The sequence below is a fragment of the Tyto alba genome, unplaced genomic scaffold, assembly GCF_018691265.1.
Source record: "Tyto alba isolate M040663 unplaced genomic scaffold, T.alba_DEE_v4.0 Super-Scaffold_6, whole genome shotgun sequence".
NCBI lineage: Eukaryota > Metazoa > Chordata > Aves > Strigiformes > Tytonidae > Tyto > Tyto alba.
In genome coordinates this window covers 54,134,711-54,378,503 of record NW_024881327.1, presented here as the reverse complement: position 1 = coordinate 54,378,503, position 243,793 = coordinate 54,134,711, and the positions used below count along the sequence as shown (strand labels likewise).

General features: G+C 52.0%; 9 protein-coding genes across 15 annotated transcripts in view; 5 read left to right on the top strand and 4 right to left on the bottom strand.

Moving 5' to 3' along the window:
• The first annotated feature begins 213 nt into the window (after positions 1-213).
• Positions 214-11,759, top strand: LOC122154917 (homeobox protein EMX1-like). Its single transcript, XM_042808182.1, has 3 exons — positions 214-583; positions 4,181-4,365; positions 11,155-11,759. Exons 1-3 carry the CDS (start codon positions 214-216, stop codon positions 11,320-11,322), a joined length of 723 nt encoding a protein of 240 aa, XP_042664116.1. The 3' UTR covers positions 11,323-11,759.
• Positions 11,760-18,204: 6,445 nt separating this feature from the next.
• On the bottom strand, positions 18,205-122,527 carry SFXN5 (sideroflexin 5). 2 transcript variants are annotated; one of them, XM_033007080.2, is made up of 14 exons: positions 122,420-122,527; positions 109,970-110,038; positions 99,050-99,127; positions 81,839-81,865; positions 80,421-80,475; positions 78,437-78,462; positions 72,983-73,036; positions 70,311-70,367; positions 69,379-69,444; positions 55,439-55,529; positions 50,908-51,023; positions 48,744-48,829; positions 39,841-39,958; positions 18,205-19,262 (listed from the first exon to the last, which is right to left on the bottom strand). In XM_033007080.2, exons 1-14 carry the CDS (start codon positions 122,474-122,476, stop codon positions 19,185-19,187), a joined length of 978 nt encoding a protein of 325 aa, XP_032862971.2. In that variant the 5' UTR covers positions 122,477-122,527; the 3' UTR covers positions 18,205-19,184. The 2 variants fall into 2 exon arrangements, with proteins under 2 accessions (XP_032862971.2, XP_042664181.1); XM_042808247.1 differs by lacking the exon at positions 39,841-39,958.
• Positions 122,528-127,508: 4,981 nt separating this feature from the next.
• On the bottom strand, positions 127,509-169,333 carry RAB11FIP5 (RAB11 family interacting protein 5). 5 transcript variants are annotated; one of them, XM_042807750.1, is made up of 7 exons: positions 168,809-169,333; positions 152,401-152,840; positions 150,303-151,041; positions 138,609-140,477; positions 137,865-138,005; positions 132,054-132,243; positions 127,509-131,083 (listed from the first exon to the last, which is right to left on the bottom strand). In XM_042807750.1, exons 1-7 carry the CDS (start codon positions 169,192-169,194, stop codon positions 130,874-130,876), a joined length of 3,975 nt encoding a protein of 1,324 aa, XP_042663684.1. In that variant the 5' UTR covers positions 169,195-169,333; the 3' UTR covers positions 127,509-130,873. The 5 variants fall into 5 exon arrangements, with proteins under 5 accessions (XP_042663684.1, XP_042663682.1, XP_042663685.1 ...); XM_042807748.1 differs by having other exon boundaries at positions 137,865-140,477; XM_042807751.1 differs by lacking the exon at positions 137,865-138,005.
• A 14,691-nt stretch (positions 169,334-184,024) lies between these two features.
• LOC104369361 (T-cell leukemia homeobox protein 3) lies at positions 184,025-186,431 on the top strand. The gene is made up of 3 exons (XM_033007074.2): positions 184,025-184,286; positions 185,390-185,574; positions 186,144-186,431. The coding sequence occupies exons 1-3, from the start codon at positions 184,025-184,027 to the stop codon at positions 186,429-186,431; spliced, it is 735 nt and encodes a 244-aa protein (XP_032862965.2).
• Positions 186,432-201,422: 14,991 nt separating this feature from the next.
• LOC104369119 (homeobox protein not2) lies at positions 201,423-203,872 on the top strand. Its single transcript, XM_033007073.2, has 2 exons — positions 201,423-201,611; positions 202,499-203,872. Exons 1-2 carry the CDS (start codon positions 201,480-201,482, stop codon positions 202,655-202,657), a joined length of 291 nt encoding a protein of 96 aa, XP_032862964.2. The 5' UTR covers positions 201,423-201,479; the 3' UTR covers positions 202,658-203,872.
• A 2,123-nt stretch (positions 203,873-205,995) lies between these two features.
• On the top strand, positions 205,996-213,632 carry SMYD5 (SMYD family member 5). Its single transcript, XM_033007072.2, has 13 exons — positions 205,996-206,161; positions 206,372-206,480; positions 207,151-207,290; positions 207,513-207,634; positions 208,344-208,413; positions 208,842-208,946; positions 209,407-209,469; positions 209,658-209,728; positions 210,018-210,124; positions 210,672-210,728; positions 211,145-211,239; positions 211,503-211,573; positions 212,185-213,632. Exons 1-13 carry the CDS (start codon positions 206,072-206,074, stop codon positions 212,321-212,323), a joined length of 1,239 nt encoding a protein of 412 aa, XP_032862963.2. The 5' UTR covers positions 205,996-206,071; the 3' UTR covers positions 212,324-213,632.
• A 354-nt stretch (positions 213,633-213,986) lies between these two features.
• Positions 213,987-219,303, bottom strand: PRADC1 (protease associated domain containing 1). Its single transcript, XM_042807919.1, has 6 exons — positions 219,258-219,303; positions 218,833-218,964; positions 217,195-217,295; positions 216,354-216,463; positions 214,833-215,000; positions 213,987-214,566 (listed from the first exon to the last, which is right to left on the bottom strand). Exons 1-6 carry the CDS (start codon positions 219,301-219,303, stop codon positions 214,446-214,448), a joined length of 678 nt encoding a protein of 225 aa, XP_042663853.1. The 3' UTR covers positions 213,987-214,445.
• CCT7 (chaperonin containing TCP1 subunit 7) lies at positions 219,248-233,345 on the top strand. The gene is made up of 12 exons (XM_033007077.2): positions 219,248-219,366; positions 220,729-220,882; positions 222,311-222,417; positions 222,863-222,988; positions 223,623-223,675; positions 224,691-224,862; positions 226,424-226,588; positions 227,668-227,856; positions 228,474-228,571; positions 229,285-229,417; positions 231,646-231,852; positions 232,709-233,345. Exons 1-12 carry the CDS (start codon positions 219,361-219,363, stop codon positions 232,931-232,933), a joined length of 1,635 nt encoding a protein of 544 aa, XP_032862968.1. The 5' UTR covers positions 219,248-219,360; the 3' UTR covers positions 232,934-233,345.
• A 4,572-nt stretch (positions 233,346-237,917) lies between these two features.
• FBXO41 (F-box protein 41) overlaps positions 237,918-243,793 on the bottom strand; it is a 16,585-nt gene continuing 10,709 nt past the window's right edge. The window contains exons 9-14 of one of the 2 annotated variants that reach the window (XR_006167007.1): positions 243,294-243,389; positions 242,138-242,256; positions 241,759-241,917; positions 240,919-241,034; positions 239,098-239,893; positions 237,918-239,005 (exon numbers count right to left, since the gene is read on the bottom strand). Coding sequence is in view for 1 of the 2 variants with exons in the window: in XM_042807764.1 (XP_042663698.1) it covers positions 239,831-239,893; positions 240,919-241,034; positions 241,759-241,917; positions 242,138-242,256; positions 243,294-243,389 (553 nt within the window). In the remaining variant the exon portion in view is untranslated. Of the gene's footprint in view, positions 239,894-240,918; positions 241,035-241,758; positions 241,918-242,137; positions 242,257-243,293; positions 243,390-243,793 lie in introns of both variants that reach the window. The other variant, XM_042807764.1, reaches the window with a different exon arrangement.

Below are 243,793 nucleotides of genomic sequence, written 5' to 3'. Positions count from 1 at the left end.
GCGGGCTGCGTGGGCGCCCGCGGGTGGGCGGTGGGGCGGGTGTGTGTGTGTGTGTGTGCGCTGCCCAGGGGGAGGTTTCTTGCACACGCACACACACACACACACACACACACACACCGGGAAGGAACAGCCCCGCTCCGGGTCTCCCCCCCCCCCCCCCCCCCCCCCCTCCCTTTTCCCTTCCCCTCCCTCCCTTTCCCCCCGGCTCACACCATGTTCCAGCCGTCTGCGAAGCGCTGCTTCACCATCGAGTCTCTGGTGGGCAAGGACACCCACCTCAGCCCCGAGGAGCCCCCGCGGCCCCCCGCCCTCGGTTACCCCGGACCCGCCGCCGACGCCGCCGCCGCCGCCGCCTTCGCCCCCGGCTTCCAGGGCGCTGCCGCCGCCGGCCGGGCCCTCTACGGCAGCGCCGAGCTCGTTTTCCCCGAAACCGTGGGGCACCCGGCGCTCCCCGTCGGGCCCCACCAACTGGGGGGGTCGGCCTTACCGCACCCCCATTCCTTCTTCGGGCCTCAGCACCGCGACCCGCTCAACTTCTACCCCTGGGTGCTGCGGAACCGTTTCTTCGGGCACCGCTTCCAAGGTGAGAGGCGGGCACCGCCGGCCGGCTCCTGCTTCTCCCCCCTTCCCCCCCCCCTCCCTTCCCCTTCCCCGCCGGGGGCGCGGAAAAGGCGCGGAGAGGGCGCGGAGTGAGGGCTGGACGCTGGCCTGGGGAGCGCCGGGCGGCTCAGCGGGGCCCGTTAACCGGGGAGGCCGGGGGAGACCCGGAGGCAAAACCTGTTGCTGCGGTGGCTGCAGGCACAGCCGGTGCTCCGGGAGCTTGCACCCCCGGTGCTCAGTGCCTTTGCACCCCCGGTGCTCAGTGCCTTTGCACCCCCGGTGCTCAGTGCGTTTGCACGCCCGGGGCGTTTGCACCCCCGGTGCTCAGTGCGTTTGCACGCCCGAGGCGTTTGCACACCCGGTGTCGGGGCGTTTGCACACCACTCCCGGTGCTCAGTGCGTTTACACGCCCGGTGCTCGGTGCACTTGCACCCCCGGTGCTCGGTGCACTTGCACCCCCGGTGCTCAGTGCATTTACACGCCCGGTGCTCGGTGCACTTGCACCCCCGGTGCTCGGTGCACTTGCACCCCCGGTGCTCAGTGCATTTACACGCCCGGTGCTCAGTGCACTTGTACCCCCGGTGCTCAGTGCATTTACACGCCCGGTGCTCAGTGCACTTGTAGCCCCGGTGCTCAGTGCATTTACACGCCCGGTGCTCAGTCCACTTGCACCCCCGGTGCGTTCCCGGCCTGGGGGGAACCGGGGCAGCCCCGGGGCTGGGGCCGGGGCCCGGCCGGGCATCGTGGGGCTCCCGGGGACGGGACCGGCGCTGCCGCCTCCCTGCGCGGCCCCGCGGCTGCCGGAGTTTGGGTTTCTCCTCGGAACGAAGAGAAAGATTGCGATGGATCTCGGCTGCACAGCGAGATTTTGTTCGATTTTATACATTTTCTCTCGATTCCTTCGCTGTCTTAATTTCTTTTCTTTTCTTTTTTTTCTATTTCTCTCTTCTCTTCTCTTCTCTTCTCTTCTCTTCTCTTCTCTTCTCTTCTCTTCTCTTCTCTTCTCTTCTCTTCTCTTCTCTTCTCTTCTCTTCTCTTCTCTTCTCTTCTCTTCTCTTCTCTTCTCTTCTCTTCTCTTCTCTTCTCTTCTCTTCTCTTCTCTTCTCTTCTCTTCTCTTCTCTTCTCTTCTCTTCTCTCTCTCCTTCTTTTGCTAACTCTGTCTGTATTTATTTCCTTTATCCTTCTTTTCTTTCTGTCTTTTTCAGTCTCTCCCTTTCTTATTTTCCTCCTTCTTTTCCTTTATCTGTCTGTGCCTTTCCTTTCCTTTCCTTTCCTTTCCTTTCCTTTCCTTTCCTTTCCTTTCCTTTCCTTTCCTTTCCTTTCCTTTCCTTTCCTTTCCTTTCCTTTCCTTTCCTTTCCTTTCCTTTCCTTTCCTTTCCTTTCCTTTCCTTTCCTTTCCTTTCCTTTCCTTTCCTTTCCTTTCCTTTCCTTTCCTTTCCTTTCCTTTCCTTTCCTTTCCTTTCCTTTCCTTTCCTTTCCTTTCCTTTCCTTTCCTTTCCTTTCCTTTCCTTTCCTTTCCTTTCCTTTCCTTTCCTTTCCTTTCCTTTCCTTTCCTTTCCTTTCCTTTCCTTTCCTTTCCTTTCCTTTCCTTTCCTTTCCTTTCCTTTCCTTTCCTTTCCTTTCCTTTCCTTCTTTCCTTTTCCTCCTCCCTTTACTTTTCCTTTTCCTCCCCCCTTTCCCGTTTCTTTCCCGTGTGTTTCCCGCCTCTTTCCCGTTCCCTCCCCGTCCCCGCTGTCCCCGCCGCGCTGCCCGGGGCCCGGCGGAGCCCCGATGAGGTTTATCTGCCCGGTCCCACCCGCTGGCTCCGGGCTCCGCCGGGGATCGCGGCCGCTGCCGGCGCCGCCCGGGGACCCCGCGGGGACACGGCCCCGCTCCTGCCGGCTCCCTGCCCGTTCCTGCCCGCTCCCGTTCCCTGCCCGGAGCGGCTCGGGGGCTGCCGGCGCTCCCCGGTGCTGGCCGGGGCCCGGAGCCGCAGCCAGCCCGGCCCTGCCGCCGGTGCCTCCTCCCCGGCCTGCTTCATCACCTTTGCTGCCTGTTTTCTTTTTCCTGTCTTTCGTTTCTTTCTACCTTTTCCTTCTTTCTTTTCTTTCATTTATTTCTTTCCTTCCTTTCTTCTTTCTTTCTTTCATTTCTTTCTTCCCTTCCTTCTTTTCTTTCCTTCCTTCTTTCTTTCCCTCTTTCTTTCTTTCTTTCCCTCTTTCTTTCTTTCTTTCCCTCTTTCTTTCTTTCTTTCCTTCCCTCTTTCTTTCTTTCTTTCCCTCTTTCTTTCTTTCCCTCTTTCTTTCTTTCCCTCTTTCTTTCTTTCCCTCTTTCTTTCTTTCCCTCTTTCTTTCTTTCCCTCTTTCTTTCTTTCCCTCTTTCTTTCTTTCCCTCTTTCTTTCTTTCCCTCTTCCTTTCTTTCCCTCTTCCTTTCTTTCCCTCTTCCTTTCTTTCCCTCTTCCTTTCTTTCCCTCTTTCTTTCTTTCCCTCTTCCTTTCCCTCTTCCTTCCTTCATTTCCTCCTTCCTTCCTTCCTTCCTTCCTTCCTTCCTTCCTTCCTTCCTTCCTTCCTTCCTTCCTTCCTTCCTTCCTTCCTTCCTTCCTTCCTTCCTTCCTTCCTTCCTTCCTTCCTTCCTTCCTTCCTTCCTTCCTTCCTTCCTTCCTTCCTTCCTTCCTTCCTTCCTTCCTTCCTTCCTTCCTTCCTTCCTTCCTTCCTTCCTTCCTTCCTTCCTTCCTTCCTTCCTTCCTTCCTTCCTTCCTTCCTTCCTTCCTTCCTTCCTTCCTTCCTTCCTTCCTTCCTTCCTTCCTTCCTTCCTTCCTTCCTTCCTTCCTTCCTTCCTTCCTTCCTTCCTTCCTTCCTTCCTTCCTTCCTTCCTTCCTTCCTTCCTTCCTTCCTTCCTTCCTTCCTTCCTTCCTTCCTTCCTTCCTTCCTTCCTTCCTTCCTTCCTTCCTTCCTTCCTTCCTTCCTTCCTTCCTTCCTTCCTTCCTTCCTTCCTTCCTTCCTTCCTTCCTTCCTTCCTTCCTTCCTTCCTTCCTTCCTTCCTTCCTTCCTTCCTTCCTTCCTTCCTTCTCTTTACTTCTTTATTTTTCTTTCTTGCTTTCCCACTTTTGTTCTCTCTTTCCTTCTCCCTTTCACTCTTTTCCTTCTAGTCCTTCTTTCTGTCTTATTTTTCTTGTTCTTTCTCACTTCCCCCTTTCTGTCTTCTGACACTTTCTTAGGCTTTCTCCTCTGCTTTATCTTCTTTTTCTCCCTTTCTCTCTGTTTTTCCTCTGCCTCCCCCCTCTCGCTCTCTTTCTTTCCTCTTCCTCCAGCTCCCCCCCATCCATCCCTTCTCCCTCCTCCTCTTTCTCTCTCCGTTCCCTTCCCCTCCCGTGTCCAGCCCCACCACAGCACCCAGGCCAGCAGGCGAGGGAGCCCGGCCGCAACACCGCGGCGGTGATCAATGCCGCAACCTTGGCCCCGGGGAACGTGCCCAGGGCCCCCCAACACCCCCTCTCCTTCCCTCCCCGTGTCACGGGGCGAGACGCTCTCCCCAACATCCCCCCCCCCCCCAGTTTTTCCCCAGGAGGTGCCGGCCCTGACTCCGCTCTCTGTCCGCAGGGAGCGAGGTGTCTCAGGAGAGCCTGCTCCTCCACGGCCCCTTCGCCCGCAAGCCCAAGCGCATCCGCACCGCCTTCTCGCCGTCGCAGCTCCTGCGCCTGGAGCGGGCCTTCGAGAAGAACCACTACGTGGTGGGCGCCGAGCGCAAGCAACTGGCCAGCAGCCTCAGCCTCTCCGAGACCCAGGTACCCACCCGCCGGCCGGCTGGCCGGCTGTCTGTCTGGCCGGCCGGCTGTCCGGCCGCCGGTGGGAGCCGCTCGGCATCGGGCCGCAGAGACGGCGTCGGACCCGCGCAGGGCTGGGGGCTGCGCTCTGCGAAATCCCACCTGGGTTTCTCCGGGAATCCCGCGTGGAAACCGTGGCGGGTTCATTTGGGGGGGCGGGTGTGTGTATGTTGTTTTTTTTTTTTTTTTCTTGTTTTCTTGTTTTTTGGTTTTTTTTTTTTTTTTTGGTTTTGCCGCAGCGTTCGGTTGTTACAGTCGTCCCCGGCAGGGCTGGAGGCTGGGAATGCCGGTCTCGCCTCATGCCACCCTCCAGAGAGGTTTTCCAGTGTTATTTCTTGCTTGCTTGGGGTGTTTTCCCTGAGAGCAATAGATGGTTTTAAAAATCCAGTTAAAAAAGCAGCAGCAGCATGAGACCCTTCCCCGGAGAGCTGCAGAAAGGCCCCTCGGTCGTGCAGCTCTGGTTCTGCACACAAACCCTGCGGTGCCCCGGAGCCAGGATGGGTGCCTGCCCACGGGCATTTACTTCAGCTGCAACTTTCTGATTTTTAAAAAAGACGTTTCACAGGCGTTTTAGATAGAATGAGACCCAGGTGATCCAGAGGGATGAGAGGAAATACTGGGAAAGCGTTTGGTGCAGGGGGAAAAACGGAGGAGTCAGGGCTGAGCATCTCTGTGCGTGTCCAAGCCTGGTGTCCTGGCAAGCAGCTTTTCCCAAATGCTCCGGGTGAAGGTACACTATTTCCCATAATATTCAATAACTGAATCAATGGAGAAAGTTTTCTCCAAATATTGGCTAGGTAGCACAGCCTATATTCTTAATTAATTTAATTTTTATCCTTTAATTTAATTGGAAAATAAAGCTGGAGCTGTGAGTGTTCCCGGCACCCGCCTGGCTCATCCTTGCCCAGGCTCTGCCAAACAAAACCTCCAAATGCATCTCATGAGAGGGAAGTTACCGGGAGGAAAATGTCATGGGGACAGTGGGAAACTGCATGTGTGGGTACCGGGGCGGGGGGGATGGACTGAGCCCACAAACTCCAGAGGTTGTTTATATCCTGATGCTGATGCTATCCCGACCCCCCCAGCCTCATGGCTCGCAGGGCATGGCGTGGCATCCCAGCTCAGGTCCTCTCCTTGCTGCTTCTGTCACCAATCCGGGCTGAAAATTATGTTAAAGGAAAAAAAAAAAAAAAAAAAAAAAAAAAAAACCAGAAAACCAACAACCCTGAAAGGTCAAAGAACAAGCAGCAACTTCCCGAGGCGGAAAGGGCAGCTGCGGGATGCCCGAGGGGGAGCTCAGCGTGCCCCTCGGATTTTGTATCTTTTCCCCGAGCCTAAATGCAGTTTATTGGGGAAAAAGCAGAGGCATCCATCCCTAAATCCGGGTGATTTAGAAATAGAAAGAGGCAATATAGATTTTTAATTTTTTTATTATTATTATTGTTATTTTGCTTATTTTTTGAAATGCACCGCAGCGTATTTTGTAGTACGGTCTTTTCCACATTTTCGGAAAGCCGCTGCAGCCGCTCGGCTCGGCGCGGGGTGATTCATCACCTGCGGGCAGGGAGCGAGGGGAGGGGGGGGGTCAGGGCGAGAGGCGTTTGTGGGGCCGGGCCCCCCCCCCACAAAGGGCGTCGGGGCCGGGGGCGGCGGCGAGTGTCGGCAAAACATCCCCCAGGCAGCAGCAGCAGTGGGCAGGGGGGCCCGCGGGGCGGCAGGGGAGACTTATTCCCTTTCGGCTTTGCGGCTTTAGAAAAATGATCTTTTACCAAAAAAAATCTTTTAATTACCTGGAGGGAAATGACACTAAAGTGCAGGGGGATGTGATAGGGGATGGGCATTGAAGTACTGGGACTGGCAGGGTGAGAGAGCCAGCCTGGCTGGCGGCTGTGCCAAAAGCAGGCATTATTTTTTTCCTATTATTATTATGATCGTTATTATTATCATTATTAATCCAGTGATGAACCCTACACTCATGCAAATCTCCCATGGAATACTACCCCCCATCCTCAGCGACACCCATCCCCGGTGTGACACCGGGTGACACCAGCGTGTTTTCACCCATCCCCACATCCCCAAACCCTCCCCCGGTGGGTGTGTTTGATTATTTTCCCGTGGGTTTAGCCGCTCCGAGAAGGGGCTGCTGGTTTTGGCTGTGCCTGACCCTATTTCCTAGCTGCTTTTCCTCCTGGAAAAGGGAGCTTTGCCCTTTGGGCTGTGCCCGCTCAGGATCTGACCCCCCTGGCTGAGGAGCAACACCTGGAGCAGCCCAGGGGGAAGGTGAAAAGGGTACAGGGACCTGCCTAGCATCAGGAAATGCCTTGGGATATAGGGTGGGGAAGGGTGGAGGTGTTTAACCCCTTCCCATCCTTTTTCCTACCAAGGAGCTGCGTTAGTCTGGGATAAAACAGGCCCATGCACCACCACCACCAAAAAAAAAAAAAAAAAAAAAAAAAAAAAAAAGAATGGGAGAAAATCCAGCAGCAGCACAGGGTCCCAAAGCAAACGCAAGTGTTGAGTAAGTGGGATAAGGCTGGAGGACGTGGAGGGAGGGCTCGGCGGGGGGGTGGGGGGGTGACTGGTGCAAGAGGAGCTGTTGGCGGGGTTTGGGAGGGGGACACGGTGGGTGAGAGCCGGGTGGCATGAGGGGGGTGCCCGGGGGTTGGGGGGGGCAGCCAGGGAGGAGGTGGGGGTACCCCGCTGCGCCCCGTGGTCGTGCCGGGCTGGGTGACACAGGTGGTCACACCGCTGTGCCCATCGCCGGTGGCGTCAGGTCGCTTCAGCTCCCGGGCAGGGGATGGGGGGAGCACGCTGGGCTGGGAAATACTTTCCCTGAGTTAATTTTGCACGGGGCAGCCTGGCCGTCCGGGCTGAGCCTCCGCATCTCTGACAGCACGTGGTGTAAACCCCACTCCGGGCAGGGTGGGAGTCTCAGATCTGCTGTCCCAAAGCAAAGGCCTCACCCTGGCTCCTGCCAGCACGAGCTTTGGGGTGATTATGGAGACACCATATAGCCCAGTTTTGGGGAGGTTATGGAGGTATCATATAGCCCAGTGTCCCCTCTGGGCTTTGGGGTTATTATGGAGGCACCGGATAGTCCAGCTTTGGGGTTATTATGGAGGCACCATAGAGTCCAGCATCCCCTCCCAGTTTTGGGGTGACTATGGAGGCACCATAGAGCCCAGTGTCGCTTCCTGGCTTTGGGGTGATTATGGAGGCACCGTATAGCTCAGTTTTGGGGTGATTATGGAGGTACCATAGAGCCCAGTGTCCTCTCTGGGCTTTGGGGTGATTATGGAGGCACCATAGAGCCCAGCTTTGGGGTTATTAGGGAGGCACCATAGAGTCCAGTGTCCCCTCCCAGTTTTGGGGTGATTATGGAGGCACCATATAGCCCAGTGTCCCCTCTGGGCTTTGGGATGATTATGGGAGCACCATATAGCCCAGTTTTGGGGTGATTATGGAGGCACCATACTACCCAGTGTCGCTTCCTGGCTTTGGGGTGATTATGGAGGCACCATAGAGCCCAGTTTTGGGGTCATTATGGAGGCACCATAGAGCCCAGCGTCCCCTCCCAGTTTTGGGGTGATTATGGAGGGACCGTATAGCCCAGCGTCCCCTCTGGGCGCCGTGTGTTCAGGGATGGGGGTGCAGCAGCCCTGGCCGGTGGGTCGGGGCAGGCCGGGCACCGCGGCCGCTCCGGCAGGAGCAGTAATAATTAACTGAGCAAATGCCTCGGACTCAGGGGAGGAGAAAGATGCACGTCCCAGATACAGGCAGAGAGCGGCTGCCCGGCAAAGGCCTGGCGGTGGTGCCCCCCCGAGGACCGTCCCCCAAAACAAGCTCTTCAAAGTTTTGGGGTGCTTTCAGAAGCAGAGCCCCAGCTGGGAGCGCAGGCCGGGTGCGGTGCTGATGCTCGGGGAGCTCCGCTGCCCGTCGGGGTGGTGGCACATGCGGGTGCCAGCGCGGCACAAGCGGTGGCACCGTGTCTGGCCCCGAGTGACGACGGGGCTGGTCCTTCCCGGTCACCATCCAGACTCTCTCAGCCTTCGGCAGGGTTTGGGTTGTCGGCCAGGGGAGCTGCACATGAAGCCATCAGATTTTAATCGTCCCCAGCTTGGTGATGGCAATGTCACCTTGGGGCTGGAGCTGATTCTCCGGGTGCTGCCGGCATCCCTGAGGCAGAGTGCGGTTCCTCCGTGGGGGGCTGTGTACAGGGGCAGGATCGGGATGCAGGAGCCCTCCAGGGACCGTCCCCCCACCCCAAAGTGGGAGCGTGGGGACCGTGGGGACCCTGGAGGGCAGGGCCAGCCCTGGCGGGGGGTGGCCGGGCAAGGACCGCAGCAGCATCACACCAGTCAGATGCACAAACCCCCGGCATGACAACAGTTAATACGGCGAAGGTTTGGGAAGGGATAAACCACCCCCCACCCCCATCTCCCCCCCCCCCCCCCCCCCCCCCCCCCCCCCCCCCCCGCCCCTTTCCGAGCATGGGGGTTTAAACCAATTACTCTCGGAGTCAGGATGAGGCATCGTAGGGGGCAGCTTATCCCCCAGTTGCCCACTGTGAGGTTCTCACACTTCCCTCATTGTGGCTTCTGGCCTGTTGGAGCGAGGGATGCGGTATCGGAGGGGTCAGGGAGCCCATCCAGCCTGGAAACATCCCCGTTCCCGCGGCCGAGACACTCGGGAATGGCGGGGGAGCCTCGTCCCCCAGGAGATGGCCGTACCCAGCCGGGTTTCTCCGAGCTGATCAGAGCTGGGGAGGAAAGGTTTTACGTGCGGGAGCCGCTTCACACCCACCCCGCATTTCCACAGAACCTCACTCAAGCATCTTAATTGCTTTATGCCTTAGTTTCCCCTTCTATGATTTAGGGATAAGGCAACTTCCCTGCTCCCAGAGGGCTGAGAGCTTTAATTAAAGTTTGCAAAGTGCTTTGCAGTCATTGAATGAAAGGCGCCAGCTCCGTATTGTTCCAGAATATGCCCCAAAGCTAGGAAAGCAAATGGTTTGAGTCCAGGGCGGGGGGGGGGGGATGAGAGGGGGGGTTATAATATATACGGGTGCCATAAAGCAGCTGTTTCAATAGACTAAGCATGCCTTAAAGTCAAGGGCTGGGACCGCGCTGGCTGCGTGGCACCCGGCGAGGGTTCTGCTCACCTGGGGAGCGCAGCGAGGTGCGAAAGGCTGGGGCGCAGGAAGGGAGTGATGCTGAAGGAGAAGGGAGGAAAGGGGTGATGGGCCCGGGGGGATGAGGAGTGGCAGCGGCTGCCGGGGGGGGCTCTGGCACTGCACCACCTGAAGTGGGGAAATGCTTCAGCCTGGCCCGTGCCGGGCTGGCGGCGGCCGGTGAGCAGCGGCATCCAGTGTACTGGGGGGCGTGGGAAGCCAAGTGGCATCCTGCATCCCGGGGGCAGCATCCTTCATCCTGGGGTGCAGCATCCTTCATCCTGGGGTGCAGCATCCTGTATCCCAGGGGTAGCATCCTGCATCCCGGGGGCAGCATCCTGCATCCTGGGGTGCAGCATCCTTCATCCTGGGGTGCAGCATCCTGTATCCCAGGGGTAGCATCCTGCATCCCCAGGGCACAGCATCCCGTATCCCAGGGACAGCATCCCACATTCCCAGGGCGCAGCATCCCGCATCCTGGGGTGCAGCATCCCACATCCCGGGGGCAGCATCCCGCAACCTGGGGTGCAGCATCCCACATCACGGGGGCAGCATCCCGCATCCTGGGGTGCAGCATCCCACATCCCGGGGGCAGCATCCCGCATCCCCAGGGACAGCATCCCGCATCCTGGGGTGCAGCATCCTGTATCCCAGGGGTAGCATCCTGCATCCCCAGGGTGCAGCATCCTGTATCCCAGGGGTAGCATCCTGCATCCCCAGGGCGCAGCATCCTGTATTCCAGGGACAGCATCCCACATTCCCAGGGCGCAGCATCCCACATCCCGGAGTGCAGAATCCCATGTCCCCAGTTGCAGCATCTCATGTCTCCGGGTGCAGCATCCCAAACCGCTGCCTGCAGCATCCTGCATCCCTGGGGGGAGCATCCCTCACTCCCAGCTGCACCATCCTGCAGCATCCCACATTCCGAGGTGCAGCATCCCATGTCCCTGGGGGCAGCATCCCCAGGTGAAACATCCCGAACCGCTGCCTGCAGCATCCCACGTTCCCCGGTTGCACCGTCCCGTAGCCCCGGCTGCACGTCATCCTGCATCCCCCCCATCTGTAATTGTCATTAGAATCTAGCTATAATTAGCTACCTGCTTCTGTAGGGTCCTAATGATGCTGCCCTGGCTGACTCACGGCACCCTCACACCAGCGACCAAACGAAACGGGGCCGGGTTTAGCTGCTCCCACCGTGCTGTGCCGGGCGGGGCGCAAGCCCAGACGCCAGGGTGATGGGCACCGGGGTCACGGTGCTCGTAAGGAGGGTCCCGTGTGCTGGCCGACCCCCGTGTCTGAGGTGTGATTGAGCGTCCTTCACCCGTCTTGGGTTTCTCCAAGGCTGGGATGTGCAGCAAGCGGAGCTGGGAGACAGCAGCACCCCACGTCCTGCGCCCCACCGCGTTTGTGTGCCCCCCCTTGCTGCGGGCAGAGGGGAAACCGAGGCAGGGCAAGGTGGCCGTGGAGGGGATTTTTTTTTTTCTTTTCTTCTCTTTTTTTTTTTTTTTTTCCCCGAGGCAAAATGAGCTTGCTGCCTGGCTGCAGCTCTGTGAGCGCCTGTGTCTCCCTCTCCCCCCCAGGTGAAAGTGTGGTTCCAGAACAGGCGGACGAAATACAAACGGCAGAAGCTGGAGGAGGAAGGACCCGACTCGGACCAGAAGAAGAAAGGCTCCCACCACATCAACCGATGGCGCCTCGCCACCAAGCAGTCGAGCGGAGAAGACATCGACGTCACCTCCAACGACTAAGGCAGGGACAGGCTCCTGGTGCAGCCACCATGGAGAGGAACCCGGGGGAGGAAGGGGGGACACAGGCGGCATCGCCAAACGAACTCTAAGGACGTCGCCGAAGCCACCGCCGCCGCCCGCTGCCTTTCCTCCGGGCCGCCCGGCCGTGACCGGGGGACCCGCACCCCGTCCCCCCCCGCCGCCCGGGGCGTCCCTCGGAGGTGCTTTTCGGGAAGCTCCCGCCGCCGAGCCGAGGAGGAAGAGGAGGCTGCCAGGGCACCCGCGGCCCCGGGCCGCGACCGCGCATCCTCCTCCGCGCTGGAAGCCGTCCGTCAGCCATGAGATCAAACCCAGTCGTCCTACCTAGAAGCTCAATGTACCCAACCCCTTTTCCATTTTTATTTTTATTTTTTGCTTTTCTTTTTGTTTCCCACCTCCCTCCTTTTCTCCATTGTTTTGGTTTGGTTTGTTGTTTTTTTTTTTTTTTTTTTTTTAATTTTTTTTTTTTTTTTTTACACAGTTTGATTTAATTTATTCTTTTATTTTGTGCCTGTGTGCGTGCGTTCCCTGTCGTAGGTAGTCAGCAGCTGTAGTGTGTGTTATTGCGTGGTAATAAAAAAGCAAAATGCGCTGGAAACCTGTCTGGTTGCCTCGGCAGAGGAGGGGGACAACGGGACCGTCCCCCTCTCCCCTCGCTGGTCGAACACCTGTGGGGCCACCAGTGTCCACTGGGAGGGGAGGATGGGTGTCACTGGGGAGGGATGGGTCCCGAGAGCCTGGTTACCCCATCGAGGTGGGTTTGGGGGCGGGATGAGGGGGGCTGTGAGGATGGGGGGGTCCCCTGGGGTCCCCCCCGGGGCAGCCGTGGGTCGGGGTGGTGTGTGGCGGTGGTGGGGATGGAATGTCGGGGGCATCCCCCGCCCGCTCCCCCGGGAACACCCCCCCCCCCCCCCCATGTGTACCCCCCCAGACACGGGGCACCCAGGGCTGGTGAGGGGACCCCCCTGTCCCCGGGCAGCCCAGGGCACCCCAGCAATGAGGGACTTAGTGGTGGTGGGGGGTGTCTTGGAGGATGAAGGTTGGGTGTCCTTCCCATGTCTCGCTGGGGTCTGGGGGAAAGGACATTTAAAAAAATTTCATATATATATTAAAAAATATTAAAGAAATCTATACACACAAATATATTAATGATATATAAGATATGCTATATATAGCCATATATACATGCACACAATATATGCACATACGTGTGTATATATATTGTATTTTATAATGCCTCTTTATATATATAGCAGATATATTTTACTAGTGTATATACACACCATATACACGTATATGTGTGTATTTAATATGTATATATATAGTATTTTATAATGCATTTTTTATACTATTATATTTTTGTAATATATACTTACATCTATATTTTATTATAGATCATAGATTATCACCATCTAGAATATCATGATAGATTATCACCATCTAGAATATCATGATATGATTAAGATATAATAATGATATTCTAGATGGTGATAATCTATTAGCTGCAATAAAATAGATAATGGTATCATATAATGATCTATAATATCATTATAATCGGTTGTAGATATTATATATAATATATGGTTATATATATAATTATATATCTATATTATATATAATTATATATAATATATAATTATATAACATATAATTATTGGATTATATGATATCATTATGTGATATATCATTATACACACACATAAATGGAAGAATTCCTGCTGCTGGGAAAGGCCCCTCCTCGCGTCCCCTCGTGCCACAGGAAAAGCCCCGTCCCCGTCCCCCCCCGGAGAAGCAGCTGGTAGGAAATGTCCCTTTTTCCGACGAAACCTTTAAATAATCCCGCCACCCGCCTCATCCTTCGCCCGCGCGGAGGCCCGACCACACCACCAGAGCTCTTTGAAATTCTATTTTTTTTTTTTTTTTTTTTTTTTATTCCAGACAGATCCGAGCGTTACACAAAGTGTCGCGGTCGGTGACGCTCTCGCGAAGGTTAAAAGGCGCCGGCGGGCGCCGGGTGCCCGGGGGGGGGGGGCATGGGGGGGGACGCCCGCCCAGGTGGGGACCACTGGAAGACGTGTCGGTGCTGGTGGGTGACCCCCTCCACCCCCCCCCCCCCCCCCCACGGAGGGACTCGCCGTTAACGCGGGTATAAGGTGCATTCCGGAGGGCGATGGCACGAGAAGGGGGAGCGGAGGACGTTGGGTGCAAAATCAGCCAGAGGGGGGAAAAAAAAAAAAAAAAAAAAAAAAAAAAAAGAGGGAAAACAGCAAAAAAAAAAAAAATAAAACCCAAAGTGGATGTTTCCTAAAGCGACCCGGGGTATCCCCCCACCACCGGGACCACCTCCGCTGCTTGGAACGCTCGCAGAGCCAGGCCAGCTGCCGGGGGGACCTTATTTGTCCCCTAAAAACCTTCCCCCAAAGGCTGTCGGGGTCCCGCCGGCAGCCCCCCGCGCGGCCCAAGGGCGTCCCAGGATCTCCGCCACGGCCCTTCGAGAGGAGCCCACCGAAACGGGGGGGGGGGGGGGGGCTGGGAGGGGGGAGGACGGGGAACACCCACATCTCTCGGCTACGCGGCGTCGGTACAACCCTGAGATCTACCAGCGCCGCTTGGCCCCGGGTCCGGCGGCCGGCGGGACGTTCAGGGCCACGGGCAGGGCCACGGGGCAGAAACACGAGCGACAAGAGAAAAACGGAAGGAGCTGAGCCGTGGCCAAGCCCCGGGACGTGGGTGACACAACCCTGGGGTTGTCCCCTGGTCATCCCCCCGCCCCCCGGCTCGGGGAGCGGCCGACAGACACATCTCCCATCAAAACTTCTCGCTGGCACCTTTTCCTGCAACCTGGTCCTCATTATTTCTTAATTAACATATCCAAGAAATCAATTAACTGCGACATTTCTAATTAAATACTACGGGAGATGATCATCTCATTATTATTATCTGCTGAGGTGAACAACTTGATGTGTGTGGTGGGTTTTTTCGCTCCCCATTTCTTCCACTTCCCCAATTATAGGAAATAAGAAATGCAAATGGTCGGGTTGTTCTCGCAAACCGAAGGCTCCTTTTTGTACATTAGGAAAGTCGAAGAGATTAATTAGCTATTAAGTGAATGTGCATAATGTTATCATTAGCTGTTGTGTGTAGTCTTTTCTGGCACAATTTGCTGTCCTAATAAACAGTACTAATGTGCTGCCGCTCCCCCAGCTCCGTGTTTCTCGTTCCTGACGCTGTGGGAAGAGTGGAGCGCGGTATTTTGGGGCTCACCACCCGTCCTTCCCCCCCCCCGTGACCCCCCCCGAGCCCGACCTCGAGCCGCCGGCGAGCGGAACGGACTTTGGAGCTCCAAAAGGGCCGGGTTTGTGTCTGCTGAGCCGTTCGTCCTGCTGCTTGGAAAGAAAAAGGCCCCTCAACGACCCCTGCGTCGGGATGGTGGCGGCTCGAAAGCCGAGCCGTGTCAGCGTCCCTGCGTGGGGACACCGGGCTCTCGTGTTCCCTGAGAGTTTTGGGGGGGGGGGGCACGGGGCCACCGAAACGTGCTCCTCCTGCCTACACCTCGTCCCGCTCGCCAGCCGGGAGGACGAGCCAGGGGACGGCGAGGGGAAGGGAAGCAGAGCCGGGTCTGCACCATCCCGCTTCCCTGATCAAAGGGGACACGCGTGTGGGGTTTGGGGTGCGGGGGGTGGGGGGGTGCGTGGGGGTGTGTGTATCAAGTCCTCAGGTCTCCAACCTCTCGGGCACCGCTGCTGCAGGCACCGGCACGCGACGCAAGACCTGCGGATGCTTTCCAAAGAGGGTTAAAAAAAAAAAAAGGACCTGCACCCTGTGAGGCGGTGGTTCTCCCTTCCCAGCCCCAAGCAGGAGCATCTTCCCAGGGGAGGCCGGGGGGGGGGGGGGGGGGGGGGGGGGGGGGGGAGGTGGGCACGACAATTTGTGTTGCGCTGGAACAAAATTGGAGAGCAGACGTTGTTGCCAACCTGCCAGAGGCTGTGATCGGCTCTTTGATCTAAACACCGGCGAACGCCTGACTCAGGACCCCGGGATGTATTTATTTCTCGGCACAAACTCTGCCGAGTTGACTGAAACCCATTTTCATGACACATAAAGAGAAACAAGTTTGACGGGGTTTGTATGGGAAGACGATAAATCCAGACTCATTTAGACCGTTTGATTGTCACTTGTTCGACTGTGCAGCTGCTTTTGAGCCAAGCCATAATCTCGCCGCGCGGCTCCTCTGACATCCCTCAAGCTGGTCCTCACCCCCTCGAGCAGGATCAGGCCCTTGTGATTCACAGGAGCTGTGTGGCTTAGTAAGCCCTAAGCCTGTTCCCCTCCAAACCAACGCCTCTCCTATCGAGCATCGCTGGGTTAACGTGATGAGCATCCCCCTGCTAATTAACAACCTGCGCAGCCGAAACTCTGCAGGTGATGTGTGCGCCGGGAAAGCATCCACACTCGCTTCCCATCACGGGGAAAATTGGGAATTGGCTCTTTCTCCAGGCAGAACTTGCTCAGCCCGTGCTTTTCCTTGGGTGTCTCCTAAAGAAACGCGGCAAGCACAGCCCTGACTCCTTTCCTCCGCTGCAAATTCCTCGCTCCCTCTGTGGGCCCGGCAGGTAGCTGGATCTGAAACCTTTGATCAGTGATCACGATGCCAAACCAAATCACCGTCTCCCTCCTTGCTCCACCTCTCCGAAACCTCAAGGCAAATTGCAGCCTCCATCTCTCCTCCCGTCCCCAAACCCCCCCCCACCCCCAAAAAAAAAAAAAACCAAACTGGGATGAACAAGCTTTGCAGCAGAATGGTTCAGGCAGCGACAAAACCCACCGGGGAAGGGGAAATGATCCACCCAGACAGACGCCGGAGCCAGGAGGCTTCTCACTGTCAACACAAGAGGCTGTTTCTGTCTCAGCCTCGCATTTCCATTCGGGAGGAAGAAGAAGGCAAGTTGTGCCTCCGTGCAACGCGGCGCGGCTTGGCTCCTCACTTCCGCGGGCTCAGCCGAGCCGTCAAGAGAAGCTTTAGGCTCAGGGTAGGTTTTTCCCTGCTTGCACGCACGTGCGGGTGCGTGTGCGAGGGGCTGCCCGCACCCCCCGGCACCCGACAGCGGCCCCCGCCTCCTCCCACACCCCGCAGCAGCGGAAAGGGCCCTTTTTGGGCTCACAGCTCCCTCCCAGCGCGAAACACGGGGCCCGAAGCTGTGCTGCCGCAGGACAGACACCCGTGAAAATGTCCACAGGACAGATGTCACCTCCCTGCAGCCCCTCCGAATCTCACCCGGGGCGGATGGGGCGGCCTCGCTTCCTCCGGAGTGTACATTCATCTCATCTAGTGCATTAGAGGAACTCAACTGGGTCAAATCCAGCTGCCCCTGACCCTGGTGTAAATCCAGAATAGCTCCATGAGTGCAACTGGACCCACTCTGCGTTTCCACCAGTGTCAGGGTCTGGGAGTTGGCCCATCAACAGCAGCTGTGGAGAGCCCGGAGCCGGCCTCTCCTCCCCTGCACGCCGCTGTGTAAACCCACAAAATTGATTTGTTTTGTGCAATTATTCCTGATTTACACCGGCGTGGGGACAGAATCAGTCTTCCTGAGCTGGCCTGACCGTTGCGGCACTCCAATTCCTACTGGTCTGGCTCCATCAGGGAGCAGGAGCAGCCAGTGGTGAAGGAGCAGTCGGCAGGGCTCAGGGCTCCCCATTTCAGGCATAGCAATAAACCCTTCGAATACATTCTGCGTCAGTGGCGATTTGGTTTCCCCTGCTCCCCCCACCCTCCCCAAAACCCCCTGCAAATTGGCATTTGAAGGATGACAGCCTGTGCCTTCGGTCATGCCCATCGCCACCGCAGCTCCATCCCGACAAGGATCCCAGAGGCTGAGCTCGCTATCAGCACGGTCTTCTGCTGGTGACCATGTTCAAAATCTGCATTAACTCCCCTGGTCCTCAGGGACTCACTTGGGGTTTAACTCTTGGGTACGAGACACCAGAAAGCCAAATTATGGCCTCAAACCCACGTGAGGGCAGGATTCGGTGCGGTGCTGGGGGGACTTGCCCCACCTCACTTTAAGCACCCCAAAGTGGAGCAGTTGAAGGCACCCCAGCCATCTCCAGCGGGCACTTCACCCCTCCGAGGCTGCGGTGCCACGAAGCCATCAGCTTGGCCAGGAGAAGCCGTCCTGCCCAACGGTTTCTGCTTTGGGCCCTGCTCTGCATCAGCACAAGGCTTTGGGCAGCGCTGGTTTTGCTGGCTGAAAGCACTGGTAAAAATAGAGAAGAGGAAGAGGAAGAAGTAGGAGAGGAAGAAGAAGAAGAGGGAGAGGAAGAAGAGAAGGAAGAAGAAAGAAGAGGAAGAAGAGGAAGGTGAAGAAAGAAGAGGAAGTAGAAGAAGAGGAAGAAGAAGAAGAAGAGGGAGAAGAAGAGGGAGAAGAAGAAGAGGGAGAAGAAGAAGAAGAGGGAGAAGAAGAAGAGGGAGAGGAAGAAGAAGAGGGAGAAGAAGAAGAAGAGGGAGAAGAAGAAGAAGAGGGAGAAGAAGAAGAAGAGGGAGAAGAAGAAGAAGAGGGAGGAGAAGAAGAAGGTGAAGAAAGAAGAGAAAGAAGAAGGAGAGGAGAGGAGAGGAGAGGAGAGGAGAGGAGAGGAGAGGAGAGGAGAGGAGAGGAGAGGAGAGGAGAGGAGAGGAGAGGAGAGGAGAGGAGAGGAGAGGAGAGGAGAGGAGAGGAGAGGAGAGGAGAGGAGAGGAGAGGAGAGGAGAGGAGAGGAGAGGAGAGGAGAGGAGAGGAGAGGAGAGGAGAGGAGAGGAGAGGAGAGGAGAGGAGAGGAGAGGAGAGGAGAGGAGAGGAGAGGAGAGGAGAGGAGAGGAGAGGAGAGGAGAGGAGAGGAGAGGAGAGGAGAGGGATCTACAACAATCATCTAGTCCAACTGCCTGACCACTTCAGGGCTGATGAAAAGTTGAAGCATATTCTGTCCTTAGACAGAAGCTGTAGAATTACTCCATTAACAGGTTAATAACCTTACTTTCAGAGGGTCTACGTTAGGTGGGACAAAGCCCATGCCTGTGCAAAGGAAAAGAGCGGATCAGTTGCATTCTGGCTATAAGATCCCTTCCAACCCTACGCGTGGGCACGTTTCCAGCGTCTTGAACCCCCGGGCAAAAGCCCTTGCAGACACGGTGGTGGTAGGATCAAAGCCTGCCAAGTGCCGTGAGCGGCAGGACGCCACCAGGACCAGAGGAAGGAGGGCGGGGTGGTGGGGGGCGCAGGCTACGACCTTCGCTGCGCTAGCGGAGCGTTGCACGCCCAACCCTGACAGGCTGCTTTTGCGCGGGATCACCGGGGCAGGATCGGCATGAAATCAATACAGGACACTGGTCAAACACCCTTTCAAGCACTTCACAGTCATGCACCCCTTGATCTCTACGGAATTATTCTTGTGCAGCGTCAGGGTGGAGATTTAATTTGCGTCGAAAACAAAATTTGCTCGGTGAAGCCTACTTTCATGTAGTTAGGTATAACCACGTAAACACGCCGTTAAAACATCCCTCCATGCAGTGCTATTAAGTTCTGAGATTCTTCTTTAGCTAGTTCTCTAAAGTGTTTGAATATGATTTTGTTTGTTGCTGCTCCTGTTGCTAATTTAAAACTTTTAATATTAATCTTTTTGACTGGTGTGAGGTGTCAGTTCTTTGCAAGTGTTAATTTACTCCCAGTTTGCCGGGAGCAGTAATACGTTACTATCGCTGAGCTCTATTATTTGTTTTCTCTTCTCGTTGTTTTCTTTTTCCCAGTCGGGATCTCAAGTTTCCCCCTGTCCCTCCCCAAATCTTCCGGGCCGAAATGGTCTGCTTCCACTTACAATCCTTTATTGTAGACTACGGTCTTACTGGTAGTGGCCATTGCGATTTCTGGCTCCAGCCGAGACGTCTCAATCTGTGAAATCAAAGAGGAGGCAAGATCAGAATTGGTATCATCATGTTGTGCTGCAGCAGGAGCTCGATAGATCAATAAATTGATATGGAGAAGTAGCATCTGTAAATGATACCATGTCAATCGTGGCTTTTCTGTGTCATTTTAGTGTGCTTTCCTCTGCTCAAGTCTCAAAGCAACCCTGTTTGCCTTGACTTGTATTACATGCAATGATGCAGGCTCGCTGCCTTGCAATATTCGATGAATTATAGCCTCTCTGAGAACCAAACGGATCCCACCCGTCGTTTTCCAGGAGACAGCCCTTCCTTTTCCCGCAGCCAAGGTCCCCTCGCATGGTGCTAGAGGGAATCCAGTCCCCGAAGCTGCGGTTTGCACCCCTAGGGACCCGGCAAAGCCAAGGGCTGCCTGGTGCCGCGAGGGGACAGCACAGCCTCCTGCGGCTCCTGGATCAGGGCTCTAGGTCCTCCGCCCGGGATGGATCACAGCTAAGATCTGCCGACCCCTTTCTCTGTCTCCACGAAATCTCCAGCCCTTTCCCAGTTTCTCCCTTCCGCTGGCTTCGCACGAAGCTTTCCCTTGCTCTGCAATCACTCCGAACCTTTGCATCCCTGGGAGGGATCCGTGGCGCTCCCGGTTCCCACGGCAAGCAAAGATCCCGCTCCCAACCGGGACAGGGCACCTTGCAAGACCAGACTTTTAGAAATCCTATACATTGAACTGATGCTGTTGCTGACACAATGCTAGGAACCCACGTTAAAATCGAAATGCTTTTGAAAATGTTTAACCTAGTTAGACAAATTAGCAAAAATTTGTGCAAAACAATTTAGGTATTTAAAATATTCAATGTTTTTAAAAACTGGAAAAACTGTTCTTAGCTTTCAGCTGCAAAAACCCAACAAAATATAACATCAAAGCAATCTTAACATGAGGTGCAACATAACCCTTCAGCAAAGCTGTTAAACAGCTACTGAAGCATCATGGGAAATAGCACTTCATTTATTCAAATGCACATATGTCAGGTTTTTGCACCATATGTCATTCCAAGCTATTTACAGTAATAATTAAATCTTAATCAACGTTTAACCTCTGTAAAATGTTTGAAGGGATCTAATCACCCTTCAGACTGCACTAATGAAGGAGAAATATATAAACATAAAAAGAAAATGATGCATAGATAGCACACCAGAAAGAACAGTAATTGCAAAATTGTATTTCTTTTAAATATAATCAGCAAATTATGTAAAGTAAGCCAACGAGTATTTTAAGTGAAGACATCTTGGGTGTCAGAGGTGTGATCAGCTAATTTTGTACTGCTATCCATAACAGATGTAGCATATTTTCTTTTAGTGCCATTATTAGCAACTTCACCATTTCTTTCTGTGCTGAAACACAAAGTGAAGCATTGTGCCGGGGAGCGTACCCAGCAAAGGTGCAGGAGAGGCGATTCTCACGTACACCGGCACTGACGGGATCCATTTTGAGGGAGGATTAACTCTGATCTGCCTGGCTCTGACGCAGCTTTTCTTCCTATTGTTTTCTTATTTTTCTTCCAGAGACAGAAAGAAAAGCTCTGAGGAACTGGGGCTGGGCGGTTTCACCCACTGGTATGAAAATATCAAGGTGGGAAGTGCTTTAAAATGACTCGGCGCTGGGTGGTCCGAGAGTGACCGCCCGTGCTGGTGTCAGCAGGGCAGCTCGGTCGGAGCAAAAGCCAAGCGACTCCTGGGAAGCCTCCACAGAAAGCTAACGGAGAGCCACCACGCTCCCTCCCTCGCCGGTGGGGGCTGGAGAGGTGGGAGCTCCAAGGGAAGTCCCACCTGCCTTGGTGGGCCCCAGATTAGCGGTCCAAAAGCCAGACCTGCGGGGGGAACCGTTGAGGACTTGGATGTGCCGAGTCGAGGAGAGAGTAGCTCAAGGGTGGTGTGGTGGTACTTGCGCGTGCAAGAGGCTACAGAGCAGAGGAAAGGAGTAATGTTTTGTTCACGCTCTCTTGGGACACAATTCAAAAAGCATTGAGTGAGATCCAAGCTGAACAGCAGGAAGAGTATCCTAGTGGGAAGGAGCAAAGCACTGCAACCAAATGCTTGGGGAAGGTGTGGTGTCTCTGTGGTGGGAAGTTTTCAGCACAAATTAGATGAAACCCATCAAGAATAGTTTAAGCAGAATTGAGCTTGCCTTGGAAGGAGATAGATGAGCTAACTGTTTGTAGGTTCTTTCAGCTTCCTTCCCATGGGTCCGGGAGGGAAACGGCCTCCCTTCCCTGCACGGCTGAGCTCTTCATTCATGGCAAGGCTGTCCACAAGGCTGCTAGACGGGATGGCGTTAGGAGGGACAGGACTGAGGTGTGACAGTTCAGAGACAGATTATGGTGTCTGAGCAGAAGGACGTGGGCATGAATGCCCAATGCAAGATGGACACACGGTCAGGGACTCCTCTGAAGATCTCGAAAGAAGATAGAGTCAGTCACAGGCATTGGTTTGGAGCTGTGTTATTACTGAACTCACCTAAGCCCCTTTCTGAAGCCTGGGAAGATGTGCAATAAATTTGCCGGGAGGTGACTGGTTGAACTGGAGCAATCTCTGCAGGTTCCCCTTCTGGTTGACTTTCGTAAACCAGATATTAAAAACTGCTCTGGAGCCTGAGGTACAGGAGCTCCGAGGGGTGCGTCTGCACCAAGGAGGCAGGTAGAGGAGGGATGCATTCCACAGCAGCACGCGCAAAGCTGTCCAGAAATGTGTAGGGAGTAACTTACTCCTCTCACTGGGAAATCAGAGGTGGAAGAACAGGGAAAAGCACTCAGGTGGTGGGCCACAGATATCAAGACAACATGTCTTGATATTAAGACACAACGTTATTGTGTACCAGTTCTGAATCCCTCAGAGTTTTTTGTTGGAACGTGTCATTTCACCCATTTGGGTGCAGGCTGCTATTCCAGCTGTCCAGCAGCCTGGACCTGCCTGGCCAACCTTCCACTGGACATGGCATTGTAAAACAGATCTGAAGACCACAGAGTTTCTTGTCGAGTTTCTTGTGTCTCAGCTTCAAAGACCTCCCAGCAGGGTCCTTCTCGGTCACGGCCATGCTGGGAACCCCTCTAATGAGGAACGTCTGCCATGGAGGGTGCTCTGAGGAACACGGTCAACCCGGTCGGGACTACCTGCCCCATCCCATATGGGGTGACTTTGTCCTTCCAAACTGAGCGCCCACCATGCGACTGGGTTTGAAGAGTGTCCATCCTCTTCCTCCCAATGAGGTAGGTCTACCTGAGCTGGGGCAGAGGATGGATCCCCTTCCTGGCTCTGGGATGACGGTGCTGAGGTGCCCACCAGAAAAGTGTCTACTTAAACAATGAACCCAGAAGAAGAGAAGTCCAGGAGGAACGCAAGGTCACAACCAGCACACAGGATAAGCACCACGCCAAGAGAGTCCTACAAGGTTTGGGGTAAAAAAAAAAAAAAAAACAACAAAAACCAACAGGCTTTCAGGCTGATGGCTGCATGAGCATCAATCACCCGGTATCCTGACACACCATCATGGGGAAAACACTATCACGAGGCAGCGGGACAATTTCTCCAACCCCCTGTGGGGCTACTGGAAGCTTTGCTGTAGATGCACGGCGATCCTCGCTGGGGACATGGCCAAGGTGCATCTCCAAACTCACCCAAAATTGTGGTTAGCGCTAGCCACAGCCCGTCGCAACACCTGGGAGCCGGTGTGGCCTGAAGGACACTCCTCTTCCCTCTAGCAGATAGCCGAGCGCATGGAGAAAAAAGGGAAAAAAAAAAAAAAAAAAAAAAGACAAGAAACGGTGTCCCCTGACCTTGTTCAAGCAAGTGTTTATAAACCAGCGTCACCCAGGTAATGCAGGCGGGATGACAGCACTGGCTTTTTAGTGGTGCTCCTGACCCGGTGAAATCTATCCCTCCCGGGGAACAAAGCCGCCGTAAAGGGAATCGCCTCTCGCCGTGCCCACCGCGCGCGCCAGCTCTCTTCCCCCCGTCTCTGCCTTGCAGTGGAAGCCTCTCTCCTCTCATCAGCACAGACAAGGCTAATTGGGGTGATAAAGAACTGGCTCCGAGTGCTGGCGTGGGCTGGAGGAACAAATGGTGCGGTGGTCACAGCTGGTGCTGCGGAGACGGAGAGGGAGAGGGTGTGAGGCAGGCTCCCGGCGCCCAAAGTTTCGTCAGCCCATGTTGGATGCGGGGCGGCGAGGTGGGGGGTTGTGTGTGTTTTGCATTCGCTGCTGACACGGGTGTAGCGTACATGCGCGTCCGGTGAAGCAGAAGCAGGCAGAAAGCAGATGCTTTTTGTTTGGGGTTGATACTCATTTCTATCCCAGCTCGGGAAAAGGTGTAGAAAGGAATGTGCTCCTAAGAGTGCAGGGAGAGAGATAGGTCTAGGCTCGCTGCCAGGGATCCTGTAATGATATGGAAGGCAGCTAGGGGAGACAGGAGCAGATGGATTTGGCATACAGCTCATCACTCAGCCAAAAAAAGGGAGGGGGGGGTGGGGGGTGGGGGGGGGGGGGCGAGAAGAAGGAAGAAAGCAGCCGATTTTGGTAGGGGGAGGGTCATGCGGACTGACGGGTGCTGCACCGGGAGGTGGGGGAAGGGAGGATCGGGCTGGTCACCGCGTCTTCTGCTGCTGCCTTGGCTGGGCCAGCGAGGAGACTCGGTGGTGGCCCCGGTTCGGAGCCCAGGAGGACTCTCCCGGCCTTTCCAGCGGCCCTCTGCCACCTCCTCCCGGGCCATCAGACACCAGGGCAGCGGCCAAGGGCAGCGCCAAGACCCACCCAGCCCTGGAAAGGCTCGGTGAGGTGTAACTGCAGTTAATAAACGGCACCACGAAGCCCCTGTGAAGGACCAGCATCTGCTGCTTCCACGGCGGCGGGGGCACAGCGAGACGGAGAGGTGGGGCACCTCCAGCGCCGTTGACAGACTCTGCTCTGCCCCGGGCATCCTCGGTGAAAAATATCACGGTTTTGCTTGGCTAGGTGAGCTACTGCTCCTCAGTCACGCCCCAGTCACCAGGCACCTCTGCTTGGAGCTTGGTGCGGCCATGGTGTGAAAGCACCTCCGTGCAGGTCGACGGAGGCTTCCTTCAAACCTAATGCAACTCTGCTGAGAGGCAGAACCTCATTAAATTTGGTTTAACGTGCTTACTTGGGGTCAAAGATCAACCTGATTGGGTTTTTGACGGCCTTGTTCCCGCGGGAAGACTGCCTAAATGGTCTTCTTTCAGGTATTTCAGATCTTCTTCTCTTCTTTTAATTGACAGTAGCTGAAAGAACGCTGATGGGGGCCAAAATCACAAAGCTGAACCTGTGCTTAATTTTATAAGGCTTTCAAAAATTGGAAAATGTATACTGAATGATTTAAAGACAGCAAGATTTTTTCCTCCTCCGTTCAGGTAAACTCTTTCCAAAGCTTTTGCCAGACATAAAAAATTAAAGTGCTCTCCACAGATCCACTCACTAAGGAATGAGATGAGGAAATCAGTGTTTTCTAAGGAGTGTCTCTTGGAAATGCTACGGGCCTACAAAGGTGACCCAACAGGTGGGGGAATTCGGGAAATGCCCTATCTCACCCCAAAACCTTTTGATTAAATCACAGAAGGTGCTTTTCAAAAGATAGCCAGCCTCTGGTTAAGGAGTCCAAGCAACAGTGGAGATACAAGACCCCACAGTATCCTGCTTCAAAGAGCATCAGCCATCCCCGTGGTTTGCATTTTTCTAAATTCAGATGCTCAGCTTTGCATTTATCTATTTGCTGCACTCAGGAGCTCTCTCCTGCCAGATATTTTCTTTCCATGAAAGTATTCAAAGATTATTAAATCACCTTTGCTAAAATCTATAGACAAAACTCATGCTGCTCCTCTGCAAGGCAGATTATTGTTTGAAATACTGGTGTTAAAGCTCTTTCCTGACCACTTCCCAGTTTTTCCACATAGTTAAAAAAACCTATGTGCCCTCAGAGTGGACATACTGGTTGAGAGATGGTCTCATGACTAATGTACATGGTTACAAATAACTTCATAAATAATTGACACTCAGTTTGCTGGCTGACTCACAAAGCCGGGGGGGAAATGATTTTGAGATAAACCTGAATTCTGTTAGATTTTCCTTCAAAATAATAATAAAAATGAACTTAAGTGTTGACTGGTACAGTTCTCTTCATTTTTCGTTTCTCTCAAGCCTTTTAGACCCCCCCCTTTTTTAAAGAAACATTCCGTTTCCATAGGAAAAAAACCATCGTATCTGGTCAAAATGTTTTTCTCATAAACACACAAACAAGTTATTTGACTCCGTTTCCATCCTTGGTGCTGGCGAAGGTGTTCACAAACTGTGACCAGAGCCTGGGAAGCCCCTGCCGCTGCTCACCAGCCCAGCACCGGCCGTCCCTCCACCCGTCACTGGTCACAACACGGCCGGATCCTGCCCCGCCGGGGATGCGAGAGCCCCACGGCTCGGTGGGAGCCCACTCACGGGTTTGACACCATCCACCTTCCCCCCTCCACCCCCCCCCCAAAAAAAAAAAGCGCTGACTTTGGGGTCGGTGCCGGGAGGGAGGGCTGGACCACCACCCCCCCCCCTCCTCTTCCTTGAAACACAGGGATCAAAGAGCTCGTGCACCTGCGGGTGCAGAGGCACTGAGCGCTTCCCCGGCGAGGGGTTAGAGCCTCCTTTCCCGCCGTCCCTGCTTTGATCATCTCCTTCTGTCCGACACGCCAAGGGATGCAACTGCACCCGGGGACTGACCTTCCCCAAGAGCTCGGGATGCTCCCCGGCCACCACGCTGCCAGGAGCGAGGGCAGACGGGCCGTTCCAGCCGGGGCTGCGCCGAGGAAACCGCTTCGGTGGTCGGGCAGAGCCCGTGCGGGTCGCAAGCGGAGCCCTGCGAGGGCTGCGCGTCCGCCCGGCGCGTCCACGCGACCCGGGGTGGGCAACGATGGGCCCCAGGGCAGAGAAGAGACCACCCGAAGATGTTCTGGGAAGGCAGAGGCTGTGGAAGGAGAAGACCCTACGGGCTGGGAGCCGCTGCACAAGCAAATAGATTAAACCCCTCCGGTGCTCTAGCCCCCTCTATTTAGGGAAAAAGATTAAAATTCGTCACGTACTCCTGCATCAAGACGACCACCACCTGGCTTGTATTTCTGATGAAGTCATGGCACAGCCTCACCCAAGCGATCAGAGCCTACAACCATGGATACCACCAAAGCCCTGATGTTACCGCGCCGGGAGAGCGGCCACACTCACGGAGGAAGAGGTTCCTCTCTCACGTGCTTGGAAGTAAAACAAAGCCAGCAGCAGATAAGGACATCTCAGGACTAAGCAGATAAGAACATCTCAGGACTAAGCAGATAAGAACAAGCTCATGGGTACATTGGATGTATATCCTACCCTTTCACTGCCATAAAAGTGGCTTGATGTGCGATTCAGCGTATGTATAAAGTAAGGAACTATCAAGCAGTTTGGGTAATTGCAAAGTTTCTTATTTGACCACAAATCTGGAACTACTGTCATCTGTCCAGCTGGCGGGTTACCTATTAAATCCCTGCAGTGCAGTAGTTTTGGGGGGGGATTTCACACAAACGGCTCTGAATTCAGAGCCCTGTTTCCAAACAATAAGTTTTCAGGGATATATCGTTTCTCTGCAGACAGTGAACCAGGCAAGCATTGCCTCTGACGGGACCTGTGGCCACCGCATTTACACCAAAGATGTATCTCAGTGCTGCTGCCTAACCTCCGGTTGGACACACCTACAACTGACATTAAAAAGGACCATTGCTTGAAATTAATTCTAATCTCCATTTTCTTCCCCCTCCTTGAAACAATTAAAAGGAGGAAAGTTGGAATATTTGGCTGGTCTGGCTCTTGAGCGTTACCCATTTCAAAAGGTTTTTCTGGTTTTTTTTGCCACGGATGCTTCGACCACCAGCATCCCCCCTCCAGCTCCCTGTAGGACAGGGCAGAAAACAAGAGGTTCTTCTCAGACCAGGCTGGAAAGGGTCTGAACGTGGCACCACGCATGCCCCGCAATGACATCCGTTAGATATAAAGTGTGTCGGTGACGCTGTTAGCGCCACAAGCTATTCACACTCTATCACATCTGCCGACACCTCTGCACCATCCCCTGAAAACGTCACTGCTTTTAGCAAAGCAAGAAATGCAAAGTGTCAGCAGCACCTTGGGCACCATCAGGTTTCTGTATCAAGACGAGCAGGAATATTCCTCATGCCCAACGGATGTTTGGATAGAGATGTGCGATTGCTTTTGAGACAGCTACAAGGCCGAAGATGTTGCTGCCCTCACTGTAAATGGGAACAACTCAGTCCCAAAGCAGAGCAGAAGAGTTTGTAGGATTTACGGGTCAGTTATGGGACAGCAACTTCCACCACTCCACTGATGGACCTGGCAGCGTTGGGTTAACAGTTGGATTTGATGAGCTTAAAGGTCTTTTCCAACATAAATGATTCTATGATCAAGGGTGGGAGTTTTTGACTTCAGCTTCGGGAGTTGCAAATTAGTCTATCACAGCTGCTCTAATGAAAAATAATACTCAGATCAAAAAAAAAAAAAAAAAAAAACCCAAACAATGTGTTAATCAGATGGGAAGAAGGAAAACGTGGCATTTTAGGCTACTGCCCAGCCAGGCTGGAGCAGAGCACGACTGCCCACGTGGCAACGAGCTCCCCTCGCCCAGTGGCACGTTTGTTTCCGGTGCTCTAGAAATGACGGATGATAACAGTGTCAGCAAGGTGGGATGATAATATATGACAGCAGGCACCTAAGGCTGAAAAGTAGCTACAACTGCTCGGCGTGTCCCTGCCTGTCCTGTAACACGCAGTTCAACAGCCGCGTCTCACTCCGGTGCTTCAGCCCCCCGTGTTCACTCACTGCCCCAAACCAGTCCACCAGTAACACACCCGCTCTAACCTCCCAGCTCCCCATGGGAACCCTTCTGGTGTCTCCAGATGACACCGGTGACGAACAGACGTGGTGAGATGAATGCAAGTCACTCCTAGGAGCTGGCTTTGGTTAGGACTGGGCTCACGCGGCTCTCAGACTCTCTCAAGTCTTCCAGCATTATCAACAGATTGAAAGGTCAACCCCCCCACACACACGACATCGTCCCCAAGTCATTGCAAAATTGGGGGTTTGAGTCTTCTGGGGAAGAAGAGGGTTGCCCAGAGCACCAGAAACCTCAAGTATTTAAAAAAAAAAAAAAAAAAAAAACAAAAAAAAACGAACAAAAACAAATAAAGGCTTTGAAACCATAAGGTTTCAAATCGCAATATCAAAAAGAAGTTCTTTCTGTCTGTCTTCCAGAGAAAAGAGACACTTCCAGTTGTCTCTAGCAACCCAGGGAGGCAAAGGGCTCTCCTTCCTTTCGCACAGTCACCGGTACTCAGGAGGGGCCAGCCTGCGTCCCCGGCGAGCACGGCACCTTGCTCCGCAACGCTTCACAGGGGACCAAGGAGTAAGACACGAGTAATACAAACTTACCACCCCCCCAGAGAAATGCAGAAGTGCGAGCACGAGACTGAACAAAGAATCGAAGCGAAGTTGTAGGAGAAAAGCTGAGACCACGGCATGATGTGCCTTCCATGAAGCAAAGAACCACACAGAAGGCCAGTGCAGGAGCTAAGATGCCTTTTCTACTTTACTTTGGAGCAGAAGGTCTGCTCGTGTGTGGGAGATAAGTGCTCACGAAGTCAACCCTCAGTTTGCCACACAAAATTGATTTCTACAGGAGCTCTGGAGAGGTGGATGTTTTAGGCTGGTGCCACAGCAGATACACAGGTGTTCTGACCTCAGGTCACCCATCCCTTCTTCAGGAGATGACTTTCTCCCCAGACATTTTGTGTGCTGTATTCAGTCTATGGCGTGGAGGGCAAAAGAAACTTCTTCCCGGCCTCAAGGAAGAAGCCTCATATTACACGATGCAGACTTTGGGGGGGAACATTCAAGACAACTGATAGGTGGAGAAGTCGTCAGCCCACTTAAAAAATGATCTTGAGAACCTCCAAAATTGCAGAGTTTAGGGTCACTGCTCCTTGCTGGAAGGAAAGGCACTCACAAAAAGAGTTAGAGTCATCTCTCCTCTTCAGAAAGAAAAAAAAACAACCCTACTTTTGAATATGGACATTATGAATGTAGCAAGTTTCCCTTTTGATGAAAACGGGCTATTAGGTCCATTCTGGTAAGAAACCGTCTGACAGTTCTGTCGAGGAAGAGAGATTTGTTGCTCTTTGGTGAGAACATCAAACCCTGCAATTCCCCTGCTATAAAGAAGGAAAAGCGTGATGAGTATTGCAGGATTTAGGAATGGCCTTGCTGCTTTAAAGAGGTTAAGCAAGTTCCTCAGGATCCCAACCTCCATTGTATTCCCTCCTCTTGAAGGACTGACAGCCTCCCTAGAAACAGGCTGCTAGATCCAAATGATTTAAAAAGCAATTACACATAATTATATATACCCGTGCTTGGGAAATATGATTAATAAGGCATTCTCTGTAGTAAGCAAGCACGCTCACAGCAGGCAAGTCTGGACAACTGGCCGCCTTCCTTTGGTCGTATCCTGTATGTCTCCCTTGGAGTAGTCTGAGCTACAGTTGCTTCAGATGAGCTAAAACAATCATCTCTGAGTACGCAGAAAAGGACATACCCTACACCATGCAGAAAGAGAGGGGTAAGCCAGGCAACATCCAGGGAGGAGCTGGGGACAAAACCCGGCTGCACCAAATAAAGAGGCTGATGGCAACCAAGAAAGGGGGCTGAGTTTTCAGGGTGGGCTGGCAGGAAGAGAGGAAAGGTCTTTGTTGTCAGGGCAGGAAGAAAGCAGCAAACCCAAAGGCCTGCAGTGAGGATTGCACAGGGCAGGAGGGGACGGGGACAGCCATCCCCACGGGCTGCCAGCGAGCAGGGCAGGAATCCCCGGGGGGAAGTGCTTCAGGAGGAGCTGCTCTGTTTACAGTAGGTGCTGCTGAAAGGTGTCCTGAAGAAAGACAGCAATTAACAGGCCTGGAAAAAAATGGCTTCTTTCCACAAAGTGCCTTTTAAGTATGTTTTTCGAGCCACTTTAAGGGTTAATGTTTAGCTGTTTATCCGGAGTTGTCGGATGTCAGCTCTTTCTTTTGACTCCTAATGGCTTATAGCCATCAGGAGGTGAAGACTCCTCAAAAGAGATGGTGTCAGGAATGTTTTTTTATGCCCACTAGCACCCACACACCTGCAGGAGCCTGTGCTTGCAGGATAGATAGTTTACATACTTGAACCTGTATCCCAGGGACGGAGATATAAACATGAAACCAGATCCCATCTGACACCGCTGCTGAAGCCCCTGGGCAGTACAAAGGGGTCCTTTCTCCCACACCCACCTCGAATGGCCACAAATAACAGTTCGGTTCAAGCTGTCGTTTCCCAGCAAGAACAAGCTCTGCTGGCCCAGGTTACGATTTTAGGGCCAGATCCTGTAATGTTTTCAGCACCTTTGACTCCCGTGACCGCTGGTCGTGAAACAAAGGCCCACTCTCACGAGCAAGGCTTCAAAAACCAGCTCGGTCACAAATCAAAGCCTCTTGGACAAGGAACATGAGAACAAAGACACAGGCTCCAAATCAATCAGAGCACTGCTCACTCGTGACCTTCCCCAGACGAGAGATGTCATTGAGCCTAATGATTACACCGTGAGGTGCAAACGGGCCGAGAGGTTGTAAATCTAACCACCCCAACGTTTCCTAGGGGCTTGTAAAGAGGGATGGGGGAGCCAGTGCCCCTGGAGACCAGATCTTTCCTCTTCCTCTTGGACAGAAGGACATTTGCTCCCAGAAGTGACTGAGACCTCCCCAGTCCCAACCCATTAGGGAGCGAGTAGGCATGGGAAATGCTTAGATTTTGAGAAAGACTTAGGGAAAATAAAACATCGAAAGGAGAGACGTCCTGATCCAGAAATGTTCTTCGCTTCATGAAACTGGTTCCTTCTCTCCTGGTCATGTCTCCAGTGACCCCACAGCACGAGGAGCTTCGCTCGTGCCAGGATTTGAACCAAAAGGGCACTGCAAGGAAGTATGCCTTGAATTTGGGAAATGGGAGGTGGCCCTGCAACGAGGCAGCTGCTGCATCTGTGAGATTAACCACCCAAGGGTTTGCATCTGGAACTGCTGCTGCATCCAGCCAGACGAGGGCAGAAGGAAATTACTGTGTCACAACATTTTCCCTATCCTCCTGCTGCAGTCCCAGAAAAAGAACTTCAAAGAACATCGGACAGCGTGGGAGCACTGCGGAGTAGCAGCGGGGAGCTACGATACAGTAATGACAATTTGGGGGGGGGGTTTCATAGCCTGGGGGGAGGGAAACAAGGATGTTACGGTCAGGTAGAATTTGGAACTTTGGGTCAGTTTGATTTTTAGAAGCTCCCTGCAGAACCATCAACCGCTGTATTGACGCCCTGCCTGAAGCGAGAGGGAGCTTGAGGCTGTTGGTTCAGCAACTCAGGCTAAAGCACCGCTGGAAGGAGAGAGCACTAATAAGCCTGAAGCATCCCCACGTGTTTAGGAGCACCTTCACCTGGGAGATGTGCTGGAGAAGGGGGTTTAGAGCACGTGAGCCTGCCTGTGTCCTTGCCCTGAATATGCCTGAGCTCCCCCAAAAGCTCTGCTGCCACTTTGACGTGGAAGTTTACAGCATGGAGGGTGGGTCTGACCTTGCAAGCTCTAAAGGAAATACAGCGAAAGCTCTGGGCTTCCTTCTGTCTGTGTCACAATGGAGATGACAGCAGAGAGAGAGAAACTCAGGGTGTGAGCAGGAACTGGGGCAGATCTCTGCAGCCAAGAGCAAGTTAGAGAATTACAGAATGGAATCACGGAATGGTTTGGGTTGGAAGGGACCTTAAAGATCATCTACTTCCAACCCCCCTGTCACGGGCAGGGACACCTTCCACTAGACAGATTGCTCCTGACAGAAGAACCTGTGTAGGAGGCTTACGACGGGTTGGGAACAGTCCATGAGCATCTACAGAGCACAGGAATAACACTGACAATTACTGCAATAGTTAATGATACCAGCTCATCACCAGCCTCTGGAGAGACCCTTCCAGCTCCTGGCACACCTCTCTGCAAGCCTAAGCACAACTGTGAGCCCAGTTAAACCATCTCCAGCCACCTCAATACTTCCAGTAACGCAGCGACTCCTCCGTGCTAGCGGGCTCCTGGGAGCAGCTTTCCTGCGCGACGCAATTAGAAGGAAACTGAAAGTTGTTGAGTGAATCTGCAGCACAGGAAACAAGCTACTGTGATTTTAGATTTGTTTTTTTTTTTTTTTTTCTCTCCTGGTTGCCTTGACAGGAAAGGTTGTTCTGCAGATGCCAGGCTGCCGCGGGGGACAAGGGGGGAGAGCAGCGGAGGTGTAAAGGGAAAGCTGAAGGGGAAGGCCAAGGGGGAAGTGGTGTGTGAAGTCTGGCTCCTCGGGAAACGCTCGCCGGGTCTGCAAACCCTGCCCTGGCAGCTGGCACAGGTGAAGGAAAACCTGAGCTAGGGGCTGAGAAGGGGGGCTAAGCCGGGAAGGCATCGTCTTCTCTTCCGCTTGATGGTCTCAACCAAAGGGGGCTAGTGAGAGCAGGGAAGGGAAGGGGACGTCAGAGAAGTAAATGGCAAAAGCACACCTGTTTCAAACCAAGGGAGATCAAAACCTTGCCCAAAAAATTGGCTGTTTAGCCCAGAGGCAGGTTCAAGTTCACTGCTCATCCCTTAGCGAGCAGCCTCAGGCCAACTCTCCCTGTTTGGCAGACTGCAGTTATGGCACGGTCACCTTCTGGAGATGCACGGGTGAGGATTCCCGCTGTGCTGCGTGACCAAGGTCCCGTCTCTCCGCATGAGCTACTGAGAGCGGGACCGAAATCATGGCTGAGTACTGGGGACGAGCCCCACGGTGCTTTGAGTTGCTCTGGTCTGGAGGTTCATGGCCAAGGTTGTGATTTGATTCGGAGCAGGGAAGGATGTGTCACAAAAAGAGCTGGTGACAAACACTTTGGTCTCCAGACTCCAGGTCTATGCCCAGGCTGACAGCAAGGGTAGGCTCCATCAGAAGCATGGGAGGACAGACGTACCCTTCGCTTGGCGTGCAACAGTCTCTGGCACTTAGAGCAAAGGCTAAGGAGATCTTTGCCTTTCCACTGCTCAGCTGAGGCGTGGTCCTCTCATGGTGCAGGAAGACATGACCCTCCTGTTATGCAAGATGAAGGCCACGGTCCTCGGATGTCAAAACTCAGCTCAGATAAGCCCTATAAATCATGAATCAAATTAACCTAGAGAGGTTAAAATTATTGCACTGCAACTTCCTGAATACTGAGGTCAAGCAGGGCCAGAGCTGCCTGAAAAAAAACACGAACCAGAATCCAGTGTCAGGCTCAGGGACCGCCAGGATGGCACAGCTTGCACCCATGCAGCCAAACTCTTCCCCCCAAAGAGAGAGGCTTTATTCGCTGGGAGCAGTCCCTGGGAATGCTACCCTCCAGCATTAGCTGGGAAGCCAAAACTGATCCAGAGAGGATGCAGACAATTAACCTGGTTGGACACCATGGGCCAGCGACCCAGCTCGGACCCTGCTGGGTTTAGAAGTATAGATGTAGTTTACGATTCCCTTAGGCTATTACTTCTTATAAAAGCTGGGCTAGCAACTTCTATTTGGGTTTTGTGGAACCACATCCAGCCTTTGTGTGTAGTCATGACGGTACCATTCTGCTGTTCCCCAAACGTCACCTCCCTTCCCATCACTTTACCCTTCCAGGTGCAGGACTATGCTCTGGAAGGGGTCACTCCTTTTTGTCCTCCAACCTTTGACAGGAACAAGTCCGTCCTTACTGAAGAACACCAGACACAAACCTTGTTAAGCACTATTCATCTGAAGGCCAGAACAGGGCTTTACACATTTCCAAATATCACAGGTTTTCTCTCCGGCCCGACGTGAAGCACATCAGTATTCAACCACTCAGTATCGTATAAATCCTGAGGGTTTCTGGTCAAGTAAAATAAAGATACTCTTACCTATGTCAACAGTTACTCTGCCAGAAGAGAAACTGGATCAGTACGTAGGAGAGGAACATCAGATGAACCTCTTAATGCTCCAGAAGTCAACGATGGAGCATTGCCTAAGCGTCAACATGAAACCAAACCTTCAGGGCACTGCTCAAATCTTCTGCAGTCTCTGGGAGCCACACAGCACTGAGCTTCCAGCCTCCTGCCAGTCCTTAAGGACCTTGTGCAGCTTCTTTTCTAAGAGGAGTTCCTTCCAAGACCAACCTCCATCCCAAGGGCAGAATTTGGCCAGCACACTCAGGTCGCCAGACCCTCAGGAAACCGTTCCTCAGACCCAGAAGCAAAGACATACCACAGAACTTCTCAATTCTCAAACATTTTTCCCCACGGCAGCTGGCAAATCCTTTCCTTTGCTTCTTATCCAAGTTGGACAAAATTACTGCAGAGAATCCCTCCTGCTCCCCTCCCCCCCCGTGCAATGTAATCCCAAGGGAGAAATGGTTTCATGGGGACCCCCTGCTGTCTTGCATCTGATTTCCCTCCTAAGTATGGTATAGGGAAGCGTCTCGAGGGCTATGGCTGTGACCTCCATACAGCTCTTTTGTCAAGTGCCATTTCATTAAAAAATCAGCCTTTTAACTGTGGACACATTTCAACCTCACCAAATCTGCTAATTATTGACAGTTGGTGAAGAGGAGATTTCACTTGTTCCTCCTGTTAAACTGCATCTAATTAGTAATTACTGGTTCACTGTCATCTTTACTGCAATAATCCCACTGCACATTGGCTCATTAACCTTTTGCTTTTCTAAAGCAGCCTGCCAACAAGATGAAGGCTAAAACAGATTGGAAAACAATAGCTCAGCCTTGGATTTTAGGCTGTTTATTCCCCTTGTCCTGGAGAACCAAAAGGAAGATTATTTTTAAGAAAAGGCTTGCAGCTGAAATCAGCCTAATTCCGGAAGATGGCTTGTTTTGCCCTAACCAGCAACCAAGGCCCTTTAAACTTAACCCATGGTTGAGGGCATGTGTATCGTGGCTCGTGGAGGGGTTTCTCTGCCATCAGCTCTTGCTTCAGCTCCACCTCTCACCTGGGTTTATCCTTCTTTATCAGCCCGATCCAGCACACTGGGCACGGGCCGAGACAAGTTTCGGTGGGTTTGCAGCACCCTGGAAGCCCAACAGCATCCTCCTGGATGCTGAAAAAATGAATGATCCGGATGAGCAGGGCCCAAAGGGTGGAAAATCAGCGGAGCAACCCCATGGTTATTTCTTTTGCTGCTACACTGAATTTCATTTGCACAAGTCCCATTTTCAGTTTGGAACTGTCACAGCTGTTTCTATTGGCAGTGCATAGCTGAGTAGGAGTTGTCAGTGGGGATGCTGCAGGATAGGCGGTTAGAAAAGAGATTCCCCGGGGGGCATGGGAGGCAGTTGGAGGTTGTGGGCTAAATGCATTAACTAGATGTTTCTCCTAAACTTAACAGCAGTGAATTACTTAATGCATATTGATGCATTTAGGTACTTGAGTTAACAGTACATTGGGATGAAAAGTGTATTTCTCAGCATCTTAAGCGTGCTTAGTCGCAAGGACCCGTGTCTTCACAGCTGACACTAGGGCTTTATTTTTATAAGGTGATCTTCAAAACCATAACAGCTAGAAACAAGCTGTAATTCTGGAGCACTGCTGCAGACATCAAAGCGGATCCCATCTGTACAAAATCAAGGAAGGTATACGGTCTTAGCTAGACTAAATACCGACCCAAGAGACAATCTGGATGCATTATCCTTCCCAGTACATGAAAGTTGTTCAGCTCCAGAATTTTCACCTACCTGATATGGGTGTTTCTGTATGCAGCCGGAGCTGAATTCTGATTTCTCTTATGTTATTTTAAAACAGGTGTAACTCTGAAGCAGCTACAGTTGATGTGATAAGTTGGCTGCATTTATCTAGCACACTTAATAAACCTACTGCAAGGCTCCATCCTGCTTGAAAACTAATTGTAAGTTTGAGCCCCTTTAGAAGAGTGGATCAAAGGCAGCCAGTCAAGCTCCCATGCTAAAACAAGTGCTTAATAACGCATCCGCTTCTGCGTTTGCTCTCTGACTGAAGAAAAAGAACTGTGAGTGTGTGATTAAGGGCAGAATTTGGCTCATTTACAATTCCTGCAAGGGTTGCTGCTCAGACCATAATCATATTTTTGGAACAGAACACACCTATTACATCTTGTTGTTAATAATTTACTCCCTGGGCAGTGCCCGTTAACAACAGCATCATCTCAGTCGTGTCATGTTCAGAGCTGCTTCACCTACTGCAGTTATGGGAAAAAGCAAATACACGCATGCATACATGTATGCAGATGCATCTGCATACAGAGAGAGGTCAATGTTCAAACACGCGAAGTCTATGAACTTAGTTGTCTGACAAGTTCACGGACCGGTGATGAATGACCAAGGAGTCGCACGTTCTGAGAAATGCTCTTTGCAAGGAAACTCAGATTTCCTATCCAAGACTGTGAAGAAATGGGCTCTGGAGAGACTGTTTCCGACAAACCACTTGCTCTGCTCACTTGAGCATCCCCGCAGTCACCACCAGCGAGGACCTGCAGAATGGGAGGAACACGCTTTACACGCACACTCACACACATTTATAATGAACGCAGGCGTAACGAAGACTGATCGGACCAGGCTGCTATGGAGAATCTGATGCCTTGGCGCCAACAGCTGCGAGGTCCAGCTGCGCGCGTGGAGCTAACTCCAGTGGAGCAGTGCTGAGATCCCAGTAGGTAATGAGCTATACCACCAGCTGTAATCGTTTCTCCTCACTGACATGAAGCGTGGGCAGAGAGCACGTCATTCTGTTTGATCTACTAATCAGCGCTGATTCATGTTTATATTGCAGATAACATTTCATCTGCTTTTAGAAGGTCATTTTCAAGTGATGCTGTATGGTTTCGGTATTGCCTGATGCCTGCAATTTGAATATCCTTTGAAGGAAGCCAGACCTTAATTTTCCTTGTGGCCTAGAATTCCTTCGGCTGTTAGCATCAGCACATTTTTTTACGCTGCAATATCAGATACTACATGTTATACATTATCTGTCACCCATAAAGCTAAAATACAAAAGGCAAAAAGACCTTGTGAGCTTCATTCTTAGATAAAGAAACTAAGGCAATAAATAATTCTTTCTGTAGAGCTCAAAGTGTTTAACTCTGAATGACTTAGATTCCGGTACCAGAACTTTAGTTTCCACTGACCTTAGTAGTCACTTACTATTTCAGAGAAGCCCATGCTAAGCAATGCCTACAGAAAATACTGGAAAGGTACAAAATGCTAAATTTCAAAACTGAATTATAGGCTGAGTTTCCTGTCTATGTTGAAAGAATGGTTTGGTTTGGCCAAGGCTGTTAAACATGTGTGTCATCAGCAAGAAGGGAGAAAATACACAGTGACTGCCACTTAAGGCTTGAGATGACACAAAGTCTGGGAAAGTGGCAAGTAATTAAGAGCCCAGGTCACTGAGACAGAGACCTCTGGATCACGTGGTGATCTGTGGAAAAGAAGTCAATGTGCATCAAGCATAAAACTGCCTCCAGGCACAAAGACCTATGGCACGGGGCACCACTATGGGGGAGCGGTGGCAATGTCACCTTCAGGGTAAATGAGGTCGGTGGTACCTCCTGTGGTCTTGCTTCCCTGATTTATCTTGAAAGGAGAACTCCCAGGAAAGGCCGTGGCTACCTTCTGGTGGGTGAAGCTCCTCTCCCTGGCAACAGGAGCAGAAAGGATGCTCTATGTCCAAGTCTCCTTCCAACAGGAATTTAGGACATACTCTGGGCATGTACCTCGAATGGGTGAGAGACCTGGAAATACTCCTCAGTCTCCCATAACCAAAACCTCTGAGCAGAACTTGGGATTGCAGCAAAAAAACCCCTGATGGACAGGGAGCTAAGGTTGAGCTCGTGCCAAAATGATTAACACGCTCTGTGGATGTACGGCTTCAAGTAGAAGCAGGCAAATCACATTGCTCCTGCAACTGGTACTTGTGCAACTTCTTACTGGAATACTGTGTCTGGTTCTTATGGAAGTGCTCCAAAAAGGATGTTGACTAATTAGAAAAAGTTTAAGGAAGAGCCATATGAATCATTAAAGCTTCAGAAAACACGTCTTTTAGCAAGAGACTCCAAGATTGAGCTATATTCAGTTTCTTAAAGAGAAGATTAAGGGACAGTTTTATCTCAGCCTGTAAACAGCTAGAAGGACAACGCAAAATTGTAACACGTTTTTCAGTCTAGCAGACAAGTGTACAACAAGATTCCCTGGCTAGAAGTTGTGGATAAACCCATCCAGACCAAAAAAAAAAAAAAAATGAATTAACCAGTGGAGACTGTGATACCAATTTCTGATCAACTGTTCTAGCTGACACAAAAAGAACTGCAGCAAAGTCTTTTCCTCTGTTTGACAGAGGTTTTATCACTTGAAAATAGTGACCTTCCCTGTAAATGTACAAAATTACAATCTGCAAATCCATAAGCCCTGAACATCAAATGGTCAAAATTAACGACTTACAAATAAATACCGCTTAGCAATTCATTCAACTAACTTTGCTACGAGTGATTTCATTAGTCATTCTGCCTGTTTCCTTGGCTAGTTTTCCTCTGTTCACCCCCAGGCTGTGTCTTCCCAGAGCCAGGCTAGAAGATGAAAAGGCAGAAACCTTCAAAGAAGCTCTGGGAAAGTACATCCACATCAAACGTATACCTCAGGCTCTTTGCTTAATGGGCAAAGACTTGTTTTCACTGTGTTTCACCAAGGAAACACCACTGTCACGGGAGAGAGTGAGCTGAACCATGTTCTCCCTGGTGCAGCCCAGCTCTGACTAAGCTCAAGGCCCCAGACAGGACAGGACGAACCCAGCTGGAGTCTCAGAGCAGAAGCAGCAACATCCCTTGACTTGTGATCTGACCAGACCTGACCAGGGTATCACTAACGAGGGACCAGGTACCCCCAGTGCTAGTTGAGACACTCCTCTGACTGGTGATCAAGCAAGCAGAACACCTTCTTCATGCATTTAAAAAAAACTGCCTTCTTCCAATCTGGTTGCCCCCCCCTGGATCCTTGGTGTTTGGATTACCGAACGTCCTCCACCGCGGTGGGAGAACGACGGAGGCGATGGAAGGGAGGAGGATCACACGTGACCATCCCTCGTCTGCGAAACCTGCGTTTGCTGCGCGGAGCAAAAGCTCCCCTCTGCTCAGTTCTTCCTCTGCTCCTTGGGAAGGTGCAGCCCACCACATGATCCAAACGATGTCAGAAGGGTGGAAAAGCCATGAGATATCAACCTGTGCTACGTGTTAGCAGGAGGGACCAACACAACCATCTCCCGCCCAGTGACTCTGCCCTTGTTAAAGTGAAGAAGATGGCAACTGACTTCATCCGAAAACAGAGGAGGCCCCATAGGAATGAGACCGTTATTCAGGAAGGCCAAACAAGCAGTGACATTGGTAAGCCCCTCTGAGATATCCCACTGCAGTGACCAGACAGGTACTGACCTCGGACATCTGCGGGAAGAGACTGATGGCCAAGGGGAGGGCCAGGCCAAAGGCAGCGAGGCACACAAGGCTTTGGACTGGGAGAATCATCCGGGGACGGGACCTCAGGAGGGATGTTCTGGAAAGGAAAGGCTTTGTTAGAGCATTTCATAGACCAGACGAGTGCACGTCATCATCCAAACTGACACCGGTGTTCACCCAGACCCACTGGTCTCCCTCTCCCTAACCGGGGTAGGTGCCTTCTTAGTAGGTCATCAACAAGTTCACCCACAAAAGATCCCGAAACCTGCAAACTGTGCTCTTGCATCTGCTGAGGTTACACAGCCCAGGCCAACCTAAGCGCTCACTACTCCTAAATTAAAGCAGGGCCACTTCACACACGCTTCCCCTATTTCAAACCATCTCATACGGGAGTAAACAGCACACGAGGTGACCTGGCCACACACAGGTGTCACCTGCAGTAAAGCTTTGGAGATTATGTCGTGTGAGCAGAAGGAAATCGGGTTCTTCAGAGGTATTGTGAACTCTGCCAGCCCTATCACACGGTGCTACTGAGAAAGGCATGTGACTTTGCTAATGGGGCAACAAAGGAGTAAACTCGACATTACCTTAATTTGTTAAAAACCAAACATCTGCAGAGTGGGTGATACAGATGTTTTGACACTTGCTGTCCCCAGGGGATATTTATGAGTTCAAGCCTTGTTAACAGCAAATACTTTAGGATACCTGCAAGGTCAGGTTCTGATAATGACCCATTCAGTGCCCCTTCTGATGCAGTTAACGCCGAATGACAGGGACAACATTTAGCGGGTAGAAGGTGTCATGTTAAGTATATTCCAGGATACAGGACCTGAAGCCAGTCTACAAATCAAGGGGGAAACAAGTTTACAAGTTAAGGGGAAAAATGTAATTCTTGAGGGGCTTGATCTGGAACTATTCACACCAAAATGACACCTGTCATTTAACATTTTTCTACCAATCTGAAACAACTGGGCACACGAACCGGCAACTTGATAGTGAGTTTTGTTTGACTATTCAGTGTATATTAGCGATGTCAGCGGATTTGCTGCTGTGGCCTTAATCCCAACGCGCATCTCTCCGCTGCCCATCCTGATCCCGAGGATGCCGATGCTTCACAGAGTCCTGCCATCAGCTGTGGGCAAGGATCTGCTAGTCAATGCCCTTCCACTGGGGTGGTAACAGAGGAGCTCTCCGTTGGTCGAGGAAGGTACAACCAGATTACACTAACCGCCGAACATCACTGGGGTTCACCATCACCGGGGTTTTTAAAAACCGTTTCCAATCCAACGCGCACCGTGCGCAAGGTGCCCCCCGACACCCAGCCAAGCAACCCTTCCCACGTCAGGCCACGCACAAGTGATTTTGCGGGCACATCTCCGCGTGCAGCCCCTGCAACACAACAGATTACCTCAACCCCCCATCTACTCCACGTTTACTGCAGGCTACAAACACGCACCTGATGAATTATAACGGAGCAGCTGATGTGTGGGAACTTGTTACCCTGCTGTACGCTGTCTGTGTGTCTGAACATTCCGACTCTTCGCCCTTTGCTAGCAATGCTTGCTGAAAGCTGTCTTCATCTTGAGAGGGATTGGGGGAAGTGGGGAAGGAAAACAAGATCCAGAGCCTTAACTCCTCCAATATCTCAGCTCCTCACTAATAAGCTATCGAGACAGAGTTGATCCTATCAATTTGTGCTGTGAAAGCCAAGCTTCTGTTCTCCAATATTTAGCTACTTTGTTTTGCACAGAGCACAGTCTAACCTAAAAGGCTCCAGCAGAAGTCCACAAGGATTTTGTCCCAGTCAGGAAAGCAGGCTACCTTGCCCCGTGCTCTTTAACAAATGCAACATTCAAGAATTGCCATCAATTAGCTGTGATAACTAGTCCCTGGGATGCAGAGGGGCAACCCCTGGAACTGATTTATTCTCCTGCTTAAGCTGTCGTGATCCATGAGAGCCCTCGCTGAGAAAATCATCTGACCAGCATCCTTCAAGCCTCCCTGGAGTACAGTTTAGAACCAAGACATCACTGCTTATACCACCCCTGACATCTTAATTTGGAAGCTGCACCCTCTTTAATTACTGCCCTGTTGGGGACCTTATAATCACCCAAGTAAAAACTCAACCAATTTAAAATGATCCCCGGTACAGCCCCCAGGTGTGATTTCCAGGAGCGCTTCAAACTCAGGCCAGTTCAAATTACAATGGCTAACCTTCTAATTAAGAAGTTATGGTTTGCTTTAAAAAGGAGAGGGGACTAATTAACACATGTAGTGTAATGTCTTAATTGGGATTCAGATTCTAAAATTTGTGTGGTTCAGAATAAATGACTCATAATTAGTTGAGAGGTCCACTTTTCTTCTGTCCCTAGGATCTTTGCTCTCGACACAGATCTCAGACGAATATTAAATATTGCATGCTGCATTTTGTTAGCTGTCAAAAGCAATCAAAAACCCTCTTTTCACCCATTAGGCCCCCATCGGAAGTGAATGATTAGACAATTCCAGAGGGTTTAATTGCAGAGCATTATAGCAGATATCCATTTGTTGAAGAGTTAATTAGTTTACAATACTGTCCTGTGGGCTCTGCCAAGGGGTTTGATCGGAAAAGTGGAGGCCTGGACCTTTAGATCCCCCTGACAGCCCAGCCTGGCCACGGGCGTCCTCTGAAGCAGACTGATATATTTATAAAAGCAAATACCATCTTGCCCTGCCAGTGATTCTGCAGAAGAACTCGAAGCTATTTTCATACGAGAACAGACGATTTACAGACTGTCACCATGAACCCAGGACAGGACTGGCCAGGCTCTGGGGAACTCAGCCTTGGCGCTCAGGTTAGACAACAGAGGATTGAAGAGTTTGCACCGAGAGAAGGTCTCAGTTTGGAAGTCTGCAGGAAGGCAATAATATGTATGTTTTATTGTTCCAAATTTTAGAAGCCAATTTTTTGGCACCAGTGGTCTGCCTTGCTAGTATAAGTGATCCATGTTTATACATCAACCTTTGGATGGCAAAGAACATGTATTTTTGCAATACTTCCCTCCTCCTCTCTTTCTTCTTTTTAAGATTTGTTTCTTTACCCCCCTTCAAAACCCCTTAAATGCCTATTCTTTCTGCAATTTGCCTTCAGAAAATTTGCCTAGCAGATACGAAAAAGCCAGTAACGTGCTGGGGAGCTTCTTGCTTACTGCTCCTAGGTAGTGCTTGCTGTTACCAGCTATACCTAAACCAGCTAGTCCTTACGGATACCATTTCAATATGCATGAGCGTGCATGTACGTAGGTATATACACAGACACACGCATACTTGTACAGACAGTACATCTGCTCCGCAGAGACAGTGTGTTGTAGATCTTGTAAATACACCTTCATTCAACTTTCATCACATTGTTCATTAGTGGTTTAAATTTTGCATAATTTGGCAGCTGCCTCTGGCGTTTTTCAAGAGGTACTGTAATTTATTCCATATGGAAGTCAGTTGCTGTACTAAAAAGGAGTTATCAGGTTCAGTGAACCAGAGCTGTATTTGTCTAGAAGGAGGTGTCAGATGCTAAGCTAAATATGACAGGAGTTAACCAAAGTCTCCCAGCTGACAGATTCTGTGGGGTTTCTGTAGTGTTTGGTGTAAACAGGTTCAAAGCTAATACATACATCGCAAGACGCCGAGGATGCCGGCGGGGTAAGAAAAGCGCTGGAGGCTGAAGCTCCGGGTATCCCGAGGCATCCCAGGCTCCTCAGAGCCCGGGGTTTAAACGCCCCTGAGGTGCAAACCACCTTTGGGGTGGTTGTCCTCCCCCAGATCCCAGCTCTCCCGAGAACCTCCCAGAGCCAGCACCGTAACCACGTCTCTGCCTCAGACAGCCCGTCAGGTCTCTCTGATATCTCCAGAGGGTGTTTCTGAGCTTTTCTCACTCGTTTTGGGAATCCTGAGCTCTTCTAAGTGACCAGTAGCTCTGTCTGCTGTCCTGTCCAGCCGGGCCACCGCTGTCCTCACCAAGGAGCATCCCCCGCTCTTGGCTGCAGCCCCAGTGCCCCTTCCAGAGGACACAGCAGATGCAAAGCGAGCGAGGCTGGGGGATTTTTTTGTGCTTGATTGACATAATTAAAGGAGCAGTTTCAATGTTTACTCTGGAAACAGCCACCGCAGTTTAAAGTGTCACTGCTGGCAGCTGTTTAGCTTAAACAAACTTCAGCGAGGGTGGAGCTGGACGGAGAGCCTTTGCACTTCAGAGGTGGACGAGCACCTGTAGGAAACGTTCTCCACACCCTGTCAAAAGGAGAATATCTCCAGCAAAAGGCCACGAACACAAGGTCCAGGAGTGCCTCCTACCTCACACACATTTCTGCCGTGAAAAACATGCTTTAAGTTGAAGAAAACACAATTTTCAGCACTGGCTACCCATCGAGAGAATCTATTTTTCCTGGTTAGTCTGACTTAGCTAAGCCAGAGCAGCTCTGTAATGCTGTTCCAGCCTGGGAGCGTCCTAATTTTATGAGCTTTACAGGAAAACAGCCCTTGACAACTGCTGCTTGAGGATGCTGGCGTGCAGTGGCAGCTTTGCCACAAGATCAGGATGATGTGGAGATGAAGTAGAAACGTTCCTCTTTTACGGACACAACTATTGTGCTCCCCACTTCTCTCTCAGCTCTTGCCCACTGCCAACAGTTCCAGCTTTATCTCTCCTCTACAAACACTTTAGGGCCTCCTCTTGTCCAGCCTAACATACATGAGCGCTTGGAACCCATCCTCAGACCTTCTGCTGTGCTTCAGACCCCCTGAGGTTGCTTGTACTGTGAGGCAGAGAAGAGGCTTTAGGATAAGGAGATAAGAAAAGCTTCAATTCTTCAATCTCCACTGCCAGCTATCAGCTCAAAGCGTCCACAGCAGACATTGCTGGTGGACTGAGCTTGCCTGCCGCGTGTCCAGACCACACGAACCAAGCACCACTGGATGTGGGCTCTTCCACCACTGAGCTCAGCTCAAGGAACCTGAGGTTGCACTTACAAAGAGACCTGGGTGGTCAACACATAGACCGGCTGCGTGATGGGCTTCAACTCTGCGAGGAGTCGGAAGCTGGACAAAGACTACTGGAGAAGTCTTAGGTGATGGCTGGGAGAAACCTGCACCATTTCCCCAATTTCATCATAGCTACCAGGCAAAAGGATTCACAGAAGCATCACAGTACAAGGGAATGAAGGGACTAGAAGTCCAGCTTAATGCAGTGGATGTAGCTGTCCCCACACATCCCTGACCTGGGGTACTAACGAAGTTTCCGTTGTCTGCTCCAAAGTCAACTACATCCCAGAGATGAGTCGTCTTCGTCTCATAGACAATGCAAAACCAATATTTTTCCGTATTAAAGTTGCCAACACAGATATTATTTATAAAACTCAAATGAGAATACATCTGCACAAAATAACTGACACCGTGTTCCCCGCATGGCATATGTAGTCTCAAAATAAACATTGATTCTATATGTTAGCTGCTTCAACAGAGCGTCCAAGCAGCAGGAAATGCATGAAACATGGGGAAAGAATGGCGCGCTGCGGAGCTCAGCAGTGGGAGGTAACATTGAATTACTTGGAGAGCAGAGAAGGCGGCCCTGGGAGTTAAAATACACAGCAGGCAAAGAGACGAGAGAAGCCAAGAGAGCTGAAAAAAATGGCACAAGAGACGAGAGAGGCAGCTGGGGGAGTTAAAACATGCAGATGGAGAGATGGCTGAGAGAGAGGAAAGACCTGGATCCAAGTGGAAAGACGACGACCAGGAACTGGCCACTTAAAATAAACTTTTTGAACACCGAGATGCAAACGAGGGAGCGAGCCTTCCATGAATCTGAAAACCACTGCCGGGAGCACGTAGCTTGCTCCTGGGGCGGTGCAACTCCCACCCAACTGCAGCACTGTCACCCACTTCCACCCGGACTCAAACGCAAGGCAGGAGAATCGCTCTCCTCCTTCGCCACAGCCCCAAATGCAAATGATTTAGTAGAGGATCCAGATTGCGACTTCTGATTCCAGATCTCCAGCCTCCAAATAATAAGCCGTCACTCTCGTCTTTCTCATTTATAGACACTGTAAGGATTTCTATAAATACATTGATAATGCATGCCTTGATATGACTCCCCTTAAAAACGCCCTAGTCTAACTAGAATTCTACTAAATTTAAAAAGTTAAACTTTTCGCCAAATGCTCCAAGTTTTTTTTTTTTCGAAATGAGGTTTCACCTCTGGCTGTGTCCTTCAGTAACCACTTTAAAAATCTGTGAGTCGACACCTGGACTGTGAATCCCTCGGCTACGGAAAGGGATGCTCTCCATGTCAGGAGGATATTTCCATGTCCTACAGCGATGCCACCACCTCTAGCTGAGTGGCCAAACCGCACCCCACTCCCTATCCCTGCTGTTTCTCACTCACAGGCTTCCAGGAATCCAAAGATATTTGATGGAAAATGAAACAGTACAGGCACAAAGCTCTAAGGAGAATTAAGGCAGGCAAAAGCAGTGCCCAGATATTTTTATATCTGCAGAGTTTCATTTGGGGGTGGTGGGAAGGAAAGTATTCTCACAAATGTGAATTAAGTCTTCCTATTAGTTAAAATGATGACTTTTTGAAGACAAACTCTCGTCTATCCACATTTGCTTGACAGATAAAATTAGTTCCTATGTTCTGTGCAGAGCACGGGTGCCTTTAGTAAAACTCATGTCAATACAAATTATGATGCCCCCAAACACGAAGCAAATTTTGCTACTAGTTTTATTTAAGCCTGTGGATGCTTAGCAAGACCCATGATGATCCTCGGTGTTTCCCATTGGTGACTATCACCTATACATCAAATTGCTGTGAACCGTGAATTTTTGCACATCAAGATTTTTGTCTGTTCATGTCGATAACCAGAAGAGCAAAGGTCCTCTGAATTACAGCAATAAAACCGTTTGTCTTCTGGGTGATCCTTTTTGGATGAGCTGACCACCGAGGCAGGGTTAGACTGGAACCAGTGCCCGTGTCAAGCCAGAGGTAACACACGCAAAGCCTCAGTGTGACAGAAAGGCGAAAAGAAAAGAGCTCTGTAGTAAGAACATCACAAACCGGTGGCATTTCTGAAGCGTCTGGCATGTGGACAGATGAAAACAGAAAGTCCTCTCAACTGACAACAGCAAAGCAGCTTTGATGGGATTATAAAGGCTAGAATCACGCGTCTGAGTGTGAAGCAAGGAAGCTGCCAAGACGCTGGGGCACAAAGATAACGTGACAATCCCTGTTCTTCTTGCACATGACTTTGAGGAAGGTGCTCCAGTGTAAGGCGTGGTCGCTCCCGAGCCCCGCTCCTGCAAGCGGATCACGGGCTGGAGGGCCGTGTGGGTGACACAGGGTCTTGGGGGAGGAAAGAGGCTGCAGAGGTTTTGTCAAGGAGGAATGTGAGTGAAAATCAAACGCTTTGCACAAAATTAGGGGGACTGGAATCTACCCCTTGTCCTTGTGTGTCTCCAGCAGCCGCCACCAAACAGCGGCTTGCAGTAAGTGTTACCAAGACTCTGCCCTGCCACAGGGAACCACCACAGTCCCTTTGAAAAAGGGAGGAAAACGGTGTATTTTGGACAAAAAGGGATGAAAGAACTTACTTTAGAGTTCCCAAAACAGACTTTGTTGCCCTGTTTCTCCACGCACCCAGGCCATGGAAAGAAGTGATCTTGGTGAGAGCCTCTAGGTGCTAGAAGGGTAGCACCTAGACTATATTTATAATTTTAAATTTAGATGTTAAAAATCCGTCTCCAAATTTACAGAAGCAGCGCAACCCTTCCGTCAAGGAGAGAAAATTGCCCAGGGGTGTTTCTACAAGGGTAAAGAAGGCTAACCAAAGTTATGGGTCAATCCCTAATTGTACTAATTGCTATTTACTTTGTCAGCGGAGTGCTTTAGAGCAGCCATTATCAACAGATTTGTTTAAAGAGTGCTTCCAGCTTGGCTGTCTGGACAAAGGCAGCAAGCCCTTTAGCACCCCCATCTTTCAATGCACTAATCATGCTCCAGGGGTTGGCAAGGTGATCTCCACCCCACGGATCATTCACACCGAATGAGCCGCTGATGGGTGTCCTAAGGAGGCACCCAACAGCTCCAAACAGGCTCCCAGCACCTCTGGGCAGAAGAAAAAGTGGAGGTGTTGGAAAGCAAGGTGGGAGAATGGCCGATAGAAAGGGCAGTTTGGGTTTTTTTGCTATTAAGAACTCTGATAGGAGATAATTAGACATGAAATAATAACCCTGCCCTTTTCTGCCAACTCTCCTAGCACTGATGCTCCACGGAGACATCTGCCAGGAGAGATTCTGGCTTAAACAGTGATGGAAAGGAATATTCTGCAGAATATGTGAAGCATATATATTCTTCTGGGGAAGTCCAAGCCACGGAACGGTATTGAAAGAAAGTACGAGCGAGTTCAAACAGGGCATAAGCAAATCCAACAGTGGCCAAGGTGGTCTGGATGCAGCGTGTGGTCAGCAAGTCCCTGCACGCCCTATCACTGGCTGAACACCAGCCAAGACCTTTAGTTTGACCCCGTGTGGCAGCTCTAATGTTTGCTAAGTGGAGGACTGATAACTTACAGACACTTTTCCACTGAATTCAGGGAGTTTTGGCTCATGCTGACCCGATAGAATAGGGTTATTCAAACTGCTGGGGTCTCAGAATGACTATTTAAAAAGTCTACATCAACATAACACTTTAACAGCCCACAACAATGGTCAAAAATGATGGAACATTCAAATTTTAATAAGTAAAAAATCTCTTTGATGGACCAGTGCTAAGAAATATCAATGAATAACACCTACTGAGGATCTTTTCTCCCTTCCCCTTGAAAAGCCCCTCCTTTGTATCACCCAACACTTACTTTTCCAGTATGGACATAATAATTGGAGGTAGAACCAGTATAGGCATTGGCAGGACCACTCTAGTCAGGGCTGTTTCTAGCAGTGCCTGAAAAGGAAAAACAAACAAACAAACCCAAGACATTTAAAACAAATCTCAGGATGTACCTTCGCTTAGCAATCAACATGAGGGCACAGAAATGGTTTGGCTGGCCTTTCTTCTGTTGCATATGTGAATGAACGTATCAACACACCCTTTCAACTTTGCTATCAGCTATTTGTATACAACCTATTTTCGCTCCCTTGCTACAAACAATGGACCGGAGCCCACGCTTGGTCACAAATCCAGTGGAATAAACAGAAACACCTAATAGCTTCCCTGATTTCACTTTATGTGACCAAAAGTGCTCTGACATCTTGTTGTATGCCTACGCAAACATGCCGGCGCTGCCTGGAGGAAGAAAGAGAGGCAAAACAGCTGCCTGGAAGATGTTGTAAGGTGAAATATCTCAGTATGGGCTTAGCAGCAGCTTCAACCCTTCCACCCTCAACTGAGTTTCAATTTCAGTTATGTGCTGGGGGAACAGAGCACCTTCTTGCCTGCTCCGAGACTTCTTTCTGTCTTTTAATCACTGGTGGTTTATTGCGAAGCATCGTAACACCCAGGGCTCTGCTCTCCCAGGAAGATGCCCGACCGAGGAGCTACGGTTGTCCCTCGACTGGTGCTTCCTCCCTGGCAAGATTCATCAGGAAGCAGCAAACGAAAGAGCAGGAGACATATAAATTACCCTGAGGTGAGACCTAGAGAAGATCACGGGCACTCCAGCAAGGTGTATAACCACCACCGTGTCTTCATGTGCCTCTTCCAACCACCTCTGCCAGCACCCACCTGGGATGCCCCAAGCACTGCGACCACGCACAGGGCTCTGGCAGACGGCAGTAGAGGAGGATACTATGGATTTTGGATGGAAATGCTGAAACTGATGCATACAGCCAGGCTTGAGAGCACTCACTCGTTCCAAACGGGAGGAGGTCTCAGAGAGGCACAGATGTGTGACCCTAAGGATCTGACAAATTTTACACAAATAAACCCAGTGCTAAGCTGTTCAGGAGGAAGGACTGGGATTAGGCGGCAGCTGAGCAGAAGTTCTCAGATGTCCCAAATCTGATGCTTAAAATCCATGTAAATCACACTTACAATTCCTTCACTTTTAATATTTATTTTCTACGCTGTCTGTCTTCTCCTCGACCATTAGGATGGAGAGGGGAAGCTGGGTCCTGAAGCCAGTTAATATAAGTGAGGAAAACTGGCTCAAATAAGTATCTCCAAGCCCTTCAACAGATTGTTTTAATCTCCCTGTTATACAACAATATGGAGAGATATTAGAGATCTCCCATTTCTTGCCGAAGACTGTAAATCTGTACATTAATTGCTGTCTATGAAGTGCCTTAAGAGCCTTGGACAGAAGGAGCGAGAGAAATGCCAAGCATTATATTATTAACTCCTCTGCCTGGGCGTGTGCTTCGGTACATGCTTTACATTTCAGATTAAAGCCCACTTGGAAACAACATGCCTCAGACAATCAGATGATGCTCAGAAGACAAAACTATGTAAGAAGGGAAGAAAAGGGAATAATTGGAGGCAGATGGCAGAGAGTAGAAGGTTACAGGGGAAAACAAACCAGGTGTTAGGACAAGGATAAAATCATCTGGCCGCCCTCACAAATGGTTGGCAACTGTTAATGCAGTTTTGACATGGTAAGGGTTAAAAAGCTGCTCAGCTTGAAAATGAAGTCTTCCTCATTCAGAAAAAGGTGTGAGTTATTCTTCGCTTCTATTCAACATGAACCGCTTACAAGTTTCCACAAAGAAATCCTAAGGCTGTGAAAGCACCGGGGTAATACAGGATCCTCCTGATGTCAACCTGCGCCCTCCCAAATCACCGGGGTCAGCCACCGCACCTCCCTGCGCGGCACGCGCCGCTTTTGTGGCGACACAACTGCGCGGGTGGCCACAACACAGGCATTAAGGTTTGCCGCTTCGTTCTTCCTGCCCGATGGGTAAAGCTCATCTATCTCTAGCTCTCTCAAGCCATCGATTCCTAGGGCTGTGGGATTTGTTGAGCCTGACGGGGCAGCTGTGTACAAGCCCACCCGAGCGCTGGCCAGGAACATCACAGGTACATACGTGTTTTGCAGCAATTCTGGAAGACCCGACAATGTTTCCGTTATTGTCCAAAACATCAATTCCTTCTTCCAGCTCCGTGTGCCTCATCAGGACAACATTGCAGATATTGGCACTAGCTGAGGATGAGAAAAGCATGATGATTAGCAACGCAGCCCCGGTCAATACCAAATGGCAGGCTTCTGTTCGCCGTGACAGCCCTTCAGCTTTGCTTGCATCAATCTGCCAAGAAGTTTCTGCAAGTCAAGGAGCCACTCTGATATCAAGACAACGATGTGATTCTTAAGAGGAGAATAATAACCAAGATCATTTTCTTTTGCTTGCAAAAGGATCGGCTGCCACAATCAGAAATGTAGTGATGCAAAGAAATACCAGTGTTTCCAGAGGTTGGTGTTCGCACGCTCTCCCACCCTCCACAGCGATCCTTCGCCCAACATTTCGACCTACCAAGTCAAAACCGGTCCTTGTGCTGGGCTGCCAGTTGGTCTGGGCCAACCAGGCACTGCTGAACTGAGCCAGCAGACAAACTCTTCTTAAATAATGGATTTTAGCAGGTATGATGGAAATACTCTGAGAGGGGTTTCACTGAGCTATGAAGGACAGCTTAGATCTGAGCTCTTAAGAGGGCAGAATTTTTTTTTTTTTTTTTTTGATCAAATAAGACAAGGTTGGGTTGCTTGCATGGACACGTATCCCATTAGTGAGGGTTCTGCTGATCCTGTGCCCTTATTTCACATGTTTTAGGGGATAATGGCTCTGTGGGCTTATTTTTTAGAGTTAGAGATTTATTTCTTTGCGTTAATGATAATTTTTTTTACACTATGACACAGACCAGCAGTCCTTTGGACGGCTCAGGTTCCCAACTGACATTTCCCAGATCTCAGCCCTGCATTCAGAGCAGAGGTGGGAGCAGGTCTGGGACCCTTTCTGACAACCCCCCCTTGCCCAGCCTGTGGCTTCTGTAACCTTTTTGAGATGACCCCAAACTCCTCTCCTCAAATAATGTGTTAAGAGTGGGGGTTGAGAAACATCCTTCCCAGGTGCAGCTCCTCTCCGGGGCCCAGGCACTTCTTAAAAGAAATGCTGCTAATTCCTAATAAAGTTTTGGTCTTGACAAACTGGCATTTTCCAGCAACCCACCCCCCCCCCAGCACATTTTGTTGCAAACTTTCCAACCAGAGCTAATACAAACTCACTGTTGCTGCAAGTACCACTGCTTCCAAAAATGTGTTTCTGTACTGCTTGATGGGTTAATATTCGCTAATTAATCTCAATTCATGTCATATAACAAATGTCTAATTTTTTGAGGGTGGTGGGTGGGTGAGCCCTATACGAATGCAGCTCTCTGCAATCAAGGATGATTTGTGGTGACAAATGCTCCTTACACTCAAGAATAAGAGGAACATACACACACGCACACTCTGTCTCTCTCTTTAATATTCGAACTACTGGACCACTCTTCCCATCTATCAAAATATCTGTGTTACCAACCCTTCAGCTCCTTAATCCAAGATAAAAAAGAGAACAGGCGTTTCATTTAAAGCAAGTTTAGTCCCCCTCTTTTTTGATTTTTTTAACACTCACATGCCCCGTCCTTCTTGCTATCAGTCAAGACTGAACATATGAAAACACACGGGCAGTGATGCTCTGGCCAAGCCAGGATGCACCGGCACAAGGCTCTTGTCAGACTCATGATGGGGTGTCCAGACCCGAAGATCCCACTGCAGCTAGCTGCTTCTCCAAGTCTCTGGACCCTAATTAGGGGTTCAATGACCAGGTCCCACATTCAAAACCTGATTATTCCAGCTTGTTTGCCTGAGACAAGCAATGGTCACAGCTGCTCCCATTCTGCCTTCCGAGAGAGCAGAAAATGTTGCTAATTACAGGTAGACTTGGATTTTATGGACGTCTCAAATATAGGGGGGAATGGCAAATAAATAAATATAAGCATGGACAATTTGATTTTCAGAATTTGGAAAGAAATTGTGATAATATAGCCTGGAAACCACTTCTGTGAAAACATGTAACAACATGTTGGGAACTGGGTTCAGATACAAAAGCAACCATTCCCCACCACCCTACTTCTATACCTGCATATATATCCTTTCTAAACCAGGGTCCTCTCTCCACGCACTAAACACGTCCTTGTGCACCACCGAAACACATTTAACAATCTTAACCCCACCCCCAAAAAGAAAAACCCAGAGAGAAGAAATCCTTCATCCTCCTTCGCCTCCCTTCCCTCCAGCGGGTATCCTTCTACCAGTTTTAACTTCCTTCAGATCAGGTTTGGGATGCAACCTTTGGGGTTTTCTGTGTTTTTTTTTAGTCATGTACATCTCAAGTATAAAGCACACCATCACCAGCGACACCCCTTGCCTTCGTGACAGCTATCCACACCCAGTGCTTGGGAAGAAGCAGGTGAATTAGGTTCCCTGCAATAACCCTGGGCATTGATATCCTTCACCACCTACGTCTCCGAGGAAGGGTCGAGCCCCTTCTTGCTCAAATTCAGGAATCACGGCTCTCCAGAACACAGTGCAGACACACTCCTTCCCTTCTCCTGCACCAAAAACCTCCATGGAGGACAACTTCACCACCCAGATGACACACAAGGGTGGCCAACAACAAGCACAAACCCTCTTTACATCAAGCCAGCTGCTGGCTATGCAGAGCCTTGGCCCTTTCCATCAGCTGTTCTACCCGGGGAGGGTTTTTTGGACAACTTGTGATTTCTGGCTACTACAAATTACCTTTGCCTGACCTGCCGGCACCCTGCTCCAGTGCCACTTCCCCAAGTCTCCACCTCCTCGGGATGAGAGACCATAAGGTTTTGATGTGTTCCTCCAGTTTTCCAGCTGCTATCAACCAGCACAGCTCGGCCGAGGTCGGTGGGAGAAGGAGGCAAGGAAGGGCCAGGGGGAAAAACTGCTTAATGGTAGTGGAGCAAGAGCTTTACACCAGAGTCTGGCTTTTCACGTAGAAAAAGTGAAATTCTGCCCTTTTGCTGAGGGTTGGTGGTTCAAAAGCAATGGGAAGACGCATCTTAATTAAACAGTTTGTCCAGGTCTGCAAACCAATAACTCGCAGCTTTCAAAACCACAAAACAGCAATTAGTGGGAGGATTCCTGATGTCCTGGCACATAATGAAGCATGACAGTACACAAATAAAATAAGAACTAGAGAATTAATTACGGGCTAAACAAATTAATTATGGGTCCTCAATCGATGCCGACACAAGCGTAGCCTCTTTCCCCTTACACTTTGGTATGAAAATAGATCAACCCGGTGGCAAAGACTTCCCACGTGCATCTCTGACTCAGACCCAGCCGCGGAGCTGCCTGCCGGGTCTTGTGCTCTCCTCTAGTGCCCTCGTGGTTATAAAAATCAGAAGAAAACTGAAACCCTCTAAAACCATATTCCAGGAAAATTCCAGGAAAACAATAATAATGTCCACAGATCCCCTATGTACAAGCAAAGTGCTCAGAAACACAATTTGAGTGCAACCTACAGACCGCAATCCCTATCACCCCCTGCTCTGCAGACAGGGCACGCAGCGTTTTTTCTGGCAGAAAAGGGGAAAAAAAAAAAAACAAACCCAGCAACTTGGGAACTGAAGGCTGGAGGGTCAGAGCAATCATCTCTCTGTAAAAAAGGTGCAGAAAGACCAGAGAAACTGAGAGCAACGGCGAGGGAAGGAGGCTTGGCATCCTTGAGCGAAGCTCTGAGGACATGGCCCCTGTACGGCAAAGGAAAAAGCTTAAAGTTTTGCATTAACACAGTTGAAAAGGGACCTGCAACAGTGAGCAAAACCCCTTTGCTTCTCATTTCATCTACGCTTGGACAACTTTTGCACCATCTTTATAAATAAACAAGCTTACGTAAAAAATTACCCTAATGCCACTGGCAATTTCTTCACAGATAAAATAACTTATCACTTGCTGAACATTGTAACCATGGGCTTCAGCAAAGGCTGCGTCCAGCGTGTCCCTTCCCTCCAACACCAAGCAGTTAGCTGATCAAATGCAGAAGGGTTTATTTTGTGCTCCAGCAAGTCAGCAGCAGCCTTAATTCTTCACACACTTTGGTCTTTTTTTAATCAGCGGCTCTTAGAAGTCTGTATATTCAGAGCAGGAGCATTTCATTGCAGTTTTATTGTAAAAAAATCCCAACGCTATCACTTACTTGAAGATTGGATTTGACACGATTCAAACCAGATCTTGCAAACGAAACGCAGTCCAATTTGGACGGTCAAGGACCAGTCAACGCTGATCAATTTTTTAAACTGCTTGAGAGTGGAAAGTGCAGCTTGATAAAGCCTTGTGAGCTGCCTCCCCCCCCCCCCCGCAGCTTTGCATCATTTTCCTGCCAAAATGCTGCTCTGCACCATCCTGTCGCTGCCTGCACCAACAAGGGGACACGGCAGCAACGGTGTGAAGCAGGAAGGCAGCAGTTGGGTGTCCATCCCAGTGGTTTTCAGCCACCAGTATATTCACAGCCAGTGCTTTGAATATTGAGAAAAAGCATTTCTTACCGACAGCAGGGAATGGCACAAACCTCTGGATCAAGAGACGAGTGGCGGGAGTAAACTTGTTTGCTCTCTGAACCAGAACATTAAGGCCCACCTTTGAATAGAAAAACAAAACAAAACAGAAAAGCAGAGACATTTAGCTACGTGGAGCAGGGCAGATGCCACAGTTGCAGCCGGCAGCAGAGCCCTTCAGGGGGACAGATTGGGGTCTCTCCCCATGCAGAAGTGTTTGAGAACAAATCCCCCCACACACACTGCAGGGTTTAGTTGTGTTGGGTTCAACCCTTTATTCAACGAAGGGTTGAACCCAACCCTTGGGCTTAAATGAGGGGTTGAACCCAACCGCTGGGCTTAAATGAAGGGTTGAACCCAACCATTGAGTTGAACCCAACTGTTGAGTTTAAATGAAGAGCTGAACCCAACTGTTGGGGTGGGCGCAACCATTGGGTTTAGACCCTCTCCAGCTAAACGGCCAGCTAGAAACCACTGCAACGCTCTTCAGTCCTTCTGGAAATGCCCCTAGCTGCATTTTTACCCAGTTTACTGGTATTTTCCCCGCCCAGCACAAAATCATTGGGGCTGAGAGTCCTCGCCCGGCTAGGAAAAAGCCAAATATCAGTGGTGGTGGTTGGTCCAACACAATTCATTCCTCCTCCCAGGGTCTGTGCAAACTACGCTACCGCACTCCAGTGCAAACATTTGGGCTATAAAGGAGCTATTAATAGAAAGAGGAGATAGCAGGCAGTTTATTATAACCGTGGATCATTTTTTTTGTTACCTCCTCCAACACTTGAATAATGCAGAGCTCTCCACAGTTTTGCAAGGATCTAAGTCATTGCGTATGTTAATATAAACAGCACGGAGGAGAGTTGCTGCCTCGTCAGCCTCAGCGTGGTTGGATAGTAGTGATAGTCGGAGAATTTCCATCAAAATTTGTTTCAAGCAGAACTGGGGTTATTAATTAAACAAACCTATTCGCAGAGAATGACTTCTGTCTTCAAATTACTCTCCCTCACAATATTTTCTCTTTTTCGTCCAAAAAAAAAAAACCAAACGCGCAAACAAAACCCAACAGCCCCAAAACGGGAATTTTAGGCCGAAAATGGAAGTCTTTAGCAACGCCTGGCCAAAAAGTTTTCAGCCAAATATGCAGCAAAATTTAAAAAAAAAAAAAAAAAAAATCAGCCAAAGCCAAAAACCTGCCAGCAAATAGTGATTTGGGGGCTTTTTTTTTTTTTAAAAAAAAAAAAAAAAGAAAAAAAGAAAAGAAAAGAAAAGCTTGGGAGAACATATTTTGCAAGCTGCTACATTATACATGCATCCGCAGTGCATCTCGTCTTTTTGGAGGCTGAGAGGAAGATGTTGAGAAGCAGAACTGCTGGGTAAGCCCTGCATAAGCAGAGTGCTGGTTTTCAAAACCCGTGGAGCGCTTCCAGAGCCCCACGAGGTTTTCACCAGGAGCCCAAGCACGAACCCTTCCCTCCTCTCCTCGGCCACCGCGAATCTAGTGCTGAACCCAAGAGAGCCACGTCAAGAATGAGGGGTTTATCTTAATCTTCTTTCCCTTCAAAACTGACTGAATGTTTTCTTTTTTTTTACATTTTTCCAAGTTCTGGGATACGTATTTGCAAAATCTGAATGCTTCCAGAAGCTGTAAAGCAGTTGAAAACTGGTGGCTTTAAGAGTAAACCCAGGGTGGTCTGAAGCCCGGCTTTGCTGGTGCTGCCCCTTGGATTTGGGCATTTATAGCCTGGATACAGCTCATCTGGGTAGATGACAAATCCTGTTGGGTTTCCAGCCTCTGCACGTAGGTTTGATGGAAGGATTTGACCGTGAGGTGGAAGAGCAGCAGCTTTTGAAACAGAAAAGATGCAGCCGAGCCTGGGAGAGACACCGCTGGGAGGCTAGTGGTAATAAAAGCATTTTACTTTCAGATTCAATTTGGTGTTGCAGATGAACTCGCTCCTCCACTTACAGCAACCACCCCACTGTGAATATGAAATTAAATGTTGCTCTAGATTTAAATCCAATTTCCCAAATTCCCAACACGAGGACCAGATTTAGGAAACTAATGAGGGTTTGTTTTTTACAGTTTTGAAATTGTTTTGGCCAATCTGTGAACTCTTTCCCGCAGGTCACAAAGTGGGATGAGGGTAAACAGGTCAAGGGGAGCATCCAACAACGAGCAGGTACTCCTCAACCGCAGACCACCGTCAGCAAAAGGACCATCAGCAAGGAGAGCTTAATGAGTTTAATTCCTAGAGGCTGGCCAAAGAACACTGACTACTGAGGCAAATTCATCCCTCAGAGAACAACCATGGGATTATTATTATTATTATTATTATTATTATTATTATTATTATTGTTGTTGTTGTTGTTGTTGTTGTTGTTGTTGTTGTTGTGTTGTTGTTGTTATTGTTATTATTGCTATTATTATTATTATTATTATTATTATTATTATTATTATTATTATTATTATTATCATCATCATCATCGTCATCGTCATCGTCATCATCATCATCATCATCACCCTGCCTACAGCCTGAGTCACAGATCTGGGATCGACAACGCTTACAAACATGTAACAGAGGAGTCAGATAGGAATCATCACGCCCAACGTGGTACCTCCAGATGGGCCTTAGCAGCCCAGGGCAGAGAAATGAGCCTTTTTCAGGGTTTTTATGCTCCTCCCAAGGCAGCCATTTGTGGGTGCTCACGTGAAACGTCCCCAACGGTGCCCATTCAATCCTGCTGACTATCAGGTCCAGGGACGCAGCTCAGATGAAGATACCTACGCTGGCGGTGCCTCAACTCAAGCAAGACAAGTGCTCCTCCTTGCAGCTGGGAGCTCGGCGCACGGATTTGCTGATTTGGTTTCGGGGCAGTAACTGGTTTGGGATATTCCCGCGCTGCGACCCAGATGAAGGGACAAACCCGGGTCTTTCAAACCGCCTATTTTTTGAGGTTTCTTTCTCCAGAGTGCTTCCTTGATCCAGTTGACAGAGTATCCCGACAAGCTGGGCATGGGGAGGGGGGGATACACTACACCGCAACTGCTAATGTCCCGCAACACGAAACCGCGGCCGAGCGCTGCCAACGGGCGACCAGCAACCTTACTCAGGGCTCTACTACACCTCCGGCAGCACTCTGCCCTTCCTCCCTCCCTCTACTTCAAGTGCCGAGAATTCCTGCTATTTATTGGTTTTGTTTTCAGCACCAACAATGTTATCTCAGCAGAAGGACAGAGTTTGCGGTGTTGCCGTACTCGACGCCGCACCATCAGACGCCGTCACAGAGTGACTATGCAATAATAAACCAAGATTTCTGTTTCCTTTTCTTTTCCTTCTTGTCTCAAAAAGTTCTGGCCTCATGTCCACCAAGACATGAATTTTAGAAGCATAGGAATTTTTTTAAAAATCCTTGCTTTATTTTGAAAAAATAACTTTTTTTTTTTTTTTTTTTTTTTATGACTATTAAGACTTTTGAACCTTGAGAAATGGTTTTTGAAGGGATGAAGTCGACAGCGACTGAGACATTTGACAAAGGTCTAACCTTACACCTCTTAAACCAGTTCTAGAGCAGTAGATACACCAGCAGTTTATGAAGTGATTTCACTTAATTTTGATAAGGACTTTTTATAAAATAATGGAGTATTAGGAGTCAAGCGAGCAAGGTGGACAGCGGTTGGCAGATGGCACCACCTAAACATCATTAAGCAGCTCTCTAGGCTTCATTAATTGCGTTGGGTGATATCTCCACTGATTTAAGAGATTCAGCTTTCCCATGTTCCAGTAGCACTGGGGCAACCCTGACCACTGCAGTTGGAGCTGGCTGCTCCAAGTGACCTAGAAAGTCAACTTGGAAGGAGGGACTGGCTCCAGAGCAGCTTATCCTTCAGCCCTCAAATCACCAGATTGCTGAATTAGAACACTAATTGGATCTGATGAGTCCCATACAGCCGAACTGAAGAAAAGAGCATTAGGAGAAGGAAGGAAAAAAATCATTCATTAGGGCTGAGAGGTGAAGATGGAGGCAGAGAGATGGAAAACTGGGCTGTTTACCAACTGGAGCTTTACCAAGTCAAGGAGAACAGAATGGAGGAGTATATGGGAAGGGAAAGCAATAACAATCTGAGTGGAGAAGGAAGTTAGAAAGGAGCAAGAGTAAGGAAAGGAGGGAATCTAAGTCACAGCCAAGATGACTGCAGAAGGGATGGACTGCAGCAGCCCCACGGATGCTTCGGTGGAAGAAAATGGTGTCACCCTGAGAATGCAGCAAGATTGCAGGAGAGGTACAAGCAGGAAAAGAGGGGATTAATGCTGATAATGAGACAAACTTGATTCGGCAGATGCTGGAGAAAGGAGGACGGCAGGGCCCCAGGCCCAGGCCAAGAGGTTGTTATTTCAGAATTGAGTTTTCCGTGTGTCCGGATCCTGTACGGAGGCAACACCCCACCCGGGCGCCGTGGGGCTGGGGCAGAAACGCACAGCTGAGGACAAATTTGCTGGAAAACAAAGACACACCAGTGAAACGAGAGAGAAAAACGCTGCAAGGAACAAGGTGTTTGGAAGGTGGCAGTCGGTGAGGACCCAGCGGTTGCCATGTACTCCTGGGCCCAGAGGCAGGGTGACGGGCACCGGGTGCCCCCCGCCCAGAGCACACGGCATCTTTGCCACCGCTACGCTCAAAGGCTCAATTTACGGGCTCAGTGGAGGAACCCCTGGGCTGGGTTTCCAGTTTGAGTGATCGTACCACTCGCTTCTGGTGTCTTCTGGTATCTGGACTTGCTGCCTGTGAATCACCAGAGAGGAGGAGGTGCAGGAACGGGAGCTTTTGAGCACGCGTACCCAGCTTTTAGAGACGGGCGCTGCTTTATTTAAAAACCTTAAGCAGCAAACAGAAGTTTATCTCCTCTAATCTACTCCGATTATCTCCTCCAGCTCCTCCAATCTACTCTGATTTCCCTCCTGGCTCCTTGCAACGGTTCACCTCTGCGGAAGTGGCTGGCCGTGCTCCATCCCTTCCCATCCCTCGCCCGATTTTGTCCTGATTTCCTCCGGCTTCTAAGTGCTTCTTGACTGCCCTAAGTGGCGGACAGTCCTGAGGGCGGTGGGTGGCCTCCCGCGCCGTCTCACAAGCTGATTATGGGCATCACACCAAATTCACAGGCTGTCAATGCAGCCGCTCCACGCGGCTCACAAACAATTATCAGGAAGAAGGAGCTGGGATTAGAAAAATCCACAGGGGCACCTCCACCTAGAGAGGAGAGTGAAAAATTGCGTGTGTGTGAGTTAAGTGTGCAATGGGAGCAGGGAAGGAAGAACAACCCACGGCTGAAGGCACGGGAAGGAGCGGGGTTGGCATGGGAAGGAAGAAGGATGCTCTCTCTGCCCCGAGTCACATGCAGACGAGACTCAAAACTTGGCCCAACAAGATCCCGTCCTTCTTGAGCGTGAGGAAAAAAATTAATAATAATCAACATCCTGGTTTTTTATCGCTCGTGAATTTTCTAAGTGTAATGAGCCAGCCCAACTCTAATTTATCTAATTAAAGTTCTTAGATTCTCCTAGCTTTGGTCAGCCACCCTCAAGCATCAACTGCCTTTCTTTGAAAGGACAGAGCTGTAAATGTAACTTTTTATTATTCGCACTCCTCAGCGTCAGAAGATTTTTAAACCTGCATATGGAGGCAAACGTATCCCTTGTAAATGGTATCAGCGATACAGTTTGCTGAGCTGTGGGAGTCAGGGCTGCAAGAGCTGAAGCCGGCTGTGACACAACCATTACGACGCTAATATTATTTTATAGTGATAATCTTAGGCTTGAATAGTCTTCACCTCTCAGCTTCCTTAGGAGAAGAAAAATAAGATCTTTCTACTGAAATCCTACGTGGTCGTGAGAATGTTTTGGGCTGTAAGGGATGTTTTCAAGACAAAGCACGTTTTAATTTTGCAAAATACTAATATTTTTGGCAGGGGCAAATCAAGCTTGTTTAAAAATGTAATTTTTGCAATGTCCATTTGTCCAGAAGCAGCCTCTGCTTTAAGCTGATCTCTCAGATCCACACTGGGCTTTGCTGATTAGACTCCTATACCACTTTTTTTTTTTTTTTTTTTTTCTGATACAGCTAAATATAAAATTTAGGCGTTCTAATTATTGTGAAACCTTTGTGCTTGACCAGTTCCAACTGCAGCTGAGACTCCTGCATGAATTACAATCTATGAACCCCGTGGGAATAAACCAAAAAATCTCAGAGACAAATTATCACGTTTCAAGAGCTCAGAAGCTCTGCAGAAACCCTACAGTCACTCTAGGAGTTCCCAAAAAGCTGTATTTTCTTGGAAATAACATCACCAAGGCTTCCGTACAGCTGCAAGTTGCCTCAGGACGAGTTACTAAGACACCTGCGTCAGAGAGGAGCGATCTCCCACTGCGAGAGCGGGAATTTGAGTCCTGGAGTATTTAGGTTTCTGCTCTGAAAAGCTTCCCACATCCATCCCAACACCAAATCACACCGTTTCTGTCTCTGCTTCCCAGCCATGCACCAGAGCTGAGAGCCAAGCCCACCCTCCCCGGGACACCCCGAAGCTCTGCCGGGGCTCCCCCACGGCGCGCTGGGGGTTACGGGGGCACGGGCCCTACTCCGCAGCGAGAGCTCGGCCCTTTGCTGCCGTCCAAGCGATCGAGTTGCATTTAACTTCAGCAGCCTGTTGCTGGTTTCTTCTTTGAACTCCTCTTGCGGGCTCGCGAAGGCACTGCCCTTCCGTGGGCAGGAGCGGCCGGAGGGTCTAACCTCCACCTCGGCTCTGCCGGCTGCAGCCACAGACTCACCTAAGCCATCTTTTTCTTTGCCCAAAGCCACGAAGCACTGGCACCCTCCACTTCTGCACAGCCACTGCAGGGGCAAGAGGGGTGACAAGCAGCTGAAGGGAGCTGAAGGGTGACAAGCAGCCGCAGCAGTTGGCTGGGTGAAAACGCATCCAAACCCCACCAACCAGGACCAAGAGTGGCAGGGGGTCCTACGACTGATCTGTACAAAGCTCTAGACTAGCAGGAATGGTTTTCTTCCCCTTGCGGTTTTCCAAGGGAAAAAGGTATCACGGGATGATGCCTCAGCAAACCAGACCAGGTCATTAAAACTGTCTTGCTTTTCTCCAGTTTTAATTTAGTTTTCTGTTTATACATATTCAAGTTTAAGTCCGCAGTCTTCCACAGGTTGTGAAAGCACTGGGTGCACACCATACAGTAAAGCCAGAGCATCAGTAAACCAGACTGGCACCAGTTCCCAACCTCCACTGGCTTGTCCGGAGCCAGGATTTAGGCTCAGGAAGCAAGGAGGTACTTTTAAAATGAAAAGACCCGGGTTTGCCCGTGAAGAGATGCTTTAAACACCCTCCTGTACGCCACGACCAGCAGTGACTCCGAGGTGAGTCATTAGTAGCTAATAGCACCAAGGTTATTAATGGCATTAATTGCCTGAGTTTTTTAACCCGAGGTTACCCAGTAAGTCAAAAGGAAACATCTGAGTCCCAAGCAGGTACATTTTAAGCGTATAGATCAATACAAAATACACAGCCTGGCTGGCAGTCATGGTTACATGACATTGCATCTCTCTCTCATACAAAAGAAGACAAAACACCTACTTTTGTCAGAATTTAGCTCAGGTTGCTAAGTGAGAACAACGTATTTATTTGCCTCTGTACTGACAAGACCATAAATCCCAAACTTGCACTTAATAAAAACCTCCTGAGAAGTTACAAACCCCGGTGTAATTGAAAGGGGAGGGAGGGAGCCTGCCCCACCGTCCCTCCACTTACGAGGTGCCTGATCTCACACATGTGGTTTTGCTTCCCCTTCCATCGGGGGAGAATCAAGCCCCTATCACAAGGGGGGAAGCTCAGTGCCACGGTGCCCCGGCAGTCATGATCGACATCCCCTGGTGAAGTTACATACACCTACATATGTAAAATCAGGCTCTGTATGCCTGCCAAGCTCGCTGTGGTCTAATTAGAGCCCATCCTGTCGACCCGGGAGGACGGTGCCAGCAGTACCGACGTCCGTGGCACCTCCAGGGTACACGGAGTGGGCAACAGATGGACAGCCAGCTAATGACCTGGGCACCGAGCAGATAGACAATACGCTGCTTACTGGGAGGCGTCAGGAACGTGGCCGGGTGATACTGGCAGAAGGGGGAAACCCCTCGGAGAGTCTACACGGGGTCTTCAGTACCGCAAGGAGCAAGATTTGGAGCTGTGCTGGGCTGGGCGAGCCGAGGACCCAGGCCAAGGAGGAAGAACGTAGCCGACTCAGTATGAGTGATAAAGTGTGCTTCCGTTTATTGATTTTCATTACAGCCTTTTATAATCTTTCTACTAATTATGCCTACTAGTCACTAGCTGATTGGCTTAAGCTCTAAGGGTCGTATTCGCACGGTCCACCTACTTGCAGTTAGCTTACAGCACAAGCTTCTCATAACACTGAGTTTCTCATGCTACTATTTCTGATTCCTGTTGACTTGTTTTCGATACACGACAGTACCGTAACACAATGTTTCTCAGACCACCGTTACCATAACACTGGGTTTCTCAGACCACTATTCCTAATTCCCCTTAACCTGTTTTCGACACACCACGGTACACAGGGCTGAAGCGTCCTTGACATTCCTCCTGTATCAGCAGCTGCAGGCAAACCCTAGTGAGGCTCAGCATCAGCAGCTAGAGCAGGCTCTGATCATACAATTGCTCGGTGGGCTCAGGACCCTTGTCTCTGAGCCATTCTCCAACAATTCCCCCTTTTTCTTTTTGTATGAGCAGAGCCTGCGTCAACGTTCATTCAAAGATTTTCTTAATACATGACAAGGCACAACTTAAGCATGCAGGCTTACAATCTACTGGCTAAAGGCACTTACCACGCACCCAGAAGTGCTGTGATAGGTCTGCATCGTTAGTACGCGTGAACAAACTAAATCTACTGTGCAGTTAGTGCATCCAGGCATTCGAACAGGGCGTGAACAAACTAAATCTACTTTGTGGTTAGTGCATCCAGGCATTCAAAACAGGGAGGAAGCACTAGATTGACTTCCTCCTTGTTTCCCAACCATCACGGGATAGGGAATGTTCATCTTAAGACCTTAGTCAGTACTTTTCCACTTACTCTTGTTCTCTTTTTCTAATTAAGGTCTACTCATGCTAACTTAAAAGAGACTTTCGTTGCAAAGAGGATCTCTAGATCCATGTCCCTTCTCCTTTAACCATTCCCCAACAGAGCTGGTCTTGGCAGAACCTGAAAGCCGTGACGGTGGAAATTAAAAACCTGATGGATAAAGCTCTGATCCGAAGACGACGGAAGCCAACGGCAGTATCACCCCTGCGGTGAGCTGCTGCGAGGAGAACGGACGGAGAAACCCAACGGCTCGCCCCCACGGGCTCCAGGTGAGGCAACCCCTGTGGCTAACACCACTGGTGTCCAAGTCCACAGGTCTCAGCACCAGTGACAACCCAGAAACCAGAGAGCAGCTGCTCACAGCTCTTCTCTGGACCTGGTTTCATTCGCCGGCATTTAACCGCAGCTGCAAGAATCCCTTCTGACCTCAAACTGAAGTTACAGTCTAAGGCCACGGTACTGAAGAGCCGAGTCAGAAGCAAAAGAGATCAGCAACACAGTAGCAAATTGAGTTTGGATCGGAAATCAAGAAACCTACTTAGAAAATACGTAAAAAAACCCAGTTATTAACAATAACATTGGTTTTGATTACGTCGCTTTTTTAACCTTTTCAAAGCATGACAAAATTAGCAGAGAGCAAGAGTGTGCGCGTGCGACTGCTGGAAAGGGTTCCTGTATAATTACAAACCCTCCGATCAGTATAGCTCTTGGCGCTAGAATATTTGGGGGAAAAAAAAAAAAAAAAAAAAAAAACAACAAACATGCAAAATATGCTTGGTCTTTCTCAAGTCTTTTTACTAGTCTGTGCCTTTGTTTGCCTTGCTTAGGAAAACCAGCTGGTATTAATTGCACTTCATACACCACCATCATGAACAGCAGCCAGATATCAGAAAATAAGGCCTAATCACAGGAATCCACTCAATTGTTTGGGTTTAAAAAAAAAAAAAAAAAAAAAAATTACCGCTCGGAAAAGCAGTAAAATGGGAGCAATCAAAAGAAAAGGCAGGAAGGAGGCTGGTGTATGGAGAACGTGATAAAAATAAACTACAATCACAGAAGGAGAAACAGAAATCTAGGTTACTTAACAGTAATCAGGCTCCTCTAAACATATTGTCCGCGAAGCTCGGAGATGCCGCAGGCTCGTGCCGCGCGGGTAGCCCAGGTCCTGGCACGTCCCCGGAGGCAGAGACGGTGCAGAAGTGTCACGTAAGAAGTTAGAGATGGAAGAGATCTGTTACACCAGCCTTTTCACCTCTTTCCCCACCCTCACTCTTACCATCATCCCTCCTGATGTCTTTTCTAGCCTTACTTCAAGCGATTGCTTCGCCTGGGCACTGAACGGCAGAAGAGATTAAATTCTGGGCCTGGCGTAGCTTTCCTTGCCTGAAGCTCTGCTGTGAATCGGTCTGGGCTGGGAGCAGGTGGGAGAAAAGGGAATATTGGGGCAAAAATATTGAAATACCGAAAAATACTGAAAAGAAGAATATTAATTCCTCCAAAAACTCATCCCGACCGGCTGCAAATCAGGAGTCCCAGATGTAGCACTGGATCTAAAGAGATCACCCTTCTCTGACAGCAATTCCTCTCTCTCTAAAATGGGAAAAGAATCAGGTTATTTGTAAAGAATTGCTAAGACTCCTGGTTTAATTGCAGGAAGCGTAAAGCCAAAATCTGCTCTTCTGTACGCGTGAGAAAGCAATCTGTTTGTCCCTTTTGCTGGATAAAGACACGGAGGGTAAAGACGATGGGAAGCACAATCACAAGTCAACTGATGTGTCATCTCGCGAGCCTTCTCCCCGCGTCGCTTGCCAACTGCAAACATGGAAGGGGCTCGCTTTAATTAATACTGGGTCTCAGCAGACCACTGGAGGCAGTGGCACTTGTTTTCAGGTCATCTGGTCCTAATGGGCTCACACCGGGAGGTGATTTGTTGCTAACTGACAGCAGAGATCGGTTAATGAGGGCTGAAGCCTTACAATCCAATGTAACGAACCTCAGGGCTATTTCTATATTATTTGTCATCATCGTTTTAAAAACAAACAAAAAAAAGCAAACAAACAAACAAACAACAAAAAACAGAAAGCTCAGGGAGATGCTAGTTATTAACGCAGATATTTACAATATGATAATCACTCCCTGCCCTGTAGGATCTTCCCCATGCTGCTCTGCCCCAGGAATTGAGCACGCAGTAAGTGGTACTGTCAGGACACGAGCTATTCAGCAGCCACACACGCATCAGTAGTGTCCCCAGCAGCTCGCCCACGCAGGGCCATCAGCGCGCGGCGACTTCATCTCACCTTCACCCACCCCACGTGCCACAGCACGCTCCACAGTGGAAGCAGACCTCCTTCCAACATCAGGAAGGAGAAAGGATCCACGAAGGTCGGTGGCTTTCCCCGCTCCCCCCAGCTACATCGTCGGTGGATCTACGGAAAGCTCCTGCCTCCCCGTAACAATCACCTGCAAATAATTCCTCGCACGCACTAAGGGCATCCCAGTGGAAGCCCGGTCTGGTGGGGCCACGGCGGCGCTTGCACAGAAAGGCAGCAACACCCTCTGGGCACCCGCGCTGCTGAAGGAAGATTTCCTCTTGCACAGGCTTGAACTGCTGCAAGTACAGAATACCGCGGCCTCGCTTTTCCTCGTGGTGCTTCTGAAGCTCTCCGTGACGGACAGCCAAGGTGTGCAAGACAACCCGGCGCCGGGGCTCCCGCTGGAGATGCACCTAACGGAGAGGTAAATCCCGGCACCGTTTCAGTTTCTGCATTTATTCAAGGCTTGTTGCTCTGGACAGACCACCAGCTCCTTCACCACTGGGGAGTAAACAGTACAACTTAACGGAGGTACAGACCGCGATGGATGAAGAAGCTGATCTACCATCAGCGGACTGATGAGCCACCCGCGTGTCACCAGCGGGGACAACCACACTGCAGGAACAGCAGGCTGGTTTGCTGTAATTTCTTTTATCTACAAGTCTTGGTGTAGCTTTTCAGACTGCTTCAGAGAACGAGTGTTTCTCACAGCGCCACTGACGGTCACTCCTGCACTCTGAACCTATCTTTCTCCTTCAGCTCCTCTGCAGTCAGCCTAGAAGGAACCAGAGATTTTAAAGACCTGCACCAGCTGTCCCAAGATGGACATCTCCGCTCGCCACCCAAGTGGTTTCCTTACCAAAGCCTGCCAGCTTCTCAGGGTGACAAAACTCTGCCAACATCACTTCTCCGTGTCTCCTGCCCTCTATCTGCCCCTGTTGCCAAAATGGAGAGGAGCATTAATGCCGACACCGGGGAACCAGTCATCACCCCTCGCTGCAGAACATCAAGCTGGAGAGTTTTGCTTTCCTAATTCACAAGGTGGAAAAAAATGGGCACCAAGAAGGACAGTCAAGCTCTCCCATGCTACACCGGGAAACAGTGGCGAGAGAACCGCTGCTAACCTCAGCGTCGAGGTTGGTGGGATGGGGAGTCAGATTGCACTTCAGCTGCAAAAGCGCGGAGCTGGTGGGGACACGGGGTTACGGGAGCTCACACCAAGGCAAGGCTGCTCTGTGTGCACAGCCTGGGTTAATTCTGCAGTGAAGGGATAATAGAGGTGATGGAGAGGAGCAGTGCGGCAACCAGCGAGCAAGCCAAGCCAGCGATACGGAAAACTATCAAGCAGAAGTGTATCCAATAAACCAGAGTTTCCACTCAAAACCACCAGGCACTTCACCAACCCTACGCCCTTTGCAAAGCTGTCTGGCAGCTGCAGGAGAACACAGAGACATGTTTTGTGAAGATTTTCTGCTGTCCACTGTGGACACGCTGTGTCAAACTGTTCCAAGCCAGGAGCTCCTGCCTCTGTAGTTCTCCTAAGGATCCGCAGCCCATCCTAGCCAAACATTTTCCCTTGTAAAGAAATCTAAACAAGCCCGTGAAGCTTTTCCCCCTGGAGGTGAATTGGGGAACCCGGCTACAAAAGGTGCGGTTAGCAGGCTGAGTGCTGACCTCCTCCCATGACACAGCCTGTTTGCAGAAAAAAATGCCTGCAACAGGATGCCTGCAGCTTGAGAAAAAGGAAAAAAAGTCTTGGCCAGAGATAAAAAATAAAAATCCCACAGCAGTTTCTAATGTTCCAGCAGAAAAGGTACAACCATACGTTTCAGAGGCTTATTTGAAAACCCAACGTAAGAACTTCCGTAAGTTGCTCCTGAGAGATGTACCTGCCTCCCTGGGAATTAGCTGACCCTGCTAAGCTTGTGCTTCTGGGGAATCTCAGCATTAAAAGCCTGACGACTGCACCACGAGACCCCCAGCTTTAGCAATGTCAAATGCTTGAACGCCGTCCACAGGTGAAAGCTGTCATTTCAAGCACTGTGCTTCTTCCAATTCGAGGTGCTGACCCACCAGGAGAAGATCTCCAAAAGCCTTGGCTCTCACACTACCAACTCCGCAGCCTCAAAGTCACCCTTTTAACTTGGACCAGGCTAATCCCCCACCAGTTAAAGCACGTGTGGATAATCTGAGTTCACCCAGCTGCAAAGCCACGGTGCAGAGACCCAGGCAGCGCCCGGTGCAGGACGTGCTGGAAGCCATCAGCGGCAGAAGTCTCCTTCTGTTGAAAAGTTTGGGCATGCATGGACAGAAACACCTCGTGGTTAAAATGTTTTCTGGTTAGGCAGACTGAAGTCTGTCAATTAAAAGAAAAACACGCTTGGCAATTCAAACAAACTTCTCAAAAGCACTGCAGTACTACTGTAAGGGAGCAGTTACTTAGTAGTGAAATATATAAAGCGTTACCCACTGCTATTGAGACAGCACTTATGACAGCTCCCAAGTAGCCCTGGATGAACTTGGATGTCGGAGAAGGCTTTGGAAAGAAAAACAAAACATATTTTCAATAAACAAACTTCTGGTTATTAAAACGCGACCCAGCTTTTTTTTGTTTGTGTTGTTTTAGTTTTGTTTTAAACCAGAGACAGGTTTAATTTTTGTCATATTGTTCTGTGACACATGGTCTGTCATCTAGCAGCGGCAAAAGCAAGGAAAATTGTAGCCTCATGATCAAGGTTAAAGGGAATGGAAAATTAATTGGCATCAGAAAATTATAATAATAGCAGCTTAAAGGAAGCATGTGAATGAAATTCAGCAAATGGTACAAAATTAGCATCCTTACACACTAGTGATGAACCCCAAACTCTCCGCTTTAAATATTTGCCTTTGAAATGTTATTTCAATGAGCTGGATGGTTCCCAACTCAGCTTCCAGTCTTGAGCTTCCCCCATCCTGCCACGGGATGAATGAGGGCTGAAGCGGCGGAAGAGAGCGGGGACAGCCCCGCCACTTCCCAGCACCACGGCTGGGAGCGCACGGAAAGCCCTCGGGAGACGGCAACGTGATCGTGGAGCCGCCTTCTGCTCCCCAAAAACCCGGATACCATTTTGCTTTGTGCTCACTTACACATCAAATTAAATCATGTCATACCAGTCAGAACTATATACCGGTTCGGCTCAAAGGCACTGAGCGTTGCTTACGTGCCTCGAGCGATTTCAAGATCCTCATGCCATTTACAGCTGAGGTTTAAAATGGAAGCGTACACAGGAGAATGGCCAATCTATAAATTCATCACAGTGCCGACTCCAGAGTTTCTATTAACAGCGAAGAGACAGGACTTATGCTTCAGTGTCAAAACAGACCTAACGTGCTGCACGCGCCGCATATGTTGGGTCTCCTCACCTTTGTCGCGTTGCGGTTTGCATAGTTGACGCAGGCATTGTGGCTCTGATTCAACCACTAAAGAGGAAACAAGAAGAAACAGGCATAAACATAACTTCACCAATAAAAAAAATAATAAAAAAAAAAAGAAATCTATAAACGTGGGAGCGCCGCGGGGAGAACTCATCTGCCTTTGGACCGGCTCGCAACTCGTCACCTCTTTTCAAAGGCTTGTGCATATCCTCCATCCGAGCTAATTCCCTTCAAAGTGAGGGACAGAAATTCCAAGGCACCCAGTGCTTGGAGGGCAGTTCTGCTTCTCCGTATGCTTGATGTGCAACTCCTCTCCTGTCCCAGTCCACCTCCACACGACACCTCGGTGCTACTGGTCTTTATTTTCGCCAGTACCAAATCCATACTGCTGCGAAGACGTAGCAGTAAGCCCGGCAGCCAGTTTGTTGGTCATTTATTAAGCTCCATGCTTCCCAAACAGGGGGTCAACAGGAGGCTTCAGCTGAGGAGCAGGAGACGAGCAGATGTACCATCTTAGGGAGACAGATCCCACTAAACTGGTATTTTCTGTCCACAACTTTGGGGAGGAGGATTTGTCCCCAAAGCAGCGTGGCAGCAGTTGGGGATGAGTAGCACCACAACTCCTAAAGGGTTTTACCCACAGCAGATGCTGGCAATGTAAAGAAAATAATAGTTCCTGTCCCCGAAACACCATGTTTCCAGCGTGTCAGAACCAGACACCTTCCAGCTGCGGCCAGAACTGAGATGTGGGGAGGAATAAAGCGGGGATGAGGAGAAACAGAGTGAAATGAGGCACTAAAACACGGGGACCGGTCATTGCCGAGTCCACGGCCCAAGAGCACGTTTCTCCTCCTGACCAGCGCCCTAACCTGGACCTTTGGACTCAGCAAACTTGCTTTATTGTTTTATTTAAATAATAATAATTGTTACAAAGGCATCTTACCAATACGTGCTGGAAACTTGCCTCAATTTTCCAGATACTGGGGGTTTTTTTAACCCCTACTGCTCACATCTACATTAGCAGGTCCACAGGACCAGGCTAGACCCAGCCTGAGACCTGTACATTTTGGGCTTCAGCAACAACTGTTTCATGGTACAAACCTGCTCCTACAGGGCCCAGTGTTTGTTAACGCAGTCATATGCATCATCCCTAAATCCTGTGCTGTTCTCCTGAATATATCTCCTTTTCAGAGAGATGTAGACATACTGCTCAGATACTCTCCTTAATCTAGAGTTTAAGCCGTCTCTAGGTTGAAGACAGCCCCACTACTTGTTTCTTGAGTCCATCGTCTCGCCAGTTGGCTGCCTGACACCCTCCTGGGCTTTTTGGGTGGTTCCTCTCTAGGTTGCTACTTCTCCTACTTGCATTTTTCAGAAAGGGGTGACCCGTGTGCCCATCATGGTGGAGGGAAGAGCTTGAGAACCACTCGCCAAGCAGCAGCGGCGCAGACAGGCTACGGCTTCCTCCTCCAGCGGACTGGTTTTCGCTTCTGCATTTGAAACATTCTTTCTAGTTTTAAAAGGATTATTCCATCCCTTTAAAGCCAAAAGCCTCTCGCAGCTACGCGGTGGTGGTGGGAAGAGGAGCTTCTCAGGGAAGCCATTTACGAGGCACCCAGCCCAAGCCAGCTCTCTGGGCTGGCTCGCTCCTCACTCGCGCAAGAGCAAGTTCTCCAAAAGCCAACTCTCCCCATCACAGCTGTTTAAAAACAGGTGGGGCAAATTGCCTTCAAAAATATGAAGGAGTCGAGATGTCTCCAGCCACTACCCCACTCCCAGCAGGTAAAGCCACGTGGCACAACTTACAACTAAATACACCAAACCAGAAGTTCCTAGCACGTACTAATATATTCTTGGTTCTGCAGTCTTTCTAACATACTAGGCAGATCCCATTCTGCTTTGATATTTCTTAACCGCATAATCCTCTATCATCACTTACTCTGTAGACAATAAAAAGACATTCGCAACTAAAAATAAGTCTGAAAGTAACTTGGTTTTGCATTTCAGTTAGTGCTGAAATTATACTCAAGCAGGGTGTTTACTATGGATAAAACTCATTCACGCACACGCTTCTTCCCCTTCCTCTTAATTCCCAGAATTTTAATGGAAAATAACAGCAACATCCCCCTATACACAGACTTTTTTTTTTTTTCCCCGAAGCCCCTGTAGCGCACTGAATGCAGAGGTCTTTGGCTTTGCCATGCACAGTTATTCCCAAAATTCCTGGGCACAGGGCCTCCCGCTGCCCCCAGCCCTGCACACACGTTGCGCTTCCAACGGGAATTCACCAAGGAAGATCCCAAATACTTGACAGGGTGTCTTCAAAACAGCAGATGTGTGAGCTTAAGGGCCTGCATTTTCATGGAAGTACACACTGTGCAATCATATACATCTGTATAAAATGGGTCCAAAAAGCTGATTTTGAGATCCTGGGCTATTTTGCATCTCCCTCGCGATGGCACAAGCAGTCGGGTGCTGGAACACAGACCCAACAGTTTGCTTACAGCCCATTCCAGACCTACCAAACCTTGCTCTGATTATATCCAGCCACATCACCCCCCCATTAACTAAAGCATCGCCAGTGCAGAAAAGCCACGTGCACCAGTTTGTCCTCTAGACACAAGTCAACTGCCCGGTGCGCGGTGGTGGATGAGCATTACCTGCCAAAACACAGTGGATGCCAGCGTCTGGTTGGGCAAGAGAAGACCAACAACCTGCAAGAGAAGAGATTTTTCTCATTAGCAAACGCGTTGTTGGTTTGCTCTCGGTGCTCTTCTAGGCATGCAAGCAGCAAGCTTGTTTCTAATGACTTGAATAAATTATCTTCATTTCTGGCTTTATTTCCTCAGAGTTATGGAACTTCCCTGCCTATTGTCTCTCCATTTTCCAGTGGTGAAACTGGGTAACACAGCTGCCTGTGAAAGCTTTGCATCTTTAATTATTGCTTGCAACACACCTTGAAAAGAGTCTGGCAGCAGACGCTGTCCAAAGATTAGCTCACTAAAATATAATAAATTCTTTAATCCAGGTATTTCTGGAGGATAACACAAACATTGCACGAATGCAAGAGTTCAAAGTTGTTACTATTGGCAGCGAAGGGGGGTTTTTCTTATTTTCCTTTGGCACGTTCACTGTTTCAAGCACAAGAAAGAAATCCGACTCGAACATCTGAAGACAGGAGTGCCACCTGGAAGCACATGTGCTCCTGTTTGGGAGCCTGAATTCTGTTTGAAGAGAAGGGAATTGTTGATGTGTCATATTCCGAGCCGCGAAAACTTCTGCTTGGGTTACGAGCTCAGGCTGCCGATCGCCGCCTCCCAGAGGCTGCCGGCTGCCTGCCCCAGCACATCTGGCCAGGTGTTGCCGGCTGCTGCGTGAACGTGAGGTGCCACGGGCTTCGCAAGGTCACCCGGCACGGCACCCGAGGCCACACACGGGGATGGTGCCTGTCCTGGGTTGAGTGAGTGGTGGAGTTTTTTGGTGGCAGGGGAGGGGGCTATCGGGGCGGCCCCCTGTGAGAAGCTTCTCGAAGCTCCCCCAGCTCCATGTCAGCTCCACTTCTGTTTGGGAAATTGAGCCCATCGGCTGCGCCTCTGCGATAACGTATTTAAGAAGGGACGTGGTGACGGGCAGTGGGACTGGTGAGGAGGAGTTGCTGCAGCTGCATGAACACCAAGGTCAGTGGAGGAACGGAGGAAGAAAGGAGGGGGGAGGTGTGCCAGAGCAGAGACCCCCCTGTATCCTGTGGGGAGACGGCAGGGCGGCCCCCCCTGCCACCCATGAAGATCTGCGGTGGAGCAGACACTGATTTATGGCCTGTTGTTCCTGCTCAGCTAATCAAGGTGCTGTGCCCGAAGAAGGCCGGGGTCTCGTGGGGAAAGGCAGCCCCGCTGCTGTAATTCAGTGCTGGGAGGATTGCAGCATGCGGGGGAGTCCCACGCCGGAGCAGCTCGGGAAGGGCTGCAGCCGTGGGAGGGAATCCAGTCGGAGGGAGTTAGTGACCCACGACAGAGCAGTGTGGGGAACGCTGCGGCCCGTGGGAGGAATTCAAGTCAGAGAAAGTTTGTGGAGGACTGTCTCCTGTGAGAGGGGGACCACGATGGAGCAGGGGGTAACAAGTTCCGGACACTCCCCTCACTGAAGATGAAGGAAGTGGCAGCACTGACTGCACCCCCCATTCCCTGCCCCTGCGCCCCTGGGGGAGGAGGTAGAGATATCGGGAGCAGAGCTGAGCCCGGGAAGAAGGGAGGGGTGGGGGGAAGGTGTTCTCAAGATGTGGCAATGCTTCTCACTGTCCTACTCTGTTATGTGTTGTTAGTGTCTGCGATAAATGTGTGTTTTTTTTTTTTTCTTCCCCTAACGAGTCTGCCTTTTGCTCGTGATCATAAAGGGGATTTTTTCCCCATCCCAGTCCTATCTCGAACGCCAAGCCTGGCTCTCTGTCCCTTCTCATTGCCGGAGGGGAGGGGAGAGAGAGGTGCTGCATTGTGGTTGGCTGCCAACCAGGCCTAAACCACGACAGTGCCTTACACAGTTCTGAGAGCATCCTTGGGACGTGTCTCAACACACCTCCTCGGCACACCCTCTGCAACGCTTTAAAGACCCCACCTCTGGCCCACGGCGCAGCACTGCCAGACTCCCTCCCACCTTGTTTTATGGCAATCTTTCCTCTTAAAGCATAAGGAGTTGAAGAAGAGGAAAAGGGCTGCAAAGCAGTGGGACTCCCAACGATAAACCCAGCAAATGTGGACAAGAAGATGAGTTCGTGGGCAAGAAACAGGTGAGATGCTTCCTAACGTCACTGCAATCTTCTCTCCTCCTGTGCCTTAAACGCCTGATAGTTTCAGAAGAAGATGGTCTTCTCGTTGCAAAATCATGCCTGCATCTTTGTTGAGAGGAAGAAGACTGAACAAATCCTTTTAATTCCAAATACATTTCTTTTGAGGACGCTCATGTGAACTGAAACATCTCCGAGGCATCTGGGCAAGAATGCTGTGGGTTCATTCCCACACTCAGACCGTCCTCTGCACCGTTTTCTTTAAATTTATTCCTAAAGAGGCTGAGAAGAAAGAAAACTTCCCTGTTAGAGGACTGAGAGCCTGCTGCACGGAGGGATAAGCTAAAGCCATCTCTGCACATCTGCAGCAGCATCAGTTGAAGAGGAGGCAACTTCTACGCTTAAGGACATAAGAGAGAAATAACAACAAACAAAAGGGTAATAGGGTTGGGAGGCCTGATTTCATTTACATCTTCTTTCCTTTCTCCTCCTCCTCCTCCAGCTTTTCCTCCTACAGCCTTTCGTGAAGTTACAGCTACTTTGTACGCTGGCCGAGCGCCAATCTGTGCAAGTTACACTAATTTACTGCTTCCATTCAATATGCGGATCTTGTCATTAATTACTCCGTTGCCGGTCTTAGCCAAACGAATTCAACAGGCGATGAACCTCCTCACCCTAGGACTGACTTACGCGCCTGAAGCCAGCGGGCTAATGAGGCTCCGGAGGAGAGGGAAGACTGCAGGCAGCTACTTACATTGTCAGCTGAAGCTGAGCGCCGAGAAAAATAAAAGAGGAAAATAAATAAATAAAAAAGAGCACCCAAAATCTGTATGACTGAAAGAGGCACGTTTAAATGCAAACTCTCCATATGTGCAAGAGTCTGTCAAGAAATGTACAGCTTCACTTTTAATTACTGTCAGGGGAAAAAATAACTAAGAAGGAAAACAAAATAAAAAAAGCTTCTAAACACTACAAAAGTACCAGCTACAAAATTTAATTGCCTATCAGGTGTGAACCGGCCCTTCGTGGCCCCAAAGCCGGGGCTAAAGCCGCCGCTCGGACATCTGTGGGCTCTGAGCAGCCTCGTGGCACGTTTGCATTACGAGCTCTCCTCTTGCAAGCCCCAAGTCCTGCCTCGTGTGTGAGTCACCTGCAACCCCGTATTAACACCCGGGTCTTCTCCACGTGCTTCGAAACCTCAACAAACACACCCCCACCCCCCCACCCCGCTCCATTTTTAAATGGCTGGGGAAAATCAGGTGCTTAAAGCTGTGGGTGGCAGCTGGGAACAGCAGCGCGGCTCCTGCTCCGTCCTCCCTGCCCATGTCTAGGGCTGAGCTTCTGAAATACAGATAAATCTTCCTCCTCGGAGCCTTTTAGCCCTGGGATGAAACACAAAAACCCAGGGTAAAAGGCTACAGCCCAGCAGCCGCCCTGTGCCTCTCACCCCTGCAGCAAAGGGAGATAACGCGAGCGGCTGGATTTGCTCCCTCCCGGGCTGAAATCCAGGTGGGCAAACCACAAACTCTCCTTCCACTCACACGTACCCCCGTCCTGTCCCCACTGCAGCCGAGCCTGGGGCCGAACCGTAAACCTGAGCACAGAGAGGACGGTGGCTAAAAAGAAAAGCAAATGATTGCAACTCAGGGGAAAAAATAAACAGCCGCAGGATTTGGTTGTGTCAGGGGAGTAGCTGCTTCGGCCAGAAAAGATTATTTTCAGCCAGACCTTAATCTCTTTCACAATGAGCTAAACCATACTGAATTATTTTGCATTAGCTATAGGGGAAAAAAAAAAAAAAAAAAAAAACAAAAAACAAACCAACATGAATATAGGCAGCATCGTGTATTGACTGATAGGCAGTAAACCTGTTAATACATAATCTGATCACGTCCCTGCCGGTATCTACGCAGGGTGTTTAACTGACACCCCCCCCCCCCAACGTCGGGACAATTAGTGCGGGTGCAGCGGCACGCCGGCACGGCTCTGCGGGCGAGGAGAGCCACGCTCGCTCAGCCAGAGCCCACCGCAGGCACATTAAGTCTCTCTTGAGGAAATCCCATCCCCCTATGTGAAATGCAAGACTCAAACTGTTTTTATGCTAGAGCAGGCTGCCAATTTTGTCACTAAATTTCACAGATCGATTGGCATAAATGTTACATTTTAATTTTAACATTTGAAACGTTTGGGTTTTTTTTTTTTTTTTGGTTTTTTTTTTTTTTTTTTTTTAAATGACAAGAGGTTCCAGTTTATCCTTTACAGCTAGTGAAATTGGGCTCATCTGACAGCTCTCGGCTCCTCTGACAGCTCTGGATTTGGGCCGATTTCATTGTCAATTTGATCGTTAACTCATTTTTGTTTAACCTTTTCTTTTAAAATGCCCCATACAAAGTTACCACCAAACCCTTACCCACGACAACAAATAGTAACAGCCACCATGATTTCTGCTTTTAGGTGCTAGCAACCCTGCTATAGCCATTCGGGAAAGGATCGTTACCTTTAAACAAATGCTATGCCATGGTCCACTGGGTTTAGGAAGATTAAATAGAGCAGAATTTGCTCCTGCAACCATTTTAATATGGGTCATCTAACAAGCTGAGCCAAGAGCTGGTGGCTAGGAGGACCGACTACCTTTTGGCACCGACTTTGGGAGATGTGGGGCAAAGCCACGTGCCTCGGTTTCCCCGTTCATAAAATGGGGTTAATTAACCGTCCCCGAAGATGAGCTGAGGTTTCAGCATCAGGAAGACAGGCAGAATCATCTCCCTTCTGGCTTTCGCTATCGAGAGCACCCGATTGCTTACAAATTTCACAATAACAAGTACAAACTAAAAACGCCCTTAGCAATAACCCCACGGAAAGCGCTCGCCGTTTTAATTAATCAAAACGAGAGCGCACGACACCGGCCTCGCCGTGCTGTAGCTTGTCACGTTCGGGAAGCGACTTGTAAAACATGCAAATGGGAAAAAAAAAAAAAAAAAAAAAAAAAAAAAAAAGTGTCCAAAGATGAAATCCGAGAGTTGCAGAAGTTGCATTTTGCAGGCAATGAGCTCATCTTGGTCTTCCCTTTCCAGAAGGGAAAGATAAAGCTGAAGGCATGGCAGGGGGCTGGGCGAACGACGTTAAGTAGATAAATAACCTTGAGCACAACAAGCTGTGTCCACAGGGCAGGTTTTCCATGACGAAGCCCTTGCTAACGTGTGACAGGAAAGGTGGGAACCGTGTGTGAACATGTTGCGAGAAGGTAAGGTGGCATTGGGAGAATTGTCTGCGAGTGCTAAAAAATGCATTTCTTGGTACTTGCAAACAAATTGGGGAGAGATGTTAAGATACTTACGATGGGCGTTCCAAAGGGAATGTAACCTATTAAAAAAAAAAAAATATGCATGCATTTTAATAGGCAGTTTTGGGATGGGAAAAAAAAAAAAAAAATCACATTAAGACATCTACCAGCTTAGGGTAGAAGCCACACCTGGTGTGATGGGCTGCACTCACTTCCACCAGCTCCCTACCACCATGGGGACGTCTGTGGCCCTACACCTGATGCACCAAGCATCAACTAGAGCAGCCTCCTGATTTTTGCCCGGTCTCCTTCTCATCCTCTATTTGTTTTTCTTGAGTTGCCGTCGAAGAGTTTCTCTGAAACTTATAGACATCCAGACCCTAAATCTTACTCCAGCAAAGCCAGTCTGTGCCAGGACGTGGTGTTAGCACTTCGGAGGGCATCGTGTCGTTGAGCTGGGCTAGGCAGCCAGCAAAAACTCAAATCAGCAGAAGCGAAGGGATGACAGCTCAGACCAGGAGCTGCTCGGTCTGGACCAGGAGGAGCAGGATGCTGCTAACTGAGCTGACCTAGTGGCTTGCTGCCACGGAAAAGGGGGAGATCCTGCCCCCCCCCCCCCCTTCCCAGGCTCAGTCACGCAATCTGTTCCCTCCCTCGTGCCAGCTCTGTTGCTCATCAGACCCTCCCACAACCTACCCTCGCTAACCCAGGAGAAAACTCCCCGGCTTCCCGTGCCACTTCCCCTCTCGTTGAGCCTGGTCCCGCCAGGACAGCGTGCTGAAGACACTCCTGAAGCCATCTAAGCTGCAAAGGCCATTCCAGTTAAGGAGCAGAACCATGCCACCACAGGGGGAAATCTCCCTCTTTCACCGTCTCCTTTATCAACCTATCCACTAGCAATTCTATAGCAGGGGAAATCATTTATTTCTAGGTCAGTAGAAAAAGGAATGGGGTATAAGCTGAAGAAATTACATTTGCATCATGGAGGAGAGAGGGACTGTTTTAATCATAGGTGTAAGTTAAAGCTCTCTATATTAGAGATGAGCCTTTACCCCAAATCTTATTGAGCGCCACAAAAATCAAATGCTTCACATTTTTCCCCTGCTAAGTCTGCCAATTTTTGTGCTAATTATAATTCATCTCTATGACTTCCACTAGAAGGTCTCAGAGCATTTTACCAATATTACTGAATTAAGCCTCACGGATCCAATTTACAGTCGGAAAGGGCAAAGACCTGAGAGGAAGAAAAATTTTTTAAAAAACACAGAACAAGGCAGCGAAGCAGTGGGTCCTGGCTTTTCTCCCCTCCACTTCACCCTCGACACCATCCTTCTTCAAAGAACTGGAAAACAAAACCCATCAACCCTGTTGGTTTTCCCCTGGGCCCGGTATTCAGGTGAAGATGTTCCCCCTCAAAATGTGGAAAAGGTTGTATTTGTTTAAATAGGTGCTTTGGGAAGGGACCAAGGCTGCACTTGCATCCTCGAGAGAGCTGCTGTTCAACCCCGAGCAGAGGTACCTGTGGGCCTGCGAATGGCAGAGGGACACCCCAAAGCAGGAAGGAGGAGGCAGTGATTTAATCATTAAGCCACGGACAGGCCGATTTTTCCCAGGCTCCCAATGCCATGACTATTAGGTACCACTGCACACGGAAAAATAGGGCTCATCCCACTCTCTCCTGAAGAATAAAACCCTAAGCTGCTCGTCGGGCAGCAAGCCTCACTGCTTGCTACAAAATTAAAATGCCCATTATAGCGACAGATACCTCAAAAATGACAAAAAAGACGTTAGCTTGAGCCCACGTTAAAATATCTGAAGGGAAGGAAAATACTAAGCACTAGATCTCGCATAGGCATTTAGGATTCTAATTCTCCTTGATTGCAAAGGGATTCAGGCGTTTGAATCACTTTCTGATGTTGGTCGAAATGTTTACAAGACGCAATTCAAAAACGGGAGGAGAAAAATAATAAATAAATAAATAAAAAATTGCACAAATTCCCAGTAAAATTAACGATTACCCGATCGGGATGTACCATACCTGACATTCGGAAAGGCATGAAGATGGTCTCATTTGTGTCAGGATGGATGATGGCCTGTAAAAGAGTCAGCAAACAGACACAGTGAAGGCACAGCAACAGTTGGCAAGGCGCAGCGAAAGCCAGGGCTCAGCCTCTACAAATAGCACCTTCAACCAGAGACTACCGGGGGGCTTCACGCGTCTCGGCCCCCTCCTTGCTTTTGCAGCTCCGACCAAAGGTGGTTATTGCTTGGCAGCCTCCACAAAACCTCTCCCCACCACTGCTTTCCCCTCTCCTTAAATCATTTAGTGTAAGTCCATCATTTAGAAGAAAATCATTTAACCTAAAATACAGAAAGTGGCTCTTTCTTGGTGCTGTAATTGCGCTCACCGCTGCCCCTTAACCGCAGGGGGTGAAATGCAGATTTAGGAGGGGATAAAGGGAAACCTATTTTCTGTCCCTGCCTCGTCTCGGCATCTCCACTGAGATGCAGCTTCATGTCCTGGCTGAAACTCTGCCCTATGGAAAAAAAAAAAAAAAAAAGGAAAAGCCCTCGCTGTGCCACAGGGATGGGGAGGGCAGGACTGCCTGCTCGGGGAGGTGGGGACAGACAAGGGTGTAAATCATTTTATGCTGCTTGTGAAGCAAATGGGTCACAGGAGACCCTCCCATAAAGATTGGCTTGGCCACGGTGGAGGGATTCGGCGTGAGGAACATCTTCCCCATCTCCAGATACGTCTGCACGAGCCCGCGCAGCACGTCGTAGGAAACCTGAGGTGCTGCCTCAGAATCCGGCTGAGTTGGGTCAAAAACACACAGGTGTGGGCCACTCGGGCTGTCCCCATCAGGGTGACCCGAATAAAATCCCCTCGCACGCCATGGGATTTGGATTTCCCAGATAATTCAACCTTTATGTGTACCCGCAGCTCCTCAGCCAGCGGTGGTGGCTGCGGACAGCCCAGCCTCCACGGAAATCCTAAATCTCTTTTCCTGATAAATGGACAACGAAGCTCACTTGGCCTATTTTTACCAAATTTTACAATGAGTCCAGGAGGCTGCACTGGCATTAACTGGCTGGGGATGAAAAATCAGTCCCCAAGCAATCCGGGACTGCAGAGGAGGAAGGTACGACACAGTTACAAGCCTTACCAAAGAACTGTCAAACTATTTTCAAAAGACTGGAGGCAAGAAATCTCTTGACTAGACAGGAAGGAGAAAATGAAGACATCAAAATATATAAATACAAAAAAAAAAAAAAAAAAAAAAATCAGACTCTTTGGTGGCAACAGTGTTCTCTGCATTTACATTTCTGTGGCAAGACAAAATAGCAACTGGCAAAGTCAATAATGGAGAAGAGGACAGCATCGCTTAGCAGAAAGGAAAAAAGCAGCAAGAGTTGAAAACAATGATGAAATATATATAAAAAAACGCATATTACCTGCTTTATTTTTTGAGCTCCCCACAGCTAGAAAAATAAAAGAGAACATTGCATTTAAAAAAACGAGCAGTGTAGTTTTATACCAAACCCCCAATATTCACCTTTTAGCTGCTGTAGTAAATGAACACGAGGGACTGCTTTAAAACAGACTCATTTTCTGCATCCTTCCAGGATGCATTTAAAGATCCTTTACACACACCGAGCTCCTTCAAACCTGTGTGGCCAGGAAGACCAGCAAGGCAAGGAAGATATTCTTTCTTATATTGAATGGTAAGAAAGAATAACAACAGCCAGACTTCACGCTCTGCTCTAAGCTTTACAAATCGAGAATTATCTCAGTGACTCTGCCGCACGTCGATCTCAAGGTAAATTTAGCACAGCCTCTCCTTGGACGAGCTTCCTGCGGAAATCGAGGCTTGCTGGGGAACAAAGGTGGAGCGAGCCCTGCAGGGAAATACAAGAAGTATCTCTTCAAATAAAACCTCAATTCAGAATAAGCCACCACTAGTTTTCCTTTTTCACAAGGCAAATGCACTGAAAAATGCTCAAGAAGAGGAAAAATCTCATTTCAAACTCTCACGAGCGCCTACTGTTATTTACTGACTGTAACTCAGCAGCACCAAAACACCTCAAATCAGGCTCAGCCAGCGGAGATCTACGAGTGCTGAGGACAAAACATCCTACGTGAGGTGCAGGCAGAGCTAATGAGTAGGTGCACAACATCAAGAGACGCTCTGGTATATACATAAACCCATAGTTTGCCCCCTGCTTAATTAAGGCTTTCCTCCATGAATTAGACGTAAATACAAATTATAATTAAAAAAAAAAAAAAAATAAAAAAATCCTCATTTTGGTGTATAGAATTCTAGAGGAGGATGAAAAACCAGGACTCGTGTGAAATATCAGGAGAGATCAATTGCTTTTACTATTAAGAACTGTTCTGCTCAGCTCAAGTCTGGCTTCAACTTCCAGGCACCGGCTTGTGTTACACCTCTGTCTGACAGCCTCCGGCGCGGTCTATTTTTGTTCTTCACACAGGTACTTGGAGCTGCTAAAGCCACCCTTTAACCTTCTCTTAAAGAAAAAAAATAAATATATAAAACTCATCCGAGCCAGGAGACTGGCTGTTTCGCTGGCAAGGCGCGTTTGCCAATCTTTTAACCACCCTCGTGGCTCTTTTACATCTTTCCAATTTGTCAACATCCTCTTGAATCGAGGACGCCAGAAACCAGACAAATTATTCCAACAACAGTTGTAGCAACGCCAAACCAAGGGTAGGATAACCTGATGAGTTCTGCTCTTGCTGTTGATAAACCCGAAGATGGCAATAGCCCTTTTTGCTTGGAGAGCTCACGATTACCCACCCGAACACCTGCCCCAGCACCGTGCGCGTATTCTGCGTTCACGTTTAAGATTGCATCCTTATTCTGGTATAAATTAAGCGCTATTCCGCATTCTTCTTCACCCGAGGTTTAGTGTCTTTCCCAAATATAAATCCAATAAAATACGGTAGGAATGAGGTAATTACTCTATTATAAACATCATAAATTGAACCGCTCATGCTAGTAACCCCGCTATTTCACTCCAAATTCAGCTCTCACTCCAGAATTGAAGCTCCGTGATGAACTCGACTGCGCGCGATGAGTTACTGGAGTATCTAAATGTCACAGGCTGATGCACATACCCACAGGGCTCTTTCCTAAGGAAAATTTCCCTTTTCAAGGCAAATCATTACTCCCCATTTTACAGTTGAAAAACAGAGGTTGAGGGACACGGAGAGATGAGCTTTGCGGTTGGCAGAGACAAGATGTGCCTACCCTCACCAATCCTAAAATCCAAAGGGTGGGAGGCTGCCTGCCCAGGGCTTTTCTGCACCTGCCTGCCCACCGGCTCGAGGACTTCCATGGGGGGAAAGTGGAAGCCCTCGAGCTGCAGGTGACTACCCAAAGCATCCCAGTAACCCTACGGCCGCCCAGGTCTCGCCTATCTTAGATGTGACACAAAAGCACAGGATTTTCCTCTCCAATTGCAAGTAGCAAGACCAGCAAAAAGGAAGAGGGATGGTTTCTGAGCCAGCGCTATGGCTTTTTTGGTCAAATTATCTAATTTCATTAATTGATCCCAATATTTATGCATTTTCCTGCGGCAGTGCAAATATTGTTAGAACATGCGATTTCATTACTTCTCAGAAAGAGACTTTACAAGATGCACCTGATGAGTCACCTAAAGATCCTGCCAGCTCATTTTCACTTTTTTATCCTCTAATTCATTTTCTGTCTGCAGCATTTTTCAATAGCTCCAGTACTCTGACGAGTCGTGCCAGCTGGGGGGCTCGTTTCTGAGAGCAAGTCTCTATTTTTGCCGGGGATTTCATTCACGCTCTCTCCGGCCATCTTCGAGAAGCAGACAGATTTTGATCTCATTTACGCTAACGTGAATCCAAAGCATCTTCACTGGAGCACGTAAAATGACTCCAGATTCGTGCTCAATTTATGTTAGATTTAAGTCCGTGATATCTAAATATAGTCAGCCTATTCTGGGTGGGTCTCCTGTAATAGATGATCGTCTTTTACATCAGCTTTGCTGTGTCTTACCAGCTCAAAGCTACACAGGGGTTTTGTCATTCAAATTTGGGTGCAAGAACCAAACCTGCTCATACATGGGCTTACCCCAAAGAAGCCTGGAGAACAAGGGGACAGGAGTGCTGGAATGCTGTTAACATATTCCACTGCCTGCCCAGCAACCTAAGCAGGCAGCAATGGACAAATTTCTCCAGCCTGTTGCCACTGCAGCCTTCCACCAGGACAGAGCAGCCTCCGTTTCATGGAGATGTCCCTGGAGGTCGTGGAGGAATCAGCTCCAGGATTGTTTGCAAGCGCTTCCAGCACCAGCATTTCAGGAGACTGGACTCATGGATGAGATTTCCATCCATCCTTCCCAGGACTCTGGGGTTTTTTCTACAACTTTTTGAGGAAGAGATACTCACCACTTTGCTCACCACTTAAACCAGACAGCTTTAAAGCCCTGAACTCAGGAACTGAACTCAGTTATATAGAAATATTACGTGCTTATGACATTTAAGGAAGGGTATCAAAGACTGCCGCAACCTAAAGAGAACCAAAGCTGTGGTAAGGAGCTAGAGACTGGAATAACTCTTGGGGAACAGATTTGATCTTTGCTTGACAGGACAGTCATTAGCAGTCCTTATTTAGCAGCAGAATCGCAGCTTAGCGATAGTTTTCAAAAGAAGTGCTTATTTAAAAAATATACCCAGCCCAAATCTATTAGCTAACACCTGCTACTATAAAAGCAGTACAAAGGGTACCGGTTATTCTTAAAAGATTGGCTTCCCTCCTATTACATACAATAAGATTTCATGGTCCTGGACTTAAAGATGGGATTTTTTTTCCCCCCTCTGCACGAAAAGTTTCACCTAGATTAGAAAACCGTGTCTACAAATTGTTTGCCCTTGTTTCCAGCAGGCTCCAACGCTGCTAAAACAAGTGGCAGTTCCACTCGACACGAGTGCAGTTGGCTGTATCCAGACCATCTACTCCATCGCCGAAGTTGGCCGCGGGTGTCCAAGGCCAGGAGAGCACCCACTGACTCACACCACCTACTCCTTTGCGTTGCCAGCAACCACCTCCCTACGGTCAGTGAGGACACAAAGGCAGATTTAATGTCAGGAATCTGTAATAGATGCTCTCACGCTTCCCTCCCTCGACTGTAGACACCAACAGGATCTGGGTCCCTTGCAAAATACTGTAGTGGACACTGAAATGACCTTAAATCCACGGGTGCGTGCTCTGGCTATGCCTCGTCAGGAATAACTCTACAGAGAAAAGCCCTTACCAATTAACCACACGTTAGACATGCATCAAGACAAGGCACAGCTATTTTCAAAGAGCTAATGAGGAGTTGTGTGGTAGACCAGCCCAACATACAAGAAAAAACACACCAGTTTAAGCTTTGCAAATATTAAGTGGCCTACCTGTGTTAGACTTTGCGCCAACACCACTGACAAGTTTGCAGAATTCCCCTAGTAAAGACAAGGTTGAAGAGGAAATCCTCAGAAAAATGAGTATTTTTAGTTCATTTATTTCACCTGTCCGGTCAAGAGGAGACAGAGCTCCAGCTCAAAATCTGCTCATCCCCTTCTCGTTCCATTATGGAGGTTCTCACCCTTTCACGAGTCCCCACGAAATCTTGATCTTAATAAAGTAACAGCCCGGAGTTTGCACCCCATCAGAAATTGCCAGTAGTTTCACACTCTGGGAGTTGCAAGGTTTATTAAAGCAAAGCTCGGATTATCTATCCCACACTGAATTCCAAATATTAGGTGTCGGGAGCGGAACGTGTGATGCAGCAAAGCTTGTTCTGAAGAAGAGCAAGCTGCTTTCACACGCGTGACCATTCGGAGGGACAGCCTCCAACACCAGATGTACTTTTCTGATAACCCCCGTTGTTTAAATGACACAGAACCAAAGGAAGAAAAAAAAAAAAAAGAAAACCTGGCTCAAAAGGTGTAACTCACTGCGCTTGGAAGTCACTGAGAAACACTTCAGACCAGCAACAAGTATCTGGCATCACATCAGGCTCAGGTGATGTCAGTGATGATGCTGAACGGGTTTTAACTTCATTCTGGATCCCTTAACTGGTAGTTGAATGGCCAGAGTAAGACACTGGAGGTGGGACTCACACACTTCTACAACGTAATAAATACCTCCTGCAGCAATTTCTCTGGATTTCCTTTATGTCAGAGCACAACCTGCTCTCCAGCACTGCCGCCTTCTCTCCGTTAAGATGAGACCTACATGATTAGTTCTGGCTCAAATTGGGTTTGGCTCGAGATGTAAAAACATCTTAAAGCAGCAAGCACCTGCAGTTCGTACCAACTTCACCATGGCTTGCAAAACCATTTTCTTTGGGTTCCAATGGCAGTTGGATGGAAGTTGAAGATTTTGTGTCAGAACTTTTAGGAATCCCAGACCTAAGCACTACACCTTTTCCAAACAGGTCTCCTACAAATCCAGCTGAGCTGATCTGCTCCTTCCCCAGGGCCACCGGCTTGAACCAGAAGCACTCAGCAGCAGCTCCACCATGCCGGATCAGCAGGGTTAGCTCATCTTAATCTTCACTATAAGGTTAAACATACTGGAAAGCATGCACCATCTCTTTTGCCAGCAGTACAGTGGGACATTTCCATTTGGAACTGCTCCCTGTGGCCCTTCTGGCAAGGAAGTAGAGTGTGCAGCAAGTGCAGCTGCAGAAGAACATCCATCCATGGCCTCACCGCTGAAGCCCCACTTCTGAAACAGGAGGTCCATCCTGGATAGCATGTGCTTTTCCTTGACATTAGTTCACTTTTATTTCACTTATTCACTGAGAGGTTTTGTTGGGTTTTAAGCTTATATAGTTAAGGAGGAAGATCTCCCAGGTGTCCACCGCACTGTGCTCTCCAACACATCATCCTCTTTTACAGCACGTTTTTCCCTGCTGCCTGCCTAGTTAAAGGTGTTTCTGGTGGTCAGTCCACTCCAGGCAGCATCCCCAGAACCTCTCAGCAGGCAACAAGAAAACAAATATCTATCTATTTTTAGTATTTCATTAAAACTAAACACCAGTGCCAAACACAAGGCAGTTTGGTGCAGCCCGACAGAGCTACCACGCGTTCTGCTTCACTCTCCACCCGTACTTTCTCCCCCAGGAGTGTGATCACTCATGCTTTGCGTGGCTTTCTCCCACTTCTCTGACGCTTCAGTCCCAAATTCCCACTTCTTGAAAAGAGATATTTAACATAGAGACAAATGCACACCACAAGCTCCAGCCAAAGGATTCAGTTAGGGCTGAATGCTTTTAGCAAGAGTTATAGATTGATATTAGTGGAATCCCAGACCTTTTGGTTCCACATTTAATGTCACTTGAATGTCTGAGAGCCTGGCTGATGCACCTAACACATGGAAACTGATGCCTAGCTTTACTAATAAACATGGAAAAATGCAAGTTATTTGACACTGTCCTGCATGACAGCCTTGTCTCTAAGCTGGAGAGACATGGATTTGACAGATGAACCAGTCAGTGGATAAGGAATCGGCTGGATGGTCACACTCAAAGGGTTGTGGTCAACAGCTCGATGTCCGAGTGGAGAGCAGTGACGAGTGGCATTCCTCAGGGGTCGGTGTTGGGCCCAGCTTAGTTTAATACCTTTCTTGGTGACATGGACAGTCGATGGAGTGCACCCTCAGCGAGCTGGCTGATCACACCAAGCTGTGTGGTGGGTGACACGCGGGAGGGCAGGGATGCCATCCAGAGGGACCTGGACAGGCTGGAGAGGTGGGACCGTGCAAACCTCAAGAAGTTCAACAAGGCCAAGGGCAAGGTCCTGCCCATGGGTCGGGGCAATCCCCAGCACAAACCCAGGCTGGGCGAGGAGTGGCTGGAGAGCAGCCCCGAGGAGAGGGACTGGGGGGGTTGGTGGGGGGAAAACTGCCCGTGAACCAGCACCGTGCGCTCACAGCCCAGAACCCCCCCGTGCCCTGGGCTGCAGCCAGAGCAGGGGGGGCAGCAGGGCCAGGGGGGGGATTGTCCCCCTCTGCTCCGCTCTGGGGAGACCCCCCTGCAGTGCTGGGGCCAGCTCGGGGGCCCCCAACAGCAGAAGGACACACGGAGCTGCTCGAGTGGGGCCAGAGGAGGCCACGAAGATGCTGGGGGGGCTGGAGCAGCTCCCCTGGGGGGCCGGGCTGAGAGAGTTGGGGGGGTTCAGCCTGGAGAAGAGAAGGGTCCGGGGAGCCCTTCGAGCGGCCTCCCAGGGCTTAAAGGGGGGACAGGAGAGGGGGGGAGGGACTCTGGATCAGGGGGTGGGGATAGGACAAGGGGGGACGGTTTTAAGCTGAAAGAGAGTAGGTTTAGGTTATATATAAGGCAGAAATTGTTCCCTGTGCGGGGGGTGAGGTGCTGGCCCAGGGTGCCCAGAGCAGCTGTGGGTGCCCCCTCCCTGGAAGGGTTCAAGGCCAGGTTGGACGGGGCTGGGAGCCCCCTGGGCTGGGGGAAGGGGGCCCTGCCCGGGGCAGGGGGGGGCACTGGGGGGGATTTGAGGTCCCTTCCCACCCAAACCAGGCTGTGATTCTATGACAAAACAAGGCAACATGAATCACTGTCTACACTTGCTCCTCAGTACAGAATCTCACTGATGGACCTCTTACAACCCTGCTCCTAATATTCTACACATTGAAAATGTTTTAGTTCTAAGGAGATAAAACTCAAATGACCCAATGTGTGGGATAAATCACAAAGGTATTTACACATTTTCTGCCCTACATCTGGTACTGAAATTAATTGCCAGGAGGGGCACCAGAAGCCACTGCCCTTCTTGGATGCCGTTGGAAAACTCCTTCCCCATTCTAAGCATCACTGAGTCAGAGCACCATGAGCTGCTGCCCATCTGCAGAACCGTAAAGCCTTCGAACAGATCCACATGCTGAAGAGCATCAGCTGAAGATACCTGCCTGCACCACAGGACGGCAAGGCAAGCACCTGGGCACTGGGAACCGGATTGGAAACCATGAGCAATTCCAGTGCAATACACAGATTCACGCAGATACAAAACCAAGTGTAGGTGGAACCAGAATCAAGTCCTGACTGATAAAAAAAGATAGCACTTAAATAACACTTTGCAGCTTCACAGCACTCAATAAACATTAACTAATTAATCCTCACAGCATTCTACTGGAAAGACTTGAGCAGAACAAGAAGCATTCACTGAAAACCATTACTGGCAGCAGGGTTGCAGACGGACTTAGATGCCATTACATGGTTTCAAGTACAGCTTTGGAAAACAGGCTTGCTAATCCAACTAGGTTGCTCAAAATCAGATTTGTTTCATCTTATTTCAGCCATATGGAGTTTTCAAATCTAATCTGATTTGTAATCTAGACATAACTTTCGATAAACTCTCTTAAACCTCAAATGATGAGATGAAGCAAAGCCAGTTGGGAACTGAGAAGGAGCAACAACCGTAGCATTTAGCATGACTTCTTTAAGGTGCATTAACCTACAACACTTCCGTCCAAGCTCCCTAGGTACCTTTTGTTCCCTGACAGTCTGGAAATGATGCCCCAAATGTTCGACCCATCTTAGAGCCACAGAGAATATTTAGATGGCAGAAGAGGGAAGGTCTTGGACCAGCAAACAAGCTACTTTCTTGCAAAGAAAAGGAAGCAGCAGGACAACAGATATATCCACCTTTTATTGTATCCTGCAAGAGACCAGAGGGGAAAAAAAAAAAAAAAAAAGTACAGTTTACTGCAAATGGACCTCTTCGCTCTTCATCAACACTGTTAAGAAAAGCTATTATTCTCCAAAAGGGATGCTGTTTAGACTCGGATAGATTCATTGTTCTCTGCTGTGTCTGGGACAGCATGAGCAGATCTTCCCGCTGCTAACATGATTGAAGGAAGAACACAGTAATAAATATATGCCCATTAAGCTGGTGAGCCTCTTTTCACTTCACTGATACTAATGGGGAAGAAATGAAACAGTTTCAAAACAGCAAGTTGCCAAAACTGCATTTGGAAAGGCTGAAGAGTGAGAAGTCACAACTGACACACCACAGTTCATGCTCCGCCAACGCTCGCAGGAAGGGGCTGGCTGGAGAATAGCAAATGTCTGTCTCCAAGGGACAATTTCAAAAAGCTGCATTTTTCCTCTCACTACAGATCATTCAGTTTGGGTTTATTTTTAATTTGTGTTTCTTCTTTCCTCCAACCACCCCCTTTATGCTGAAGGGGTGAAGCTTTCAGGGTGGAGTTTCGAAGGGTACAAGATCAGGTAATAGAGCTGTCTCCCTGCTATCCTGTTTTCTAACAAATAGATATTCATGCATCTTAACAAACATGCTGTCAAATGAACAGACAGATTTCCAACAGTAAATCTAGGGACCAGTGTTGGACTAGATGACGTCCTGAGGTCCCCTCCAGCTTCAATTAACCTACAATCCTACAGCAGACAAACAGGAAGATCTGGGTGGATCAAAAAAGCTAAACATCTGGTGTCTCGGAGTTACAAGGATTTCAGTCAGCAGAAGATCCACAGCTCAAGATGTTTAGTCTTGGTCTTATGAAACCTGGATTAATTTCCTACCTCTATAACAGATTTATCTTCAGCAGCTCAAGCTGGTATATGTTTATGGTACCACAGCCCCACCAGCCCTCCCCATCCCAGGCATGCACCCCATCCCCTACGTTGTGCAGACAACAGAGCAGACGGAAAATACAGGGAGCTGCTCAAGTCAAAAAATGAAACATTTTGGGAGTGGGGGAAGGGAGCTTTAGCTTTTATTAAGATCAGCTCTCTGAACCAGCTGTGCCAGGGCAAGCCAGCAAGGAGGTGGGAACACATGGCCGGGAGGAGAGGAGGCAGAGACGTGGCAGTGCTGGCTTAGATCAGCTCACGCTGCCATGGCATCACACTTCCCCTTGCAATATTCTGGGCACAGAACAAATTTGTACCAGTTCACATATAAAGTTCAGGGAATGATCAATTTAATAGGTACTATCATTATTGTGGGTGCACGTTTAAGGACGGAGTCACCTCTGTAAGGCTAACGGCTGCCTATGTACAAGGGTTGCGTTTAGTTAACGCGATAAGTTTTTAAACCTTTTATTGGCCCCAGGGCTGACATTAAAAAATAAAAACCTTGCGCGGAAAAAGCATCACTCACTCTTGAGTCCTTGTTCAATGCACACGAAGCGCCCTCAGACACTTCTGCTATTTGGTGGCTCTTTACCTCTCTCTGCTGGCAGGACCACAGGGAGAAGCCGGGGTGCCAGCCTGAGATCAGGCCCGAAGGGACAGCGGGGAGGTAGAAGAGGACAACGAACCTTCACCACCGTGTTTCTTAGACCGTATTCTACTTCTTGCTTAGATACTATGTTCTCAGGACAGAGTGGTAGGAATCTACAAATGGGGCAAACCAGGGCTCTGATCCTAACTTGCTCGTCGCCTAACATCGCTCCAAATACCGAAGAGCAGCAGCCGAGGCTGTTCACTATTTGGAGCGATATTGGGCGGATGAGCAGTGACATTAGGCGGTGGTATTAAGCTGATAGCTTAGCAGCTATTTCTACCCCAATTTCAAGGGTAAAAATGATTCAGCACACAACGGAAAGGACATGTTTTGCTGGGCTTGGCAGCTACAGGGAACGCTAGCTAAGAAAATAAAAATACATGTCATTTGCGGGGAAAAGCTGAAAGACAGGAGCAACCTGAAGTTCGCAATGAAACCTCCCCAGCACTGAGATCTTACTGCTCTCCTCCCGAGGCAGATCTCCGGTGCCTGAACACCGCTGTCCACATCTGATGTTCATCACCCTTTAAAAGGGCTTTTCTGCCGTGCACATTCCTGCAGCACTGAGCACAAAAATCACACTGTAAAAAGCAGCTGTGTCGTAAACCGGGAGTGATTTAAATCTCTCCGTATCTGATAGCCGCCGAGTGCTGCTTCTCTTAACTTTTACCACTGCTGACATGCCAGCATCAATCTGTTCCTCCAATCTGTGCTGGTCTGTTGGACAGGTTGGGAAAGGGACTCACACACACAGAGGACACAGATGCAATCCTACAAATTAGTGAAAGAAGCCTGAGGATAAAGGACAAAAGCCACATCATTATGCCCTGCGGTTGGTACAGCCTTTTGGTTGGAGGCTAAACCTCAGCTCCCGAGAGAGAGAAAACGTCCGCTTTTAAGCAAGCTGGCTCTTCACCCTTGTTTATCAGGCTGATATTTTGCAGCCCCCTTTTATAGGAGAAACGATTCCCTCCAATGAAACCTTTTTACTCCAGCGGAGATTCCCTCCAGGAGGCAGTTTGGGGAATTGCCTGCCCTGTTTAGAATTGGATATGTTACAGTCTATACCTTCTGCTGCAAATTGGCTCCCAGTGCACTCGTGTGTGTCATTTTCACCTACCCACTCGCAGATCGCACCAGCCACCGGAGCTTCGTGCGAAGGGCCGGATCCTGCCAACCCCGGGAGCCGCCGGCAGAAACCGTCATTAAAAGCGGCTTGCAGCAGTGGGCCTTTTAGCACATTTCTCTCTTGCCGCCAAGCGGTCTGTAAGGAATGCAAGCTAAAAAGGTTGAAGTGTAATGAGGGACCACTTAAACGAGGAGCACAAAGTGCAAAGGGTGTACGCTCAAGATGAAGGAATCCTTACGGAGGGGCAACAATACAACAGCACCTACAGAGCTGGAAAAGCTGGGACAGAAGTGACAAGTGAACCAGTTTCTCCCACCAACACGAATCCTACACATTTCCTTTCCGCTCACCCCCCCCCCCCCCCCCTTCTCTAAGGATCCTACTATTTTCTAGCTTCCTCTGGGATGGGGAGATGAAAGGGGATACGTGTCATCAGCCAACACGCCGGCACTTCCAAATGCACTGACCCTCCGCCGAAGGAACCAAATGAAGGGCATCGATGGACGTGGTCACCACACAGAACCAAGCAATAGGAAGTTTATTAAACTCACCAGGTCCTCCTGAAGTTCTCACAGCAAAACTTTGTACTTCTAAACCGTTATAGGAAACGGTTGTTTCTTCCATCAAACGCTTCTGGATCCACGAAGTTCCGTCACCCAACACAGAGACGTATAACCACCCAAAATGCCCCACCAGGAGACCTAAACCTTCCCAAAACCTTCAGAGAGTTTGTTCTCCACGCATGTTCTCCCATCCTGTTAAAATATCTAACCCAAACAACCAAAAGAACAGAAATACACCCCAAACGACTGCATTACTAAGAATATCTTTTTATTTAGAGTAAAATCATCAAATCATCAGAGCCTGCAAGAGACAGGGCTTAATTACAGCGTGGGGTACTTCCGCTACACATCATGGTTTTGGTTGGTGGGGTATTAATAAGTGGAATGTGAAACACTCAACTTCCTATCTAATAAAACACAACTGGCTCAAAGATTCAAAGAAAAAGTTGGGTAAATAAGCTAAGCTGAACAAGTGGAGACCAGAGCATATTTTCTTGCTCCAATACATGGCACTGAATAAATACTTACCAAGCAGCCGTTTGTCCTCTGTTTTGCTGACTACATAATTGATATACCTATGATAAAAATCATGTTTTTAAAACATTTTTCTAATGTAGGAAAAAACCCTATAGTTTCCCTCAATACAAAGCTATCAGCAGTCTAGCAGCTATTGACAGTTAAGAGATCAATTCTTCATTTTTGCTAATGACGCCCAAGAAACAGGTTTTCACCACCTTGAGTAAATGGTCATTTTCCCAAGTGGTGAGACCACTCCTGTTCAAGAGCAAGCACAAGAGCTACTGGATGAGTGTGAGAGACCTGAAAGTGGAAGAGATGTAGGTGTTGGCAGGGGTGCTGTCCATGAATCATCTCGTAGAGAGTAACTGGAGCGAAGCAGCATTTATTCTGGAAACTGGCTTAGAGATGGTCATGGAGAACTGGAGCTAAGTATGATTATGGCTTTTCAGAGGGTTTTTTTCTTTAGATAGTCCATAATTGTTCCATTTCAGCTCATTTTGAAAAATGTGCTCTGAAAATGCAGAAGAGAAAGGCTCGCTCTACAAGAACCCTGTCAAGAAGATAAAGTGTGGAGGAGATACTTGACGTTACATAGCTTTAGGCTCTTATATTTTCCATTTTTCATGTGGTGAAACCATTTCAGCAAGCAATATAGATTGTGCTGAGCTGTTGTTATGCTTTCAGCTACTGCCTGCCATCCTTCATGAGAACCACGAATTTCTGAATGAGGGGAAAAAAAAAAAAAAAAAAAAAGGAATTTGAACATTGTCAAACACGCCGTACCACAAAAGTGGATCAGACAAGAGATTAGTGAAAAAACTCTGTCAAAACAACTTGTCTTCTTGATCTCAAAGTTGATATTGGGGGAGGGGGGTGTTGGGTTCTTAGAAAGCTAATGCATTAAAACTCTGCCCAAACTGTTATTTTTAAAGGCTTCTAAGGTGATAATGATTTTAATTCTGGTTAGGAAGCCTAAAAGACCACTCAGGCATCTTTTCTACACACGTGCCATACCCAATCCATGCCTGAAGAAGCGTAGCCACTGCATCTCTAAGGGGCTCTAGCAACCAAATCTGAATCAGCCCTTGAACAAAGAAGATAAAGTTGAGTGCTTCTCTCTTGAGCACCACAGGAAGTTCTGCGCAGCCTTTTTCATGAGTAATAATACCAATTAGCCTCTCTCAGATACAGTTGTTACCATGTCAGATGAGCCAAGTCACTACTCCAGTGGACACTTCTTGCTCACGGTGAACACGAGGTGATTAGCTCTGTTCACTGGCAAGGAGTGGTTAAAAGGAAAAAAAAAAAAAAAAAAAAACAACCCAAACCAACAGAAAAAAAAAAAAAAAGCAGTCAAAAATCAAATTACTTCTCATCTGCTGGTCTTCTGCCAACATGTGGCAACTTCATCAGTGCATCAGAGGTGTGTGTGACACTCAGTTATCAGCTACGTAAAACATCAGACAGCTCAGTCTTTTATTCCAACATCAACTCATGCATGCAAGCCACAAAGTGGGCACCTCTCCAGAGCTGCATTGAATCCCTTTCCCAAATTAGCACGAGAACAACTGCAAATTGTTAATGCCTTGTAGCCAGAGCCCATCCTGCCGACAGCGGTGCACAGAAAAGCCATAAAAATGGTAAAACTTAGCTTGAGGAAAGCAAAAACGTATTCTCCGGGTGTCTTTGGTTCACAAGTAGAAAATTTGGGGTGATATCTATGCAAGTGAGATGCTTCCCCTCCCCCAAAGCAATCAACCGGCACATCGTATGTTCTGCAAATGCACCGGTAATTAATGAGACACTTACAGCTGTAGATATCTGGCACGCTCCTATTTAATTCAGCACTGGCAAGCTTGCTGGCTACCTAGATCTCCCCACACGCTCCCCCTCCACCTTCCCCTCTGCCCCTGGAGTTAGAAAACAAGCGGTGCTCAGCGTGCAAGTTCCGTGGCACACACCGAGCAGCACCCAGCCCTACCTCCTCCACGCAGAGAGAGCAAGCACAGCCCTCTTTCCACCAGATTTACCCTTCGATCTCCCTCTCCATCTCAGAGGAGGAAAGGAGAGTATTTGGCTAATCAACACCAGAAGCACCCAACGCCTGATGCCACCACCACCTTAGCATTCAGTGAAACCCCGTTTCCATATAGATCATCTGGGCCTTTTAGTTCTTTGGTAGAAATGGTCACCGTTGGCAAAGCTGGAAGTTCAGCACTCTTTTGTGACTGCAGCACGGCAGTAAACACAAAGGCAGAACGACACCATGTGAGCTGCATGACAAGAAGATGCCCCAGGAGGTGGAAACAACTACCACTAAAAAAAAAAAATCACAAAGATCACCTCTGATGCAAAGAGAAAAGCGCATAAGAATACCCACCTGTGCAATGATTAATCGCAGTTTTCAATGTCACAGCTTAAAACTGCAAAGTAATGCCCTCCTGCATTAGTTTGTTTGTAAATTGGTGGCTCTGCTTGAGAGGACGAAGATATCCACCCATTTGGGGAGAATCATGCTCTCACAAGAGATACTCAACAACCAGGTTTTGAAGATTTTCACCTGATTCACTGCAACCACGTGCAGGCAAGTAGATTATTCAAGTCAACTCAGGAGCATATTTGGGAGAAGAAAAGCATTAAGACAAAAGGCACTCAGGGTTTCCAGGCATCCCTCAAGGAATGTCACCGTCAAGGCCCAAGAGCTGGCCAGCCCGTCATGCAACAGTGGGAAGCTCCCAATTAAGCCAGTCAGAAATTCCCATTCACCTTCACCCAGATGGATCACAAGAGTGCCAGTGTTTGATGCTTTTATTTCCCAATTTACCTCCCGTTTCATTAGAGCCAGCCAGCTCCAGGAGTAACAGACTGATACCTGCTGGCTTCATGGATCCTTTCTCCAGATTAACAAGGCAGCTTCAGCTGCCTCATAATTGTGGTTGCTCCCATCCCACAGCAGCGTGGGCACAGTGAGTGTCATCTGCTTTGAGGTCCCTCCTGTCTTCACCCTTTTTAGAGTGGTTGTGGTATCCCGAGCGAACGTTCAGGTCTCACAGCCTTGCTGGGATCTACCCACTGCTTGCTCACCTCTCCCTGTGGTTTGGTTTAATTGCTGCAGCAAAACACAATTAAATACAATAACAAGCACATGCTGCAATTCCACCCCAGGCTCCTCCTGCGAGAGCTACTTTATCCTACAGTCAGCAGAAATACATAAAACCCTCTACCATAACTGACACTACGATCAAAGTGAACCGTATCAGGATTTTACTACAAAAAAATATTATTTGTCACACCGATGTGCTAACATTTCTCTAGGAAAGGCATTTTTGGCATCATTTTCTCTCTCTCCTCCTCTGCCCCATACCTTTATTTTACACTCAGAACCCTCCAACTTGCATAACAAGGTTCACCTCCTGCATACGTTGTCATGACTGAGGGAAATGAGGAGCGTGATACTTTTGTTTGCTCTTTTCTCAGTGCCATTCTGAATGAACTCTGGGTACATCCCCGGTTTGTCACTATGCAAACCCAAAATGTAGGTCAAAAGTCTGCGTGGTTTGCCACAGCGAATGACTTGTATCTCATCTGCCTTCAGGCAGATGGGAACTGAGTCATCTGCTGCTGCATCATTCTTCGCTTTTCTCCTTTCCCCAACCCCGGTTTCTTTTTTCTTACCATCACATTATGGATGAAAGAATGCAGTGACAACAGAAGACCGGGAGAGCAATGCCTCGTACCGCGTATCACGCAGGGAGGGGATATTTCCCACCTATTTTTTGCTGAAGCCATGCCTCTTTCCCAACACAGCACCTACCGCACAAGTAGCTACTTTCAAAAGCAGATGCAAATCTCAATTTTATTCATTTACCTGATCTACTTGTCTATCATGCGAAGAAATTATCACAGGTGAACGGGAAAAAAAATAAAAATAAAGGGGCTATTTGACCTCCAGGGTGTGGGAGAAGAGCTCTCTACCATTTCCATCACTGTCTACCTGGGAGGAGCACTGGTCCTTTGGCACAGCTGCTTCTTATATCTCCTTGATATAATTAATTCATGCTGTTCTATTACATTGAATTAGAGAGGAGTGAAGTCTTTTGTGCCAAATTCACCACAAAAAAAAGGCCCTGCGGCGGTGTTATGGTCAGGTGACTACACATGGACAGATAAAGAAAAGAGTTTTGAGAGAATACCCACAGGAAGAGCAATGATTTTTGCTTCATGCTACTGATTTGGAGGTTAAAGGCTCAAAAAAGCAGTCTCGCCCCTCTGCAACACTCATCTCTGCTTCCACAAGTTTCATGTCTTCATATATATGAATATCAGACAACAGTCCAGAAAACAGGACTGGCAGGGTCCTGGGGAGATCACCCAGCCCATCCCTCTATCCCAAAGCAGAATCAAGTTCTACCCAAAATGACCCTTTTCTCAGCAACTGCCTAAGTCCTGCTAAGACTTTCACACCAGTGGGGTTTCCACAACCTCCCTCAGCTTCCATCCCAACAGTAGGAACATCACCCAGCAAAAAGTACCACTACTGATAGTTTCATCTACAACACGAGGAAATCCAGAGGGTTATACATAGCCCGAACAACATTTATTTCCGTGAGGCAATTATTATAACCAACAGGAACACAGTAGGAGAGGGGGCTGATGCATCACAGTTGCTGGTACAAGAACCTACAGGACTGACAACAAGGTTTCCTGCAGCTAAAAAAAGAAAACAAATTTTTTTTTTTTTTCTTAAATTGTAAAAGCACAGTTTGCAAAGGAAAGGGAAGCAGTAGCGTTGGCCAAATGTAATGGATAACTCTGCAAGTCCGAAACTGCAAACTTTGTACTTACTCTAAATAAAAAACTTGTATGTTTGTATTGCAAGCCCCTTTCTATCCCTTCTGCTCAGCAACATTTCTAACATGGGAACTTCACAACAACGCAAATTCACTGTAACACACTGGCATGAGCTGCAAGGGACCAGAAGCAACATTGCAGTGACCAAGTGAACAGAGCCAATACGGGATTTTACCGGTAGAAACACCAAAAAAAGCCGTGCAGTAGTGAATTTGACTGTAGATACAGCCTCAAATGCCAGATTGTCCTCCCCGCTCCAGCCCACAAGAAGAAGTAGGAATTTAACTAAGGCTTTTTCCTCTTACCTCTTTGTTGGTGACTCCTGGGGGCAAAGTCCCATGCTTGTAATCCTCCAACAACTGCACAGCTTCCTTCAGACGGCTCTGCAAATAAAACAGCAGCGTGGTCTGCAAAGCTTGTCCTGCACCGAATCGTTTTATTGAAGGCAATGAATTTAAGTTATAGAATTGTATCATCCAGAGGCTAAGCTATAGAATTGTATCTTCTAGAGGAAGAAACTAAAGAGAAAATAGAAAAACTCATCTGTGGAAGGCATCGTGAAAACTTGAGAGTCTTCAGTGTGGTACCAGAGATCTGGTAAGTCTTGGGAGATGAATGAGTTCTCTCTCACTTAAGGGTAGAAAATAGTTTTAAGACAAAGTAGATACATTCAGGTGCAAAGTGGAATACCCACCTCAGACATTGGCATCACCCCATATCACTCTCAGATTAGTAGCTCCCAGCGATGCCTACAGGGAAACTGCCTAGACTGAAGACCCGGCTTTGTCCCCACACCCTCTCCCAGAACATGTTCTGGGGAGGTATAGCTGAAGAGCAGAGCAAAGTAGAAGCCTGCACATATTAAGCAGCCCCACTAAGAGCCCAGTGCCCGCGAAAAGGTGACAATGCAGCAAGTTTCAGCCCCGTCTCAGCACAGCCACGTAACGAGGAGCAGCTCCGCCGGACCCAGCGTTTAACGGCACGCCAGGCAACGTGTCGTCACTGCTTTGTAACTGCACGCTGAAGTCCGAGCCGAGTTAATTTATCTGAAATGCCACGACATTTCCAGAAACTTCAGGCAGATCTCAGAGTGCCACTACGCTGAACCGCTGACCTGTGCTGGTTTTTTACGGCGCCTGTCACACGCTCATTCGGACGGGGTTTTTGCAACCCTTCACGTTCGCTCTAAAAATACCAAAGTCAGTCATCAGAGCAGTTAAAGTTAGAATCTACCACCAGCAATTCAAACACATGCATGTGTAAATAAAGATCTTCCTCACATTGTGATAAAATAGAATAAATACATTTCATGTGTTCAAGGGATCACAAGAGCATTAAGCCATGCTACCAGCCTGTCAGAATCATCAATTTACTCCCAGAACAGTTATTCATATAGATAGAAATATAACAAAGTGTTCTGCAGTTGAAGCAAATTTTATATATATGTATAATACTTTCAAGAATTGTGTATATATAATAATATATATTTCAAGAAATATATATAGTGTGTTTATATATAATCTATATAACATATATTTCTTTAAATTAAAAAAAAAACAAAAACAACAAAACAAAAAAACACAGTGCAGAAGTAGAGAGGTAGAAAGATTCTTTAATTACTCCAAGTTAAAGAGGAACAAGTCAGGATTTACAGAGCAGCTTCAGTGGAATTAAAGCTGCTTATCCAAGCCTGCAGGAAGCACCAGATCATCGAGTAATGGCTCCCAAATATTTGAAGCCAAACAAATCACTCAGCTAAACATTTTCAAAAGCCTCCTGCAGGTTATCTGTCACCCAGATGAGTAACAGCGACTTCGGTTTGACATTTCTGCACCAGCTCTGTTGCTCTGGCAGCTTTTCTAACATTAGCGCTAGAGGACATTTCATAAATACAGAATATTGTGACTAAAATAACACGTCGTGTGACGGTGGCTCATCGAAAACCCCGTGGCTTTAGTGTAATCGTGTCAAGGCTCCTCGCCCTCACCGCAAGCCCCGCTCTCACAACCCTCCTGCAAATAAGGCGAGCGTCCCCGAGCTCATTACGAGCCCGCATCCATGGGATCGGTTGCAGGGAAACTACTTTTCTCCCTTTCATGCAAACATCAAAGAGCACTTTGCTGTTTCCTTGGAAGCACCAGCAGTTACGCCAACCTGAAAGCGGCAATTAATGAATGACTATTGTCCTTAAAACATTCAACACACAAGACATATGGAATAGTGGCAATTCCTTCGCTTCGCAGAGGGAGCGGGTTGGGATCGGATCCATGGCTGGTTTCACGCTGGCTGAGCTCGCATCATCAGCGCCACGCTATTTCCAGCCCTGGTATTTTATATATTCTTGCACTGATTAGCAGCTGCTCAGCAGAAGTGGAGTGTCTGTACAAAGATGTCAAATGAGGCTCAGCATCAGACAGGAACGACCTCTGCAAAAAAACTATATATTCTTGGCAAACTATGGGCTCAGAGATGGGGCTCGTTCATGTTGGGTGCTAATGCCAAGGTCAGTGCCACCAGCCCAAGCTCACAGCCCAGTGGCACTACACACATGTAACCAAGTGACAAATTTTCTGTTTTCTGCCCTATTTCTGGGTGTGTTGGCCTGAAATTAGGTCCTTCGACTCAGCCTGTCCCATGCTCCATGCCCCTGCAGAAAGGGATGCCCATGGTCCTTCTCACGCTTTGCTAAGCCACTTGCTTGGGACTTCCCAGAGCTGCTCTAGATTTCTCCTACCAGGACAGGGCTTAGGTCCACTCGCAGATTCAGGCACTACCCTCAGTTGCTGGCACGTTCATGTCCCACCCCGAAGGGGAGTAGGCTATGTCAAGAGCATGAAGGATCTCAAAGAAAGATAGTTAAGGCCAAAGCTGGACTGTATTTTAGTGCTAGGTGCAAGCCCTTTCTTCTGATCTTTATTCCCATTTTATTGGGGCACTGCAAAATTCCAAAAAAGTATATTCACCAGTTTTTACAGATTTTACAAAGAGTATCGAAGATGAAGGATGATTGAGTGTGTTTGAGAACCTCCCTCTGTCTTCAAAAGCTAGACAGTCACCTAATTTCACCTAAAAAAGTAGCCGTGGAAACACTGTGCCTTGCTCCAAAAAATCAGAGAATGACTTAATACATAACAGCTTTCATTTCTGGTTCAGAAAAAACATCCACCCAACTCAAACTTTCTCCAACAGTGGCCACAAGCAGGTGCACAGGGAAAAGCAAGAAGGTGGCAAGCAGAAATCATGTCTCCCCTAAGCACCCTCCCAGCCTCCCACGGCTTTCAGCCAAGGCTGATGAGGTTTCTGTGGATTTAGTGAACTCTGGTGGATTCCTCCTCCAGCTGCTTGCTCTGTATCTCCTTCAACCAAACTGCCATCATCCGAGTCGACATAACAGACAAGTGTTAACAGTTGTGTCTTAACTCACAGCCCGCTTTCCTTATGCATACGTATGCTAAATCTGTCTTAAAATTTAAACTTATATTAATAAAAAAAAAAAGAACATGCGAGTGATGGATTGAATGCATGAGTCCTTTCCTGCAAGGAGCCTGCATTCCTTAGGAGCATAAGTCAGTGCATCCTGAATACTTCAGTGGATAAGGCTGGTCACTGGTTGTACCTTTCCAAGCCTACCCAATATCCCAGGCAGAGAAACGAGTCCTCATTATACAAGCCAAGTCCTCCTGGCATGGGACAAAAAGGAAGAGTTATGAATTAGGATGGTGTTTTCTGGCGGTACAGCACTAGGTGATGTACTGTCCCTTCAGAAGGGCTGAGGATCTCATACCGAAGAAAAGCTGACCTTGAGAAACAGGAGCACGGGATGAAATCCAACGGCACAGACACGTGGCCATGCTCTTCTGGGCAGGCTCAAATTCCTGCAAGACCCTCAGGGCTCTGAAGCCGGAGTGACCAACTAGAAGAAAGACCAGTTAAGACTGTTGGCTGATCGCCAGAAAACTATGAAGCACTGAAGGCGTGAGAAACAAATAGGTTTTTAGGCCATTTCAGGCATTTCCAACCTGCGAAGAAAAGTAATCATACAAGATCACAACAGGACTCGAGCCCCTTGAAGTTGTTCTTGATAGCTCCTTGCCTTATTAGTCTCATGGCTGTTCAAAAATATCATGTTAGGAAGAAGCTATTACCTAGCATGAGTATCAAGAAAATATAATTGTATAATATTGTAGACAGCCTGATAATTCAGAGGTGAAAAGCCAGACAACTGAATGACTAATGACTGCAGATCCAGGGAAGACAACCCTTCTTGCCTCCAAAGCTAGAAAATAACCCAGGAATGCCAGCACAACATTCTGGAGAGCCATTTGTGCTCATTATTGGTATGTGTTTTTGTCACTGAAATTACCTACACTGTGTGTCTTGCAAATTATCTCCACAGAACAGCATGTAACTCTGAATGAAAAACTGGAAGTAATAGATGAATGGGTCTGTGTTCTATTTTTTTCTCCTTCTCTTGAGGAAATCTTAGTAGTTACTATAACAACCCTGGCCAGATCCCATCTTGTTTAGTATGGTAACAAACAGAAAACAAAAAAGCCCGATTTTGCTTTTAAAATTGCAGTCTTCATGAATTTCCCCTTTCAGCTCCATGGGGAGAGAGGGGAACTTTCTCAAAGAAAAGAGTCCTAGACCAACACTGCTGATGGTTCCCGAGGTTGACAAAAGAGTGGTACAGAAAGCGAACAAAATGTTAAGTGCTAAATGCAAGGACCACATTAGGAAAACACCCTCTCACGTAGCTTGGAGGAGTTCAGGTAGTTTTAGTGAACCACTCCCAGCCTCAAAATTTCATTAGTGAAAAGATACGGTTGCTTTGTATCCCTTGCAGAAGAGTCAAACCTGCTCTTTTAACCAGAGCCTACAAAAAATAGGAAATAACTTTACAGCGTGCAACAGCTCCAAATACCAACCAGCTCCACCCGCTGCCTTTTAGCACGCTACAACATTATTATGAGACTTGATAACGTCTAAGATTACACTTAATTTCCATTTTAACAGGGGAAAAAAAGAGGTCTGTCTACAAGGTTGTGCTACTGTTTCCATATTTATTGTTGCTTGATTTCTCTACTGCTATCTGTAGAAAAAAAGTGTCACTTGAGTTTTTACAGTATCACTTAAAAAAAAAAAAAATGTAACCACAGTTTTTAGTAGTATGTATCATTTCTTTCATACCCCTTTTCTCATAAAAACTAGAGCACTTCTAGCGGTGGATGATGGGGTCTCAGCTCGCACAATAGGGTGCTAGACAGACCATCTGCACCCGGAGGATGTTCTTACAAACCTAAGCCAGGGATCCACCAGGCTCAACGATTCAGAAGCACAAACTCCAGACTTGGTGCTCCACCACAGCAGCCTAAGCCACGTCGAACCCAGGAAACACTCCTCAACAACAACAAGTCTTCGGAAAAAGGTTCCATCGTCGCCTCGTGTTGAGCACAGCTGGAGAACACCCAACTTTTGCACTACAGCCCAGTTCACTCAACCCATGAGAAGTATGCAATGGGCTACCACTGGTCCATGAGCTTGGCCTTTATGGTTGTGGACAAGTCGGAGCCCGGGCATGAGCGTGATCTCCGACAGAGTTTTGATTCAGATCATCCAGCCCTTCTGCCAGGTGATTCCCAGTCACAGTTTGGGAGTTACTGTGGGCCAGGACAGCTGCCAGCAGGCACCTTTGGGAGAGGAGGAGTGCTCAGCTGCACGGCACAAACCACGTCAGCTGCCTGCACAGCCAAAACCCACTACCTGATGCGCTCTGAATGAACCAGCTTAGATTTAACCCATAAGTTTTAGCGCAAAGAGCTAATGAAACCTGCTCTGCTCCGACTCGGGACAACAGGCATTGACGTAGAAGATCGTGGCCTGGAGTACTCTTGCAGGACTACAACAGCAGAATGCTTCAGTCTTTGGAGAAAGAGTTGCTGAAGGATCGCGGTATTCGGGGCTTAGTTTGGCATGCCAAAGAAAGGAGGAGAAAGAACAAAAGCAGAGAAGCCAACAGGAAAGTAGCCCACATCCCACTGAGCTGATGGCCACCTCATGGAATCCTTCATTGGCACCCCAGGTCCCTCATGGCCATCGCTCCAGCACCCTGGTGGGATAAAGAACAACTGCTTTGGGTCTCCTAGATGGTTGCACACATGTACACACGTCAGACACCTCCATCCAGCACATGAGCTCTTGTACTGATTTTCCACCTTGTCCTCCTTGCTCTAGGGCACACTGTTTCTGTCTGAAAGATCTGTGCCTTGTCTTCTCTTGGATCTCAACTGATGCCTACACATGGCTGAGAGCTGCCTCCAGAAACCCATATGTGCACATACAGACCGTAATAACAGTCATTATGCCAGTAGCACTACAACATTACTGTTCCAGAATCAACAGAAAAAGAGTCAAGTTTCGCATTCGAGGCGTTTAAGAGAAAAACCACTGATGGGACAGGGCAGGCTGGAACAGTTTGCATCTCCCTTTGCTCACGCGGGGCTTGCGTCGAGGTTTGGAGGCCGCGTGAGCCCGGTGATGATCCGCCGTGCGCCTGTGAGTTTCACTGGTTTCAGGGTCGGGCCAACGATGACTTACTGGCACGCGATCAAAAGTCAGGGTCCTCTGGCCGTCGGCACCACAAATTCGACATGGGATATGGAAATCCAGCTGTGCTCTGCCATCAGCGACTCAACAGTTTCGATTTTGTCTCACTACTCTATGGATGATACATACGGCAGACTTGACTCCAGCTGGCCCTATTGTATTGGATCTACAGTGACAGACAACAGGAGCCAGAAACTTTTTGTTCAAGTAGAGCCAGCAGATGTGACACTGAATAAACACAGACAGTCAATCTGCTGAGTAAGAAGGTATCGTTCATATAAATAACATACATCTAATCCTGCTTCCATTTTAAACCCAAATATGGGAATGCAAGATGCTCAGCGCTCTGCAGATTTATGCTCTGAACAATGAGATAAAGCAAAAGCAGATAACACACAGCTCCTGTGAGCTCGGTTTAATGCTTATTTCACTTTTCCTTTGAATTATTGTCAGATCTACAGCTTTCTCCATGAAGAGCTTCCCACAGAGTGTTAACAGTCTGTCCAGGCTAATGTCAGATGGGATGAGTTAGCCCTATCAAAAAATCTGCTGGTCCCTACTGGTTCTCCCGATGGACCTTAATTACAGAGCAATTAAAATTATTATTCCAATTGTTTTAACCTCACACATTTTGAAAGTAGGCATTACACCCACTGAGGGGTTTCTCATGGTCTCAGCAACAGGACTTGTTGGGCTTGACCTCTGAAATGACACATTTCCCGCTTATTGGAAAAGTTTGCAAATTTGAAGCTGCCAAAAAATTATTTCATTAGAAAGCCAGTAATGATATGAATTAGCACGCAAGAAAACCTTCTCATTAGAGGTTACGTGCAATATTGACACAAGGTCAGTGCCTTGTTTCAATATCATATGCACTCAGAAAGCCAGTAAAATTGGTAGGCAAGTTTGATACAGATAATTATGCTACCAGAACCCACTAAAGATAAAACTGGAGCAACTGGCTTCCAACTGCTCCAGCCACGTGCCTCACACAGGCACACGCTTGCTTTTTATGAGTTCACAGACTGCAAAGTACAGCTACAACATAATCCAGTACTCAATATGCACCCCTTGAGGATTAATGTTGAAGAACCTCTAAAAGACAAGGAAGTTTTTAATTGTGTTAAGAATTCGTTTTATTGAAAAATAAATGAGTAAGAGAGGACTGTTGCTGAGACTAATTATACTTGATATCACAGTGCTTGGTTTCTCCTACTCAGAGGGATCACTTCATCCGTCCTCAAAACACAGCCACTAGTAGGATGCAATGATGTAACACACAGCAATTAAAAAAAGGATGCAGAAAAAAATATATTATTACATTTCCCAGCATTTTTCATGGGATTAACCTTCATTCTCATTAGAGACTAATTTATCTGCTTTTTTTTTTTTTTTTTTCCTCATTTGCTAGTGAGCTCCTCCAAGACAAACAGCAATTTATTTGTTCCCCGAGAACCCCAGGCCTGAAAGATGCAGCCATCTGTCAGCGAGGAGGAGCTCTCCGTAAACGGCTGTTTTTTTTCATCAAATCCTTTCTCGATTTTAATTTGCCACCTAAATTATCAAAGAAAACCAAACAGCTTTTAGTTATATACACACACAAAGTATTTTAAAGCGCAGCAAGCAGGACAATCAACAGAGCAGCTTTTGTGCTCCGAGATGTGTTTCCCGTGACCCCAGGTGTTCACGTCTACTTTGCCAAGAGACTGCTCTAGGGAAAAAGAACTCTTGTAGACTTCATGAAATGGGCTGCAGGTCTACTGAAACTTCACTATCATATAATTCAAACTCTCAAAGAAAATGGACGGAGGGCGTTTCCTTTCTTGGAAAGCCACCAAGCCATTCCTGAAGACCACAAAGGTCAGACCTATGCTTATTAGACCCCACAGAAGGACTCCAAATCTCCTTTATTCGTTGAGGTTCAGCTGGGGTCTGGAATTTCTTGAGGCACTCAAATCTTGACAGCTGTCTCCAGGATAAAAATGGGCCACTCGGATTTTGCTCTTTTTTCCCTTAGGTCTCACCTTCTTAGAACCACCTCATCAAAAGGTGTCTGGAAAAATTAAGTTACACCACCTGACCACTCAGCACCCCCAACGTTACCAACCTCTTCAAAAACTTCTAACATTTTGAAAAGGTGACAATGGGAAGGTAGAAAAGCATGCGGCTGAGCCAACAAAGGGATCAACTCATCGAAGTTCAGAGTGGGTAACCAACTCACAGATAGCTTACCCAAGAGTCTAGTCACCCTCTATATTCAATGGAGCATGATGAGCAAGATAATTGCCCTCAAAGGGCAGGAGAGATACAGCCCTTAAAAAGGAAAAAAATCACAAAGGAGGGGAAAAGGGAGCCTTTCAGGATCTCAAATACCTGTTTTCACTCTGGAACCACAACTGTTTGGTGCTGGAGGTAACAAAATGGGTAGACAGAATTACAGGTTTTGGGTACACGGTGAAACCAGTCTGAGTTATAGAGCTCAATTTAAATTGTTTCATTACACTGCTGTAACCATAGTGTAAAAGTGCTGGCCCCATCCCAAATGGGAACACAGTGCCTTCTTCTTAAACCTATTTCGTAACTACAAAAAGTAGAACCACTAACTCAGTCATGTTCACTTATATCTCCCCACTTTGGAGATACAAAAGAAGCAGGTTTAAGAATTCTGGGTTTTTTCTATATTAACGTCATTGTGACAACCAATAGTTTGGTCCTGGATTGTGCACAGTGGGTTACCCAGATTAAAAAAAAAAAAAAAAAAAAGGCAAAAAACAACCTACATACACACACATGCTATAGGCTTAAATGAAGACTTGAGAAAGGTGAGGACTATTATTAGAACATGGAAACATTCCCAAAGGAAGAGAAATTTTAACTAAACGGAACTGGGTGGATGCTCTCCACTCAACAGAATTTTCCTCCAAGAAAAAGGAAAAGAAAACAAGCTGAAGAATAACAAAATCTACCAAAAAGAAGAACCTCTGTGCAAATGATCGTGACTCAGGACCTCCTGGTGCAGCTGCCTGGAGCCCAGAACCCATTTTCATCCTCAAACATCCTGAGCCCATCCTGTCCCCGACACTGTGCCCCAGAGCAGGAGGTCAGAAAGCACATGCGTCTGGAAACCCATCAAATAGCAACTCTGCAAAGCTTTCTAGTGCAAATTGGTGTTTCAACGTTTGTCTGGATCCGTTTCTGAGCCCCAGTTTCCTCACTGCCTTTAGGTGTTTGATCAGCGTTCGCAGTGCATGACGAATGGACAGTCTCCCATCTCCAAGATCCCATTCCCTTTTTGCATGCAAAGTATCCTCTCCTTCCCTTCAAAAAGCATCATTAGGTAGTGAGGACCCTTTGCATCCACTTAGGAATTTCGGAATCAAAATTATGAGAATAGAGAGAGCGAGCTCACAAATTACATACAGCAGCCTCTGCATCACCACAAACACACACTGGAGGATTCCCCACGCTGCCAAACACACTCCTTCAACACGCCCCGTGTTGCACTTAACACTAAATCTCCACTAAGGTAAGAGCAGTGCTGAGCTTTTTACGGGTAGCATTTTTTTAATTCTGGCATAGGTGCTCACATCCTCTTTAAACAGCAGCTCTAACACCTGCAAAGCGCACTGCATCCTCAGGTAATATCGTGATTTTAATTCCCTTTTATCACGACACAACGACACCTTCAAAAGGTACTCAAAATGAACAACACGATACATCTTAGCTTTATGTTTTTGAAAAAAAAAGCAACCCGATTTAGAAGAAATTGATTATTTAAAGCTGTATTGGGTTTTTTTTTTTTTCCCCCCCCACCACCACGGTGTGTAAGGAACTGGACTCAGTTCACCATTAGCTACAATGAGCAGATCAGCTCCCTGTGTTTTGAGAATTGCTTGTGCATATATTTTCATCTTAAACTATCCCACCTCAAAAAAAAAAAAAATTAAAAAAGAAAAAGCAGCTGCCCTTCACTGAAAGCAAAATCCTAAGTTTTCGGGCCAACAGGCAGAATTTAAATTTACCAGTAGAAATATTTCTTCTAAAAGGATTCCCCGCAACTATTAGTCACTATTTTATGAAAGCAGAGAAATGCAGTAATGCTGGACAACACTAAATGAAACATAAATGGGCCAGAAACCCAAACACTTGTTACAAACAGGGTAATAACTAAGGCAAAACTACAACAATTTGCTCAGAAAAGGTCTTCTTGAGTGCAGCCACTGAAAAACTGCGGTGCCAACCCACCCAGCTCACTTCCTCCACGAGAATTAATATTTGGTCTCTGATCTACTCACCTGCATTTTTTTTTTCCATGAGGACTTGTAGGAATTTTCCTTCTGAGATGATGACATCGTTGGCAAGTTTAACCGAAACCAGTTCAGGGTCTCACCAGTTACCAGAGGGAGATGGGAGACTGACAGGTGTGGATTCACTGATGTCTAATAAAAAGCAAGTTTCTGCCGTGGATTTAACAGAGCTCAGTCGGGCAATCAATCAACTGTGAGACACAAATCCACTGGAAACCTGGCTCCATTACTTCTGCTGTTGACAGAACTTGTTTTTAATCTAAGCTTTTCTAATAAACAGTACTTTCAGAAAACAAGGCGCGAATACATTACCTCAGTAACAAAAAGAGTGCGTGGATCGATTATGTCCAAGAAGTGCCTGAATCTGCCATAAAATGAAGTCTGGAAGACAAGAAAAAAAAAAAAAAATGTGTTCAGTTAGAAATTGCCTTTTCACTTGCTGCAGCAAAAGGTTTTATTTCCTCTGTAGAACTAAGTAGCAACTAGCAAGAAATAATATAGAAGCTATTCACTGGTAATTTGTGATAGGAAATCTGAAGGAAAAGCTGAGAATTTTGACCCTGGTAGTAGCAGTGTTGCTATTAACAGGATACCAATATAGGTGCTCTAATAAAGGGGCACTATCAAGCTGCTAAAACACCCTTTTTCCTTTTTCCACCAAAATAAAATATTGCCTGCTTCCCTACGGGTCTCCTGGGAGATGCCTGAGGTTGCAAAAACCCAACGTGCCGCTCCAGACCTCCCACACCGAGCAACGCTGCCGAAGGAATCCCCACCTTGCAATATCTTTAACACAGTCCCTGTGCTGCTCGTCCTCGTTCCTGTTAGCACCCCACCGGGCGGGACCAGGTGCCAAAGGGTCCCCGATTTTGGGGAGAGACTAAAAGTAAGGAAACTCCTCCACCTGTACACCGCTGGAAAAAGAGGTAAGTGAAATTATATTTTCAAACGCTCTAAAGAGAGTTTAAAGTCTCAAGGGAACAAGTAGTTTTCTCCTTGATGGGAAGAATGAGAAAGGTAAAAGACGAGATCAAGCACAAACCCAGATTTATGTCTTACATTTATTGCAGAATTGCCCGGGCACTAAACTAGGGCTGGGTTTCATTGTTCTAGGCCTTACACAAACATAGAGCAGACGGACTGCGAATCTTAGCATATGTAAAAAAAACCCACAACTTTATGGTTTGGGCTTGTTCTTAGTGGCACATTTGGACAAATCCAGTCTAGATGTGCTTGCGTAGGGACAACACTGCGCAAAAGCTGGTGAAGATGCTTTCGTTGGGAGCAGCAAAAGTGTCTGAAGGACCAGAAAGGGATCCAGGGAACGGGGTCTGAGAGAAGGGGGAGATGTCTGTGAAACAGGCTGGAAAGATCATGGGCGGCTCCGAAGGAAAGGAGAGGAGTTTTGACTCAGTATTTAGGGGGAAAAAAAAAAAAAAAAAAAAAAAAAATGTAGGCAAGCAGCCTAAACTCTCATCCGGACATCGGCACGGCCAAACGGACGCGGGGCAGCCCGGTCCAGCGGCTGCTCTCCCCCGTGGCTTCTCCTCAGCAGAATCTGCAGCCCATCACGGATGTGGGAAGGACACAGGACACGGACCCCCACGTCCTCCTGACTATCGGGACCCCTTTGCCCTGGGTGCTCTCCAGCCGCGCGCAGGCAAATCTCTTTTTGTGTTTGTAATGCAGAAACGTGCTATAAATAAAGGAGAGGAATATGGCTACAGCAGGGAGAATGGCATTTAATCACAGCCTGGCATAATTTTATCAAACGTGCTGGTTCTTCTCTGCTGAATCCATCGAGCACAGAGAAATACCAATAATATTCCCTACTTATTCAGGCAGAAATCTCTCTCTGATGGCTGTTTCCAGCAACGCTGCTGTCCACCACCTTGCATTGCAACACCCCGCTCTCAGCTGCTTACAAAACTCCGCTGTTATTTTTCTTAAAAAAAGAAAAACCCACCACTAAACAAAATAGCTTGACATAACTTCAGAAAAAAAGCCTAGTGGTTTTTCATTAGCATTGATTTAATTAAGACTAATTCTGGTGCTTTCTAGCTTTCGCGAGCCTGGCGTTTTGCTGCCTTACTTTTATTCTCAGTATGAAGATCTCTGCAGATGCCACTGTCCTCCACATCTCCACTGCCCGACGCTTGCCAGTGGTGCAGGGAGTGACACAACTAACACATGATTCACTCGGTCCCTCATCACGTTACCCCAAGTGCTCCCACGTACCGTCGTCCCTCTCCCACTGCCCATCCTTCTGCACTTGCTCAGCACCAAACAGTAATAAAAGAATTCAGAGCAGCTGTAGGTACATGGGTTTAAACAAGAACAAAAGGGGGAGAGTTTTAAATTTAAGCAGTCTCGACTTCCCCACTGCCTCCATGGTTGTGATACGCATTTCACCGTGAGAAAAACAAAAATCAAATTAAGTTAAACAAAAATGAAACAAAATTAAATGAACATCGGTATTTTACGCGCACTTTACAACGGTGTAAATGCCAGTACAAAGCACAAGGAAGGGGGAATGAGATCGTAAGTTCAAATGTGCATGAGAAGTGCTCTTTCAGAAGTACAGATCTCAACGTGCAAAGCTGCAGAGGCTCTCAGGACGCCGGCCCCCTCGCCCAGGGTCGTTGTTTGTTTGGCTTGGGTACAGTGCTCGCCTCCTGCCCTGGTCCCTGCCCGGTGCAACCTCAGTGACACCCAGCTAAGGCCACGATTCAGCAGCTCAAACCCATCCCGCCACAATCCCGTCCCTACGCCCCCTCCCAGAGCTGACACTCACCCGATGCTGCAACCGTCTGACCGGGGAGCCAAGGGTGCCAAAAGGCTGATCCTTCGACGAGGGATTTGCTTTCAGGTTGCCTGAACCTGTTCGTTCTGCGGTCAAACAAGCCCCAGGGCGAGGACAGGACCGTTCAAGTAGGATGAGGACAACAGCCCTCACTGGGGCTCCCACAGAACTGCCCAGTAAGGTCCAGAGAAAAGATAAAAATAAAATTTAAATAGCTAATTCTACCACGCAGCTCAACTGACCATTCCTTCAAATGCTTATGGCCAACATCCATATCTAAGCACACATGTATATAAAACCAGCAAGAAATGCTAAGGGGGAAAAGTGCTTTTCTAGTCTCGTGATACTTAAAAGATCTGTATGAAAACATCTTGGGGATTTATGAAGGCTTTCTCCAAGAAGCAAAATTGTTTTATCCTCCCAGCCGTCTTCCTGGAAGACAAAAAAGTCTCAATATACAGGCTAGCCTGGGAACCAAGAAGATGAACACGGACAAGTAGCAGGCACTGTTCTATGGGCTAGCTAGGAGATGGTGGCCAAAGCATCTTTTTCTCAGATACTGTAAGGCACTTTGTGGTTCAAGGTCACCCAGGGCCGACAGCTTGTCTGCCAGCAGACAGCACTATTTCAGTGCCTGCTTCTTTCATCCCCACTTTTAAAAAATAAAGAAATTACCCTCTTGCTACTGCTGCTTCAAAGCAAGGACAACAGGAACGCACATGTCCTTCTCCCCTAGGCTAAAGTGCAAGGCAGAAGCCAGTTCTCAAGAACATCTCTGACCATCAGGGATGCATAAAGAGACCCGAGCTCGAGCCCATCCTCCCTCCCCTAAGGCAGGCAACAAGACCCAACTCATCGGCTGTGGTTTCCACTTTCTTTCTGCATCACCACGAGCTCTCTAAAATGTAATTACAAAAAATGTGCTTTTCCTTGTTGCTCTTATGAGCCACCTGGAAGTGCAAAACCCCTCTTAAAAGTCTCCCACGAAAGGGGTTCTGGTGCTCAACCACCACTCAACCCTTCGCCACCCTGAGGCTCAATCTCCAGCACGGCGACTGAAACCAAAACCTGCCTGCTCTCTTTCCCAGACCCCGAGAACCAGGATGAGCTGCAGTCCCATGACAGCAAGTTATCCCTTAACGCATCCTGATCAGCTCCGCACGCTCACAAGTCGGCTCATCTCCACCACGGGACAGCACAGCAGAAGACAAACCATTAACAAACTTCTGACTGCTGCCTCCAGTCCAAGTTTCTTTAAACGAGGCAAGCCCATCAAACCTCATTCCCTCTTGGCCGCACCCAGGCCAAGATTTTAGAGAACAGCTTTGTTAATCAAGCAATGGGGAAAAACGAAAAAAAAAAAAAAAAAAAAAATTCTAACTGGTAAAACAGCACTTTCCCCAGCCCAATTCTTCTTATGTGCACGCAAGCTGGACTCACTTGCTGTCAAAAAAAAAAAAAAAAAACAGGGGAAAAGAAGTAAATAAAGCTCAGCCTTGGACAGAGGAGAGCAACAGGAAAGTGAGTGAGTGGCAGAGCGGGATGGGTAGAAATCCCCAGTTCTCCATCTAAAACAGCTCAAAGTCAGTTCACAGTGCCATATCTTATTTCATGAAGACAGCCCAAAAAAGTAGAGGAGTATCAGTTTGAACAAGTTTTGGTTTGTTTTTCAAACTCCAATGAATGAGAACCTCATTTTTCCACAGCAAAAGCACTCTTTCTGTGCTCTCTCTGAGAACTACATAAAAAAGGAACCAAATTCAAACCAAGAGCAAAGCTTTCTTCTTGAGGCTGCACCCAACCATCATCACTGCGTATTTCCCTGCTCGGTCCTCCTAAGCAGCGGTGTATTTGCCACGACTGTACAGCCCCTGAGCAAAAAATATCTGTTGTTTTTACTGTCATCCAGCCATGGGAGCTTGTGTTTTCCCTTTTCAGATGACGATGGAAAGCTGCTTCACTGCTAGACCTTGCTGGTTGCCTTTGCACAATCCAGGTCAGCTCCTGCTTCCCGGGTTTCGTATCTTGACTAGAAGCCATCAGGATTTCTTTAATTAAAGATTGGTATTTGCTTTCACAGAGCTGCTTGCCAAACAAAAGGCAAAAGAACCCCAAATCCTAATCATTCAGAAATTTAGGGGCAAATTAAACCAGACCCAACCATCACGCTGCAACTGAAGACGCCTTTGCGAATATAACCACAAAACTAAACTCAGAGAGCAGATCAGGATTTTGCTCTCCAATCCTGATTCAAACGCCTTCCTAAAAACACTGAGTTTCTACAGGATGAGTAGGAAATCAATAGGTAAAATACAACAGACTGTTTTGCAGACTGACCATGGACACGAAGCCTTCAAGAAGGGCTTCTTTGGCTCGAACAAACTAAAAAAAATGGGTTCTCCCCGTGAGGCTACGAGAACTCAACACAGAGACCCCCTGAACACCTTTACTTTCATTTACACATTGACATTTTACATTCCTCTTGCACCCGGGCTTCACTGAGCGCCGCAGCACTTTGTGTGATGGGAGTATCGTGTTTCAACTGTGAATAAAAGCGATGAGAAATAAGTAAATAAGAACACAACAAAATTCCTTCAGCTTAAAATACATTCAACTGCCAAATTATTTTCGAGCACCAAATGAATCCATTGCGCATTACTGGTTGCCTTCGCTGCACTCCAAAGCAGCAGGTAAAACCCAGCAATCAAGCAGGCACTGACCTTCTCGGTTTTCTTACAAGACCTTTTGGCTATGAGGAATGGAGAAGCCCCTATGAAAAAGCTAATTTTAACACCATTGGAAGAAATATATTCAGACACATTGCAGAGACATTTTTTTCTTATTCCTTTCCCTTTATCATCAAAAAAAAAAAGCTATTTAAAATTTGGTGTTAATCTAGATCAGACCAGACACTGCCACATCCTACTGGGGTTTCTACAGCGAAGAGACACCTCAGTGAAAGTCTCAGCCTCGGGAAAACAAGAGACTGACCTCAGGTGAAGCACAATATTGCAGTTTCTGCTTTGTATACTTTTCTTCTGTAACTGCTTGAAGTTCTGCCACTGCTAACAAGTGTTTACTTCCCTGGGTGATGACTGCTTTCTTTTTAAGCTCTGTTAGTTAGAGGGCTTTAGGATACATGAAGCAGCTGGTGCTCTTGCACGGAACAGAATTATCTCAGCGAAATGGTGCTAAAACAAACTCCTGGGGTGCAGGACAAGCAGGGAAAGGCCAGGCATTGTGGCAAGTACTTGCCCACGGTCCATATTGTAAATCCTTATACTTTGGAAACCGCTTTCTGCAGGTCGTCATGATGGAGCACCCTGTTATTCCTGCAACTCAGCCAGCCAAGGCACTGCTCAGCCCTTCTCCCACCAGCTACTGCCTCGTTCCAGGCTCTGGCAAACACACGCTCATTCATTAATTCTTTATTACGGATTCTAAGAAGGAATTTGATTCCATTTGCCTTTTAAATATCACTTCAGTGCTAAAACAGTGTTATTTACTGTTCCAGCGTGTCTTCTTTTGCTGTACACCGTATGTGAACCACCCTCTTTTCCCACATCTCCTTCTGACCCTTTCTCCATCATTCCATGCCCATTATCATCTAACGGGGGGGGGGGAAAGCAAGGTACTCCCACCTCCCCCCAAAGATTGAACTCTGCATCCACTCAGCAAAACCAACAGCTGTTAGGACAAGGGAAGGGGATGAGAGGGTGAAGGCCCCGGGGGCACAGGAACAGCCCGGCATTGCTCAGCACACCGGCAGCCCCTACAGCACACTGCACTCAACCAAACCCCGATTTAAGTGAGAATTCAGGATGGTTTTGTTTAAACAGCATGATTTCCAGTTCTGGCTGCCATGCTCATGCAAGCGATGGCGCTTGCAAGGCACCCAGAAGTTTGACCTTCAGCTCCCAAATATCCATCCACGGTCTTTTTTTGCCGTTTTATTCCTGTATAACATCTGTTGTAGTAAACAGTTATCTGGAAGAAAACCGAGTAACGCAAATTTCCTGTGATTAATCGCAGCTATTTTGGGACCACTTCTCACCAGCCTGCAAGCAAGATGAAGTTCTGCAAAGCGGCTGGGAATATTAATCCCCTTACATGGCACAGCAGTCCGTAGCGAGCACAGGAGTACATCACGTTAAAGCGGCTGTGCTGCGGGCCACGCGAGATCCAGCTGACTCTGAGATAAGAACTAGAAGGAAACTACTCCTTGCAGGCTCAAGAAATTTGGGGAAGGGCAGCCAGAGGCAGGTAAGTGACCATTAGCAAGCGCTTGCTTATCACCTTAAAGAGAATAAGTATTCCTTGAAAGTATACGCTGGGCAGCCCTGGGAAGGAGATATGCACAACTTTACCGATTTAATTACAGTGTGATTTTTAAAAGGATTTAATTAAGCCAGAGCAAAAGGCATGCAGTCTTGGGTCGGTTGTTTTTTATTTTTTTCCGAGCTAAAAAAAAAAAAAAAAAAAAAAAAATCAGGCTTACATCAGCTTTAAATTAATTAGGAAGAGAATCAAGCTAAACCAAACCAAATTAAGAAAACTCAAGCCATTGAGCAGCAGGACTCTGGCAAGGTATGGCCAGACAGCAGAGCTGTGTAACTGCACACACGTTTGAGGTCCAGACCATTCTGAGTTCATACTAAAGCTACCGACTCTCAGTCCTTTGATGCTCTCCCTTTGACTTTACAATATTAAAGGGCCAAAAGTCTGCGTGGGAGTAGCTCCTGCATCTCAGCAACTTCATCTACCTGCTGTGACAGGTCTGCTCATGAATGTGAGCACAGCCACAATGCAGCGTGGAAACCTTTCACCGGCGTGAAGTGGTGTAGTAGGGGCTTACATCTTGTAGCACAAGACACAAACCAACAAATTCCCTGTTTAAAATCCAATCCTGGCTAAGAGAGATGTAAAAAAAGACAACGGATGGCTTTTTTGGCAGGTTCTGTGAAGTTAACAGATAAACATCAAACCCAAAGGTGCCTCAATTTCCAATTCTTCTCTGCAATGCACCTTTAAGCACGTGTTTGCAGGACCCTTTAGATTGCACAGGACAGACAGGGTCAGCCCATCTTTGGGGCTGAAAAAGCCACATTTGGCGACAGCAAACACCATTTAGCATATGCCAACCTCCTCTCAAGCCACTTCTACATGCTGGGCTGGACCTGCACGTACACAAGAATTAAAGCAGTTATGAACCAACCTTAAACATCCTCCCGCAGCCTTTTAAGAAAATCCCTTCCCCATAATGACGCCCCTTTAGGAGAGAGGCGTTTCATTTTCATTTTTTATAGTGGAAAATAACATTACAGTGAGCAGCACGAGGAGAAACTTCTGTGTTAGGATCCAGCCCTGGTTCCTCCTGCTGCCCGTACCCGGGCTTTCAGCAATCACAGTACACAAGCAGCAAGCCATTAAGCTCCTGAGAGGCGTATCTAATCAACAGCATCTTTCTCTGTGTGTTATTGCAAGGGTTATCTTGGACATAGGAGGCATAGGTGGTTTTGCTGGGGGGGGGGGGGGCGGGGAGTGCGGGGGGTAAAAACCCCTGGTTGTGCTTTAAACTTATCAGATTAAAGCATACAAAAAGCAGGCAATCATGATTTTTAGCACTAATGTCCTTATGAGACATTTCTGAGATTCGGATGTTGGCTCTCAACACATTTAAAATATCTGCAAGGTCAAGCTCTGACAAACAGCACATCTCTAACGATGCTGTTAATACCGCAGCCGCAGAAACGGCGTGTTTGGCCAACAGAATAAAACGTCCTGAGCACATCATGTACTCCACGACTGTACGCATACACTGAGCTGCTCAAGGGATAAAAGATATTCATGATTCTGGTTTGGGTTTATTTCCCTCTCCTTCCCCTGAAGGATCCAAGACCTGTGACTTTTTTTTTTTTTTTTCCTACTTCACAGAGAGGACAAGGCATACTCAGGGGTTCTGCTTGTGGAGATGACCACCCTTGACTTCAGCTGGGAAGGAAGTCAGCTCACTTCTTCGGTTTCCCCCGTGCTTGCAGTCCTCTCACATTGGCCAAGAAACCTTGTGTTACTTTTTAGAGGGCTGGCCCCAATTAAAAACACCAGAGTTTAACTGGCACTGTCTTCCTCCAGCAGTTAACACCCCTGGTTTGCAATCAACAGCACCCACACCTTATTTAGACCCTTACTGGAAAGTTTTTCTCAGCTCTGACAGAAAAAAAATGATTTATTTTGCCTAGGGTAAATACCTGTGCTACAGGCAAAGACCCCAGAGCACTGGGATTAGTGGTTTGGCTCTGGAAAAGGGAACATTTAGCAAATCCTCTGAAAAAAAAAAAATAAAAAAAATAAAAAAAAAAAGGGTACGTCTAACAAGTTAGAATTACTTGTCAGAAAATTAAGCCCTTATCACACATTCTCACGCCTAACGTCCTCATTTCTTCTTCTACCTAAAAATAGGCTGCTTCCACTGGGAGGCAAATGCTCTTTCCAGCAAAGAAACAAACAAACAAGAAAAAAGGTGACTGGACAGAATGACTTGCCCAAAGCTCAAGAAAAACAAGTGAACAGCAAAACAAGGGAGGAGAAAAGGGGAATTTAATAAGCTCCAGAGGTGCTGCTGGGGATGGATGTCTCCTGCCTGCTGTCCTAAATTCTGCTCAGCCACTTCCCGGGAGCTCTGGGTCACGGCGGGGGAAGGAACCCGCCGAGTCTCCTCTGAACCAAATCCCCAGGCAGCCGAGTTTGCTCTCCAAGGTTTTTGTTCCTAACACACAACTTTCCCTTGTTTTACCCTGCAGGGACAAAGATGCTTAGCACAGCTCCCCGCATCTCTCCCAGCCACAGTTTTAGTCAAATCTCCCCTTAAATAGCCCCAGACCTGCTCCCAGCCAGAGTTTCAGAGGAAAAGTAAACGCTGTCATCACACAGGGCTACGTCTAGAATTTAAACAACTTCCCGAAGTGTCACTAATCCTTTCCAAAACAAGTGAGGCATCCTTTGTCAGCTGGACTGCTAAAGCTGAGATCTTATAAACATATAAAACCCTGCAACAAGCCAAGATCTTAGAAACACATAAAACCCTGCAACAAGCCACCGAAAGAATGGGAAATGCAGAGAGCGGCGGAGGAAACGCACTGAAGAGCTGATAGAAAAGGATCGTGGTGTTTAAGGTCGGCCAACCCCTCAGGCTCGTGTAAGCGCTCTTCCCCAGCACCGGAGACTGAAGTTTGGTAGCAAACACCAAGGTACGAGACGGGGAGAATAAATAACCGCAACTGTCTGCCCCAGAGGTGAAGGACCTCGGTTGTGCCGGGTTGTGAGACGGGACCTGGTTGCAGCGCTGATGGGGCAGGCTGCTCTGTTCCAACCCGAGCAGAGCTGACCACAGGATCCGACCGGGTGCCCTAAACCCCGGCAACACTCGGGGCCTCCCTTGCTGTGTGACCCCACAACGCCGCCGGACCCCAAACTGGGCTTGTCCGGCCGCGCTTCACACGTGGGCGGAGCGGGGAGAAAGCAGGGGAGCACGGCGTGAAGAGCTGGCAGGACACCAGCACCACGACCCGTTCCACAGCTCCACGCTGCTTTGCAGAAAATGAGAACAGGAAAGGAATAAAGCCACTATAGAAGAGAAGGGGGATGATTTCTGATGCTCGGTGTGGCCCTCCGGCAGAGCACCCCCGAAGCATCAACCCCCCAAGAGCGTTTTCACCAGCGGACAACCCTCACCCTGGATCCGGGCCGTGGGGGTAAAACGCACCCAGCTCATCTCCCAGGAGCGGCAGCGAGGAGAGAGGACGTCTCCACTCAAACGCGCACGCAATCATTAACATCCTGCCATACCCCTCGAAACATTTTCTAAATGTTGCTACAAGTGACAGTCGCTCCTTAATGAACAGAACGCACCGATTCTGTGCCTGACTCGCTGCCAAGTGTGCCTCGAATCATCTGTGGTGTCTAGAAGGGAGTAGCGTCTCCTCCTCCTCCTCCTCCTCTCCTTATTAAAAAGCTCCATCTCCCCAGCCTGAGCATCCCTCGGCTCACGCAGCCGAGCAGGCTCCCGGCGCGGGGAAGTCACCCCTTCCTTGCTGCGGGGGAATCTGTTGCTCTTGAGGAGGTCCCACCGCAACCTCCCGAACAGGGATAAGGCGGTGGAGGAGGAGTGTGGGGAGGAAGAGGCGCGTAGATCCACCACCCGAGAGCTGGCTCCCTGTGGGAAACCAGCAACCGGACTTCTCGGCAACCCAAACGGGGTGGCTTCGGTCAAGCCAAGCTCCGCGAGCTGCAATTAGCAAGTCAGATGGTTGGCAAATCGCGGTCCCGTCCAGATTTCACGTGGATGGTGGGAAGAGTCTCCTTGGCGACTGCCCCAATAGTGGGGGGACACACACACACCCCCCCCCCTATTAATGAGCAGACTCCTGCTACTCGTTCTTGACTTGGTAATTGCAACGGCTCATCCCTCTCCGGAGGAGCCCTACCCAGCTCAAGAGCAACCGAAGGAGGTTTTATGAACTTTGTCGGCCTGACCTGGCACGGCGGGAGCGACAAGTGGTCTGGGCGCGCTGTGGCGCCGGCGGGGTGCTCGGGAAGGGAGGTTGGGGAAGGCGGCAGCGGGGCCGAGCTGCTCCGACCTCCTCACTGATACAGGGCCAAGATAGGAACAGGGGATGTAAGGGTTAACATGAGAATAGCAAGAAGGGGATAATAGCAAGAAGGGGATAACAAAAGAAAATAGTTCAAGGGAAATAGTTTAGATAACGGTTAACAGTTCTGCTTAGTGAGCAGACAGTTTACAAAACACGGTGAGCTCTCTAGGGTTTATCAGTACCAAGCCGGTTGGAACTAGACCCACGGTTTGGACAACAGCCAGTAAGAAACTGAGTCTGCGCAAAACCTGGGGTCACAGAGCGGACAGGAGGAAGAGGAGCTTGACTTCATCCCCAAAGACCCCCACGACCACCACCAGAAGACACTGTGCAGACTCAACTAGGAGGAGATTATGGAAATGCTAATTATAATACAAAGCGGGGATAGGTGTTGAATATGTATAGGCGTATTGCGAAATATTATGAATATGTAATCATTTGCTCTATAAATCTTAGGTAACAGCATCACACGTTGGGTACACAATAGGAGGAGTTATCCCCTGTGTACCTCAGCGCTGAATAAACATACCTACTTTACAATCTATCAGATTGTGGAGTCTGTTTCCGCACGTCACTCACCCCGGGGGGGGGGGGGGTCCGTCCTCGCCCATTCCCCGCACCCATCGGGTGTCGGGGGACGACGAAGGACCACGTTCGCCCCGGCCACCCCACACGACGCCATTTCGCCAGCGTCAGGCCCTGCCGGGCCACGGCCCCGCAGCACGGGCTGCTCGTCGTGAGGCAGCCGAAGCGACCCACCCGGGTGCTCCCACACCCACCCAGTCCTCCTCAGCGCCCCGCGGGCCCTGTGCTGGAGGCCCCGCTGCCTCCCCCGGGGCAGCCCCTCACCTCCCTGCAACCTTGGGCTCGACGCCGGGGCAGGGCCCAGCCCTCGCAATGTCCACCCGGGGAAGGGGGGTGGTGGGGAAAGGACGAGGACCCCCCCCCCCCCCCAAAAAAAACACTCAGCTCAACCCCGCTTCCCCGGAGAGGAGGCGGCGGCGGGGCTCGAACCCTCGGCCCTGGGGCACGGCGGGGGCGCGCCAATCACCGGCCCGCCGCGGGAGTCGCCGGGGGCGGTGGTTCTGAGTGATAGACGCGCGGCCCAACCGCAGGGGGGCTGCGCGCCAATCAGCGCGGGAGGGCGGGAAGGAGAGGAGAAGGGGGTTTCTCCTCACAGAAGGGGGGGGGGTTTGGAGGGGGGAGGGGGGAACAACGATGCCGCGGGGGGGGGGGGGGGGCAGCTCCCACCGCTCCCCCCCCCCGCCCCGTCCCGCGCCCGCCCTGTCCCCCCGCCGCCGGCGGTACCTGCTCGAAGCGGGGCTTCCCCAGCTGGAACGGGGGATAGTCCGCCGGTTCCGCCATTCCCTTCCCGCGCCGCAAGCGCCACTTTAAACAACCTCCCCTCGGGCTGGCCCTGGCCCCGCCCCCTTGCGGCGCCGCCCCGCTGATTGGCCGCGGCCAACCGCAGCTCCCGCGGGGCACGCCGGGAAATGGAGTCCCAACAGCGGGAGGCCCCCCCCCCCACCGTGCCAGCCAATGGGGAGAGAGCGCGACGGCGCGGGGCGTGACGGGAAATGTAGTTTAGCGGGAAGCCCTGAGGGGAGCCCCGAGATGGAGGGGGGGGAGCGAGCTCCCCTCAGATTTCGGGGGTTCTATGAGGTGCCCCCACTTTGTCTGGGCTCCCCCCCTTCCGCTTGAGGGGAACGTGAGGCCCCGAGGGAACAGCCGCCAGGGTTTGGGTAGAGCAAGGGCCCTTCCCCTGCCTCGGTTGCCGCTTCTCCCGCTCTGTCCTCCTTTTTGGGGAATAACGGTTGGGTTTAGCGACCTAACGGAGATGTCCGAGGCGACCGGTGACACAGCGCCGTCCTTCCCGCCCTAAAACCACCGGCACCGCCTGGTTCTGGCCGAAATGCGCTTTTTTTTGGAACCTCGAACTCTGCTTTCGCAGCGACGACGCCACAGCAGCCGGAATGGGGATGGCGACAGAGGATGCACGGGAACGTGACGTGGAAAGCGAACGTTTGCCTTCGTTCTGAAAATTCTTTGAGCAAACAGTAACGCAGAGAAGGGTGAAAGCCCAAAAGCTTCTGAAAAAAAACTCAAATTTCATCATTTCCTTGTGGAAATACATATTCTTACTTTGATGGGAGCCTAGCAATTGCTACTGACCTTTAAAGTGCAGGATTAAAAAGGAAGAATAGGAAACGTGGAATTAATAAGTTTACTTTGATGCAGACTTATTTGTCCGCTTCCCCCGTGTTACGATTTGCAGAGATAAAGGCAAGGTCATGCGGGGCTGGGGGCAGAAGGGGTGCGTACGAAGCGATCTCCAGAATCCTCTTCTCTAGATTAGTGGAATAAGAATTGTCTGGCCCTTCAAATGCCGGTGAAATTGTTTGGAGGATTAGGATCAATTCTCAGAGGAAGAGCAAAGGGCCAGCAAATAGACTGGAGATGGGGATGAAGCCGGGAAGGCAGTCGGGATGTAAGAGGAAGGTTTGGTGCAGCAGAAAATAAAGGCAACGGATTACACAGTGGGTCAGAAACAGATTTTCCATCTATGAAAGAATTAAACAATGTACCTGAAAAAAAAAAAAAAAATCCCTTATTTTTTGCTATACGGGGAAAAATACGAACATCACGATGCTTTGCTGTGGGGATGCTCCTGCTCCGCTGATTTATTTTTTTTTTTCCCTCGCTCTTTTTCCATCTGCAAATCCAATTTCTGTTTTCAGGCTAATTCACCACTCGCTGAATCTCAAACGTCCTGCAGTTTTGGGTGGAAAAGGGGCAGAAAAGGGGCCTGGCCCAGAGCCTGCTGCAAGTACAACACCTCTGGTCGTGGCCGGAGCGCTCAGCCCCGTTGCAGCTGGCTGTGGGGTGGGCGAGAGGCTCTGCCGGTTCCTGCCCGGGCCGGGGGTTTGTGCCGTCCCTTGAGCCTCGTGGTGTCACTGCCTGGGCTCAGCTGGCTGCTTCCTTTCAGCCTCAGCCCCTCGGGCACCTTTTCTGGAGGGGGGAGTCCCGTGGTGTCACCCCAGGTTACATGGGAAGAGGTAACCGTGCTTTTCCGGAGCTTTAACCTGCCATGGGGGCAGACGCTGCAACACCGCACGCCAAAGCGCACGGACCTGCCCCTTGCACCGGCACGAGCTTCCGCCAGCACGGAAAAATGGCATTTTCTCATTTCATGTTCCTTTTCCCTTGGAGATAGGGTGAAAAATCCAGTTGTTCCTCCTGCGCTGCGCCAGCCAGCTCCCTCGGGGTTACGGGCTGCTGGCAGCCGGCATCGCCTCTCCCTTTGCCCTCTCCCTGCCTCGGTGTGCGCAAGCAGGAAAACACAACCCTCAGGAACGGAGAGGACGAGCCAAGATCTGATCCAGCAACAAATCCTGCTCGCCGGAGTGTACCCACTGCCTTCCCTGGAGTTAATGCTTTGCTTACTTTAATTAAAGGTGGCTGCAGTGCAGACGGGGGAGCGCTGGCTGCCTGCTGCTCCAGCCGTGCGACCGGGGCAGGATTTCACACGCCTTAAACCTCCTTTTGAGCCCCCAGCACAACCACGGCGCTTGCAGCTCTGTTTTACAGCTGCCCTTCTTATCCCTCCGCTCGTGGTGCCCTGTCGATCTTTATCCTGAAGAACAGAGTGTCATTCGGGTTTTGCTTGCTTCTAGGCAGGGTCTGACACTGCTTGGAGCCCTAACAGTGTCTTAAAAGGAAAAATAAAAACATTTTGCTGGGGCTAATTCTTTACAAAGCAACTCTTCTTTTTCTAAAGGTTTCATCCCGTACTTTGCAAAAGTAAATGCAGAAAAATCCTTCGGGCTCTCAATAAATATGGATGATAACCCAAATCTCTCTGTCTCTACACAAGGGAAATCCCCCTCCCTCCCATTACAGCTAGAGCCAGATAATTGATACAATCCCTAATGTTGACACACGAAATGTTTTGTAACAACAGAGGGGAGAGAATCTGTTTATCTAAAACCACATTTGGAGTGACATAAGACTATCACTTTTTTGGTTAAATACCAGAAAGAATATCAATTCTTTGGCTGATATCAATCTAACCAGATCCATTTAGACTGACAACTCTCATTTCCCTGGTTCGGGGAAGAAGGAGGAGGGATTGGACTGTTAAGTCAACACTGCCGTTTCTTCCCATTTGGGTGGGGGGGTGGAAGAAGCCCCCCCCAGCCATCGAGCGAGCTCATCTAGAAACCGAGGGAGATTTGGGGGTCTCAGCCAGCCACCCCACTCGTGACAGCTGGGTGCAGGGCTGGGGCTGCCTGCTGGCTCGGGGAGAAAGTCGCAGGAACATTCCTTGTCGGCTTCCATCTGTAAAGCCAGATTTTAAGAAAACTTGCGGCGGGCAGCAAAAACTCGGGCTTCAAACAACAAACGCAGGCAGCTCTTCCTGCAGGGACGGGAATTGTTTGCACCGGCCGTGAGCCTGCTCTTAAGCTTTCAAGCAGGCAGAGACAGCCCATGGAATCGCGCGCGGCAGTTTTTGCAAGGCTGAGGTCTTAAAAACCCTTCTTTTTCTGTCTGGCTCGAAGGATTCCCGTTCCCCCCCCAGCCTCCCAGTGACTGCTGCTCTGCTCTGCCCCTGCAGCCCCGGGGAAGCTCACACTAGCCCCGTCGTTTCAGGCTGCCTTTTCTTAGGACAGTCTTTTGGAGGGTCTCAGCCCGGCGCCCCGCTCCTGCGAAGCAGTGAGCCAAACATTCCCCCCCCTCCACAGCCCGTCCAAGCTCAGGGGGCTAACGTGATCCCCCAGACAGGTGCTGAGCTCGGTGATCCAGCCGGATGAAAAATAAACGAGGATTAGAGCTAACACAAACTCTTCTGTCAGAGCAGCAAAGTCATTTAGCGAAGCTTAAGGGGAGTTAATTTTTTTTTTTTTTTGAAGGAAAAGGCAGGAATGAAGAAAGAAGCGGGCCTTGATGAAGGAAAGCAGCCGAGTGGTGGAACAGCTGGGTGGGATTAGGGCAGAGGGGTGCGAGGCGAAGGTCTCAGCCGGGGATCTGTCCTGCACCAAGCAAGGTCTGAACTTTACACCCACTAAATGGTAAAAGCAGCGGCACTGATGGAGCCGGGTTTCCTCACCCAGCACCCCGAGGCTGAACTCGCCCATGCCTGCCCACGCACCACGAGCTCTCCTTTCTCCTTCCCCCAGCACGCTGCAGCGGGGGCTCTGCCCTCTCCCTCAGCTGCTGATTTTCCACAAAGCCTCAGGAATGCAATAATCAGCTTTACCCTCCTTGCTCCGCTGGGGCAAAGTCAACGGCGAGCAGCGAGGGAGCTGCAGGCGGATCCACTCCCCCCAGGGCAGCGGGGCCACCCCACACGGCTGGGAAACACCCGTGGGAAAGCAAAGAGCCTAGGGAGGGGCAATATTCGGAGAGGAACTCAAGGTAACCCTGCAGCACTACCACCCCCCCGCAGCGGGGGCTTGGGGACCGGTAATGACGCTGGAAAAGCTGCCGGAGAAGTTGGACGCAGTCGTCCCACTCCAGAAAATAAACAGATAAAATGTCACTCACTGACCAAGTGCTGTAAGCACAGACGCTGTTGTCAATAAATCAGAAGTATCTAGGAACAGCTTGAACAACTTTTATTATTTTTTTTTTTTTAAAGTGCTTAAAACGTAAAGAACAAGCTCTTTATAAACATTAGTTGCAACTATTAAAACATGAAACACACAGAACCCACTTCCTGCATACATGAAGTACAGGGAAATCAACAATTCCAAAAACTCCAACGCTTCTCTCTCCCATTTGGGGATGTTTTTCCACCCCACGTTTATAACACGAAACACACGGCGGTTTCTTCACAGACAAGTCGTAAGGCTGAATCTACGTGACACTTCGGGATCCACATCCCTTCAGGTTTGTTCCAGTTTAAGGATATACCTTGGCAGATCTTCTGGCCCACGATGCTGGGCCAGAAGGGCCAGCCAAGGCAAAAATAAATCGCTTGGCCAGAGTTCTTTAAAAGCAAGAAACCCAGTTGTGGGCTGACAACACAAGCAGAGCACAGCTGCGAGCAACAGCACCCTGCGGAAGACTTTGTCAAACTGCTCGAGCACAGGAAAAGAAGGACAGACCGGGAGGCAAAAATACAAAGTAATTGTTACGGGCATGTTTAAAACGGAACCAGTAAAAAGCTGCTGCTGGCCCATCAAAACCCTTTTGTCTGCTCGGTTCAGCAGAGAGCAGCCCTCGCAGTGTTGCCCTGCACACCGACCAGAAGTGCTGCTCGCCTCCCTGGTTTTGCAAATAAATCAGTAATGGAGATTTGGGACATGAGAAACTTGAGAACATTTCCCCCATTTTTTTTTTTTTTTCCCCCTCATCCCCCCCTCTATAAGAAAACATCTAGATCCTCAAAACCATCTCGCTCTGGGAACTTAGAGGTTTTAATAAAATAATTCTACAGACTCCGGCTTCGGTGCTGTTGTGTGGCGTAGCGAAGCTTGCCGGCTTTTATGCAAAGAAAAACTGAGTTGGGGGGGGGGGGGGAACAAAACAAAACATTTGCAGGACAGCGGGGTGGAGAAACAGAGAACGAAGACAGAAACATCTTGAAGACGCCTTTTCCTAAGCACAAGCGGTCATTTGTAGCTAACTCCGGATTTCTAAACGCGCAAGGACGGACATGAAACGTCAGGGCAGCCTTGGCCGCCGTCACCGCTTGGTTTTTCTGTAGCCACCCCGTCTCAGGTGCGACGCCAAGGTACCACCCCCTTGCCTCGGCCTTTGGAGATGCTCTGCTATCACAAAGGCAGGGGCGGTTTAGCTCTTCTTGCTCCGGCCTCCTCCCGAGCCGGCGCGGGCTCCTGCAGTGGAGGGCAGTTCGGGGAGCGCGTCGCTCCGCCGCAACGGAGGCAGGTCGTGGGAGGAAGCACGTATTGCTGAAAAGGCCGTACACCCGATACAGCCTGCTGTAGCTCTGAGATTAACTTTATATATTCAAGTGCAAAACATTCAAGCTTTGGAGGAAAAAAAAAAAAAATTAAAAAAAAAAAAAAAAAAAGGCAGAGCTGACTAAGGCAGGAGGGGGATCGGGGAGGCGGTGAAACGTGATGGAAGAGGAGGGGGAGAAAGCAGAGAGGAGGTGCAGCAAGATCCTTATAAACATTGGCACTTGTGTGTGGGGAGCACCTACAACACCTCTCGCTGCCAGGGGAGAAGTCCCAGGAAGAAGCTGGTTTTCAGGGAGCGGAGAGCCAGCCCGGGCCCCTGGCTCCGGTGTGAGATTTCGGCTCTCCGCCTCCCCCCTCACCAACGCCGACCCGAGGTAAGGCTGCTCCTTCTCCCGGCCCGCTGGACTGCTTTCTAGCTGCCCACAACCCCTCCCGGCCCGCTTTCAGGTAAAAGGGAGAGCTCCTCCACGAGAGACAGGCACCCAGAAAGGGAACCCGGTCCTCAGGCCGCGGGAATTTTTGATTATATAGGCAGAAAGAGGTTTCTGGTACTTTCTAAAACGGGAGAAACGCCTTCCCCTCAGACCCTCACGTCTTAAACCAGAAACGAAGTCCCCGCACCCGAGACACACAGGAGGAGGAGGAACATAAAGACGCAGGTAGAGAAGTGTGAAGCCCCAGATTGGTTCCTCCTAGGGCCGAAGGCAGGTAGGAACGAACGGCTCGTGGCTGGTGTCTTCCCAGGGAGCAAATCCTCCTCTAGGACGGAGGGCTACAGGCTAGATACAACCAAACGTTGTCAATGACAGCAACACCAAATCTCCTTTCCTCCTGGTAGCTCTTACCCTGACTCCGAGCACGACCCAATACTGTATTTTGTCTTGGAATATTTGGCCCGCTCTGCCCCCGGCGTCACCTCTTCATCTCTCTACCTCCCACGTCACGCGAGCTGCCCGTGCACAGCTCCTGCCAGAGACCAAAAGCAAACCTGCACGCAGGGGAGGGAAGGCTCCGCTCTCTGCGCTTAAAGATAAAACTCCCCAAGTTCAGATTAGCAGGAGAACAGAAGAGAAAGGTGCCCAGCCTGGGTTGTGTTGAACTGAGAATCGCGTTTCAGAGCTTTTTTTTTTTTTTTTTTTTTTTTTTTTTTGGCAGGAAACTGCTACTGTCCTATTGCAAAAGGCACGGTTTTTCGAAGTCATGGTATACATTGAAGCAGGTAAGGAGAAAAGAATATGAAGGTTTATAAAGAATCCAGTAACTCTGGGAGATCTACAGGAGAGAGAGAAGATGCCTTACATGTGAAGACAGCTCAAATCCCGTGCCAACCGACCCCTCCGCCCGCACAGGCACCTCCTCTAACCAAAATCCTAGCGGAAGGAGAGAGGGAGCAACAACCTTTCTCTAACTTTTTACAGCATCTCCAAATCAGTGGCCTCAGGCCACCGTCCTCGACGGTTGTTCAACCACGTAAATCGGAGGCCTCTGGGTGGTCACTCAACAGCGAGAAGCACTCGGCTCCCAAGAGAGGTGGCCTACAGCACCTCAGGGTGAGCCCAGGCTGCCAGAGACCTGGCGCTGGCGTGTAGATGCGGTAATTCGAGCGGGGTTTGGTACCAATACCGGCGCGACGGGGGTCTGCGGCGATTCTTGGATCGGTAGCTTTGGCAGAGAGCGTTTGAGGGGGGTGCCTGAGCTAGCGGGATGTCATGCATAGAGGTGGCCCACGAGTCAGACCCACGAGCTTGCGGTCCCGACGGTGTTTTCCTGTTGCGTGGAGAAAGATGCAAAGTCAACGGTGGGGGGAGAAGTCAGCGGTGGGGGGAGAAGCCGCCAGCGGAAAGCAATCCCCGTGGGCGCGGGGGAAAGGAGGGGTGTAATGCTGAGGAGAAAATTCAGCTGCGGTTTATAGATCCAGGAGTCCCCCCCCCCGAGGGCACAGCGGCGCCGGCCAGCCCGGTGATGGGTTGGGAGGCGTGCGAGAAGATCTCCTGCAGTCCCGACGGTGCACGAATCCATCACTGGCCCTTCTCCTGCACGGCGAGCTCCGTTTTGAGCTGGGTAACCGAGGCAGCACCACGACTCCGCAAGCAGGCAGCGAAGGCATCGGGCACCGCGCGCAGCCAGGTCGGCTTGAGACCTTTTTGGCCTCCAACCCCAGCGCTGTCGCTTTGGGTAGCGTCTCCCACGCCGTCAGGGACTGGGCACAACTTGGAGCTGGCTCTTCAGACGGAGGCCCTTCGTTTGGGGGTACAACATGTGGGGCAGGAAGGGAAAGAGGCATCCAACAGCAGCCCCTTCCCCTGGCTGCCCTCCGAGCAGGCTCAACGGACAGTAACGTGCTGGTAGAGCCTAACGGAGTTTAAGCATCCCTGATATCATCAACCAGTTAAACACCATCCACCAGGCAGGGTACACCACTTCGGAGAAAAAAAGACGTGGCAGAGCGTGGGCAGAAGAGCGGCGGTCGCAGGGGGAAGTGGTTGGTTTCCAGCTCTCAGATGTCCACGGACCACTTAAAGCGTGGGCAGGATGAGTGCCTGAGGAGATGCCACTCGGTCACAACAACAGGAACCCACGGAGGCATCTGCCTCCCGTGGAGGGCTCTGCTCCTCCCCATAGGGTGGAGAGCAGCCCATCACCCTAAAGTTCCCCGGAGCCAGAGCTGGGATAAGCTTGGGCTGGGAAGGAGCAGATAACCTTTCCTGCTAAACTCTGTGAACAGAAGCCGCTGGAGATCTTCTTGTAAGAGGTTGGGGGGGAGTGCAGGGATGTTTGCAGCGTGTTTTTGCTGGAGGAGTGCTCTACGCAAGTGATGCTGGTCTCTGGGGAGAGGTTATTTGGTGTTGGTTTCCCCCAGCGGGATCTGGAGGAGCGTGGGAGACTCTTCCATGATGCGCACCAGCAGTTGGTCGATGTAGTTTTCCAGTTCATGGATGTGTTCCTCCTTCTTGCTCAGCTCCTTCTCTCTCTGCAGCAGGAGCTGGATGAGTTCATCGTGGGTCAAGTGATAATATTTGGCTGACTGGTCCTGTACAGTGGGATCCTGTGGTGGAAACCAAGAGGAACATTCAGCAAGTCAAATGAAAACTGCTGCTCCCGTTAGCGTTCGCAAGATGCGGCAACAACCAAAGCAATCCTGTTTTCTCTGTCTGCCTTCTTTCCACCTCTGAGCTGACGAGCCCGAGACACTCTGCAGCTACCACGCCCCGTCTTTACAGAGCGCCTTTCCCGTGTGCCACGCAGACACCCAAAAATACTGCAGACAGATCAGCTGCCCAGACATCCAGGCCGATGCAGCCTCCTCCATATGGCCAGAGGTGACCAGGGAGCATTTCTACCGGCTGAGTGAATCACTCAGCAGGGTTTCCTCAAAGACTCTGTCAAATCTCTCTCCCCCCAACAATTAAGAACTAAGGGTGTGGGCGCAGCAGGGCCCATTAGTGGGGAATAATGAGGCCTGACACTAGCTACTCCCCCCTTCTGGGGCTTCCCCCTTTCCCAGTCCTCCAGCAGCAGGCCTGGGTGATGGCAGAAGAGAATTAAGAGCTGAAAAACCCTTCTGGAGGTCCTAGAGGATGAGAGCCCCAGAGGAGTCAAGTCTCCCAGCAGAGCTGGGGCTGCCAAACAGGCGGAAGCAGCACAGGGGAGGCAGGACCCAGACAGACCTCATCCCAGAAAAGCTGAGATGCTCGTAACCCACAACATAAACATCCTCCACCTTTCATGGCTTGCGGATAACCAGGCATTCACTCAGTATACAATAAAACCCCAAACCGGTGTATAATAAACCCCCAAGCAACGGGGGAAGAAGGACGAGGTGAGAAGGTCCAGAGATCAGGTCGTGGAGGAAAGGGAGTCTGGGCAACCAGGATCAAGGACGTCAGGGTTACTACACACTGTGGCAGGACCTTGTTCCACCTCCTCCACCACCAGTTCTCCGCACCTCCGTCACCAACTCTACAACACCCCGAGCAGGCGGGAACGCAGCTCTCACCTCAGGGGTAGGTTCCTACCTTTAACTTCTTCGAGTCCGTTTTCTCCGGGTGAGAGGACGGGGCCACAGGCTGGACGCTGCTCGTGGTGACTGTCTTCAGCTTCTCCAGGCCGTTGCTCAGAGCAGTCGTCAGGCTGGACCTGTGCTGCTGCTTCTTCTCACCGGAGACCTCCTGCACTGCAGCGCTGATGGGTTTCACTGGGTGAGGACTAAGGAGAACAAGGAGGTCGGACAGTTAACACCCTCCCGAGCTGGGGAGCGACGCTGCTGGCTCTCCCTATGTTTTTTTATGAGGATGGGACCCACTTAGCAAATTTAGTCAGCTGAATCCTCTGGGTCGGTGCTGCTCAAAGCTCGCCTGCTGAGAGGAGAGCCAGCGTCCTGCAGAGCAGGCAGCCCACAGAGCTCTCCAGCACCGTTTCCACCCAGAAATGAGGCAAGGAGCCCCAGGACACGTGTCCGGATGAGATACGGAACAGATCCCTGAGCCCACGGAGAGCTGTGGGTCAAAACTCCCAGCTGCCAAGCGTTGAGGCAGCTGGGGAAATTTAACCCAGGTCCGATGTAATCGGAGGCTGCTGCTATATCCACAGCCCGGAGGGGCATTCTGCTGCCCAGGAGCCCCCAGATTAGTGTCTGGGGTCACCACTGATGCTTCAGGGATGCTCCTGCACCACGCACGGTGCGTCAGTTCCTGCACTGCCGCAGCCCAACAACTGGCCTTTCCCTGCCTGGACGACACCACAGAATCTGTCCCCCCCTCCACTAGCCAAAAGGGAGGGTGAGGAGAGCGTTTCTGAATGAACCTTCTCTGTCAGTTAGGAAGGAATTAAGTTTTCATTTATTTTTCCCTCACTCTTCACCCAAAAGATTGTTTCTGGGCTTAAACAAAGTACATTTGCTTTTCAGCGTGATGGAAAGAGAAGTGACCTGATGCTACCTACCACCTTCCTGCAAGGAACAGGCAGACCCTGTGCACCACACTTGAGACGAAAAGCTCGTAAAAATCTACCTGGGAGCTCCACAAAGCCTCCGCACTCATCAGATGAAGCAGCCACCCCGCGAAGGGTGATGATCCCAACTGCTGTGAGTCAGGATCCAATCCGGCTGGTGCTGTAACCGCTCGACTGTGCTTTATTCCCATTTCGAAAGCAGAACGGGCGGCTTTCGAGCCCGTTCCAGGTCAGAGCTGGCGGGGGAGGCTGGGACCAAGGCAGCACCACGTAAGGCATCAGGTGGGACGGCCCAAGTCCTCCAGGCTGGTGTCCTCGTGCCTTGTCAGTGGCGATGGGATCAGGATGTACCAAGCAGTCTCCCCACCGTGCTGAGAGGGCACGTCCAGAAATCCTCTTCCACCACGATGACGCCTCCTGTCACCCAGCTGCTAGGAGAGGACAGCAATGGTAGCCACTGACCGGCTCCAACAAGCCAAAGGACCAACACCCTTTGTCAGAGCTGTCCAAGCACGGGCACAGAGCCCAGGGATCCCAGACAGCTTGAAAGGGTGGAGAGGGATCCCACGAACCTGAGTGGGAGCCCACTGACAGCGCCAGGGATTGGAGAAGTCACCGTTCTGCACATCAGCCTCAAGCACTCTCCAACCCTGGACTAAACCCTTCACCAGCAGAGCTGCAAACACCCCGATGCCGCGTTACAACCGGCCCAGAGGTTGTCCGTTTGTTACGACCTAAGATGGGGTGAGGGGGAACCAGGCCAGAGGCTGTGCGCAGATCCCGAAAAATTGGTCATTCCCCAGGTCCTTTCAAAAACAGAAGTAATGACTTTGCTTGCTTGAACCACTGCTGGCCTCCTTCCTAGCCCAAAGTGAGTGGGGTTCGCTGTAGGATCTGGGGAAGGCAGCTCTGCTACCGCTGCTGGACTTCTACTGTTCCTCAAAACAGTGTCTGGGAAGGAGAGCGGCCAGGGAGCCGCCAGACCTGCTCATCACAGCCAGATCTGAAGGTAAAGCAGCCCCACCGTGGCCTCACGCGTCCCCACAGCCAGCACAGAGACTAAGGCCAGAGTACAGCTCCAACTCCGTCACCCCTCAGCAAGAGCTCTGCAGGGCACTGGCTGGCCAGCACGAACACTTTAAACCTCTGAAGGGGACGGACCTCTTTGGAACCAAACTTGAACGATAACCAGCAACTGTCGTGGGATAGCTTGGATGGATTTTGAAAGCAGAGGGACATTTCCCGTTGCACGTCTGGTCTCGGGCGGCTTTCAGCCCCATTGCCAGTGGGAACACATTAATTTCTGCAGAACTGGAAAAGGTTTTTTAAAAAACCATCATCCCATTCTTTCCCGCCGAGAGGGTAGTGTGTGCAGGGCTCCTGCTGAGCAAAGCAGAGGCTCTGCCCCCTCCGTTTGTCTTTCTGAGAGGATCCAAAAGCAGGAGACATGGCTCCACCTGCGTCCTGCACCGCGACGGTTGGCATCGGGTACTTCCACGAGAGCAGAGGTTGCTTCACACTTCACAGCAACATCTGAAGTCCTGATGGATCTGATGAGAAGTTGGACCCGTTTCCACCCACCGGTCGATGAATGTGAACTTGAGAGCAGTTGCTCCCACCAACAGCCTGTCTAATCCAGTTCTGCATCTCCGAATGGATGTCAGTCTACGAGGAAGCTTAACACGTTCAAGATGAAACATCTCAGGAGGACAGTGGCACAGCCCTGGCCCCTCTCTCTGAGTAAGCCTTGCTGTGTCACGGCACAGCTTGCACCCATGCTCCTGAGGTCACTGCTGAGCACGGTGAAAAACTGGGGGATTCTGTCACCGCTGAGCACAAACTGGGGGATTCCCCTACAGCAACTCGGAAATGAAGTCTTCATCAACCCATTAAAATGCTTCTCACAGAGAACAAGACAACAGATCTGAGGAAATCAGTCTCTCGTGAGTAAGGTGCAGCACACAGGACCTGAGGGCCAGGACTCCGCAGAGAAAGGGTCTCTGGGAGGAAAGGGAATGACTGAACTCGGGATCAGCAGCTCTCCTCCCAGGTGTATCTGCAGATGTGACAAGCCACCCTCCGCGCTCCAAGGGCTCCACGAGGAACACGGTCAGATCACAGACCGACGCGTGAATTTAATCCAAACCCTCGTTTTCAGAAGAGGACGATTCTGCTGCACTCCTGACACTGGGAAAGCACAAAGCACCGTGTGCCGACGCCACCTCGGTACCTGCGATGTCCCCAATCCTGTCACCCCCACCCCACCCCCCCCCACCCCCCCCCCCAAGTGCCATGAAATGCTGCAGTGGCCACACATCCGAGTTCCCCAATGATGGGTAAGGAGCTGTGCGGCTGCTGGGCTCCTCCCAGGAGTCCGAGCGGAGTCCCCAGAGCACCGTCATGGGCTGTCCTTCAGGTCCTCCCTGCACCGGGGGATGTGACCAGAGACACCTTCCCTGCAGTGAAGGCACCATCCCACCCTTCCCCAAAGAGCGGAAAGGTCCTGAGTGTTGCAACCCATGCTCCGAGCACCCACCTCACACCAGCGCGAACAGTTTTGCGGGGAAGGAGCTGCGAACGCGATCCCAACACGTGCTCTTCTGGATTTGCAATTCCTACCAGCTCCATCTTCGGATCCGGCACACAAGAAGCTGTTCCAGGAGGGCACAGCCTCCCAGCTCGCTGTGACCAGGCCGTGCCCCAGCCAGACTGGGCGGGAGGTGCTGGTGTCGCTCCGAGACGCAAGTCTACCACTTGACTTGCCATCTTGAACAAGGTGACCAACAAAGAGCCACTCTGGCCACCTGGGAAGAGGACATGGGACCCCACACCCAGTTTCCATCCCTCCCGAGGAGGGCACGTAACCCCAGCGCAGCAGACTCTCAACAATCTACACCAGCTACCACTTATCTGATGGAAGAGAAACACACGTTTGTCCCAGCTAAGCCTTAATGCCTGTTCTAAGTCTGAACTCTTTCCTTTTCCCTTCCACCTTTTTTCTACCATATCTTTTCTCCGTCTACGTGCCACTGACCATCCTAACAAGAAATGATTCTAAGAAAGGCAAGCATTGCCACAGGGACTCAGAAAAGGGCCTTTTCCACCTTGCCTCTCTCCCCCTGTGACAATTAGTCGCTTCTCCCCGATCTGATAAAGCAGTGCAGAACCTCAGAGCCTTCCACAGAGACCTCGGCAACTCTTCAGAGCTTCTTCAATCACAGCAGCAAGTATCCCAAACATCCACGTTTTACAGGTACTGAAACCAGAGTCGAGCTGTTCAAGGACTTCTCAGATGCGTATCTGGACAGAAGCCAGCACTGACATGACGACCAGCTCTTAAGTCCAAGCCTACTTTCCTCCCACGAGCCAGTGGATGGACATGCAGTCAAGCCCAAAGATGACTCTGAGCATGTACTGTTCACAAAGAGAGCTCTGGGACTACACTTCTCTCATTGCCTAATTTTACCCTTTGGGACCGCAGGACACTTCTCTTTCCATGAGATGTAACAAACGTCAACAAAATTCAGGAGGTTTTCTGTACCTCCTCTATCTGCAAATATTGACCAAAGTTACCTGCTGGAGGATGAATAATCCAATTAAGAATGATTTGAGGATCTGGCATCAATAAAGTAAAAATAAAAATCAGCTGACAGACCATCTCTTGCTGGTCTTTGCTCCCAAGGTCATTTTTGCACGTCAAACCCACGCTCGAGCCAAGGAGGGATCCCCACGCAGAAGGGCTGGAGCCCAGCTAAGTTCTGCTGTCCCCGTCCTCCTGCCCTCTCTGTCCCCAGGGCCATGACCAATATTACTCTTGGGCCAGATGGGATTTTATCATTTCAGTGCCCCCACGAAGCTCCATTTTCCTTCTGTCGCAGAAGTGAGGCTGATCAAATAAATCACTGCTAGAAGACCCACGTTCCCATGTAAACCGTAAGAGCTCAATCCTTGACACTCTGGGCAGACAGAGCCCATGACCATCTTCTCCTGCCCAGGCAGAGCAGGGGACCTGGGCTACCAGGAAAACTAGATGAACTGGAGGACGTAGAGCAAGAATCCCACACCCAAAACTCTGCATCTTTCTCTGCTTCACAGCATTTCTACAAGCCCAAGGCTCACCTGGGAGGAGGAACAGCCCCTTCTTTCCTCTGATGCACCACCACGGTCCCCCCCTTCCCGTTCCTGTTATCCTCAAGTGTCACTTGCTTTATAACCAATGGGCACCTCGGCAGGAGGGAGGGGAGAACTGCATTTTGCTACCCCCCTTGGTGAAACTACCTTTGGGTTTTTTTTTTTTTTTGGCTATGGAGAGAAGAAGGGGTTTAGTACCTGACGGTCATTTCAAAAGGAAAGAAACCAAAGGTGAATTAATGAAAAGGGAAGGGGCAGTAGCTGTGCACATGCCGTGAAGGAACTCATGAGAGCATCAACAGCTGGAAACTCTCCTGGCAGAGATGGAAAAGGCACCTATTTTGCAAGCACAGGGAAGATGATGGAGACAAAATTAGCACTGGGTGAAATGCGGATGCAGTTCTGCCGGGGGCCGAATTTTCAGCTGGGGCAGGTCTTGGATGCGTCAAACCGTTTGCCCTCGTTTAGGACAAACGCAGGACACCAGTGGCCATTCCCCACCGTGATCCGAGAAAGCCAAGGCCTCAAACTCTTCAGGCTGGACTCTCAGGGATCGGGGGAAGGTGAGGGAGAGAGGACCCGCAGCGACACGTAGAGAGGCCTCCTTGGAGTCAGCGCAACCGTGAGCTGCTGACACCGAGCCGGGGTGCACTTACTGGCCCCCCCCGCCCCCGCTAAGAGCAGAAGGGAGACAGGGTTCAACCTCTACCAAATAACACACCCTTCGCCTTCCCCGGAGTGCTCACCTGGTTGTCTGCTGGAAAAAGGGCTTCTCAGCTGGCTGTGTCTCCCTGGGCAAAACCACGAGCGCTGAAGCTTGCGTGTCACCGGACTGCGGCAAAGGGCAGGGCTGGGCGGCTGCGCGGCTGGTCGCGGCAGGGACCCCGCTGCTCGTGGGGCACGCGACAGGGGAAGGGAAATCAAACTGTTTAGGGTTAGTTGCAGCCACGAGGAAAGGGGTGGAGAAGGCCAAGGGCTGGCTGTCATGCAGGAAAGGAGGCTCGCCTAGCGGGTTTCCGGGGAGGTTAGTGGGTTGGAAGCCTTGCCCAAGGGCTTCCTCGTGGAGGCTGGTGAAGCTGAAGCTTCCCTGGCCAAGCTTTTCGGGCAGCACAGCTTGAACAGGGAGGGGCTCTGGTGGCTTCTCCACAAAGGGGTTGTTTGGGGCACTCGGGCTGAGTGCCGGAGCAAAGGGATTTCTCGGGGCTGAAGCGTCCTGCTCATCCCTCTCCTCCGCCCTATCTGGCTTCCAGAAATCAGCTCTCTTGAAGTCTATCCTGCTGTCTGCCGAGCATCGGCGCCGCGGCCCCTCGGGCTCGCTGGCGGGGGATCTGCCCTGCTCAGCCTCCCGGGTAAAGCCGGCCACTGCCACGGGGGTGCCAGGCTCAGGCTGGCCTCCTGCTAGCCCAGCGGGGCCGGCCGCTGGCCCGTGCTGCCCCTCACCATCACCCCACACCGGCTCCGGCTGGGATGGACTCTCCCCACACGCTAACCTTTGGGGTCGCGCCATCAGGCCGAGACCCGCGGCGTGACCGGCTTCCTCCTGCTCTTCCAGAGCCGTCCAGAAGATTTCCGCCTGGGCCAGGTCTAGCTTGGAAGGTGGATTTAGTCCTGACGTACTGAGCTCCTCAGGGAATGGCTCCTGTTTGGAGGCCACCTCCCAGTTGGCACCGTCTGCGGCCCCCATCAGAGGAGATAAACCTGGCTGGCTCCAGCTCTCCTCAGCACCCGACTGGCCTAATCCATCTACGGACAACTTGGCTTGGCAAATCTCAAACTGCTCAGCTGCATCCATCTCATTCATCTCCGACCGGTCTTCCCCCAGAGAGGTGTTTCCTTTTGCCAGCTCGCTGGCTCTCGCCTCCAAATCAGCTGCCGAGCCCGCAGCGGCAGATTCAGCGTCCTCGGAGACGGGGAACCCGCTCCCGGCTTCAGCTGCATCCACTCCCAGTGTGGGCGGGCTGGGAGACGCCGGGACAGAGGGCTGGCTGCTCAGACGGCTCCCTGGCAGCTCCCCGTCCTCCTTCGCGCCCTCCGCGCCTTCCCCTCGCTCCTCGCTGCCTCGCTGCCTGGGCTGCAGGTCGCGAGCATCCTCCTCCTCCTCCTCCTCCTCCTCGCCGTCCCCTCCGCCGCCCGCGGCTGCGAACCACCTCGGAGGTTTGGGAGGGGGCGGCGGGGCCAAGCCGCCCACCGTCTCCTCCCTCTCTCGGGTGCCCGTCCACGGAGAGAGGACGACGTGCCTCTCGCGAACGTCGGAGCTGAGTTTCACGCCGCTTTCGCTGGCCTCCAGCCGCATGCTAGCCCGGAGCCGGTAGACCGAAGTCCGTACGTCGAACGTTTCGTCCTCGCTACCGGCGCCCTGAGGTTCCGTCCCCGGCTCGGGGGTCACGGGGAACAGTCGAGCTGCCCCATCTGCCAGCGCCCGCGGGGGCACGGCTGCCACGTTGCTGCCTGGCAGGGTGTCGGGGGCGAAGGTGCTGCTCAAGGGCGACACGCAAGCGGCGGCGCGAGGGCCGCTTTTTGCTCCGAAGGGGCCTTGGCTGAGGAAGGCCGGCCGCCGGCCCAACGTGCTCTCCTGACCCACGCGCTCCTGCTCAGCCACGCTCTGGGTGCTCTCTGTCAGGTCAGGAGCGGTTTCGGTGGCTATGGTCATCCACCCATTTGTCCCTGCGCTAGAAGGTTCCTCCTCGTTACCGTCCCCTCCCTCCCTAGCGCTATTTTCGGCACTTGGTGGTGTCGAAGCCTCTTTTTCCCCTGGATTTCCCGATGCAAACGCGGCTGTCCAAACCGTAGGCGTGCTGCTTTTCCTCCTCCTTCCCATCGACCCCGCAGACACCGGGCTCAGTACATCCTCTATCACGGTCGCTTCCTGGGTTGTGCTCACCAAGTTCGCCCCCACGTCTAAACCAGAGAAATTTGTCCAAGACCGTAGAGCTGTGGGCATTTCACCGCCGGTTTGCGAATCGGCCTTTTCAAATACCTTTGTCCCCTTCTCGCGAGCCGCCTCGCCTGATCTTTCCGTCGGGCTGGCCGCATCGGGATCGTCGATGAAAGCCATGCCCTCCGCCGCCACCGAAGCGAAGAAGTTTTCCTTCTTCAGTTCTGGTTTGAGCCTGCTGGTCGCAAAGGCATCGAAGGTATCGTCCCACTCCGTGAGGGGAGGAGGGACGGCGGGTTTCTCATCCGGAGGAGGAAGGTCTCCTTGTGATGGGGGAGTAGTTTCTGGAACGGGGACGCAAACGCTTTTGGCTGGAGACTCCCCCTCTGGGTCTTTAGGTCTTAGGGAGGCAGAGGGACTGCAATCCTCAGAGGAATAAAAGTTCCCAGCGACCTCTGTTGAAGCATGCGGCCCAGACGGGAAACTAGAGAAAAAGTGAGTAGGTGAAGGAGAATTTAGTACCTGGTCAGCGAGGAGGTCCTCAAAGAAAGGATTGCTCTGCAGGGAGTTGAGGAATGGGTTGGTAGGGGACAAGCATCCAGACTGGCTGTCTCCAAGAGCGGGAGAGAGGTTAGCGCTTGGCATGCTAGCGAGATGGGCTACAGCGGCAGGAGGAAACTGGGCAGGGGAGCAGGGAGGAAAATGAGAAGGAGCGTCTGAGCTGGTTTCTACCTGAGGAGACACTTCCAGGCTGTGGAGGGAAGACAAAACAGTCCTCCCTGGTTAATGCTGTGACAGTGCTGCAAGCATACACCACACACACTACAAACGCTCCGGTTCAAAGCAATGCAATGATCAAATACACACTCGTCTCTCTTGTTAGGCAGAGCAATGATTATGGAGTCAAGGCGTGGAAAGGGCATGCACGACAAAAAGGAAAGGGCAGCCCTTCTTCTAGAACAGTCCTCCGAATTTCCCTCTTCTGCCTTACCAAGCCCTAAGACTCAGCAGCCTGAGGGGTTTTGCCCACCTCCTGCGGCCCAAGGCCTCAGCTCATTTTATTTTTTTTTTTTTTTTGTCCCCGCCGCTGGTGCGTACCAAGGGCAGGCTGCGCACAAGGAGCCGGCCTGGGCGCTTGGATCAGGATGACATGAGCCAGCGAGAGCACGCAGGAGTGAGTCCTTTCCCAGTTCACCCCAGTAACTTGTTTGGCAACGTATCACGACGAGAGCGGACGTGAGGGCGGGAGGGTGGCGCGGCTGCGGGCGGCCGAAGAACGGGAGCCCAGCAGGAGGGAGCACGTGGCCAGGACGCGGCCCTGGCTCCGCTCTTGACTCTGCCCGGTCTCTCCACACGCCCTTTGTCCCCTCGCTTCTGGCCTGAGGTCCCGAAATGCCCGAACCCCCATGGGGGACCCCAAGGAGGAGGAAGGGATTCGGCACATCTCAAATTCAGGCTGTCAGTCTCCACCTGCGCCTCCCCCCCACCCCGAGCCAGGCGGCCAGTTCTTTGCTGTCTTTTCAAGAGGGACTACACTGACCTTTCTTTGGGATTTCATTCATCTTCCTTTGGGAACTCCTCCAGCAACGAGCATCACCACCCCCAAGGAAGACTTGCTGGCCGTCTTGAAGGTTTTCCCCAGCACAAAAGAGTGCGGCGTGGACACCCGGCGTCCCAACCGTTGCTCCGACTGTCGCACTCCCTCCTCCTGAGCCCTCGTCCCCTCGACTCACCCCGGTCAGGAGTGACCCCGTCCCCAGGATGAGGGCACCCACCCCCGGCACATGCGGCCGTGCTGTCCCTGTAACCCAGCCAGCAGGATTACTTCCTTCTGCATCAGCCACGACAGCCGAGCTTCAAAGAGACCCCCCAGTTGTGGTTCGGGAGAAATACAGACATTGATTAGCCAGCACTGGGCATATCAAAACTTAATGAGGAATGAATAAAGTAATTGCTTTGCCAATACGCACAGGGTATGTCAAGCCCTGGGGCTACATCACGGTATTTCCCTGTCTCCCCCGAGCTGCTGGTAGGAATCACAGGCAGCACTGGAAGATCACGGTCAACGCGCTGTCAAATGGCAAAGTTGCTTGGACAACTCTTTCCATCTGTTGTTACGGATGTCACAAAAAGCCTCAGACACGTTTTAAAGAGCAGAAATGCCATCTGGAGGCAAAAGTTAACGATGTGTGAAGGTGCAGTCAGCATTGGTTGCTTTTAAAGCTGGCAGGGTTATGCGCCGGCGGCGCACCTCGGACCACAAGCGATGCACGGATGGGCAGGAGCCCCACGTGCACTGCAGCACCCACTTCTCCCCACTCCTGGCAGCTTCAAACCCCACCTCATGCACCGTCCTTGGAGCAGCTACCTGGGAAAGGTGCCTATTTATGCAATCAATGCCACCAAAGTCCTGGGTTTTAGGGAGGCAACACACACAGCAAAGCAGCCAGGCACAATGGGCTCAACTCCAGCACCCATCAGACACTACGCCAGATACCACTTAGCAGAACGAGGAATTCAGGCACAAAAAAAAAAAAAAAAAAAAGCCCCGAAACCTTCATTTCCACTCAAACCTGCAGCCCCCTTGGTGCTGCGGGCAGAGACAGCTCGTGGGTGCCCTCTCCTGCTGTCACTAAGCAGCAGTGGTGCCGGTGGCGCAGGTGCCCACCCCTGTCCCCGTACAGCCCGGCCGCACTCTGCCGCACCTCCACGTCCCCACGGGTGGAAAACCCACTGTGGGCAGCCGGGCACGCACCTCCACGGAATGTAACTGGGCAGCCCAGCTCTTCCCGGGTGTTTTGAGCTCTCAGTGAACCCAAAAAAACCTCCAAGAGAAGCGATGGGAGAAGCATTTGCACAAGGAGACGGGGCAGCCCATCTCTCCCCAACTCTCTTTGGTGTTTGCCATCCCAAGGTCTCGAGGCCACGGCTCGTACTGAAAGTCCCTCCATTCTTCTGGTTTTCTGAATGCAGAAGGTGCAGACAAAATATTTGCGGCTGCTGAACACATAAGCTGGAACACAGGCTCCTGCTGGCTGCCACTTGCTGCAAATGGACCCCTTTTTTCCCTAATCACCCTCAAATTTAAGCTCTCCAGAAAAGCAGCACAGCTACCTATGACCCAAAGTCCAGCTGGGTGAGTTCAAAAGATCCACCAACGGGTTTTATCAGTGATGGAACAGGGCAAAACATGGGAAATTTTCCTTTCCAGCTGGAAAGGGAGGGTGGCAAGGTCCAACCTAAAACACCGCGATCTCAGGGCGGCTGCAAACGCCGCACGCCGCTGCCCGACCCCTGTTTGCTCCTGCGATCGCTGCTTCTCGCTGGCACGTTAATGTTTTTGGTCCAGATTAAGATCACTCATTTGTGGTTCTGCCTAAACAGCATTTAGTGCTGAGTAAGAGCAACCGAAGCCTGATCCAGCCAGCTCTGCTGGGCTCTAGCACTAAATGGCCACAGAGCATTAATCAGCTACAGGCTCCTAATGAGTGCTCGCTGCTAACGACCTTCACAGCTGCCAGAAGACTGAGTGGTTGAAGTTGCTACCCCAGGGGATGGCTGATGCCAGAGCAGCCCCTCGCCCAGGCAGACACGACGGGCAGTGCCCCAAATTGCACCGATCCTCGCCCGCACAGACGGAGCAACAGCTTCAAGGTCTCTCCAAACCCACCCAAGATGACCCTGTCTTCCTTCCCCAAGTCACGACGGGGCTCACGGGGTGCTGGACCTGCTGCAAAAAGCGGCTCTTGGCCACACCAGCCAGCTGGTCCCAGCCCTGAGCTGCTGTGAGTCTGGGCTACCAGGAATCGGGAGGGTGCTTTTGGCAAGCCCTGACCGCCCCACGCCCGTCGTGTCCTACACACCAGTGTCAGCATGCAGCAAAACGAAGGTTGCGCTTTGCCTGGGAAACAAGGTGGGTGAACATGAATCTTTTCTTGGAGGGAAGGAAACCAGAAGTGATGTACCTTCTGGCTCTGGCGCAGGAGGACCCAAATCTGCCCCCCCTGCCAGGCAGCGGGCCCGTATCATCCTCCTGCAACACGTGCAGCCCAAGCCAAGCTAAAGATATAAAAACAGAACTTAAATCTGTCTTTTGGGGTTTTTTTTTGGTCAGATTCCGGTTTTCCTCCTCCAAAACTCCCCTACTGAGGTTTTCTGTTCACTGCCCGTCCCCATTCCTGCTGGGACCCACCAGGCCTTGCTCAGGGGCTGCACAAACCGCTCTCAGCCGCAAACTCCTGGGAGCAGAGCCCACGCCTTTCCCCTGGGTTTTCAAAGCACCAATTGCACCGTCACCGTTCAACCTCTTTCCTCAGGACAAGCAGCCCCTGTTTTGGCTGGCAGCGGACCTGCTCTCCCCATGAATAACCCACCCCACAAAAAAATCCCGTTTTCCCCTCCCTGATGAAGGATGCTGGAAGCACTCAGCGAAACGAGGAGCCGAGGACGGCGTATTCCTCTAGAGGGAAACCTCCGCTTGTAGCAGCCTGATTAAAGATCTTTGCTGCATTGAAGAGCTGACTCACCCTCCTCCTCCTCCTCCCATACCCCCAGCACACAGCTCCGCCAGCCAAAATAAATAGCGGGTACCTTTCTGCCCTCATTTATTTGTTTGGCAGCACTTCACAGATGCGTTTTAGCCTCTCAGCAGAAAAAAAAAAAAAAAAAAGGGAAAATAAAAATATTGCTGAGCAACCCCCTGATGGAAAATATATTTGAAACAGCTTGTTCAATGCAGGGAGATTTTTTTCCTACAGATCGCAGCCTGAATTTCAGGCTGAAGGCAGCCGCCCCAGCTCTGCAGTCACAGAGCACCATCCCCAGCCATCGCAGCCCATCTGCAAGAGGGTGGGTAACTCTGCACCGTGAAGATAAAGAAAACAGCACATGCGCTGAAAAAGCAGGAGTTTGGGGAGGGCAGGGCTCAAATCCAACCATAAGGGTGCCAAGGTTAAGAACTGCGCTGAAGCCTAAGTGCAAAATCCCTCCTAGGAGGGCTGGATCCAGGGGAGTGCCGTGACCTGACCGCTCACGAGCTGTTTTTTTGCACCATTTCCCTCTAGACAAGCACGCAGCCGGGGCTCGCTGCGAGCAAGGTGGGGAGGGTTGGAAAACCAGCAGGACCGGGGTGCCGGAGGCCCCGGCAGCGACTTCAAAGCCTGGCCAGGGATCAGGAATTTCTTCCCACCAGCACGAGCGAGGCTGGCACGGCAGGATTTGTGCAGAATGAGGTTGGGAAGAGATGGGTACGGCAGCCTGGGGCATTTTTGTACAGGGTGGGAACCCCAGTGTGAAGGAGTAAGAGAACATGCAAATGCTGTTTTTAAATAGCAATTTCAGAGGTGAAAGCAAGGGGTTTAGCTATCTGTGCAATAACCACTTTGCTCTCCCCTCAGTCCTCACCTGCTCATCATCCCAATTAAAACGGGCAAGTCCTGCTTGATAGAGATTTGCTCCAAAACCAGGGGAATGAAAAAAAATAGCAGAGATAGGACCCTACTGCCCAGATCCTAAGTAAATGCCAACTGCTAACCCCAATACCCGCTTTCAGGGGTGAGAGTGGGGCTGTGCTTTACCTGGACAGCTACAAAGCAGGTTTGTCTCACCAGGGCTGAGGTGGTGCCAGTTAGGATCCGACTCCCCGTCCTGCTTCGTGTCCATTCCCCTGGAAACGCAGGTTCGGCAGGCAAAACGAAGGCAGAGGCATTTTCAGAGCCATTTTTCACCCTTGCAGGCTCCCCACACCCCTTGGGCCAGAGGGAAAACATCCCTGATCCATCCCTGATCGTTTTTATCCTGCGAGTGATCCAACGCAGACGCGCAGCTCTGAGGTGTGACCCTGACAGCTCCCGCGACGGACTCGTCCGCGCCATCGCCGTTACCCGTGACGCCCTGGCTCTCACGCCGCCGGCGCTCCTCTTCATCAAACTCTGCAGCTTCCCGGGTTCTGCACTCCCAAGCCCCTGCTCCTGGTGCTTTGGAGGGGGGCTGTCACACCCATCGGTGTTCAATCCCACCGACGAACTCACCTGGTCCGCCTGCCGCCGCTCCCCGCCCTTGCCAGCCTGTCCGAGGACTGTGCTCCAATCGTTCAACACCTTCTTCCCATTTCCAGCATTGAGGAAATGTACTTTTTAGGAGTACGTGATGAAGAGTAAGGAATTCAAGTCAATATTTCACCTCACTGCTGGTTATAAGGGTATGGACTATGGAAAGAGGAGGGACAACCAAGGTGGGGAGTGATTTTACATTTTCCCCCCCTCATGAAAGCAGCAACAGAGGGAAGGGATTTTAACCTGCAAACTAATGAAATTATTTTTACAACAGAGCACAATTTCTCTTTTTTCCTATTGCCAAGCATGAGAGGCAGCCTCATTTTCTAATCCCAATTCATGCTGCAGGAAGCAGGACCTGTGGAGCTCTGATAACACTGTAGGAAACCCTGAAAATAGTTAAACCAATTGTTTTAGCCCCAGGCCTTGCCTCAAATAAACCTGCTGAGCTTCTTCCTTACATACAACCCTTGACCACACAACCTTCAAAAACAACAAACCCAAAACAGTCTTTTATTCAGGTTTCCAAAGAGCAAACACTATCTTCCTACTGTTTCCATTCAAGCCAGTATCAAAGCCCGGTGGGCGCCATGGATTAGCAAAGCCGGGGCTGAAAAGCACAGCCTTTGGGACCTGCTTCCCCATCAAGAGTCAGCGAACAAACATGATTAAATGAGGGCTGAAGGCAGAAATGTGCTGCCTCTCCCCGGGTAAGGCTACAGACAGGCTTGCAGCTCGCAGGGCAGCGCCAGCTCGCGTGCGTTTGCTGGTGGCTCAGCAAAAACCGCCCCTAACAGCTTTTTATAAAGCTGAAGTTAAAACCAGCTGAAATTCAGCAGCTTCCTTATTTTAGAAAGGGTGTGGTTTTGCAAGAGCAAGTGGTTAAAGCCAAGCTCTGCTAAACTTGTCTTAGCTACAGGCTAATTTAAACCTTAACTGTAAAGCTTTTTTTTTAATTACAAACCTTTTAACTAGCTTTTTGGTCTTGAAAAGGTAACTGCTTTTGATGCTTTCTCCCCATGTTCAGCTCTGGGTGAAATGTGACCTATCCATGGTGGGCAAAAAGGTGAGAAGACGCTGTTTGCTCAGCGAATAGGAGCCAAAAAGCCAAAGTTTCCAGAATCAGGAGAGCAGAAGGGAAAAAAAATCTTTTCTGCAGGTAAGTCCAAGACTTAAAACTGCTCGATTGAGAGCCTGGTTCTCTTTACAAAGCAAAGGTTAATCCATCTTCAGCTCTGGAATTTATACTGGTAACTGAATAGCTCCTCCAGATGCAGATGGCCATCCACAGAACACCCCCACAAAACAATTTTTCAATTGCACGCTTGAGAGATCATACGCGTTCGATTATCACAACACAGATGGCACCAGACCGTACGTTCGACCTGACACCACCAAGACCTAGGAGGCTCTTCAACAGCTTTGACTTGAATCAGTGGCATGGTCCACAAGGTCATTCAGCATAAGGAAGGAGAATAAAATCAGAAAAGTTAGAGTTCTGTATAATTGGAATAAGTAATGACATAGTAATTAATGGTCAGAAAAAATGAAGAGCCAGGGAAGCCAGACTAGAGACGGCCCGTCTCCCGGCGATGATGGAGAGGCCGTTTTTGCATCAAATGAGAGCAGTCACCATCTCCCGCCGCCCAGCCTGGGCCAGACACTAGGACAAATGCTTCTTGTAACGTTCCCCAAAGGTGCTCATCTGCCCCGGGCCCCAAAGCCCCAGATGCTGGGCTTCCCCCTCGCAGCCAGGCAGCTCTAGCACTTCACCATCCTCCACCGGAGACTTCCCCTAATGTCTACCTTAAACCTCCCCTGCTGCAGTTGAAGCTCATTACTTCCCATTTTCAAATTGCAAACTGCAATCAAAGCCCATTCAGATGCTTACAAACACCCCGAAAGGGACCCCTGTGAATTAGTTCCCTCCACCTCGTGCTGCTTCAAAGCAATTCCTATTTTGGGGAGCAAAAATTCCAGCTGAAGGAGCTGCTGTCGCATGGCTCATCCAAGTTTCTCCTTACAAGACAGCCGTCTGCGGACGGGGTCCTCAGCAAGGCGCAGCAAACAGACTCTAAGCAAAGCTTAGCTTGAAATTAAACTGTCACCACCAAAAGCAGATTAAAAAGACCGGAGTGAAAACCCTTTGGCTCACAGCGATTATCCACTGGGTCGGATGCTACAGGCGCTGGGGAGCCGACTGACAGCCCCATCAGACCTCCCTGCCTTGAAGAAACTGCTCCCTCGGAGGAGCGGGGCACGCACGGCTCACCCGTCGGGTTGTAACGCACGGCTCGCGTCCGCCTCCTCCCCAGAACTGCAAAGCAGGAGGAAATCGTGGGTTTCCCACCCGTTTACCGAGGGCAAGGCTCCCAGAGGTGCAGAGGGAATTTCCCATCCCATCCCATGTGAACGTCGGAGGGTCGTTGTGCTTCGCTGGCTGGCTGGGGCTGTTTGTGGAGTCACTGCCTGAATACAGTAGGATTTTTTTCATATGGTATCTTTTCTATTCTAGGACTTAAATGAAACAGCAAATTTATTATTGCAAAAAAAAAATAATAATAATAATCTTGAGCGGCAATATTCTGTCCTGGCTCAACCACAGCATTCAGAGACCAGAGTTCTTCAGTCTCATCCAGAAATAAACCTTGCACTGGGATGTGACAGCAAGTAACTACCAGCATTTCAAGTCCCCTGGAAATGGAAGACTCGTAGGTAGGAAAGCAGCCACAGCAGTCCCAGGACCTCACGTTTGTCCCTCGTGCTGCTGGAGCAGCTTGAGCACCGAGAGCCCAGCCCCCTCGCCTGGTCCTTCCCTTCCCCATCTCCTCCAGCCTTTGCTCCCCCATGAAAGGCTTCGGGGGAAAGAGCCCCGGGGCCCTGTGAGGTGGGATATTTGTGACTCGGGGGAGCTGCTCCCCGCCTGCCGCGGTGTCCCCAGCTCTGCCCGTGCCGCTGGGAGCACTGGCAGCGGGCAGGACCGAGCCTCACCAGTTCCTCCCATCCCCACACCAACAGCACACACTCCTCCGGAGGGACCGTGGGTGCCACGCAGCACAAGGACACGTGGCCTTCGGTCCTTGGGAAGGGGGGTGGCAGCACCTTTTTGCCTCCCGTTGGCTTTAAAGACCACTGCGAGCACGACATCTTCTTGTGGGGTGAGGAAGACTTTTGGGGCGGCCCCTGTTCTGAAGCCACACAGAGCGATGTGCTCCCCCCCCCACCCCTCACATCTGAGCAGCACTTTCAAAGCAGTTTAACCCATGTGGGAATGCGGTTAGGCTGAATAAACCATGAGTGCCCTCCTCATTAACAGAGGCTTAGACTGAATTAAAATCCTTCTGCTTAATAAATTAGGTTAAAGTCAGCCCAGATTAGAAAATCCCCATAATAAATCAACCCTGTAGATTCAACCACCTCTCGACTGCTAGTTATTTTCTCTGGCTGCTTTTAACCCCGTTTTCTCCCTCTCACTGAGCAATGAGAACACCGTACAGGGCTCTCGGTCCACCTCTGGACCCCCAGCTCAGCTGCCAGATGGACGTGGGTAACGCACCATCGCCATGAAGCCGGCACAGAAAGAGCACAAACACCACGTTTTGTGTGCCACAAATGCAGTGCTGAGGGCTCTGAGGGATGAATCATCACACAAAGCAAGGACAATTAGAGATTCATAATTGGGAGAAGGGAAGGCTGGGGTGGGATGGGAAGAGGAAAGCGCAGGGCTGGGATTAGTTACTTCAGAAATATTAATATCTCAAGTTACCAAAGTATTGAACCCCTAGGCCAGACCAGCGATGTAGAGGGGGTGGGTTAATAAAAAAAAATGTGATTACATGTCACTGTGTCCCACATCCTACACTGACTGCCAGGAAAGTCTTTTTTAGCTAGTTAAAGGATAATGATCCTTTACTTCGGGGCCACAGAAACACTTGGCATGACCACGCTGAGCCTCACTTCTGCAGAGGGAAAGGTCTCCCTCTCCATGAAGGGGATCCCTCCCTTCCACAACTGGGAACACGGCCCGGGAGGGCAAAGTTTTGTGGCAGAAGCCAGGGGGAGGATCCAGGAAAAAATCATCCTCCCTTCGAGACACTTAAAACCAAGGAAGCATTTCCCCCGCTATCATCTTGTCTGAGCAACGGGGACCGGTCCCTCCGCCGACGCTGGAGAGCGTTTACCAGCGCGGCCGCTGCAGACGGGAGGCTGGGGCAGCTGGTTAAGGGCCCAGACGTCAACGCACCCGTTTCACTGACCTGGGTTTCTGAGGGGACTCTTTGGGCTCCTTTGAACCGAACCAGCCGCTGGGTTTATTCCTCTCGTCTCCCCCCGCCGCTGCGTGGATGGACGAGCCGTGGGAGGGCCCCACTTTCTCCCCCTGGCCTTTGCTCCCCGCGTCGCTCTTGTTGCCCCCATGGTGGAAGAGGCCGCCCTTCGCTTTCTTGTCTTCCTTCCTCGTTTCCTCAGGTTGTTTGTCCTTCGTCGTCTCTGTGGAGAAGACCATGGGTGCTGCAGCTTGAGTCGGCTTGTTCTCTAAGCGACTGTTTTCTTCCATCTTGGCTCTGCCCAGATGATTACTGAGAGTGACGGCTTTCGTGGAGACCTTGAGCTCTTCCTGCAAGGCTAAGCTGGGAGGAGACGGGATGAACCTGGGCTCGTCTCTCTGCTGCGTCCTCTCAAAGTTGCTGACCCCCCAAGGCACCTCGTGGGAGTCGGGATGGAGGGGGGTGAAGCTGAAGCCTTCCTCCGACCGTCTGGGGACACTGGGCATGGACAGCGGTGCAGAGCTCTGCGGGACAGGCGCCGGGCTCTTTGGTGCAGGCTCATCGCTGTAAACGTGGCTCCCGTTGATGCAGAGGGAAGACCGGGACACGGGATCGTTCTTTGGCTTCAGGCTTTGGATTGCTTTGGGCTCCAGGACCGGGCTGACCTGGGAGACATCGTCACTGAATGCTCTCTTGTGGGTCAGCTTTGGAGATGGCAAGTAGTCTTTCACTGGGGGGGAGGGAAATAAAACACAAAACAGAGGTGAGGATGTCTGAGTAACAGGCACAGCTACAATAAGCATTGTTATCTTCTACTTGCAAACACTAAAGAGATCCGTGACCTGGCTTTCTCCCTCCCAGGCTCTACCGGATTATAATTAAATTACTAGAAATGCAAAGCACGGGTCACAAGTATGTGGCTATACAGGCTATACGATACTCTCCCCAAGCACATCACCTCCCACTGCAGGATCCAGAGGGGAGGCTCTGTAAGATGACAAGCGCCTTGTCTGAAAGGATCTGAAATCGGTAATAAATGCAAAAAAAACTAGCCATGAAGCTACTTAAAGGGCTTACGCTTCCAGGTGATTTAAGATTTTGCACTGAACAACAGATGATGAGCTTCTGAGCTCCGCTCCCGCCAGGCCGGGCTGCTGCTTTGTGTGATATAAGCCAGGAGGGTCCAGCGCCTGCTTCTCCCTCCCGCTGCCTGACCCTGCGGCTATTGCTAACGCTCAGCAGATTTTTGGGGTGGAGAGCCCGGTTGAGAAGGACTGCCTGGACTTCATGGGACACGCAGCTCTCCCCCTCCTAGACAGAGATGCCACCTCCTCCGTGACGACACGAGGATGACGGGGCCCAGACCGGCGCCTCCGCTCGCTCTCCGGCCGCGCACGGGAATGTCACCCAGCAGAAACCGAGAGGCATCACGCTGGCGGCTTCAGCAGCACAGTGAGAAGCAACACATACCCAGCTACTCCCACCCAATACGGGAATTTGCTGTCTCCAGCCAATTAAACCATTTAATTATATATTTTGTTTTCAAGGGACGGCAAGAATTAATTCACTACAAGGACCTTTTTTGTTTGCAAATCGCCGCTCTCCGAGCGCCAAGAGCTCAGATTGCTTTAATCACCAGGGCCCGGACACTGTTTGAGCTTTGCCTCCGAGCCCACGGCAGACAGCCGGGCAGCAGCAACGTGCTCTGCAGCCCCCAGCTCTCTCCCAGGGGTTTATTGCTGCGAGTCGGTGTTAGCAACTTGCTTTTAGGGGGCGGAAAAAAAGGTGTTAGAGAGCCCCGGTAGCCCGCAAGCTCGTGGTGCGCTGCAGGGAGGGCGTGCAGCGTCAGCCAGGCTGTTCACACACAGGCTCAGCACAAAAAGCAAAATCTTAGACGTCTCCCCTTGCTCTGGCAAGTAGGTTACTGCCAGCACACAGGTGGTCTCAGAGGGTTTGTGCAGGACGTTGGTTCTTAGGCAAGCAATTATTTAACAGATTTGCAGGAAAACCTCAACAGTCCCTTACAAAGGGGGAAAAAAAAAAAAAAGGGGGGGGGAGGTGTTTGGAATTAAAGCTGTTATCCTCTTACCAGAGCGCTCTGTGGACAGACTGCTGTGTCTGCTCGGGGATTTGGTTACCTCAGGAACATTTGTGGCCAAGCCCAGGCTGGCGGAAGAGATGGTACTGTCAGATCCCAGGGAGGTGTTGGATTGCGTCAGGGACGACTTGCGCAGCTTGTTCTTCAAGAAGAAGCCCTTGACTTTGGACTTCTTGCCCCCAGTGTCGTAGTCCTCCTCCATGTCGAGGGCGCCCATGCTGCTGGGGATGATGGCAGAGGCCGACTCCAAGTCGTATTTCTTCTTGCCTTTCACCTTGTCCTTCAGCTTGCCAAAGGGCGACCGCGGTTTGTCCTTCATGGACAGGTCGAACATGCTGGCCGTGAGGTTGTTGCGTGTAAATTGGATGCTCACCAGGATCTCGCCACGCTCCTTCTCCTTCTTCCCAGCCTTGGAGTGTAGCTTGTACCACCTGGAGCCAGAGAAGGGGAAAAAAAAAAAAAGAAAGGCCCCTCCGTCACTTCCAAGAGCCACAGGCCAGGAAGACCCTCGAGGAGAGGGAATGCTGGGTGGGTGCTAGCACAAGTGTCCCAAAAGTCACCTAAAACCTGAGTCAGGGACACACAAATGCCAAGCACGGAGGTGTCGCATGGGACCAGACCCCTCCCTGAACCGCAGCAGCTTTGTAAGAGCCATCTCCATCCCTGTGCTAATACTAAACACTGCCCTCCCAGTAAATAACCTGGCAAACACCGCCTCGGCGTCAGACACCGCTGTGCCTTTCAGAGGAAAGTTACCGGTGGCCAAATTTTTGTACGGTCAGTTGATACGTTGCTCTGAGCCCGTGTTTAAAAAAAGATGGTGCTTTGTGCTTGCGTTTTAAATATTCAGGATCCAGTGACTCAGAACAAATCCTTTCAAGTCAGAGACAGTACCGTAATGGCAAAGGCACTCAACAACATTCATTAAAATAACTTCGTGCCAGACCTCCCATGCCTCATCCTAAATAGAGATGCTGAAGTTTGCCTAGAAGTCTCCTTGCATCAAACATTTAGAAGATGTTGAATCCTCAGAGCTCTTCACAGGCAGGAAAAGCTACCACGCATCACCTACCCTATCCAACCCAACCCTGCCCTACTCAGGTTACTGGATTTTGGGGAAATATCAGCATTTCTGCAGCTGGCTGATGGCAGGCTTTAGCCTGCCATACAGTTTTGGGATCTGCGATGGCCTGATGTGGTGGTGGAGGATGCAGCACACCTATACATCAATCACCTTCCCCTTCTCCAAATCCCTCTGTTCTGCTGAAACGTCTGTAGAATTTGACGCAGCCAGAAGCCTGAGCTGAGGAGGGAAGAGGACTTTATTCCAACACCTCTTTTGGTCACCAAAGCCCAGCACCACACTGCTGGGGCTGGTGAGAGCTCCTGAAGGAGGTATCGGCCATATCCACCAGCACAAAAGCTTCACCTGACTCCACAGCAGGTTACTGGGGATGCTCCCCGCTGCCCTGCCCCAGATAAAAACCCATAACACCGATTTTTCTCCGTAGCTTTGCACACAGAGGTGGAAGGAACACGGGAAAAGCCTCCAAAACATTCACTGCACAAGGGGAAAAAAAAAACCTCCCAACCTCCAGTTAAGGCCCAAGCCTTCCACAGGGACTAGCCCGAGCACCAGCAGGGCCCGGAGCAACCCCTGGTATGTGATGGGAGAGGGGTGAGAGGACCCCAAAGCAAGAGGTGCCCAGAAGCACCTTCTAGTTCTCCATTTCACCACGGTACCACGTTCAGCCGGGGCAGCACAAAACACAGGCCGTGAGGGAACCGTTACTTCCCCAAAACCGCTGCCAACCCAGTGGCCCTTCGCTCCCTTCTCCTCCCGTGAGACGCCCCATCTTTCTGCCCCAGTTCCAGGCGTCTCACGGGATGAGCCCCGGCAGCTCTGATCCCTCCCAGATCAAAGTGTGAAAATTCGCCTTAACGAGGCAACAAGGAAATCAGACCCGATGTCTCTGTGACACGCTTCAGGGGCAAAACACAGAGCAACGGGAGGTGGGAGATATTTCTAGACCTGGGTTAATGATTTCCCAGAAAATAAAAATCCCAGCAGTGTTTTATATCCACTTGAAAAGTGAAGTCACTGAAAAGAGAAAAGAATAAAGTGAAAGAAAATATGAAGGGATGGAGATGGGTGTGACCACCCTGAAATCACCAGGGTGAGGAGAAATCTTGAATCTTGTCCTCCAGAAGTTTCTGAATTACTTCTGAGGAAGTTATTGCATCTTGGACAAAGGGAGGAGCTGGAAAGCCCACGGAGCCTACAGTGTACCTCAGGAATGGGGAACAAAACCCGTAATTCCCTGCTGGAATGCCTGGCTAAGTAATATGAGTCATAGCTGGAAGCACCCAGGTCCTTCACCACGTAATTCAGGCGCCACTGAGATGCAGGAGGGATAGTGCCTGGGGCTTTGCTGGGCAGAGACACGGGGTTAAATCTGCAGGGAACCTCATCCCTGTTCCTACCACTTGCTTATCCCACCCCCGAATGATGCCCACTGCAAAATTTTCAGTACCCAGGCTTCAAGCTTGGAAATATCCAGGTGTGCAAGAATAAAAATTTAAAAATTAAAAAAAAAAAAAAATATATATTTTTAAAGCAGCATTAACCCCTTACAGCGAGCCAGCAGCCACAAAGAGAGACCCCAAACAGGCTGATCTGCTGCCAGGGAGCAATTAGGGGAGCAGGAGCAGGTGAGTCCAGCAGACACTTCCCGTAGGAGCTGTGGGGAAAAGGCTGCTTGGACCAGGCTGTGGCTGCAGCACATCAAATACTACGTTGTTCAGTTTGATGCAAGACCTGGAAGAAATTCAAGAGGAAAGGGCTGCAGCAGCCTGCCAGCTGGGAGAGGAAAAACTAGGGGGCTGAATCATTTCACAGGAAAAAAAAAAAAAAATTAAAAAAAAAAAATATCTTGCAAGTAGATGTTTTTTTAGGTTTGTTTTTTTTTTTTTTTCCCCCCACAGGATGACATTGAGAGAAAATCTGGGTGGATTAACATAAGGAAAGGTATGAGCTTCTGAGGACGATGAGATCTAACAGCCCGTAAGATCTCAGCACTGGATCAGCTCACATGGATACGCTTTCAGCATTTCCCGTCCCATCACTTATAATGTTGATGTCATTAAAATTAATTCGGGTGCTCAGCGCCGCCGCCTTTGAAAGAACAAGCCTTAAAACCTGATCTGCTTCAAAAAGTGCCCGTTCAAGGAAAAACCTCTGCTTATGCTGGCTCTGGATTAAGGAGCTATTTTTGGTTCCCAAGACCTAATCAGCAGTCGGGACTACACCTCAAACAGGGAACAGAGCTATTTTTAGGCTGAGCTCTAAGTTTATGGCACAAGATGAGTGTTTGGGAAGATTAAGTTGTTCCATGTTGGCTTTTGCTTTTTTTTTTTATTAATCAGTTCCAGTGGAAACAGGAGGTACAAACACTGCCTCAGCCAGGATGCAACAGGAGAACGGGATTGGGGCAGGTTTCAAGTCCCAGTCCAGCTAAACACAAACTTTGGCAGCATTTTTTTTGTTATTAACCCCATCCCACACCCCTCGGTTTCCCACGTTTCTTCCACGAGCTGCCCTGAGGGGGGAGATGTGGGTGGGAAGGTTTCTGGATTGGGGTGACCCAAACCCAAGTCTCGGAGGGGGGACGTGACCTCATTCATGGGACTAGATGACACGCCTGGAAAAACAAACCAACTTCTGCCCATAACAAAACCTTTTCCAGATCTGAAATAGCAGCTGTGGGCTTCGCAGCTCAGGCTCAGACCAATTGTTCTGAATTTAACTGGGTTATATTAATCAGTCTGTGGAAGAGGTGCTGGCACTGAGGAGCATGGGGAGATTGAGAAAGCTGTGCCAAGCACGTCCAGCACCAGGGACCCAGGACTGCAAGGACCTGCTTCCTGGAGGTGTTTTGGAGACCTCTCTTCAGGAAGGTGCCACCAGCTTGGGCCCAGCTCCTCACTGCACAGGACATCCAGGACAAGCCACCCATCTCCAGCCACTGTCTCCCAGGGTGCTGTTCTTAGCAGGGTTTGGCAGGGTCACAGCCTGACACAGACTTTGCTAATTGAAAAAAAAAAAACATTAAATTAAACAGGCTGTCTCATCCCGGTGCTTCAGCTGGCGGTGAATGGGGAATAGGATTGCTCCTAGCTAAGGAGATGTGTTTGGTGCCCGAGTCTGTGCCCCTTTCCCTTGCTCCCTGCAACTGGAAACAGGTCTCCCCCTGAACACGGAGTGGAGGACAAAACCCGCTGCTTCCCACCCTTCTGCTCCGTGGAGAACTGCTCCTTTCCACCCGAGAGCTACTGCCCACCTCCACGGCAAGGCGACGCTTCTGCTGCGGCACCTCGGCCCTGGCTGCATGGAGACCCGAGCCTGCTCAGAGACATCTCCAACCCAACACATCCAGGGAACGCAGCTCCAGCCAGCCTGAAGATATGAGCTGCAGGTCCGGGCTATTAGCTTTTGCTAAAAAAAAAAAAAAAAAAAAAAAAAATCTATATTCTTCCCTCTGGTGTCCTACAGGTCAGTTCCTCTGTGCATCGAGTGCCTGCTTGCAGCACTGCACCGTGCTGGATGCGTGGCCCCCCCCAAAAGCAAAGGGCTTCTCCCAGCATCACCCCAGGACCTGCCGTCCACGGATGCCGCAACAGGGAAGAGGCAGGGGCACCCAGGCCCCGGGGATCTCTGCAGGGGGAAGGAAGCAGCAAACCACCCCAGCACCCAGGGACGGGAGAGGAAACCTCAAACAGAAAACTCCCCGCAGATGCCCTGGAAAGGGGAAGCTGCTGGAGGCCCCTGCGAGCTCTCGGGCAGCTCCTGGGAAGCGAGATGTGCGCGGGGGGTTTGCAAGCTCCCATCCCACTGTCCGAACGCTGCTCGCGAGGATTGATGTATGGCAGAGGGCTCCCCGGCCCCCCCTGCGTGGCTGTGCACGCTCATTTGGGTCACCGTGTTTAATCAGCACATCCAAAATGCCTCCAGACAGTTTCGGTAAAACCCTTTCCTGTGCAAAAGGCTCCTCTCTCCTCCCACTTGCCTCCACTGAGAGTCAAGGAGAACGGCGAGCCACACAGCACGGCTGCCAAAAGGCAGGTTTGGGAGGAAAGGCAGAAAGCACCCGGCATCTATTTTTACATTTGCTGTTGCCAGGATCGATTGGAGGAGCGAGAGAGGCACGGAGAGCAGAACACAAAGCGCTGCTGTATCACCCGGCCCCCAAAAAACACGTGTTTTCCTTCATCCTCGAGCAGCATCCCATACCGGAAAGCCAGCTAGTGCTGAGCAAAGGGAAAAAACACCCTGCCATGGAAACAAGAGCATAGGAGCTGTTTGTTAAGAAGGGAAAGCAATCCCACGGAGGATGCTGACAGGATGGATTTGCTCGGGGTCAGCGCCTGGTTCGCACTGTCCCCCCTCCTCTGCTTTTTGTCCTCTGCTGGGCTGCAGGGGACCATTTAAAGGGGGGCACGGGGAGCCCCCGCTCCTACAAACCTTGCGTTGGGTATCTGAGCTACAGCGGGAAAATGCCTGGGCAGTTTTTTTCTCCCTGTCAATGAAAAAACTTGTTTGGGTTTATGAGATGCATGGGCTGCCCCAGCACTTCCCAGGATGGGAAGACAAGCTGCTGGGATGACCAGGAGGACACAGAGCCAACCCTTAACAGAAAGGCAGTGCTGACCATGATCCGAAGCTTGTCCCTGCCACATCCCCCCTCCTGATCAAGCAACTCCTTCGGCACAAAAACAAGCACAAAGCCAAAGCCCCCATCCTGTCAGCACCTTCATGGGTCAGCATCCTGAAGCCCTGGGGTGATCCAAGCTCATTTCATTGCTTCGGGATTCCTACAGTCACTACCTCCCTTAGTTTCAGGGAGGATGTGGGTCCTTCCAAAAATAACGTGGGTCCTTCCAAGAAGGACCACCTTTGCTCTCCCACAGCTCCAGTTAGGGTCCCCAAGAGACCCCCATCCACCCTTCAGCTCAGCTGGACCTACCTCACCCCAACAGACCTGTCCAACACACCCTGGGTACCTTCAGCAATGGCTCTCCAGTTTCACTCTCGGAGTGGTCCCAGTGCTTTCCTAGCAGTGAGTTCGAGAGAGAGCTTCCTGGAGTGGTTAAATCCCTTAGTGACTCGCGGTGTTCATGGATGCACACGGGGAAGGACGCACAGCTGAAACCTTTTTAGTGCTTCAGCCATCAGGTGCTTCCCAAAAAGCCTCCTAAAACCACTCAGAGTTGTCAGGGAGGTGGAGGTTCTCCTCAAACCAAGCAGAAAAACGCTCCTGGCCCCACACAACCCAGCCACCCGAGCTGCAGCACGGAGCAAGAGAGCGCCCAACGCAGAGCCAGTGCCTCTTCCCTGACCGCACCAGCCTCTCATTTATTGCTGATTCATCCCCGCAACAAGGTCAGCCTAGCTTATGAGAAGAGCCCCAAGTCTTTAATTAAAGGCCATTCAGGCCCCTACAGTGACACAGAAGGACAGAGCACAGAAAAGACAAGCCAGGGAGAACACAGATGTTGGCAGAAGGGGCACCTCTCCTCCTAGCATGCCCCCTCGATGGGCACGGCGCGGGTGGCAAAGAGGCATTTCGGTGAGACAAGAGCCGAAGCAGCCCTGCGGAAACACGCACTTCACATCCCGTCAGGAGGAAGCTCACCTACCCGAGAAGGGAAGCGTGGGGTGGAAAACAACCCAACCCTGGGGAGTTTTGTGCTTTTTGTCTGGCTTTGTGTTTTTTGACGCAGCTTCCCCCGCCGGTGCAGGGAAGCTTTTCTGCAGCGTAGGTTCGTTTTCATGTTGGTTTTGGATGGCCTATTTTGCAAGGTGATCCCTGTAGGCTGCTAAAAGCACAGATGGAAAATAAACACAAGGCTGATTCCCCCACGAATGGGGAAGAAACGACTTGAGTGGCTGAGGTGGGAAGAAGTTCATCTCTCCAAACGTTCCTCTGAGAAGTGCTCAAAACCAGACTTAGGCAAACCAACCCCCCACAGCTCGTTAGATAATTCAGCTCACTGCTAACGAAGTAACTCAACCCTGCTCCTCTAATGGGTTCCAGCTTTGACGCGATTAACTCAGCTGCTCAAGAGAGTTCTGGCTAAAGGGGATGTCAGAAACAGAGAGCAGGAGCTGTGGGCAGTGAAGGGTGCAAGAGGCTGGAGCGACAGACACAGCGCTGGTGCTCCAAGTGATGGGTTACTGCAGCTGATGTGGGAGCACAGGACAACTGGGAACCAGCATGAGAAAATCCACCACCAACCCGCACCCAGGCCAGGAGAGAGAAGCCATCCGTGCTCTGCATTATCTGTGCACTGCTGAAGGGCTTTGTCCCCCAACTGACAGGCCAGGAACAGAGCTGTTGTCACTCCAGTGGGTCTCGATGGCAAGGAACAGGCTGCAAACTTGCAAGGCATGATGAAATCCAGGAAAAAAAAGAAAAAAACACAAAAAACACCAACCAAATAAAACCAGCCCTGCTTGTGTCCACAGCTCACTGGCAAGTCTGGTGCAACACCCAGGCTGTGCTACGGAGCTGGTGCTCCAGGCACGTATCCTGCAGCACCTCAGTGCTCCATGCACAGGGTCCATCCTGTTAAGGTCCTGAGCACCCTCACTCCTGCATCCCAGCCGGAACGGTGCCCCACAGGACGCTGCTGCCTGGCACCTCCCCTTGGTGATGGGGGGAGTGGGGTGACCCAGACCTGCAGAGCCCCCAGACAGGCTGTTTTCTTGACCCTGGAGACAGAGGATGGCTGCCCAGCCACCCCAGTGCCCCCAAAATCTGCCCCTACTGCCTCCATGCTGTGTGACAACATGGAAAGGGATGGTTTCGGGAGCAGGGTAGACACCAGGGACAGAGAAGAGTTATCAACCACCAGGACAGTGCTGACATGACAGCAAGGGCAGGTAACTTCACCACAAATCAATTTAGGCTAAGAAGATCAGAGGCTTTCCCCTCTCTAGCGCAGGATGGGCAGGGAGGAAGAAGAAGATTTAAGGAGATGTAAAATGGAGCATGAAACATTTATGAATGAAGAAGAGATAGTAATAGCAGGAGACAGAAAGTGATCTCTTCAGCTATATTTATCCGCTCATGCTCCAGAGCGCCAAGGTTTGCACCCTCCAAGTCATGAACACGCCAATAAACCACATTTGTGGTCACCAAGTGACCCGAGCTGCCAGGCCAGCGCTGCTCGGGCACAGCAAGGCAAGGGGACGAGACCCCTGTGCGAGGACAGGAGAGGAGGCAGCGCTGCCCATCTGCTGACCCGGAAACCAAGGGCACAAAGAGAAGTTAAAAAAAAAACGAGCCCTGAGCTGACTTTGTGGGATTGCAAAGCACAAGTGACACTGAGGAGCTGCTCCACAGGTTCCCCCCGTCCACTTTGCTCCTGGGGAGCTACTTAACGTGCACGGGATGGGCAGGAGAAACACGTTTTTGCTGTAAATCCATTTCCAAATGGGAAGAGCACCACGGCAGGGCTTGCGTGGAGAACCTAGTACCTAGAAGCAACGCGAGGCTTGGGAACGCAGCGCTTGTCCTCCGGAGGGGAAACCAACCCCACAGGCTTCACACAGCTTAAAATACCAGCTACACCCGCCTCGGCAACAGGTCACACACTGATGGTTCATTCATCGCATCAACAGAGGCTGCAACCCGCTCTCAGGCGTGAGTCACGCACATGAAAAAGGGGGGAAAAAGGAACAAATCTTAAACCCTGGAGCAGGTTGCTCTATTACAGCTTTACCCCCGGCCGACTTGCCAGCAAAGAGACCCATGTGCTGGGGAGGCAGTGCGATGCTGCTCCAGGAACGGGGCTCCCAAAACCCAAGTCCAGGCTGGAAAGGCTGTCCAGATGGAAATCCAAACCCAGCGGCCCCAGCCAACCTTCTAACAAAGAAAGCAAATTCCCATGGCAGCTACTTGCACACTTTTGTCGAGCACAGGCTCCGACAAGCCCTGGGGCAGGAAGAGAGGTGGCAACAAAGGTTTAAAAGCCATTTTCATTCGACAGATCGATGCAAGGTCTTTAATTTTTGGACTCCAATTGTCAAGAAAGCCCCGTGCAGCAGCCATGAGGAAGCAGCCACCCATGCCAGCACACCTGCAATGGAGCAGCATCTGGAGCAAGAGGACTTCAACAGGAGAGACGAGGCCAGAGCACCCGGAGCCCGTTTTCCCTTCATGTGGACACCTACATAAGGACAGTCACGAGCCAGCCACAGCAGACGGGCAGAATTACCCAGTCTAGACTCTTTCTTGGCAGCAGCCACAGCACAGACATGCTCTCCACCCCAATGAATGCTCTCCCTCCGGTGACAGTGACAAAAAAAGGGGGTGTATCCAGCAGACCCCCGAGACTTGGGACACATTGCTTCAAGGGATCATGCTGCTGGGGAGCAGCTTAGAGCACCTGCAGATGCTTTCCTTCAGGGCAATCGAGCAGATTCCCCCCAGAACTCCTCTCTTGTTGCAGGTGCTGCCTTTGAGCCATCCAGCTGACAACACGGCCCCTTGCAGGGTAAGAGGAGTGGAGAGCAGAGCCCATCCTGCCTTTCTAGTCACTGGAGAAGAAGGACTGGCGAGAAACATGTTGGCAGACCCCACTGGGAAGGGAGGGAGTCACCTTGGAAAGACAAATCGAAGTGGTGAGGTTCCTGAAGCACGGCATGAGCACTAGATGAGCTCGGCACATGCAATAGCATCAGCTCCACCCACACCTGGAGCTTTGTACCAACAGGTTCAAGGCATTTTCTGAGCTGGCTGTGGGATTTTCTGCAGCTGCTAAGGGAAAAAGACAGCTGGAGGCAGTTAGGGCTCTGAAGATTAGCATGAAACAGAGAAAGAAGCCCAAATCTGCAGAATTTTGGTTTTTAAGATGATGGAGGGTGATAGGCCGGCGCTCTCAGACACCAACAGTCCAAACCCACCAGGCCAGACTTGGAAAGCTGGGATCAAACTGTTCAAATATTTAAAAAAAAAAAAAAAAAAAAAAAGCAGAGCCTTTCTGGAGCAGAACAGAGCAAGGGCCTTAAGCGAGCATTAGCAACTGGGTGCAAGTGGGGTTAACTGGACAAGTAGAAGCAAAATTAAGCCCTGGTATCATTTTGTAAGCAGCATCACCGCACTGCAGCACCTTGGCACTCTCCCCTGGGCTCCCAGCTAGGGGCAAATGCTTGCCCGGGACAAGCTGGCCGCCAAGGACCCTATCCCAAGGCCTGGCTGCCTCCCGCCCAGCCTCTCCTCCGGCAGCGCAGAGAGCATCTCAATCCGATTTTTGGCAGGACTAACCCTTTCCTCCCGCTGCTCAGCAGCGTTTTGACACAGCAGGGCGTTTCCTGGCTCGGCTGAAGACGCAACAACCCCTCAGAGCTGCCTTTCCAGCCCCAAAACAAGGATTTTGTCACAGCTGCTGTTCTCAGCCACCCTAAAGACCTTCACAAGCTCTACCAGGCACCTCTGATCAGAGTCCCCAGGGAACAGGGCTCTTTGCCCACGTATTAAAACTTTCCATCCCAAAACTATCACGGAGCTGCTATTCCCTCTCTGCCCTGCTGCAAGGTCTCTGCCTCTCCTAGGCTTAAGGACAGACGTGTGGAGGACACGGCTGCAGTAATTTGGCCTCGGCTCATGCCTGATAGGGAGCAGAAAGTGAGCTCTGACCCTGGGTGTGAAAATCCTCGGAGATGCAGCCAGGAGCCAAGGCCACGGGGGGAACGGCGACGAGCACAAACCACCGCATCCGAGGGAGACGCCACAGCCAAGAGCCCGCAGGCCACAGCGCGTGCTCTGCTGCTAATGATCCCCACTGATTTTAATTTAACAAGGGAGGGCGACGGCCACAAGCATGCCGTGGGCTGACGGCGGTCCAGAGATAACAGGTTGGCGGAGGAGATGAGAGCGGGTCCGTGCGTGGGGGAAACACAAGGACAGTGCCACGGAAAGCATGTTACTCATCTGCTCTTGCCACAGCAGGGAGGGGACACGATGGGTACAACCAGCAAGGGGAAAGGAAAAGAGCCCAGTGTGGGGCTTAGCTCGGAAAGGACCAAGAGACAGCCAGGGAGCCCTGGCAGGGATTCAGGGACCATCCCTTGGCCCCGAGGGTGCTTCTCGCCCCGCCGAGGTCCCACCACTGCTTTGCTGCTGAGCAGATGGCAGCACACATCGTCGGGCAACGCTGTGACCTTCCGGAGGGTTTCTCAGCCGCCCTGGGGCCAAAACAAATTCAGAGAAATGCCCCTCTGAGCCACCTCCATTCCAGCCCGTTCCTTCCCCCCACCCCAGCCATGCTGTTTCTCCCTCCCCATGCCAAGCCACTCAGCTGCAAGCAGCAATGGGACTGACCAGCTCCTTCTCCAACCAGCTCTGCCAAACGTCTTGGCCTGATTCCACGACACCTTCCCCCCCACGAGCCCAAAGAAATCCCTATCCCTTTTGCACTGAGCCTTACCCCAGAACTGAGCTCCATCAAGACATGGAGAAGACCCAGCAGCCTCAAGGACTTCAGCTGGAAAAGTTTAGCACCCAGAGGAAAGGTTTTGTACCCCAAGTAGCTTCTTTGCTGATGGAGAGCAAGGAAAGCGTCTCATTCCTGCTGCCAGGGTGGAGATGCTGCGGCTTCCTGGGTGAAGGGCTGCACACAAGCCCCGACCCCTCCAAGCAACCAGCCTCTCCACAGCTGGGGAGGGCCAGGAACAAATAAAGGGAGGGCTTTGGGGAATTTGGAGCTGGGCTAATTCTGCACAGGTAACAACTCCGCAAGACAGGTTCCCCGTCACAGAGACACCGAAGGCCACTTGCTGCTGTTGCTCCCCGTCCGAGGCAGCAGCCAGCAAGCAACTGCAAGTCACTGCAGGAAAACACCAGAGCCAGGAACCACAAGTCCTCTGCTACACTTACTGTCCCCTTACCCACAGGATCCCAGGGCTGCAAAGTCACAAATTTTGCTCTCCAAAGACCGAGCTCCAGCAGCCCGGTGTTAGCACAGCCAGCAGAGCTTCACCCTGGAAGGCTCACGACTTTAACCCTTCTCCTTTGCCATGGTGCTGTGAGGTCTTAGGGAAAGACAATAAATGAAAATGGTATTTCAAAGGGGTAGAAAGCAGGTGATGATGATTAAGGTTTTTCTTTGCCCAGCCTAGGAAACTCCAGGTGCCCACCGTCCCTCCCCATCATCAGCCTCACAGCCCACAGAGTAAAATCAAGGCTGTTTCAGGCCCCCCTTGCAGTGAGATCCGAGGTCCAACCCCGCAGCATTATTGTGCGTGTCCTGTCCTCCCTGCCACGCCACCCACCCAACAGACCACGTTGGCCAAGGGGAAAACACAGCCTGACGCATGTCAGAGCGAAGCTCTCGTCTCGCCGGAGGCATTTCCACCCTCCCCAGCCGCTGTGTTGACGGGGATGGACGTGGAGGTAAGGCTCTCCAGCTTGCTGCCGTGCCGCAGAGAAGGCAGGATAAGCCCCCACAGGGGACTGCAACGGCATTTCCTGGATGTCAGGAAGCAGAAGTGATAGCTGCCTCGCCAGTGCAGAAAAAGCCCTTTTCTGCTGGGCTGCACCCTCGTTTCAGAGGGACTGGCCACCCTGCTGCTGCTTCCCCACCGAACCACTACATCTCCCTGCATGCCTGTGTCGAGCTGGCAAACCATCACGGTCAGACATGATGGTGGTCACCGTGCCAGTATGCAAGCATTTTATTGCACGGTCTCATCCTGCTGGGCTTTGGGCTTCCAAAAAGTGAGGCGGGACAGAGAGCTGCAGGGACCAGGTCACAGCAGGGAGAGGTGAAGACCAGGAGCATCCTGCCCAGGCAAGGCCACGGCACAAGGGATTTTTGGATGCAGAAAGGTAACGCGTCCAGAGATGCACATCAGGCTCATCAGGGCAGTAAAAGGCATGGGTGAAAAATAAAAGCACTACACAGCTCGAGTGGAAAGGGAGAAATGATGCTCGGCACTGTTGCTTTGCTTCCCAACCTCAAGCCTTGGGGCTGGCTGAGCGTGGGACAAGCCTTGGGATGCCCAAAAAGGCCATGAGAGCTCTCATACTGCTCTTGTGCAATTTCAAGAGTTTATTTTCTCCCGGGCAAAACACTGAAATGACTGAGACATTCGGATGAACAAGGCAGCTCATAAACACCCCCGGATGCCGGCTGACGGCTTGTTCCTAGAGAAGAGTCCAAGTTTGACAGAACTTTTTCCATTGAGCTGAAAACAAGTATAAAAATCAAAGCTGGTACGGTTTCCGTGCAACAAAAATCAGCACGAAATTGAGAGCAAGGTCAACATGCAGACAATCAAGGCCTTTTTCTTTTTTAAGCAGGATCCCATTCCAACTGGCAGTAATTTTATGCCCAGGAGCGTGGACCACAGATGGGGTCCTAAAAAACGGCGTATGGCAGAGGCTCAACTCATACATCCCTTGCATGAGGGACAACGGTTATCTCCACTGCACAGGCTTGGGTGCGCTCTGTGGTGCAGTCCCAGAGGCGGGGAGCCCGTATTTGTTTTGCTCTTTTTTAATGCAGGACTAAAATTTCCTCCTGAACAAAGTTGTTTGCAATGGGGCCGAACCAGGCGTCAGAAGTTGGTTGGAAGCTCGGGCAGCTCGCAGAGCCAAACCCCCGGGGGCTCCCCCCCAAACCCTTCTCCCGCCCGGCTGGACAAGCTCCAGCACTCGGGACTCCCCTCCAAAAAAAAAAAAAAAAAAAAAAAAAAAAAAGGAGTGCAGCCCCTTCCACTCTGCAAATCTGCCACCCATCCTTGAGACACCTTCCAGCCCAGGGGTACAAGCAAACAGACGCTCGGGGTGCAGGGTGAGAGCTCTCCGCCACGTTTTCTGTGCTCACTTCCATCATCAGGGAGCACGGGTGAAGATAAAGAGCTTTAAAAGCTCTTGCGATCCTGAACGGTGCAAAGGGAAGTTAATTTTCCTTATGTAAGCGAAACTACAGGAAGGGAGGGAAGGAGACAGCAAAAACTCGGGGGATCTGCTGCCTTACAGCCCAGATCCCCTCCTTGGGCTGCACTAACGGTACTGCCGGGGAGACCGGCAGCCGCGCTGGACGTTGCACCCGTGGGATTAACAGCCCCTGACGCCGAGACCTTTGAGACGAGACCACAGGTTGAGCCTCCCGAAGCCTTTGCAGGACTGTCACAAGGCCCCCCCGCTTTGCACAACTTTGTAAACTTTCTGTAAACTTCTGCTAACGGGAGCGTGGCTTTCCTCGAGCCACGGCTCCTACCCCGGCTCCCGGCTCACTACCCAAACCGCAAAAAGGACGGAAAGTTATTTCACATCCTCCTGTGCCAAAACAACACGTCTCTCCCGGCGCGCCCGAAAAGCCGTGGATCGCCTGGCTCGCTCTGAAGTCTGAGCATGATGCTGGTTTGAATTAGGCCTGAAGAATTCAGACCCAGCTCCTCCAACGCCGCCCATTCTCCGGGCAGCGCTAATAAAAGCAAAATAAACGCCGGGAGGGGGGCAAAACACTCAGACACTAACTCCGGGGTTAGTCACTTTTCCTCTGTGCCCACGCTGCCATTTTAGGGCATGCAGGAGTCTCCTCGGGCTGCAGATGCAAACACGACACATTTCTCCACAGGAAAAGTTTTTTCTGACCCCTTTTCACGCTAATCCCGCTCTCCACAACCCAGGCTGAGCCGCCTGCCAAGCCCCGGCGGTCCCTCCGCCGCCCCCCGGGGCTGTGCCCTGGGTGGGAGGAAGAATCATCTCCAAGCCCCCAGACAAATTCCTGGGGTCCGGGAAGCCGGCGAGCAGCGGGGACGCTCCCGGAGGCGCACAGCCAGGTCTGCTCAAAAAACTTCTTCCCTAAAGGAATTTCATCCGTATTCCTGTTTTTCTCTGCCTGGCAAAGGCTAGAAAGGATTATTGTTGTTTTAATAATGGGGGAAGGAGGAAGAACAGCAAACCCCCCACACGCAGCGATTTATGCTGGAGGCGACGCAGGGCTGGCGTTCAGTCCCCTGAAGTGGGGGGACCCTCTTGCAGCAGCACCGTGACAAACCAGGTCACACCGAGCCGCCGCAGCCACCAGAAAGACAAACCACCGCGGGTATCCGTGCCCCGGCTTCCCAGGAGTGAGAGACCCCGGGGAGGACCCTCCTGGGATGCTGAGGGACCCGGTGGCACCCTGTCCCCTGGGACCCCCTGCCCGGGTTGAGGAAGGATCCCGTGATGCTTTCATCCCCTACATGACTCCATTTGGGGGGACCCTGAGGCACCCCTATCCTCCACACCACCTTTCCTGGAGCACACGTGATGTTCTACCCTCTGCGATGCCCTTCCTGGAGCATCCACGGGCCCTGCGATACCCCGTATCCTGCAATGCCCTTCCCGGGTCATACACGGACCCCGTGCCACCCCGTCCTCTGTGACACCCTTCCCAGGGCACCCACGGACCCTGCGATGCCCCATCCCCCCATGACACCCTTCTTGGTGCCCTGTGATGGTGGATGACCTCCTGCAAAGCCCTTCCCAGACCCCACGACACCCCGCTCCCCGTGACACCCTCCCTAGGGTGCCCACGGACCCGAATCTCCTGCAACGCCCTTCCCAGGGCACGCGCGGTCCCCACGATTCACCCCCCCATGACACCCTTCTGGGGGCACACGGGGACCCTGTGACACCTTCCATCCTGCAAAGCCCTTTCCTGGGACACGCGTGGATCTTGCCACACCCCATCTCCTGCAGTGCCCTTCCTGGGGGTCACGCAGACCCCGTGACACCCCACCCACTGTGACACCCACCCCAGGGGGAACGCGAGGGACCTCACGGCGCCCACCCCGGGGGGGAACGCAAGGGACCCCACGGCGCCCACCCCGGGGGGCACACGCAGACCCACGGCGCCCACCCCGGGGGGAACGCAAGGGACCCCACGGCGCCCACCCCGGGGGGAACGCAAGGGACCCCACGGCGCCCACCCCGGGGGGAATGCAAGGGACCCCACGGCGCCCACCCCGGGGGGGAACGCAAGGGACCCCACGGCGCCCACCCCGGGGGGGAACGCAAGGGACCCCACGGCGCCCACCCCGGGGGGGAACGCAAGGGACCCCACGGCGCCCACCCCGGGGGGGAACGCAAGGGACCCCACGGCGCCCACCCCGGGGGGGAACGCAAGGGACCCCACGGCGCCCACCCCGGGGGGGAACGCAAGGGACCCCACGGCGCCCACCCCGGGGGGCACACGCAGACCCACGGCGCCCACCCCGGGGGGCACACGCAGACCCACGGCGCCCACCCCGGGGGGCACACGCAGACCCACGGCGCCCATCCCAGGGGCCTCCCCGGCTCTACCCCCCACGGGTGTCGGGCTTCGCCCGGCGGGACCCACTCACCGCTCGTGGGGCGTGCGGCCCTGCTGCAGGGCGGGCTCCAGCGGCACCAGGGCCTGGCCCAGGAACCGGTCCATGCCCACCAGCGCCCGGTGCATCACGGTGAGCAGCAGCCCGCCGCGGGCCGGGCCTGCCGGGGGGTTCAGCTCGGGGGGCAGCTCGAAGGCGCACTCCTCCCGCCACTCGGGGCTGCCGGTGCTCTTCTCGGCCACCGAGGTGCTGTACTTCTCGCGGCCCAGCTGGATGATGGTGTAGGCGTCGCTGGTGCCCGGTTTGCCGCCGCCCTTGCACCGCAGCCCGCGGGCCCGCACCACCGTCACCTGGACGTGGGTGGGCAGCCAGGCCGGAGACCCCTCAGCGGGCAGCGCGGCCGCCCGCAGCAGCGCCATGGCGGGAGGCTGAGGAGGGGCCGGGCCGGACAGAACCGGAACGGAACGGAACGGGACGGAACGAACCGAACCGGGACGGACCGGGCCTCGCTCCGCTGCCGCAGCCGGGCCGCAGCGCGAGCGCCACCGGCCGCCCCGCCCCGTCAGGCTCTGACCCCGCCCCCGCGCCCCCTCCCGCCGTAGATCCGCCCCCTCGCAGAGACCACGCCCCGCCCCGCCCCGCCCCGCCCCGCCGGACCCGCGCGGTTTGGGGGGGGGGAGGAGGGAAGCGGGGGCGCGCGCAAGGGGCGGGGCAGCGGAGGGAGGAGGCGGGGCGTGCAGCGGGTGTGCAACGGCGGGGTGTGCAATATATGGGATGTGCCACGGCGGGATGTGCAACGGGGTGGGTGTGCAATATATGGGATGTGCCACGGCGGGATGTGCAACGGGGTGGGTGTGCAATATATGGGATGTGCCACGGCGGGATGTGCAACGGGGTGGGTGTGCAATATATGGGATGTGCCACGGCGGGATGTGCAACGGGGTGGGTGTGCAGCAAGGAGGGTGCAACGGGGGGGATGCGCAACGGGGTGGGTGTGCAGCAAGGAGGGTGCAACGGGGGGGATGCGCAACGGGGTGGGTGTGCAACTAGGAGGGTGCAACGGGGGGGATGCGCAACGGGGTGGGTGTGCAACAAGGAGGGTGCAACGGGGGGGATGCGCAACGGGGTGGGTGTGCAGCAAGGAGGGTGCAACGGGGGGGATGCGCAACGGGGGGGGGGGGGGGTGTGCGACGAGAGGTTGTGCAACGGGGTGGGCGTGCAACAAGGGGGCTGGGGGCGTGCACCGGGGCTGGGTGTGCAAGAGGGATGAGTGTGCAGCGAAGATGAGTGTGCAACGGGGGGGGGGGCGGGGGGGGGGGGGGAGCGTGCAACGAAGATGGGTGTGCACCGGGGATGGGTGCGAAAGGGGAGGGGGCTTACAACAGGGTGGGCGTGGGGCCTGCAACCGGGGGGGCGGGCACCGGGGGTGGAGCGTGCAACAGGGCTGGGTGTGCAACGGGGTGGGCGGGGGGCGTGCACCGGGCCGGGCGCGCAGCGGGCTGTGGCCGCTGCAAAGCCGCGACGGGCCACCCAGTGTGTCGCGATATGTCCCCGGGCGAGCCGGGACGCGTCTCCCTGTCCCGACATCCCGCCGCGCGTGCAAACGTGTTCGTGCCCTGGCTCTGCCCCGTGGCCCCGCCCCGGGGTGTGCGCGCGTGTGCCCGCGAGTTCACGCACGTGCGTGTGGGAGCGTGCGTGTGCAAGCGTGGGCATGCACGGGCATGGGCGAGCGCGCATGGCCATGCACGTGCAAGCCTGAGCAAGTGCTATGTCCATGTGTGTCCATGCATGTGCATGTACTTGCATGCGTGTGCAAGCATGGACGTGTATCCATGCACGTGCAAGCTTGAGCACGTGTGTCTGTTCTGTTAATGTGCATGCATGCATGTACGTGTGTGTCCGTGCATGTGTGTGCATGCTCTTCCATGCATGTGCAAGCATGAGCATGTGTATCCATGCACGTGCAAGCATGGACATGTGTGCCCATGCATGTGCAAGCATGTGCATGTGTGTCCATACATGCGCATGCGCTTGCATGAATGTGCAAGCATGGACATGTGTGTCCACGCATGTGCAAGCTTGAGCATGTGTGTCTGTTCATGTGTGCCCATGCACGTGCAAGCATATGCCTGTGTGTCTGTGCATGTGAGTGCATGCTCTTCCATGCATGTGCAAACATGGGCACGTGTATCCCATGCATGTGCAAGCATGAGCATGTGTGCCCATGGACGTGCAAGCTTGAGCATGTGTGTCCGTTCATGTGTGTGCATGCTCTTCCATGCATGTGCAAGCACGTGCATGTGTCTCCATACATGTGCATGCACTTGCATGCATGTGCAAGCATGGACATGTGTGTCCACGCACGTGCAAGCTTGAGCATGTGTGTCCGTTCGTGTGTGCCCATGCACTCGCAAGCATGTGCACACGTGTCCGTGCATGCGTGTGCAAGCATGAGCGTGTGTATCCCTTCCCGCGCGCCCACGCACCCGCACCCACCTGCAGAGGCGCCTGCAAACACCAGCGTACCCCCTATGGGCACCTGAGCACCCCCTTGCACCCCGGACACGACGCCTCCCCGCGCTGCAGGCCGCTTCACCCCTCAACCCACCCACCCGGGACCGGCTCCCCAGGAGTTGGGGTGGCAGGGGGGTACACACACACACACACACGCGATGGTGAACACCCAGCCACGCACAACCTTTCCCTTTCCCCAGCTTTGCTTCTCCCATTTCCCCCATTCCGCCCCATTCCCCACCCGGCCCCAACACAGCAGTGTCCCCACCAAGGCCCCAACCCTCATCGGCAATTAAAAAACCTCTCCGCTGACCCTAATAACTCCGTCCCCCCACCAAACGCCGGGCCCTCAAGCAAGGTCACGCCGAAGAGCCTTGCCGGGGTGCGCCCCACCGTTTTGGGTGCTCACGGCCCTGGGCCCCGGGGCTTTGATGCCACCGCGATAAGGGACGTTCGGGGCCACCTCGGTTAATGGGACGGGACGGGGCTGCTCTGCTCTATCGCTCCCATCTCCGGCACCCACGGGGAGCGGGGAGGGGGGGGGACGGGGGGACGGACACAGAGGGTTTGGTTTTTTTGGGTTTGGTTTTGGTTTTTTTTGTTTTTTTTTTTTTTTGCCTCCTCTGCTTCGTGTCCACTTCCCCGGAGGTTGTGGGGCTGTCCGTTCCACTCGGCCGTGGGGACGCGGGGTACAATGGTCCCTTGGGGATCCCTGCGTCCCCTTTGGGGGTGCAACATCCCTTCGGGGTCACTCTGTTCCCTTTGGGGGTGCTACACCGTCTTTAGGGTGACTGCGTCCCCTTTGGGGTTTGCTACATCCCCTTTGGGATCCCTGAGTCCCCTTTGGGGGTGCAATATCCCCTTCGGGGTCACTACATCCCCTTTGGGGGTGCAACATCATCTTTAGGGTCACTGCATCCCCTTTGGGATTTGCTACATCCCCTTTGGGATCCCTGCATCCCCTTTGGGGGTGCAACATGCCCTTTGGGGTCACTACATCCCCCTTGGGGGTGCAACATCATCTTTAGGGTCACTGCGTCCCCTTTGGGGTTTGCTACATCCCCTTTGGGATCCCTGAGTCCCCTTTGGGGGTGCAATATCCCCTTCGGGGTCCACACATCCCCTTTGGGATCCCTGTGTCCCCTTTGGGGGTGCAATGTCACCTTTGGGGTCACTGCATCCCCTTTGGGGGTGCAACATCCCCTTTGGGGTCACTACATCCGCCTTGGGGGTGCAACATCATCTTTAGGGTCACTGCGTCCCCTTTGGGATTTACTACATTCCCCTTTGGGATCCCTGTGTCCCCTTTGGGGGTGCAATGTCACCTTTAGGGTCACCTTGCCCTCTTTGGGATTTGCTACAGTCCCTTTGGGATCCCTGCATCCCCTTTTGGGGTGCAACATCACCTTTAGGGTCCCTACATCCCCTTTGGGATCCCTGCATCCCCCTTTGGGGGTGCAATGTCACTTTTGGGGTCACTCTGTCCCCTTTGGGATTTGCTACATCCCCTTTGAGATTCCTGTGTCCCCTCCAGAGTTTCTGTGTCCCCTTTGGGGGTACATCGCCTTTAGGGTCACTATGTCCCCTTTGGGATTTGCTACATCCCCTTTGGGATCCCTGCGTCTCCTTTGGGGGTGCAACTTTCCCTTTGGGGTCCCTACATCCCCTTTGGGATCCCTGTGTCCCCTTTGGGGGTACAACATCACCTTTAGGGTCGCTCTGTCCCCTTTGGGATTAGCTACAGTCCCTTTGGGATCCCTGCGTCTCCTTTGGGGGTGCAACATCACCTTTGGGGTCACTGCATCCCCTTTGGGGGTGCAACGTTATCTTTAGGGTCCCTATGTCCCCTTTGGGATCTCTGCATCCTCCTTTGGGGGTGCAATGTCACCTTTGGGGTCACCCTGTCCCCTTTGGGATTTGCTACATCCCCTTTGAGATTCCTGTGTCCCCTCCAGGGTTGCTGCATCCCCTTTAGGGGTGCAATATCCCCTTTGGGGTCACTATGTCCCCTTTGGGGCTGCTGCACCCCCTTTGGGATTTGCTCTGTCCCCTCTGGGTGTGCAGTGTCCCTTTTGGGGTGGCTACCTCCCCCCTCCGGGATTTGATGCATCCCTTCTGGAATCCCTGTGTCCCCTCTGGGGTTGCTGTGTCCCCTTTGGGATTTGCTGTGTCCCTTTTGGGGTTGCTGTGTCCCTTTTGGGGTTGCTCTGTCCCTTTTGGGGTTGCTGTGTCCCCTTTTGGGATTTGCTCTGTCCCTTTTGGGGTTGTTCTGTCCCTTTTGGGATTTGCTCTGTCCCTTTTGGGGTTGTTCTGTCCCTTTTGGGATTTGTTCTGTCCCTTTTGGGATTTGCTCTGTCCCTTTAGGGGTTGCTGTGTCCCTTTTGGGGTTGCTGTGTCCCTTTTGGGATTTGCTCTGTCCCTTTTGGGGTTGCTCTGTCCCTTTTGGTGTTGCTGTGTCCCTTTTGGTGTTGCTGTGTCCCTTTTGGGGTTGCTGTGTCCCTTTAGGGGTTGCTGTGTCCCCTTTGGGGATTTGCTGTGTCCCTTTTGGGGTTGCTCTGTCCCTTTTGGGGTTGCCCTGTCCCTTTTGGGATTTGCTCTGTCCCTTTTGGGGTTGCCCTGTCCCTTTTGGGGTTGCTGTGTCCCCTCTCCTTGCTTTTGGGGCTTTGCACCGCTCCTGCTCACCCCAAACTGCTGCTACAGAGACCGAAGCCGCTGAGCTCGGGATTAGCCACATTCTACCCCCAAAAGCCCCCGAGGAAGTGCATAAACTGGGGGAAACAGGGAAAAAAAAAAAAAAAAACAAAACTCAGCAACCTATATTTTTGGGATGGGATGCGCTGCCCCGGCCATATTCAAATCTCACATTAAAATATGCTTCATAAAGGAATAAAAAACTACACGAGGAATTTCTTATCGCCCCCGAGACGAACCGAAATCCAATTATCCCTCCAGTCCGGTGCCCGGCCCCGCTCTGCCGGCCGCCTCTTATCCCTCCTCAGCATCTGCTTTTTATTTTGCCTTCTTTTGATTGTTTTTTCCTTTTTTTTTTTTTTTTTTTTGTGCTCTCTGATTATCTCTCCTCTCGCTGCATCTCCTCCTCTCCTCTGCTTTCCATCCTTGTCCCTGTAACTGTTTTTTTTTTCCTGTCTCCCTTCACTTTCCCTGCCCTGCCCTGCTCCCCAGCTCTTATTTATTCATCTCTTTGATTCTTACAGCCGCCTTCGCATTTGAGGCATAAAGAGGTTTTTTAATTACCCCTGAAATCAATGATTTTTTTTTTTTTATCCTTCTCTGGAATCGTGGCGAAAACAGGGGCAAGCTGCAGCGATCACCCTTTGCACCATCCTCAGTGAGCCTGCGCTGGGCTAAATTTTGCTTTAACTTTTGCTTCAACTTTTATTTTTGCTTTAAGTTTAATCTTTGCTTCAACCTTAATTTTTGCTTCAACCTTAATTTTTGCTTTTCATTTTTGCTTTGACTTTAATTTTTGCTTTTCATTTTTGCTTCGACTTTAATTTTTGCTTCAACGTTCATTTTTGCTTTAACTTTAAATTTTGCTTTCCATTTTTGCTCCGACTTTGATTTTTCCTTTAACCTTAATTTTTTTCCTCCAACTGTAATTTTTGCTTAACTCTAATTTTTGCTTCCCTTTCATTTTGTCTTCCTCCAGCCCCGCGGCAGCTATGTGTTTCCCCCAACCCGCTCCTAAATATTGCAGTGCCATCCTTGACGAGGGTCTCGCCTAACCCAGCTTCCTTGGGAGCTGGAAAAATGATGCTAATTACCCGATTTCACCTTTTCCCCCCGACTTTTGGTGCAAAATGCCGCTCTCCATTATGGTGGCCCCAGCAGCACCCAGTGCCGCTCACCCCCCAGGAGCTCCCCAACCCGGAGCTGATCCTTTCCTCCGCGGCGATGGGAAATGCACTGCAAAAAAAAAAAAAAAAAATTGCATTTCCACGAGAGCGGAGCAAAAAGTCGCGGGGAGGCCGCACGACGAGGCGCTTCCCCGGGGCGGGCTTTGCTCTGGGGTGGCAGCGGGTGCCGCTTTGCGTTCATTTTAAAATGGGTGCTGAGACCCGGGGTGGGAACAACTGCACCCTCGCCCCCACAAACATCCTTGGGGTTCGAGGGAAAGGATGAAAGATGAGCCCAAACTGGGGTTGCGCCACCCCGAATCCCCGCACCGGCCATGCGCGTCCCTGCAAATATTCCCGTCGGCCCCCAAAACATCCCCCCTAATTTGGGGGATGGACACATGGCCCGGGACTGACAGCATCACCCAAGCCTCCCCAGGCTCCTTTTTTTTTTTTTTTTTTTTTTTTTTTTAGGGGGGGACACAAGCTGGAAAATGCTCCCTGAAAACGGGTGGCCAAGGGGGATGGTGGGGCTGCTGCAACGATTTCCCACTGCAAAATCCCGGCTGGCAGCGCGGGGATGCCCGGGAACAGAGGGAGGGAGGGGAGGGGGGGGGGGGGGCTGGAGCCAAGACAAATAAAGAGTTCAAATGGGAAACGATTAAAACTAAACTAAACTAAAATAAATCGAAAGCGGGGGAGATAAGACGCGGGCGCCCTCGCTGCCTATTTAACATTCATTGGATTGAATAATCAGGCCTCATTATCTCAAATTGTCTGCATATTTGCCCTCAAAATGCTAATTTGAAAGTTGGCTGCGAGCGCCGTCTGCCTATTTTGACTAAAATATTATTTTGCTTTATTGTGCGTTGTTTGTAGCTCCGGGGGCATTTCCCCTTGCAAACCGAAAGGGAAATAGGAGAAAAAAAAAAAAAAATAGAAAAGAAGGCAAAAAAGAAATAAAAAACCCAACATTTATCAAAAGCCGGCCGGGGAGGGGAGCGGCGCCCTGTTTTGCGTAGAAATGGCATTTTTAGGCCTTCCAGTAAAATTAGAGGCGTTATCAGTTTCTTTTCGGGGATGGACAGTTTATCATTCATCTCGGGAAGGAAAATAGGAGAAATAATTTGCTTTTATTCTGATTGTTTGGCAGAGCGGGGAGGGACGGAGGCCGCCGCTCCCCAGGGGTGTTGTGTCCCCCCCTTTCCCCATCTCCTTGCCCCCCATCACCTCTTCACCCCCCATCTCTGCTTCGGTGGAGGGGGGTGGGGGGTGGGGGAAAAAATCAAAAGCTTTGGGCTTTATCCACCCGATCCCACATGGAAAATCAACCCTGGGCTCCATTTGATCTCCGGGCGGGATTCAGAGCGTCAATCTATTTACATTATTACCCTTTCTAAAAGTCAATCAATAGATAATAAGGTGGAAATAATGGCCAGGAGTTAAACACACACACACCCCCCCCCCAATTCAGGGCCGAGGATTAGGTTTATTGAAGGGCAATTGCTTCGAAATCGTTTCAATCCGGCGTTAGCGATGCCGCGATTCGCTCCTTGGCTTACCCGCAAGGCTGAACGACACATTTGGGATGCAAACCCCACGCTGGGCCCCCCCCCCCCCCCCCGCGACCCCGGCCCCCCCCCCCTCCGGGGTGTTTGCACAGCGAACTGCAATTGTATGGGAGATTAAGGGGGCTCTGCGGGGCTGGGGAGGGGGGGGGGGGGGGGGTAGGCCAGCAAGCCTTGTTGACAGATAAACCTGGAAATCCGTCACCATCAATTCTGCGGGCGCCTCCGGATTTGGCAATGACACCGCTTTTGACTTTCCCGGCTTGGGCAGATGGATGGGGTGGAAGGAGGGGGGGGTGTTTGATTCACTCGCAGATTTTGGGGGGGCAGATGGTAGCGCAAAAATGGGGGGGGGGGAACACACACACACACCCGAGAGGTGCTGTGACAAACCTCAACCCTTCCCATCGCCCCCGCTTGTCCCGTGGGATGGTGGGACCTTGCGGTGCTGCCCAAGGCTGTTGGTTGGTGTTGAGTTTAGGGTTGATCGGTGGGTTTTGGGGAGGGGGGGGGGGGGGGGGCGCTGGTTGGAGGCCACGTGCGTTTCTGTGGGGCACGCAGGGCGGTGACGGTGTCCTTGGGTTGCCCTTGGCTCGCTGGTAGGCGTGGTGGGACCGTGCTTGGCTGGAGATGGTCCCCAGTGTCATCCAAAAGCTCAGCCAGAGCTCGCATGGCCAATGGTGCCACCGTGCATGGAGAGGAGACAGGTTGTCACCATCCACCAGGACCCCCTTTATCCACGCAGTGTCTTGGGAGAAACCTCCTGGCCCTGGGGTGTCCCACCCTGGTGTGTCCCATCCTGATGTCCCATCCCAGCGTGTCCCACCCTGGTGTGTCCCATCCCAGCAAGTCCCATCCTTGTGTGTCCCATCCTGATGTCCCACCCCAGTGTGTCCCATCCCAGTGTGTCCTATCCTGATGTCCCATCCTGGTGTGTCCCATCCCAGAATGTCCCACCCTGGTGTGTCCCATCTTGATGTCCCATCCCAGTGTGTCCCATCCTGATGTCCCACCCCAGTGTGTCCCATCCCAGTGTGTCCCATCCTGATGTCCCATCCCAGTATGTCCCATCCCAGCGTGTCCCACCCTGGTGTGTCCCATTCTGCTGACCCATCCCAGCATGTCCCATCCTTGTGTGTCCCATCCTGATGTCCCATCCCAGTGTGTCCCATCCCAGCGTGTCCCATCCCAGCATGTCCCACCCTGGTGTGTCCCATCTTGATGTCCCATCCCAGTGTGTCCCATCCTGATGTCCCACCCCAGCATGTCCCACCCTGGCGTGTCCCATCCTGATGTCCCATCCCAGCATGTCCCACCCTGGCGTGTCCCATCCTGATGTCCCATCCCAGTATGTCCCATCCTGGTGTGTCCCACATGTCCCACCCCAGTGTTTCCCACCTTGGTGTGTCCCATCCTGATGTCCCACCCCAGTGTGTCCCAGCTCAGTGTCCCATCCCAGCCTGGTGTCCCTCACCCCGCTGTCCCACCCCAGTGTCCCCCCACCCCGGTGTCCCCCCACCCCAATGTGCCCCATCCCACTGTCCCAGCCTGGTGTGTCCCCCACCTTGCAGTCCCAGACCAGTGTCCCCCATCCTGCTGTCCCATCCCACTATGTCCCAACCCGGTGTCCCCCACCCTGTTGTCCCAGCCAGGTGTCCCCCATCCCAGTCTGCTGCCCCCCAACCCGGTGCCCCTCACCCCATGTGTCCCCCATCCCATTTCCACCACCCCACTGCCCCCACCCCATGTCCCCCTCCCCACTGTCCCCCAGCCCCATGTACCCCACCCAGTGTCCCCACCCTGTGTCCCCCCCCATGACCCCCCCCATGTCCCCCATCCTGCTGTCACCCATCCCGTGTCCCCCTCCATGTCCCCCCCGTATCCCCCAGCCCCGTGTCCCCCCCCATGACCCCTCTCCTTGTCCCCCCTTGTGTACCCCCCATGTTCCCCAACCCCGTGTCCCCCACCCCCTGACCCCCCATGTCCCCCCCCGTAGCCCCCATTCCGTGGCCCCCACCCCACGTACCCCCCTGCATCACCCACCCCACTGTCCCCCATCGCGTGTCCCCCCTCTGTGTCCCCCACCCCACTGTCCCCCAGCCCCATGTCCCCCACCCAGTGTCCCCCCCCGTGTCCTCCAGCCTCGTGTCCCTCACCCAGTGACCCCCCCATGTTCCCCACCCCAAGTCCCCCACCCCGTGTCCCCCCTCATGTCCCTCTGCCGTGTCCACCCCCGTATCCCTCAGCCCCGTGTCCCCCACCCAGTGACCCCCCATGTCCCCCACCCCGTGTGTCCCCCCGTGTCCTCCAGCCCCGTGTCCCCCACCCCGTGTCCCCCCACATTTCCCCACCCCATGTCCCCCACCCCGTGCCCCCCCTCATGTCCCTCTGCCGTGTCCCCCCCCCGTGTCCTCCAGCCCCGTGTCCCCCACCCAGTGACCCCCCCATGTCCCCCACGCGTGTGTCGTCCCGTCCCCCCCCCCCCCCCCCCCCCCCCGTTGCTCCAGCCGGTGTCCCAGCGCGGTCGGGCAGTGGCCTCTGGCGGTCAGCGCGGGAATGGCCCCACCGGGACCCCCCCGGAACCCCCCCCCGGGACTCCACTGAGACCCCCCGGGACCCTGCCCACTGGGGTACCTCCCAACCGGGAGCCTCATTAACTGGGAGCCCTTTAACTGGGGAGTTTGCTAACTGGGATCCCCAGTAACCGGGCTCTCTGATGAGTACTGGTACTCTCAGGAGGAGCTACGTTAACTGGCGTCCCCACTAATTAGCAGCCTGATAATTAGGATGTTCGGACCCTCTTTAACAGGCAGCCTGCTGACTGGAATTGTGCTGACTGGGACGCCTGTTAACTGGGATCCCTGCTAAATGGGATGCTCGCTAACTGGGACCTCCACTAGCTTGCAGGCTTGCTAACTGGGACCCCGCTGGCTGGGAACCCCCCTGACTGGGATACTCACTACCTGGGATGCTCGCTAACTGGGATAGCTGCTACTGGGGATGCTCGCTAACTGGGATAGCTGCTACTGGGGATGCTCGCTAACTGGGATAGCTGCTACTGGGGATGCTCGCTAACTGGGATAGCTGCTACTGGGGATGCTCAGTAACTGGGATAGCTGCTACTGGGGATGCTCACTAACTGGGATAGCTGCTACTGGGGATGCTCAGTAACTGGGATAGCTGCTACTGGGGATGCTCACTAACTGGGATACCTGCTACTGGGGATGCTCTCTAACTGGGATAGCTGCTACTGGGGATGCTCACTAACTGGGATAGCTGCTACTGGGGATGCTCAGTAACTGGGATAGCTGCTACTGGGGATGCTCACTAACTGGGATAGCTGCTACTGGGGATGCTCGCTAACTGGGATAGCTGCTACTGGGGATGCTCACTAACTGGGATACTCACCAACTGGGCTCCTCACTCACTGGGATCCTGCTAATTGGGATACTCTCTAACTGGGATGCTCACCAGCTGGGATGCCCACTGACTGGGATCCTCACCAACTGGGATCCTCACTCACTGGGATCCTGCTAATTGGGATACTCTCTAACTGGGATGCTCACCAGCTGGGATGCCCACTGACTGGGATCCTCACCAACTGGGATCCTCACTCACTGGGATCCTGCTAATTGGGATACTCTCTAACTGGGATGCTCACCAGCTGGGATGCCCACTGACTGGGATCCTCACCAACTGGGATCCTCACTCACTGGGATCCTGCTAACTGGGATACTCACTAACTGGGAAGCCTGGTAACTGGGATGCCCACCAATTGGGATGCCTCTTAACTGGTACGCTCACTGTCAGTGGTGCTTGCTAACTGGGATCCCCACTAACTGGAGTGCTCTTGGGTCTGGGAAGGTCAGAGATGCTCAGCACTTTGGGTGCCTTCAGGAATCGGTCCCAGAGGCACCGAGCAGCAGACTTTTTGCTGGAAGCAGCTGCTTTGCCACCACCAACATCCCAAAAAGCTCTGGTACGGAGCGGGACCAAAGCAGAGTGAACAGGGGCAGGATTTGTCCTTAGCCACGAACCCCACGAGCCACAGCTCTAAAAAGCAGAAAGAGGGAAGATTATGGAAAAAAAAAAACAAAACAAAAACAAAAACAAAAACAAACCACAACCCCAAACAAATACCAGTTTTCCTTCAAGTGCATGGAAAAGTGCAAAACCTTTAAATATAGACCCTCCTGCTTCAATTCTTGAAGGCTTTTCTATAACCCACTTGTCTGCTGGGGGGGGATCCATCCCAGTCCCAGGGGGCCCCATCCCAGTCCCGGGGGGCCCCATCCGAGTCCTGGGGGGCCCCATCCCAGTCCCAGGGGGACCCATCCCAGTGCCGAGCCACCCAGCTCTGCTGAAGGACTCCCCCACTTCGGGACACAACCTATTTCAGCCCATATCATGCAGCTATGGATGTTATTATTCGCAGAAACTCCTCTGTTGGAGCTCTCAACCTCCAAGAGCTCCTGGGCAAGGAGTTTACCAGGTCAACCACTCTCAAGGTTTAAAAAAATAAGCTCTTTTTCTTTCTTTTTTTTTTCTGCCTTTGCACCCCCAGCAGTGGTGGTGACCTGTGCACGTAGGAGTCCTGCTTGAGAAAATCTCCCTAGAGCTGGGTCAAGTCTATCAAGGGAAGAAGCGGAGCTGCATATCTTAGGATGCTTAAGGGAGGGCGTCGCTCGGCGCCCCAAATCCGGGTGCTGAGGATTTAATAACAAGAAAGGAAAAATTGATTTAATTGCAGGGGGAGGGGAATCTGTGATTCAGATAAAATGATCCCCCGGACCAAGGATCAGGCCTGGATCCTCCTCAGCCACTTGATGGCAGCGGGTGTCCAAACACTTTGGTTTTGTTTGTTTGTTTGTTTTTTTTTTTTTTTTCTCAATAATTTCAACTAAAGTGGTAGAAAATACCCCTTTTCCCTACAAATTGTGGGTATCCGTAGGCCCCCACCCCAGCCCCCTGCACAGGACTGACGCGGCGTACTGACAAGCAGATGCAAAGGGATTTTGTGCTAGAGCAAGAGCCGGGAGGGATGGACGGACAGACAACAGCCAGACAGAGGGATGCTACAGGACAGGGGATGGACGTGAGCAGAGGGGGGGCCCTGGGGTGACTCCTGAGGCTGTTGGGGGCAGGGGGGTGACCCTGGAGTCCCCATTCCTCTGCAGACCGACAATCCACACCCTGCCCAGACAGCCGGGCCCTCGGGCTAATGAGCAGCATTGTTATTAATTAGCTCAGGAGCCGGAGCCCTAGGGGCAATTTTGCCTCAAAATTAGGCAGGAGCCATCCCTGGGTTTACATCCCGGTTCTGGAGCTGGATCTGCTGAAAGGAGACTCTCAGTTTGTGGGCAGCAACACCCCCCCCCCCCCCCCATTCCAGCCCTCCCATGCTCCTTGCACAGCATCACCCCCCTAAATTACTAACACCAGCCCCCCTCATTTCTCCAGGACAGGGTTTTTCCACCTGGCTTGTCCCAAAGCACCGCTGGGTACCAGTATCCCCATTTTGCCCCCGTACCACCTGGATCCCAACCCCGCGGGTGCCCTTAGCATCCCTTCCATCCCCATCTTGGGGCCACCCCACTGCCTGGGGGTGCTGGGAAGGGGTGTTTGCTGAGCTCCATCAAACAGAAAGAGAGGAAAAAGGGAATAAAAAAAGGGAAAACACCTCCTAACCAAACACTCCCGAACCCACGGAGCCCCGGCGGGGGCCTGTTGCCTTTTTATCTCGGCCTTTTCAAGACTGTAATTAAGAACTCATAACGCCAAATCTGCCGCCCTTTCATCTCTGCGCCCCCCCCCCCACCAGGGGCCTTTATTTGCCCCCACCACGGTGGCTGCGGGGTGATGCCCCACCCCGGGATGAGCTGGGATCACCGCCAGCACGGTGCCCACCGTGGGTTTTTTAGGTTTTTTTTTGCTGTAAAAACACCCCCCCCGGGGAACCTTCACCTGCTGGTACCAGGCTCGGACGTGCTCCGGTACCGTAGAACCGGGGGGGGGGGGTCCCCATCCCCAGGGTGGCCACGCAGCTGCTCAGCAGAGGATGCTCCCCGCCGGGACCAAGCCCCGTAATGACTTTCTCAGCACCGGTGGGATATTTTTGGGGGGTGGGGGGGCTTGTTTTTTCCCAGCTTGGTGGGGGGACGGGGTACGTGGAGCTCCACATGCATGTGCTGGGTCCTGGGGAACCTCGTGAAAGCCGAGCTCGGGGGGGGGGGGGGTTGCTGCGGTGCAGATGTGAACCCCCGACTCCCCCGCGCCCCATTTCCTCCCCAATAAACCCCCCGAGCCCCAGTGGAGTCCTTTGACCGGGGCTGGCTCCCCCGCCGCGCCCGGCCCGAGGTGTGACTTTTCCCAGCTCATTAGGAAAAGCCACGGGATTTTAAGGATCTCAGACCCTAATGACCATCTGAATCCCATCAGCCGAGAGGGGTGAGCTGAGGGGGGTGAAGGGACAGCCCCCCCCCTTCCCCCCCCCCCCCCCACCTCTGCCACTGCCTCTCCGAGCATCCCTGGTCCTGTCCCTTCACCTCACTGGTCCCGTGGTGTATTATGCCCCCCCCCCCCCCCCCAAAAAAAAGCAGCTGTGCAGTGGGGTGCATGCTGGTGCGATGAACTCATAGCACCACGGGGGACCCCGAAACCCCCCCAGGGGCTTTGGTGGCCTTGGGGTGACACTAGCTGTCCCGTGGTATCCCCTGGACACCTGGATCCTCCTTGCCTGAGTATTTCAAGGCCAAAGTCACCCTGGGAGGGGGGACAGGGATCTCCACCCTGGGGGAGGACACACGGGGGTCTCCACCCCAGGGGTAGGGAGACTTGGGGGGGTACCCCAGTCGAGGGCAGGGGGACATAAAGGAGGGGGGGAAAAGCCCCATGGAGGTCAGGGGGACATAAAGGAGGGGGGGAAAAGCCCCATGGAGGTCAGGGGGACATGGAGGGTGGGGGGACGCAACCCCATGGAGGGCAGGGGGGCATGGAGGGGGTGAGCGTGACAGCCCAATGCAGGGCAGGGGGACATGGCGGGGGGGTGGGGGGTGAAGACAACGACAGCCCCATGGGGCGCAGGGGGACATAGAGGGGGGGGGATGACAGCACCGGGGGGGGGGGACGGACATGGAGGGGCCACGGGCGATGCCGTCGGTCCCTGCCCGCCCCATCCCGCCCCGTCCCCTCCGCCCACCCGCCCCGGTGTCCTCGGGAGGGACGAGAGTCCCGCGGGGGCCGGTCGGGGCGGTCGTATAAAACCGGGTGACACGTTCCCGAGCAAACCACCCCACCCCCCCCAACCCGCCATGCCCACCCCGGTCCCACCGTCCCCCGGCCAGGGCTTCACCATCGCGGCGCTGCTGGGACACGTCTCCCCCCCCCCTCCTCCTCCTCCTCCTCCTCCGCCGCCGCCGCTTTGGGGACCCCCCTCTTTTGGGGTCCCCCCCGTTGCCGGACCCACCGTTGCCGCCGCCCGGGTCCTGCCGCCGCCGCCCGCCGCCCCCCGCCCGCTCTGCTCCGCCTGTTGCGGGCCCCCCCCCGGCTGGGCCACCCGGTTCGGGGCAACAGGTACCGCTGGACACCCCCCCCTTTCCCTCCCCCCCGAGATCCCCCCATCCGCGGGGACACCCCAAAATGGGGACCTGAACCCCCCCTTGCCCACGGGGACATGCCCAAAGGGTGATCTCCTTCCACCTCCTCAAAGGGTTCCCCTCCAAAGGGGGGGGGGGGGTGGGGGGGGTGGTCTCCAAGGAGGACCTGAAGCCACCTTTCTTACGGGGACACCCCCAAACGGGGACCTTCGTCGACCTCTCCAAGGGGGGGACCCCGCTCAAGGGATCCTCTTCTAGGGGGACTGCTGCCCGCCTGTCCCATGGGGACACCCCCCCAAAATGGGGACCCGAACCCCCCTCTCGCTCACAGGGACAACCCCAAAGGGTGATCTCCTTCCACCTCCTCAAGGGGACCCACTCCGTGTCTCCAACGAGGACCTGAAGCCGTAGGAGACATCTCCAAATTGGGGGGGGAGGACACTGCCTTTCACCTCTCCAACGAGGGAACCCACGCCCACCTCTTCTGGGGGACCCTTCCAAAGGGGATCTCTTCCAGAGGGACCCATGCCCGTCTCTCCTGAGACCCCCCTCAAATGGGGGAGCCTCCTTTCACCGTTCATCCCTTGGCCACCTCAGCAAATGGGGGACTTCTCCCCCAAAGGAACCTCTCCGATGGGGGACCCCTGTCTACCGCTCCCTGGGAGATGGCTCCAAATGGGGGACCTCCTCTGCCTCCCCCCAAAGGAGATCTCTCCAACAAGGACCTTCTTCTGCCCCTCCAAATGGGACCCTCTGGCCTCTCGCAGGGGGACATCTACAAATGGGGGAGCTCCTTCCACCTCTTCAAGGGGACCCCCTCCAAAGGGGTTCTCTCCAAGAGGGACTTGTATCCACCTCTCCAAGGAGATTCTCTGCAAACGGGGGCCCACCACCCACCTCTTCAAATAGGGGATCCCCTCCAAAGACACCCTTTTGCCTCTTTAAAAGGGACACCTCCAGTTGGGAAGATCCCTTCTGCCTCTCCAGGAAATGATATTCCAAGGGGGGACTCCACTCTAAAGGGGATCCCTCCAAGGGTTCCTCTCCACCTCGACCTCCCCTCTCTTGTCTTGCCTCCAGGCTTCCTGATCTCCAAGTGCTGCTACCCCGTCTTCAAAGCCAAGACCAGCAAAGCCAAGCGAGTCCGGACCATCTTCACCAGTGACCAGCTGGACCGGTTGGAGAAGGAGTTTGCACGGCAGCAGTACATGGTGGGCACGGAGAGGTGCCTGCTCGCCTCCTCCCTGCACCTCACTGAAGAGCAGGTGAGCCCCACCACGCTCCAGCACCACTTTACCCCAACCAGCAAGTCCAGGGAGGCCCCAAAACCTGTGTGGCAACGGGTGGGACCCTCAGCCCCAGGGCAGAAGCCGTGTTGGGGGAGTAACTCCAAATAGTTTACGTTAAAAGGGTGGAGGATCGCAGACGGGGAAACTGAGTCACAAAGTGGCTGTCTTAGAGCCACGTTGGAAGGGTTGACATTGTGTCCAGCTTAAGGCTGGATCTTCTCAACCACTGTTAAAAGGGTGGAGGATCGCAGATGGGGAAACTGAGTCACAAAGTGGCTGTCTTAGAGCCACATTGGAGGGGTTGACATTGTGTCCAGCTTAAGGCTGGATCTTCTCAACCACGGGAAGGTCCCAGCTAAGCTCTTGGGTTGCAGGGAACAGTTTTTCATCTCACTGGGGACAGAGTGTGGAAGTCCTGGCCGGCAAGGGAATATCTGAGGCTGCAGGCACCTAAGGGTTTGTTGCCTGAGCCATGGGGGGTTTAGCAGGAGTCCACGGTCCATGGAGAAGCCAGGTTTGAAAGCCAAACTCGACCTCTTCCTAAGGTGAAAGTCTGGTTCCAAAATCGGAGGATCAAGTGGAGGAAACAAAGCCTGGCACAGCAACAAGCCCAAGTGGCCAAAATGGGTTTGACCACCCCGCAGAGGAGCCCCGACTCGCAGAGCCACCCCGGCAAGGAGGACAAGGACTTCCCAGCGGAGTTGGAGGATGGGCGGGAGGACACGACCTCGTCCCCCGGCTCGGGGACAGCACCCGCACAGACTGGCGACGAGGAGCTGCCGAATCGCCCCGTCGGGCTGCTTTTCCGTGCATATCATATGAACGTTTCATAGCAGAGAGCCTGTCTAATATAGACGGGGCACCAGTTCCTATTTTTTTTTTTTTTTTTTGCCGCGGGAAAATAAATTATTTATGCAACTCTCGGGCTCATCTTTCGGGAGGAGGAGGAACGCCACATGCCTGCAGTGGCAGCAAGCGTTCGGTGGGGGCTTGGTGGTGGGAACAAGCCCTGGAGGTCTGGGGGAGTGGGGGGGTTCCCTGCACACACAGCCCCCCCCCCCCCCCAAACAATCAGCCCCATAGCCAGGCTCATCCCAAAGGCGCTGGGTGCTCAGATATCTCCTTGTGCTCTAAAACAGCTCAGGACCTTGACAGAGCCGAGGTCCTTGTAGAGCACTTCCATCCTGTGGTCCACCCATCTCCCATCTCGCAGCTCACGTCCCAACCCAGTGATGGCATCCAGCTCTCCGGGGCTTTTGGAGGCAGGAAAATAGGGAAAAAAAATACCTGGAGAGCAGAGCTGGTGGTGGCTTTGTGAGCTGGGCACCTGGGGTGCCGCCTCAGGTGGGCAAGGATTAGCCAGGTTTTAATTTTAATTGCTCGGCCTTGCTTAGGCAGATGTAGGAGGTTTAAAATCCGGCAGGTTTGGGCCGGCTGCTGGCCTGGGGGTGAGCCAAGGGTGGGCTCCGTGGGGAGCTCCGGGCAAGGATGCAAAGCAAGCGACTACCAGCAAGAGGAAAAGCAGCAACGGGGACATCTGGGTGCTCCCCTGGGCAGCACCAGCTCCTGCTAACTGTATTTTCTCCACGCCTGGGCTTGGGGCTGGAGGAAGAAGGGACCCAGGTGAAGGGTTTATTTGAGCAGGGGTGAAACCTGATGCAAGGAGAGGGGACAGTGCAAGGAGAAAGAAACCAAGAGAGGGGGTGAAAGGAGAAAGGGTTCATGGAGAGGGGGAATGATGCCAGGAGAGGGGGATGGTGCAAGGAGAAGGGGACAATATAAGAAGGGGACGATGCCAGGAGAAGGGGACGCTGCAAGGAAAAGGGGACGAGGCAAAAAGGGGACAGTGCAAGAAGAAGGGGATGGTGCCAGGAGAAGGGGGACGATGTGACGGGAAGCTGCCCTTTGTTCCGGCTGTTTTCAGAGCCGGGATTAGCCAGCCCCAAACTGTGCTAATGTCTTCCCCTGTCTGCCGAGAGCCCAGGCTGCGCCGGTGGGTTTAACCTGCTAATCTCGCATGCCGCTGGGTTTATTGCAATCATCCCCGAGACAACAGGGCTTACGGCGGGGGGGGGGGGGGGGGGGATGTTTTAATATCGCCCAGCCGGGGGGGATGAGCTGATTGCGAGAGTTAAGTTGTTCTCAGGACACCTTTAATCCCCTGGGAGCTGGCGGTGCTCAGCCTCAGGCAGAATTGGGCCTTTTCCACTATGGCAGGCTCCTCGGGGGTCCTGTCCCCGCTCCCGGGGATGCTCTGTGGGTGCACAGGGGCTCGGGATGCCTGTGTCCCCTTTCCTACCTGCCAGGGGCCAGCCAGGGGCCGGGGAAGACCATCCCCTGTCTTCCAGCCAGTGAATAACCTGTTTTCAGGTTCCTTAGGGTGGGGAAGGGACGGTATCTGCAGGACAAAGCAGCTGGTTACTGCTCCAGTGGGGGTGAGAAGAGCCAAACATCTGACCCGGGTAATGGGATGGAGTTGCTGGTTTGCAGGAAAAGCTGGATTCAGCTGGGTCATTTTATACCCTGCCAAGCCCCTGCCAGCTCTGGCGTCCTGGAAATGGGGTAGGAATGCAGTTTCCTTCTCCCTTCGGAGACATCTCCCTCCCCAGTCCAGGGAGGAGGTCTTGCAGCTCAGCCCAACTCCTGGCAGCTCGACCGGGGCACATGGATTGGGATCAAACCTGGGGACAGTGATTTGGCACGGTGGAAAACAAGGGAGAGAGGTGCACCAAGAGTTTGGCAAGGTCCTGGGCTGGATCAACCCATCTGGGACAGAGCCTTGGCTCCTCTCATCCCCCAGGAAAGCCTGCGTAGAATAAGAGTTGTGTCCTTCACCAAACCCCACACGCGTCCCCAAAACCCTGCTAGTCCCTTCCCAATCCCGCCTATCACGTTGTTCTCTTAAAGATGCTGGTTTTTTCACCTGTCTGCAAAAAAAACAAGTTGGCTTTCAGCGACAGATAATTATAAGGAAGTGAGAATTAAGCAGCTTTATTAAGAGGATGAAGGTTATCTGCTAAAGATGCAGTGCTGAGCCCTGCCCCGGCAAATCTCAGCTCTGTAGATAAGTAGGTGGCTGGTAGGACGGGTAGGTTGTGAGATGGGTGGGTGGATGTATTAGGGTGAACAGAGGAACAGCTAGTCTGCATGAGGATAAGATGGATGGCTGGATGATTGGGGATGAATCCAGGACCCTGGGGAATAGGTGCAAATGGGTGGCCGGGTAAATGGGATGGGATTGGAGATGGATGGAGAGAGAGGAGAAGGGAGAACCCCGGGTGGAGCTGCAGCCTAGAGCTCCTCCGTGTCCCCTTCCCCGCTTCCAGCCAGGATTATTCCTGCTGAGCACGTGGCGACGGGTGTGATTTATCTGCACCAGTCAGGACGGCAGAAGTTTGCGGGATGGGGCATTTGGATGCTGGAGCAGCAGGACACACACACACACCCCCCCCAGCCCCAAAATCCACACAACCCACCTGCTTTCCCAGGCGCCTTCTGCATCCCATCCCCAAGCTGGGAGCCCCATTTTTCTCGGCTGATTGCCCCCTTGCTCTTTCTTTTTTTTTTTTTTTTTGGGGGGGGGGCGGGGGGGGTGTTGCTAAATGGGATTAACGTGTGTTGAGGACGGGGGCTGGGGTGCTGGGGAGGGTGACCTGCCGATGGCAGAGGTTCAAGGCAAAGCCCGACCCGAGGTGGGACGCGGGGCGCCAGGGTCGGCTGTGCATGTTTCCAGGCTCCATCTCATCGTGTAATCTTGTTAAATGGTCAGGGAGCATTTCCCCCTGCTTCTCCCTCCCCTTTAATTCCCGATTGAAACATCAAATAAGTTTCCCGAGGCTGCCGGGCAGCTCTGACGGCCGCCTGGTTTCAGGGGAAATAAACAAAACGAAAAAAAAAAGACATCACAAGCAATGGGAGGAAACACCAGGACATCCCATCTTTTGTAGTCTTTCTGGAATGAATTTGCCCCAATCTGCCTTGCTCAGCCAAAGAGCAAAGGCACCGATTCATTGCGTTAAATTCTCAGCTGGAAGTAGCTTGTGGGTGCTTGAAAATAAGGGTGAAATGGGGTGACCCACCTGGAAATGCAGCGAGGAAACCGAGTGACTAGGAGACCCCTCATATGGGGTGGCCCAAAATCTCTGGGTTTAAAAATCATGGGTTTAAGAGGTATTTATCTTGCAATAAGAATCGCAGGGCTGTGGAGCAGGACCGTGCTCCGAGCACTGTCGGAGGGAGAGCAAGCAGCCCTGTGCAGCCTAAATCCTGCGAAGGGCTGTGCGGGGAAGTTTGGGGTCTGGGAAGGGAAAAACATCAGCCTGGTCTGCGTTTGCCACGGGGCCCGTCAGCTCTTAAATTGCTGCTGGTGCTCACCCACCCCCCTCCCGGCTCCCCTGCTCCCTGCTCCTTCCTCACCTCCCATCCCAGTCGCAACAACTGAAAGAACTGGGGGGGAAAATCCCTCCCCGGCTCTGCTCCCAGCCACGCACACGGCAGGGCCTGCCAGAAACCAGTTTGCTTCATTTTGGTGAGACGAACAGTTCGGGAAAAGAGAACAAATAATGAAAATGGCACCATCTTCCCCTTTAGAAAGGGTTGGTGGCACTAAATCCCTTGGCCTTGTGGCACAGTTGGGCTGGGCTTTCACTGGGGGTGTACTGGGGGCTCTGACATCAGACACCCTCTGCAACGGTGTGATTTTATATTAAAAAGTTGACTAAATCATTATATCAAGGAAGCCCTGACAGAACGGGATGAATAAGGGGATCTCGCCAGGAGGTGCAGGGCCGGCAGTCAGATAAAGTGCCCCCCAGCTCTGCTAAAACCTCCTCCTGGGACTTCGGCCGTGATGCTCTCGTGCCTCAGTTTCCCCAGCTGCAGGAGGTGGGGAAATGCAGCCTTGGACACATGTGGTATCAGCTCATGCAGGCTGGGTCTGATCCCACTCCGCACCCCTGCTGAGACCCGAGCCGGATCCGACCCTCCCTCTGCTCTTCCCCATCCTTCCCCCACTCCATCTCTATTGATTTAATAAGATGGAGAGGAATTAACGGGGCCGGAGCATTGGAATAATGAAAGATGAACAAAGGGGCAGCATTAGCAAAGATGCTGCCAGCTTTTAATGATGAGGCCAGGCAGATCCCCTGCTAGCTGTCCCTTTGGAGTGGCGATTAAGAACATACTGTTATTGTTAAGGCAGAGAGATAAATCCCTGCACCGTTTCTGATGTGATCAGCCGGGGCTTCTCCCTACAATTTGTGATCCTATTGTGGACGGTGTTTGCCCTGGGCAAGGAGAGTCTGGGAACCACTTATGAACCATCCTTTGGTCATTAGTCTCCTCATTAGGAGAGAACAATGTGGGAGAAAAAAAGATAATTGAAGGGAGCAGCGGGCTGATCCTGCTCCTGCGCTCAGGCCTGTACCAGGGCTACCTCAACACTTAGTTTGTTTAGAATTCCCAATTAATTTTGAATGTATGGTTAATACCCACAGTTGCAACCCCTGTGAAGAAGGTGTTGAGGTCTGTGCTTGATGGGAGGGCTACGGAGCGTCCTCGGAGGCCTTGCGGGAGGGTATTAGCTTATTTTTGGGGGGTCACCTGGGTCCCCATCGTGGACTTAACCCACGCTGTATTTGGAGGGACCCCAGGCAAGGCGGCCGGGTCCTCAGCACCCGGGAAAGGGCGAGGGTGGTGGAATGCAGCTGCTCCCTCGTTTCACATCTGGTTATGAAGCCAGATGCGACGCCCGAGGGGTGTGATTCCTGGGGGCACAGCCCCGCTTGGATCAGGGACAACATCTCCCCACCGAAAGGCTGGGGCAGAATCCTGAGGAGTGGGCTTAATTCTGATCTTGCCTGGAAATAGCAGTCTGGGTGATAAATCACAGGAAAGCCCTGAGGCTCTGGGGGGTGAGGTGCTTTGCCCCATAAACTTGACAATGGAGGAACAGGTCCTGTCCCCATCGCCAGGGACACCCGGGGCTAGGTGCAGGGCTCCGTGCCCTGGGGAGGAGGGGGAAGAGCCGCAAGTCCTCAGGATGCCTGATATTATCAAGTGCTAATGAGACCTGGATGGGACTGAGGTGCTTTGCAGGCCATTATCCCAAATTAACCTGACAATGCAGCCAGGGCCGGTGTCTGAAGGGCGGCTGGGGTGTGTATTGGCTGTCTGGGGCTGGGGGGAGAGAAGAATGTTGCCTTCTGCCTTCCCCCCCCTTTCTCCCTGTGCCAGCTCCCCCTCCTCTGCCCGCACCCCTGAGCTGACAACAGGGGCCCTGCATTTTCCAGGGTTCATTTTCCATTGCAGGAACATGTCGAATCACCTCCCCGAGAGGTTTGACAAGCGAGAGGTGGAATAAGGCGACAGAGATGGAGGGGATGGGGGCGGCCTCCTCTGCAGGCCAGCGTGTGGGGTAACATTTTTGGAGGAAACTCGTGTTTTCCCAAGTCCTCGTGTCCGTCCCATGCTGCTGCTTGCGTGGGGCTTTTACCAGTGCTTGGGCACTGGAGCAAACTGGGGAGAGCTCAGCTGGAAAGTAACCATGATCTCAAAAGAAGCATTTCCCCGCGGCCGGTGGCCGTCCCTGCCGCGCTCTTGCCACCTGCAACCGGGGCTCCCATTGCTGTGTAAGGCCCGCAAAGTGCAGACAGCGTCGTGCCACCGCTCCTGTCCTCACCCCAGTTTGGGTTTCTTAATGGGAGCTTGCGAGGTGCCGAGGAGCCAGAAGGCAAAAGCCAACTGCGGCCGGATCCTGCCGCAGAGAGGAGAGAGGGGCTTTGCCAAGAGCAGTCGACACCGGCACCTCGCTCCGCAGCTCTCTGCAGCACCCAGCACCAACCTGAGGGTGTAAAAACCAAGGTAGGGTGGCACCCGGGCACCCAGCACTGCTGGGTGCTGCTGGAGCAGAGAGCACGGGACAGTAATTATCGTTCGGAGTAATTTCTCCTTCCTAGACTTTACGATGAAGGAGCGAACGCTCATCAGTTATCCTCCAGGGAGAAACCCCATGCTCCTCTTTTCCCAGCGAAGATGAATCCCTGTTCCCTTTTCCCCATGGGATTCAGCGGGATCCGGCTTGGGAAGGTGCAAATCGCCAGCTCCAGGAGCTACATGATTTGGGGCCGTTTCCCGTTGCCTTTTTGTTATTGGATTGTGGATCGTTCCTGATTATTACTATGGATTATCACAGGAGAAATGGCTGCAAAAGCCTAACGCAAGGCTAAAACCTAAAGTTAGTGTTCAGCACCCCATTTTAAAGGCAATTTTGTTTTGTTTTGTTTTGTTTTTTTTAAAGAGTAAAAAGCATGAGCTCCTAATATCAGACTCCTTAGGTTCCCGGTGCTGGGTTAGTTATCCTAATGAGCACAAGCACATGCCTGTCTAATCAGCAACAGGAGCCCTGGGATCCATCTTCTCCCTAATGGGATGCAACTGAAAGGATGCTGGCGCTTGACAAGATGCTTTCCCACTTGCAGAAGGACTCATGCCCCGGATTACAGATGCGCAAAATCCCCGTCACGTTTTCGCGTGTGCTTGCTGGGGGTTTGGGGAAACTTCCGCCACTTCTTTCGCCCGCTGGGATGGTTTGGGGGGCTCGGAGAGGGCTGGAAATGGAGCCGGGCTCTCCCCACCGACCGAGGCGAGGTGTGAAATTTCTCATGGGCAAACAAGTGAGAGCTGCGGGGTGCCCAGAAGAAGGGGGACAGAAAAGAAGAAACGGGGGGGGGGGGGGGGGGGGGGGGGGAGGGTGGTGAAGCAGAGGAGGAGAGAAAGCAGCAGCCAGAAACAAAAATCCCCAAAGCAGCAACCTGGTTTGAAGAGTGGGGCGTTTTCTATGAGGGGATTGTAAAATGCACTCTCTCTTTCCCCTTCGCAGGGGGGAATAAGGGCCCCCACTCTATCTGATAGTCATTAGCATCAATTAGCCCCGTTTGAAGTAGGCAACATCTTTGTCTCTTTGCAAAAAAAGAAATAAAAAAACCTTTCAGGGAGCCCATAATAACATCTGGAGCAAGGAGAGGCTGAACTCAAGTTCCCCACTTTCATCTCTTGTCGAGGTACTTGGAATGTTAATGCAGCCTCATTCTTTAATGGAGTTATCAGGAAATGCTTTTCACCTCCTTCCCTTTGCTCAGGGGGGATGTTTACAAAGGGCTGGGGGCTTTTTTTGTTGTTGTTTTGTTGTGGGGATTTTTTTTTTTTTTTACCCCCCATAAGAAACCTACCCTACCCTTTTTATTTTTAACGCTCTTAAAAAATAAAACTGGAATAAAATTAAAAAAAAAAAAAAAACAAACCAAAACAACAAACAACAAAACAAACCAACAAACCAAACCACCAAAACCCCACCACCAAAAAAAAAAAAGAGGATCAGGCTCCATCCTTTCATCTCCCCTGCGCAGCTCCTGCAAAAGCCCCTTCGCTGGGAGCAGATGGGGTGGGGATGGAGCCGGAGGTTCAACCTCATGTGGGCAGGGGGGGCCGGGGGGGCTCTCGGGCCCTGAGCCCCCCGCTCTCCTGGCTGCTGGGTGCTATATTTCCCAAGTCATTACCAGCGAGTGAAAATTTCCAGCTTTCGAACCGAAATGCATTAGCTGAGCACACAGTACTAATGGGAAACAGGACGCGTCATTAGGCAGCCCGATTCGGCCAAGCGGGAGAAGCCGGAGGGAAACGTCAACTGGTGGTTTTGCTGGTTGTCCATCCGTCCGTCCGTCCGTCCGTCCGTCCATCCCGCCCGCCAGCAGCATCCCGTCAGCACGCCCATCCCAACAACCGCAACGCAAACCTGCTCCCTTAATAACCGGAGCGTCGCCAACGCCTCTTTCCACAGGAATTACAGTGGCAGTCACGACTTATTATAAAGAGGAAAAATAACGAAACAGGCTTTTAATAAAACAAACCAACAGCTTGTACAATGACACCCAGATTTTAATCCACACAACCTCCATGCAAGCAAAGCCAGAAGCTGTGAATCTGCAGATTTTCTATTTTCTCAGTGGCGGCTTTTTTTTTTTTTTTTTCTGGGGGGGGCGGGGGGGAAAGGCTTCGGCACTTGCTCAGCTTTGAACGTGTGATTTCAATTAAGCACATAGTTACACGGCGGCGGGATTGGGGTTGGCTGTTTGGATAAGGAGCAATAAAGCAGCAGCTGTATTTATTCACTTATTTTGAAGCCGCTGTGGAAGACAGGATGCTAAATGGCAGGAAAAAAGAAGTGTTTTAAAGGCAAACTTGAGGGACTCTTTTGTCTCCTGCAGGCATCCTCTTCCCCGAGGTTCCCGTAGACATCTCCAGGGTGCTTCCTTGCAAGCAGGATAATCCGGCCCATGAATTCCCATAATTTCCATTTGAAACGCTCAAAAATATAGCGATGCTCATTTATAATGAGGTCCATTTCTACGGCTTGGGCAGTGAAAAGAGACTTTAAATGGCACAAATCCCTAATTTAAGGCAGGATTTACTGGATACGGACAGCTAGTCCACACATGCAGCGGTGTTTAGCGCTGGGTTATGAAGCCGTGGGGGGATTTTTGCTCCGTGTTTATTAACCCGGAGACTCCCGTTTGGGGATTTCTCCATGTTTGCATACACTGGAGTGGATTTTCAGTGTGATTTTGGTGCTTGGGGAGATCTGAGTGGGCAGGGTGGCGAATCCTCGGCGAGGTGTGTGCCGAGTACACTCGCCGCTGGGTGAGGTGAAATTTATCCACCGCTCCATCGTCTGCGCTTGGCTCTGGGGGTATCACCCGGGGGTGGCACCCAAACAGGATGAATTTCAGAAAATACAGTCATTTTTTAGCCCATGCAAGCTCCTGGTGTGTTTCTCCCATTTCCCAGATATACGTACACCCTCTGACACAGCCGGGCTGGTACACCCAGACACGTTCCCCGGTGGCAGGGTGGGATGGTGTGGGTGTCAGGGGGGGCTTGAGTGTCTGTGGGGTACGGTGAGGGTGTCAGTGGGGTGAGGGTGGGGAGCTGTAGGTGTCCATGGGGGTGTTTGTGGGGGAAAGTGAGGGTGACAGCGAGGCTGTAGCGGGGGAAGGTGTAGATGGCCATGAGGAAGGGAGGAGGTGTCTGTGGAAGAAGGAGCAAGTGTCTGTGTGGGTGTTTGGAGTGGGTGTCGGTGTGGGTGTCCACGGAGTAGGACAAGGGGTCTGTGGGGAAGGAACGGGTGTCAACGTGGGGGTCTGTGGGGAAGGAGTTTGGGTGTTGGTTCGGGTGTCTGTGGGAAAGGAATGGGTGTCAGTGTGGGGGTCTGTGGGGAAGGGATGGGTATTGGAGTGGGGGGCCCGTGGGGAAGGAGTTTGCATGTTAGTTTGGGTGTCTGTGAGGAATGAGCGGGTGTTGGTGTGGGAGTCCATGGGGAAGGAGTTTGGGTGTTGGTTCGGGTGTCTGTGAGGAAAGAGTGGGTGTCAGTGTGGGGGTCCGTGGGGAAGAATCGAGTGTCAGTGTGGGGGCCCGTGGCGAAGAAGGGGTCTCAATGTCTCAATGTGGAGGTTTGTGGTGAAGGAATGGGTGTCCCTGTGGGGGTCCGTGAGGGAGAAGAGGGTGTCGGTGTGGGGGCCCGTGGGGAAGATGGGGTGCCAGTGCAGAGGTTTGTGGTGAAGGAATGGGTGTCCCTGTGGGGGTCCGTGAGGGAGAAGAGGGTGTCGGTGTGGGGGTCCGTGGGGAAGATGGGGTGCCAGTGCAGAGGTTTGTGGTGAAGGAATGGGTGTCCCTGTGGGGGTCCGTGAGGAAGAAGAGGGTGTCGGTGTGGGGGTCCGTGGCGAAGATGGGGTGCCAGTGCAGAGGTCTGTGGCGAAGGAATGGGTGTCCCTGTGGGGGTCCGTGAGGAAGAAGAGGGTGTCGGTGTGGGGGTCCGTGGGGAAGATGGGGTGCCAGTGCAGAGGTTTGTGGCGAAGGAATGGGTGTCCCTGTGGGGGTCCACGGGGATGAAGTGGGTGTCAGTGCGGGGGTCCGTGGCGAAGAAGGGGTCTCAGTGTCTCAATGTGGAGGTTTGTGGTGAAGGAATGGGTGTCCCTGTGGGGGTCCGTGAGGGAGAAGAGGGTGTCGGTGTGGGGGTCCGTGGGGAAGATGGGGTGCCAGTGCAGAGGTCTGTGGCGAAGGAATGGGTGTCCCTGTGGGGGTCCGTGAGGGAGAAGAGGGTGTCGGTGTGGGGGTCCGTGGCGAAGATGGGGTGCCAGTGCAGAGGTTTGTGGCGAAGGAATGGGTGTCCCTGTGGGGGTCCACGGGGGATGAAGTGGGTGTCAGTGTGGGGGTCCGTGGGGAAGATGGGGTGCCAGTGCAGAGGTTTGTGGCGAAGGAATGGGTGTCCCTGTGGGGGTCCACGGGGAAGAAGTGGGTGTCAGTGTGGGGGCCCATGGCGAAGAAGGGGTCTCAGTGTCTCAATGTGGAGGTTTGTGGCGAAGGAATGGGTGTCCCTGTGGGGGTCCGTGAGGGAGAAGAGGGTGTCGGTGTGGGGGTCCGTGGGGAAGATGGGGTGCCAGTGCAGAGGTTTGTGGCGAAGGAATGGGTGTCCCTGTGGGGGTCCACGGGGAAGAAATGGGTGTCAGTGTGGGGGTCCGTGGCGAAGAAGGGGTCTCAGTGTCTCAATGTGGAGGTTTGTGGCGAAGGAATGGGTGTCCCTGTGGGGGTCCGTGAGGGAGAAGAGGGTGTCGGTGTGGGGGCCCGTGGCAAAGATGGGGTGCCAGTGCAGAGGTTTGTGGTGAAGGAATGGGTGTCCCTGTGGGGGTCCGTGAGGGAGAAGAGGGTGTCGGTGTGGGGGCCCGTGGCGAAGATGGGGTGCCAGTGCAGAGGTCTGTGGCGAAGGAATGGGTGTCCCTGTGGGGGTCCGTGAGGGAGAAGAGGGTGTCGGTGTGGGGGTCCGTGGCGAAGATGGGGTGCCAGTGCAGAGGTCTGTGGCGAAGGAATGGGTGTCCCTGTGGGGGTCCACGGGGATGAAGTGGGTGTCAGTGTGGGGGTCCGTGGCGAAGAAGGGGTCTCAGTGTCTCAATGTGGAGGTTTGTGGTGAAGGAATGGGTGTCCCTGTGGGGGTCCGTGAGGAAGAAGAGGGTGTCGGTGTGGGGGTCCATGGGGAAGATGTGGTGCCAGTGCAGAGGTTTGTGGCGAAGGAATGGGTGTCCCTGTGGGGGTCCACGGGGATGAAGTGGGTGTCAGTGTGGGGGCCCGTGGCGAAGAAGGGGTGCCCTCCGGGACGCCGCTGCAGGCCAGGGGAGGGGGGGGCAGCCCCCGCCGCCCCCCCTCGCCGCAGCTTTGCATAGCAGCCGGATTCATCCCAGCCCCCCCCCCTTCCCCGCTCCTTCCATATAAGCCGGCGGGGCCGGCGGGCGGCAGAGCGGCCCGGCCATGCTGCGCAGCCCACCGCGGCCGCGGCCCGGCCCTCCGCCCCCCCCCAAACCCCCTTTCCACATCGAAACCCTCCTCGCCCGGGAACCGCCGCGCCGCGACCCCCCCGCCCCGCCGGCCCCGCGCTGGGCCCCGCCGGGCCCGGGCCCCGCAGCGGCGCTGGGGCCGGGGCTGGGCGGCTGGGGCTGGGGCTGGGGCGGTGCAGGTGAGCTTTGGGGGGGGGGGGGGGGGGGGGGGGGGTGGGTGCTGGGGGGGAGGGGAGCGTTCCCACTCGTCACGGGTGGGTGGTGGGGTGCGCGGGCGCGTGGCCGGCGGGCTGCTGGGGGCAGGCGGCGGGGTGCGGGGAAGCTGGGCTGGCATCCCCCGCACTGCGGAATGAGGGCGTTTGGGCCACCAAAAAGAACTTTTTTGTTTTGTTCTTTTGTTTGTTGGTTTGGTTTTTATTTTTTTTTCTCCCTCCCTGCCGCCGTGTTTTCATTTCCTGCAGCCTCCCGACCAGCCCCAAGGTGAAAGTGTTGGGCTGGGGCTGTGGGAAATGAAGGAGGGAGAGGGAAGAGTTCCCTAAAATTTCCCTCTTCTCTAGTGTTCGATAATGAATATTAACTATTCACCCCCAACACTAACCGACGGGGTGAAGCGAGACCCAAATAACACGATTTACATCCTTCAGGCTCAGCTTCAGCAGAAGGTTTCAGGTCAGGGACAGTCCCCCCCCCCTCCATGTCCATGTGTGCCCCCACCTGCATTTTAAGGATGGTGGCTCTGCACGCACTGGCATTGATTTCTCTTTTCATTGCACGGAAATGCCGGTGTTTTCATCATGCCGCTGAAAATCTGCGGTAATTTCCCAAAGCATCAGCCCTGCAAGTGGTTTCCCCACCACGCCAGCACCCCTCTGCTCTTGCGCGGGGTCCCCTCTTCTCCCACAGCTGCCTTCGCCCGTCGGGAATTTTGCTCTCCCTGGGACCGCTTGCAAAAATGGAAATGCTGAGTATTTCACAGCACCCGGCCCCAAAAGCTGCTGGTATTCTTGAGTGCAAAAGCATCCAAGGAAACAGGTTTTTGTTGTTGATCCGTAGGTGAAGTTTTACACAGTGGTGTTGGATGACATTGGCTAATCCATCAGGCTCGCTGTATTTTCATCGAGGAGCACTGTAACTTTCTAGAAGCAAAATTACTCATCTGTTTTAACGAAGTGCCTCTGCTCTGCTTACTTTTCTTGAAATTCAGGGGTCTCTTTAGCGTTCAGAGCCTGATCCTGTTATTGGCCAAGCAAAACCTCCAGCCGAGCACATATTTTTACTTGATTTGATCCTGATAGCTACAGTATTCAGATACCAAAAGTATTTGCCACTCTTGATCTTTTTAACTACTTAGCGTAACTATTTAATCTATTACTTCTTTTGCGAGGCAGAATCTGCGTAGTTGTGTGTTAATCGATGTATTATATCAAATATACAGGTATGAAAATATAGTTAAACAATTTGCAAAGCTATTTCCACAAAGTGTTTAATGTTTGAAATTACACTTGCTACGATCCCAGTATTAAAATAGAAAGAAAAAAAAAAAAAAAGTGACGGGTGAAATTATTTTAATGATGAAAATAGTTTTAAGTGCAATTACAGCTGTTAAGCTGTCAGGTCTTCATCCCACAGAGCCTTAAACACGCGCAGAACTTACGCCCAATTAATGAAACGAAGTAGGTCAAGGTGCCCATTTGTGCCTGGAGAACATGACAACACCAGTCATTAAAGGAGAGATAAGTAGTGGGTGTGAATTGGCATCATCATGTACAATATTTTCATAGAAGTTAAAGAAACTCGCCTTGCCACGGTGTAGATAGATCGCAGCAGCCCAGGGTCCCTCGTGGCTGCTGGTGCTGTACCCTGGGGACGGGGTGCAGTGGCTCCGGCCATGGGGGACCTCTGCTCAAAGCAGAGCTGATCTCCAAGCCGCATCACGTCGCCCGGGGACTGAGATTTCAGAGCCCCCAACTCGGGGAGCATCGGTGGCCTGATCCTGCAGACGCACACTGCGTACTTTGCTTTCCACCCAGGAAAGTCCCGCTGGCTGTACTAGGGGTTCTCTTTCTTAAAAGTTAAGTGTGGGCCTGGGCGTTGGCAGGACAGAAGCTGTGGTACCATCAGCATTTAGTGCTGGTTCCTAATACCTTCACCACTGCACTTTGATGCGTGGAGGTGCTGCTGTGGCAACCCCGTGGTCTCGCTCGGAGGTGCCTGGAGTCTTGGGTTCAGAACAGGAGCCAAGTCCCCAATCCAGCAGTTTTTGGCATCGAGCAAGATTGGCTCGACTGTCCCTCCAATGCTTCACGCTCAGACGTGCAAATTTTACGCTAAATGTTTTTCTATGCATGTCATAACTCCAGAACCAGCATCACAGATGCAAAGTGTTGTTTTGTGGTGTTGTTTTTTTTTTTTTTTTTTCGCTTTGACAGCTACAGCCCCTTTTCCTCAGCCCTCGACTGTGGTCTTTCCACCCTGCAGTCCTCCTGGCAGTGAGATCTGGCTCGAGTGACAGGAGGACAGGGCTGGCTGGGATGAGCCCTGGGGCTCCTGAGGGATGGTCTGGGTTGATCTTCAAAAGCAACCTGGAGATGTGTACGAATCAGTCTGTGTTGGTGGGACGAGGGCTTTGCAAACCAGAGACAGCCCCGCTCTTAGGCTGGTGCCAGCTGGTCCTGTGACAGTGCTGGCGTCGTATTGTATGCTAATTAGGTAATTATGGTTATCATCAGGCCACAACTAGATAGGAGACTGAGACCAGATCCACTTGTTAGTCCTGCTGATGCCTCGGCACACATTACGGATCAGTTGAACCTACTGAGGCCAAAGGACTAAGGTCCAGGATGAGGAGCTGCACGAGGGCTGGTGACTCGTGTCTTCGGCAAGCCAGTCCTGCCAGATTCAGTATCTTCTCCTGGACACTGGCTGGCTGCGGGAGCGAAGGGAAGGGTAAAACCAGGGGCCAGCAAGGGGTGAACTCCCCCAGCCTTTAAACATTTGGGACTTGTTGAAATGGAGGTGGGATTTGTGCATTTAGCAGCTCTCGATGGACTTTATTATTCTGTTACAAAGATCCTGTACGAATGGAGGTCAAACTCTGCTGACCTCACTGAGTGCTGACTTTTTGGGGTCTGGCTGCACGTTTAGGACTGTCCTGGGTTGTACCTATGGGTAGAATCACAGAATGGGTTGGAAGGGACCTTGAAATACCATCTGGTACAAGTTTCTGTGGGAAAGGCAGCCTAGATGAGATGATCTAGGTCGGGACATTGCTTGCTTTTCTTTTTGGTGCTGCTTTCTCCCTGCACAGAGCAGCGGCATTTGGATTTCAGCTGCAGCTGAAGCAAGCTGGGTTTGGCACATCAAGAGGGCTGGAGGAATGGCCTCAAACACGCAGACCCCTTCAGCCGCTGCTTCTTGCTTGCAGGTTTGGAGTTGTCTCACTGCGTAGGGGCCAATTCGCTGAGCCCCGCTGTGCCTTGGAGGTCTGGGGGGCCTTGCAAGATGAAAAGGGTCCGCACGGTCTTCAAACCAGAGCAGCTGGAGAGGCTGGAGCAAGAGTTCCTCAAGCAGCAGTACATGGTGGGCACGGAGCGAGTAGACCTGGCTGCAACTCTGCATCTCACAGAGACTCAGGTAAGAAACGGGGGAGGTGGGGCTGGCGGCTTAGATGCGGGTCTGGGTTTGGTCTGTGGTGATTTCCCTGCCATGAAGTGCAGTGGGAGGAGGACATGATGCAAAATGACCCGTGGGACTCCCTGCTGCGAGACGACATTGAAGCCACGTCCTGGAAGGACGCGAGATAGGTTTAGATGGTTTATGAATAAGAATGTCCTTTTCTTAATCCATCAAGTGGAACAAAAAGCATTTAGGAGCACAAACCTGTTTGATTTAGAGTTCAAGATGGCTTGGACTAATGTATCTACACTGTTGTGATCCTCTGGAGACAGTTTATGCTTTAAGCGTCCTTTTATGACACTGGGCGTAAATTTTTTTTCTGCTCTTCCCAGGTAAGTGCCTGCCTCTCCCGCTGCAAGCTGCTCGTTTATTGTGGAAAGAAGGAGCCGCGTGATCTTCCGTGGTGGGATCCAAATGCAGCCGGGGAAAAGGAGAGCAAAGCAAGGGTGGTTCTGGGGGTGGGCAGGGAGGGTGTGAACAGCACAGGGAGCAGGAGCAGGGGGATAGGTGGGTGCCCTCTGGCAGCGGTAGCCCTGGGGATGGGTTCAGTGACCCCGGGGAGCTTGGGGAGGTGTTTCCTTCACTCCCGTGGCCAGAGCCTGCTCTGTGCAGCTGCGTCCCCCTCTCCCCTGGTCCTTTCTCCCAGCACCACTCTGCCCTCCTTAGCGTCACCTCCTCCAGCTCGCATGCACCATGCCCTGAGCAAAGAAGGGGCATGTCTTCCCTCTTCAAAGAACTCTTGCTTTTTGGGGACATCTGCCTCAGAAGCATGTGGCAACAGCCCCCAGTGGCAAGGGGCTCCTGGAGACACCTTGGATTAAGCTGTTGTGCCATTTTCCTGCTAGGTGAAAGTCTGGTTCCAGAACCGGAGGATCAAATGGAGGAAGCAGAGCATGGAGCAGAAGGCGGCAAAGCTGTCACAGTTTGGGGTGATACAGCCCACCACCGCGGACTCGACGGACATCAAGGACCACGAGGATGACACCGTGGACGTTGAGCTTTGAACAGCTGATGAGATTTAGCTGCCACTGTTGTTTTCTCAGCCGTGTCTGCTTGATGGAGGTACTGAGGGTGCAGGCACGTCTGAGCTCCTTTGGTCCAAGTGAGACATGATGCGCTTGATCTGAGAGCTGGAGCTACAGGACTAAAGTGCAGCTGGCTGGGAAGAACCCCCCGAATATCGTTTGGCTGCTGTTTGGTAGCCATGTGCTGTAATTCCTGGGGCTTCATCACCCGGCCAGTTGTACTTGATGGTGCCATAGCTGCGGCAAGGCATGTGAGCTCCTGTTTGCTCTTGAAGTACCAGGACACACAAAACAGTTTCCAGCGGAGAGGCTGGGGTGACAATCGGGCAGTGTCTCTGACGGCTGTGAGCACAAGGGCATTTGAACACGGGGGTCACTTGCATTGCGCGTTTCTGTGTGCTCCTAGGAAGGAGACATGTACTGGTCAACTTGACTCCCATGTTTGATGCTTAGATAACAACAACAACAACAAAAACCAAAAGGAAATTGGAAAGCCCTTTGCTCCCACCCGCAGACTGTCATTACTCTTGCAATAAGTTGAACAGGGTCTGATCCTGCCCCTGGAACAAAAGTGCCTCCTCTTTGTTCTGTGCCTTAGTGTATTTGTGCCTTAGTTGTGGCTTCCCAAACCCAGAGGGCAGAACCCAGTGGGTCTCTCTGTCTTTTGGCATTGCCTTAATTTTGCCAAGGTGTGCGTATCCTGCTGCAGCAGGGAATAAGGCACTCAGCTTGGCCGTGGGGATGGGGGCTGTTATAACAAAAGCAGCTTTCCAACACCTCTGGTGCATCAGACGACCCCCTGCCCCTCGTCCAGATGTGCCGATTCTGGCCCAGACAGCAGCTGCTCTGTTCTCTCCTCATTATACATCCAAGTGCCACGGGAAACGGCACCTGGAGTGTTGGGCGAGCACATCTGTAACCACCCGATGCAGCGAGCGGTTGTGTTTCTGGTGGGTGGGAGGGCTGCGAGGGGTCAGGGCCAAGCACTCGACCCTCCCTGCCTGTGTGTTAGCAGCTACGTGCTCTTAGGCCAGGCTGTCAGCGCTCAGGCTGTCACCTCGCCTTCCCAGGTCTGCCCAGGGTACCAGGCACCACGTCCCGTCAGCTCAGGATAATTTATTGTGTCTCCTCCTGACCCAGAACACTGTATATCACTTTACTCTTATTTATAGAAATAATTTTTTTTTTCCTTAATAAGTTTCACTTATTTATTTGTTTTGCTTCTTAATAAAAATCTAGTGTATTTTAAAAAGAGAGATGGGACCGGCTGGAGGGAGGCAGGATTGAGCAGGGGGGAGGCAGGGTTGAGCAGATCCTTGGTTTCTGAGTAAGCAGCGATGCCTCAGTGGCTTCTTAGCCCACAGCTGCCAGGGATGGGTTACCCATCCTTTTTGCTGTCTTCAGTTTTCTCTTGTGTTTCTAAGGAAATTAAAACCAAAAGGAATGCACTTTCTCCTAATAAGACCTCTGTTGTCAAAAAGTAAAAGCTGCTTTCTAACAGCAGAATTCATGAAAGGGTGATTTCTTCTTGCACGGGTGATTTCTTCTTGCACATTTTCATTCCTGATATTCTAGTACAAATAGGAAAGCGTTTTTTTCCCCTCCACACTTGTGTGTTTTGCTGGTAAACTTGTGCACTCATCTCAAGCTTGAACATTTGGAATGGAGCAAGAACAGCTTTTAAACAGATCAACTGAAAACCTGTAAGTGTCAAAAAAACAGAAGGAAAACACGCTTCAAACCATTATTTTAATTTTAAACTGAAATTCTTAACAACAAAAAAAAAATTCTTAAACTTTTGAACAAAATAAATGCTAAAAAAAGTTGTTTTTTTAAAAAGGTGATTGATGACCATATGGCATAGGTGAAAGTAGATAACACAAGTTATTTCTGGGCCAGTTCCTGCAGAGATAGAACTAAATTTAGGGTAAGAAATGTAATGTGTGGTTACAGTGGGGTGCTCAGGTTTGGGTCGCTGCTCCTGGAGAACAAGGACCTCTTGTCTGCAGGTGGATGTGGCCAAACTTTCTGTGCAGCCCCTGCTCTGCCAGGCTGCCGCTTCAGCAAACCGAAGTCCAGGAGAAGGTTCCCCCTGTGCTCTGCAAACGCAGAAGCAATCCCGGCCCAGCTTCACAAATATTTCACATTAATGTGGGCACCAGGGATTGCTCAGAGACACGAAGGACGCTTTGAAGTGTCAGGCTGATGCTTGTTGGATGAAGTGCCCTGCCACTTAGCACCAAAACCTTAGAAAAACAGGACATGTAGTGCTGTTATTACAATAATAACTAGTCTTCCTACTAATAGGAGGAAAATGTAATTGGAGTCATACCGGAGCGTTGCTCCACCCGTGTCTTAAGGCCTAGTAGACCCTGGGATGGGCATTGCGCAGTGAAGTGCCCTGCACAGCCCCGCTGCTGGGTTCACCGCGGCCAGACCCCAAAATTAGAGAAAGGGGAAGGTGTCCCAGGCAGTTTGTCTGTCCCTTGTAGCCGGCTGAGCGGCCAGGGAAGCGCCCAGCTCTGCGGCCATGCTCCTTCAGGGGCCGCTGGCCTGGGCATGGAGGTGGCGGGATCCAGCTGGCCGCGCAGCACAGCCTTACCGCCCGGTGTCGCGATCCCAACACGAGCCGACAGTGACATCTAGTGACTCCGAAATACCCCAAACCGCCCCGAATATGAAGCCGTTCCCCATATTCCCAAACACGCTGCAGCCACCTGGTCGATGAAGAAACAGGACTGAGTCTGCACGGGCACTAGCAGTGCCGGTGTAAACCAGTGAACACAATTAAACATGCCATTTGCATGGGTTTTAGGCGTTTGCAGGCAACCTAGCAGGAGGTAGCGAGGGTGCAGCTTAGCGTGTTCTGAAAGGTTTTTTGGGGAACGCTGGGCCAGTTTTGAGCGCGCAGGAGCAGCTGGTGATGCCTCCTCACCCTGTGAGGGGGTACCTTGCGTTCCCGCCTGACAGGGACATGAAGGCTATTCCCCGCCTGGCCGTACTGTTAAAAATGAATAATAGTTAATAGAGGAGAAGCAACAGAACTGTCTGGTGGTTCTTTTTTTTTTTTTTTTTTTTTTTTTTTTTTTTTTTTTTTTGCGTGGCTGTGGAAGCGTCCCAGCCCCGTTTCGGGGCATTTTGGTGGTGTTTTCGGACGCCGCTGGTGGGCTGAGGGGAGGGCCAAGATGGCCGCCGGCCCCCGCCCGCCCAGGGGTTGAGGGGGGTGATGGCGGGCGCGGACCCCCGAAGGGGGGGGCCGGCAGCCATCTTCGTGCGGGGCGGTGGGTGAGGAGGGCGGAGGAGGAGGAGGAGGAGGAGGAGGAGGAGGAGGAAGAGGAAGAAGAGGCGCTGCCCGCCCCCGGCGGGTCAGAGCGGGGAAGTCGCCGCCCGAAGATGGCCGCCGCGGCGGGGGATGTGTGCGGCGCCGTAGCGGGGGGCCGCGCCGGGGCTGCGGCGGAGGCGCGGTTCATCAGCAGCGCCAAGGTGAGCCCGGCAGTCCCTCCTTTCCCTCATGCTGCGGCAGAGCCAATTTTTTTTTTTTTTTTTTTTTTTATGCGGGGGGAAAAAAAAGGGGTGAAAAAACCCGGCAGCCTCCCCTCAGGCTGTGTGTGTGTGTGTGGGGGGGATACCCTCAGCCCACGGGTGGGTTTCGGCTTCGGGCGCGTCCCCTGACCCACGCCTCTCCCTCGGTAGGGCAAAGGCTTGTTCGCCACCAAGAACATCCGCAAAGGGGAAACCGTCTTCGTGGAGAGGCCGGTGGTGTCATCCCAGTTCCTCTGGAACGCCCTGTACAACTACCGAGGTGAGTGGTTGGCGCGTCCCTGTCGCCTGCCCCGGCGAGGTGACTCCAGGCTCCCTAAGGAGCTGCCTGGGTTTCAAGGAAAACGTTTGGGTTTGTTTTAGCACCGCCGGGAAGGTGGCCCCTGCTGCCATTTCGGCGCTACGTGAACTGTTGACAAGTGGAAAGCGGTGGGGTCGTTGGAGGGATGGGGACTTCCATCAGCCCTGGGAGGAAAGCACCGTGTGCCGCCGTCGGGCACCATCTGTGTGGGAACACCGATTTTTTTCTTTTTTTTTTTTAGTGGCGTGGCCGCTAATCCCAATCACACCACTGCAGAGTACAGCCCACAAAGGTGCCAGTCCTCTCCAGAGGCGACAGAACAAAAAAAAATGAAGGTTTTAAGGGCAGGATTTTAAACTTCTTTGTCCTACCTAGACCCTGCTGTCTGCTGAGCTCTGTTGCATGGGAATGCTTGCCATGATATGGCCCTTAAAACACTTCCCAGCGTTACAGGGCAGCAGATGAGTGCTGAGGAGGGGGTTAAATTGCAGCAGAAAATGGTCTTTCCTATAGAGGGAGTGATAAGAGACTGGTGCCTCCAGCTCGGAGATAGCGTTGGTACCAGTCATGCTGTCTTGCCCTGAGCCCTGGCCCCTTTTCTCACTGTGGTGTCCGTCTTGTCTCCCCTCAGCCTGTGATCACTGCCTGCGGGCTTTGGAAACGGCGGAGGAAAATGCCCAGCGGCTGCTAGGAAAGAGCTCCCTGGTGCTGCCTCACCCGGAGCAGTGCAGCATCCGGAAAGACCTGCACCAGCAGTGTCCCCGATGCCAGGTATGGGGCTGCTAGGGGGTGACCGTGGTCTTGCTGGGGTCACTGACTCCTTCACAGCATCTAGCAAGGCACTTGCGCTGCCCCGAGATGGGTGTCTGCCTTCCCCTTCTGCATCATGATGGCTAAAGAGCTCAGGTGGTCAGGGAGGGGGGCACGGCTGGGCCTGGGACCCCCTTTTCCTGCTGCTGTAGCCAACGCCGGGCGCTGTGCCCCTCGCTCTAGGTGACGTACTGCAGCGCTGAATGCAGGCAGGCTGCTTTGGAGCAGTACCACCAGGTCCTCTGCCTTGGCCCATCCCGTGACGACCCCACGCACCCCCTCAACAAGCTGCAGGAGGCATGGAGGTAGGCGACCGACCTGCCTGTTGCTCCCCGGGCAGAGGAGGTGGCTCTCCTGGGCAGGGCGATGCTGCCTGGGACCAGGGCTGAGGACCATCCTTGCTTTGCATCCCTGCATGGGGTGGCTGGAGGGTGGTGGTGGCCGTGGGACCCTGCCCAGCTGTACCTGCTGGTTGGACAGCAGGTGGATTTGTGTTGGCAGCACAAGTGTTTGGACACATGGCTGAACAGTTCTTATTTTTCTCCCAATAAAGAGCTACAAAGCACTGAGCTGCGCATCCCTCACTCCTGCAATTTTATAGTGCTCCTGCCCCTGGGAGATTTTCATCGTAGCACCCCTGCGGGTACATGAATTGCTGTCCCTGCTTGCAGATGACAAAATGGGCACAGAAGCGACAAGTAACATCCCTGACTCAAAGCTCATCACAAACCCCAGCTCTGGCGGCCATCCTGGGCTTTGTATGGGATCCAGGCTCTAGTTTAACAGGATGGTAGGGGATTATTTGTGTGCTCAGAGGAGGCAGTTGGTTGCAGGCTTCTCCTCGCCCTGAGCAGCACTGGATCCCCATGCAGTGATGCTGCACTGGCTGCTTCGGTGTGACAGATGATCATGGGCCTGACCTCATGGATGGCAGCTGCCTTTGCCTCCTTCCAGCTTCTTATTTTCATACCAACACCGATCTGCTCATCTCTTTTCTTCGTTCTTATCCCCCAGAAACATGCATTATCCACCGGAGACTTCCAGCATCATGTTGATGGCCCGGATGGTCGCCACTGTCAAACAGGTATGTTTGCAGTTTGAAGCCACAGCTAGCTGGTGTGTGGTTTCCTCATCCTGTTGTGGCTGTTATTCCCAAGGACTGATTTCTTCGGCAACTGGCAGGGTCCTGCTTCAATAGATTTCATCGTCTAGTGGTCACTGGTCATGGAGACAGGAGGCAGCAAAAGAGGGTCCTGTGCCCTGAGCCAAGCAGGTCTTTTTTTCTGAACCAAAATAGTCAGAACCGAACCTTTCCTTTCACTCTGTTTCTTTGGACTGGGTTTCTCAGTGTTTATTCTGACAATAAATTGCCACTATGCAAGTGCTTCAGGTGGTTCTTGATAGCAGGCTGGATACCTCTGAGCTCAGTGGGGCTTGTCCACTCCTCCTTTCTCTCTTTGCTGGGGAAGAAAGTGGTGGTGGTGCTATGCCCGTGTTCGATTCCTTTGTCAGGCTAAAGACAAGGAGTGGTGGATCAAAGCCTTCTCCCAGTTCTGCAGTAAGACAGCAAACGAAGAGGAGGAGGTTGTGCACAAGCTGCTGGGGGACAAATTTAAGGTAAGAACCTGGCAGCTTTTGGTTGTGTTGAATCCCCAAGCTTGCCTTCTGCTTGCCTGTGTCTGTAAGCCCATGGGTGCAGAGGCCCTCTTACAGCTGGGATGGGAGACACTGGAAATCCCAGGCTCAAAGTGGGAGCACAAAGCGTCTGGCTGACCTGACAGAGAGGAAATGGGTTGCTTTGGGCTTATGGTGCTTCAGTGGGACACGCTGCTCATTCCTGTGGTGGAGATGCTTCTGCTGTGGGGTGGGACAGGGTGATACTTAGCTGCTGAGTAGGTGGCTTTTGCTGGTAAAATGAGTGGCTTTCGCTGCTCTGAGGGCAGCAGCCTCCAGCCCTGCAGGGAGGGACGAGGAGCCTGACTCCTGAGCCTTTTGGCCTGTGCTGGGCTCGCCCGTCAGCCTGGGGCTGAGCCCAGCAGCATCTCCCCATCCTGACGGCATTGCCATGTCCTGGCAGGGCCAGCTGGAGCTGCTGCGATTGCTCTTCACCGAAGCCCTTTACGATGAACATCTCAGCAGGGTGAGTTGAATTGCTTCCCAAATAGCCCAGGAGCATGGCAGGACCTTCCGCTTGGCCAGGGCTTTCCCTGGGACTCTGCCCATTCCTTACTCCCCCCAAAACTCCCTGTGGGATTTGAGGCACTTGCAGAGCGGGGTGCTGCCGCCGGCTGGCCTTGGCTCAGCTGCTTTCTCATCTCCCTTCTGCAGTGGTTCACTCCAGAAGGCTTTCGATCCCTCTTTGCCCTCGTTGGGACCAATGGTCAAGGCATAGGAACAAGGTAATGGGGCTTTCTGGGTGCTCTGTGCAGGGCAGCAGAGATGTGGCATGGAAAGGATGTACAGTGCCTAAATCCATGCTGGCCTGGGTAATGGCTGGGTTCAGACGTAAGAGAGGGAAACGGAGAGGCAAACTTAAAAGCAGTTCTTCATCTTGGCCGTGTCCAACCCTTTCGCGTCCCTCTGCCAGACCTTGGCCACTGAGTTGAACCCTTAGATCCCCCCTGCCAGGTCCCACCGTGTGCCCACAGCACTGCGGGTCTGTAACGGTGTCCCTCTGCTTCCCGACAGCTCCCTGAGCCAGTGGGTGCACGCTTGCGATGCGCTGGATCTCCCCATGCTGCAGAGAGAGGAGCTGGACGCCTTCATCGACCAGCTCTACAAGGACATCGAGAAGGGTGAGGCTCCGACGTGGCCGTGGGCAGCGTCAAGCAGTGAGTGCCCTTTGCAGGAGGCTGCTGGAGACTTTTCCCAGCGTTCAGGGACCAGGCGAGGTTCCCACTGGGGACTGGGAGATCCCAATTCCCCTGGTCCACGTGAGCCATGCCTGGTGCCTTTGGCTCACTACGTGGATAGAGCAAGTTCAAGTTTGTGGGCAGCACAACCTGTGGCAGGTTGAGGTGGCTGGAGGGCTGATCTTGTGCAGAGAAATCCCATCTACACTAAATGTTCAAAGACCTGTTTATCACTTTTTTGACTGATGCAGCTGTGTGAGTGTACAGGGACAGGCCAGGGAGCCTGGGGGGTGCAGATCATGTCCTCCATCCCCTCCCAGCAGGGAGGGAAGGGTGCTTTGGAAATCACCCTCCAACACCTGGCCCCCAAAGCAGCTCTGGCTGGGTGCGTTCCGCGTTGATGGACATCCCTTCGTGCTCACGCTGAGCCGCACGTGTGGAAGAGCCAGAACGGCCCATGCGAAGCTCTAACCCCCTCTCTGTGCTGCAGAGTCAGGAGAGTTCCTCAACTGCGAGGGATCAGGTCTCTACGTGCTCCAGAGCTGCTGTAAGTAACACGAAGACTAAGAGAAAAACTAGTAGTGAGGAGGGGGATGTCCTGATCTAGATTGACTCACCTCTCCCTAAAAGCCTCTGGAGAAAGGACTTTGTGCCTCCCATCCATGGGATGGGATGGGATGGGATGGGATGGGATGGGATGGGATGGGAGTTGTCCTGAGGCCTGGCTGCTCTCTCAGGGTCTCCCAGCATCTCACAGCTACGAAGTGGTCAGTCCTGGCTTGAATGGCCTTAGATGTAATGCAGTCTCTGGGAGCCACGTATGCAGTTAGCAAAGAGACCATCTCCCACCTTGTCTGAGCAAAATGGAGCTGAAAAACCACGGGCTGTTGGGTCTCTGCCCCTGCCTCTGCCTTCCCCTTCCTCTGGAGGCACCCTCACGGCTGCGTCCTGTTTTCCCTGTAGGTAACCACAGCTGCATCCCCAATGCTGAGACATCCTTCCCAGAAAACAACTTCCTCCTACACCTGACGGCTCTGGAGGACATCGAAGCAGGAGAGGTGAGGCAGCAGGGCCCGTGTGAATCTGGGGTGGCATCTCACCTTTGCAGAGAGTCCCAGTGTCCCCCATATGCCCCACGGACCCCACCCCCATACCTCCTCTCTCTTGCATTGTCCTGGCAGAGAAATTCATGCCTCATCCCATGTAGGGGCTGCCAGACCTCGTATTTCTGCCTGATCCTGAGGGAGACTGATAGAAAATCATGCTGCTTTGAGTTTGTGGGAAGCAATTCTCAGCCCGACCTGTTCCCCTTTGCTCACAGGAAATCTGCATCAGTTATTTAGACTGCTGTCAGAGGGAGCGGAGCAGACACAGCCGCAACAAGATACTCAGGTAGGGGCTGCTTAGAGGAACTGGGGGAGGGGGGGACATGACACAGCACCCCCTCTGCCCCCCCAGCCAGTCAGTTTGGGCTGTGTCCCCACCTCGGGGCCCTGTGCGTGGTGTGGAGGTGCACAGGTTGGTGTGCAAGCTGGTGTGCTCATGGCGGGGTGTATATGAAGCATGTGGTGCTTTTTTTTTTTTTTTTTTTTTTTGGCCGTGCTGCCGTCAGACCCTGGGGGACTAGGCTGAGCGAGCCTGGAGCTCCCTACTCTCCACTCTGGTGGATTGTAGCCCCGAGGACCAAGGATTTGGGCCCCCCTTCTTCCACCACTCTGTAGCTGGCTCCTGCAAACCTTTGCTGTCCTCACCCACCTTCCTTTTCCTTCTCTGCCCTTCAAGGGTAGGGGATCCTGCTGATGGTCACCGTCCCCGTGTCGGGATTGAAATCCCCCTCTCTACCCAAACTACCTCCACCCCACCTGAAAGCATGATTGAAACTGTAAAATTCTCCAGGTTTAACGTATTTAGCCCCTTCCTGGCTGCTCTGTCCCCGACCCCCTGCACAACAACAGTGTTGATGTCCCTGTCTCTCTTCCTCCTCCTTCCTTCCTTTCTTCCAGGGAGAACTACTTGTTTACCTGCTCGTGTCCCAAGTGCCTAGCGCAAGCCGACGATGCCGACGTGACGTCGGACGAAGAGGAGGAAGGCGAAGGGGAGACGGATGACGCTGAGCTGGAGGATGAGATGACTGACGTTTGATCCTGGCCCCGGGGCGAGAGGAAGGGGGGCAGGGATGGGGAAGGGGGAGGGGGGTGGGATCCTCTGAGAGGCAGCAGCTTTAATACTTAGAAACAGGGTTGTGTTGTGGGGTCGGGAGGGAGGCCACGTGCCGGCGGAGGGTCTGGCGGAGAGGGGCAGCGGGGGAGCCGGAGGCAGGCCCTGCTCCTGCCTGTCCTTGTTGTGCGTGTGTGTGTGTGTGTGTGTGTATGTGTGAGGCTGTCCCCATCCTCCCTGTGAGGACAGACTCCGTCCCCAGAGGTGCTGGCTGGTGCTTGCAGGGGAGGCTGGAGGAGAGCAGGGGCCAGCCAGCCCTTGGGACATCACGAGGGTGGCTTCGTGGCCACCTCGGAGGCTGCTCCGCCCTGTCTGTGCCGGCCGTGGATGTGGAGGAGCGTGTCCTTTCCTACCCTGCAGGGATGAGGGGAACGCGTGTGCGTGTACGTGTGTTTGTGCACAAGGGGTATTATTTAATGTCTATATTAGCACTATCTACACACTAAGGAGCTGGGGTCCTTATATATACTCCATTCCATGCCTTGGCTTGGCGAGCAGCAAGGGGCAAAACGATTTTGCAGGTGGGACTGAGACACCTTACGCGTGTCTCAGATGCCCGAGGCCAGCGGGAAGAGCAGAGCCGACCCTGGCAGGCGCCTCCCTCCCGCCTCAGCCCCATCCTTTACACGATGCAAAGCCCCACGCAGCGACTGCCAGGCTTTTTGGGGGAGTGGGAAAGGCCAGGCTCTGGTGTTGCGTAAGCAAAGTCACCATCCAAAACCCCAAAGACGTTTCGGGCTTTGCAGAGAGCGAACCGTCCCGCCGGGCCTGTCTGACTGCGAGCTGCTTCGGGAGGACGATGCACCCAAGCAGGAGCCACCGTGCCCACGGACACAGCGTGGTGCTGGGTGCTTCCCCACACCGAGTGGCCCCCCGCCCCGTGGAGGTGTCACCAGCAGCCGATCTTTGTCACCCATCCCACGCTGCCAGCCACCGCTCTCTGCGACGTCCCCGCCTGCGGACCACGCGGCTGGAGGGAGAAGACTCCTCCAAGCAATGAACAGGCACCAGGTTGGGGATGCGCCCCGGGTATTTTCCTCCCCCTCTTGGATTTTGGGGAGCTGTTTTTCCTGCCGCCGCGTCCTTCGAGCCCGCAGCAGCTGGATTGTGGGACCGTGGGTGACGCTGTCACCTCTGACACTACCACCACCACCAGCCCTGCACCCTGCTGCTTGTCCCCAGCCATCCCGGGGCCATGTCCCCTTCAGTGTTCGTAATAAACCGAGACTGGTGACGCTGCTGTATCGTTTCTACTGGTAAACTGGAGGGGGGTGAGTGCAGAGATAAGGGCTGCGATCCAGGGGCTGGTCCTGATGGGGACATGGAGGACTGGGGGAACAGACGCCCACTGAGGTCTGGGCTCTGGCCCTGCCACCAGCCCGCCCTCGGGGACGGATGCTGGAGATCCCTTGAGGCTGCTGCTGCCCAGATGCGTGACAGATCTGCGCCACACAGAGCTCTGACATGAGCCCTGCTCCAGCTGCAGGAGCCACCTTGGGAAGTTGACTAGGAAAAACATCGCTAGGGGATGAGATTTGTCCTTTCATCCCCTAGCTGATGGGGGAAAAAAGAGAGACTTTCCTTTCTCTAAAACTTGTTCGGACTTCATTAGCTCAGACAAAAATATACAGATGTTGGGTGAGCCCTGCTAGTACAGACCAAGCCTGTAACTCTCTCCCTCCCATCCCTGTCAGACTGCATCCACGTAACCCTGAATCCCTCTAAATCAGCAGCGCGAATTACCGGTGGCATCTTACGCATCGTTAAAAATATTTTTCAGGGAAGTGCTGGCCTGCTCCGGGTCATCACCTCCCTCCCAGAAAGTCGCGACAAAGGGTGCCAGGCTCAAGGTTCCCACTGCGGGTGCTGGTGGTTGCACTTCAGCCACGCACTGGTGGCAGCTGGAAGATTTCCTCCTCGCTGGATCTGGCGTGGCTGGGCAGTGGGATCTCTGGAGCGTGTTGGGACCCTTTCCTCCGACCTGGTCCCTTGGGACAAGCTCCTGGGATCCACCGAGAAGTCCTCGATTGGCTGCAGCTTCCCGCTGCTACCAGAAGGTCCAGGGGGGCTGCATCATTTCGTAGGTGGGGATGCTGGTGACGTTGACTGGAATGGAGATGACAGCCCAGGGGAGCCCGTGCTGCTCCAGGGAGCGTCTGATCATGTACCTGGAATAAAAAAGAGCTGACAGGCGCATGTGAGCCACCCGAGGTGGGAGAGCGGAGCCCACACGTGAGCGTAAACCCCAAACCAACTCAAACGGAAACTTTGCGGATTAATTATGACCAAATCCACTAAAAATCTGGCTCGCCAAGCCCAGGTGCGACACACTGATCACTGGAACCTCCCTAATTTGAGGGGACAAGGCTGTCGCTTGGCCCTTCCCATGAGATGTTCCACACTTGGGCAGAGGTCTCCTGGCCAAGGCACTTACCCGTCCCTGCCCAGCAGGAAGAGCGCGGGGATGTCGGCTGTCCGCCGGGTGCTGTCCTGGATCATCTCGATGTAGAAGCTGTCGTTATCGTAAGCGTTATCTGCGATGATCACCGCCCGTCCCCCGTGCTCCTGGATCACGCGCGTCTTCGACAGGAACGAGCAACCCCTGGGGCAGAGAGTGACAAATCTTTGGTGGCCGTCGGCAGATCCTTGGCAGGTACAAAACCTTCAAGTGCCAGAGCTTGCCTGGAGATGCCCAAACCAGGGACTGTCTCTGTGGCCACGCGCCTCCCCCAAACCCTGCTCCTTTCTGAGTCTGTACTTTAGGCACAGGCTGCCCATACTTGGCCATTTTCTCCTAAGAAAAAAAATAGAAGCACAGACTGGTTTGGGCTGGAAGGGACCTTAAAGCCCCACCAGTGCCCCCCCCTGCCCCGGGCAGGGCCCCCTTCCCCCAGCCCAGGGGGCTCCCAGCCCCGTCCAACCTGGCCTTGAACCCTTCCAGGGAGGGGGCAGCCACAGCTACTCTGGGCACCCTGGGCCAGCGCCTCACCCCCCGCACAGGGAACAATTTCTGCCTTATATATAACCTAAACCTACTCTCTTTCAGCTTAAAACCGTCCCCCCTTGTCCTATCCCCACCCCCTGATCCAGAGTCCCTCCCCCCCATTCCTGTCCCCCCTTTAAGCCCTGGGAGGCCGCTCGAAGGGCTCCCCGGAGCCTTCTCTTCTCCAGGCTGAACCCCCCCAACTCTCTCAGCCCGGCCCCCCAGGGGAGCTGCTCCAGCCCCCCAGCATCTCCGTGGCCTCCTCTGGCCCCGCTCGAGCAGCTCCGTGTCCTTCTGCTGTTGGGGGCCCCCGAGCTGGCCCCAGCACTGCAGGGGGGTCTCCCCAGAGCGGAGCAGAGGGGGACAATCCCCTCCCTGGCCCTGCTGCCCCCCCTGCTCTGGCTGCAGCCCAGGGCACGGGTGGGTTCTGGGCTGTGAGCGCACGGTGCTGGTTCACGGGCAGTTTTCCCCCCACCAACCCCCCCAGTCCCTCTCCTCGGGGCTGCTCTCCAGCCACTCCTCGCCCAGCCTGGGTTTGTGCTGGGGATTGCCCTGACCCATGGGCAGGACCTTGCCCTTGGCCTTGTTGAACTTCTTGAGGTTTGCACGGTCCCACCTCTCCAGCCTGTCCAGGTCCCTCTGGATGGCATCCCTGCCCTCCCGCGTGTCACCCACCACACAGCTTGGTGTGATCAGCCAGCTCGCTGAGGGTGCACTCCATCGACTGTCCATGTCGCCAATAAAGATAAAATAAAATAGGGCTTTTTCCACCTTAGCGCAGGCTGTTTTCTAAGACACAACAGGAAAGGCTCTGGGGTAAGAGCACCCTCCCATTTTCCTCATATACCCACGTGGGGTAAGTCACAGGAAGAAGCTGGAGGTGATAGTACAGTGTGGCCATGGTGCTGTCACCCTCTGTGCCATGGGCACCTCCCCTCCCACGCGAGGGTCCCCCCCTGACGCCAGACGTACCCCCTCTCCACCAAGGCAATCTGGTCCTGGATGAAAACGCCATTATTCAGCTCTCCGCAGGCTTCGGGGGGATCTGCCGGGACCAGGTGGATCTGGTCGTACCTTGTGTTCTCCGAAAAGGAGACAGGCAGGGGTGAGCACGGGGGGAAGAATCGGGGCTGCTTCTCGCCCCCTGCCCCACCACGGCCATCTCTGCTGTCCCGTGCCCCACTTATCCCCATGTGGGGTGCACTTTTGGGGAGATTTTAGGGCTTCCAGCTTTAGGATGCTGGTTGGCCCATTCCAGCTTCTGCAGAGCCATCCTGACCTCACTCAACAGCGTGCCTAGATCTTGCTGTCAGTGCAGGGAGGAGAAACTGAGGCACGGCACCCTCCACCCATATAAGTGCTCCTGGAGAACATGTGCAGAGCCAGAAAGTGTCTTTTCCTCTGGCCCTTAATGCCCCATGTGCTTCCTAGCAGATCTGCTCCTGCACCCCCATCCTGACCCCGTTTTTTTTCAGGGAAAGGTCTGACATCCGCAGACCAGTTGGTTTCTCTCTGCTGTTCCCCCCCACGGGAGCCCGACCAGCCCTCCTGGGACGCGGCTGTGCCTGTCCCAGCCCTTGGAGGAGGAAAGAGCGGGGCACGTGCTTCCTAAACACACTTGGAGCTAAACTCCCCCTCTGAATGCCTGCTGAGGCTGAAGGCAAGGACCAGCGTGTGCCTCCTTCCTAAGGGAAGGCTCACAGAAGCACAGTTAGCTCTATTTTTATAAAAGGCTTCAAATCACTTTGCCCCGCAACAGAGAAATACTGGGATGGGGAGATCCAAACTGACAAATTCAGTTCTTAATACTTACAAACACGCCACCAAAATCCTTGGCTGGAGTGGCAGTGAAGATGTAGCGGATGTCTCCAGGGCTCAGCACTTGGAAATACAAGTATTCATGGATGCGTAAACCTGGGTGTGCATGGAGAGAGGCGAGAGGCAGAGAAAACAAAAGGGAAAATTCCTGAAAAAAGGGAAAATACCCAGCTACCGCTCCTGAACTGCAGCACGCTGAAAAGAACATACCATTTGGCAATGCCAGCTCCTGGCCGGGCCCCAGGGCTGAGGACCCAAAATGCCAGATTCAGTCTGGGGTGCACAAGGGGAAGGGGAAATGTGCTTGGACTGAGGCATCCTGAAAAATGCACCTGGGACAGGGTGCTGGGTGGGGAAATGCGATGAGGCCAGGGTGCATTGAGGGGAAATGCAGCTGTATTGGTGTGCTGGATGGGGAAACGTGATGGTGTTGGGGTGCATGGAGGGGAAATGCACCCGGACTGGCGTGCAGGAGGTCGAAATGTGCATGGACTGCAGTGCACAGAGGCAAAATGCACCCAGATTGTGGTGCAGGAGGTGAAATGCACCCAGAATGAGGAGCTGGATGGGGAAATGCAATTAGGTCAGGGTGCACGGATCGCGATGCACCAAGGGGAAATGCAGCTGGGTGGGGATGCAGGAGGGGAAATGTGATAGGACCAGGGTGCACAGAGGGGAAATGCAGCCAGACTGGGGTGCAGGAGGGGAAATGTGATAGGACCAGGGTGCACAGAGGGGCAATGCAGCCAGACTGGGGTGCAGGATGAGAAATGCACCCGGATGGTGGTGCATGGAAGCAAAATGCAACGGGGTTGGGGTGCACCAAGGGGAAACACACCCGGATCGGGATGCGTGGAGGGGAAATGCAGCTGTATTGGGGTGCACCGTGGGGAAACGCAAGAGGGCTGGGGTGCAAGAGGGGAAATGCGATAGGGCCAGGGTGCACAGAGGGGAAATGCACCCGGATTGGGGTGTAGGAGGGGAAAGGCAGCCGGATCGGGGTGCATGGAGGCGAAATGTACCTGGATCAGGGTGCGGGAGGGGAAATGCAACGGGGCTGGGGTGCGGGAGGGGAAATGCACCCGGATCGGGGTGCATGGAGGGGAAATGCAGCTGTATTGGGGTGCACCGCGGGGAAACGCGACGGGGCCGGGGTGCAGGAGGGGAAATGCACCAGGGCTTGGGGTGCGGGAGGGGAAATGCATCCCGATTGGGGTGCGGGAGAGGAAGGGCACCCGCATCGGGGTGCATGGAGGGGAAACGCACCCGGAACGGAGTACACCTAGGGGAAATGCAACGGGGCCGGGGTGCAGGAGAGGAAACGCACCCGGATTGGGGTGCGGGAGAGGAAATGCACCCTGATCGGAATGCAGGAGGGGAAATCCAGCTGTATTGGGGTGCACCGAGGCAAAATGCACCCGGATCGGGGTGCACGAGGGGAAAGGCAGCCGGATCGGGGTGCATGGAGGGGAAATGCAGCTGTATTGGGGTGCACCGCGGGGAAACGCGACGGGGCCGGGGCGCAGGAGGGGAAAGGCAGCCGGATCGGGGTGCACCGAGGGGAAAGGCGCCGGGATCGGGGGGTGCGGGAGGGGAAGCGCGAGCGGGGCGGGCCGGGGCCGGCCGCACTCACCGCGGGCCGGGCAGGAGCAGAGGCAGATGCAGAGCCAGAGCGAGCGGCGGAGCATGGCTGCGCCCGGCGCCGCCAGCCGCCTCGCCCCGCCCCCACGCCGGCGCCCATTGGCGGCGCCCCCCCGCCCCGCGCCTTTCTATTGGCCGGCGCCGCCATCAATCTCCTGAGGGGACCATGGAGGGCGGGCGCGGGGGCCTGGGCCGCGGTTGAGCCCTCGGTCCCCGTAACCTCGGTGTCCCCTCACCAGCTCTGCCAAATAAAGATCCACCCGCCAGCCCTACTCTCCCCACGCTGCGTGCCCGCTTTCTCCCCTGACAAATAGTGACCCGCCCTCCACGGCTGGCTTCCCCCCTCCGCCCCCGCTTCTCTATGGTTGTTTGGGAAAGGAAGGGCTCCCTGCCGGGGGTCGCTCTACCCGTCCGTACCATAGAGCGGCGGCCGGAAGCAGTGGCCTGTGGGCGCGCGGTGCATTGTGGGGGCGGGCCGTGCCGGAGGCGGCGGGCGGCAGCAGCGCGCGGGGCCGTCGCGATGATGGTGAGTCCTCATCCGCCGCCATCCTCCCCGCCGCCATCCTCCCCGCCGCCATCCTCCCCGCCGCCATCCTCCCCGCCGCCGCGGCCTGATGGGCGTCCGCCACCCTTCCAGCCATCCCGTTTGGCGGGGCTGCGGCGGAGACGGTTGCACGTTCGGGTCGAGGGGAGGGCGGGGATGATGGCGGAGGCCGCCCTGCCGCTACCCGCGGCGTGAGGGGAGGGGGGGGTGGAACTCGGGCCGCGGTTCCCGCCGGGCTCCCGAGGCTGGGCCGTGAGTCCCGGGAGTTGTAGTGGTGTTCCCGGAGCCCCAGCCCCATGGCTGCGTCCCCCTCGGCCGCACGGTCCCCAGCTTCGGGTCCCCGGCGCTCCTCAGCTCGGAGCCCCGCTGCTGTTGCTCAGGAGCAGGCGGGCAGCGGCACAAGGGCGCTATGTCGGCCTCTTCCTCTCATGTTCTTGGGGGTGCCTTCCCGTTAAGATCTCCGCTTTGATGGGTGTGGAAAAAAAAGTCGGTGCGTTTTCTTTCCCCCCCCCCTGAAATCATCCCGGGATTTAGGGAGGCATGACTGTGATCCTCACACCCCTCTTCTGCTCGCACATCAGCCTCAGCTTTGTCAGTCTTTAGTGCAGTAGTCGTAGTGTAAGTTTTGCTCTTTGCCCGCAGGTGACTGTTTAAAACTGGGTGTCTCACAAACTTCGGCTGTGATTGAGCTTTGCCTCTAAGGCGTGTTTGGTTTGCTTTCTGAAAAAGGGCTGGTGCACTCTCAGGGCAGTGAGAAGCCCTTGTCTGCTGTGGCCTCTGGTACCCCCTGTTGCTGTCTCCAGCACAGTTTTGCTGTCGGGCAGGTGTGAAATCACTTAAAATCACCATCCTTTCTGTGAAAGCATCTTGCAGCGGTTGCCATCCTTGGGGCAGCTTGGACTCTGATTTGAGGTGTGATGAGCAAAAAGGCTGTTGCGCTTCTTCTGCTGAACATTGTGCTGGCACTGTCATTAAAAAAAAAAAATGGTCTGGTTTCAGCACTTGTGCAGTTCTGTGCTGTCTCAGTAATTACTGCGTGTACTGTTTGTTCCAGTCTAGCATCCAAATCAGAACTTTGAGCTACGCTGTGCTGAGGAAGCTCGCTTATTTTGGGGACAGTTATGGTACAGTCCCAGAGCCTATACTGGAAGCAGTTGGGTGAATTTGAGTTGTGCTGTGGGAGATGGAAAGTGGCTGGATTGGGTGAAGGCAGAGGAATTTTCAAGAAGCTTTAGTTTTTGTTCTGGGTCTTTTTGCATGGTGGTACCTTGCTGGGCTGTGTGAGGAGTTAGCTCCAGGCTGTTGGGACTGGAGTAACAACTCTGCTGTGGGTTCTCTCTGCAGCCAACACCAGTTATCCTGCTGAAGGAGGGGACGGACACCTCGCAGGGGATCCCCCAGCTTGTCAGCAACATCAATGCCTGCCAGGTTATCGCAGAAGCCGTGCGCACTACCCTGGGACCTCGGGGCATGGACAAGCTCATCGTGGATGACCGGGGTAAGCACTGGGCCCTGGCCTTTCACAGCCGTGTAGAAAAGTGACTCAGGAAGAATCCCCAAGTGCAGTGCATGCTGGCAGGGTGGGTATTTACTCATGTCTTTGTATCAGTTAAAACCAACAGTTGCATATATGCAGACTTCAACTTCCTCACTCCCTCTTGAGCTCTCACAATAGAAGCTCAGTTGCTGTCTCAGTGTTCAGTTTAACACTTTGAATCTGGCCTCCCTTGTTGAAGAGAAGATAATTGTCTACCCGAGGAACTACGTGTTTGCTTCTTACTAGCCTGAGTTAAGACAGCTGTGGTCTTTGTTGTGAGGTTAGGTAGTTGCAGGGTCAGTGGGACTAGATATGAGAAGGTTCATGCCAGGAAGGAGAAACAGTGTCTTGAACCTGACCTTCAGCTATCCCTGACCATCTCTGTTTTTTTAAATGAGGCTCGTAATATGTGTGGAGTTCCTCAGCCCTTGTTGTGGCTGAGCATGAGGTCAGTGGATGTTACTGTGTTGATATACATATATATTTTTCTCAAATGTGATTTAGGGATGAGACTCGCCTCCCTCTGAAGACTTGAATGAAGTCACCAAAATAATACATTGTTTGTGGTTTGTTATTACTGCAGGGTGGGGTGGAAGGTATTAGAATTGTCTTTAATTAGTTTTTACAAATAGGAACTGTAATAGCTTTTATTAGAAAGGATAATTGGATTTAAATTTATCTAATAACTAATAGGATTGATTTCTAGTCTGTTTTTTTGTGTGAGTGTCAGACTAGAACATCTGTTTTTTTATCTGTCTGGTGTAGCTATTGAGAACTAAGAGGGAAATTAATTTAAAGCCCCTATTAATTGATGCGGAGAGTTGTTCTGCACTCAAACTAACTTCATGTATTCTGCTCAAAAGATGGATGAAAAAGACGCTGTTAATATGGAATGGAGGTACCTGCTGAGACACCCGCTGTGAAACAGCTGTTCTGGGCTCCCCCTCTGCCTGGGGTGACCCCTTCACTGTCCTTTTCAGCCTATTTATAGTTGGGTTTTTGGCTGTAGGAGTGTATTAAAATACTGTGGTGATCACATTTTAAATCATATAGGAAAAAAAAAAACGCAGTCATTTGGCTGAAGAAAAATTACTTCTAAGTGGAAATTTGGAACGAGAGCCTGTGGTAGTTTAGACATGACAGAATTTACAGTGATGCAGGACCAGGGCTTGAGTGGGGAGCGCTGTAGTGTAATAACAGGCTGGGGCCACGTTTGACCTGAAAGGTGAAATGGTAAAGCACAGTGAGACTGGCTGGTCTGAAATGACTCTTGTATTAACGTCTCTCTGAGGTCTGAAAAGCTCCCTCGTGCGTTGGGTGCCCTTTCACAGTGACAGGGGCTTTACTCTCAGCAGCTGAGCTTCGCTTCCTTTTTTACCTCGATCCTAGGCAAAGCCACGATCTCCAACGATGGTGCCACCATCCTGAAGCTCCTCGATGTTGTCCATCCGGCTGCGAAGACGTTAGTGGACATTGCCAAATCTCAAGATGCAGAGGTAGGAGGGTAGTCTGGCTGCACTCAAAGCGTAACATGCAGCAGCAAGCCTGCTCTTGTCAGTGGCTCTGTGGACTTCGTGTGAACTGATGGGAATGGCTCATGGAGTGCTGGCATTCCGGTGTCTTTATTGATACCTTCTCTTTTGTGGTAACTTTCAAATATTTAACGCTGTTTCGGCCAGATCTGATGGGTGGTTTGGCAACTTCTAAGATAGGAAGTTCACGTTTCATGAATTTGGTGGACTGGGAAATGAGACGTCACCCTCAAATGGGATGTAATCTGAACCCAGCCCTTCTTAATCACCAAAGAATCCCACTGCAAATCTGTGAGCAGAGAAAATTGTGAAATCTGATTTCCTCTGGAAGCCCTTGAGTGGTTTTGAAGCTGCTATCGCAGCGGCTCTGTAGCGAGTGGATGACACAGAGCGTTTCCTCTCTGTGCAGGTTGGTGATGGTACCACGTCTGTAACTCTGCTCGCTGCTGAGTTCCTGAAGCAAGTGAAGCCCTATGTGGAGGAAGGCCTCCATCCTCAAATCATCATCCGTGCCTTCCGCACAGCGACGCAGCTGGTAAGGCAGCACCGCTCAGAGCTGAGGGAGGGCTCAGCTGCTGCTGCAAAGCTGAGGGATGTACTGGGCTCCACCAGAGCATCTGGGGAGAGGAATTCTGTGCCAAAGAGGAAAAATAACACCCTCTCAGGCAAAATTCAGTAATTAATGGGTGGGGGGAGTGACGGCGATCTCATGGTGTCTTACTGCCTTTTCTGGTGTCAGTGAGCTGTTATTACCAGTTAGTACCTCTGGAGCGCTATTGCTTCCTTTGTTTTTCTCCAAGGAAGAAGGAATAAATGGGAAAATTTGTTTCTCATTCTCCTCCTACTACTCCTCAGTAAACTTTGTCGTGTCAAGCCCGTCAGTGCCATTAAGCTGGATCTTCTCTGGAGGTTAACACCCTGAATAGCCGTCTGGTTCCCCAGACCTGTGCTGAAAGCAGTGGAGCAGCTCTGAGCCCCTTCCCGATCCTCTTAAACATATGTTGGTGTGTTTCTTAGAAATACTGTACTGAAAGGGGTGGAAGAGCTTAAACGCTTGAAATTTCAGTGATACTGAAGTAGGGAGTAAAAGATAATGTAAAATATAAAGAAGCGAGTCATCTGATCAACTTATGAGTCATTAATCCAACTTTTGGCTTGTGTTTTGACAGGCTGTAAGCAAGATCAAAGACATTGCTGTTGCAGTGAAGAAGGAAGATAAAGAGTAAGTTTCCCTTACAGATGACCTGGTTGTGTAGCTGGGCTCCAGTTAATTGGTGTGAGGGCATTTCTGGCTTCTGCTGTGGCCCTGGCTGACACCTCGAGGTTGGGCCGAACAGCTGTGGCCCCACGCTGGGGTTATTCTTGAGTCTTGTGGAATTTCCTGCTCCTCTGGGGGAGATGCCATTCTCTCACTTGGGCTGCAGTGAAGTATGTAGGCCAGTGTCTTCCAGTGCACATGGAGGAAGCTGGGTACCAAAATAAGTGGCCTGATTTCTTTTTTCCAGTGGCGGTGGAGACTTGCAGCTTTTGCTGCAATCAGTGGCAGTGTTAAATGCTCAGCGCTTCTCTGAAAATCAGATCAATTTTAGCTGTTGAATTCATGAAGTTAGATAGCTAATAGCAGTAAGGAAGTGATCCCTGCGACCGAGGTGAGAATACGAGAGTTAATTTTCTCCCTGCATTTTAAGCTCTTGTCTGCTTGGTCTGGCCTTACTAGTACCTGCAGTAAAATTTCAAGTTGAACTGCCTAACCATCTTAAATAAACTGAAATGAGTTGTGTCCTTTCTGCAGTCCTGTGATGCAAAATACAGTAGTGTTCATGGTCGGCAGTAACTCGGGTGATAGAGCCTGGGATCCATATTTCCCTGGTGTCCCTTGTATCATCTGCTCTGTTGTGCCATATGTTGCCTGAGCCACCTTTAGAGGGTTTCAGAAACTTCTTACTGCCTTTGGCTGAAGGAGGAGATGCTGGACCCTGCATTTTTGCTCAGACCTGTGGTGTCTAAAAGCCAGCCCACCTGGTCAGTGCTAGTCTGATGCTCGGGCTCTAGAAGGGAGAATTGTACTTTTGGCAGTCTGGGCTTTTGACACATGTGCCTTGCTCTCCCCATCGATGGAAGGGAGCTGATCTTTGCCTCTGTCAGAGTGGATTAATGATGCCATACACGGTGTTTTGTGAGCTTGTGGAAAGGATCAGCAAGTGAACAAGATCTTGGGTTTTCTTTCTTTCTTGCAGTGAGCAAAGAAGCCTGCTGGAGAAGTGTGCAGCCACAGCCCTGAGCTCTAAGCTGATCTCCCAGAGCAAGGAATTTTTCTCCAAGATGGTCGTTGATGCTGTCATGATGCTGGACGATTTGTTACAACTCAAAATGATTGGAATAAAGAAGGTGCAAGGAGGTGCTTTGGAAGTAAGTTCTGTGGGAACCTGTCCTGAAAGGATAGGAGACAGCAATCACAGCTTCTTTGATGGGTTGACTCCAGCAGAAATGCAGCACGGCTTGATAGTGTCTGTTAGGGAATTACCAAAGGGGAGCAAAGCTGTTGGTGTGAGGAAAAAGCTCAGGGAGTAGGGCTGGATTTCTTTTTTATAGGTAGAGAATCAGTTCATTTGAGCCAAATACACTCTTCTCTCACTGCCCTCTGCAGCGCATGTTGTTACTGATACAAATTCAATTTATATTTGCAAATAACGAAGCTTTTTTTCTTGGTGGGAAGTCTTTTGTTACTTCTGGAACCGCAAGCCATCTAATCCTGGTTGTGTGCATGAGTGCAAAGAAAACATCACGAAGGAGCTGATGTAGTGAGCTACAGCCGGGGCAGATGGGCTGCGTGGTTTGTACCAGAGCGCTGGAATACCTGTCGTGCACGGGTGTGTGGTCAGGGGTTATTCTTGGGTTGTGGGACAGCTGGTGTCTCCGTGCTCTCTCCTGCCTGTATCCCGTGTCGGTTTGGCCCGTCGCTTGGGACCTTGCTGCTGAAAAGTAAAGCCCGCCGCAGTCCCCGTGAATTGCTATTCTGTGGCTGTTGCTGTCTGTAAACACTCCGCGTGAGCATTTTCGATGAGAAGAAACATTATAATTACGCCATTATCTTGCCCAGACAACTAATTTAGTGAATTAGGAACATTTCAGCATCTGTTTTTGTAGTGTCTGGGTGTGCTAGTATTCTGAGACTTGCAGAAATTGCTCCCCTGGGGAGGGTGGTGTCTCCTGTTCTGGATAAAAGCGGCTCTCTCTACTCGCTGTTGTTTTGTCTTTGTATACTGCAGTCAGACTCCTTGGAGACCTGTACGAGGATGGGGCAAATCTTTTCAGACACTTCAGGGTTGGCTTGTGAGAGATCTTGGGTCATCTCACCTTGTCAGCTAGCTCAGATAAAGTCTGTGCTTGTCCTTGCTTAGGAGAGACAGGGATCCACTGGGCTTCAGTGGCTGGGCAGAGCCAAGCCTGCAGATAGTGCTCAGATACTCAGAGAGTAGGAGATTTAGATGCTGATTTCTCTCCCAGCCATGCAATCAAGAAGTTCACTTAAGGGGGCAGTGTTGGGCAGGGCAGGCCTGCTGCAAAACAATCTTTGAGGTGGTGATGGAGCTGGGAAAACCAAACCAGGGCAAAAAACCCCCCCGAGTGTGGGGCTGGGAATGAGAAGTATCCATCTTCAAAGGGTAGAAATGGGAAAGACATCACAGAGGGAACAGATTGCTCCATCCCTTGATCTTCAGCTTGTGTATAGCATCTTTCGCTGCAGTGTCTTGAGGGGTTAGGAAGGAAGTGATAGAAGCTGGGTTTGTGAACAGAGAGAATAAAATATTTGCTGCTTATTTTCTTTAAAAGTGGGTTAATCAAAGGAGACAGCTGTTGGCGAGCGCTTTATAAATGAGGACTCTGAAAGCAGGGTGTCTCCTGTGGGAGTTAACCCTGTTGAGAAAATCTTGAGAGGCTGAGCCTAACACAAATCCCTGTCTTCAAGGACTCTCAGCTGGTGGCCGGAGTTGCCTTTAAGAAGACATTCTCTTACGCTGGGTTTGAAATGCAGCCCAAGAAATATCAGTCTCCCAAGATCGCCTTGCTGAACGTGGAGCTGGAGCTCAAAGCCGAGAAGGACAACGCTGAAGTCAGAGTAAACACGGTGGAGGTAAGAGTTAAAAGGGGGACCCTGTCCTCCTTCCTCATGCCTGCAAGATGTGGCGGTTGCTTGAGAGCCAGTGGGTTAAATGGGACTGCCTTCTGCACATCCTTCCCCCTCTGAAAATAGCTGCTGAGTGATGCTGCTTCATTTGGGAGAAGGGTGTGGTGGACTTTGAATCACAGCAGGGATAGGGCATGTTTCTGCTCTGTCATCGTGCCTCAGCTATGCCATGATAAGTCGTCAGCTGCGTGGTGACTTCTTTGTGCCTAACAAGTGGCCTTCCAGGGAAAGCTTATTAAGCAGTGCTTTAAATGCTGAAAGAGCCTCTGCATATTTAAGCAAACGAGGTAGCCATTTGGACAGTAATTCTCTTTCCATTTTCTTAAAAATACCTTTATGAAACGTGGTCATTCTCTGACACCTTGGAAAGTACCACAATGTCGCTTGTGTTTGCTTCCTTCTTAATTGTGGTAGCAACGGATCTCCGGGTGCTTTGCTTCTGGAGTCTTGGCCCCACTGTGATCTTAGTAATTGTTTCCTTAAAGTTTCCCTCTCTGACATGGGGAGCACGATGGTCTCTTCTGTTGTCGGCTGCCGTGTGTGGTGTTGCTGTGTGCCTGCAAGCTTTCCCAGCTGCTGTATTTCCCTGACGCCTAGAGCACAACGGGCTTGTGAAGCCTGAGCACGCTGGTAAAGCATGAGGTTTCTCGGGATCTGTGTTAGATACTGTAGGTCTCTCCACCCCAACATCCACGCAGAATTCTGTAAACACCTCTCAGACACCACTGTTATCCCTTCTTCCTCCCTGTGCTCCCTCTCGAGCTGTCGCTGCCTTTCTGTCAGTTCATCCAGCCCCTTTACCGACTCGATTTTGCTGCTGGAAGCATTTTGACAGACGTGGCATAAACTAGAGTGACCTAAAATCACCTAGGAGTCCTAGAAAGCAGTTGTCTGCCAGGACTGCACGGAGCAGTGTCACTGCTGCCTTTGTTTTAGAAGAGCTCTTCCTTTGCAGGCACTGGGGGATGACGTTCGCAAGCCTTTGTAACGTGAGCACTCATCCCTTTCTCTCTCCTCCCTGCTAGGATTACCAGGCCATCGTGGATGCCGAGTGGAACATCTTGTATGACAAACTAGACAAAATCCACAAGTCAGGAGCCAAAGTTGTCCTGTCCAAACTTCCTATTGGTGATGTGGCTACTCAGTACTTTGCGGATAGAGACATGTTTTGTGCCGGCCGTGTCCCGGAAGAAGATCTCAAGCGAACTATGATGGTGAGCTGCCTTGTTTCAGAATATGCTGTTGATTTTAGTTTTAACAGTGCCAGGCTGGTCATTCCCAAACCAGAGCAGCAATTGGTGACTGAACACACTGTTCCTTACAAAGATCTAAAATTAAAATGGCCTAATTTTTGCCAGTGTGGTTATTATGTAAAATTGCCAAATACTGTCAAAGCTGCTCCTCGATGGAGTGAACAGTCACACACTAATTGCATCTGCACTGCTTTTTTTGGTTTTCTGATTTTGTTATATATTAGGGTTTATATATTACATTGGTCGACGTTTATTTTCCCTGGTTCTTGCCTGCTCCATTGTGAGTGTTTTTTTTTCTCCTAAGCTTTCTTTGTGTAGCTGCTGGACTCTAGAGCCTGTGAGTCAGCACTTAGAAGAAGAATAATCTTACTTTGCTGTCGAGGATTATTTCTGACGTTGGTAGCCTGCCTAGATGCATGAGATGGGAGACAAAGTGGAAAGGTTTTCTCCTGAATCTGGCCTGCAGGATGGTTTTGCATCAACTATAAGGCTGGGCCGTCTCTGAAGAGTGGGAACCTGCTGGGCAAATTTGTCTTGTCAGCGTTGGTGATGCCGCGCTTTATCTCCTCTCTCTGCAGGCTTGTGGCGGTTCCATTCAGACCAGTGTCAATGCCCTGTCAGATGATGTCCTGGGCCGATGCGAACTCTTTGAGGAGACTCAGATTGGAGGAGAGAGGTAAACACACCAGCTGTGAACCTGTAGTTCTATGTAAGCACTCTAATATTGGAAGAGTTGGAAAAGTTAGGGTCTAAGTGTCGGCAGGTTTGAGCATCTCTCAAGATGGTGGTGTGAAAACAAGATGATGTTATTGCTGCTTTTTATGAGGCTGAGGGAGGGGACAGGAATAAGCTTTCATCTAAGTATTATCTCTTTTATATGCTTTTTAAAAACATATTTATTCCCCAATGCCTTGTAGAAAGCATAGTGGTATTTTCTCATTTTTAACTTGAAAGCAATGCCTTTTTGGGTTGGTTGTGGCACCTGTCTGATAGCCCACGGTGACGACTAACAGTGAAGATGAAGCTGAGTACTATATAAGGGGATTCTTCCCATTGCTAGAGGAGAAATCCTCTTTGGGGCTGTCTGCTCACATCTGCTGCGTCCCTGCCAAGTGAAAATGAGAGCACCAGTTTAGCGCAAAGCCCTAGCAACAGGAAGAGAGTGGATTTTCCTGGGTCAGCTTGAGTTTCGCTTGTGTATTGCCTGGCTCTGCTCCTCCTCAGCTCAAGATCTGATAGGGACACTACGTAGGGTGAAATGGCTTCAGTCACGCATCTGGCTTGTAAAGAATGTCTCTGTTCCCATGCTGTGCTGTCGGTGCAAAGCCTGCTCAGCAGCAGCGCTGCTTTGCCGTTGCCGTAACCTTTCTTGCGTTGTGCCATTGGCAGGTATAACTTCTTCACAGGCTGCCCAAAGGCAAAGACTTGCACCATAATCCTGCGAGGGGGTGCGGAGCAGTTCATGGAAGAGACGGAACGGTCCCTGCACGATGCCATCATGATAGTCAGGAGAGCAATCAAGGTAAGGACCAGCGGAGATACCTCCCTGCTGGATTGGCATTAGGGTTGTTGGTTGGGCCTGACACAGTTGTAATTCTTTCTAGAAACCTTTTCACACACCAGCATTTGGCCGAGGCCTCTCGGGAGAGACCGGGAGCTCTCAGCCAGTAGAGTGGATCGTGCGGACGGGCAGCATCTGATTGATGGACTCGTGTGTTCCTTGGCCAAAGCAACGTTGTCTTGGCAGCCTTGCCAGCTGCTTTTCAGGCACGCCTGGTTTTTGCCTTTTCTTCAGTAGAGCTGTAACTTGTGTTTGCTGGGTTGTGGTGTGTTCTGTAAACTCCTGCATCCTAAAGGTAGCACCATCTTCTGGGTGCGTCGGTGTGGTGGGTTGACCCTGGCTGGATGCCAGGTGCCCACCAAAGCTGCATGTCACCCCTTTTCAGCTGGACAGGGGAGAGAAAATATAATGAAAGCCTCGTGGGTTGAGATAAGGACAGGGAGAGATCACCCAGAAATTACCATCACTGGCAAAACAGGCTTGTCTTGAGGAAATTAGTTTAATTTATTAACAATTAAATCAGAGTAGGATAATGAGAAATGAAACCAAATCTTTAAACACCTTCCCCCTCTTTCCCTTTCTTCCCAGGCTCAGCTTTGCTCCCAGTTTCTCTCCCTCCTCCCTCCAGCAGCGCAGGGGGATGGAGAATGGGGGTTGCGGTCAGTCCATCACCCATTGTACCTGCCGCTCCTTCCTCCCCAGGGGGAGGACTCCTCACACTCCTCCCCTGCTCTAGCGTGGGATCCCTCCCACGGGAGACAGTCCTCCATGGACTTCTCCAACCTGAGTCTTTCCCACGGGCTGCAGCTCTTCATGAACTGCCCCGGCGTGGGTCCCCCCCAGGCTCACCAGTCCTGCCAGCAAACCTGCTCCAGAGTGGGCTCCTCTCTGCACGGGACCACGGGTCCTGCCAGGAGCCTGCTCCAGCGTGGGCTTCCCACGGGGTCCCGGCCTCCTTTGGGCATCCCCCTGCTCGGGTGGGGGGTCCCCCCCGGGCTGCAGGTGGAGATCTGCTCCTCCACGGGCGCAGGGCACAGCCTGCCTCACCATGGTCTTCCCCTCGGGCTGCAGGGACACCTCTGCTCCGGCGCCTGGAGCACCTCCTCCCCCTCCTTCTTCTCTGCCCTGGGTGTCCACAGAGTTGTTGCTCTCACATATTCTCACTCCTCTCTGGCTGTTGTGCAGGTTTTTTTTTTTCCCCTTCTTAAATACCTTACCCCAGAGGCGCTACCGCCATCGCTGCTGGGCTCAGCCTTGGCCAGCGCTGGGTCCGTCTCGGAGCCGGATGGAATTGGCTCTGTCAGACGTGGGGGAAGCTTCCAGCAGCTTCTCACAGAAACCACCCCTGCAGCCCCCCCCCTCTGCTACCAAAACCTTGTCACGCAAACCCAACACAGTCAGGTGGATCTTCAGTAGATTCGAATGGCAGGATTGATTTCAGGTGCACGTCAGCGCCTGTTAAAGTCACTTGTTCCCTCCCTTGGTGCCCAGTCCGAGGGGTGACTGTCCCCTGGCTGTGAAGGTGGGTTGGGAGCACCGAGGGAGATGTCTGAGGCGTATGTGGATGTGAGCTGTGCTGGTGGAGTTGCTGGTCCTGTGCGATAGATGCTGCCTGACTGCGGGTGTTTCTGGGTTATGCGTAATAACGTGTTAATGTGGTGTTTTCTGCTTAAAAACAGCTTTGAGGCTGAGTGCCCTGAGGGGATGGGAAGAAGCACGTCAAGATTTTCCGAACTGTTTTGCTTTTAGAAAGAACATCCTGATCTCCCTACTGAAACAGCTAGGGAAGGGGGGAAAAAAAAAAAAAAAATAGCAGAACTTGGCTGTGAAGTGCTGCTGCAAATATCTTTTAATTTTGCATGCTTCATGAAAGTGAGGGGAAACTTGCCCAGCACAAGGGGCTGTGGTGTACCAGCCCTCCCCTGGCTCAGCATCCCCAAACCACCCCTTTACCTTCTGCACAGCTGGGCAGAGCTGCTGCTAGCTGCCACGGGAGGTTCCTGGCCTGTCCCTGAAGCTCCCAGCAAAGCTGACAGGAGCTCCCAGGGCTGGCAGCAGCTTTGGGCTATCGATTTCCCCTGGGCCTGGGGTGTCTGCATCACCCTGACATGCGCCGCTTGCAGGAAGGGAGAATTTCCAGCTCTTCCCCCTTCCTGGAACGAGAGTCAGAGTTTCCCCTTTTCTTTCAGAACGACTCGGTTGTTGCTGGCGGTGGTGCGATAGAGATGGAGCTTTCCAAATACCTCCGGGATTATTCCAGGACCATTCCAGGCAAGCAGCAGCTGCTGATAGGTGCTTATGCTAAAGCCCTTGAGATCATTCCCCGCCAGCTCTGCGACAACGCTGGCTTTGATGCCACCAACATACTGAACAAGCTCCGAGCCAAGCACGCACAGGTAGGTGCCCACTTTGAACCAAGGAGAGAGCCAGCAGTGTGTGTGATTTTTCTTTCCTACTTTTTTTTTTTTTTTTTCCCTTTGAGCCTGATAGATCCGGTGTAATTCAGCTAAGCCCATGTTAGGCTTGTGCACTCTGATAAAACGCAGTGTTTTCTTTTCAGATCAAGTGTGGGCTCGGTTCAGGTTTCTATAAAAGGAAATGATCTGTTTTCCCTTTGATCAGAGCTGTCGGGTGACTTCTAGAGCTGGGGGTTTTGATTTGCTTTTTAAAAACGCATCATTTGTCAGGAGGGAGGCTTCTATATTAAACATTAAAGTAATTAGAGTATAAAAGTTGGCCGAGCTGTGTGTTTTCCGGAGGAGCTGCAGGCTGAAGGTCCCGATTCCTTGTGATCACTTCAGATCTTGCAGAGCATTTGCATACACACGCCGTCCCGATCCAGGCAGCCCGAGGTTGCCCTTCAGCTTCTCCCAGAACCAGCTGCTGCTCTCTGGGGTCACTCTCGCCGCGTTTCATCCTGCTGCTGATTGCGAGGTTACGGAGAACGCCCCAAAATGAGCGCCTGTATCTTGGGCTGCAAAAACTGGGGCTGTGGAGTGGAAGTTAGTCCTGCAAGGCTTCTACAGCTTCGTTCTGAAGCGGAGCACGCCTATTTTAAGAAGCTTCGCTGGCACGGTTTGCTGACAAGAAAAGCTTTTGGGGTTTGTTTTCCTTTTGTGTTTCCCTCAAATCTGCTTTATACAGCAAGGTTCAGTCTCTGCCCTCAAGGTTTTTGCCCGTCTTTGGGGCCGGGGCGCTGGGAAGCGAAATCCTGACAGGCCCAATAAGGAGACCCCTTTTCTTCCCCACCAGGGAGGGATGTGGTACGGCGTGGACGTCAACAACGAAGACATCGCCGATAACTTCGAGGCCTGCGTGTGGGAGCCGGCCATCGTGCGCATCAACGCGCTGACGGCGGCCTCCGAGGCCGCCTGCCTCATCGTCTCCGTGGACGAAACCATCAAGAACCCCCGTTCCACCGTGGACGCCGCGCCCAGCGGACGGGGCCGGGGACGAGGTAGACCCCACAACCACTGAGACACCCCCGCCCCCCTTCCTCAGCGCCGCGACAGGGGCTGGCGCTCTCCCCCAATGTGAAAAAGAATCGATTTGTAGCTTAATTGAACAGGCTGTTTCCCAGATGGTCATTTTGAGGGCTTACAGGCAACCACGGTGTTTAATTAGAGTCAAATCTTGGCCTCGGCAGCGGCAACCTCCTGCGAGATGCCCTGCCCCAACATTTCCTACACAGCACTGATCCCCTTAGGCTCGCCTCGGCCTTCAGCCTGGAAGCTGTGGAGAGCAGAGCCCTCTTCAGTGCTGGCAGGTAGTGCAGCGAGTGGGGGGGTTTATTCATATTTATACTTTTTTTTTTTTTTTTTCCCCCTGCTGGGGTTTTTGAACCCAGGCTCAACCACAATAAAACCATGACTTTCGTTTCAGTGGCAAACTGGGGTGTTCCTCTGTTCTCTGCTGCTTGCTTCGTTCCGCGGGGTGGAAGCTCATGGTTAGAGTTAAAAATTTTGCTGGTTTTTAGCCCTGTTTTAGAAGCAGGTGCTGTGCTGGGCACTAGGACTAACCCCTAGTGCACCCCAATTCCCTGTGCTTCCAGGACAGATCGCCTCAGTGTGTATTCTCTCTCCGATGTTGCTCAGTGACATTTTTACTTGCTTTTGCTTCATTGGGCCATTTACATCTCGCCTTTCTTTTCGTGGAAGGTGTCTGACATCTCCAGCCGTTTCTAGGGGCCGTATGGGCCTGGTGGTGCTTCAGGGGTGGATCTTGGGGTGTCTCTGCCAGGCAAATTCTCTTGGGGAGGTTTGGCTCTGGTGGGTTGAAAGTGTTCATGGAGGACGGTGGAAGAAATTTAGTATCTGTCTGTTAACAGCCCTTTGAGATTGCGTTTAATTAGACAGGTTGATGGTTCGTTACACCACAAACTGTGTTAATTCTCCCCTGGTCTAGAGCGTTGCCCCTGCGACGGCTGCCACCAGCTCCCTCAGAGGCACCCAGCCCCTCCCTTAACATGTTCCTCGTGGCTTCCCTGTAAAACCCTCTTGCCCTTTCTTGGCGCTGGCATCTAAAGATGACCACTCTGCCAGGAAAATGCAGTGCTGCAGCCGGGGAGGGGCAAAAGCAGGACTTGGGGACACACACACACACACACACGACTGATCCTGTGGCTGCTGCCTTGCCCCTGGCCAAGGACAGATCCACTCAGGGCTGAGGATATTTCCCCTCCAGCAGCAACTTTTCCCCTCTCTAATGATCTAAAATCCCTTGCTGAAGGATGCGGGGGGTGGGAATCGCGTTTCTCTCTGCCCCCCCTTCCCCTCTTTGCCCCCATTTTGTGCTGCCAAACACACCCCTGCAGCTGAGGCTGCTTCCCTGTACCCTCCTTGCACCCCACGGGGCTGGGCCAACGGACACCATGGGCCCCCCACCCCCTGTGCCTGCAGGGAGAGGGAAGAAGGGGAGGGATGCTTTCAGTAAGCCCCAAACAGCAACTGCTCTCACTGGTTTGCTGCTGGAGCTGACCAGCACCGGCCTAGGTTCCCTGCGGCCCCCAGGAGAGTGGAAACCCCCACCTCAATCTCAAGAATCTTTATTCAACACCGAATACTAAAATAGCTCTTTGCACGCTCTTTTTTTTTTTTTTTTTTTTTTTTTTTTTGTAATTATTTAAATACACATTGTTTACACTCGGCAAAGTTTCAAAGCAACAACATCAAAGTGCGTCTACAGGTGATAGTACCAACCAAAGTGCTAAAAACACCGTCTCCCACGGCCGCCGGGCAGCAGCCCCCTCCTCCCCTGCCCTTCCCCAGCCCGCCTTGCACCCTGCTGCCCACAAAACCACCCGGATCCTCCCCCCCCCCCCCCCCCGACCCCCTTTTCCCTGCAGCTGCACCCCTATCTCTGCTGCACCCCCGCCTCCCTCCTTTGGGGCAGCATCCTCGGGCAGATCCAGCATCGAGGACCCACTTTAACATCAAGTGACCTCAGGGCAGGGCGGGTGGGGGGGAAAAAAAGAGACTTTTGGTTCTCCAGACACTGGCACATTGCTGCGAAAGACTAAAATAGACCTAAATTTATAGAGATTTAAAAAAATAACTTAGGAGGCAAACTCGCTGCTACCTTTCGGGAGGGGGGAGGTCGCTCACTGGGGCTGAGCTTGCACCGGAGCAAACGCTGCCGTGAAGCGCTTTAGGGAAACGATTGCAATTCCTAAATATATATATATATATATATATATTTCTGTCCCTGCGGGGAGCGTGTCCTCTGATTATCTCTAAGCAAGTGTGCGTTCCCCCCCGCTCGCTTCCCAAAATCCAGCCCGCCCTCCCCTCCCCATTGCACCCACTTGTCCCCGGCCCCAGCCCGCCTCGTCACCCCCCCTTCCACGGGGCTCAATCCTGAGGCTGGATCAGAAAAAAAAAAAAAAAAAAAAAATCATCCCGTTTTTCTTGCTTTGGGGCAGTTTTTCCCTCCTCTCCTTGCTGCTGCGTGCAAGAGGGACCGCTTCACCCCCTGCGGGGATTATTTTGCCTCCCACCGACGGGGAAGGTCGCGCATCGCCACCACTCGCCTCGCAACAGCACCCTGTGATGCTTTGGTCACAACAAACCATCTCCAGTTGCTAAAATCTCCCTGGTTTGTTTTGGTTTTTTGTTTTTTGTTTTTTTTTTTTTTTTTTTGTTAAAGCATTTTGTCATTTGGCACCGATTCCCAAATGCTTTTTCCTCCACCCCAACCTGCAGGTTTTCAACCCAAAACGAGAGGCTGAAGCGATGCGCCAGCTCCTGGCGTGAGCTCCTCACAAGAGCTGAGAGAAAATATTGTTCAACCGCTTTAAGAGCCTTTATCAATGCTTTTCGTGGGCTTTTTTGGTCTGGTTTGACCCAATTTGGAGCCTTTTTGAGGATCCAAACAAGCTGTCCAAGACCCAGCCGTGGCTGTGCCTTGGGTGGGAGCTGGAACCGTGAGGCGAGAGGTGGGATTTTTTTTTTGTTTTCTTTTGTTTTTTCCACCTTTGCTTGATACAGAGGCTTGAAAACCTCCTCGGATGGAGCCAACCTGGGGGTTCCCATTTTCCTCTAGATTTTACAGCCCTTGCCCCCCACCCCCCCCCCAAAAAAAAAATTTGGGGGTGCAGGGATGAAGGCAGGAGGAGGCAGCTGGTTCTCCAGCTCCTGGGGGCTCGGCGCGAGAAGCAAAATCCAGCATCCGTGCGAGACAGAAAAACATGGATTTGGGGTAAATTTGGCCCCCCCCCGAGCTGGCTTTGCTGGTGTTCCTCTTGAGATCCCTGACTGGCACCCAAATTCAAGCGAAGGGGAACGCCGCGAGCGTTGGCTGTGGGGAAATCTGGGGCGAACTCATTAGAAAAAAAAAAGAAGAAATCTCCCCCAAAACTGGTCCTGCGGGAAATCGGGGCTGGCAGGAACCGGGCAGCACCGTCCATCCCGTCCCGCCTCTGCCAGATCTGGCCGCCCCCACGACCCCGAGCGAAAGCTGCTCGTGAACCGGGGGGGGGCTGCGCCCTGGCTTTTGCTGGGGATTGTCATCGCAGAGCCCCTCCGGGGCTTCTCTAGGGTCTAGTATGGGGTTGAGCTCACGCTGCGGCTGCCCTTTCCCCACCAGCACCCGAATACGCTGCGTGATTACGAGGCGTTCCCGGGGGGGGGGGGGGGGGTTTGGTATTTCTGCGTGTCTCCGTCGTTTCAATGGGGTCGGAACCCTGTGACCGATGTGGGGAATCCCACGGCCACGGGCAGCGTGGCTCGAGCATCCCCTAGGGATGGGGGGGTGGGGGTGGGCGATGGGGGTTGGTGGGGGAGCCAACGGGGCCACGCGCCGGCGGGATGGGGAGGGAAAGCAGCAGGGAAACCATCAATATGACATTTCAGCGGAAGAAATACGCAGCCGTTAATGAGCTCGTTGCCATTAACAACCTGGGCAATTAGGAGCCACCAGGAGGGCCAGGGAGATGCAGAGCTCTCATTACCACCAAGCCTGTGCCAGCCACCTTCATCCCCAGCCGAGGAGGAGGAGGAAGGGACCCATCCAAGCCCAGACACCAACCAAAATGGGGGAAACCCGCCGCTTTCCATCTTCCAGTCCTTGGACCAGCTCAAGGCTTTGTGTCATCGCAGGATTTTTCTAAAACTGTAACTTCGCTAAGCCAGAAGTTGGACTTTTTTGGGAATGCCCCGAGGGGAGGCAGATGGTTTGGTCTAGTCTCGGCGACGCACCGAAGCACCAAATTCGGGTGAAGTTGACCCGCCGTGAGTGACAAAACCCTCGCGGCAGCGAAGGGACGGGGACGTTGCGCACCCACCCGCGCTCCACGCCACCACGGCCACCACCGGCACCAGCAGCCGCTCCGGCCTCGCTGGCGGGCACGGGAGGTTTCTCCAAGAGTCCTCAACGCCTCCTGCTTTCCATCACCCCGTCCTCGCCTTCCCCGTGGCCCGGAGGAGCCGGGCACGGACACGCAGCAAACCCGGAGCAGCCACCTTCAGTCTTCAGACATGACTCTCCAACACGATAGTCTTTAAGCATAGAGTGTATAAACATGCTGAGTATATAATTTTCCTTTAAAATCTTTTTTTTTTTTTTCCTTCTTTATAGAAATAAATACTTACTTTGTTTTTATTTCTGTTGGTTTTTTGTTTGTTTGTTTTTTTTAAGGGGATTTCGCAAGTCTCTGCGCCGGTTCAAATGGTGACATCTCCACTGGGACCACGCTCGTGGGACGGCAGCTGCGTGGTCCCCGGGTGGGGGTAGGGGGTGGTTTTAGCTTTGCTGGGTGGGTTTTGTTTTTTTTTTTTTTGCTGGTCGGGGCATCCCTTGCTCCTCTTGCCCCTGGATTACGCGTGTCCCAGCCTCCCCGGGGTGGAGGTAAACCCACGGCGGGCACGGCAGGGAGCTCATCCCCGGTGCCGGGGAGCTCGTCCGATGCTGCCCGTGGGGGCATGGTGGGATGCGGTAGTTTCTCGCAGGCATTTTTCTCTGTTTCTTTTCTTTTTTTTTTTTTTTTTTTTTTTTTTTGAGCTCCCACATTTTGTGCATACAGGGAGCAGCCTTCTCCTGGAAAGCTGCAGTCAGTGGGGGAACAGAGGTGCTTCCAACAGGGGGTTATGGCCAAAAATCCCTACCCTGTTTCAGAGGAGACAGCGCAGATGGGCTGAGGGGTGGATGAAATGGTCTCCTGAGGTGCTTTCTGGGGTTGGAGACCCAGGAGCTGCCTCCAGCCCACCACCAGCTTCAGCGATTTGGAACAAATTTTATTTTCTGTCGAGATCCCCATGGGCTGTTGGCATGCGGGGAGGCCCCAGCTGAGGTCTGCAGCTCTCACGCTGCAGGTGAGGAAGGTGGTACCAGGATGGGGCCGCAGCCTTCTCCCTCCTGGGCAGATGGTCCGTGGCAGCCCATCACCCCGGGAGGGCTGGAGGAAGGGGAGATGCCCTGGGAAGGGCCATCTCCTCGCAGCCGTGCTGGCCAACAGGCACCAAAAACCTCCAACGGTGGTCCAGAGAAGAGGACAAACCCACCCAAAATCTGCTTTTCCCGGTTGGTTCCTCTCAGCTCAGCATGTTGGGTCCAAGCACACCTGGTTGGGGCTCGGGGTGGCAGGGGGGCTGCGCTTAAGGCCGGTGTGTCCCTGCAGCTGGCAGTGATGTGATGGGTGTCCCCCCGTGGCGTGGGCAACTCCTGGCACCTTCTCCCCAGGGTGGAGGATGGAGACGCTTGACCCTGCTGGATGCCTTACAAAAGCCTTTTCCTTTGGAAAAAAGAAGGGTATTTTGGGGGGGTCATGATGTACTTGCAGGCAGAAGCTAGCCAGAAGAACAAAGCAGAATGAAAAAAACAGCCGTGGCCATAGACGAGGGATCTCCCAGGGCAGTTGGGTTGGTGCTTTCACCAGCAGCTTTGGATTTCAGGACAATTTGGCCAAGGTTTCTCCTTCAGGCTGCTCGGGAAGGCGACGAGATGGCAAACGTGGGTGTCCCATGCCAGTCCCTCTCTCTGCATGGAACAACTTGGTCTGGAGGAAGCCTGAGCAGGTGGTGGATGTTGGTGGGACAGAAGCATGACCCGTGTTTCCTGGTGGACAAGGATTTTGGAGATGTTTTATTGCCTTGGCGGGAAGGTTTGGGTGGAGAGGAGGTGAGGCTGGAAACCTCTGGAAGAGCGACCTTCTCTCCTGGTGTCCTCTGGCTCCCACAGCCCCCGCGATGCAGCTCTGCCTTTTGGGCTTGTGCTGTCCTGGCTGCTGGTTTCTGGGCAGTGTTTACCCAGGTTTGGGTGCCCCTCTGTTAAACAAATTAAATGAAAATGAGCGGAAACCCTGCAGGAATGGTGGGCGCCATTGCCTCTTGAGGAACGGCCTCTTCCCACCCCACCTCCACCAGCCCACAGAGTGGACGGGGACGGTCCAGCCGTGACACGGCGGTGCCGAGCCCAGCCCTCTGCAAAGAGCCCGCAGGGACAGGCTGAGCCATCCTCATCTCCCACACCATCAAACAGCCAAAAACTCTTCCCCGCCCCCCCAAGAAAGAGAGTTCGAAGAAAAAAGATATTCCCCAAACAAGGATCCTTGGCAACGAGCGGCCGCAGGGGGTTTGAATCCATCTTCCATCCCAGGAAAGAGTGTAGCCCTGCCTCTTTGGGCGGCTGAAAAATTTCCTTAAGTAGCACCTTCTCGCCTGCGAGCTGGCCCCGGGGATGAGCGCCGGCTGCCAGTCACTAAGGCCTGCAAAGAGTTTGGATTATTTTTTTTTTTTTTTTTTCTTTTTTTGTGCATGGGCCAGCATCTCCGTGCTCCAGGTCCTCCGGCAACGGATGAGCGGCGGATGGTGGGTTTGGTTTCGCGGGGCCTCTGGCTCCGCCGAGCAGAGGAGGGAATGTGCTTTGTGGTTCCCTGAAGGTCTAACAGCCTCCTTCCACTTTGATGTGTAAAATCTTGGAGAAGCCCGGTCTCTTCCTCAGGGCCTGGAAGAAGAGCAGAGAGCATGGTCGGTGCAGGACCTGGCAGTCTGGCTGCCCCACAGGTTGATCAAGAGAGAGGAGAAGACACCTAAAATCCCCACCATGGGAAGGGGTTCACCCCGGTCCCCTCCCCACGGCGATTTGGCTTCCTTGCAGGACTGGTTCAACGCCTCTTAATCCCATGCCCTTGAAGCTAGCTCTGGATTTGGTTTCTGCTTGGTTAAAACCACTGTTTCCAGAGGACCGTAGTCGTTTGGGGCAGACAACATCAACATGCAAGGGAAGGTGGGATTTGCAAAGCACGGCGGTGGGTGGCCATGCAAGGAGAGCTCTTCTGACATGGCTCTTCTCTGAAGGTGACCCCCAGCCTGGGGGTGGATGTGGGTCTGTCTTGCTGCCCACTGGAACCGCAGGAGCCATCTGACCCCATCCAACTGCGCTGGTGGGCCCCCCGTCCCCAAGTCCTGCTTTGCATCTCACGGGAGTTTCACCTGACGCCCCCACGGGAGCCCAACCTGCTGGAGGATGAAGTCAACCAGAAGAATGAAGTGAAATGGAGGCACCTATTTTACCCTGGGACATGGGTGGAGGTGTCTGCCTTGGAGACCCCGAACAGATCAAGGGCAGCCCAAGCCCTGCTGAGCATCACAAGCTAAGCAAGGTCTGCAGCTCAGCCTAACTAAAATGAACCGTATTTCTGCTTTCACAGGTGGATTTTAAATCACTTCCAATTGTTAGGCAAGTAAGTAGCCCTGAGAAGGAGGCAACAGCCATTTTCTGTCCCCGGGGAAGGAGACCCACAGGCAAGCAGTCCTGGTTAAAGCCGTGGGAAGGAATCACAGCCTGTTAGATCTTGTTTCAGCTTTTGGGGCCTGTGTGTCTGAGGGATAACGAGCCTTCAGGATGTCCCTGGTGAGGTAAAATGTTCTCTACTGAGGAACTTCAGTGGTGGGCAAGAATTTGTCCTCAGAGCCAATGGGGACACGAGACTGGTGACACACGGGTGACCTGGGCATGGCATGCTTTACCTGGAGTTTGTTCACCATTTCTTCAAACATCTTCTTGGCTTCAGGGCTATGGGGCTCCTTGAAGTAGTCCACAATGCCCACCTGCACGACGATGGACTTCAGGTTCCGGCACACACCTGAGGGGCAGAGGTACCGCCTGGCCTCAACATACCTGGTGGGGAGATACCGTCCCCACAGCCAGGAGGGACCCTAAAACCCACCCCGTGCTCCTCAAGGCCTTATGCATTCGGGGGAAGGTCACCCTGAAGATGGAGGAGACCCGCTTTTGCTGACTAAGACCTCTGTCGGGAGGACAGTGGTCTACAAGATGGTCCCTGATTGTCCTATCCCAAATCAGCAGTCCTACTGCTTCCTCGGTAGACCCTCACTCTTCCACCCAGAGGGGTGGGTTCCCAACCTCAGCCACCTGTGCCATGACCACCAGGAACGGCACCTCAAACAGACCCTCTTGCCTTCTGCAGACCTCTTTCCCCCCTGAGCTCCCGTCCTGGCAAATGGCTTCAGTAGATGGTGTGACCCCAAACTCAGATACGCCAGCGTGGGTCTCAGGTGTGCCACAGACATTGAGGCCCCGACTACACTTCAGGGAGCACGGAGGGAATGTCTCCATCCTCCCTATGGCCCAAGGCAAGATCAGCTCTTCTTAACCCATCCTTGGCAGGGGGTTGTTGGATCCCCTCTTAAAAATCTTCCACCGTGGAGCTCCCGGCACCTTCCAGTGTTGGCAGTGGGTTCCTGGGGGTAGGGCTGGAAGGCAAGGTCTGGTTCATGGGTGTTGACATCGGGTGGCACTGTGGTCATTGGGCGATGCTCTGTGCTCCCCCCGGCATTGCTACTCACTGTTGAAGTGCAGCAGGGCTTTGGGGGTGACCGGTGTGGAGGTCAGCACCAGCATCTCCAGCCCCTTCAGCCCCTCTCGGCACACCTCCACCGCAACCTCCTGGTTGATCTCCGCCACGTGGTCCAGCTCCAGGACCTGAAGCCGCATACAGTTTCGGGCTGGAAGGACAGAGCACCCACGGGGAAAGGGATGAGGACAACCGATGGGAACGCGGGGTGGTAGGAGGGATGGGAGGCAGCAAGGAGGGGCAGGGTGCACCCATGGGCCTTGGGGGGGGTGGGCTTCTCCATTGAGATCCCCATGGGGCATCTCCCAGGGCTATACCCTGCCTCCAGCAAGGTCCCCTTCTCCGTGGCCCGTCAGGGGAGAGCTGCCTACCTAAGGATGCCAGTCCCTGGACGCCGCAGCCCGCCCCTCCAATGCCCAGCGCCCGCAGGTGTGGCCAACACCGGCCGATCATCTGAAGGCAGCGGTTGCTGAAACGCGTCGGCTGCTGGCTGGGGAGATGAAGAAGAAAGAGCTGGGGAGGGCTGGCGGAAAAGTTCACCTCCTCCCCCACGCACGCCAGTCCTGCAAGGGGGGGGTGTGTGTGAGATCGGGACCTCTCCCACCCCACCCACCCCGGGGTTCCCCACGCTGTGAGGAGGTGCCTCCAGAGCAGACGTCTCCATCTGAGCAACCACCCCGGGCTGTGCTGCAACCAGGGGCAGGTCCATGCACTCAGTGGAGCCCCTCTGCCCCAGTCCCTCCACCTTTGGAGATCCGAATCAGGCCCTGAACTCTGTTGCTCGCAGTGATCAAAGCAGCAGGAGCCTGGACCTCTAGCTCAGGTGGAGAAGCCTACACACCGTGGGGTTTTTCCCCCAGGGAAGAAACAAGCCGCCAGGGGCTCGACATCCAGTTTCTCCTGCTAAGAGACATCCCACTCTGTGCACCTCGATCCAGGGTGACGGGGGACATGACGTTGCACCAAATCTCCCAAGACAAGAAGAAATGCCCCGGAGGCAGCCCCATGGCACAGAGGTGAGGAGCCAAGTGACCTGCTCTGTGAGCCATCAGCTCCTGAGCACCCAGATGTCGTGGGGTGGAGATTCACCACCATCTTCTCACCCCCAAAATGCTTTTCCGAAGCAAGAGCAACTTCAGTCATCTCCCTAAGCAGCGGCTCTACGTCCTTTTAAAAACACCCAGGCCCTTCAGGGCTGCTGTTACACAAGCAACAAGGAGCTCAGACAAACATCTGATGTCCAGTGAAGCCAACCAGACCCATCATGGCTTCCCTTTCATCTCTGGTGTTAGCACGCTCGCTGGAAACATTCCCAGCTCAGCGGGGAGGTGCCTACACCCAACAGCTCCCGGCCTTCACAGGGAGGGATGGGGCTGAGCTCCTGGTCCCCCAAACTGGCTTCCAGGATTGCTACTGGTCCCGCAAGGAACCCCCATCTCCATCAAATCTGGATCTGGCACCCAATTTCTTTCCAGCCCGGTGGTCCCTCTCACACTCAGCCTGGCCTCCTCCTAACACGATTCTTACCACGGATGTAGAGGTGCGACCTGGAGGGAGATGATGTCCCTGCAACCTGCTCCAAGGGCCCAGATGACTTCATGACCCACGGGGTCCGTAGAGCTCCTGGAACAACACAGAGGACACGTGGTGGCCCCCACCAGCAGTGATGCCACCCCGGGGGCTGTGTCTGCAGCCTCCATGCTGCTCCAGCTCTCTGCACCTGGAGGGACGAATCCGGTCATCATTTATAACACACAATCTGCCCGTGAACCAGACAGCCCCAACACCAACCCATGCAGGAAGGTTCAAGGAATTTCTATCTGGAACCGTGCCTACGGATGTGCAATGTCAAGAAAAAAGGAAGAAGGTGAGGTCGAAAGTGAGGCTGAAGGTGAGATTGAGGATGAGGTAAGGCTGAAGGGAAAGGCTGAAGGCGAGGTTGGTGCTTGAAGATGAGGTTGATGGTTGAAGGTGAGGCTGAAGGTGAGATCGAATGTGAAAGCAGAAGTCTTCAGATGCAAAGGTGG

Bases quoted from the DNA above. Each gene is read 5' to 3' on its own strand.
- LOC122154917 (XM_042808182.1), top strand. From the start codon at position 214: ATGTTCCAGCCGTCTGCGAAGCGCTGCTTCACCATCGAGTCTCTGGTG. The intron at 584-4,180 runs GTGAGAGGCGGG...CTCTGTCCGCAG, and splicing joins CTTCGGGCACCGCTTCCAAG to GGAGCGAGGTGTCTCAGGAG. The intron at 4,366-11,154 runs GTACCCACCCGC...TCTCCCCCCCAG, and splicing joins TCAGCCTCTCCGAGACCCAG to GTGAAAGTGTGGTTCCAGAA.
- SFXN5 (XM_033007080.2), bottom strand. From the start codon at position 122,476: ATGGCGGAACCGGCGGACTATCCCCCGTTCCAGCTGGGGAAGCCCCGC. The intron at 80,476-81,838 runs GTAATATGCGTT...ACTCTTTTACAG, and splicing joins GAGCTCAAAAAATAAAGCAG to GCCATCATCCATCCTGACAC. The intron at 73,037-78,436 runs GTAAGTATCTTA...CTTCTCTTGCAG, and splicing joins TTCCCTTTGGAACGCCCATC to GTTGTTGGTCTTCTCTTGCC.
- RAB11FIP5 (XM_042807748.1), bottom strand. From the start codon at position 169,194: ATGGCGCTGCTGCGGGCGGCCGCGCTGCCCGCTGAGGGGTCTCCGGCC. The intron at 152,841-168,808 runs GTGAGTGGGTCC...CTCTGGCTCCAG, and splicing joins GGCCGCACGCCCCACGAGCG to GTGGTACAAGCTACACTCCA. The intron at 140,478-150,302 runs GTCAGTGAAACG...CTTTTTCTCTAG, and splicing joins GAGTCCCCTCAGAAACCCAG to TTTCCCGTCTGGGCCGCATG.
- LOC104369361 (XM_033007074.2), top strand. From the start codon at position 184,025: ATGCCCACCCCGGTCCCACCGTCCCCCGGCCAGGGCTTCACCATCGCG. The intron at 184,287-185,389 runs GTACCGCTGGAC...TCTTGCCTCCAG, and splicing joins CACCCGGTTCGGGGCAACAG to GCTTCCTGATCTCCAAGTGC. The intron at 185,575-186,143 runs GTGAGCCCCACC...CCTCTTCCTAAG, and splicing joins TGCACCTCACTGAAGAGCAG to GTGAAAGTCTGGTTCCAAAA.
- LOC104369119 (XM_033007073.2), top strand. From the start codon at position 201,480: ATGAAAAGGGTCCGCACGGTCTTCAAACCAGAGCAGCTGGAGAGGCTG. The intron at 201,612-202,498 runs GTAAGAAACGGG...TTTTCCTGCTAG, and splicing joins TGCATCTCACAGAGACTCAG to GTGAAAGTCTGGTTCCAGAA.
- SMYD5 (XM_033007072.2), top strand. From the start codon at position 206,072: ATGGCCGCCGCGGCGGGGGATGTGTGCGGCGCCGTAGCGGGGGGCCGC. The intron at 208,947-209,406 runs GTAAGAACCTGG...ATGTCCTGGCAG, and splicing joins TGCTGGGGGACAAATTTAAG to GGCCAGCTGGAGCTGCTGCG. The intron at 209,470-209,657 runs GTGAGTTGAATT...TCCCTTCTGCAG, and splicing joins ACGATGAACATCTCAGCAGG to TGGTTCACTCCAGAAGGCTT.
- PRADC1 (XM_042807919.1), bottom strand. From the start codon at position 219,303: ATGCACCGCGCGCCCACAGGCCACTGCTTCCGGCCGCCGCTCTATG. The intron at 217,296-218,832 runs GTGAGTGCGGCC...ATGCACACCCAG, and splicing joins CTGCTCCTGCCCGGCCCGCG to GTTTACGCATCCATGAATAC. The intron at 215,001-216,353 runs GTACGTCTGGCG...TCTCTGCCCCAG, and splicing joins ATTGCCTTGGTGGAGAGGGG to GGGTTGCTCGTTCCTGTCGA.
- CCT7 (XM_033007077.2), top strand. The intron at 220,883-222,310 runs GTAAGCACTGGG...CCTCGATCCTAG, and splicing joins GCTCATCGTGGATGACCGGG to GCAAAGCCACGATCTCCAAC. The intron at 222,989-223,622 runs GTAAGGCAGCAC...GTGTTTTGACAG, and splicing joins TCCGCACAGCGACGCAGCTG to GCTGTAAGCAAGATCAAAGA.